At 38.9% G+C, this 253,122-nt stretch overlaps 1 protein-coding gene across 1 annotated transcript; it reads left to right on the top strand.

Moving 5' to 3' along the window:
* The first annotated feature begins 30,690 nt into the window (after window positions 1–30,690).
* On the top strand, window positions 30,691–230,541 carry LOC102266332 (phospholipid-transporting ATPase ABCA3-like). Its single transcript, XM_070362574.1, has 30 exons — window positions 30,691–30,750; window positions 31,080–31,332; window positions 33,221–33,348; window positions 44,983–45,124; window positions 56,961–57,217; window positions 61,153–61,263; window positions 62,033–62,150; window positions 82,341–82,514; window positions 88,555–88,736; window positions 96,111–96,248; window positions 102,919–103,065; window positions 126,876–127,004; window positions 151,985–152,140; window positions 152,445–152,655; window positions 156,066–156,216; window positions 159,032–159,130; window positions 173,386–173,545; window positions 174,285–174,579; window positions 185,834–186,080; window positions 186,230–186,434; window positions 190,668–190,887; window positions 192,693–192,857; window positions 206,161–206,348; window positions 208,440–208,565; window positions 208,817–209,011; window positions 218,819–219,006; window positions 219,437–219,607; window positions 220,192–220,382; window positions 229,970–230,043; window positions 230,422–230,541. The coding sequence occupies exons 1-30, from the start codon at window positions 30,691–30,693 to the stop codon at window positions 230,539–230,541; spliced, it is 5,001 nt and encodes a 1,666-aa protein (XP_070218675.1).
* The last annotated feature ends 22,581 nt before the right edge of the window (window positions 230,542–253,122 follow it).

Raw genomic sequence — 253,122 nt, 5'->3', positions numbered from 1 at the left:
GAAGATGGAGAAGCTCTATACAGTCAGCAAAAACAAGACCAGGAGCTGACTGTGGCTCAGATCATGAACTCCTTGTTGCAAAATTTAGACTTAAATTGAAGAAAGTAGGGAAAACTCCTAGGCCATTCAGGTATGATCAAAATTAAATCCTTTATGATTACACAGTGGAAGTGACAAATACATTCAAGGGATTAGATCTGAAGGACAGAGTGCCTGAAGAACTATGGACAGAGGTTCATAACATTGTACAGAAGGCTATGATCAAAACCATTTCTTTTCTCCAAGAAAAAGAAATGAAACAAGGCAAAATGGTTGTCTGAGGAGGCCTTACAAATAGCTGAGAAAAGAGAAGTGAAAGGCAAAGGAGAAAAGGAAAGATATACCCATCTGAATGCAGAGGTCCAAAGAATAGCAAGGAGAGATAAGAAAGCTTTCCTCAGTGGTCAGAGCAAACAAATAGAGGAAAAACAACAGAATGGGAAAGACTACAGATCTCTTCAAGAAAGTTACACATACCAAGGGAAAATTTCATGCAAAGATGGGCATAATAAAGGACAGAAATTGTATGAACCTAACAGAAGCAGAAGATATTAAGAAAAGATGGCAAGAATACAAAGGACTATACAAAAAAGATCTTCATCACCCAGATAACCATGATGGTGTGATCACTGACCTAGAGCCAGACATCCTGGAATGTGAAGTCAAGTGGGCCTTAGGAAGCATCACTATGAACAAAGCTAGTGGAGGTGATGGAATTCCAGTTGAGCTATTTCAAGTCCTAAAAGATGATGCTGTGAAAGCACTGCACTCAACATGCCAGCGAATTTGGAAAACTTGGCAGTGGCCACAGGACTGGAAAAGGTCAGTTTTCAATCCAATTCCAAAGAAAGGCAATGCCAAAGAATGTTCAGACTACCACACAATTGCACTCATCTCACACGCTAGCAGAGCAATTCTCAAAATTCTCCAAGCTAGGCTTCAACAGTATGTGAACTTCCAGATGTTCAAGCTGGAATTGGAGAAGGCAGAGGAACCAGAGATCAAATTGTCAACATCTGTTGAATCATAGAAAAAGAGAATTCCAGGAAAACGTCTGCTTCATTGACTATGCTAAAGCCTTTGACTGTGTGGATCACAACTAACTGTGGAAAATTCTTAAAGAGATGGGCGGTGGTGGTCCCAAGATAGTAGAGCAATAGGACGGGGAGAGCACTTTCATCAAAAGATCATTTGGATACTGAGCAACTTCCACAAAACAACTTCTGGACGCTGGCAGAGGACACTAGGCACTCAGAAAGGCAGCCCATTTTCTTTGAAAGGAGGTAGGACAAAATATAAAAGAGAGACAAGAGTTAGGGATGGAAACCTGTCCTGGGGAGGGAGTTGTGTAGGAGGAGAAGTTTCCAAATAGTGGGAAACTCTCTCACAGGCGGGTCTGTGGGGAGTTTTGAAATCTCAGAGGGCAACATAACTGGGAGGAAAAAGAAAACCCACAGAATAGGCACCTAACCGCAACTGCCAGTGGAGAAGTAGCCCAGATGCTCACATCCACCACCTGCAGGCGGAGGCTGGACAGGGAGGCACGGGGTGGCATCATCAGTCCTTAGGGTAAGGACGGGACCTGAATGCCCTGAGGACAATCTGAGGGAGCTAAAGTAAGATAGCAAGCCAAACTGTGGGATTACCAGAGAGGAGAAAAAAAAGAGAGAGAGAGAGTGAGAACTTCCCCGTGAAAGGCTCTAATGCCAGCCTGGCCCGCTCACAGAAAAAAAGATTGAGCAAACACCAAAAGAGTGCTGGTCACTGCGTACAGGCCACTCCCGCGACCAGAGGCAGAAAGGCAGGCGAGTGATAGCCAGAGCTAGAAGGCAAGGCGCTGCTCCAATTTAGACCCAAGACTGGCATCCTATACCAAACTGTGACCAGGCTCCCTGTTGCTAACCACATCTTCCAGGGATCCTGGACAGTTGACATCTGCCAGGAAGGTCACAGCCTGAGATCAGCTCCCTAGAGGAGACACACAACACATCTGAGATGGTGCTTTTGTGGTGCACCCAGGAAACTCAGCACCTGGGACTAGGGAGGTGATTAAGATGCACGGCCCACCTGGGACAATGTGCTCACCAAGCACCTGGTCGCCTGAGCTGTTCAGACCTGGGAAGGGCACAAAACACATGCCCAACCGAGTCTGTGCCCTTGTGGAGTACCCAAGAACCTGAACCTGAGCAGCTTAGACCTGGGAAGTGCACAAAACACAGGGTCTGCTTTGGACCTTATTTTTAAAGCAAATTTCATATATATATATATATATATATATATATATATATATATATATATTTTATAACTTTTGTTATTGATTTTGTTTTCTGTTTTTAATATTGTATTTTTGAGAGTCTAACCTCTACTCTTTACCATGACCCATCCGTCTTGGGTGGCCCTACATGGCATGGCTCATAGTTTCATTGAGTTAGACAAGGTTGTGCTCCATGTGATTAGATTGGTTAGTTTTCTGTGATTGTGGTTTTCAGTCTGTCCACCCTCTGATGGAGAAGGATAAGAAGCTTATGAAGTTTCCTGATGGGATAGACTGACTGAGGGGGATACTGGGTCTTGTTCTGATGGGCAGGACCATGCTCAGTAAATCTTTAATTCAATTTTCTGTTGATGGGTAGAGCTGTGTTCCCTCCCTACTATTTACCTGGGTGGCTCAGATGGTAAAGCATCTGTCTGCAATGTGAGAGGCCCGGTTCAATCCCTGGGTCAGGAAGATCCCTTGGAGAAGGAAATGGCAATCCACTCCAGTACTATCACCTGGAAAATCCCATGGACAGAGGAGCCTGGCAGGCTACAGTCCATTGGGTTGCAAAAAGTCGGACATGACTGAGTGACTTCACTTTGCTTTCCTTCAAACTATGGTGGGCTTCCCTGGTGGCTCAGATGGTAAAGAGTCTGGCTGTGGTGTGGGGGACCAGGTTCAATCCCTGGGTTGGGAAGATCCCCTGGAGAAGGAAATGGCAACCCACTCCAGTATTCTTGCCTGGAAAATCCCATGGGTGGAGGAGCCTAGCAGGCTACAGTCCATGGGGTTACAAAGAGTTGGACAAGACTTTCAAACTATAGTGGAGGTAATGAAGATAATGGTGACCTCTCTCAAAAGATCCCATGCATGTATTGCTACAGTCCATGCTTCCAACCCTGCAGTAGGCCACCACCAACCCACACCTTCACTGGAGACTCCTGGACACCCATAAGCAAGACAGGTCATGGTGGAGAGTTCTTACAAAATGTGATCCACTGGAGAAGGGAATGGCAAACCACTTCAGTATTCCTGCCTTGAGAACCCTATGAACAGTATGAAAAAGTAAAAAGATGGGACACTTAAAGATGAACTCCTCAGGTCGTTAGGTGCCCAATATGCTACTGGAGATCAGTGGAGAAATAACTCCAGAAAGAATGAAGAGATGGAACCAAAGCAAAAACAACACCCAGTTGTGGATGTGACTGGTGATGGAAGCAAGGTCCCATGTTGTAAAGAGCAATATTGCATAGGAACCTGAAATGTTAGGTCCATGAATCAAGGCAAATTGGAAGTGATCAAACAGGAGATGGCAAGAGTGAACGTCAACATTTTAGGAATCAGTGAACTAAAAGGTACTGGAACGGGTGAATTTAACTCAGATGACCATTATATCTACTACTGTGGGCAAGAATCCCTTAGAAGAAATGGAGTAACCATTATACTCAACAAAAGAATCCAAAATGCAGTATTTGGATACAGTCTCAAAAACAACAGAATGATCTGTTTGTTTCCTAGGCAAACCATTCAATATCACTGTAATCCAAGTCTATGCCCCAACTAGTAATGCTGAAGAAGCTGAAGTTGAATGATTCAATGAAGACGTACAAGACCTTCTAGAATTAACATCCAAAAAAGATGTCCTTTTCATTATAGGGGACTGGAATGCAAAAGTAAGAAGTCAAGAAACACCTGGAGCAACAGGCAAATTTGGCTTTGGAGTATGGAATGAAGCAGGGCAAAGGCTAATAGAGTTCTGCCAAGAGAATGCACTGGTCATAGCAAACACCCTCTTCCAACAACACAAGAGAAGACTCTATAGATGGACATCACCAGATGGTCAACACCAAAATCAGATTGATCACATTATTTGCAGCCAAAGATGGAGAAGCTTTATACAGTCAGCAAAAACAAGACCGAGAGCTGACTGTGACTCAGATCATGAACTCCTTATTGCCAAATTCAGACTTAAATTTAAGAAAGTAGGGAAAACCACTAGACCATTCAGGTGTGACATAAATCAAATCCCTAGATTTAAGGGACAAGATCTGATAGACGGGGTGCCTGGTGAACTATGGATGGAGGTTCATGACATTGTACAGGAGGCAGGGAACCAGACCATCCCCAAGAAAAAGAAATGCAAAAAAGCAAAATGTCTGACTGAGGAGGCCTTACAAATAGCTGTGAAAAGAACAGAAGCAAAAAGCAAAGGAGAAAAGGAAAGATATATCCATTTGAATGCAGAGTTCCAAAGAACAGCAAAGAGAGATAAGAAAGCCTTCCTCAGTGATCAGTGCAAAGAAATAGAGGAAAACAACAGAATGGGAAAGACTAGAGATCTCTTCAAGAAAGTTAGAGATAACCAGGGAATATTTCATGCAAATATTGGCTCAATAAAGGACAGAAATGCTATGGACCTAACAGAAGCAGGACACATATTAATCAAACTAATGAAGATCAAACACAAAGAACAAATGTTAAAAGCAGCAAGGGAAAAGCAACAAATAACACATAAGAGGATCCCTATAAGGATAATAGCTGATCTTTCAATAGAAACTCTTCAGGCCAGAAGGGAATGGAAGGACATATTTAAAGTGAAGAAAGAGGAAAACCTACAACCAAGATTACTATACCCAGCAAGGATTGCGTTCAAATATGAAGGAGCAATCAAAAACTTTACAGACAAGCAAAAGCTGAGAGAATTCAGCACCACCAAATCAGCTCTTCAACAAATGCTAAAGGATCTTCTCTAGACAGGAAACACAGAAAAGGTTTATAAACTCGAACCCAAAACAACAAAGTAAATGGCAATGGGATCATATTTATCAATAATTACCTTAAAGGTAAATGGGTTGAATGCCCCAACCAAAAGACAAAGACTGGCTGAATGACTACAAAAACAATACCCCTATATATGCTGTTTACAAGAGACCCACCTCAAACCAAGGGATGCATACAGACTGAAAGTGAAGGGCTGGAAAGAGTGCCATTGCAAATGGAGACTAAAAGGAAGCAGAAGTAGCAATAATCATATCAGATAAAATAGACTTTTAAATAAAGGCCATGAAAAGAGACAAAGAAGGACACCACATAATGATCAAAGGATCAATCCAAGAAGAAGATATAACAATTATAAATATATATGCAACCAACATAGGAACACCTCAATACATAAGGCAAAGGTCCGTTTTCATTCCAATCCCAAAGAAAGGCAATGCCAAAGAATGCTCAAACTACCGCACAATTGCACTCATCTCACATGCTAGTAAAGTAATGCTCAAAATTCTCCAAGCCAGGCTTCAGTAGTACGTGAACTGTGAACTTCCTGATGTTCAAGCTGGTTTTAGAAAAGGCAGAGGAACCAGAGATCAAATTGCCAACATCTGCTGGATCATGGAAAAAGCAAGAGAGTTCCAGACAAACATCTATTTCTGCTTTATTGCCTATGCCAAAGCCTTCGACTGTGTGGATCACAATAAACTGTGGAAAATTCTGAAAGAGATGGGAATACCAGACCACCTGACCTGCCTCTTGAGAAACCTATATGCAGGTCAGGAAGCAACAGTTAGAACTGGACATGGAACAACAGACTGGTTCCAAATAGGAAAAGGAGTATGTTAAGGCTGTATATTGTCACCCTGCTTATTTAACTTATATGCAGAGTACATCATGAGAAACAGTGGACTGGAAGAAACACAAGCTGGAATCAAGATTGCTGAGAGAAATATCAATAACCTCAGATATGCAAATGACACCACCCTTATGGCAGAAAGTAAAGAGGAACTAAAAAGCCTCGTGATGAAAGTGAAAGAGGAGAGTGAAAAAGTTGGCTTAAAGCTCAACATTCAGAAAATGAAGATCATGGCATCTGGTCCCATCACTTCATGGGAAATAGATGGGGAAACAGTGGAAACAGTGTCAGACTTTATTTTTCTGGGCTCCAAAATCACTGCAGATGGTGACTGCAGCCATGAAATTAAAAGACGCTTACTCCCTGGAAGGAAAGTTATGACCAACCTAGATAGCATATTCAAAAGCAGAGACATTACTTTGCCAACAAAGGTTCGTCTAGTGAAGGCTATGGTTTTTCCTGTGGTCATGTATGGATGTGAGAGTTGGACTGTGAAGAAGGCTGAGCGCCGAAGAATTGATGCTTTTGAACTGTGGTGTTGGAGAAGACTCTTGAGAGTCCCTTGGACTGCAAGGAGATCCAACCAGTCCATTCCGAAGGAGATCAGCCCTGGGATTTCTTTGGAAGGAATGATGCTAAAGCTGAAACTCCAGTACTTTGGCCACCTCATGCGAAGAGTTGACTCATTGGAAAAGACTCTGATGCTGGGAGGGATTGGGGGCAGGAGAAGAAGGGGACGACAGAGGATGCGATGACTGGATGGCATCACTGTGTCAATGGACATGAGTCTGCGTGAACTCTGGGAGTTGGTGAAGGACAGGGAGGCCTGGCATGCTGCGATTCATGGGGTTGCAAAGAGTCAGACACGACTGAGCGACTGAACTGAACTGAATTGAACAAGTATGAAAGGGGAAATTAACAGTAACACAATAGTAGTGGGAGACTTTAATACCTCACTCACCCTATGGATAGATCAACTAAACAGAAAATTAGCAAGGAAACACAAACTTTAAATGATACAATGAACCAGTTGGACCTGATTAATATCTATAGGACATTTCACCTCAAAACAATGAATTTCACCTTTTTCTCAAGTGCACACTGAACATTCTCCAGGATAGATCACATCCTGGGCCATAAATTAGCTTTAGGAAATTCAAAAAAAATTAAAATCATTTCAAGCATCTCTTTTGATCACAATGCAGTAAGATTAGATGTCAACTAGAGGGGGGGAAGCTATTAAAAATGCAAACATATGGAGGCTAAATGACATGTGTCTGAATAACCAACAAATCATGGAAGAAATCAAAAAGGAAATAAAAATATGCACAGAAACAAGTGAAAATGAAAACATGACAACCCAAAACCTATGGGATTCAGTAAAAGCACTGCTAAGGGGAAGGTTCATAGCATTACAAACTTACCTCAAGAAACAAGAGAAAAACTCAGATAAATAACCTAACTTTATACCTAAAGCAACTAGAAAAAGAAGAAATGAAGAACTCCAGAGTTAGGAGAAGGAAAGAAATCTTAAAAATTAGGACAGAAATAAATGAAAAAGAAGCAAAGGAGACTATAGCAAAAATCAACAAAACTTAAAGCTGGTTCTTTGAGAAGATAAATAAAGTAGACAAACCGTTAGCCAGACTTACCAAGAAAAAAAGGGAGAAGAATCAAAATTAGAAATGAAAATGGAGAAATCACAACAGATAACACAGAAATACAAAGGATCATAAAAGACTATCAGCAATTATATGCCAATAAAATGGACAACTTGGAAGAAATGCATGAATTCTTAGAAAAGTATAATCTTCCAAAACTGAACCAGGAAGAAATAGAAAATCTTAACAGACCCATCACAAGCATGGAAATAGAAACTGTAATCAAAAATCTTCCAACAAAATCCCAGGACCACATGGCTTCACAGGTGAATTCTACCAAAAATTTAGAGAAGAGCTAACACCTATTCTACTCAAAGTCTTCCAGAAAATTTCAGAGGGAGGTACACTCCCAAACTCATTCTATGAGCCCACCATCACCCTCATACCAAAACCAGAAAAAGATGCCATGAAAAAAGAAAACTACAGGCCAATATCACTGATGAATATAGATGCAAAAATCCTCAACAAAATTCTAGCAAACAGAATCCAACAACATATTAAAAAGATCATGCATCATGACTAAGTGGGTTTTATCCCAGGGATGCAAGGATTCTTCAATATTCACAAATCAATCAATGTAATATACCTCATTAACAAATTAAAGGATAAAAACCAAATGATTATCTCAATAGATGCAAAGAAATCCTTTGAAAAAATTCAACACCCATTTATGATAAAACTCTCCAGAATACAGGCACAGAAGGAACATACCTCAACATAATAAAAGCCATAGATGAAAAACCCACAGCAAACATTATCCTCAATGACAAAAAATTGAAAGCATTTCCCATAAAGTCAGGAACAAGACAAGGGTGTCCACTCTCACCACTACTATTCAACATAGTTTTAGAAGTTATAGCCACAGCAATCAGAGAAGAAAAACAAATAAAAGGAATCCAGATTGGAAAAGAAAACCTTCACTGTTTGCAGATGACATGATCCTCTACATAGAAAACCTTAAAGATACCACCAGAAAATTACTAGAGCTAATCAATGAATATAGTAAAGTTGCAGGATATAAAATTGATACCAGAAATCCCTTGCATTCCTATACATTAACAATGAGAAAACAGAAAGAGAAATTAAGGAAACAATCCCATTCACCAATGTTATGAAAAGAATAAAATACTTAGGAATAAATCTACCTAAAGAAACAAAAGACCTAGATATAGAAAACTATAAAACACTGATGAAATAAATCAAAGGTGACACAAATAGATGGAGAAATATACCATGTTCATGGATCAGAAGAATCAATATAGTGAAAATGATTTCACTATATTGATTCTTCACCAAAGCAATCTATAGATTCAATGCAACCCCTATCAAGCTATTAATGGCATTTTTCACAGAACTAGAACAAATAATTTCACAATTTGTATGGAAATACAAAAAAAAAAATCTCGAATAGCCATGGCAATCTTGAGAAAGAAGAATGGAACTGGAAGAATCAACCTGCCTGACTTCAGACTATATTACAAAGCTACAGTTATCAAGACAATATGGTACTGGCACAAAGACAGAACTATAGATCAATGGAACAAAAGAAAGCCTAGAGATAAATCCACGCACCTATGGATACATTAACTTTAACAAAGGAGGCAAAAATACACAATGGAGAAAAGAGAATCTCTTTAACAAGTGGTGCTGGGAAATCTCGTCAACCACCTGAGAAAGAATGAAACTAGAACACTTTCTAACACCATACACAAAAGTAAACTCAAAATGGATTAAAGCTTAAAGTAAGACCAGAAACTACAAAACTCCTAGAGGAAAACATAGGCAAAACTCTCTGACATAAATCACAGCAAGATCCTCTATGACCCACCTCCCAGAGTAATGGAAATAAAAGCAAAAATAAACAAATCAGACCTAATTAAACTTAAAAGCTTTTGCACAATGAAGGAAACTAAGTAAGGTGAAAAGACAGCCTTCAGAATGGGAGAAAATAATATCAAACAAAGCAACCGACAAAGAATTTATCTCAAAAATATACAAACAGTTCAGGGAGCTCAATACCAGAAAAATAAATGACCCAATCAAAAACGGGCCAAAGAACAAAATAGACATTTATCCAAAGAAGACATACAGATGGCTAACAAACACATGAAAAGATGCTCAACATCACTCATTATCAGAGAAATGCAAATCAAAACCACAGTGAGGTACCATCTCACACCGGTCAGAATGGCTGCTATCCAAAAGTCTACAAACAATAAATGCTGGATAGGATGCAGACAAAAGGGAACCCCCTTACACTGTTGGTGGGAATGCAAACTAGTACAGCTACTATGGAGAACAGTGTGGAAATTCCTTAGAAAGTTGAAAATAGATCTGCCATACGACCCAGAAATCCCACTCCTGGGCATACACACTGAGGAAACCAGAATTGAAAGAGACACGTACACCCCAGTGTTCATTGCAGCACTGTTCACAATAGCTAGGACATGGAAGTAACCTAGACGTTCATTGGCAGACAAATGGATAAGGAAGTTGTGGTACATATACATAATGGAATATTCAGTTCAGTTCAGTCGCTCAATCGTGTCCGACTCTTTGCGACCCCATGAATCACAGCACGCCAGGCCTCCTTGTCCATCACCAACTCCCGAAGTTCACTCAAACTCATGTCCATCGAGTCGGTAATGCCATCGAGCCATCTCATCCTCTGTTGTCCCCTTCTCCTCCTGCTCTCAATCCCTCCCAGCATCAGAGTCTTTTCCAATGAGTCAACACTTCACATGAGGTGGCCAAAGTATTGGAGTTTCAGCTTTAGCATCAGTCCTTCCAATGAACACCCAGGACTGATCTCCTTTAGGCTGGACTGGTTGGACCTCCTTGCAGTCCAAAGGAGCAGAATCAAGGGATCCTTACCTACTACATTTCCAGCAAGGACAATACATGGGGAAAGGTGATTGCTGAAATCATACCTTTGTAATGTTACATGTTAAGAAAGCACTAATGATGGGGAAAGTATTTGATAATCAGGCATACATATACAATGGAATTCTGGCATTGTAGGAGAAGCAGAGAGGTTACTTTCAAATACCCCTAGATATTTGAAATTTGAAATGCTCCCTAAATCCTGTTGTTAGTCTAGGTCCATCAGGAGAATAAGGACAATTACCTATTTGTGCATTTTCTCATCTCCCTCTTCTGTACCTTTTGTCTTCCACCATTAACTTGGAGAAGGAGTTAGTGGAGAGGTGGAGAAGTGGAGAGGCTCATGTAGGTTAGAGGCTGGAAGGGAGGACTGCAGTGGTAACTGCACTTTTTGTTGTTGTTGTTAAAAGTGTTTGCAATTTTGGAGGAAGCTAAAGATCAATTCAGTTTAGGAGACTATTCCATCAGTCAGATAACAAACACTGGAACAAGTCCTCCCAACCTTTGCTAACCTACAGAATACACTTATTTTTAAAAGGTATCATGAGATTCAGTTCCAACCAGAGGTCATTATGTCTTCTTTAGACTACTCTCTACTGTATCTGGATACATGGAGAGGCATTCCTATGTGTGTATCTTAGTGTAAATATGTTTATGTAATAAAAAGCCCCCAAAAGAAAACACATGTATCCAGCATGTGCAAATCTAAAGACATTTGGTGAAATTTTTGTTTTCTCTCCTGGAAATATGAAAGAGTAGCATTTATCAGTGCGGGGCCAAGAACCTATTTCTGAGTATTCTGATTGTTTGAACAAAAACATCCAGAAATGATGAAGCTAGGACAGCTTGAAGTGCTAGAGGTTTATGTTCTTACTAACAAAATATTTAAAAAGCTGAGGTATTGATAAAAGGAGGATAAAGACTAGAGCAAATAATCTTTCCCATAAGTACACACAGAGATATGTACATAAACACGCACACACACATACACACACACACACACCCCAATTGTTTACCAAAAATAATCTCATTAAAATAAATACCCAAAGTTTAAGGGCTTCCCTGCGGCTCAGTAGTAGAAAATCCTCTCCTGCAGTGCAGGAGATGCAGGTTCAACCACTGGATCAGGAAGGTCCTCTGGAGAACAAAATGGCAGCCCACTCCAGTACCCTTGCCTGGGAAATTCCATGGACAGAGGAGCCAAGCAGGCTACAGTCCATTGGGTGGTAAAGTCGGACACGACTTAGTGACTAAACCACCACAACCACCAACGTTTAAGGGGGCAAATTGGGTTATTATTTCTAAAACTTAAGCCCAGATTCCACATTCATAAGAAAATCTTTTTACCAAGCACATTTGAAATTCAAGGATAGAAACAGTCTTTAAAAAGTGTATTTTCTTTTCTATCCTTGCCTCACCTCTGACTAAGAAGGAATGAAGGAGAAATGAAGTGGAACAAGAAACAGGGAGCTCTTTTCATTCTTGTTTGGGCAGATGGAGTTCTTCCTTAAGCAGCGTGAGAAATCTAAACACCTCCAGAATCATGGAGATAAGCAGACAAGTAGGATGAGCCTTGTTAAATGGTGAAATGTAAATAGTCCATGAAGCTGCTATTTGGGGATGGTTCCAGGTTTTTACATCCTCAGTTGGATATTGTGAGTAATAAAGTGATATCCAGAAGCTATTTTCTATTCTATTGTTTTGTTTTGTTTTTAGCTGTAATATAACTTCCTCTGGGTTCCATTACCATACCTGCCACAGATATTTTACAAATGATTTCAGTAATTGCAAATTTTGTCTCCCAGGTTGATCATCTTCAAAAAGGGGAGACAACTCATTTTATGAAGCTCACTCTTGTATCCAATCTCCCATCTGGCTTCGCTAATGACCCTTTTTTAACATTCCTTTAGTCTGGTTGTCTTTTTCACTGTCCCTCTCTATCTCTCTCTTCATTTTCCAGCAAGCACCTTAACAACGAGGATTATCTATACAGAAGTAAAGAGAATGCTGAGGGAAAATTCTCAAGGCCAAAACAAACTTGGAAGATGGATCCTCCCTAAGGCTGGGATTCAGATCTTCTTGTAGAAGGTTTAATTGTGGTTCATTTCATCGTGGGGAAATTCACTGTCCCTGGACCAGAGCTGTCCCATACCTGCTGAGCAAGCAGCAATTATTCCTCTGTGCAGGCCGCCTTCCCTCGTAGCTCAGACAGTAAAGCGTCTGCCCACAATGCAGAAGACCTGGGTTCAATCCCTAGGTCGGGAAGATCCTCTGGAGAAGGAAACGGCAACCCACTCCAGTACTTTTGCCTGGAAAATCCCATGGACGGAGGAGCGTGGTAGGCTACAGTCCGTGGGGCCACAAAGAGTCGGACACGACTGAGCGATGTCACTCACTCACAGGCTGCCTAGGCTAACCAACAATGGTTGGATCTGGCAAGCAGGAAATTCTTCTCTAGGGTTGTCCACAGGGTAGTGCTAAGAAGGGGTCACCTCCGTGAATCACTGGAAATTCACACTTAATGGCGGGGCGGGGCGGGGCGGGAGTGGGGAGCCACGGGGAGAAGGGGCGGCCAGTGTCACAAAATGTGCTCCACATCTACTGCTGGCAGCAGCAAGGTAAGAGCAAGAAGAATTTAAAGCACTCTTAACGACTGCTCATTGTCCTGCAGTGTTCCCCCAGCGCCCTCTCCTGACAAAGATTAATCTGTCAGTTCAAGAACAAAAGTCTATTTGGCCCCTTGAGAGGCAACAAACTGATATTTGGCTTTCCTGGTGGCTCGGATGGTAAAGACTCTGCTTACAATGCAGGAGACCTAGGTTCAATCCGTGGCACGGGAAGATGCCCTGGAGAAGGGAATGGCAACCGATTCCATTATTTTTGCCTGGAGAAATCCAAGGACAGAGGAGCCTGGCAGGCTACAATCCATGGATTCGCAAAGAGTCGGACACGACTAAACGACTAACACTTTCACAAAGCAGTGCAGAGAGGATTTGCCCTCAGACAGTCAGAATTCAGATTCATTTTGGTATTTGGCAAAACTAATAAAATTATGTAAAGTTTAAAAATAAAATAAAATTAGAAAAAATAAATAAATAAAAAATAAAAGAATTCAAAACCTGTGATTCACTAAGTTACACTGAAACTGGGCAATCGGGTGGGGTCTGCCAAGAGGAGCAAGCATCAACGAAACTGGGGAGCAGGAGAAAGGTTTGCTGGTGGGTGAACCGGAAACCTGGTGGGACAGGGCAGAGGGCCACGTGCTGACGGGTGGTAGGGTTAGGGTAGGAGTAGGCTGATCAGGCTGGAGAAAAGGGCTGCGTGCCTTACGCCCGCGAGACGATAGGGGTGGGGGGAAGCTTTTGGGTGGCCAGCCTCTGGGGGGTTGCAGGGCCCTGTACCTGTACCTCACCTCTGGAAGTTGTCTGTTTAACCTCGACAGACTCTCTCCTTAAACATCCTGAGATGACCTTGACATATAAAAGAGGGGGGCCCGCGAGTTGTGGAGGATTGTGGGGTCGTCCAGTAGGGTCCATTGGCGAGGAACCTGGAGAGCAAGCGACAGGGCGCCAAGGTAGGGCCTTGAGGACAGCGTGGTTGATGGGGTGAAGTAGGCTGAAAAGGGAGGAAGGAGAGGGTTGACTGGTGCTGAGGAGACAGGAAGAGCAGGGGTGGGCGCTGGGCTGGTTGAGGCTAGCTTGAGACCGGGATGGGTGTGCGCTTGCGCGGGGAAGGGGCGGAGGCGGTGCCGCTTTGCTGAAAGCTGCGCATGCACGCGCGGCAGGTGCCTCAAACCTGCGGGGGCGGGGGGGAGAGGGCCGGTTGCTTGAGAGTAGGGCGTTGGGCGGAGCAGCTTCTGAGGTAAAGGTGGAGGTGGTGGCGGTTGAGAGGCTTGAACGGTGAGTGTCAGAACCTCCCAGACCTTGGTCTTTCTTCCCAAGTTCCCCTGCTCAGGGGAATGCTCCCAAGACTCCCCGAGGGGCCGACCCCATGGCCAGCACTCAGAACTTCCACCCTGAAAGTCCATTCTCCCCCTTACCCCGATGTACCCCCTCAAAAAAAAAAAAAAGGAGAAAAAAATTAAAAACCGTCCACAACTCTCTCTGCTCCCCTCCAAAACAAAACTAAACCAGAAAAACAACTCCTAAATAGCCCATGTGTATTACTTTTTATATATTATATAAGAATTATATATATAATTAAGAATTATACAATATATATTGTATTATATTAAATATGAAGAAGGCAATGGCACCCACTCCAGTACTCTTGCCTGGGAAATCCCATGGACGGAGGAGCCTGGTGGGCTGCAGTCCATGGGGTCGCAAAGAGTCGGACACGACTGAGCAACCTCACTTTCACTTTTCACTTTTATGCACTGGAGAAGGAAATGGCAACCCACTCCAGTATGCTTGCCTGGAGAATCCCAGGGAGGGGAGCCTAGTGGACCGCCATCTATGGGCTCGCACAGAGTCGGACACGACTGACGTGACTTAGCAGTGTATTAAATATATGTATATATTATACATATATATATATTATATGGTGGTCCAGTGTCATATTGCCTCCTCGTTCTGTGTTGACCCTTCTACCGTGATGTATTGCTGTTACTATTAGTTCAACTTTGTATGATTTCACATATATTTTTCTCTGCCTCTGATTCTAATACATTCAGTACTATGTAAGTTGATCATATATAGCCTTTATTATGTTGAGTTACATTCCTAATGTACGCAATTTGTTGAGAGTTTTTATCGTGACAGAAAAATTTTGCAATGCCTTTTCTGCATCCATTGAGAATTTTGTCTTTCAGCCTATTAATAGTGTGTCACTTTTATTGATTTCCACATATTAAATCATTCTTGCTATCAGGGATAAATCTCAGTTGATCTTAGTCTGTAATCCTTTTAATATGCTATTGAGTTTGTTTTGCTAGTATTTAGTTGAAACTATTTGCATCTATAATTATCAGAGATGTTAACCTCTGGTTTCTTTTCTTGTAGTGTATCTATCAGTCTTTGATGTCCTTGTAAAAGGAGTTTAGGCATGTTCCCTCCTCCTCATTTTTTGGGAAGACTTTGAAAATGATTGGTGTTAATTCTTTAAATGTGTGGTGGCTGAAGGAGTTTGGTAGAATTCATGAGTGAAACCACGTGATCTTGGACATTTTTGTTGTTTGGGAGATTTTTTTTATTATTACTAATCTAATCTCCTTATTCATGGGAAATAGATGGGGAAACAGTGGAAACAGTGTCAGACTTTATTTTGGGGGGCTCCAAAATCACTGCAGATGGTGACTGCAGCCATGAAATTAAGACTCTTACTCCTTGAAAGGAAAGTTATGACCAACCTAGATAGCATATTCAAAAGCAGAGACATTACTTTGCCAACAAAGGTCCATCTAGTCAAGGCTATGGTTTTTCCTATGGTCATGTATGGATGTGAGAGTTGGACTGTGAAGAAAGCTGAGCGCCGAACAATTGATGCTTTTGAACTGTGGTGTTGGAGAAGACTCTTGAGAGTCCCTTGGACTGCAAGGAGATCCAACCAGTCCATTCTGAAGGAGATCAGCCCTGGGATTTCTTTGGAAGGAATGATGCTAAAGCTGAAACTCCAGTACTTTGGCCACCTCATGCGAAGAGTTGACTCATTGGAAAAGACTCTGATGCTGGGAGGGATTGGGGGCAAGAGAAGAAGGGGACGACAGAGGATGAGATGGCTGAATGGCATCACTGTGTCGATGGACGTGAGTCTGAGTGAACTCCGGGAGCTGGTGATGGACAAGGGAGGCCTGGCGTGCTGCGATTCATGGGGTCACAAAGAGTCGGACACAACTGAGCGACTGAACTGAACTGAACTGAATCTCCTTATTCATTATTGATTTGTACAAATTTTCTATTTCTTTGTAGTTCCATTTTAGTAGGTTGCATGTTTCTAGAAACTTACCAATTTCTTCTAGGTTCATGGTATTCCCTTATCCTTTGTGTTACTGTGGTGTCAATTGTAAAGTCACCTGTTTCATTTTTTATTTAGTTTTGAGTCTTCTTTCCTTTTATTAGTGTAATAAAGCTTTGTCAGTTTATCTTTTCTTTTTAAAGTTCTTATTTTTGTTAACCTTTTCTGTGGTATTCATGGACCCTATTTCATTTATTTCTGCTTTTGACCTTTGTTATTTCCTTCCTTTTTCTAACTTTGGGCTTAGTTTGCTCTTTTTCTAATTTCTTGAGGTTTAAAGTTAGGTTGTCTGTTTGAGATCTTTTCTCTCAGTTTTTACATTGATATAACCTTCCCTGTTAGAACTGCTTTGGCTGCATCCCATAAGTTTTAGTATGTTGTGTTTCCTTTTTTGTTTGTTTCAAGATATATTTTGAATTCCCTCTCTTCTTTGATTCGTTGAATGTTCAGAAGTGTATTGTTTAATTATCACACATTTGTAAATTTTTCAGTTTACTTCTTATTATTGATTTCTATTTCTTACCATTGCGTTCATGAAAGATACTTGGTATGATTTCAGTCTTCTTATATTTCCTAAGGCTTGTTAAGTGACCTATATATGATCTCTTCTGGAGGATGTTCCATGTGCACTATAGAATATGCTGCTGTTGAGTGGAATGTTCTTCATATTTCTGTTAGGTCAATTTACTCTAAGGTAGAGTTCAATTGTAATGTTTCCTAATTAAATTTCTCTCTGGATGATATATATGTTTTTGAAAGTCAGGTATTGAAGTCCTCTACTATTATTGTATTGTTGTCTCTTTATCCTTTCATATCTGTTAGTATTCAAGTGATGTATTTAGGTATTCCAAAGTTGGGTAAATACTTTTTTTTAATTTGTTCTTTAATTGGAGGAAAATTGTTTTACAATATTATGTAATTCAACCATAATTATATATATATAACCTATATAATATTTTATAATATATTAATTACCTGTACAATTGTTTTACAATATTATGTAATTCAACCATAATTATATATATATATATATATCTCACCTCCCTGTCTTGAGCCTCCCTATGCTCACCCCCACCCCTCTAGGTAATTACAGAGCCCTGGCCTAGGCTTCCTGTGTTATACAGCAACTTCTCACTAGCTATCTGTTTTACACATGGTAGTGTGTATATGTCTATGCTACTTTCACCATTCATACTACTTTCTCCTTCCCCCACCATGTCCACAAGTTCATTCTCTATATTTGCATGTTCATTCCTTCCCTGCAAATAGATTCATCAATACCTGTATTCTAGATTCCCTATATATGCATTAATATACAATGTTTGTTTTTCTCTTTCTGAATTACTTCACTATGTAAAACAGGCTTTAAATTCATCCACCTCACTAAAACTGACTGAGTTAATTCTTTTTTACAACTTAATAATATTCCATTGTATATATGTATCAAAACTTCTTTATTCATTCATCCATCTATGAACATTTAGGTTGCTTCCATGTCTGAGCTATTATAAATAGTGCTGGTACTTTGGGGTACATGTGTCTTCTTCAGTTATGGGTTTCTCAGGGTATATGCCCAGTAGTGGGATTGCTGGGTCATATGGTAGCTTTTTGTTTTTTAAGGAATTTCCATACTGTTCTTCATAGTGGCTGTATCAATTAAATTCCCACCAACAGTGCAAGAGGGTTGCCTTGTCTCCATATCTTCTCCAGCATTTATTGTTTGTAGATTTTTTTGATGATGGTCATTCTGACTGGTGTGTAGTGATGCCTTACTGTATTTTGATTTGCATTTCTCTGCTTCCCTGGTGGCTCAGATGGTGAAGAATCTGCCTGCAATGTGGGAGACCTGGGTTCAATTCCTGGGTTGGGAAGATCCCCTGGAGGAGGGCATGGCAACCCACTCCAGCATTCTTGCCTGGATAACCTGCCTGGACAGAGTAACCAGGCAGGCTACAGTTCATGGGGTCGCAAAGAGTTGGACATGACTGAGCGACTGCACACACATGCACAATAATAAGTGAAACTGAGCATCTTTTCATGTGTTTATTGGCCATCTGTATGTCTTCACTGGAAAAATATCTATTTAGGATTTAGGTCTTCTGCCATTTTTTGATTGGGCTGTTTGTTTTTCTGATATTGAGTTCTGTGGTGAAATTAATAGACACTTACTCCTTGAAAGGAAAGTTATGACCAACCTAGACAGCATATTAAAAAGCAGACACATTACTTTGCCAACAAAGGTCCATCTAGTCAAGGTTATGGTTTTTCCAGTAGTCATGTATGGATGTGAGAGTTGGACTATAAAGAAAGCTGAGTGCTGAAGAATTGATGGTTTTGAACTGTGGTGTTGGAGAAGACTCTTGAGAGTCCCTTGGACTGCAAGAAAATCCAACCAGTCCATCCTAAAGGATATCAGTCCTAGGTGTTCACTGGAAGGACTGATGTTGAAGCTGGAATTCCAATACTTAGGCCATCTGATGCGAAGAGACCCTGATACTGGGAAAGATTGAGGGCAGGAAGAGAAGGGGACGACAGAGGATGAGATGGTTGGATGGCATCACTGACTCAATGGACATGAATTTGGATAAACTCCGGGAGTTGGTGATGGACAGGGAAGCCTGGCATGCTGTGGTTCATGGGGTCACAGAGTCGGACACGACTGAGCAACTGAACTGAACTGAAATGAAGCTGCCTATATATTTTGGAGATTAGTCCTTTGTCAGTTATTTTGTTGTAATTATTTTCCCCCATTCTAAGGGTTATCTTTTAATCTTGTTTATTCTTTCCTTTTCTATGCAAAAGCTTTTAAGTTTAATTAGATCCCATTTTTTTATTTTTGTTTTTATTTCCATTACTCTAGAAGGTGGGTCATAGAGGATCTTGCTGGATTTATGTCAAGAGTGTACTGACTTGTTTTCCTCTAAGAGCTTCATAGTTTCTGGTCTTAGGAGAAGGAGAGAAGAGTCCTCAGTCGTGTGCAACTCTTTGGGACCCCATGGACAGTAGCCCACCAGGCTCCGTCATCCATGGGATTTTCTTTTTTTTTTTTTAATTTTATTTTATTTTTAAACTTTACATAATTGTATTAGTTTTGCCAAATATCAAAATGCATCCATGGGATTTTCCAGGCAAGAATACTGGAGTGGGCTGCCCTTTCCTTCTCCAGGGGATCTTCCCAACCCAGGGATCGAACCTGGGTCTCCTGCATTGCAAACAGGTGCTTTTACTGTCTGAGCCACCAGGGAAGCCCTCTGGTCTTACATTTAAGTCTTTAATCCATTTTGAGTTTATTTTTGCATTTGGTGCTAGGAAGTGTTCGAGTTTCATTCTTTGTTCTTTTGCTTTGAAAGAAAAGTGTTCTTTTCATTCAGAAGTGTCCAGTTTTCCCAGCACGACTTATTGAAGAGGCTGTCTTTTCTCCATTGTGTATTCTTGCCTCCTTTGTCAAAGATAAGGTATCCATAGGTGTGTGGGCTTGTCTCTGGCTTCCTATCTTGTTCCATTGGTCTATATTTCTGTTTTTGTGCCAGAACCATACTGTCTTGATGACTTTAACTTTGGAGTATAGTCTGAAATCAGAAAGGTTGATTCTTCCAGCTTCATTTTTCTTTCTCAAGGTTGCTTTAGGTAGTCAGTGTTTTTTGTGTGAACATACAAATTGTGTATTTTTGTTCTGGTTCTGTGAAAAATACCATTGTTAGTTTGAAAGGGATTGCACTGAATGTGTAGATTGTTTTGGGTAGTATGGTCATTTTCACAATATTCTTTCAATCCAAGAACATGGTATATCTCTCAATCTGTTTGTGTCATCTTTGATTTATTTCTAGTGTCTTATAGTTTTCTGCATACAGATCTTTTGTCTCTTTAGGTAGATTCATTTCTAGATATTTTATTTCTTTCTTTCTTTATTTTTTTTTTTTTGCAGTGGTGAATGGGATTGTTTTCTTAATTTCACTTTCTGATTTTTTTTGTTGTTAATGTATAGAAATACAAATGATTTCTGTGTATTAATTTTATATCCTGAAGCTTTACAATATTTATTCATTGATTAGTCATAGTAATTTTCTGGTGGCATCTTTAGGGTTTTCTATGTATAGTATGTCATCTGTAAACAGTGAAAGTTTTACTTATTTTCTACTTTGGATTCTTTAAATTTCTTTTTCTTCTCTTACTGCTATGGCTAAGACACCCAAAAATATATTAAATAATTGTGGAAAGAGTGGGCACCCCTATCTCATTCCTAATATTAGGGGAAACACCTTCAGTTTTTCACCACTGAGAATAATGTTTGCTGTGGGTTTGTCATATATGGCTTTTATTATGTTGGGGTATGTTCCTTCTGTGCCTGCTTTCTGGAGAGTTTTTATAAATAGGTGTTGAATTTTGTCAAAAGCTTTCTCTGCATCTATTGAGATGATCATATGGTTTTTATCTTTCAATTTGTTAATATAGTATATCACATTGACTAATTTGCATATATTGAACAATCCTTGCATCCTTGGGTTAAAGCCTACTTGATAATGATGTATGGTCCTATTAATGTGTTGGATTCTGTTTGCTAGAATTTTGTCAAGGATTTTTTCATCTATATTCATTAATGATATTGGCCTGTAATTTTCTTTTTTGATAGTACGTTGGCTGGTTTTGGTATCAGGATGATGGTGACCACCTAGAATGAGTTTGGGAGTTTTCCTTCCTCTGAAATTTTCTGGAAGTTTGAGCAGGATAGGTGTTACCTCTTCAGTACACTTTTGGTAGAATTTGCATGTGAAGCCATCTGGCCATGGGCTTTTGTTTGATGGAAGATTATTATTTTTTTTAATCACAGTTTCAAATTTCCTGCTTGTGATTGGTGTTAATGGCTTTTATTTCTTACTGGTTCTATTCTGGAAGGCTGTACATGTCTTAGAATTTGTCCATTTCTTCAAGGTTGTCCATTTTATTGGCATATAGTTGCTCATAGTAGTCTTTTATGATCCTCTGTATTTCTGCATTTTCTGTTGTAAATTTTCCTTTCTCATTTTTAATTTTATTGATTTGCTTCATCTCCCTTGTTTTCTGGATGTTCTGGCTAATGGTTTGTCGATTTTGTTTATCTTATCAAAGAACCAGCTTTAGTTTTATGGTTTTTGCTCTTGCCTCTTTCATGTCTTTTTCACTTATTAACTGCTCTGATCTTTATGATTTCCTCCTACTAACTTTGTGGGGGTTTTGTTCTCTTTTAGTTGCTTTAGGGGTAGGGTTAGGTTGTTTATTTGATGTCTCTTTTGTTTCTGAGATAGGCAGGTATTACCATAAACTATCCTCTTAGTACTACTTCTGTTGCATTTCATAGGTTTTGTATTGTGTTTTCATTGTCATTTGCTTTTAGGTATTTCTTGTTTTCTTCTTTAGTTTCTTTAGTGACCTTTGGGTTGACGAGAAGCATACTGTTTGGCCTCCACGTGTTTGTGTTTTGTACAGTTTTTTCTCCTGTAGTAGACATCTAATCTTACAATGCTGTGGTTAGAAAAGATGCTTGAAATAATCTCATTTTTAAAAAATTTATCAAGGCTTGATTTGTGACCCAAGATGTGATCTGTCCTGGAGAATGTTCCATGTGCACTTATGGAGAAAGTGAAATCTACTGTTTTTGGATGAAATCCCTGTAGATATGGAGAAGGCAATGGCAACCCTCTCCAGTACTCTTGCCTGGAAAATCCCATGGACAGAGGAGCCTGGTAGGCTACAGTCCATGGGGTTGTGAAGAGTAGGACATGACTGAGCGACTTCACTTTCACTTTTCACTTTCATGCATTGGAGAAGGAAATGGCAACCACTCCAGTGTTCTTGCGTGGAGAATCCCAGGGACAGGGGAGCCTGGTGGGCTGCCATCTATGGGGTCGCACAGAGTCAGACACGGCTGAAGCAACTTAGCAGCAGCTGCAGCCCTGTAGATATCAGTTAGGTCAAACTGGTCCAGTGTATGATTTAAAGTTTATGTTTCCTTATTAATTTTCTATCTGAATGATTTGTCCATTGGTAAAGGGGTATTAAAGTCTCCTATCCCTTAACCAATGGAGAGATCATTCAGATAGAAAATTAATAAGGAAACACGTTGGACTGTGAAGAAGGCTGAGCGCCGAAGAATTGATGCTTTTGAACTGTGGTGTTGGAGAAGACCCTTGAGAGTCCCTTGGACTGCAAGGAGATCCAACCAGTCCATTCTGAAGGAGATCAGCCCTGGGATTTCTTTGGAAGGAATGATGCTAAAGCTGAAACTCCAATACTTTGGCCACCTCATGCGAAGAGTTGACTCATTGGAAAAGACTCTGATGCTGGGAGGGACTGGGGGCAGGAGGAAAAGAGGACAACAGAGGATGAGATGGCTGGATGGCATCACTGACTCGATGGACATGAGTCTGGGTGAACTCCGGGAGTTGGTGATGGACAGGGAGGCCTGGCGCGTTGTGATTCATGGGGTCACAAAGAGTCGGACACGACTGAGTGACTGAACTGAACTGAACTGAAAGTCTCCTACTATTACTGTGTTACTATCTGTTTTCCCCTTTAATACTTGTTAGCATTTTCTTTATGTATTGATATGCTCCTGTGCTGGGTGCATATGTATTTCTAATTGTTATATCTTCTTGGATTGATCCCTTGATCATTATGTAGTGTCTTTTCTTGTCTCTTGTAACAGTCTTTATTTTAAAGTCTATTTCTCTGGTATGACTGTTGCTGTTTCCACTTTCTTTTTATTTTCATTTATATTGAATATTTTTTCCAGCCCCTCACTTTCAGTCTGTGTGTCTACCTAGGTGTGAGTTGGGTCTTTTGTAGACAGCCTATAGGGTCTTGTTTTTATCCATTCAGCCAATCTAGGTCTTTTGTTTGGAGCCTTTAATCCATTTTGGCTTCCTAATCCAGGAAGCCAAAATGGGTTCAAGGAAGCTGATTAGGAAGCTCAGTTGGTAAAGAATCTGCTTTCAATCCACCTGCAGGAGACCCTGGTTTGATTCCTGGGTTGGGAAGATCTGGTGGAAAAGGATAAGCTACCAATCCCAAAGAAAGGAATGCCAAAGAATGCTCAAACTACTGCACAATTGCACTCATCTCACATGCTAGTTAAGTAATGCTCAAAATTCTCCAAGCCAGGCTTCAGCATACGGGAACCGTGAACTTCCAGATGTTCAAGCTGGTTTTAGAAAAGGCAGAGGAACCAGAGATCAAATTGCCAACATTCGCTGGATCATGGAAAAGCAAGAGTTCCAGAAAAGCATCTATTTCTGCTTTATTGACTATGCCAAAGCCTTTGACTGTGTGGATCACAATCAACTGTGGAAAATTCTGAAAGAGATGGAATACCAGACCACCTGACCTGCCTCTTGAGAAACCTATATGCAGGTCAGGAAGCAACAGTTAGAACTGGACATGGAACAACAGACTGGTTCCAAATAGGAAAAGGAGTACGTCAAGGCTGTATATTGTCACCCTGCTTATTTAACTTATATGCAGAGTACATCATGAGAAACGCTGGCCTGGAAGAAGCACAAGCTGGAATCAAGATTGCCAGGAGAAATATCAATAACTCAGATATGCAGATGACACCACCCTTATGGCAGAAAGTGAAGAGGAACTCAAAAAGCCTTTTGCTGAAAGTGAAAGAGGAGAGTGAAAAAGTTGGCTTAAAGCTCAACATTCATAACATGAAGATCATGGCATCGGTCCCATCACTTCATGGGAAATAGAGAAACAGTGGAAACAGTGTCAGACTTTATTTTGGGGGCTCCAAATCATGGCATCTGGTCCCATCACTTTATGGGAAATAGATGGGGAAACAGTGTCAGACTTTATTTTTGGGGGCTCCAAAATCACTGCAGATGGTGACTGCAGCCATGAAATTAAATGACGTTTACTCCTTGGAAGAAATGTTATGACCAACCTAGACAGCATATTCAAAAACAGACACATTACTTTGCCAACAAAGGTCCATCTAGTCAAGGCTATGGTTTTTCAGTGGTCGTGTATGGGTGTGAGAGTTGAACTGTGAAGAAGGCTGAGCGCCAAAGAATTGATGCTTTTGAACTGTGATTTTGGACTCTTGAGAGTCCCTTGGACTGCAAGGAGATCCAACCAGTCCATTCTGAAGGAGATCAGTCCTGGGTGTTCTTTGGAAGAAATGATGCTAAAGCTGAAACTCCAGTACTTTGGCCACCTCATGCAAAGAGTTGACTCATTGGGGAAGACTCTGATGCTGGGAGGGATTGGGGGCAGGAGGAGAAGGGGACAACAGAGGATGAGATGGCTGGATGGCATCACCTACTCGATGGACGTGAGTCTGAGTGAACTCCGGGAGTTGGTGATGGACAGGGAGGCCTGGCGTGCGGCGATTCATGGGGTCACAAAGAGTCGGACAGGTCTGAGCCCCTGAACTGAACTGAACTGAAAGGCCAGTTCTTGGGCAAGATACATTGTTGCACAAGACTTAAGAAAAGCAACAGGAAGAATGCTCACATCCTTCTTAAAGAGCCCTAAGCTTTAATTCCCTCAGAACATCTCTTAAATAGAGTGGAAGAGGATTATCATTTCTTGAATGTTTTTCATAGGCCATATAGCATCTCTGTAATGTAAGTAGAACTATGCCCGTTTTTTTAAAAAATGAGGAAATAATGTTGAGCAGAGAACAAATAACCTTAAATAATCCTGTTACCTTAAGATGGATGCTGTGGGAGTGGTCTTGTAAGACCTTTCTTATTACTAGTAACCAATGGAAAAAGTATATAAGGCCTAGATACTGTGCTGGGTGCATATGTATTTCTAATTGTTATATCTTCTTGGATTGATCCCTTGATCATTATGTAGTGTCTTTTCTTGTCTCTTGTAACAGTCTTTATTTTAAAGTCTATTTCTCTGGTATGACTGTTGCTGTTTCCACTTTCTTTTTATTTTCATTTATATTGAATATTTTTTCCAGCCCCTCACTTTCAGTCTGTGTGTCTACCTAGGTGTGAGTTGGGTCTTTTGTAGACAGCCTATATAGGGTCTTGTTTTTTATCCATTCAGCCAATCTAGGTCTTTTGTTTGGAGCCTTTAATCCATTTTGGCTTCCTAATCCAGGAAGCCAAAATGGGTTCAAGGAAGCTGATTAGGAAGCTCAGTTGGTAAAGAATCTGCTTTCAATCCACCTGCAGGAGACCCTGGTTTGATTCCTGGGTTGGGAAGATCTGGTGGAAAAGGATAAGCTACCAATCCCAAAGAAAGGGAATGCCAAAGAATGCTCAAACTACTGCACAATTGCACTCATCTCACATGCTAGTTAAGTAATGCTCAAAATTCTCCAAGCCAGGCTTCAGCATACGGGAACCGTGAACTTCCAGATGTTCAAGCTGGTTTTAGAAAAGGCAGAGGAACCAGAGATCAAATTGCCAACATTCGCTGGATCATGGAAAAAGCAAGAGTTCCAGAAAAGCATCTATTTCTGCTTTATTGACTATGCCAAAGCCTTTGACTGTGTGGATCACAATCAACTGTGGAAAATTCTGAAAGAGATGGGAATACCAGACCACCTGACCTGCCTCTTGAGAAACCTATATGCAGGTCAGGAAGCAACAGTTAGAACTGGACATGGAACAACAGACTGGTTCCAAATAGGAAAAGGAGTACGTCAAGGCTGTATATTGTCACCCTGCTTATTTAACTTATATGCAGAGTACATCATGAGAAACGCTGGCCTGGAAGAAGCACAAGCTGGAATCAAGATTGCCAGGAGAAATATCAATAACTCAGATATGCAGATGACACCACCCTTATGGCAGAAAGTGAAGAGGAACTCAAAAGCCTTTTGCTGAAAGTGAAAGAGGAGAGTGAAAAAGTTGGCTTAAAGCTCAACATTCATAACATGAAGATCATGGCATCCGGTCCCATCACTTCATGGGAAATAGAGAAACAGTGGAAACAGTGTCAGACTTTATTTTGGGGGGCTCCAAATCATGGCATCTGGTCCCATCACTTTATGGGAAATAGATGGGGAAACAGTGTCAGACTTTATTTTTGGGGCTCCAAAATCACTGCAGATGGTGACTGCAGCCATGAAATTAAATGACGTTTACTCCTTGGAAGAAATGTTATGACCAACCTAGACAGCATATTCAAAAACAGACACATTACTTTGCCAACAAAGGTCCATCTAGTCAAGGCTATGGTTTTTCCAGTGGTCGTGTATGGGTGTGAGAGTTGAACTGTGAAGAAGGCTGAGCGCCAAAGAATTGATGCTTTTGAACTGTGATTTTGGACTCTTGAGAGTCCCTTGGACTGCAAGGAGATCCAACCAGTCCATTCTGAAGGAGATCAGTCCTGGGTGTTCTTTGGAAGAAATGATGCTAAAGCTGAAACTCCAGTACTTTGGCCACCTCATGCAAAGAGTTGACTCATTGGGGAAGACTCTGATGCTGGGAGGGATTGGGGGCAGGAGGAGAAGGGGACAACAGAGGATGAGATGGCTGGATGGCATCACCTACTCGATGGACGTGAGTCTGAGTGAACTCCGGGAGTTGGTGATGGACAGGGAGGCCTGGCGGCGATTCATGGGGTCACAAAGAGTCGGACAAGTCTGAGCCCTGAACTGAACTGAACTGAAAGGCCAGTTCTTGGGCAAGATACATTGTTGCACAAGACTTAAGAAAAGCAACAGGAAGAATGCTCACATCCTTCTTAAAGAGCCCTAAGCTTTAATTCCCTCAGAACATCTCTTAAATAGAGTGGAAGAGGATTATCATTTCTTGAATGTTTTTCATAGGCCATATAGCATCTCTGTAATGTAAGTAGAACTATGCCCGTTTTTTTAAAAAATGAGGAAATAATGTTGAGCAGAGAACAAATAACCTTAAATAATCCTGTTACCTTAAGATGGATGCTGTGGGAGTGGTCTTGTAAGACCTTTCTTATTACTAGTAACCAATGGAAAAAGTATATAAGGCCTAGATAAGAGTAGCATGGTGGGCACTCTCCGTACCCCTTCTGATGTCTGTGTCAGACGCTTCTCTGTCCCCTTTTCACTGTAATAAAACTTCTGCCACACAAAAGCTCTGAGTGATCAGGCCTCGTCTCTGGCCCCTAAAGGAAATCAAACCTGAATTTTCACTGGAAGGACTGATGCTGAAGCTGAAGCTCTGATACCTTGGCCACCTGATGTGAAGAGCTGACTCATTGGAAAAGACCCTGATACTGGGAAAGATTGAGGGCAGGAGATGAAGGAGGCGACAGAAGATGAGATGAATCGGTGGTATCTCCAACTCAGTGGACATGAGTGTGAGGAACCCCTGGGAGATAGTGAAGGACAGGAAAACCTGGCACGCTGCAGTCCATGAGGTTGCAAAGAACTGGACGCAACTTAGCAACTGAACAGCAACAACCTTGTGGTGTGCAGAATTCTGCTGAAAAATCAGCTGGGATTTCTCTTGTGTGTTATTCGTTGCTTTCCCCTTGTTGCTTTTAATATTTTTTCATTGTATTTAATTTTTGTCACTTTGATTAGTATATGTCTTGGCATTTTCCTCCTTGGGTTTATCCTGTTTGGGACTCTCTGCACTTTATGGACTTGGGTGATTGTTTCCTTTCCCATGCTATGGAAGATTCCAGTGCTTATATCTTTAAATTTTTGCTTAGGCCCTTTCTCTCTCTCTCTCTCTTCAACTTTTGGGACCCTTATAATGCAAGCGTCCCAAATGTTTAACATTGGGACTAATGTTGTGTTAACGTTGCCACAGAAGTTTCTTAAACTGTCCTCAGTTCTTTAATTCTTTCATTTTATTATGTTCTGTGGCAATGATTGCCACTATTCTGTCTTCAAGCCAACTTATCTCTTCTGTCTCATTTCCTACTATTGACTCCTTTTAGTGTGTTTCATTTTAGTTATTGTATTCTCCAACTGTTTTTTTGTTGTTGTTGTTGTTCTTTGTTTCTTTTAGCTCTTTGTTAAAGATCTCTTGTATCTTTTTGGTCTGCTCCTCAATTCTTTTTCTGAGATTTTGGGTCATCTTTACTATCATTACTGTGAGTTATTTTTTGGGTAGATTCTAGCCTATCTTCCCTTCACTTAGTTGTTCTTTTGGAGTTTTATTAATATCTTCTTCCTCCATCTGCAACATATTCTTCTGCTACATCATTTTGTCTAGCTTTCTGTGTTTGCAGTCTTCATTCCACCAAGTGCAGGATTGCAGTTACTCTTCTGTTGTTTCCCCTCTGTTGTGTGAGATTGGTCTCAGAATCTTGTGCAGGCTTCCTGGTGGGAGGGACTGGTTCCTGCCCACTGGCGGATAGAGCTGGGTCTTGTCCCTCCAGTGGACAGGGCTGTATTCAGGGTTTGTTTAGAGGTGACTCTCGCCTTGGGAAGACTTTAGGCAGCCTGTCTCCTGATGAGTGGGGCTGTGTTCCCACCCTATTGTTATTGGCCTGAGACATCCCAGAGGCTGTAGCTTGGTGTCAATGTGGTGGCCTACAGGAGAGCTCACACCAGTGAGTATGTCCTAGAACCTCTGCCACCAGTGTCCTCATTTCCTCAGTGAGCCACAGGTGTCCTCTGCCTCCCCAGGAGACCCTGTAAGATCAGCATGTTGGTCTGCAGCAGGTTCCTATGAAGTTACTACTTTTTCCTTGGGTCCTGGCATGCATACCTAAGACCCTGTGTGTGCTCTCCAAGAGTGGAGTTTCTGCTTCTCACAGTCCTGTGGAGTTCCCCCAATCATGCCCCACTGTTCTTCAAAGTCAGATGTTCTGGGGACTTCTTCTGAAACCAGACCCTCAGTCTGGGGAGCCTCATATGGGGGTCTGTCTCAATCTTGTGAGACAGTCTCTGTAATATATTTTCCAGTTTGTGGGTTGCCCATCTGGGTGGTATGGGATTTTATTGTGAATGCATGCTTCATATTGTCTTGTTGTGGCTTCTTTGTTTTTGGATGTAGAGTATCTTTTTTGGTAGGTTCTAGTCATTTTTGTTGATCATTGTTCAGCAGTTAAGTATGATTTAGGTGTTCTCATGAGAGGAAGCAAACTCATGTCCTTCTACTCTGGCATCCTGTTTCCAGCTTCCTAAGTATATTATTCTTTGATGCTAGTGTAAGTGAGATTTGTTTCCTTAACTTCCTTTTTGGATGGCTTGTTATTAGTCTGTAGGAACATATCTGATTTTGTATGTTTATTTTTGTGTTCTGCAGCATTCCTGGATTCCTATGATTACTTTTATTAGTTTGATTGATCCAAAGAGGTTTTTTGTGTGGAATCCTTTGGGTTTTCTCTGTATAAGATCATGCTTTCAATGAATACAGACTGTTTCACTTCTTCCCTTATGATTTGGATATGTTTCATAATTGTTCTGGCTAAAACATCCATTACTGTGTTGAATAAAAGTAGCAATAATGGGTATCCTTGTCTTGCTCTAGATTTTAAGAGAAAACACTTTCAGTTTTTCAGTGTTAAGTATGATGTCAGTTGTGGACATTTCATATATGCCTTTATTATGTTAAAGTACCTTGTTTGTGTACATAATTTGTTGAGTGTTTCTATTATTGAAGAGTGTTGAATTTTGTTACTCTTTCTGTGTTGAGATTATTATATGATTTTTATCTTTTATTTTAGTAATTAGTCTATTACATTTATTGATTTGCATATACTGAACCATCCTTACCTTCCAAGGATAAATCCCCTTGATCATGATCAGTGGGGCTTTAATTGTGCTATTGGATTTGGTTTGCTCAAGTGTTTTGAGGAGTTTTGCATCTTTATTTATCAGGAATATTTGCATGTAGTATTCTCATAGTGTCCTTATGTGGCTTTGATATCAGCATAATTCTGGCCTCCTAAAATGAATTTGGACATGTTCCCCTACCCTTCTATTTTTTGAAAAGTTTGAGAAAGATTGGTGTTAGTAGAATTTACTTGTGAAGCCATCTGGTCTTGGAAAGTATCATAAGAATATCAGATCCTGTTTGCTTATGCCATCTTGAAAAATGGAACCACATTTGTTTAGCTACTTCTTTGTTTTCTGACCACATTAGAACATTATTAGATATTAAGGAAATTACTGAACAGAAAAATAAAAGCAATTTAATTTTCTTTATTTCAAACACAAAATCATTTTTGCTATCAAACTTTGAGACTGATTAAGGAGAAAATTAGGAGAAAGAAGTAATACTGTTGTTTGCTTCATGTTCACATTATTAGGTAACTTAACATTAAAAAAATTTTTTCTCCATTGCTGGAATCGAACATACACTTTTTGTAGAAGAATGAATTTATTGACACTCAACCAGTTTGCAGTGCTCCTCTGGAAAAATTTTACCTTAAAGGTATGTAAAGGTATCCTTGGAAAATGTTCATAAATGCCCATGTGGTGCAGTTTGGATTTTGGGTGTGGGTGGGGGTGGGTTTATATACATGCACACACTTGAAAAATCACTTCCGGAGCTGAAAGTAGCTCTTCCAAATGTATGAAACTTCATTAATCAATAGTATAGCCTGACCTATAAGAAAACTGGTTAGGGGAGTTGGAGGGGTGATATGGAACTTTAGCTGTTTCAGGGTGAAACTGGCAGAAACTTAATATCATAGAACTATCTATTTGCTTTGAATGTGTACTCTTAAGTTAATTAACACAATCTTTTTGTTCCTCTTCTAGAGGAGGCAGTTCCTTAATTTAATATTGGAAGTCCTAACTGCATTGGCGTTTCCAATGATGCTTTTGCTCTTACGTGCTGTTATTCATATAACTGTTGCTGGACCTTACACTTTTACTTCTCAACCCATCAGTACTCTGCCTTCATTCCTCCAAAATGATGAAAGATGGGAATTGATTTATGTGCCTTCTAATATTGATGTGGTAAAAGAAATCACTGAGAATGTGAAGAGGAATCTAAACATCAGTATAAAAGGTTAGAAATTAAAGTTTTATGTAAAGCTTATCATTAACATTTTTGATGGAGCTGAAACAGTATAGGGAAAAGAATAAGAATAAAGTTGGATGAATCACACTGCCCAATTTTAACATTTCTCTCTGGCTGCTTTCAAGATATTTTCTGTCTTTATTTTTCAAAAGTTTGATTATGATGTGTCTGTGGATTTCTTTGGAGAAGGCAATGGCACCCCACTCCAGTACTCTTGCCTGGAAAATCGCATGGATGGAGGAGCCTGGTAGGCTGTGGTCCATGGGGTCACTAAGAGTCGGAGACGACTGAGTGACTTCACTTTCACTTTTCACTTTTATGCATTGGAGAAGGAAATGGCAACCCATTCCAGTGTTCTTGCCTGGAGAATCCCAGGGATTGGGGAGCCTGGTGGGCTGCCGTCTATGGGGTCGCAGAGAGTCGGACACGACTGAAGCGACTTAGCAGCAGCAGCAGCAGCAGCAGTGGATTTCTTTTGGTGTTTTTCTTTGGGGTTCACTGAGCATTTTGAATCTATATGTTGCACAAAGTTGGGGGACTTTACAATAATTATTTTTAAAATTGTTTTTTAACATGGCCGTCTTTCTTCTCCTCTAAGACTATGATGATACATTTTGTATTGTCCCACAGGTTGTTAAGGCTCTGTTCAACTTTTGTCTAATCTTTTTTTTCCTCTCTTGTTCAGATTAGAAAATTTCTATCTTGAATGACTCCTTCCTGTATTATAACTATACAGGTGTTGAGCCATCAAATGAGTTGTGTTTTTTAAAGCACAAAGTGATCACCTCCTGATTTGTTTCTCTTAATTAAGTAACCTTTTTGAGATATAACGCACATTCCATATTTTCACCCATTTGAAGTGTGTAATTCAGTGGCTTCAATATATTCACAGAGGTGTGCAACCACTGCCACAAATAATTTTAAAGCATTTTTATCACCAAAAATAAATTCCAAAATCTTTAGTCATAGCCCCACAATTATCCATCCCTATCAAGATAAGAAAAACAGTAATCTCTTTTTACCTCTACAGATCTGCCTATTATAAATCTTTTATATAAATAGATGGTTTACATATGAACCTTTAATATAAATTGTTTACATATAAACCTTTTATATCAACTTTATAAAATGCAATATGTGGTCTTTCATGACTCTCTTCTTACACTTAAAATGTTTTCAGGGTTAACCCATGTTGTTGCATGCATCAGTTCTTTATTCCTTTTCATTGTCAGATAATATTCCATTGTATGGATACACTGCATTTAATTGGTACAATATATCTTTCATCAGTTGAAGGACATTTGAGTTGTCTCTACCTTTTGGCTACTATAAATAATACTGCTACAAACATTCATTTATGGGTTTTATGTAGACATATGTTTTCATTTCTGTTGGTTATATACCAAGAGTGGAATAAATGTGTCATATGTTTACTCTATTTTTAACTTTTCAAGGAAATGCCAGACTGTTGTCTAAAGTCGTTATACCATTTTACATTCTGATTAGCAGTGAATGAAGGTTCCACATCCTCTCCAGCACTTGTTATCTTCTGTCTTTTTGATTATAGTCATCTCAGTGGATGTAAAGTGATTTCATTGTGATTTCAATTTGCATTTCCCTCACCACTAATGACTTATCTTTATATGTGCTTTATAGTGATTATTTAAAATTGCAATAAAATTTTATAAAAGTTTTTATCAAAATATTTTGAACCCCAAATATCCATTAAGTTGTTGTGATACCAGTATTTAAGAAACAGTGTTTTCAAATTTGCATATTTGGATAGAACGTTTTTGTCCATGTAAACTAATATATTTTCTCTCAGAAGGGATTATCATATGTTTTTATTTAAGTGAACAATTTTACTTCTCTGTAGTTCAAGGCTTTTCTTCAGAAATTGAGTTTGAGAAGTACATTAAGTATGACTATCGAGCTCATAAAGTGCTGGCTGCCATTGTTTTTGACTGTGACTTCAAAAATAGGCATGATCCATTGCCACTTCAGGTGAGAAAGTTGTATTTAAAGTTTTCTAAATAAATAGTTTTCTTGGAATTGGATTTTTAGTTTCTATGATTTTAATGAATTTTGTATTATCTACCCTATTTTATTAGTGAAGAAACTAATTTTCCCAAGATCAAACTACTTGTATAAAATAAAGCAAGCATATGAATCCAGATTTGAGTAGCTTTAAGGATGTCTGTGTTTGTAGCTTTTGAAATATGCTAATAAGGGAAGAATTGTATCTTTCATGCACAGGACTTCTGATTCATGGGACACTTGGACTACTCATACAGTGCTTCTAGTTTTGCAAAAGGTAGTGAAACACAAGCATGGATAGAGCCTTTTCTTTGAATGAGACATAGAATTTAAGTCCTTTCATAAATCTATAGAGAAAACTCTAAGGCTAACCCACATTGATCCAGATTAGATGATAGCATAACCCAAGAGAAGGAAAGAAAAAGATAGTGCTTTCCTTGGCAGATCTTATAAACATTGTCTCCTGGTGGTGATGAAAATAAAGGGCAATCTATAACAGCTCCACATGGAGCCAAATTCTATATTTAGAAAACAGATGCTTGTCAGCAGAAGGCAAGATTAATAAAACCACTAGTAGGACAATATATATTCTTTCTGAGTGTCCCATCCTTCCATGACTTTTCTTTTGTGCCAACTTCTATTTACTAAGTCAGAATTATCCATATACTGATATAGGTTTAGGCTCAACAATATACATTGGCTCAAAGTGTCTTCAGTGCTATTTTAAGTTTCATCTTATTGCTGAATAATAAGGCTTTCCTGGTGGCTCAGACAGTAAAACTTCTGCCTGCAGTGCAGGAGACCTGGGTTCGATCCCTGGGTTGGGAAGATCCCCTGGAGAAGAAAATGGCAACCCACTCCAGTAGTCTCGCCTGGAAAATTCCATGGACTGAGGAGCCTGGTAGGCTACAGTCCATGGGGTCGCAAAGAGTCGGACACAAATGAACGAGTTCACTTTCTTTCTTATTTCTGATTGACTGTGCTTGTGTCACCAAAAGTTTGAACTAGGTTTATGACATCACATCATGTGCTCAGGTGCTTGGTCTGTTTTTTTTGTTTGTTTGTTTGTTTGTTTTTCTGGATTTATTGAGATATAATTCATGTATAGAACTTCCCTGGTGGCTCAGATGGTAAAGCGTCCGCCTGCAATGCGGGAGACCTGGGTTCAATCCCTGGGTCAGGAAGATCCCCTGGAGAAAGCAATGGCACCCCACTCCAGTACTCTTGCCTGGAAAATCCCATGGACGGAAGAGCCTGGTAGGCTACAGTCCATGGGGTCGCAAAGAGTTGGACACAACTGAGTGACTTCACTTTCACTTTCTTTTTATGTGTAACACTGTTAAATTTAGGATATGCAATGTGGTGATTTGAAATGTGTATATTGCAAAATGATTACCACAGCAAGGTTAGCTGATATATTCCTCACCTCACAGAATTACCAGCTTTGTGTGTGGTGAAATATTTAAGATGAGTAAGTTCTGGGGATCTAATGTATTGCATTCTGCGTGGTCTGTTTTGATGATTTTTCTAAAACCTTTTGATTTCTATTGATGATTTCATGTATAGCATAGACCATCTAATGTCTACCAGCTTTCCCACATCTTAGGTGACTTTTTATTTTTTAATTTTATTTATTATTACTATTTTGACTATGCTGAGTCTTCATTATGGCATGCGGGCTCTTCCTTGCATTACGAAGTCTTCTCTAGTTGTGGTATGTAGCCTGCGGGCTTAGTTGCCCTGCAGCATACAGGATCTTAGTTCCCTGACCAGGATCAAACCCACATCCCCTGCATTGGAAGGTGGATTCTTTACCACTGGACCACCAGGGAAGTCCCTTATGTGACTTTCTTGACAGATCTTTTGTTCATTTACAAGAATCCACAAGGATCAAACTAAATCTCAGATATGATCAATCATGTCACTGTCCTGATGAAAAGACTTTGGTGACTTCCAATGTCCAGAGTCCTTTGCACAAATATATGGCTATCAATACCCTAGTACTTGGCTATCTCTGATCCTCCTTACCAAACTTTTTATGTTCCAACAGTACTTAACTTCCAGAAATTACCTGGAAACACTGTATTGCTTTTTGTTTCTGGGTCTTTGGTCACATTTTCTCTGCTGTACAAATGCTACTGTAAATTCCCATTCAAACTCCCATTCAGCTTCCACACCTATCCCTTTCTTTTCTGTCTTCATCACAACCTGCGCATATTTCTGTTAGTCAGAATTCATATGGGAACAGACACTACTGAATGCATTTCAACAAAAGTGTTTTTATATAAGGAAATATTTACACATTCACAATTTAGATTTTAGTCACTCTTGACAAACACTTCAGAGAATTTAGCTTACCTGTTTAGACAAACCATTCCCTTATTGAGCCTTTAGCTATCAGGTCATAGTTGCTGCAAATGGTTTTAACTGTTTTCTATGGAAAAGTAAGCACCAAGAGGTGCCCCCGTGTACCTCACTGTTTTCATTATGTAAAGTGAAAGTGAAGTCGCTCAGTCATGACCGACTCTTTGCGATCCCACGGACGGTAGTCTACCAGGCTTCTCTGTCCATTGGATATTCCAGGCAAGAGTACTGGAGTGGGTTGCCATTTCCTTCTCCAGGGGATCTTCCTGACCCAGGGGTCGAACCCAGGTCTCCTGCATTGCAGACAGACACTTTACTCTCTGAGCTACCAGGGAACAATAGCAACCTTAATCATGATTAATTGGTTCCTCTCATATCGTAATTTGTTTACTTGCCAGCGTACCAGTGTGAGTAGCTCAGTAATACTAGGTGATAATCATACAGCTATTTGGTGGAAGCTTTACTGTATCTCCTTGTAAAAGTCTGCTACCCCAGAAAACAAGGCCTTTAATGCAGCAGAACTTGAGCTTGTAAGGATGGGATGTATAAATTCCACAAGTAGGCCTCTGGGAGTGATTAGAAGGGCCAGTTCTACTTCCAAGCCTTGGTTCCCCTACCCTTATGTTTTACCAAGAACATAGAGCCATATACCAATTATTGTTACATAGGCCACATCCTATAGAACAGTGTCCCAGATTAACAGAGTGTTATCCTTATCTGAAATTGAACAGGCATTTTCAGTTTCTTCTCTCAGGTCTGCTGCTTCTGAGTCATAATGGCATATGGTAAGAACTATAGATCCAGTGGTTCGGGTGCCCATTATTGTATCTCCTTAACTATAAAACAGGTCCCCTGCTGGAGGCATATTGTGTGCCTTTACCCCTATTGCAGACCCATTTCTTTTTCTGGACTCCACTGAAAATTTTTACATCATAAATAGATCTGACCAGTTCTCTTTGTGGTATATGCCATCACCAAAATTTTGAAAAACAGGCTCATCAAAAAAAAAAAAAGGCCCATCTCTTTTTACAGTGTTTCTTTTGAGTGGTTAGGAGTACAGTGTACAGCAAAACTACTCTTTGAGGATATATCCTGGCATACCTCAGAGACCATTGGACCCATAAAAAGCTCACCAGTTAGCAAGGTCCTGAATCTTTATAGGCTTTATCTCTCAACCTGTGGTAAGAAAATATCTTACTAAGGCATTTAGAATGCTTGTCACTTCCTGTTTATCTGGTCTAAATGTAAATGCAAATTCACAGGACTTAAAATATATAGAACCATTTTGTAAATGACAAAGTCAGAAGACGTATATAAAACATTTAAAACTACAATAATCATTGAAGTGTAATACTGGCATATGATCAACAAATATATCTATGACACAGAACAGAAAGCCCATAGTCATTTGGGACTTCATTGTGATTTAGTGGCTAGGACTCTGTGATCCCAGTGCAAGGGCCTGGGTTCAATCCTTGGTCATGGAACTAGGTCGCACATGCCACAACTAAGAAGTCACATGCTGCAACTGAAGATCCTGCATGCAGCAGCTAAAGATTCCACATGCCACAGCTAAAGATTCCTCATTTCAGTAAAAGATCCTGCAGGCCACAAATGAAGGATAACACATACCATGACAAAGATCGAAGATACCACATGCCACAACTAGGCCTGGTGCAGCCTAATTCATTCATTCATTCATTTTTAAAAATAGAAATACAAAGGCACCAAAAATCTTACGGGGAAAGAAAGATGTTTCAATAAATAGTGCTGTAATGGTTGGATGTATATATGGAAAAAATGAAACTTGAACTGACCTCCTACTACACACAAAAAATTAGCTCATGAATTTTAGATTTAAATGTCAAAGCTAAACCCAGTGCTTTTAGAGTAAAGCAAAGACAAGTATCATCTTTAGTTGGGAGTAGCAGAATTTTTTAGATCACAGAAAGTGATAACCATTAAAGAAAAAATTAATAGATTAACTTTTATCAAACTTTTAGAAACTTCTTATCATCAAAAGACACTGTTGACTTCTGGTCTGGACAAGATGGTGGGGACTCAGTTCTTTCTGTCATTCCTCACTAAGCACAGCTGGATGTAATGCAAAGGCAAAGCAAAACTCTGAAAAGTGATAAGAACACTGCAAGTTGTTTTAAGACCTCATGCCTAGAGGAGCAGCACAGGGGCACACATCTTAATGTATCACAGCCAACAGATGACAGCCAAGACCCAGCATTATCTGACCTCCAGCCTAGCAATAGAGGGCAGCAAGTAGCCTCATGCCATTCCACATCAAATGGAAGCATTTCTAACATTAGACAGTTCTGACACATCTAGCATGAGGAATGGATAGGGAGCCCTGATAACTATTAGTGGCCAGGAAAAACACTCTCCTTCCTTACCAAGCCCTTCCCCTGCTAATATATACTGAAACACATGAGCAAGAGGTACTCAGCCACAAATATCCCAGTCTAGAAGCCTCTTCATCACCTCCAGCCTAAGACATCCCTCAATGCAAGACTCGAGTGGGTGGGCCAGTGGAACCATCAAGAGGGTCCCAGCTACAAAAAAGTGGCAATGTCTATGGGCCAGAGACTCTCTTTTCCTGTTCAGATACATGAGGGCAGTCAAGGAACCGTGATAGGGAAACTCCACCACAAGAAGTCCCACATTCAGAAAGAGTTGTCTGTCCCATACCGGCAGGTCCCTGCCACATGTGCCAAACCAGGAAAGCCTCTTCCCTCTTGTGGGCTGAATATCCTGTCTTATATTCGGAGCCCCCAAAGCAAAACAGGCAGAATTGGCATGAGGAACTCAGCCACAGAAAAGGTCTAGCCTGGGAAGGTCTTTATGCCTTGTGCCTCCTCTGCCCCTAGAAGGAAAACTCGTGTTCCTTTAGGCAGAAATAACAGGAACCAGTGTGAGCCCCAATGGAACCAAGTAAACTATGAGACCAAAATTAGTACTTAAAGAGCTCTGGAAATTAAATTGTCATTGAAATTAAGCCATTGCTGCATAAAATAGGCTGACTGCCTTATATAATAAAGTATTTAAATAGGATCCAGAGTCTCCTAAAATAATAGACAAAATTAACAAAATAAAATAGAAAATCATCTGTCGAACCAAGAACCAATTTACTGATATGAGAACTGAGATGAATTAGAGGTTAGAATTATCTGAGAAAGATTTTAAAGCAACCATCATAAGACATGTTTCAACAGCAATTAAAAACTGTTTTGAAACAAATTAAAATATAGGAAATATAAGCAGAGAAATAAAAGTTATAAACAAGAAGTTATAAGCAGTAAATTCAGTAACAAATAACAACCTAGTGGGAAAAAGTTGGCTTAAACCTTAACATTCATAAAACTAACATCATGGCATCCAGTCCCATCACTTCATGGCAAATAGATGGGGAAACAGTGGCAGACTTTATTTTGGGGGGCTCCAAAATCACTCCAGATGGTGATTGCAGCCATGAAATTAAAAGATGCTTACTCCTTGGAAGAAAAATTATGACCAACCTAGACAGCATATTAAAAAGCAGAGACATTACTTTGCCAACAAAGGTCCGTCTAGTCAAGGCTATGGTTTTTCCAGTAGTCATGAATGGATGTAACAGTTGGACTATAAAGAAAGCTGAGTGCTGAAGCATTGATGCTTTTAAACTGTGGTGTTGGAAAAGACTCTTGAGAGTCCCTTGGACTGCAAGGGGATCCAACCAGTCCATCCTAAAGAAAATCAGTTCTGAATATTCATTGGAAGGTCTGATGTTGAACCTGAAATGCCAATACTTTGGCCACCTGATGTGAAGAGCTGACTCATTGGAAAAGACCCTGATACTGGGAAAGATTCCCATTATCAGGAGGATGAGAAGGTGGGAGAAGAAGGGGATAACAGAGGATGGGATGGTTGGATGGCATCACCAAATCAACGGACATGAGTTTGAGTAAACTTCGGGAGTTGGTGATGGACAGGGAAGCCCAGCGTGCTGTAGTCCATGGGTTCGCTAAGAGTCAGACATGACTGAGAGACTGAACTGAACTGAACTGGGATGGGCTTAATAATAAAGTAGACAGAGGAGAGGATATAACACTGAGGAATAAATTTATCCAAGGAAGTGCAAAGAATGTGCACTGAAAACTACAAAACATTGCTGAAAGAAATTAAGACCAAAATAAAAGGAAAGACAGCCCTAGTTCATGGGTGTGCAGATGCGTTCTAAATTGCTTCATTCATGTCCGATTCTTTGCGATGCTATGCACCGTAGCCCACTAGGCTCCTCTGTCCATGGAGTTCTCCAGGCAAGAGTACTGGAGTGGGTTGCTGTGCCCTCCTCCAGGGGATCTTCCCAACTCAGGGGTCAAACCTGCATCTCTTACGTCTCCTGCATTGTCCGGCAGATTCTTTATCACTAGCAGCATCTGGGAAGCCCTAAGTTCATGGGCAGGAAGACCTAATTTGTTAAATCATACTACCAATAGCTACCTAGATTCATCACAATCCTTATCAAAATTCCATGCTGTATACCTAAAACTACTATTGTAAACAATAGTAAACTATTGTAAACAATAGTAGTTTTAGGTATACAGCATGGAGTTTCAAAATTTTTATAGATTATACACCATTTAAAGTTATAAAATTTGTTTATATTCCCTGTCCTGTAAAATATGTCCTTGTAGCTCATTATTTTAAAACTAATAGTTTGTATTCCTTAATTCTTACCCCTATATGCCCCTCCCTCTTTCCCTCTCTCCCACTGATAACTACGAGTTTGTTCTCTGTATCTGTGAGTCTGTGTCTGCTTTGTTGTAGTCATTTGTTTTGTTTTTAGATCCCACAGTTGAGTGATAGCAAGCAGTATTTGTCTTTCTCTGTCTTTTCTCTAAGCAACATGTCCATCTATGATGTTGCAAATGGCAAATTTTCATTCTTTTGTGGCTTAGTAATATTCCCGTGTATATCTTCTTTATCTATTTAACTGTGGATAGACATTAATCTTGCTTCCACGTTGGCTATTGTAAATAATACAGCTGTGAAAACTGGGGCACATGTATATTTTTAAAATGAGTATTTTGCTCTTTGAAAAATACTCAGGAATAGAACTGCTGGATCATATGGTAGCCCTATTTTAATTTTTTAAGGAATCTCCATACTGTTTTCCATGGTGGTGTTGGTGGTATTCAGTCACTCAGTCCTGTTCAGCTCTTTGCACCTCCATGGACTGCAGCATGCCAGACTTCCCTGTCCTTCACTATCTCCCAGAGTTTGTTCTAACTCATGTCCACTGAGTCAATGATGCCATCCAACCATCTCATTCCCTGTCACCCCCTTCTCCTCCTGCCCTCAGTCTTTCCCAGGAACAGGATCTTTTCCAATGAGTCAGCTCTTCACATCATATGACCAAAGTATTGGAGCTTCAGCTTCTGCATCAGTCCTTCCAGTGAATATTCAGGGTTGATTTCCTTTAGGATTGGCTGGTTTGATCTCCTTGCTGTCCAATGGACTTTTGAGAGTCTTCTCCAATACCACAGTTCAAAAGCATCAATTCTTTGGCACTCAGCTTTCTTTATGTTCCAGCTCTCACATCCATACATGACTACAGGAAATACCATAGCTTTGACTCTGCAGAACTTTGTTGGCAAAGTGATGTCTCTGCTTTTTAATATGGAGTATAGGTTAACTGGTTCCAAATAGGAAAAGGAATACGTCAAGTCTGTATATTGTCACCCTGCTTATTTAACTTATATGCAGAGTACATCATGAGAAACGCTGGACTGGAAGAAACACAAGCTGGAATCAAGATTGCCGGGAGAAATATCAATAACCTCAGATATGCAGATGACACCACCCTTATGGCAGAGAGTGAAGAGGAACTCAAAAGCCTCTTGATGAAAGTGAAAGTGGAGAGTGAAAAAGTTGGCTTAAAGCTCAACATTCAGAAAACGAAGATCATGGCATCCGGTCCCATCACTTCATGGGAAATAGATGGGGAAACAGTGGAAACAGTGTCAGACTTTATTTTTGGGGGCTCCAGAATCACTACAGATGGTGACTGCAGCCATGAAATTAAAAGACGCTTACTCCTTGGAAGGAAAGTTATGACCAACCTAGACAGCATATTCAAAAGCAGAGACATTACTTTGCCAACAAAGGTCCATCTAGTGAAGGCTATGGTTTTTCCTGTGGTCATGTATGGATGTGAGAGTTGGACTGTGAAGAAGACTGAGCACTGAAGAATTGATGCTTTTGAGCTGTGGTGTTGGAGAAGACTCTTGAGAGTCCCTTGGACTGCAAGGAGATCCAACCCAGTCCATTCTGAAGGAGATCAGCCCTGGGATTTCTTTGGAAGGAATGATGCTAAAGCTGAAACTCCAGTACTTCGGCCACCTCATGCGAAGAGTTGACTTACTGGAAAAGACTCTGATGCTGGGAGGGATTGGGGGCAGGAGGAGAAGGGGACGACAGAGGATGAGATGGCTGGATGGCATCACTGACTCGATGGACGTGGTTCTGAGTGCACTCTGGGAGTTTGTGAGGACAGGGAGGCCTGGCGTGCTGCGATTCATGGGGTCGCAAAGAGTCGGACACGACTGAGCGACTGAACTGAACTGATAGGTTTGTCACAGCTGTAAGTCCAAGGAGCAAGTGTCTTTTAATTTCATGGCTGCAGTTACCATCTGCAGTGATTTTGGAGCCCAAGAAAATAAAATCTGTCACCATTTCCATTTTTTTTCCCCTATTTATCATGAATGATGGGACTAGATGCCATGATCTTAGTTTTTTGAATGTTGAGTTTTAAGCCAATTTTTCAGCTTTTTAATCTCAACTAATGCAGAAAAAGTTTTGAGAAAATTCAGCACCCATTTATAATAAAATTAATGAGCTCTGTTACAGTCATACTATGGAATATTACTCTATTCCTGCATGCTCAGTCATGTCTGACTCCTTGTGACCTGGTAGACTGTAGCCTGCCAGGCTCCTCTACCCATGGGATTCTCCAGGCAGAATACTGGAGTGAATTCAACCCTGTGATGGAACCCAAATCTCCTGCAGCCCCTGAATTGGCATGTGTATTCTTTACCACTGAGCATCAGGGAAGCCCCCTATGGAATACTGCTCAGTGATAAAAAGGAATTAACTACTGAAAATAGCAATTACATTAATGAATTTCAAAACATACAGAGTAAAAGAAGCCTTCTATGAAAGAGTACAATTCTATATTTAATTCTATTTATATGAAATTTTATAATGGCCAGAATTAATCTGTGGTGAAATTAGGAAAATTATATCTCTGACTGTGGTCAGGATCAATGGGGAAAGGGCATTATAAAAACTTTCTGGAATGAGGGTAATGTTTATCTTGATAGTAGTTGAGTTAGAATAGCTATGCATTTTTAAAACTTATATCAGATCAGATCAGTCACTCAGTTGTGTCCGACTCTTTGCAACCCCATGAATCGCAGCACACCAGGCCTCCCTGTCCATCACCAACTCCCGGAGTTCACTCAGACTCACGTCCATCGAGTCAGTGATGCCATCCAGCCATCTCATCCTCTGTCGTCCCCTTCTCCTCTTGCCCCCAATCCCTCCCAACATCAGAGTCTTTTCCATGTACAGTTAAGATTTGTACATTTTACTGTGTGTAAATTTTACCTCAAATGAAAACTATAGGCAACTATTAAAATCTAGTAAATGGTGAACTTTTGGTGAAACTATGCTGAAGTCTAACTTTCTTTGCAGTGCATCCAAAACTTAAGTATATTGATAGATAAAGTATATAGATATTACATATATACAAGTTTATATAGATATATATTTAAGCTTACATGATGTATAATATAAATTATATATGCACACCTAATTTCGCCTTTTTTATGAAAAAGGTAGCATACTTGTCAGTAATTTTTTTTCTTTTTGAACCATAAATCCATTCTTCTACTTTGCTTTTTGATGCTACAGTTACATTTCCACTTTTTCAGCCAGCTATCAGACTCAGCTAATAAAAGGCACTAGAGGCAGACTAGAAGCAAGAGTTGGAGAAAAAGAAGTAACTTTAACTTTCTGTTGGCTTTCTGGCTGCTTGTAGTTGCTGTGAATGACACCCCAGCAATATCTCTTTTTTTTTTTTTTTTGTCAGTAGCATTTTCTTTCTCATAGTGGCAGACAAATGCAGTTTGAAGATTGCTCAATGCTTTTCAACATCAGCTTTACCACACCCTCTCAAAGATATCCAGCACTAGGCAACTGGAGCTCCTTTTCAGAAGTCAAGGTCCCCATCCAAAGTCCCCTCTTTCAAGCTCTGTAACCTAGTACTAGCTGACTTATGCCCCTGCTCAGAGGCTTGATTTTTCATCCCCACATGACCTCTCATTTAAGTTTACAAATTTTACTAATTACAAACCCTTGTTTTTGTTTCCTTAGTCCTAGGGCCAATGACTGCTTCCTGCTGTCTCTATCTGATACCTTAGAGCTCTCCTATCCATTAGGTTATCTAGTATGGATAGTATAACCTATCCATTAGGTTATCTAGTTTCTATTTCCTGACTATACCTCGAGCAGATACAGAATTCTGTATTGTGTAATTTATGCAGTCTGTTATGTATGAGCGGTTAGGTTGATTCCAATACGCTGTATTTCCACGACAAATAATGTTACAGCAAACAACCGTGTGCATGTGGTTTTTTCCCATACTGTTTGAGGTTTATATTCCAAGTCTGTTATTGAAAGTATGATTGCTGAATTAAACAGTGCATGCATATATGGTTTTGTGGACCATTGTCAGATTCTGCATTATCATTGTGCCATTTGCATACTACAAGCAGTGTATTAAAGTGCCTGTTGACTGCCTTGCCAACACAGTATGTTAACACAGTATGTTTTGACTTTTCCAGTGTGACAGGTAAGAAAGATATCAATGTAGTTTTAATTTGTATTTATTCCATTCTGTGACATTGAGAAGGTTTTTATATGTTTGTGGACCATGTGCATATCTTCTTATTGTGAACTGTCTGCATTGGGAGAGGACTTAAAATATAAATATGATTGGATTATATTTGTTGTGCTTGGAGTCACTGTCACTTGCAGGCATTCAGAATCACTTTCATATCAGATGAGTCTCAATTTCAAATTACATGGTTTCCTATGTGGATTTAACTTTGCTTTATTTTCTAATATTTGCTTTTCAGTTTAGTTTGGTTTTAAACATAGTTTGTTTTCTGCTGCTACTTCTAGGTAAAATACCATCTGCGTTTTGCTGCTATACAGAGGACTATCATATGGCCAGATGAGACGGGCTGGAAAACAACCTTACTTTTCCCTAATCAGCCCTCTGTAGGACCCAGGAATCCAGGTCATCAGGATGGAGGAGGTCCTGGTAAGCAGATCCTTATGTATATGCATACTTAATTTTTATTACACTTGCATAATAATATATATGTTATTTATATTGTGTATATATGTGTGTGTATGTGTATACATGTACGTATACATATATGTATTTACACAGATATATGAAATAAATCACTTTATTCTTAACTTGCAATTTTTAAATTAAATGTATATTATATAAAAACTACTAAATCTTATACATTTGGTAAACTAACATATATATATATATAGAGAGAGAATATATAATATATATATATAATGCTTTGTTGTTATTTAATCGCTAATTCATGTCAGAATCTTTTGTGACCCTATGGACAGTAGCCTGTAAGGCTCCTCTGTCCATGGGATTTTCCAGGCAAGAATACTGGAGTAGGTTGCCATTTCCTTCTCCAGAGGAATTTCCCAACCCAGGAATTGAACCCATGTCTCCTTTGGCAGGTGGATTCTTTATCACTGAGCCACCAGGGAAACTCTTCCAATTCTTATACCAATACGCTTATCTTTATTTAGTTTAGTGTTCTGCTTTTCAAATACATATATTTTAATTTGTTGGTATTGTTTGAATATTCATGTCTATGTATAATTCTATTGATTTGATCTAAAACTTAAAAAATTGTGATGACAATTTTTAATTCAAATTTTCATATTGCATATTTTCTTGAAAAGCCCTTAATGTGTAATATGAGTTTACCAACTATACTTGAGATTTTTATGCAAAGTGAAAGTGAAAGTCGCTCAATCGTGTCCGACTCTTTGTGACCCCATGGACTATACAGCCGTGGAATTCTCCAGGCCAGAATTCTGAAGTGGTAGCTGTTCCCTTCTCCAGGGGATCTTCCCAACGCAGGAATCAAACCCAGGTCTTCCACACTGCAGGCAGATTCTATACCAGCTGAACTACCAGGGAAGCCCAAGAATACTGGGGTGGGTAGCCAGTGCCTTCTCCAGCAGATATTCCTGATCCAGGAATCGAACCAGGGTCTTCTGCATTGCAGGCGGATTCTTTACCAGCTGAGCTACCAAGGAAGCCCTTGAGCTTTTAATATTTAGCAGATATTCAGCAGAAGGAAAAAACCTATGCACATTTTAGCATAAGCAACAAAAATTGGAAACATCATAACCAGTAATAGAATAGATGAACATATTAGACAGTCATTAAAAATAATCTATATGTAGTCTGTTAAGAAAGAATTTAAGCTGAGTCTACAAGTAACTGTATGAATTAGCTAGACGGAGATAAATGAGTACTATTCCACATAGTGCAAGTAAGATCATAAACACATCAAGATAGGATGCCACATTCAGGGGACTACATGGCATTTTGTTTGTTTTCTTTTTTATAGCTAGAATAGCGACTTATACAGGAGGCTATTCAAGGTGAAGCTAAGAGGCAAATAGATCATTAAATACCTAATGTGTAAAGTGAAGGAATATGAAATCTCTTCCTGGAAGTTATAAGAGACAAAATCATAGCAATATTTAGTACAAATAGGAGAAATGATATGGTAGTGGATGCATCTCTTCAAGTAATGACACTCTCCAAGTAATGACACTCATGTTCATCTTTGGTATTTGTTTAAATCTGAACTCAAACTTTTGTTTCTATTGATGAATAAATAAGACTGTGACCTATATTTCACAATTTATATAATTGATTGCAGTGTTTCAGAGAATGGCCCTTATTTTGCATTGGACATCTGAATTTTGTTTTATTCCACTTGTTGATTTTGAGCGTTATATTACTTGACACCAGGCAGTATGCCCTTGGGTTTCCTTAATACCATACTATTAGTGGGAAAATGTTATGAGAAGAAGGGTGGATGAAGCATGTTTGGTAACATTTAAATTAAGGAAGAGTAAATAAAAGAAGACAAGGATACAGAGATTAAGAAGGATTGACAAGTAGGTGAGTAGAATATTAAGACAGCTACTGCCTCATGCTAATTCACTTCAGTTATATCTGACTCTTTGAGACCATATGGACTGCAAACTATCAGGCTCCTCTGTCCACGGGATTCTCCAGGCAAGAATACTGGAGTGGGTTGCCATGCCCTCCTCGGGGGCACCTTCCTTGGATAGGTACTAAATATATTAAAGAAGGAATGAGAAACCTCAATACTTGATATTTCAATTTTATAACCACAAAAGAATCTCTTGAAGCCTAAAAACAGCAATTCCTTCATAAAAAAGAGTTTCTATTAAAAAAAAAAAAAACTATAGAACATTGATGAAGGAAATTAAAGATGACTCAAAGAAAGGGAAAGATGGTCCATGCTGCTGAATTAGCGAGTTAATATTGCTAAGATGGCCATACTGAAAGCAATCTACAGATTTAATACAATCTCATTCAAAATACCCATGGCGTTTTTCACAGAACTAGAGCAAACAATCCTAAAATGTATATGGAACCAGAAGACTCCAAATTGCTGAAGCAAGCTTGATAAAAAAGAACAAAGCTGAAGCTCTCGTATTCCCTGACTTCAGACTACACTAGAAATATCCAGTAATCAAAACAGAATGATGCAGCACAAAACAGATACATAGGCCAGTGGAACAGAGTAGAGACCCCAGAAATAAATCCACAGACCTGTAGTCAGTTTATATAGGTAAGAATATACAATGAAGAAAAAAGTCTTTTCAATAAGTTAAGCTGAAAAAAAAAAATGGGCAGCTACATGTAAAACAATGAGATTAGAACACTCCCTCATAATGCCATGTACTAAAATAAACTTGAAAAAGATTAAGGACTAAATATAAAACTTGATACTGTGGAACTCCTAGAAGAGAACATAGGCAGGACATTCTTTGATGGAAATTGTAGCAAAGTCTTTTCTATCTGTCTCCTAAGACAAAAGTAAAAATTAAGAATTAAGCTTAAAAGCTTTTGCACAACAAACATCAACAAAATTCCATTTCTCATATGGAATGAGAAAAAATATTTGCAAATGGTATGGCAGACAAGGGGTTAATATCCAAAATACACAAACAGCTTATACAACTCAATATCAAAAAAACTAACAACCCAGTCAAAAAATGGGCAGAAGACCTGAATACACATTTTTTCCAAAGAAGATGTATGGATGGCCAACAAACGCATGGAAAGGTGCTCAGTATCACTAATTATTAGAAAAATGTAAATCAGATGAGATAATACTTCATTTATATCAGAATGGCTGTCATCAAAAGTCTACAAATAACGAATGTTGACCAGAATATGGAGAAAAGAGAATCTCTTGTACACTGTGCTGCTACTGCTGCTGCTGCTGCTAAGTCGCTTCAGTTGTGTCCGACTCTGTGTGACCCCATAGATGGCAGCCCACCAGGCTCCCCCATCCCTGGGATTCTCCAGGCAAGAACACTGGAGTGGGTTGCCATTTCCTTCTCCAATGCATGAAAGTGAAAAGTGAAAGTGAAGTCTCTCAGTCGTGTCTGACTCTCCGTGACCCCATAGACTACAGCCTACCAGGCTCCTCCATCCATGGGATTTTCCAGGCAAGAGTACTGGAGTGGGGTGCCATTGCCTTCTCCATGTACACTGTGGGTGGGAATAGAAAACAGTATGGATACTTAAAAAACTACAATTAGAACTACTATATGATCCAGTAGTTCCACTCCTCAATATACATCTCAAAGAAAATGAAAACCCTGACTAGAAAAGATACATGCACCCAATGTCCATAGCAGCAATATTTACAATAGCCAAGATATGGAAGCAACCCAAGTGTTCATCAAAAGACAAATGAATAAGAAATATGTGAGAGATATATATATATGGATTCCCTGGTGGTTCAGGTGGTAAAGAATCCATGTGCAGTGCAGGAGACCTAGGTTCGATCCTTGGGTCAGGAAGATCCCCTGGAGAAGGAAATGGATGCCCACTCGAGTATTCTTGCCTGGAGAATTCCATGGACAGAGGATCCTGGTGGGCTACAGTCCATGGGGTCACAAAGATTCAAATACAATATATACATATATGCTGTGCTGTGCTTAGCCACTCAGTTGTGTCCGACTCTTTGCGACCCTATAGACTGTAGCCTGCCAGGCTCCTCTATCCTTGGGGATTCTCCAGGGGAGAATACTGGATTGGGTTGCCATGCCCTCCTCCAAGAGATCTTCCCAACCCAGGGATCAAACCCAGGTCTCTCGCAATACAGGTGGATTCTTTACCATCTGAGCCATCAAGAAAGCCCAAGAATATTGGAGTGGGTAGCCTATCCCTTCTCCAGGGGATCTTCCTGACCCAGATATTGAACTGGGTTCTCCTGCATTTCAGGTGGATTCTTTACCAGTTGAGCTTCTAGGGAAGCCCATATGCATATATAATGGGATGATATTAAAAAGATATATAATGAATATTAGTCATAAAAAAGAACAGAATTCTGCCATTTGCTGCAATGTGAATAAACCTAAAAAATATTATGCTTAGTGAAATATCAGGCAGAAAAAGACAAATACTTTGTGATATCACTTATGTGTGGAATCTAAAAAATAAAATTTACATACATGACAAAATAAAAAGACCAACTGACATAGAAAAGAAAACTAGTAGTTAGTTACCAGAGCAGAGAGAAAATTAAGATAGGATATGGGATTAAGAGATACAAGCTACAATGTACAAAATATATAAGTAACAAGGATATATTAATTGTACAACATAAGGAATTATAGCCATCACGTTTTATAGCCATCATTTTTGATATCTTTTTTTAATTCAGGTGTATTTGATTTATAATGTTGTACTAATTTCTGGTATATAGCAAAGTGAACTCAACATATTTCACATATATATACATTCTTTTTTTAAATATTATTTTCCATTATGACTTATCCCAGGAAATTGAATGTAGTTCCTTGAGCTATGGGTTCCCCTGGTCGCTCCAACAGTAAAGAGTCGGCCTGCAATTCAGGAGACCCAGATTCAATCCCTGGGTCGGGAAGATCCCCTGGGAAAGGAAATGGCAACCTACTCCAGTACTCTTCCCTGGAAAATCCCATGCACGGAGGAGCCTGGTGGGCTGCAGTCCATGGGATTGCTAAGAGTTGGACATGACTGAGCGACTTCACTTTCACTTTTCACTTTCATCCATTGGAGAAAGAAATGGCAACCCACTCCAGTGTTCTTGCCTGGAGAATCCCAAGGACAGGGAGGAGCCTGGTAGGCTGCCCTCTTTGGCGTCGCACAGAGTCGGACACGACTGAAGCGACTTAGCAGCAGCAGCAGCAGCAGCCATGAAATTAAAAAACACTTACTCCTTGGAAGAAAAGTTATGACCAACCAAGATAACATATTGAAAAGCAGAGACATTACTTTGCCAACAAAGGTCCGTCTAGTCAAGGCTATGGTTTTTCCAGTGGTCATGTATGGATGTGAGTTGGACTGTGAAGAAGGCTGAGTGCCGAAGAATTGGTGCTTTTGAATTGTGGTGTTGGAGAAGACTCTTGAGAGTCCCTTGGACTGCAAGGAGATCCAACAAGTCCATTCTGAAGGAGATCAGCCCTGGGATTTCTTTGGAAGAAATGATGCTAAAGCTGAAACTCCAGTACTTCGGCCACCTCATGCGAAGAGTTGACTCATCAGAAAAGACTCTGATGCTGGGAGGGATTGGGGACAGGAGGAGAAGGGGACGACAGAGGATGAGATGGCTGGATAACATCACTGACTCGATGGACATGAGTCTGAGTGAACTCCGGGAGTTGGTGATGGACAGGGAGGCATGGCATGCTGTGATTCATGGGGTCACAAAGAGTCGGACACGACTGCACAACTGAACTGAACTGAACTGATACATAAAATGCAGTATGCAACTACACCTAGCAGAAGGCATATGCAAGCAGCTTCTTAGACCAAGGGCATCACAGAACAGGCAGGGCAGGCCAGGCTTGCGCCCCATAGCCTGGGGTGCTGCTTCAGCAATGAGAACCATAACTCCGTTTCCAAAAGTTTCCATACTTGAGGGAGTGACTGTGGAAGCTCTATACCAAGTGTCTTGGACTTGAGGATGTTTCTGGGGAGAAATCTCAGCATGAATTCAGAACAAAGGGAGATGCTTTGAGTGGGATGTGAATATATTGTGGAGAAGAAGCCAATTCTGACTTCTTTGTTTCCTGTCAGAAACTGTTTCTTTGACTTGCTTTTCATTGCTTTTGTTATTATAATCATACAGAATGCTCTGCCTCAGAGAATCCTACCCAGCTGCCTGACTGTTAAACTAAAGTGCCTTTGTTCAGAGCTCTGTCCACCTGTAGATGGCAGGAAGAAATTAACACATCCCCTGCCTGAGGCTTGCCATTCTAGGAGATGTTTACAAGATTAATGGCCTTTTTACTTTGCTTCCTCACCTCTTCCCGATCTCTGATCTATAAAAGAACCTGGCATCCAGACCCAGATAATATGGTTATTTTGAGACATTAACCTTCCATCTTCTTGGTCAGCTGGCTCCCTGATTAAAGTCTCATCCTTGCCTTAGATTGATTAACTTCTAAGATACTGGAGTAGAAGGATGTGTGCTCATCTTCTCCTGCAAGAATACCAAAATCGCAAGTGAAGTCACTCAGTCGTGTCTGACTCTTTGGGACTCCATGAACTGTAGCCCACCAGACTCCTCCATCCATGGAATTTTCTAGGCAAGAGTACCGACCAAAATCACAACTAGTTGGTAAACAACCATCAACAGGAGAATGTTGAATCCTAGCAGAAAAAGATAGCCCGCATCTAGGGGCAAAGAAGAAACCCCAACAAGACAGTGGGAGGGGTGCAGTCATGTTTAAAATCAAATCTCAGACCCGCCAGATGCTGAGGGGATGCAAAAAAAAAAAAAAAAAATCATGTGCACCAGGACCCAGGGAAAGGAACAGTGAGCTCCACAAGGGACTGAGCCAGACTTACCTTTGGGTGTCTGAGTGTCTCCTGCAGAGGCACGCGTCAGCAGTGACCTACCACGGGGACAGGGGCTTTGGCTGCATCAGACCTGGGTGGCGCGGTGTGAGGCATAAGTCCTCTTGGAGGAGGTCACCATTAGCTCCACTGTAGAGCCATTGAGCAGATGACCCATGAACTGGAGAACGATTATACCAAACAAGTTCTTGCACTGTTGCAAAAGTTCTAGGGCCCACAAGGGATTTCCTAACCTGGGAAATCCAGCAAAGGGACTGAGAACCCCCAGGGAATTTGATTTTGAAAGCCAGTGGTATTTGATTACAGAACTTCCACAGGACTGTGGAAAAAGACTGGGAGGGCACGAACAAAACCTTGTGCCCACCGAGACCCAGGGGAAAGGAGCAGTGGCCCCACAAGAGACTGAGCCAGACTTGCCTGTGAGTGTCCTTGAGTCTCTGGCAGAGGCGTGAGTCGACAGTGGCCTGCTATGGGGTCAAGGGGCACTGACTGCAACACTCCTGAGAAGCCCGGTGTGCTCCGTAAATCCTTTTGAAGGAGGTCACCATTACCCCTACCACAGTTTGGCCTCTAGCCAAACTAAAGGGAGGGAACACAGACCCACCTATCAGCAGAAACTTGGATTAAAGATTTCCTCAGCATGGCCTTGCCCACCAGAGCAAGATCAAATTTTCCCCACAGCCAGTTCCTCCCATCAGGGAAGGTTCCACAAGCCTTTTATCCTCATACATCAGTGGGCACACAAAATGAAAACCACAGTCCCAGGAAACTAAACAAACTGATCACATGGATCACAGCCTTGTCTAACTCGATGAAATTATGAGCCATGCCATGTAGAGTTCCAGAGAGACAGATATGGTGGAGAATTCTGACAAAACATGGTCCACTGGAGAAGGGAATGGCAAACCACTTCAGCATGCTTGCCTTGAGAACCTCATGAACAGTATGAAAAGGCAAAAAGATGGGACACTGAAAGATGAACTCCCCAGGTCGGTAGACGCCTAATATGCTCCTGGACAAGAGCAGAGAAATAGCTCCAAAAGAAATGAAGAGGCTGAGCCAAAGCAGAAACAGCGCCCACTTGTGGATGTGTCTGGTGGTGAAAGTAAAGTTTGATGCTGTAAATAATATCGCATAGGAACCTGCGATTGGAGAAGGCAATGGCACCCCACTCCAGTACTCTTGCCTGGAAAATCCCATGGACGGAGGAGCCTGGTAGGCTGCAGTCCATGGGGTCGCTAAGAGTCGAACACCACTGAGCGACTTCACTTTCACACACTGGAGAAGGAAATGGCAACCCACTCCAGTATTCTTGCCTGGAGAATCCCAGGGACAGGGGAGCCAGGTGGGCTGCCGTCTATGGGGTCACACAGAGTCGGACACGACTGAAGCGACTTAACATAGCATAGCATAGCATAGGAACCTGCGATAGAAAATATTAATGCCATCAATCAGGGTAAATTGGAAGTGGTCAAACAGGAGCTGGCAGGAGTGAACATCAATATTTTAGGAATCAGTAAACTATTTGGCAAAACTAATACAATTATGTAAAGTTTAAAAATAAAATAAAATTAAAAAAAAATAAAATGGAACAAAAGGGGCGAATTTAATTCAGATGGCCATTATATCTACTACTGTGAGCAAGAATCCCTAAGAAGAAGAAATGAAGTAGCCCTTATAGTCAACAAAAGAGTCCAAAATGCAGTGCTTGGGTGCAGTCTCAAAAACAATAGAATGATCTCTGTTCGTTTCCAAGGCAAACCATTCAATATCACAGTAATCCAAGTATATGCCCCAACCAGTTATACTAAAGAAGCTGAAGTTGAATGGTTGTAAGAAGATCTACATGACCTTCTAAAACTAACACCAAAAAAGGATTCCTTTTCATCTTAGGGGACTGGAATGCAAAAGTACGGAAGGCAAGAGTTACCTGGAGTAACAGGCAAGTTTAGCCTTGGAGTACAAAATGAAGCAGGGCAAACCAAGAAAACGCACTAGTCATAGCAAACACCCTCTTGCAACAACACAAGAGATGACTCTGCACGTGAACATGACCAGATGGTCAATGCTGAACTCAGATTGATTATATTCCTTGCAGCAAAGATGAAGAAGCTCTATGCAGTCAGCAAAAACAAGACCAGGAGCTGACTGTGACCCAGATTATGAACTCCTTATTGCAAAATTCAGACTTTTGCAAAATTGAAGAAAGTAGGAAAAACCACTAGACCATCCAGCTCTGATCTAAATCAAATTCCTTATGATTATACAATGGAAGTGACAGATAATTTCAAGGGATTAGATCTGATAGAGTGCCTGAAGAATTAAGGACAGAGGTTCATGATATAGTACAGGAGGCAGTGATCAAGACCATCCCCAAGAAAAAGAAGTGCAAAAAGGCAAAATGGTTGTCTGAGGAGGGCTTACAAATAGCTGAGAAAACAAGAGAAGCCAAAGGCAAAGAAGAAAAGGAAAGATACACCCATTTGAACACAGAGTTCCAAAGAAAGCAAGGAAAGATAAAAAAGCCTTCCTCAGTGATCAATGCAGATAGAGGAAAACAATAGAATGGGAAAGACTAGAGATCTCTTCAAGAAAATTAGAGATACTAAGAGAACATTTCATGCAAAGATGGACACAATAAAGAACAGAAATGGTAGAGGCCTAACAAAAGCAGAAGATATTAAGAAGAGGTGGCAAGAATACACAGAAGAACTATTCAAAAAAGATCTTAATGACCTAGATAGCCACAATGGTGTGATCACTCATCTAGAGCCCATCTTGGAGTGTGAAGTCAAGTGGGCCTTAGGAAGCATCACTATGAACCAAGTTAGTGAAGGTGATGGAATTCCAGCTGAGCTATTTTGAATCCTAAAAGACGATGCTGTTCCAGTTCTGCACTTAATATGTCAGCAAATTTGGAAAACTCAGCAGTGACCACAGGACTGGAAAAGATCAGTTTTCATTCCAATCCCAAAGAAAGGCAATGCCAAAGAATGCTCAAACTACCACACAATTACACTCATTTCAAATGCTGGCAAAGTAATGCTCAAAATTCTCCAAGCTAGAGATCAAATTGCCAACATCTGTTGGATCATAGAAAAAGCAAGAGAATTCCAGAAAAACATCTACTTATTGACTATGCTAAAGCTTTTGACTGTATGCATCACAATAAATTGTGGAAAATTCTTGAAGAGATTGTTATACCAGACCACCTTATCTGCCTCCTGTGAAACCTATATGCAAGTCAAGAAGCAGCATTTAGAATCGGACATGGAACTACAGACTGGTTCCAAATTGGAAAAGGAGTACATCAAAGCTGTATACTGTCACCCTGCTTATTTAACTTACGTGCAGAGTACATCATGCAAAATTCCAGGCTGGATGAAGCACAAGCTAGAATCAAGATTGCTGGGAGAAATACCAGTAACTTTAGATATGCAGGTGACGCCACCCTTATCTTGATGAATGTGAAAGTGCAGAGTGAAAGCTGGCTAAAAACTCAACATTTTAAAAACTAAGATCGTGACATCCGGTCCCATCACTTCATTGTATATAGATGGGGAAACAATGGAAACAGTGACAGACTTTATTTTCTTGGGCTCCGAAATCACTGAAAATGGTGACTGCAGCCATGAAATTAAAAGACACTTCTTAATAGAAAAGCTATGACCAACCTAGACAGCTTATTAAAAAACAGAGACATCACTTTGCTGACTAAAGTCCGTCTAGTCAAAGCTATGGCTTTTCCAGTAGTTATGTATGGATCTGAGAGTTGGACCATAAAGGTAACTGAGCACCAAAGAATTGATGCTTTTGAGCCATGGTGCTGGAGAAGACTTTTGAGAATCCCTTGGACTGGAAGGAGATCCAACCAGTCTATCCTAAATGACATCAACCCTGAATGTTCATTGGAAGTTATGTGGAAGCTGAAGCTCCAGTACTTTGGCCACTTGATGCAAAGAGCTGACTTATTTGAAAAGACCCTGATGCTGGGAAAGATTGAAGGCAGGTGGAGAAGGGGACAACAGAGGACAAGATGGTTGGATGGCATCACCAAATCATTGGGTATCAGTTTGAGCAAGCTCTGGGAGATGGTTAAGGACAGGAAAGCCTGGCATGCTGCAATCTATGGTGTCACAAAGAGTCGGACCTGACTGAGCGACTGAACAACTACAAAATACATAGAATAGATAAACAACAAGAGTTTACTGTATATGGAATTATATTCAATTTCTTATACTAACCTCTAGTCGAATATAATCTGAAAAAATGTACCTGAGTTACTATGCTGTACACTTGACACTATCACATTATTGTAAATCAACTATACTTCAGTTTTTAAAAAAGCAGTTTGAGTCTATCCCAAGTGTAATTATTTTTTGTTAGTCTCACCTATTTTACCAATGCATAAGGCTCTAGATTTGTAAGTTAAAAGCACATTCCAAGTAGAAAAAATAAGTAAAAGAAAAGCAAGTTACTTCCTAAACTGCCTTTTAGCTTTATGGATAACTTGGTTTCAGTGAAACAATTTTCCTTGGGGTCCAAACTGTATTACTCACTATATATATCTGTCACTCTGACTTTCACATCTTATTTTACATTTCCAAGTCTTCATCTCACCAGTGTTTAATTAAAGCTGCATTTTTTGTAAATATGAATTACATTTACCAAGTCTACCACTTTTATTAAATATATTTAATTTTTAGAAGATGTGAATTAGATTCCTCTGAAGAAGTAACGCTTGTTTCTGTGTGAGCGCTATAATAGGTTCTCAGAGCTATTATGTTCAGTTGGCCCTGATGCAACACCAAGTTTACGTTCTATATGTGATAAGCTATGACTGACTTGAATTACCTTGCTTTTTGCATGTGTCTGATTAGACGTTCCTTAGCATGTTTTACTTGATGATGTTTATTTTATCACATAGGGTACATCAGAGAAGGATTCCTGGCTATACAGCATGCCTTAGATAAGGCCATCATTCTATATCATGAGAGCAGTGCTAGACAGTTGTTTGATGATATCAGCATCCTTGTACAAAGATTTCCATATCCAGCTTATCCTGATGACGGATTACTTTTGCTCACTGGTAGTTTCCTTCCTCTGATGTTCATACTCATGTTCTCTCCAACTGTACTTTCCATCATTCGATCTATTGTATGGGAAAAGGAAAAAAGATTGAAGGTAATCCAAATTATTTTCTTACAAAGTTTCTTTAAAGGATTTTTAAGCATGTAGAGTTCTGTTACACAGAGGGTTGGATTATTTCTGCATGTTGCATCCCATAGAAGCAGATTATATCCCAGTAACAACTACAGACCAGGAAGAGTGAATACCGAGCTAGCTGATTTCCAGAAGCAAAGTGTGTGAAGCAGCCAAAAGGTAAAAGTAAAACCTGATGGCAAGAAGGGACACGGTAAAAGTTCACTAGAGGAATTTGATGTTAGAATTTGAAATTAGAGTAACAATTTCAAACAACTCAGGTCCTAGCTAATCTAATATGAAGCATCACACTATAGGCCTATTTACCTTCATATATGCTCCCCTAGCTAACATGTCTGATTTTCAATAAAGGATTGTAAGCCACACCAAAAATTAAGAAAAAAGTGTTTCAAAGAGACAAATCTGTAATCAAAATCAGACTCAGATAAATCAAAGTTGTTAGAAAGCCCAGACAAGTTTTAAATTCAGTTCAGTCACTCAGTCGTGTTAGACTCCTTGTGACCCCATGGACTGCAGCACGCCAGACTCCCCTGTCTATCACCAACTCCCGGAGTTTACTCAAACTCATCAAGTCAGTGATGACATCCAACCATCTCATCCCTTTTGCCATTCTCCTCCCGCCTTCAATCTTTCCCAGCATCAGGGAGCTATCCAGTGAGGCAGTTCTTTGCATCAGGTGGCCAAAAGTATTGGAGTTTCAGCTTCAGCATCAGTCCTTCCAATGAATATTCAGGACTGATTTTCTTTAGGATGGACTGGTTGGATTTCCTTGCAGTCCAAGGGACTCTCAAGAATCTTCTCCAACACCACAATTCAAAAGCACCAATTCTTCGGCATTCAGCTTTCTTTATACTCCAACTCTCACATCCATACATGACTACTGGAAAAACCATAGCTTTGACTAGATGGATCTTGTTGGCAATACAAGGTCTCTACTTTTTAATATACTGTATAGGTTGGTCATAACTTTCCTTCCAAGGAGTAAGCCTCTTTTAATTTCATGGCTGCAATCACCATCAGAAGCAATTTTGGAGCCCCAAAAAATAAAGTCAGCCACTGTTTCCACTGTTTCCCCATCTGTTTGCCGTGAAGTGAAGGGAATGAATGCCATGATCTTCATTTTTTGAATGTTGAGCTTTAAGCCAACTTTTTCACTCTCCTCTTTCACTTTCATCAAGAGGCTCTTTAGTCCCTCTTCACTTTCTGCCATAAGGGTGGTGTCATCTGCATATCTGAGAATACTGATTTTTCTCCCAGCAATCTTGATTCCAGCTTGTGTTTCATCCAGCCCAGCGTTTCTCATGATGTCCTCTACAGATAAGTTAAATAAGCAGGGTGACAATATACAACCTTGATGTACTCCTTTTCCTATTTGGAACCAGTCTGTTATTCCATGTCCAGTTCTAACTGTTGCTTCCTGACCTGCATATAGATTTCTCAAGAGGCAGGTCAGAGGGTCTGGTATTCCCATCTCTTTCAGAATTTTCCACTCTTCTCCAGTAGCATATTTAGCACCTACCAACCTGGGGAGTTCATCTTTCAGTGTCTTATCTTTTTGCCTTTTCAAAGTGTTCATGGGGTTCTCAAGTCTGAAGTGGCTTGCCATTCCCTTCTCTAGTAGACCACGTTTTGTCAAAACTCTCCACCATGACCCATCCGTCTTGGGTGGCCCTACGTGGCATGGCTCATAGTTTCATTGAGTTAGACAAGACTGTGGTCCATGTGATCAGTCTGATTAGTTTTCTGTGATTGTGGTTTTCATTCTGTCTTCCCTTTGATGGATAAATGTTAAGAGGCTTATGGAAACTTCCTGATGGGAGAGACTGACTGAGTGGGAAACTGGGTCTTGTTCTGATGGGTGAGGCAATGCTCAGTAAATCTTTAGTCCAATTTCCTGTTGATGGCTGGGGCTGTGTTCCCTCCCTGTTGTTTGGCCTGAGGCCAAACTATGGTGAAGGTAATGAAGATAATTGAAGGACCTCCTTCAAAAGGTCCTGTGCAGCACTGGGGCATTCAGTGCCCCCGGTCCTGCCGCAGTCCACTGCTGACCCATGCTTCACAGTTTAAATTATTGTGATTAATAATTTAAGACACTAAAGGAAAAGGTGATGGTGTCCAGGATCCTTAAGACCATCCCTATTTTCTGAAATTCACTTGAAGGATTCATGGGACTCAGCATGTAGATATGCTAACAGCTAAGGTTTATTTTAATGGTAGAGTAAGTGTAGGTGATAGCTGAATCATAAGAGAAAATGACACAGGCAAAGCCTAGAGGAATTAACCTGCAGGCTTCCGCAAGTAATTTCACAAGAGGTCACCCAGGGCATACTCTTGCACCAGTGATGAAAATCCAGCAACATATTTGTGGTGTTCTTGTCCAGAGAAATCCATTAGAAATCCATTAGCATCCAAGGTTTTGATTGGCATGCTGGTTATATTTATAAACACCTTTGGCCTACCACATACCAAAATTTCAAACTCCTAGACAGCAGGTATTCAACATACACCATATTATTTGTCTAAATGGTTTAGGCATGGTCAGCCACACTTATCATTTAGAAAATGTTTTATATCAGTGAAGGGAGTGGTTTATCAGCCAAATTTCCATATACCAACCAAAGGCCAATCTTGCAAACAGCCTTCTAAAAATAGTAGTGTCAAGCTTTCTCTTTTCAGCATGATAGATAACATGCAGGATCAGATAGGTAATGCTATCAGAAACAGCTGAGCACTGATAAATTGATGCTTTTGAACTGTGGTGTTGGAGAAGACTCTTGAGAGTCCCTTGGACTGCAAGGAGATCCAACCAGTCCATCCTAAAGGAAATCAGTCCTGAATGTTCATTGGAAGGACTGATGTTGAACCTGAAATTCCAGTACTTTGTCCACCTGATGCGAAGAACTCACTCATTTGAAAAGCCCCTGATGCTGGGAAAGATTGAAGGTGGGAGAAGCGGACAACAGAGGATGGCATCACCGACTCAATGGACATGAGTTTGAGTCAACTCTGGAAGTTGGTGATGGACAGGGAGGCCTGGTATGCTGCAGTCCATGGGGTCGCAAGGAGTCTGACACGACTGAGCAACTGAACTGAACTGAACTGATCGGAAACAGCAAGCTATAAGGAGTCAAATGGAATTGCTAGAAATTAAAACAAGCATACTGACAAAAATGGAGAATGCCTTTGACAGACTCATAAGTAGACTTGACCTTCACGAGGAAAGAATCAAAAATTGAATACAAGAAAGTTGAAATTACACAAACTTAAGCGCAAAAAGAAAACATTATGTAAAGATCCAGAAGAAAACATTGAAAAGCTATAGGACACTGTCAATGATATAGTGTGTATATAATTGGAATTCAAAAAGAAGATGTGAAAATAGAGTTAAAGAAATAATGGCAGAGACTTTTACAAAATTAATGGTAGACATCAAACCACAGTTCCAAAAAGCTCAGAGACAAACTAGAGGGAAGGAAAAGACTCATTGCCTACAAAGAACAAATATAAGAAGTACTGCTGACTTCTAATTTACAATTGAATTTTTTTAAAAAGAAACCATAACACATTTAAGGATGTGGATATAATGGAAAAGAGATCTTAATCTCGATATTTCAAAGTTTAATTTTAAATGCTCTCCACTTTGGTTTAATACTAGGTGTAATGTTGACAAAAGATTTCTGAACTCAAGAGAAAAATATTTGAATGTCATTACTGCCCTTACTAACTGCATGTGTAATCAACACACACGACTTTCTGAGCCTTGATTTTTTTCACTCATAAAATGAAGATATTATCCATTTAAATATGTTTTTATGAGAATTCAGTTTTTAAATGTATGTGAAATGTTATGAATTGCTGATATATTTAATATTTGATTTGTTTTGAATTTCTTACAGGAGTACCAGCTTACAATTGGACTTAAAAGTTGGATGATCTGGGCTGCGTATTTCTTCACATTCTTCTTTTTTTATATCTTTATTGTCTCTATGATATGTGTGTTACTCTTTGCCAAGGCAAGTGTTAGTTTCATGCTGCCCAATAGAAATGAGTCATACATGTACTATTAGGATTTTAGTAGCTACTAGAAATTTTAAAAAGGAAAAGGTGAAATTATTTTAATAATGTGTATTATTTAGCCAATATACACAAAATATTATTTCAGTATGCAACCCATTTTAAAATTGAGATATTTTACATTCTTTTCTGTACTAAAACTTATAACTCCAGTGTATATTTCATATTTAGAGCACATCTCAATTTGTACACTGTATTTTCATTAGAAATACTTCATCTGTATTTGACGCTGCTTTATCTTTCGAGTTTAAGTTAAAAATAACTAAAATTCAATGACAATAAAAAGTCAGCTCCTCAGTCACACTAGCTACATTTCAAGTGCTTAATGTTTCAAGTGTTTAATAGCTACATGCCATATATGGCTGTTACATCTAACATTTTAGTTCCAGTGGATTGCAACCGGCTGCAACTATGCTTTAAGAAGGAGAAAGCTTCAGTCATAGTATGGACTGATCAGTCTCAGGTTTTCAAAAGAATGAAAAATGGCTTTTATGGAAATTCAGAGACTTTCAAATCTCTGAGAAAAACATTAATCCTTCTGTAAGAAATAAGTTAATTAGTTAACTTGGCATCTCATTGAGTTTCAGTCACTGGGCAGTGTGATCTGTTTCTTTAGGGTCATAGTTTTCTCCCTCTTCCCTTGTGTTTATATGGTACTACTTATTGCATATTTTACATGATGTCATAATTGTTTTATTGTAGATTTTCAATGATCCAGTCTTCTACTACAGTGACTATAGTTTCATTTTTGTCTTTCTTATGTGTTATGCCATTGCTTCAATATTCTTTGGCTTTATGGTTAGCACATTCTTCAATAAAGGTGAGTCTAAGACTTCTCCTGTAATAGAATTACCATTTTAATTGACCAAAATAAGGCCATATTTGGGAGCTCCATGTAGCTATCTCACATACAGTCTTGGCATACATTCTAACATAGAAGATGAATTGCACATGAAATGATTTGACATAGAGGTAGAGGGTGCACAGCACCCCACTCCAGTACTCTTGCCTGGAAAATCCCATGGACGAAGGAGCCTGATGGGCTGCAGTCCATGGGGTCGCAAAGAGTTGGACACAACTGAGCAACTTCCCTTTCACTTTTCACTTTCATGCATTGGAGAAGGAAATGGCAACCTACTCCAGTGTTCTTGCCTGGAGAATCCCAGGGACAGGGGAGCCTGTTGGGCTGCTGTCTATGGGGTCGCACAGAGTCGGACACGACTGAAGCGACTTAGCAGCAGCAGCAGCAGCAGCAGAGGGTGCACTGAAATTTAATCCTGCCCAATGCATGTATAAAAACAGTATATAAAATAAGATTGTTACCAGATGGAACTTAGGATAAATTAAACAGTGCTTCCTGCAGAAGTTGATTTCAAATCACTTCCAAAAGCAAATCAAGGGAAGGAGGTATTCATTCTTTCATTTATTCAGCATGTCCTTTGTGTACTTACCGTGTGGTAAGACACTGTATCACATACATAGACAAAGAAAAATTGATTCTTTGTGAAAGCCCACATGAGAAAGATATATATCATCAGATAACCCCAGATTGGCCTACTACAGATCTTATAGAAATAATTTTCTATTGACAATTTTTAATAACTTCCCCCCAAATTAAGGAATATTTCTTTTTTATACCACACCTATTAAGCATTATTCCTCCTGTATTTTCTGTATTGAACAAGTATAGTCCCTATTAAATAATTTTAGTATATAAATATATTTTTGCAGTAAGACTTTTAAGTATCAAAGTATAACCTTTAATCACCTCAGCTCAGTTCAGTTGCTCAGTCATGTCCAACTCTTTGCAGGCCCATGGACTGCAGCATGCCAGGCCTCCCTGTCTATCACCAACTCCCGGAGTTTACCCAAACTCATGTCCATTGAGTTGGTGATGCCATCCAACCATCTCAACCTCTGTCATCCCCTTTTTCTCCTGCTTTCAATCTTTCCCAGCATCGAGGTCTTTTCAAATGAGTCCGCTCTTTGCATCAGGTGGCCACAGTTCAAAAGCATCAATTTTTCGGCACTCAGCTTTCTTTATACTTCAACTCTCACATCCATATGTGACTACTGGAAAAATCATAGCCTTGACTAGAAGGACCTTTGTTGGCAAAGTAATGTCTCTGCTTTTGAATATGCTGTCTAGGTTGGTCATAACTTTCCTTCCAAGGAATAAGCCTCTTTTAAGTTCATGGCTGCAGTCACCATCTGCAGTGATTTTGGAGCCCCAAAAAATAAAGTCTGCCCCTGGTTCCCCATCTATTTGCCATGAAGTGATGGGACCAGATGCCATGGTTTTAGTTTTCTGAATGTTGAGCTTTAAGCCAACTTTTTCACTCTCCTCTTTCACTTTCATCAAGAGCCTCTTCAGTTCTTCACTTTCTGCCATAAGGGTGGTATCATCTGCATATCTGAGGTTATTGATATTTCTCCCAGCAATCTTGATTCCAGCTTGTGTTTCATCCAGCCCAGCGTTTCTCATGATGTCCTCTGCAGATAAGTTAAATAAGCAGGGTGACAATATACAACCTTGACATACTCCTTTTCCTATTTGGAACCAGTCTGTTATTCCATGTCCAGTTCTAACTGTTGCTTCCTGACCTGCTGCTGCTGCTGCTAAGTCACTTCAGTCATGTCCAACTCTGTGCAACCCCATAGACGGCAGCCCACCAGGCTCCCCCATCCCTGGGATTCTCCAGGCAAGAACACTGGAGTGGGTTGCCATTTCCTTCTCCAATGCATGAAAGTGAAAAGTGAAAGTGACGTTGCTCAGTCAGGTCTGACTCTTAGCGACCCCATGGACTGTAGCCTACCAGGCTCCTCTGTCCATGGGATTTTCCAGGCAAGAGTACTGGAGTGGGTGCCATTGCCTTCCTGACCTGCATATTATCACAAATATCACAAATATCAGCTGATTGGTTTTCACAATTCACAATTAGTATTTGGAATTGTGCTGAAAGGAATTAACATAGCAGGCCTGAAACTCATTTCCTTAGAAAGCCTTCCTACAAAGGTTGGCCTTTGCTTGGCATCTAAGAACTTAAATTTTTAGAAGATTCTCCCCATTCTCTAAATAGTAAGAGTGGCTCATGGTTCCTAAAGTGCTTGTGCAAGCAGTTTTTATACTAATCACAGGCTTTCTTTCTGGGAGTCTTGAGTCTTGATATATGTTATGTACACCTGTGTGACAAGCTCCCCACAAAAACCTTAGTCCCTCAATCCCTAATGAATATCTGGCCAACAGTATTTTATATATGTTGTCCTTGCTAGAGGAATCAAGTATAACCTGTGTGATTTCACTGAGAGAAAACTCTTGTAAACCTGTGCCTGTTTCCATCTGCACTTTGCCCCATGCTCCTTTTCCCTTCAATGATTGGGCTTTGTATCTGTACATTGTTATTATAGCATCATTATTTATTCACCATAACTCTTGAGTATGACTATATGCTATATCCTTGAATTGTCCTAGAAAGTGACTTAATCCAGAGGTGGTCTTGAGGACCTAAATAAAACAATTAACAAAATTGTGGATAAAGAAAAGTAGTATGTTGAGCTAAAGCAGAAAGTGATGTGTTGAAAATCAAAATAAGATTGTCAGATAAGAGTCAGTGTATTTATAAAAACTTAAGAAAAAGGACTTTTATTTCTGGTGGTATAATAGACTAAATAATTAGAATGACTCTTCCATCTAGAACAATTAAAATATTAGTTAATATTTTTAAACTTATTTTTCAGTTCAGTTCAGTTGCTCAGTCATGTCCAATTCTTTGTGACCCCATGGACTGCAGCACACCAGGCTTCCCTGTCCATCACCAACTCCCAGAGTTGACTCAAACTCATGTCCATTGAGTCGATGATGCCATCCTCTGTTGTCCCCTTCTCCTCTTACCTTCAGTCTTTCCCAGCATCAGGGTCTTTTCAAATGAGTCAGTTCTTCGCATCAGGTGGCCAAAGTATTGGAGTTTCAGCTTCAGTCTTTCCAATGAATATTCAGAACTGATTTCCTTTAGGAATGACTGGTTTGACTGTGCATTATTGACTGCCCCAAAGCCTTTGACTGTGTGGATCACACCAAACTCTGGTAAATTCTTAAAGAGATGGGACTAACAGACCACCTTACCTGCCTCCTGAGAAATCTGCATGCAGGTCAAGAAGCAACAGTTAGAACTGGACATGGAACAACAGACTGGTTCCAAATGGGGAAAGGCGTACATCAAGGCTGTATATTGTCACCCTACTTAGTTAACTTATATGCAGAATGCATCATGCAAAATGCCAGGCTGGATGAAGCACAAACTAAAATCAAGATTGCCAGGAGAAATATCAATAACCTCAGATACGCAGATGACACCACCTTTATGGCAGACAGTGAAGAAGTACTAAAGAGCCTCTTGTTGAAAGTAAAAGAGGAGAGTGAAAAAAACTGACTTAAAACTTAACATTCAGAAAACTAAGATTATGGCATCTGGTCCCATCACTTCATGGTAAATAGATGGAGAAACAATGGAAACAGTGACAGATTTTATTTTGGGGGGCTCCAAAATCACTGCAGATGGTGACTGCCATCATGAAATTGAAAGATACTTGCTCTTTGGAAGAAAAGCTATGACAAACCTAGACAGCATATTAAAAAGCAGAGACATTACTTTGACAACAAAGGTCCATCTCATCAAGGCTATGGTTTTTCCAGTAGTCATGTATGAATGTGAGAGTTGGACTGTAAAGAAAGCTGAACACTGAAGAGTTGATGCTTCTGGACTGTGGTGTTGGATAAGACTCTTGAGAGTCCCTTGGACTGCAAGGAGATCAAACTTATTTTTAATTCAGCTCAAGTTCTCCTCAAAAGTAAAAATCTCAGCTACCACAATGAACAAGAATAAAAAGTCCCTGAAAGTTATAAAGAAGAAGAAAGGCTGCTTAGAAACCTTGAAACTTGAGGAACTGACTTGACCTTTACTTCCTTGGGATTTCTTACTGCTACTCATGTATCTTTGAAAAAGCACTTCAGAAGTGTCTAGTCTATAACTAACAACATACAAAAAGTTCCAAACAAAGCCTGTTTTCCCACACCAAAAGACTAGGAAGTTGGTGCCCTAACAATAGAAAAGATTTTGGCAATACTTGCCCTATTCCAGCCCAACACTAAGTGAAAAACCACTGCACCTCCATATTCATGGCTGAGTCAGAGTCAAGAAAGAAGTTGATCCTCCATCTCAATCCCATCTTGCCAGAGTCAGGCACTATTCAATTAATAATTCCCTTGCCAGTTTACTGCCATCAGTGTCCAGTAGTGAATTGAGTCTCCATCCACATACAGTATCAATAATACTTAACCTATAGTACAAATCAGTTATAATAAGCATCCTTGCCGTCAGCTAATCTTCCACATCTACCCAACAGCAATAAGAAACTGAACAAGTGTGCAAAACTAGTCAACACTCCTTCCACATCTCCCATCATGTAGCATCAGTGAAGCCCAGAAGAGAGCTAAGCTTCCTCTATCAGAGGTTAAAAGGTGGTATGAGTCAGTGCCCCACTTTCATAAAGGTGTTAGCAAGGCCAGAGAGAGATCTGAACTTCCACCTCATCTGTCTGCAGTGAGGCAGTGTATATCAGTGCCGTGCCCAGGAAAGTGTCAGCAGGAAAGAGAAACAGCCACATCCATCTGACTTTTGTGTGCTGCCTGCTTTTTTAAAAAGATTAGGATTCATAGTCTCATTTTACCTAAAATGCTTAGGACATGATAGAAAATCACTCATACAAAGAACCAGGAAAATCACAGTATTAATGAGAAATGACATTCATGGCAAAAGACACAGCACTAAGGTGAAGCAGGTATTATAATTGTAGGCAAGCAATATAAGCAGCCATCGCAAAAAATGGCTTCAGCAAGAAATTATGAAAACAAATGGGAAAATAGAAATCTCAGCAAAGAAATAGAAATTATTTAAAAAACAAATGGATATCATAGAAAAATATAATAGCAAGTTTAAAGCATAAGTAGAATAAAGATAAGATAGAATAAGTTAAATTGAAGACAGATTCAGTAGAATCACATTCTGAATAAAGAGAAAATACACTGAAAAATATATAGAATCTCAAGGACATGTAGGACAATAACCACATATCTAACACTTATTTGTATAAATGGAGTTTCAAAAGAAGAGTAGGAAAAATGTGGGACTGAAAAAGTTTTCAAAATAAAAAAGTATTCAAATAAATAATGGCTGAAATTTTATCAAGTCTGGTGAAAGACAGACTTATACTGTCTCAAGGACCTAGGTAATGCCAAATTGGATAAACTTGAAGAAATTCATGCCAAGACACATCATAATGAAACTTCTGAAAACTAAAGACCATGAAAAAAAACCTAACAAGCAGACAGAAAAAATAATGCATTATTTATAGAAGATTGTCAATTTGAATAACCACATTTCTCATCTAAACTAGAAGGAAGCAGCATGTTTTTCCAAGTGCTGAAGAAAAGAAATGCCAACTGTGAACTCTATCCAGGAAAACTATCCTCCAGGAATAAATAGGAAATAAATCCTTAGAAGGAGGAAGACAAAGATTTATTGTTTACAAAATTACCATTAAAGAATGGCTAAAGGAAGTTTCCTGAGCAGAAAGGAGGTAACAGAAATCTCTGAACTCCACAAAGAACATGGAAATGGGTAAAAATAGGTATAAGTATAATATACTGTTCTACTTCTCCAGTGTTTATTAGATCAAATTTGATAGATGAAGCAAAATTATAACATCATCCATCCAATTTGGTGTTCAATTTAAGTAAAGAAAATAGTTAAAGACAGTTAAAAGAGTTTTAAAGTGAATATCCCTGCTTATTTAACTTATGTGCAGGGTATATCATGTGAAATGCCAGGCTGGATGAAGCACAAGCTGGAATCAAGATTTTCAGGAGAAATATCAATAACCTCACATATACAGATGACACCACCCTATGGCAGAAAGTGAAGAAGAACTAAGGAGCCTTTTGATGAAGGTGGAAAAGGAGAGTGAAAAAGCGGGCTTAAAACTCAACATTCAAAAAGCGAAGATTATGGCATCCGGTCCCATCACTTCATGGCAAATAGATGGGGAAACAATGGAAACAGTGACAAACTTTATTTTGCGGGGCTCCAAAATCACTGCAGATAGTGACTGCAGCCATGAAATTAAAAGAGGCTTGCTCTTTGGAAGTAAAGCTATGACCAACCTAGAGAGCATATTAAAAAGCAGAGACATTACTTTCCTGACAAAGGTCCATCTAGTCAGGGCTATGGTTTTTCCAGTAGTCACGTATGGTTGTGAGAGTTGGAGTATAAAGAAAGCTGAGGGCCGAAGAATTGATGCTTTTGAACTGTAGTGTTGGAGGAGAATCTTGAGAGTCGCTTGGACTGCAAAGAAATCAAACCAGTCAATCCTAAAGGAAATCATTCCTGAATATTCATTGGAAGGACTGATGCTGAAGCTGAAACTCCAATACTTTGGCCACCTGATGCAAAGAACTGACTCATTTGAAAAGATCCTGATGCTGGGAAAGATTGAAGGTGGGAGAAGCAGGGCAGGACAGCGGAGAAGATGGTTGAATGGCATCACTGTCTCAATGGACATGAGTCTGAGCAAGCTCCAGGAGTTGGTGATGGACAGAGAAGCCTAGCATTCTGAAGTCCATGGGGTCACAAAGAGTCATATACGACTGAGCGACTGAACTGAACTGAGTGTAAAGAAGCCTAAGTGGAAGTAGGATTTATGTAACTTAGAATGGTAAAATGCAGAATTTGGAGTTCTGTGAAGGACTGCTGGCAGCCACCAGGAGCTAGAAGAGGTAAGGAGTGCCATCTTCCCTAGAGTCTTAAGAATGTGTGTAGTCCTGCTGACACCATGCTCTTCTGCATATCTGCATTCCGGGCCTTTATTACTAGGTCTCTATTGAGGGCCTTTGGCTGAGGTCTCTGCAGATACCTCTACAGAGACTTCTTTGATGTGTGAAATCTGGAAGACACTTTTATTCACTCTGACTTAGCACTCAGAACTTTTCTACTCCTAGTCTTCCAGTAGCCTTTCATAAGCCATAAAACTTAAGAAGCCTTTTGTTCAGGGCTCCCTCAACAGTTAGTTGAATAAGCCCCCTCTCCTACCACATCTGTGATGATGCATGTGACGCTGAACCACTGTTTCAATCCATGGAGAAAATGGAATGAGAAAGTTTGTGCTTTCTCCAGTTTTAGGTTTTTGCATATACTATTGCAGTAAGTGATTAAAGGCTTCACTGTTTGGTTTCTTGCTTTAATTGACTCCTACTCCTACACCTGGTATTCACTGACTAGCCACAGGTAAGTAGATGAGAGCAATTTTGTTTTACTGCATTAGCCCCTCTTACAAGCTATTTCAGCTCAGTGACATGAGAGATAACCTCAGCCCATGACTTGTCCCTGAAGGAGGGCTAGGGTAAGAGAAAGTGGGACAAACATGTTACATTCCCGGCCATTTCCTGTTACCTGAAGAACTAGTTTCTCTCTTGCAACACGTGGAGTGCTGAAAGAACTGGAACAGAACAGAGGCCTGGAGCAGTTAGAAATGAAGAAAAAAGATGAGCAGTTTCCTGTGATCCACATGACTCTCTGAGAGTTAGAGAACGCACAGAACTGAACGTACAGAACTGAAGGCACAGGCTCCTCCCCAAGAAGGGCAAGAGGAGTTGAGAATAGCTACAATTCCTCTGCCTTTCAGAACAGTCCCTGAGGGGCTTGTTTCGGCCCATACAAGGAGCACTGCAGAAGTTGACACAGTCCTGGTGAACAGGGCAGCTAAGAACAAAAGAACTGGGGCAGGCAGCATCCTACAACCAGAACAGATCTGCAAGATTTAGGGAAGGTGTAGAACTGAGGGTTTTTCTCCAGGAGGAAGAGAATCTAGTGGATTGTGGCTCCAACATCTCTAGCCTTCCAGGGCACAGTGCAAGGGTCTGGTTTCTGTCTTGCTTCATGTGGAGCACTGACTAAACTGTCATAGACAGTAGAGGCAGTGAAAGAATATGAGCTACTTAAGGGAAATATATATATATACACTGGACATGGGGCAGCTAAGAACAAATGCCCAGAATCTAACTGGATTGAATGGTAGTCTTTCACAGTCAGAGCAGGTCCTTAAAGACAGAGAAGTAGCAGTTTCTTAAAATGTGCATACACTAATGGAAAGCAACGAAGAACAGGAAGAACCATGAAAACATGACAAAGTAACACACAAACTCACATGAGAGACACACACGCAAATAAATATTTAGTAACCTACCATGAAAAAGTGTCTTAACTGCCTGGGGTGAAACTCAAAATAGTTATTTTAAACTCAGTAAGTTACAAAAGGACAAAAATATAAGTTAATTCAGGAAAATTATACATAAACTGAGAATGCCAACAGGAATGGATTTTTAAGAAGAGCCAAATAGAAATTTTTAGTCAAAGAGTTTAATAATTGAACTGAAATGTTTGCTAAGATGATTCAAAAACTGGGTTTATCAAGCAGAAGAAATTATCAGCAAATTTCAATATAGGACATTTGAAATTATCAAGTTAGAAGTTCAAAAAGAAAAAAAGTGAAAGTCTAAGAGATTAAAGGGCACATAAAAATGAATATATATATATATATACATATATAATGAGAACCTCAGAAGGAGAAAAGAAGGAAATAGAAAATTTATTGAATGAAATGCGGTAACAATTTTTCTGATCTAGAGAGGTAAGTGAACATCCAGACTCATGAATCCTCAAAATAAACACCAGACATGATGAAACAAAAGAAGTCTACATTGTCTCAATGTCTCAATTACAATCAAATGGTCAGAACTAAAAGAAAAACATACAGTTTTGAAAGCAGGAAGAGAAAAAGGAATGATCATGTCTAAGGAACTCCTTGTAAACAGAAACCATGAAAGCCAGGAAGGAATGAGATGATATATTTGAAGTGCTAAAAGAAAACTGCCAACTAAGAATGCTATCCTGAGCAAAACTGTACTTTAAAATTGAAGCAATAGACAAAATTGGAGGGAATTTATCACCACTATATCTGCATTATAAGAAATTCTACAGGGTCTTCTTTAAGTTGAAACAGAAGGATGATAAAGAGTGCGAAGCCTGTGAAAGCACAGGCTCACTGATAAAGGCAAATGTCTAGACAAATACAGTATTGTAATATTGTAATGATAGTAAAGAAATCCTTTTTAATTGTACTGTAAAAGTTAAAGTATTAAGAATAAAAATTTTTTAATTCTTGATATATAACAATATAAAAGATGGAATTAACAAACTTTGAGAGGGGAGAATTGAAAGTATAGACTTATGCACTTGAAATTGTTATTGGTGTAAATGAGATAGTTATAAGATAATGCTAAGTAAAATCTAAAATATATATGGACAAAAAAGAGAGACAAAGCATCTCACTACAAAAGATCAACAAATCACAAAGGAAGATAAAGAGAGTAAAAGACACAAAGAATGACAGATCAGACAGAAACAAGTAGCAAGATGGGAATTGTAGTCCTTGTCTGTCCATAATAACTAAACCATAAATGGATTAAATGTGCCAATCAGAAACCAAAGAATGGACACACACAAAAAAAAAAAGATACAATGATTTATTGTCTACCAAGACTTACTTTAGAATCAAAGGCACACTTAGGTTCACAATGAAGGGATGCAAATATACATTCCATAAAAAATATTGACAAAAAAGTAGAGATGGTAGCTACACTTAGAACATAAAAATAGATTTTTAAGTCAAAAATTCACAAGGAACAAAGAAGGACATTACATAATGACAAAAAGTTCAATGCATCAAGAAGATATAACTATTATATATGCACCAACCATCAGAATACCTAAGTATATAAAGCATATATTGAAATACCTGAAGGGAGAAATAGCAATACAGTTGGAGGAGGAAACTTAAATATCCCCACTTTCAAAAATGGATAGATCATCTAGAGAGAAAAATCAGTAAGGAAACAAGATTTGAGCACCATTGACCAAATGAATGTAACAGACATAAGCAGTACATTTCACCCAATAACAGAATATAGCCTTCTGAAGTGTACATGGAGTATAGTCCAGAGCCTAACACATTAGGTCAGAAAACAAGCCATTAAAAACTTAAGAAGATTGAAATTCCAATTACTTTTCAATCACAATGGAATAAAACTAAAAAAAAAAAAAAAAAAAGATGGAAAAACTTAAAATGTGTGAATTTTAAAGAACACAGCCAGCTTTTGGTCAAAGGAGTTGAAACAAGAAAATATCTTCAGGAAAACGAAAACAAATAGAATCATACCAAAACTTTTAGGATGCAGGAAAAGCAGGACTGAGAGAAAGTTTATAACAATAAACATTCATTTTAAAAGATAAGAAAGGTCAAACAGATAACCTAATTTTACACATAGTATTTGGAATTTCTAGTCAAACAAATGGGCAAGAAAAAGAAGTAAAAGATATCCAGATAAAAAGTGAAAATATATATGTTTGCACCCCACTCCAGTATTCTTGCCTGGAAAATCCCATGGACGGAGGAGCCTGGTAGGCTGCAGTCCATGGGGTCGCTAAGAGTCGGACACGACTGAGCGACTTCACTTTCACTTTTCACTTTCATGCATTGGAGAAGGAAATGGCAACCCACTCCAGTATTCTTGCCTGGAGAGTCCCACAGACGGGGGAGTCTGGTGGGCTGCCGTCTGTGGGGTCGCACAGAGTCGGACACGACTGACGTGACTTAGCAGCAGCAGCAGCAGCATATATGGAAAATCCTAAAGACTCCACACACACACAGTTGCTACTAATAAATTCATTGTCAAGCAGAGAGCCTACACAGACATTTCTCCAAAGAAGACAGACAGATGGCTAATAAACACATGAAAATATGTTCAATATCACGCAGTATAAGAGAAATACAAACCAAAATCACAATGAAGTATCATCTCACACCAATCAGAATGGCTGTCATCAAAAAGTCAACAATAAATGCTGAGAGGATGTACAGAAAAGGGAACCCTATTAAAGTGTTGGTGGGAATGCAAATTGATATAACCACTATGGAGAACAGTATGGAGATGCCTTTAAAATCTAGGAATAAAACTACCATATAACACAGAAATCCCACTACTAGGCATATACCCTGAGGAAGCTAGAATTTGAAAGACACATGTATCCCTCCAAAAGTCACTGTGGACAGTGACTGCAGTCATGAAATTAAAAGATGCTTGCTCCTTGGAAGAAAAGCTATGACAAACCTAGAGAGCATATTAAAAAGCAGAGACATCACTTTGCCAACAAAGTTCCAGATAGCCAAAGCTATGGGTTTTCCAGTTGTCAGGTACAGATGTGAGAGTTGGACCATAATGCTGGCTGAGCACCAAAGGATTGATGCTTTCAAACTGTTGCTGGAGAAAACTCTTGAGAGTCCCTTGGACAGCACGGAGATCAAACAAGTCAATCCTAAAGGAAGTTAACCCTGGATATTCATTAGAAGAATTGATGCTGAAGCTGAAGCTCCAATACTTTGGTCACTTGTTCTAAAGAGCCAACTCATTGGAAAAGACCCTGATGCTGGGAAAGATTGAGGGCAGGAGAAGAAGTGGGCAATAGAGGATGAGATTGTTGGATGGCATCATCGACTCAATGGAAATGAGTTTGAGCAAACTCTGGGAGATAGTGAAGGACAGGGAAGCCTGTGGGGTCACAAAGAGTTGGACACAAGTGAGTGAACAACAATAAAACCTCAGTGTTCATTGCAGCACTATTTACAACAGCTAGGACATGGAAGCAACCTAGATGTCCATCAGCAGATGAATGGATAAAGAAGTTGTGGTATATATAAACAATGGAATATTACTCAGCTATAAAAAGGAACACATATGAGGCAGTTCTAATGAGGTGGATGAACCTAGAGCCTGTTATACAGAGGCAAGTAAGTCAGAAAAAGAAAGACAAATACCATATGTTAACACATATCTGTGGAATCCAGAAAGATGTACTAAGGACCCTATGTGCAGGGCAGCAAAGGAGACACAGGCATAAAGAACAGACTTTTGGATTCAGTGGGAGAAGGAGTAGGTGGGATGATTTGAGAGAATAGCATTAAAACATATTCATTACTGTATGTAAAATAGACACTGGGAGTTTGATGTATGACAGAGGGCAACCAAAGCTAGTGCTCTGTGACAACCTGGAGGGATGGATTAAGGAGGGAGGTGGGTACAGAATGGAGGGGACAAATGTATGCCTATGGCTGATTCATATTAATGTAAGGCAAAAACCATCACAGTATTGTAAATAACTATCCTCCAATTTAAATAAATTTTAAAAAATAAATTCACTAAAGTAACTGATATGAAAATCAATTATATTTTTATATATTAACAATGAACTACTCAAAAAAAAGAAATTAAGGAAATCTTCCCTCTTACAATAGCATCAAAAAGAATAAAATAAACCAAGGAGGTGAAAGACTTGTTCACTTGAAACATTGACCAGAAATTAAAGCAAATACAAATAAAGGGAAAGATACCCTGTGCTTAGGATTGAAAGTCTTCGTGCTTTTTCTTTGTCTTGTGTGTTTTTTTTTAATATTTTAATTTTATTAGTGTATAGTTTATTTGCAATATTGTGTTTCAGGTGTACAGCAAAGTAATTGTTATGCATATTAATATATGTATACCCACTCTCTGTAAGAATCTTTTCTCAGGTTATCACAGAATATTGAATAGAGTTCCCTGTGCTATACAAGACATCGTTGTTGGTTATCTATCTTGTGTATAGAGTGTGTGTTCGTTCATCCCAAGTTCCTGATTTATGCCTCACCCTAACCTTCTCCCTTGGTAGCCATAGCTTCATATTCTAACTCTGTAAGTCACTTCTGCTTTGCAAGTAACTTCATCAGTCCCATTTTTCTAAGTTCCACATGTAAGTGTTTATTTTTCCTACTATTTTTCAATTCTCTATTTTATTTATTTCTGCCATAATCTTTATTATTAACATTTCCTTCTTTATTCTAGCTTTCTATTTTTTATTGATAGTTTCCAATTTTGTTTGTTTGTTTGTTTTTGTCAAGTTTCTTAAGTTGTGAAGTTAATTTATTGATTGGAGATCCTACCTCTTTTTCAAAGTAAGCAGTTATAGCTATAATTTTGCCCCTTAGTACTGCTTTTAATTCATTTAATGTTATGTTTTCATTTTCATTCATCTCTATATACCTTTTAATTTCTCTTGCTATTTCTTTTTTGTCCATTGATTGTTCAGGAGTGTACTGTTGAACTTCCACAAAATTGTAAATTTTTCCATTTTCTTTTCAGTATTCTAGTCCTGTTGTAGTTGAAGAAGATTGTTTATATGACATTTATCTTAACTCAAAAGTTTTGTGATTTGATTTGTGGCCTAACATATGCTCTATCCTGAAGACTGTCCTGTGTGCACTTGGCTAAAAGACGCACTACTGTATTCCTTGGGAGCCTATAGTAAAGAATACATTTTCTTGCCTTTTTCCCATTTTTGAAAACAGTCAACATTCCTTGGCTTATGAACTCTTTTGGCAATTCCATCATTCCAATTCTACTTTGATTATCACATAATCTTCTCTGACTCAGACTCTCCTGCATTCCTCTTTTTAAGTTGAGGTATAGTTGATACAGTAATACTAGCTTTAATAATTGTACATGAATTTACTTTTACTGGAGATCTTTGCTTGTTCATATAGCCTCAACTATATTTCTTTCAACCTGAAAGACCCCAGGACAGGTAATTTTTCTTTATTTGTTACTCATTTCTCCTTCATCTTAAAAGAACAGTTTGAAGCATTAAGAATTCTTGGTTTTTACTGATTTTTTTCCTTGAGAAATCTGAATATATTCACCCACAGCCTCCTGACCTTCAAACTTTCTGTTTAGAAATTCTTCCAATAATCATATGAGGATCTTTGCATATGATCCTCTTCTCTTGCTCCTTTCCAAATTCTTTGTCTTTAGATTTTAACAATTTGATTATAATGTGCTCAGTGTCAGTCTTCTGCAGGTCGTGCTATTTAGAGTTTGTTAAGCTTCTTGATAAGCTTCTTGAATCATTATATTTGTTTTCATCAAGTTTGGGAAAATTTCATCCACTATTGCTTCAAATAAGTTCTCCTTTATTCTGTCTTCTCTTTCATGCGCTCTGACAGTGGTTATGTTGGTCCACTTAATGTTATCCCACAGATCCCTACACTGTTTGCTTTTCTTCAATCTTATTACTTTAAATTACTCAAAACTGAACTTTCCAATTGTATAGTTTTAAAGTTCACTGAGTCTCCTGCCTGTGAAAATTCAATTTTGAAACACTCTACTGAATAGTCATTGCTTTTATTGTATTATTCAGCTTCAGAATTTCTTTATTCCTTCCTATGTTTTTCACCTCTTTATTGATACTTTGTTTTGCTCATATATAATTTTCTTGAGTTTATCCTCATCTTTCTTTAGCTGTGTGAGCATCTTAGAACATTTGTCTAAATCTGTTGATCTAGAAAGTCCACCATCTGGTCTTTCTTGGGGATAACTGCTGTTTATTTATTTTCTCCTTACTTGTTTCTCTGTATTCCTTGTCAATTTTTTCAAAACTTGACATTTAAATTTAAATTTCATAATGTGGTAATCTGGAACTCAGATTCAATTATCACAACTGTTAGGTTGGCTATTACCAAGATTACAAAATATAGCATGTGTTGGTGAGGATGTGGAGAATAAAGAACTTTAATGGCACCCCACTCCAGTACTCTTGCCTGGAAAATCCCATGGATGGAGGAGCCTGGTAGGCTGCAGTCAATGGGGTCGCTAAGAGTCAGACACGACTGAGCGACTTCACTTTCACTTTTCTCTTTCATGCATTGGAGAAGGAAACGGCAACCCACTCCAGTGTTCTTGCCTAGAGAATCCCAGGGACGGTGGAGCCTGGTGGGCTGCCGTCTATGGGGTCGCACAGAGTCGGACACGACTGAAGTGACTTAGCATAGCATAGCATAGCATATATACAGTTGGTGGAATATACATTGTTGTAGCCACTCTGTAGAACATTTTGAGGTTTCTTAAAAAATTACAAATAGCATTACCATAAGATACAGCAATCCCACTTCTAGGTATACATCCAAAGGAATTGAAATTACTTCTCAAAGAGATATCTGTACCCCCATTACAGCATTATTTAAAATAACCAAGACATGGAAGCAACCTAGTTATACCTCAAGAGATAGATTTTTATTTAGTTTTAACTTTTTTTGGTGTTGACGTTTAACTGATTAACAGGCTTCCTTGATGGCTCAGATGGTAAATAATCTACCTACAATGCAGGAGATGTAAGAGACTCGGGTTAGATTGCTGGGTTGGGAAGATGCCCCTGGAGAAGGAAATGGCAACCCACTTCAGTATTCTTGCCTGGAGAATTCCATGGACAAAAGAGCCTGGTGGGCTACAATTAATCCATGGGGTTGCAAAGAGTCAGACATGACTGAGCAACTAATACTTTCATAGCTGATTCCTTTTCCCATTGGTCTATATTTCTGTTTTTGTGGCAGTACCATACTGTTTTGATGACTATAGCTTTGTAATATAATATGAAGTCAGGGATCCTGATTCTTCCAGCTCTGTTTTATCTCTCAAGATTGCTTTCATTACATGGAGGCTTTTGTTTCTCCATACAAAGTTTTGGATTTTTTGTTCCAATTCTGTGAAAAATGCCATTGGTAATTTGATAGGGATTGCATTCAGTCTTTAGATTTCTGTGTTTGACTATGTTGATTCTTCCAATCCATGACCATGGGATGTCTTTCATCTGTTTGTGTCTTCTTTGGTTGCTTTCATCAGCATCTTGTAGTTTTCAGAGTACAGGTGTTTTGTTTCCTTCAGACCAGATCAGATCAGATCAGTTGCTCAGTCGTGTCCGACCCTTTGCAACCCCATGAATCACAGCACACCAGGCCTCCTTGTCCATCACCAACTCCCGGAGTTCACTCAGACTCAACGTCCATCGAGTCAGTGATGCCATTCAGCCATCTCATCCTCTGTCGTCCCCTTCTCCTCTTGCCCCCAATCCCTCCCAATATCAGAGTCTTTTCCAATGAGTCAACTTTGCATGAGGTGGGCAAAGTACTGGAGTTTCAGCTTTAGCATCATTCCTTCCAAAGAAATCCCAGGGCTGATCTCCTTCAGAATGGACTGGTTGGATCGCCTTGCAGTCCAAGGGACTCCCAAGAGTCTTCTCCAACACCACAGTTCAAAAGCATCAATTCTTCGGCACTCAGCCTTCTTCACAGTCCAACTCTCACATCCATACATGACCACAGGAAAAACCATAGCCTGGACTAGACGGACCTTTGTTGGCAAAGTAATGTCTCTGCTTTTGAATATGCTATCTAGGTTGGTCATAACTTTCCTTCCAAGGAGTAAGCCTCTTTTAATTTCATGGCTGCAGTCACCATCTGCAGTGATTTTGGAGCCCAGAAAAATAAAGTCTGACACTGTTTCCACTGTTTCCCCATATATTTCCCATGAAGTGCTGGGACTGGATGCCATGATCTTCATTTTCTGAATGTTGAGCTTTAAGCCAACTTTTTCACTCTCCACTTTCACTTTCATCAAGAGGCTTTTTAGTTCCTCTTCACTTTCTGCCATAAGGGTGGTGTCATCTGCATATCTGAGGTTATTGATATTTCTCCCAGCAATCTTGATTCCAGCTTGTGTTTCTTCCAGTCCAGTGTTTCTCATGATGTACTCTGCATAGAAGTTAAATAAACACGGTGACAATATTCAGCCTTGACATACTCCTTTACCTATTTGGAACCAGTCTGTTGTTCCATGTCCAATTCTAACTGTTGCTTCCTGACCTGCATACAAATTTCTCATGAGGCAGGTCAGGTGGTCTGGTATTCCCATCTCTTGAAGAATTTTCCACAGTTGATTGTGATCCACACAGTCAAAGGCTTTGGCATAGTCAATGAAGCAGAAATAGATGTTTTTCTGGAACTCTCTTGCTTTTTCCATGATCCAGCGGATGTTGGCAATTTGATCTCTGGTTCCTCTGCCTTTTCTAAAACCAGCTTGAACATCAGGAAGTTCACGGTTCACATATTGCTGAAGCCTGGCTTGGAGAATTTTGAACATTGCTTTACTAGCGTGTGAGATGAGTGCAATTGTGCGGTAGTTTGCGCATTCTTTGGCATTGCCTTTCTTTGGGATTGGAATGAAAACTGACCTTTTCCAGTCCTGTGGCCACTGCTGAGTTTTCCAAATTTGCTGGCATATTGAGTGCAGCACTTTCACAGCATCATCTTTCAGGATTTGGAACAGCTCAACTGGAATTCTATCACCTGCACTAGCTTTGTTCATAGTGATGCTTTCTAAGGCCCACTTGACTTCACATTCCAGGATGTCTGGCTCTAGGTCAGTGATCACACCATCGTGATTATCTGGGTTGTGAAGATCTTTTTTGTATAGTTCTTCTGTGTATTCTTGCCATCTCTTCTTAATATCTTCTGCTTCTGTTAGGTCCATATCATTTCTGTCCTTTATCGAGCCCATCTTTGCATGAAATATTCCTTTGGTATCTCTGATTTTCTTAGGTAGGCTTATTCCTAGGTATGTTACTCTTTTTGATACAGTGGTAAATGAAATTGCTTCTTGAATTTCTCTTTCTGATAGTGTGTAGAAATGCAATAGATTTCTCTGTTAATTTTGTTACCTGCAACTTTACGAAATTCATTGATGAGCCCTAGTGGTTTTCTGGTAGCATCTTTAAGATCTTCTGTTTATAGTATCATGTCATCTGCAAACAGTGAAAGTTTTACTTCTTCTTTTCCAATTTTTATTCTTTATTTCTTTTTCTTCTCTGATTGCTATAGAAAAATTATGTTGAATAAAATCGGTGAGAGTGGACATCCTTGTCATGTTCGTGATCTTGGAAAAAAATATTTTCAGCTTCTCACCATTGTGTAGGATGTTTGCCAGAGGTTTGTCATAAATGGTCATTACAATGTTTAGTTAGGTTCCCTTTATGCTGCTTTCTAGAGAGTTTTTACCGTAAATAGGTGCTTTGTTGTTCAGTTACTCAGTCATGTCTGAATTTTTTGCAACCCCATGAACTGAGCATGCCAGGTTTCCCCTGTCCTTAAACATCTCCTGGAGTTTGCTCAAACTCATTTCCTTGAGCTAGTGATGCTGTCCAAGCATCTTGTCCTCTGTCATCCTCTTCTCCTGCCTTTAGTCTTTCCCAGCATCAGGGTCTTTTCCAATGAGTCAGCTCTTCAGATCAGGTGGCCAAAGTATTGGAGCTTCAGCTTCAGCATCAGTCCTTTTTTACTCTCCCCTTCCACCTTCACCAAGAGGCTCTTTCTGCCGTTAGGGTGGTGTCATCTGCATATCTCATGTTGTTGATCAGATAAATAAGAAGGGTGACAATATAATTGTAACCTTTTCACTTTACAGGGTACTTACCAGGACTTTTGCCTCAAAGGAGAGGTGTGCAGAAGCAAGTGGGCACATGCACCTAAAAGGACTCCAGTGTTTTGCTTGTGTGGGCACCTGCCACTCTGCTCAGATGCAGCTGATAATCATATCTCCTCCCCGGTCGTGACTGCCCTAGATCTAGTGTCACACTATGTGTGCTGTGAGTGGGGCCAAAGAGTTTTTTCAGCTTGGACAAGGGCACACAGGCAACTGTGGGAAGCCCAGCATCCTTGCTGGTGTCAAAAGTCTGGGTTGCTTCTAGGACATCACTTGAGAAGGTGACAAAAATGGCCACCACCCACCTGGTCTCATCCCTGGGACTGGATCATCTCTGCATCCCAAGTTTGAGCCTTTAATCCTGACCACCCTAGCTCCAGTGCCACACTGCAGTGTGGAGTGAGCAGTGCTAGTGTTTTTGCTTGGCTTGGGCTGGGAAGTGTAGGGAGGTGGTCTCAGGAAACCCTGCAGCTGCTAGAGAATATGTTTCTCAGCCTTGCCTGGGGCAAGTGAGCACCTGAACATTCCTCAAAAGTGGAGTCTAGGCATCTCCAACCTTCTTTTCTGCCTCCATGGTTCTCCAGCCAGCCAACGGGCTTGTCTCCTCCATATAGGACCCGCGAGCTGGGACACCCAGTCTGTGGCTCAACCTGCTCAGTCCCCATGGCAAATATCTACCCATGCAATCTCTGATTCCCCTCCTAAGGACACAGATTCCACAACCTGATTGTTTTTCTTCCCATCCTGTCATATTCTATGAGTATCTTTCTTAGAACTTTGATTTTACAATAATCTTTCTACCTGTTTGCAATTAGTTTTCAGTGAGAATTATTCTACATGTGTATGTATTTTTTTATGTGTTCATGAAGGGAGGTGAGCACCACATCCTCTTACTCCACCTTCTTGATCTCCTGTCTCAATGATAATCTTGACAAAAATTCTTTTTCTAGCTTACAGGAGCCTGTATTTATGGACCTAATCATATCCAACTCTCAATAATTAACTATTTATTTAACTATTCTCTTTTGACTATCATGATGTAGATTGAAAGCATGTGTTAAAAACTTCACTATGGCTTATTATTCTGCCCATAATTTCAAACTCTAGAAACACTAAGGTATTAAATTTATATTAATGCTAATGATGTGCATTTATAATTCTCCAAACCAAGTAATAATGAATAAGTAAGTTTTAGAAATGAGAAAGGAACAAATGTAAGGGTGATTCTTTGTTTAAATGACTGCACATTTTTATCATATGTGGTAAATATCCTATACATTGTCATCCTATACATTAATTCATTCATTTAATAAATATTTACTGAACACATATTGTGTTCCAGACATCGGTGATATGAGGGTGAAAAAGATAAATTCTCTTCCCTCATAGAGTTTACATTCTTATCCTTTAGTGTATTCTTATGAACTTACTTATAGTTTATTTATCATTCATTAGTTTGTATATTGCTTTAAACTGACCTTATAATTTCCTTCTCATTTGCAGCCCGTTTGGCTGCTTCTGCTGGAAGCTTTATATATTTTGTGAGTTTCTTTCCATTTAATTCCATTGCTCAATACTATGGACGGATAAACCTTACCATGAAGGTAGCTGCCTGTCTCAGCCCAAATATTGCTTTGGCACTGGGGATTAAACTCCTTGTCAAGTTTGAAACAAAACGTAAGTGTTTGCCTTGCAAATTTTGCCTTTTCTATTTGATTCCTAAAAATGTAGAAAGAGACAGTGTGGGTGGGACTGTGACTAAAGAGGTAAGAACATACTATAAAAATATTTATTTCCGGATTTGTTTTTTTATTATGAAGGCAATTGTGTGAACTAACCTTCTATTCTACAACTTTCCTTATTTACCTAATAATATATGTTAAACCTCTTCCCACATAGAGATAGACTCTTTTCTTTTACAAAGCTGTTTAGTATTCCATTACAAAAAGGTATTATAATTAATTAACCATTCTTTATCAATGTATGCTTAAGAATTTTCCAACTTTTTGCTACTGCCCTTAATAGTATTCATATATTTTCTCATATGGTGTGAATCAGATCAGATCAGATCAGTCGCTCAGTCGTGTCTGACTCTTTGCGACCCCATGAATCACAGCACGCCAGGCCTCCCTGTCCATCACCAACTCCCGGAGTTCACTGAGACTCATGTCCATCGAGTCAGTGATGCCATCCAGCCATCTCATCCTCTGTTGTCCCCTTCTCCTCCTGCCCCCAATCCCTCCCAGCCTCAGAGTCTTTTCCAATGAGTCAACTCATCGCATGAGGTGGCCAAAGTTTATGATAATCTTCAAAAAGAGTAGATCAATTTATTGTCCCACCAGTAACACATGAGTTTTTCTACATCTGTTCCAATAATACATTATACTGCTGCTGCTGCTGCTGCTGCTGCTAAGTCGCTTCAGTCGTATCCGACTCTGTTCGACCCCATAGATGGCAGCCCACAAGGCTCCACCACCCCTGGGATTCTCCAGGCAAGAACACTGGAGTGGGTTGCCATTTCCTTCTCCAATGCATGAAAGTGAAAAGTGAAAGTGAAGTCGCTCAGTCGTGTCCGACTCTTAGCGACCCCATGGACTGCAGCCTTCCAGGTTCCTCCGCCAATGGGATTTTCCAGGCAAGAGTACTGGAGTGGGGTGCCATTGCATTCTCTGATACATTATACTACTCTGATGTAAAAAGCAAATATAAGGTCTTTATTTCCTGTAACTAATTTTCCTCCAAACTCAGCACTATTGTGCTGAAGAAAATAAATATAAGTCTAATTTAGTGATTTACTCAGGTTCTTCTGAATGAGCAAGAAGAGATAGAAAGCCTTCTTCAGCGATCAATGCAAAGAAATAGAGGAAAACAACAGAATGGGAAAGACTAGGGATCTCTTCAAGAAAATCAGAGATAACAAAGGAACGTTTCATGCAAAGATGGGCAAAATAAAGGACAGAAATGGTATGGACCTAACAGAAGCAGAAGATATTAAGAAGAGATGGCAAGAATACACAGAAGAACTGTACAAAAAAGATCTTCACGACCCAGATAATCATGATGGTGTGATCACTGACCTAGAGCCAGACATCCTGGAATGTGAAGTTAAGTGGGCCTTAGAAAGCATCACTAAGAACAAAGCTAGTGGAGGTGATGGATTCCAGTTGAAAGATGATGCTGTGAAAGTGCTGCACTCAATATGCCAGCAAATTTGGAAAACTCAGCAGTGGCCACAGGACTGGAAAAGGTCAGTTTTCATTCCAATCCCAAAGAAAGGCAATGCCAAAGAATGCGCAAACTACCGCACAATTGCACTCATGTCACACGCTAGTAAAGTAATGCTCAAAATTCTCCAAGCCAGGCTTCAGCAATATGTGAACCGTGAACTTCCTGATGTTCAAGCTGGTTTTAGAAAAGGCAGAAGAACCAGAGATCAAATTGCCAACATCTGCTGGATCATGGAAAAAGCAAGAGAGTTCCAGAAAAACATCTATTTCTGCTTTATTGACTATGCCAAAGCCTTTGACTGTGTGGATCACAATCAGTTGTGGAAAATTCTTCAAGAGATGGGAATACCAGACCACCTGATCTGCCTCTTGAGAAATTTGTATGCAGGTCAGAAAGCAACAGTTAGAACTGGACATGGAACAACAGACTGGTTCCAAATAGGTAAAGGAGTATGTCAAGGCTTTATATTGTTACCCTGTTTATTTAACTTATATGCAGAGTACATCATGAGAAACGCTGGACTGGAAGAAACACAAGCTGGAATCAAGATTGCTGGGAGAAATATCAATAACCTCAGATATGCAGATGACACCACCCTTATGGCAGAAAGTGAAGAGGAACTAAAAAGCCTCTTGATGAAAGTGAAAGTGGAGAGTGAAAAAGTTGGCTTAAAGCTCAACATTCAGAAAACTAAGATCATGGCATCCGGTCCCATCACTTCATGGGAAATAGATGGGGAAACAGTGGAAACAGTGTCAGACTTTATTTTTCTGGGCTCCAAAATCACTGCAGATGGTGACTGCAGCCATGAAATTAAAAGAGGCTTACTCCTTGGAAGGAAAGTTATGACCAACCTAGATAGCATATTCAAAAGCAGAGACATTACTTTGCCAACAAAGGTTCATCTAGTCAAGGCTATGGTTTTTCCTGTGGTCATGTATGGATGTGAGAGTTGGACTGTGAAGAAGGCTGAGCGCCGAAGAATTGATGCTTTTGAACTGTGGTGTTGGAGAAGACTCTTGAGAGTCCCTTGGACTGCAAGGAGATCCAACCCAGTCCATTCTGAAGGAGATCAGCCCTGGGATTTCTTTGGAAGAAATGATGCTAAAGCTGAAACTCCAGTACTTTGGCCACCTCATGGGAAGAGTTGACTCATTGGAAAAGACTCTGATGCTGGGAGGGATTGGCGGCAGGTGGAGAAGGGGACGACAGAGGATGAGATGGCTGGATGGCATCACTGACTCGATGGACTTGAGTCTGAGTGAACTCCGGGAGTTGGTGATGGACAGGGAGGCCTGGCGTGCTGCAATTCATGGGGTCGCAAAGAGTCGGACACGACTGAGAGACTGATCTGATCTGATATGGTCTTCTGAATGAGTCAGTTTTTCAGACGTCTCTTTCCTTCTCATATTCTTCAAAATAGTATGGATGGGTTTGGAAATTTATGAGATCTCTTATGATGGAGGGACATGGTGGCCTCAAATACATGTGGTATCTTCTGGATCTTGTATATCTACAGTAGAGTACCTAACCTGAGCTGCTTTATGGACTCTTACAAACTGAAGTGTGACTCTTTATGTTTGGCCCGCATCTGTTAGAAACATGGTTCTGGCTAGTAGATCTAGCCTTAAAAGTCCTCATTCAGTTCTCTGCCTTCCTCTGGCTCTCTCTGAGACTCTTTGGCCTTTATAAACACTTGGAAAGTTATACAAGCTCTGAATGTGGCTTTTAAGGTATGAGGGGTCAGTAACATCACTTCGGGTTTATTTATCTAGCTGCCTTACTCTGCCAATAACAATACCACCAATCATGCAATGTTGGATATTCCACATGATTCCACCTGAATATTTCACCAGGGTTTCCCTGAAATAGGAAAACCAAGGACCCATGTACCTGTCCTCTGTACCTTATTTTCCTTCTTTTCTTATGTGAAGTGAGGGGCTGCCTTTCCTACTTGTCTTCATTTTTAGAAGGGACATCCTTTTCAAATGAACATTTGCATTGCTGCTCCCCAGGACACAAAATGCCAGAACATTAGAAGATAAGGAGAAATGGACTGTAAACTGGGGGGTATTTCAAAATTTTATATCCTTTACACCATGGAATTACTTTATCTTTTATGCTAAGTAAAAAATAGCATCTAAATCTATCAATTTTAAGGGAGAAAAGGAAGGCTTTATTGCTACATAAAAGTATTTGAATTGTCTAAATGTTGTAAGTTGTTCAGTCGCTCAGTCGTGTCTGACTCTTTGCAATCCCATGGACTGCACCAGGTTTCTTTGTCCTTCATTATCTCCCAGAGTTTGCTCAAACTCATGTCCATTCAGTTGGCTATGCCATCCAACCATCTCATCCTCTGTCACCCCTTTCTCCTCCTGCCCTCAATCTTTCCCAGCATCAGGGTCTTTTCCAATGAGTCCATTCTTTATAGCAGGTGGCCAAAATATTGCAGCTTCAGCATCAGTCCTTCCAATGAATATTCAAGGTTGATTTCCTTTAGGATTGACTGGTTTGATCTCCTTGCTGTCCATGGGACTCTCCAGAGTCTTTTCCAGCACCACAGTTCAAAAGCATCAATTCTTCAGTGCTCAGCTATCTTTGTGGTTCAACTCTCACATCCATACATGACTGCTGGAAAAACCATGGCTTTGACTATACTGACCTTTGTCCGCAAAGTGATGTCTCTGCTTTTTAATACACTGCCTAGGTTTGTCATAGCTTTTCTTCCAAGAAGCAAGCATCTTTTAATTTCATGGTTACAGTTATCCACAATGTAAATAACTATCCTTAGACTGTGATTCATTTAACTTGTGTTCATGGTATCTTTTTTCCAAAAAAATTCTATAATGTAATCAGGCTTGTCAGTCTTTTCCTTTAATTTGTACACTTGTGTCATCTTTAAGAAATCCTTCAATACCCAGAGTCATAAAGATAATCCTGTATTTTCTTCTAAATTTTATATTTTTTAATTTTTACATCTGGATTTTCAATAAGCATAGAGTTGCTATATCTAATTTTATTTTTTTTCACATGAAAATCAAGCTTTTACAATAATTTATTGGAATGTCTATTGTTCTCTATTGCTTTTTCATTTCACCTACTTCACATCACCTTTCAATACATGCATGGATCTGGTTCTAGTGGTATTAATAGTTTCCATTCTTTTTTAGTCTCCTTTTGTGTCAATACCATGATGGTTTTACTCATTATAGCTTTATAATAAGTCTTAATATCTGTTGGTCTTGTCTTCATACCTTGTTGCTCTTCAGTCATTCTTATCACTTTGCTTACCTCTTGAACTTCAGGATAACTTTGCCAAATGCTATGAAAAATATTGTTAATCTTTAGTGGGAATTTCATTGCATTTATTGATTAATGAGGATTGAAGATAGTTTTCTCATCTGTGAACAATAGTCTAATCCAAATGAATAGCCAGTCATAGGAATATATATAAGATTTCTTTGTGGATACTTAGATCATTCTTACTTTATACATGAAGCATTAGAAAATTTACTAGGTTTAATTAGTGAATTTTCATTGGCTTAATCTGCAACAGAATTAAAACTAAAACAGTTTTAGTTTTCTGAGTTACTTTTGTGAAGTTATTTTATTAATCATTTGCTTTTTTTTTTGTATTACTTTTGTTTTTCAGGAACTCCTATTTTATTTTCAGTAGCAGAATTTCTCAAGTTATGATAGACTTCCTGAAGTTTGTATTGTGCATTCTTTTTTTTTTCCCTACATTTTCTAATGTACTGTTCATTGCCTCTGAGATGGCTTTCATTTTGATAATCACCTTTAATTGACCAAATCCTTTTTTCTCAGGCTAGTACCTCTGCTTATATAGCTTTCTCAAAGACACAATGTTTATGAACATTCTTCTCATAGTGCTGAGCTATAGGAGAAGGGCTAAAGTTGAAGGCAGGATGGGTTTCATGGGCCACTGTGTTTAACATCTTTCTTATTTGCATTAGGAGTTCACTGCAAGCCCTGATGCTTTTTCAGTTGTGCTACTTGTAATCTTTTGGTAACATGTTTTTCTCTTTCCATCAGTACTGTCAGCAAAACTTCTTTTTCTCTTCTACTTGGTAATCATCCTTCTCTAGTTATATTAAATGTTTTTCCAAATGTGTATATACTAATGGTTATTTCAGTGGGAACTTAAAATTAGAGGAAAAGTAGAGGGATAGTTTCTAATAGGTCTTTTTTTTTCTTGGCTTTTTGTTACTCTTCATTTTTGTTTTTTAGTCATTGACTTTATCTCAGGCATTCCTATTATTTTTGTAGATTTTCAAGGGAGGAGGAAAGAAATCAATGTTATTACATATTCCATCATTTTCTTGGATGAACTAATTACTAAGGGTATCAACATATAGATAATTCACCTTAGTAAAATTTAGATTATCAACCTTTTTTTCTATTTTGTTTTGTGTTTTGCTGTTTCAATCACAGAGCTGTCATCTATGGTATATATCTCCTTTTATTTCAGAAACTGGTGTGAACTGGAATAAGATTTGGACACCAGCCACCCTTGAGGATAACCTCACCTTTGGCCATATGATGGGAATGCTTGTAATTGATGCTTTCTTGTATGGCCTTGTAACCTGGTACATAGAAGCTGTCTTTCCAGGGCAATATGGCATGCCTCAACCATGGTACTTTTTTCTTATGGTGAGTTCTAATGCTTCTATTGTTGTGAAAACCATAGTCCTTATGAGCAAGGGCATGTACAGAATCGTTTGCGTACCATCCATACTGAAATACTGGCCATTTCTTGATATACTTTAAAGACCTTCCACATATGCAGATGAACAGTATGAATAAGATACTGAAACCCTGTACATTAAAACACTGTGAGTAACGTAGCCCTTCTTCAGTCAAGTAGTACATAATGGATTAATTTGGAGTATAAAGAAATGTAAAAGTGTAAAAATGTAAAAGTGTAAAATTGTAAAAATGTAAAAAATGTAAAAGTGTCTGTAAACTATGTTCCCTGTTAAGTTCATATGTGATAGTTTCTTAGATCCTGATGAGTGGAGGGTTCAGTTCAGTTCAGTTGCTCAGTCCATCTATGTGACCCCATGGACTGCAGGTCACGAGGCTTCCCTGTCCATCACCAACTCCCAGAACTTGGTCAAACTCATGTCCACTGAGTCAGCGATACCATCCATCTCATCCTCTGTCATCCCCTTCTTCTCCTGCCTTCAGTCTTTCCCAGCATCAAGGTCTCTTCTAATGAGTCAGTTCTTTGCATCAGGTGGCCAAAATATTGGAGTTTCAGCTTCAACATCAGTCCTTCCAATGAATATTCAGGACTGATTTCCTTTAGGATTGACTGGTTGGATCTCCTTGCAGTCCAAGGGACTCTCAAGGGTCTTCTCCAACACCACAGTTCAAAACCATCAATTCTTCAGCGCTCAGCTTTCTTTATAGTCCAACTCTCACATCCGTACATGATTACTGGAAAAACCATAGCTTTGACTAGATGGACCTTTGTCAGCTAAGTAATGTCTCTTCTTTTTAATATGCTGTCTCGGTTTGTCATAGCTTTTCTTCCAAGGAATATCTTTTAATTTCATGGCTGCAGTCACCGTCAGCAGTGGTTTTGGAGCCCAAGAGTGTGATGTCTGTCTCTGTTTCCCAGTTCACGTACCTCTGAAGCCTAACTTGAAGTATTTTGAGCTTAACGTTGCTAGTATGTGAAATGAGAACAATTGTATGGTAGTTTGAACATTCTTTAGCATTGTCAGAGGTACGTGAACTGAGAACTTCCAGATATATAAGCTGAGTTTAGAAAAGGCAGAGGAACCAGAGATCAAATTGCCAACATACACTGGATCACTGAAGAAAGCAAGGGAGTTCCAGAAAAATATCTACTTCTGCTTCATTGACTATGCTAAAGCCTTTGAGTGTGTGAATCACAAAAAAACTGTGGAAAATTCTTAAAGAGATAGAAGTGCAATACCACCTTACCTGTCTCCTGAAAAATCTGTATGCAGATCAAGAAGCAGCATTTAGAACCAGACATGGAACAATTGACTGGTTCAAAATTGGGAAAGGAGTATGACAAGGCCGTATATTGTTGTCCTGCTTATTTAACTAACATGCACAATGCATCATGCAAAATGGAAGACTGGATGAATCACAAGATGGAATAAAGATTACAGGGAAAATATCAACAAACTCAGATATGAAGATGATACTGCTCTAATAGCAGAAGGTGAAGAGAACTAAAGAGCCTCTTGATGAGGGTGAAAGAGTAAAGTTAAAAAGTGGCTTAACACTCAACATTTAAAAAACTAAGATCATAGCGTCTGGTCCCATCACTTCATGGCGAATAGAAGGGGGAAAATGGAAGCAGTGACAGATTTTTATTTTCTTGGGCTCCAAAATCACTGGTGACTGCAGCCATGAAATTAAAAGACGCTTTCTCTTTGGAGGGAAAGCAGAGACATCATTTTGCTGAGGTCTGTATAGTCAAAGATCCATATAGTCAAAGATATAATTTTTCCAGTAGTCATGTACACATGTGAGGATTGGACCATAAAGAAGGCTGAGCATTGGAGAATCAATGCTTTCAAACTGTGGTGCTGGAGAAGACTCTTGAGAGTCCCTTGGACTGCAAGGAGATCAAACCAGTCAATCTTAAAGGAAATCAATACTGAATATTCATTGGAGGGACTGTTGCTGAAGCTTAAGCTGCAATACTTTGCCACCTGGTACAAAGATCCAACTTATTGGAAAAAACCCTGATGCTGGGAAAGATTGAAGGCAAAAGGAGAAGGAGGTGGCCAAGGATGAGATGGTTAGATAACATCACTGACTCTATGGACATGAATTTCAACAAACTCCAGGAGATAGTGAAGGACAGAGGAGCCTGGCATGCTACAGTCCATGGTGTCGCAAAGAGTCAGACACAACTTAGTGACCAAACAACAACAAAATAACCCCTGAAAGTATGTAGCAGATTTCCTGTATCTCAAAAAGTAAACCAAGCTAAAGTGTTTTTAAATTTTTAGTGCCTCATTTTTTTCACATTTAGTGTTTTAATTTAGGTGAAATTCATATAACTTAAAATTAAAAGTGAACAGGTGATGACATTTTATACATTTACAATATACATGCACATGCATATGTGGCATGCTCAGTTGCTCAGTCGTGTCCAACTCTTTACAACCCAGAGGAGTATAGCCGGCCAGGGACAGAATCCTGGACGGTACCCCTCTGTCCATGAGATTGTACAGGCAAGAATACTGGAGTGGCTTTCCAGTTCCTCCTCCAGGGGATCTTTCTGGAGGTAAAACCCACGTCTTCTGTGTCTCCTGCATTAGCAGCTAGATTCTTTATCACTGAGCCACCCAGGAAACCCCATACATGCACAAATCTAGTTCCAAAATCTTTTCATCACCCAAAAATAAAATTCTATACTCATTAAGAAGCCATATCCCATTTTCCCCTATCCCAAGTCCCTAGTAATTACTAATCAGCTTTCTTTTTCAATGGATTTACCAATTCTGGATGTTTCATAGAAATAGTCAGTCAGTATGTGATCATTTGTGTCTGACTTCTTTTGCTTAGCATGTTTTTGAGGTTTATCCATGTTATAGTATGTATCAGTACTTCAATCTTTTTGATTGCTGAATAATATTCTATTGTATATACACAGAGGCTAAGTATTTCCTTTATCTAGTCATTCTTAGTTGGATGTAAAGGACATCCTATGACTATTGAGTAGTGATGCTATGAATATTTATGTATAAGTGTTTGTTTGAATACCTGTTTCAGGTCTTTTGGAACTATATCTATGAGTGGAATTTGGGACTGTACCTAAGCATGGTAATTTTGTGTTTAATGTTTTCAGTTTGGTGGTTTTTGGTAATTCTATGTTTAATGAAACCACTGAACTGTTTCTTTTTTTCTTTCTTTTATTTTACCCTTGAGGATATAAGGTATATCTTGTTTTGACTTGCATTTCCCTAATGACTAATCATGCTGAGGTCTTTTAATGTACTTATTGACCATTTGTATATATTATTTAGAAAAATGTCTATGCAAGTTCTGTGCCGATTTTAAAATGGGATTGTTTGTCTTTTTATATATTCTGGACACTAGACTCTTATCAGATACATGGTTTGCAAATATTTTCTTCCATTCTGTGGGTTGTCTTTTCACTATCTTGACAGTGCCTTTTCATGCATAAAAGCTTTACGTGTTGATTAATCCAATTTACCAATTTTTATTTTGTTACTGTGAATTTGGTGTCATATCTTAGTAACCATTGTCAAATATAAAGTCTTGACAATGACAAATATAAAGTGTCTATTTTTTCTTCTAAGAGTTTGGTGATTTTTATCACTTATATTTAGATCATTGGTCAATTTTTATTTAATTTCTGTGTAGTGTGAGGTAGGGATCCAACTTCAGTCTTTTGCATGTGGATATCCTGTTCTCTTCACAACACTATTTGAAAAGACTATTCTTTCCCTATTAAATGGCCTTAGCACACTTGATGGAAAAGATTGATCACAGATGTACTAGTTTATTTCTGGACCTTTAATTTTATTCCTTTGGCCTATATATGTATCCTTATAACAGTACCATACTGATTTGATTATTGTATATTTATAGTAAATTTTGAAATTTGAAAGTGTGAATACTCCAACCTAGTTCTTCTTTACCAACATTGTTTTGGCTGTTAGGGGCCTCTTGCAAGTCCATATGAACTTAATGCTCAATTTTTGTATTTCTCCAAGAATGTTCATCTAAATTTTTATAAGAATTACATTGAATTTGTTGATTGTTTTAACTAATATTGCCAGATTAAAAATATTATTTGTATGTCTTATTTAAATTCTTTCAGCAAAGTTTTACAGTTTTTTCTGTACAAGTCTTTCACTTTTCGTTAACTTTATTCCCAAGTATTTTACTATTTTGGATTCTATTGTAACTGGAATTGTTAGTTTTATTTTTGTATTGCTTGTTGCTTGTATATAAAACTACAGCTGATTTTTGCATATTGTTCTTATACCTTGCACCTTTGCTGAATGTGTTTATCTCTACTAGTTTGGGTGTGTATTCTTTGGGGTTTTTTTTAATAAGTAGGATCATGTCATCTTCCTTTCCAATTTGAGTGCCTTTTATTTCTTTTTCTGCCTCATTGTTCTGACTGAATCTCCCAGTACAGTGGTGAGTAGCAAAAGTGAAAGTAGGCCTCCTTATCTTGTTCCTGATATTAGGGGAAATTTCACCATTGAATATGATGTTATCTATGGATTTTTTAAATAAAACTTCATATCATTTTGATATCATTTAAAATTTTTTTATTTTATTTATTTTTAAATATAAATTTATTTATTTTAATTGGAGGCTAATTGCTTTACAATATTGTAGTGGTTTTGCCATACATTGACATGAATCCACCATGGGTGTACATGTGTTCTCCATCCTGAACCTCTCCTCCCACCTCCCTCCCCATCCCATCCCTCTGGGTCATCCCAGTGCACCAGCCCTGAGGACCCTGTATCATGCATCGAACCTGGACTGGCGATTCGTTTCACATATGATAATGTACATGTTTCAGTCCCATTCTCCCAAATCGTCCCACCCTCACCCTCTCTCACAGAGTCCAAAAGACTGTTCTATACCTCTGTGTCTCTTTTGCTGTCTCACATACAGGGTTATTGTTACCATTGTTCTAAATTTCATATATATGCATTATTATACTGTATTGGTGTTTTTCTTTCTGGCTTACTTCACTCTGTATAATAGGCTTCAGTTTAATCCACCTCATTAGAACTGATTCAAATGTATTCTTTTTAATGGCTGAGTAATATTCCATTGTGTATATGTACCATAGCTTTCTTATCTATTCATCTGCTGATGGCCATCTAGGTTGCTTCCATGTCCTGGCTATTATAAACAGTGCTGCGATGAACATTGGTGTATATGTATCTCTTTCGATTCTGGTTTCCTTGGTGTGTATGCCCAGTAGTGGGGTTGCTGGGTCATATGGCAGTTCTATTTCCAGTTTTTTAAGGAATCTCCACACTGTTCTCCATAGTGGCTGTACGAGTTTGCATTCCCACCAACAGTGTAAGAGGGTTCCCTTTTCTCCACACTCTCTCCAGCATTTATTACTTGTAGACTTTTGGATAGCAGCCATTCTGACTGGCGTGAAATGGTACCTCATTGTGGTTTTGATTTGCGTTTATCTGATAATGAGTGATGTTGAGCATCTTTTCATGTGTTTGTTAGCCATCTGTATGTCTTCTTTGGAGAAATGTCTATTTAGTCCTTTGGCCCATTTTTTGATTGGGTCGTTTATTTTTCTGGAATTGAGCTGCAGGAGTTGCTTGTATATTTTTGAGATTGATTCTTTGTCAGTTGCTTCATTTGATATTACTTTCTCCCATTCTGAAGGCTGTCTTTTCACCTTGCTTATAGTTTCCTTTGTTGTGCAAAAGCTTTTAAGTTTAATTAGGCCCATTTGTTTATTTTTGCTTTTATTTCCAATACCTGGGAGGTGGGTCATAGAGGATCCTGCTGTGATTTATGTCAGAGAGTGTTTTGCCTATGATTTCCTCTAGGAGTTTTATAGTTTCTGGTCTTAGATGTTTAGATCTTTAATCCATTTAGAGTTTATTTTTGTGTATGGTGTTATAAAGTGTTCTAGTTTCATTCTTTTACAAGTGGTTGACCAGTTTTTTCAGCACCACTTGTTAAAGAGATTGCCTTTTCTCCATTGTATATTCTTGCCTCCTTTGTCGAAGATATGGTGCCCATAGGTACATGAATTTATCTCTGGGCTTTTCTATTTTGTTCCATAAGAAGTAAAACTCTCACTGCTTGCTGATGATGTGATCCTCTACATAGAAAACCCTAAAGACTCCACCAGAAAATTACCAGAGCTAATCAATGAATATAGTAAATTTGCAGGATATAAAATCAACACATAGAAATCCCTTGCACTCTTATACACTAACAATGAGAAAACAGAAAGAGAAATTAAGGAAACAATTCCATTCACCATTGCAATGAAAAGAATAAAATACTTAGGAATATATCAACCTAAAGACACAAAAGACCTATATATAGAAAATTATAAAACACTGGTGAAAGAAATCAAAGAGGACACAAATAGATGGAGAAATTGCCGTCTTCATGGATCAGAAGAATCAATATAGTGAAAATGAGTATACTACACAAAGCTATCTATAGATTCAATCTATAGATTCAATGCAATCCCTATCAAGCTACCAACAGTATTTTTCACAGAGCTAGAACAAATAATTTCACAATTTGTATGGAAATACAAAAAACCTCAAATAGCCAAAGCAATCTTGAGAAAGAAGAAAGGAACTGGAGGAATCAACCTGCCTGACTTCAGGCTCTACTACAAAGCCACAGTCATCAAGACAGTATGGTACTGGCACAAAGACAGAAATATAGATTAATGATATCATTTTGTTATCATTTATCATTTTGATATAGTTTTCTTCTTTATCTTGAAACACTTTGTCAAAGGCTTTATTTCCATCAGTTGAGATGACCACGTGTGTTTCTTCCATTTGTTCTATTAATGTGATATATTACATTGATTGACTTTCTTTTGTTGAAACACCCCTGCATTCCTGGGATAAATCACACTTTATCATGATGTATAATTCTTTTGATATGCTTATTAGATTCAGTTTGCTAGTAGTTGGTTTTTGCATCTATAGTCATAAGAGATATTGGATTATAGTTACTTTCTTTGTGATCTCTTTATCTGGATTTGCTGTCAGGATAACACTGACCTTATAAGAATGAATTATGGAATGTTCCCTCCTCTTATACTTTTTGGAAGAGTTGGAGAAGGACTGCTGTTAACTCTTATTTAAATGTTCAGTAGAATTCACCAGTGAAGTCTCCTGATCCTGGACTTTACTTAACTTCACTTATTTTTTGGTAATGACTCAATTGATTTCCTTGTTATGAGACTGTTCAGATAGAGTGCTTCATTTCTTAATGCTCACTTTGGTAATCTCACTTTGGCTTTCTTTGTAGCACTCGTACTGGTTCAGCAAACCAAGAATTAAAATAAAAAAAGAAGAAATGAATGACTCTGTGATAACTCAAAACAAGTATTTTGAGGCTGAACCTACTGGCTTGGTGGCAGGTATCAAGATCAAACATTTGTACAAGGTATTGTTTCAAAAGTCTCTTTTTCTTACGAAGACTGAATACTACATACTACTATTAGGATTGTTTGTAACTAGCTATTCCAAGAAATCAAATGAGATACTTAATAAAGAATCATAGTTAATATAGTTCTCATCTGAAGCATTCATAGAACATATAAATATATATTCTGTGTGTGATCTTATTTGCTCTACCTGTTGTGCTTATTTTTAATCTCCTCTAATGGATTTGGCAGCAAGTGATATTTGAATTTTGTAATAAAATTCTCTGAAGAAAATAAACTTTATAATGCAATAAGAACATTTGGGTGTGTGGTTGGAGAGGATAACATCAAAGGTAGTTAAAGCAAAACCTCTATGAAGGGATAACCTTTGAACTAGAGAATGAGAAGAATCAATTATTTGAAAAGCTAAAGGAAAAACACTCATGTTAGAAAATCACAAATTTGAAAACCCTGAGGTGAGAAAGACTTTCATGTTGAAAGATTGCTGCTGCGAGCCATTAGCTATGCTGGGATTCATGACTTCCAGAGAGAGGATTTTGATCTGTGGCCAGAGATGAGGCTCAATCACTAGGAGCTTTTGTGTAGCAAAAGTTTATTAAAGTATAAAAAGGATAGTAAAACCTTCCAGCATAGACATGAGAAGGGGACAGAAAGTGTGCCCCCTTGTTAGTTTTTAGCAAGGAGTTATATATCTGTTAGCAAGCTGCTAATTAGATAAAAGAAACACCTCAAAACTGAGAGAGCTGCACCAGACCCCTCTCCCACAGCATGCATTTTGAGATAGCATTGGCACAAGGTGAGTCATCCCAGCCATAAAACAATTGACATGAATCTTGAAGAAAGGCAGATTTCCAGGCAAATACATAGTTTCATTAACAGAGCTTAAGAGAACATTTCCATGTGTAAGACATACTGGTTTGTAGAGCCATTAGCAGTTCAAGGTTTGAGAAAAAGGTTAGTCTTGGGGGAAATGGATTTGAAGAAAGGCAGATTCCAAGGGAAATACATAGTTTCATCAAGATAGCTTAAGAAAAACATTTCCATAAGAAAAACACATTGGTTAGCTCAAGGTTTGAGAAAAGTTAAGTTCAAGTGGAACCAGGAGTTGCCGTGACAGCATAGAATTAGGAAAAAATGTCTGCCACTTGCAGTTTATTTCCTCCTGCCTCTTGGGGACCCCTAGTCTTCCTACCTGTTACCCTGTCAATGTGTTTGAGGAACAAAAAAAAAAAAAAATACAATATTTGAAGGCAAAAGAATGTTAGTAAATGGCTTCATTGGGAAGCCATTATTTGGCTAGAGGAATGTGTGTGTATATATATATATATATATATATTTTTTTTTTTTTTTTTTAAGATCATTTTTGACTACCTTGTGGGAAATGGGATGTTGGAAATTGAGGAGTTAAGGAGAAGTGTAGGAAACAAAGACCAATGGTACCTTGCTTCAGAAGTAATGATAGTTGAACAAAGGTCATAGCAATACCTATTAAAAGAAATGGACAAATCCAAGATATTTTCCACAGAATGTAGAATATTGGGGAATAAGTGGGCACTGAAAAAAAGAAGGAAACTAGATAACAAACTATTAATGGAGCAATTAAATGTTAAATAACATAGACCTTTGCTATTCTTACCAAGTTATAGTAGATTTTCTTAAGTGTTTCTCCATTTGCAGTATTTTCTCAGATCAGTTTCTGGAGGCTTTAAGTGGTTGTTTTTTGTTTTGTTTTTTAATTTTTTTTTCTTTTTTTCAGTTCTGAACTCCTTTTTTTTTATTATTATTTTTAGCTGAATGATAATTGCTTACAGAATTTTGTAGTTTTCTATCAAACCTCAACATGAAACATGTTTTTTTTAATTTTTACCAGAATTTCTTGTTCCACTGTGGAGTGGGTCTATGGAGCTCTTCATGCCTATTTCCCAGAAATGAATCTTTTTATTGTCTTTTTTAATGGATTCAATTTTCTTAAATTTTGTTTAGAGTGTTTTTAATGAGGATTTTTATGATAGATATTGTTCTCTTTTCATTTGTTGTAAGGTATTTCTCTCATTTTGATACCAGGATAATGATAGCTTCATATAGTGAGTTGGGAAGTATTTCCTCCTTTTCAATTTTCCAGAAGAGATTTTGTACATGTATTATTTTGTATCTAATTACTTGGGGAATTTTCCTGAGATCTTTTTTGTAATTAATTTCTAATTTAACTCTGATTATGGTCAAAGAAAGACACTTTGTATGACTTCAGTTCTTTTAAATGTGTTGATTCTTACTTGTTTCAGTCAATCATTTGTCTAAATAAATTTTATAAGTACTTGAAAATAATGTGTAATCTGCTCATGTTAAGTGAATTAATACAAAAATGTCAATTAAGACAAGTTAGTTGTTAGCTCTTCAAGTATTCTATATCCTTACTGATTCTACATATTCTAACAATTATTGAGAGCAAAGTATCAAAGTCTTTGATAATAACTGCATTTTTCTATTTCTGTTTGTAGTTCTATTGATTGTTGCCTCATGTATTTTGAATTCAGTTATTGGGTATATAAACATTTAGTAATATTATGTCCTCTTGAAAGGCTGATCTCATTATGATTATAAAATGACATTCTTATCTTTGGCAATATTTTTTCTCTCTTAAATCTACTCTAATTGTTGTTTATCTAACCACACCACTTACCTTTTATTATTATTATTGAATTCTGTTTTACTATAACACTAAGACTTTCAGGTTATTGGTTTTAATTTTCAAATTAAAATATTTTCTGAATGTTTGTATAATTTATTGTATTTGAATAGAACAACATCAACTAGGCAATATCCATGTGTTTCTAAAACCACATTTTTGAGGTTTGATTAACATCCAAAAAGCTAATTTTCCTACTTAAATGTCACCTGATTAATATACATGTATACTATGGGGGCTTCCCAGGTGACATTAGAGGTAAAGAACCCACCTGCCAATGCAGGAGACATGAGATGCACATTTGATCCTTGGCTTGGGACGATCCCCTTGAGGAGGGCATGGCAACTCACTCCAGTATTCTTGCCTGGAAAACCCCATGGACAGAGGAGCCTAGCTGCTGCAGTCCATGGGGTCACAAAGAGTCAGACACGACTGAAGTGACTTAGCACACATGTATAAATGTACATGTCAGTTCAGTTCAGTTCAGTCACTCAGTCTTGTCCAACTCTTTGCAACCCCATGGACTGCAGCACACCAGGCTTCCCTGTCCATCACAAACTCCCAGAGCTTGCTAAAACTCATGTCCATCAAGTCAGTGATGCTATCCAACCATCTCATCCTATGTCTCTTCTTTTTAATATGCTGTCTAGGTTGGTCACAGCTTTTCTTCCAAGGAGCAAGCTTTGTTTAATTTCATGTCTTCGGTCACCATCTGCAGTGACTTTGGAGCCCCAAAAAATAAAGTTTGTCACTGTTTCCATTGTTTCCCCATCTATTTGCCATGAAGTGATGGGACCAGATGCCATGATCTTCGTTTTTTAAATGTTGAGTTTTAAGCCAGATTTTTCACTCACCTCTTTCACTTTAATAAAGAGGCTTTTTAGTTTCTCTTCATTTTATGCCATAAAAGAGCTGTCATCTACATATCTGAGATATTGATATTTCTCCTGGTAATCTTGATTCCAGTTTGTGCTTCATCCATCCTGACATTTCACATGATGTACTCTTCATATAAGTTAAATCAGCAGGGTGTCAATATACAGTCTTGACGTACTCCTTTCCCAATTTGGAACCAGTTGATTGTTCCATGTCCGATTCTAACTGTTGCTTCTGGACCTGCATACAGGTTTCTCAGGAGAAAGGTAAGGTGGTCTGGTATGCCCATCTGTTGAAGAATTTTCCACATTTTGTTTTGATCTACACAGTCAAAGGCTTTGGCATAATCAATAAAGCAGGAGTAGATGTTTTTCTGGTATTCTCTAGGTTTTTTGATGATCCAGTGGATGTTGGAAATTTGATCTCTAGTTCCTCTGCCTTTTGGTAATGCTAGCATGTGAGATGAATGCTAGAATGTGAGATCATTTGAACATTCTTTGGCATTGCCTTTCTTTGGGATTGAAATGAAAACTGACCTTTTCCAGTCCTGTGACCACTGCTGAGTTTTGCAAATTTGCTGACATATGGAGTGCAGCACTTTCACAGCATCATCTTTTAGGATTTGAAATCCTAAAACAACAATCCTTCCAATGAATATTCAGAGTTGGCTTCCTTTAGAATTGACTGATTTGATCTCCTTGCTGTCCAAGGGACTCTCAAGAACTTTCTCCAGCACCACAGTTCAAAAGCATTAATTCTTCAGTGCTCAGCCTTCTTTGTGATTCAACTCTCACATCCGTATATGACTACTGGAAAAACCATAGCTTTGACTATACAAGACTTTGTGGCAAAGTGATGTCTCTGCTGTTTATTATGCTGTCTAGATTTCTCATAGCTTTTCTTCTAAGAAGCAAGCATCTTTTAGTTTTGTGGCTGCAGTCACTGTCCGCAGGGATTTTGAAGCCCAAGAAAATAAAGTCTTTCACTGTTTCCACTTCTATTTGCCATGAAATGATGGGACTAGATGCCATAATCTTAGTTTTTTGAATTTGAGTCTTTAGCAGATTTTTCACTCTCATCTTTCACCTTCACCAAGAGGCTCTAGTTCCTCTTCACTTTCTGCCATTAGTGTGGTATTATCTGCATATCTGAGGTTGTTGATATTTCTCCAGCAGTCTTGACTCCAGCTTGTGTTTCATCCAGTCCAGCATTTCACATGATGTATTCTGCATATAAGTTAAATAAGCAAAGTGACAATATACAGCTTTGATGTACTCCTTTCCCAACTGTGATCAGTCCATTGTTCCATGTCCAGTTGTAACTGTTGCTTCTTGACCTTGATACAGGTTTCTCAGGAGACAGGTAAGGTGATCTGGTAGTCCCATCTCTTGAAGAATTTTCCAAGGTTTGTTGTGATCGACACAGTCAAAGGCTTTAGTGTAGTCAATGAAGCAGAAGTAGATGTTTTTCTGGAATTCTCTTGTTTCTTCTATAATCCAGCGGATGTTGACAATTTGATCTCTGGTTCCTCTGCCTTTTCTAAACCCAGCTTGTGCATCAGGAAGTTCTTAGTTCATATACTTTTGAAGCCTAGCTTGAAGGATTTTGAGCATTATCTTGCTATCATGTGAAATGAGTGCAATTGTATGGTAGTTTGAACTTTCTTTGACATTGCCCTTTTTTTGGGATTGGAATGAAAACCAACTTTTTCCAGTCCTGTGGCCACTTCTGAGTTTTCCAAATTTGCTGGCATATTGAAGGCAGCACTTTCACAGCATCATCTTTTAGGATTTGAAATAGCTCAACTGGAATTCCATCACCTCCACTATCTTTGTTCATAGTGATGCTTCCTAAGGCCTTCTTAATTTTTCACTCCAAGATGTCTGGCTCTAGGTGAGTGATCACACCATCGTGGTTATATGGGTCATTAAGACGTTTTTTGTATAGTTCTGTGTATTCTTGCCACCTCTTTATATCTTCTGCTTCTGTTAGGTCCATACCATTTCTGTCCTTTATTGTGCCCATCTGTGCATGAAATGTTCCCTTCGTATCTCTAATTTTCTTGAATTGGAGGATAATTGCTCTACAATATTGTGTTGGCTTTTGCCATACATCAATCTCTTCTATGTGGATATTTTTCAGGAGTAAATACTGTAGTACTATGCAGTCTATGGTTGGTTGAATCAGTTGATGTGCAGGAAGCACAGATATGAAAGACCAACTATAAATTATATGTTAATTAACCCCCATGTTGTTCAAAAGTCAACTATAGTAGGAATTTTCAAAAGACCCTTCTGAAAGTTTGTCAAGCATGTTTTATAAAGGATCAAATAAATATTTTAGGCTCCATGATCCACATAGAGTGTCTGTCACATATTCTGTTTTATATTTTTTACCAAACCTTTAAAAGTATAAAAAACTGTTCCTAGTTTTTGTTTTTGTTTTTGTTTTTGTTTTTGCCATACAAAAGCAGATAATGGACCATATTTGAGCTGCTGTTTGGAATCTTAAGAATTTCTGGACATGCTTTTGAAGTGAAGTGAAAGTCGTTCAGTCATGTCCAACTCTTTGTGACCCCATGGACTATACAGTCCATGGAATTCTCCAAGCCAGAATACTGGAGTGGGTAGCCTTTCCCCTCTCCAGGGGATCTTCCCAACTTAGGGATCAAACCCAGGTCTTCTGCATTACAGACAGATTCTTTACCAGCTGAGCCATCAGGTTTTTATCAATAAATAAACTTCCGGCTGAAATCACGGCATCAACTTTTCCAATCATTGGTGGCAGTTTCTGTGAGCTTTCCTAGATCCTGCTACAGTTTATTAAACCCATAATTACAATATGATGTTCTTTATACACAAAGTGTAAAAAAGTCTCCATTTTCCTTACCAAGTGTAAATAGATATACATACCACCAAGACTTCATATTTATTTTGGCTAGATTACAAACTTAATGCACCTACATGTATTGCTCCTTGTTCACAGTATCATCTTTTTTATACAATGTGAGTTTGATGATATGATGTTTCTTCTAAGGATAGGATATAAGCATCTTTAATAAGTGATAAGTGAAAAATATCAAGTTATTTCTTTTCTTTATTCCACAGGAATTAGGTGACAAAGTAGTAATAAACAATATGTCTTTGAATTTATATAAAGGGCAGATCACTATTCTCCTAGGACAAAATGGGGCAGGAAAAACCACAGCCTTGTCTATTCTCACAGGTATGTATTTGGCTCTATCCAAAGCAGCAGTCAGGTTCCTTCTAAACTATAAATCAATCAACAGCTTTTAGTGTTAAAGTATGTTTTCATTTCAGTGTTGTAGTTATTATTACAGTTTCAATTATTTAAAACCAAGATGCTCACATGATATAATACATTAATCAATTAAAAATGTGCCAGCTCTTTTTCTAGGAATAGATATAACAGTGGCAAATTCAAAGTTGTTACATTCAGTTTTATACTCTGGTAGAGATACAGACAAAAATGTGAAACATACAACACACCATAAATGAAAAGGAAGATGTAGAATCCAAAAGAATGATACCTAACCTGTTTTGGGCATGATGAATGGGGTAGTGACATCAATATGAGGCAAATAAGAGATATAAAGAGCTATGAAGGAAAGGAAAGAAGAACATTATATAAGCAAAGACTAGAAAACTGAAGAGCAGGGAACAGACATATGACTAGACTATGAAAGGAATGTAAATAATGGCAAAAGATGAAGATGGATGAATAATCAAAAGGTCAAATCATAAAAGAATTGGGGGAAGCCATCCATTAAAGTTTAGAATTTATTCTGAGAGCAATGAAAGGTCATGAAAGGATATTTTATGAAGGTTTATACTTTAGAAATATTGTATTCACTAAAAAGAAAGAATGGATAAAGAATACTAGGGACCATTAGAACAGTGAACTCTATGTTGAGCATAAGTCCTAGAGGCTAAAGCAGGGTTGAGCCTAGTACTCAAGATAAAAACAGCCTCTGTTTGTTACAAAAGTGATGTCAAAACTAACAAGAGGGGCAGACACTACTCATAGCCTCTGCTGTTTTGTGTATTTGAACTGACTCCCTCTATGTCTGTTAAAACTTTTCTTAAAAGATTGACTGCCTAGCTAACACAAGGTCATGATTCAAGTTATCATTACCTTCATGATAATATTAATATATGTATAATATATATAGTTAATATGTTTTACATAATTTGTCCTGGAATACACACCATGCTTTATTTTTCTTTTTTTATGGTTAGAACATTTTCTTTACAAAATATTATTTTAGTTTCAGTCATATGACATAGTGATTCAGTGTTTTTATACATTATGAAGTGGTCATCACAATAATTCTAATAACCACAGATCAAAGTTATTGCAGTATTGCTGATTATATTCCTTATGCTTTACACTTAGCTTCATACCCTCTAATGGATCATATTGTTACAAATGGAAAGATAGGTATAAATATAGATACATGTGTCACATCTTATCTATTCATCTCTCAGTGGATATGTGCTTCCATATCTTGTGTGTGCTAGTCACTCAGTCTTGTCCAACTCTTTGTGACTCCATAGACTGTGGTCCAACAGGCTCCTGTTGTCCATGGAATTCTCCAGGCAAGAATACTGGAGTGGGTTGCCATTCCCTTCTCTAGGGGATCTTCCTGACCCAGGGATCAAACCCTGGTCTCCTGCATTACAGGCAGATTCCTTACCATCAGAGCTACCAGGGAAGCTTCCATATATTAGATATTGTAATTAGGATTCCACATTTTCTCTGCCGAGGGTATGGATTCAGTCCCTGGTTGGAGAATTAAGATCCTGCAAGCTGCAAGGTATGGCCAAAAAAATGCTACAGTGAACATAGGGAAGCATATATATCTTTGGATTTAGTGTTTTCATTTTCTTTGGATAAATGTACAGAGGTAGAATCGCTGGATTATATAGTAGTTCTGTTTTTAATTTTTTGAGAAACCACCATATTGTTTCATAGTGGTTGTACCAATTATATTCCACCAACAGTGTGTAAGTTTTTCCTTTTCTACACCTTCACCAAAACTTATTTCTTCTCTCTTATTTCTTCTGACAGAAGTGAGGTTCCATGCTTTACATGTTACTTAAGAACACTTGTCATACGCTTTCCCATCTACACTGGGAATGCCTAATGTAGGCATCACAGTTCAGTTCTTGTTATGAATAGGATTTCAATAGGTGAGAGTCCACTGGCACCTATTGAAATCCTATTCATACACAAGATGCAGATCAAAAGCAACCGTCCAGTGAAAACACGGCAGAGGAGGTAGCTTCAACCTTCAGTCCCTTCACAAACTAAACTGATGAAGAAATACAGAATGTCAACACCAATTTTGGCAGAGCTCTGGAAGCAGGCGAAGCCTTACAGCAATAAAGCAATACCAAATAAAGAAAAAGGTAAAAAAAAAAAAAAAAGAAAAAGGTAAATTGGATGATAGGTGAGAGGGACTCAGCAATTTTGGAAGCCTCAGGCCCTGTGCATCTCAGAGACACTGGGATGACAACAACATACAGGGACGAAATACCTTTCTAAGAATTCTAGAAACCAGTTTGGAAGCTACAGCGCACAAATGACTACTTAGTGAGTACCATAAAGCACATGAAGTTTGTGTCATTTTCTCACTTAATCTGTCCCTCCAAACAGTATGGCAGAGTCAGAAGGAATCTTCACAATGCCTAAATTTTACTTTGGGGCAAAAGGGGAAAGCTGGGATTTCCATTTAGTGATCTTGCTTGTCTGGGGCTGCCTTTGAGACTGGTTTCTATCTTGCCTAATAGAGTACTTGTGGGAGAGGCAGTGTGGTATGGATGCAATTTGGAATCCACAGGAAAAAAACAGGCCAGCTTGAGGCACTTTAAAGTGCTTAAAAGCCACAGAAAATTTGCAGTTCTGTAGGCAAGGAGCAAGATAGGACAGGAAAAGAAATACAGTAGAAACTGAAACCAAAAAACTCCAAGCTGCTTAAGAAAATTAATACAGTTAGAAACAGATACTGATGGCTGCAATCACCGTCCACAGTGATTTCGGAGCCCAAGGAAAAAAATTTGTCGTTGCTTCCACTTTTCCCCCTTCTATTTGCCATGAAGTGATGGGACCAGATGCCATCATCTTGGTTTTTGAATGTTGAGTTTCAGTCCCACTTTTTTCACTCTCCTCTTTCACCCTCATCAAGAGGTTCTTTAGTTCCTCTTCACTTGCTGCCATTACTGTGATATCATCTTCATATCTGATGTTGATTTCTCCCAGCAATCTTGATTCTAGCTTATGATTCATCCAGCCCAGCATTTCTCATAATGTGCTCTGCATATAAAAGTTAAACAAGCAGGATGACAATATACAGCCTTGTCGTACTCCTTTCCCAATTTTGAACCAGTCAGTTGCTCCATGTCTGATTCAAACTGTTGCTTCTTTTTTTTTTTTTTTAAACTTTACATTTTGATATTTGGCAAACTGTTGCTTCTTGACCTACATACAGGTTTCTCAGGAGACAGGTAAGATGGTCTGGTATTCCTATCTGTTTAAGAATTTTCCACAGTTTGTCATGATCCACACACTCAAAGGCTTTAGCGTAGTCAATGAAGCAGAAGTAGATGTTTTTCTGGAATTCCCTTGCTTTCTCTAGGATCCAACAAATGTTGGCAATTTGACCTCTGCTTCCCCTGCCTTTTCTAAACCCAGCTTGTACATCTGAAAGTTTTTTATTCAAATACTGCTGAAGCCTAGCTTGACAGATGTTGAGCATTACCTTATTAGGATGTGAGATGAGTACAATTGTATGGTAATTTGAACAATCTTTGGCATTGCCTTTCTTTGGGATTGGAATGAAAATTGACCTTTTTCAGTCCTGAGGCCACTTCTGAGTTTCCCAGACTTGCTGATACATTGAATGCAGCATCTTTTAGGATTTTAAATAGCTCAGGTGGAATTCCGTCACCTCTACTAGCATTGTTCACAGAAATGCTTTCTAAGGCCCACTTGAATTCACACTCCAGAATGCCCGGCTCTAAGTGAGAGACTACACCCTCATGGTTATCCATTAGGACCTTTTTTACATAGTACTTCTGTGTATTTTTGCCACCCCTTCTTAATCTTATCTGTTTCTGTTAGGTCCTTACTGTTTCTGTCCTTTACTGTGCCCATCCTTACATGAAATGTCCTTTTGATATTTCTAATTTTCTTGAAGATATCTCTAGTCTTTCCCATTCTATCATTTTCTTCTATTTCTTTGCACTGTTCACTTAAGAAGGCCTTCTTATCTTTCCTTGCTATTCTTTGGAACTCTGCATTCAGTTGGGTATATCTTTCCCTTTCTCCCTTGCCTTTTGCTTCCTTCTTTCCTTAGCTAGTCTTTTGGACTCTGTGGGAGAGGGCGAGGGTGGGATGATTTGGGAGAATGGCACTGAAACATGTATATTATCATGTGTGAAATGGATCACCAGTCCAGGTTCAATGCATGGGACAGGGTGCTCGGGGCTGGTGCACTGGGATGACCCAGAAGGGTGGGATGGGGATGGAGGTGGGAGGGGGTCAGGATGAGGAATACATGTACACCCATGGCTGATTCATGCAATGCATGGCAAAACTACTACAATATTGTAAAGTAATTAGCCTCCAATTAAAATTTATATTTAAAAATTAATTAATTAATTAAAAACTAAAGCCAGCAAAAAATAATGTTAAAAAATAAATAAAACATGATATTGTGCTAAATGCAAATAAATAAGTAAATAAATGCCCCCCCCCAAAAAAAAAAAAAAGAAAAGTAAAGCCTCTTCAGACAACCAGCTTCACGTGAGTCTTGCATTTCCTTTTCTTTGGGATGGTTTTGGTCACTGTCTCCTGTACAATGTTACTAACCTCCATCCACAGTTCTTTAGGCACTCTGTCTACCAGGTCTAATCCCTTGAATCTATTCATCATCTACACTGTATGTGGGGGTTTAATTTAGGCCTAATTATCTTCTTGATTTCTTCAATTTAAGCCCTGAATTTTGCAATAAGGAACTCATGATCTGAGCCACAGTCAGCTCCAGGTCTTGTTGCTGATGGTATAGAGCATTTCTTACTTCCACTGCAGAGAACGTAATCAATCTGATTTTGGTATTGACCATCTCGTGATGTCCATGTGTACAATTGTCTCTTGGATTCCTGGAAGAGGGTGTTTGCTATGACCAGTGTGTTCTTTTGACAAAACTGTTAGCCTTTGCTCTGCTTCATTTTGTACTACAAAGCCAAACTTGTCTATTATATACCGGGTATCTCTTGACTTCCGCTTTTGCATTCCAATCCCCTATGATGAGAAGAACATCTTTTTGTTCTAGAAGGTGTTGTAGGTCTTCACAGAACAGGTCAACATCAGCTTTTTCTGCATCAGTGTTTTGGGTATAGACTTCGAGTACTGTGATGTTGAATAGTTTGCCTTAGAACAATCCAAGATCATTCTGTCATTTTAAAGGTTGCACCCAGGTATTGTATTTTGAACACTTTTGTTGACTATGAGGGCTACTCCATTTCTTCTAAGCGATTCTTGCACACTGTTCAGTTCAGTTCAGCCGCTCAGTTGTGTCCGACTCTTTGCGACCCCATGAATCACAGCATGCCAGGCCTCCCTGTCCATCACCAACTCCCAGAGTTCACCCAAACTCATGTGCATCAAGTTGGTGATTCCATCCAACCATCTCATCCTCTGTCGTCCCCTTCTCCTCCTGCCCTCAATCCTTCCCAGCATCAGGGTCTTTTCCAATGAGTCAACTCTTCGCATGAGGTATTGGAGTTTCAGTCTCAGCATCAGTCCTTCCAATGAACACTGAGGACTGGTCTCCTTTAGGATAGACTGGTTGGATCTCCCTGCAGTCCAAGGGACTCTCAAGAGTCTTCTCCAACACCACAGTTCAAAAGCATCAATTCTTTGGCACTCAGCCTTCTCCACAGTCCAACTCTCACATCCATACATGACCACTGGAAAAACCATAGCCTTGACTAGATGGACCTTTGTTAGCAAAGTAATATCTCTGCTTTTTAATATGCTACCTAGATTGGTCATAACTTTCCTTCCGAGGAGTAAGCGTCTTTTAATTTCATGGCTGCAGTCACCATCTGCAGTGATTTTGGAGCCCCCCAAAATAAAGTCTGACACTGTTTCCACTGTTTCCCCATCTATTTCCCATGAAGTGATGGGACCAGATGCCATGATCTTAGTTTTCTGAATGTTGAGTGCAATGTAGTAGATAAAATAGTCATCTGAATTAAATTTGCCCATTCCCGTCCATTTTAGTTCACTGATTCCGGAGATGTGGATGTTTACTCTTGCCATCTCCTGCTTAACCTTGTCCAATTTACTTTGATTCATGGACCTAACATTCCAGTTTCCTGTGCAATACTGTTCTTCACAGGATCAGACTTTTCTTTCACCACCAGACACATCTACAACTTAGCATCATTTCTGCTTTGGCATATCCACTTCATTCTCTCTGGAGCTATTAGTAATTGCCCTCTGCCCTTCCCTGGGAGCATACTGGACACCTTCCAACCTGGGGAGAGGGGGAGAGGGGGATCATCTTCCAGTGTCATATCTTTTTGCCATTTTACACTGTTCTTGGGGTTCTCCCAGCAAGAATACTGGAGTGGGTTACCATTTCCTCCCCCAGTTGACCACATTTTGTCAGAATCTTCACTATGACCTGTCTGTCATGGGTAGCCCTGCATGGCATGACTCATAGCTTCATTGAGCTACACAAACCCCTTCACCACAAGAAGGCTGTGATCCAAGTGCTATGTACTTCTAACCTAAAGAAATGAAAAGGACTTATGAGAGAACACTGTGAATAATCATATGCTAACAGGTTAAATAATCAAAATAAAATGGACAAATTCCTAGAAACATATGAATTACCTAAACAGATTCATGAAGAAATAGAAAATGGAACAAAACTATAACAAGTAAAGCACTTGAGTCAGTAATAAAAAGCCTTCTGTATTTATTTACTAGGGCTACCATAAAAAAATATCACAGATGGGGTGAATTAAAAAACAGAAATTTATTTTTCCTCACAGTTCTAGAGGCTGGAAGTCCAAGTTTAAGGTATTAATAGGTTTGATTTCTTTTTCTTTTTCTTTTTTCTGAGGCTTTTTCCTTGGCTTATAGAAGGCCATCTTCTCCTGTGTCTTCACATGGTCTTCCTTTTGTTCACAGCTGTGTCCTAATTCTTATTATAAGGATACCAGTCATATTGGATTAGAGCCCACCGATATAACTTCATTTTATCTTAACTACCTCTTTAAAGGCCCTATATTGAAATACTCATTCTGAGGTACTAGGGGTTAAGACTTTAACAGATGAATTTGTAGGGATACAATTTCACCTACAACACCTCCCAGCAAAGAAAAATCCAATTCAATTACTGCACTGTTGAATTCTACCAAACATTTAAAGAATTAATATCAAGCTTTCTCAAACTTCCAAGAATAATAGAAGAGGAACACTTTCTATTCTATTTGGCCACCACTTCTGTTCTATGAGGCCAATTACCCTCCAGTCAAAGCCAGATAAAGACATCACAGGAAAAGAAAGTACAGATAAATATTCCTTCTGAATATAGTTTTTTAAAAATCATCAACAATATACAAGAGCACATTAAAAGGATATAAACCATGATCAAGTGGATTTTTCCCAAGAATGCAGCAATGTTTCAACATAAGAAAGTCAGTCAGTGCAATCACTACTGTATGTTAATAATACAACAAAACCTACATGACCATCTTAAGTATGCAAGAAAAAACATTTGATAAAATCAACAAAATTTCTTGTCAAAAACAAAACAAAACATTCAGAAAATGGAATAGAAGGAATTTCCTCGACATAATATCTATTAAAAAACACAACTAAAGTTATACACAATGGTGAAAGTCTGAAATCAGCTTTCCTCTTAATATTACAAACAAAGCAAGGATATCTTCTGTCACCACTACTACTCAGCATTGTATGGAAATTTCTAAGCAATTAGGCAAGAAAAAGAGAAAAGCTATCCAAATTGGAAAATTAAACTAAATTATCCCTATTCACAAATAGCATGATACTGTATATGGAAAGCCCAAAGAATCCACAAAAGTCTACTAGAGCTAATAAATGAATTTTGTAAAGTTACAGGTTATAAGATTAACACAAAAAACTATTTCTATATACCATAAGTGAACAGTTTGAAACGGAAAATATAGCATCCAAAGGGACAGAATACATAGTAATAAATTTAACCAAGAAAATGAAAGACTTGTACACACAAATGACAAAACAATCAGTTCAGTTCAGTTCAGTCACTCAGTCATGTCTGACTCTTTGCAACCCCGTGGACTGCCACATGCCAGGCTTCCCTGTCCATCACCAACTCCCAGAGCTTGCTCAAATTCATGTCCATTGAGTCGGTGATGCCACCCAACCATATCATCCTCTATTGTCCCCTTCTCCTCCTGCCTTCAATCTTTTCCAGCATCAGGGTCTTTTCCAATGAGTCAGTTTGCATCAGGTGGCCAAATTATTGAAGCTTCAGCTTCAGCATCAGTCCTTCCAATAAATATACAAGATTGATTTCCTTGTGGATTGACTGGTTTGATCTCTTTGCAGTCCAAGGGACTCTCAAGAGTCTTCTCCAACACTACTCTGCACCTCAAAATATTACTGAAAGAAAAAAAGTTAAGACCTAAGTTAATGGAAATATTTCATATGTTCATGGATCAGAACATTTAAAGTTGTCAATATTACCAAAAGCAATCTAACAATTCAACAAGTCTTTATAAAAATTCCAACTGCCTTTTTTGCAGAATTGGAAAAACTGATCCTACAATTTATATGGAATTACAAAGGTCACCAAAAAAATCTTTAAAAATAAGAATCAACTTGATGTCAAAATTCCAGACTATAAAACTCTGAAGCTACATTAATCACAAAAGTCAAAACAATGTGTTGCTGGCCAAAGGATAAACAAATAGACCAATGAAATAAAATTGAGAGACCAGAAATAAACCCATACATCTATGACCAATTTATTTTTTCAATTCTAAAGACTTGATTTATTTCTAGATTTTCTTTGAGACATTGACATTAATTTAGTGAATCCCTTAAAGTTTCTGTTTTCTCATACAAATACAATTTTGCTAAAAGGAACACATTCTTTTTTTCTGGGTTTATTGGGATATACCTGACATATAACATTGTGTAAGTTTAAGGTATACAACATGTTGATTTGATATACTTTTATATTGTAAAATCATTACCATTGTAGCATTAGCTAACACCTCTATCACATGTTATAATTACCTTTTATGAGCTGGAAACATTTAAGATCTACTGTAAAGCAGCTTTCAAGGATGTAATACAGTATTGTTAACCATATTACAATTCTGTGCATTAGATCCCCACAATTTATTCACCTTCTGACTTGAAGTTTGTATCCTTTGACATCTCCCCCTCTTTCCTATAGGAGAATTTACAAGGTCTCCCTTGTCCCTGCCGCCTTGGGGAAAGGGTGTTGCTGGCAAACAGCTGTTCCCTGTACCCACTCTTAATGTCTCCAGACTTGTTTTCTGCTCAACTGGAGTACTGGAACTTCTCCTTTGGAAACTTAAGCTTTCATAAAGGCTCTCTCTTCTGTGGGTGACTGCCTAAGTCAGGGTTTACTAGATGCTACCAGATGCCAGCCAATAGGGGTTGAAGGAGTTTTCATCACCAGTATTGAGATCTAACTCAATACTGACTCAAATCTGACTGCCTTTTACCTGATATCCAGGTGGGCATGACTCCTCCCATATCCCTTGGCACATGGTGCTGGATGCCGTAGCTTCCACAGAGGCATGTTTTTTCCCCATATTTTAAAGTTTTTACTTTGTATTGGGGTATAACCAATGAACAGTGTTGTGATAGTTTCAGGTGAACTGTGAAGGGACTCAGCCACACATACACATTTTCACTCATCCCAAACTCACCTCCCAACCAGGCTACCATATCATGTTGAGCAGAGTTCCATGTGCCATAGGGTAGGTCCTTGTTGGTTATCCACTTTAAATATAGCAGTGTGTACAGGCAACTGTTAAGTTCATTCTCTAAGTCTTTGAGTCCACAGATGGACTTTTGTTCATGGATAAATGCCAATTTTGTTATTGTGGAGTATGTGTGTCCTCAGTTGTGTCTGACTGTTTGTGATGCCATGGACTGTAGCCCACCAGGCTCCTCTGTCCATGGGATTTTCCAGGAAACAATATAGGAGTGAGTTGCCCTTTCCTACTCCAAGGGATCTTCCCAACTCAGGGATCAAACCTGTGTCTCTTGTGTCTCCTCCACTAGCAAGTGGACTCTACCACTGCACCACCTGGCAAGCCCTATTGTTGAGTAGGAGGATAAAAATGAGAGATATCTTATGTCACTATGATGCAGACATCATTCCACCTATCCTTTTTTAAAGGCTGGATAATATTCTATTGTGTGTATATACCACATTTTCTTTATCAACTCATCTGTAGGTGGATATTTAGGTTCTGAATCTTGGCTATTATACATAATACTGCAATGAATATAACAGTGAAATATCTAATCTAAGAATCTCTTCAATATTCTAATCTTAGTGCTTTTTGATAAATAGAAGTGAGACTCCTGGATCATATGGTATTTAATTTTCATATTATTTTCCACAGTGGCTACACCATTTTACATTTTCACCAATAGTGTACAGTGGTTCAAATTACTCCACATCCTCCCCAACACTTGCTATACTTTGTTTCAACAATGGCCATCCTAACAGATGTGAGATGCTATCATATTGTGGTTTTGATTTACAATTCCCTAATGATTAGTGATGCTGAGCATCTTTTCATATACCTATTGTCCATTTACATATCTTCTTTGAAGAAATGTCTATTCACTTACTTTGACTATTTTTTAAAATGATGATGCTGTTAAAGTGATGCACTCAATATGCCAGCAAATTTGGAAAACTCAGCAGTGCCCACAGGACTGGAAAAGGTCAGTTTTCATTCCAGTCCCAAAGAAAGGCAATGCCAAAGAATGTTCAAAGTAAAGAAAGTGAAAGAAGTGAAGTCGCTCAGTCGTGTCCGACTCTTTGCGACCCAATGGACTATAGCTTACCAGGCTCCTCCATCCATGGGATTTTCTAGGCAAGAGTACTGGAATGGGTTGCCATTTCCTTCTCCAGGGGATCTTCATGACCCAGGGGTCGAACCCAGGTCTCCCACATTGCAGGCAGACGCTTTACCATCTGAGCCACTAGGGAAGCCACAAGAATGTTCAAACTATCACACAACTGCACTCATCTAACACGCTAGCAAAGTAATGCTCAAAATTCTCCAAGCCAGGCTTCAATAGTACATGAACTGTGAACTTCCATATGTTCAAGCTGGATTTAGAAAAGGCAGAGGAACCAGAAATCAAATTGCCAACATCTACTGGATCATATAAAAAGAGAATTCCAGTAAAACATCTGCTTCTGCTTCATTGAGAACACTAAAGCCATTGACATTCCACAACAAACTGTGGAAAATTCTTAAAGAGATGGGACTACCAGACCACCTTCCCTGCCTCCTGAGAAACCTGTATCCAGGTCAAGAAGCAACAGTTTGAACAGGACATGGAACAACCAACTGGTTCCAAATTGGGAAAGGAGTACGTCATGGCTGTATATTGACACCCTACTTATTTAGCTTATATGTAGAGTACATCATGAGAAATCCTGGGCTGGATGAAGCACAAGCTGGAATCAAGATATCCAGGAGAAATGTCAATAACCTCAGATATGCAGATGACACCACCCTTATAGCAGAAAGAGAAGAGGAATTAAGGAGCTGCTTGATGAAGGTGAAAGAGGAGAGTGAAAAAACTGGCTTAAAACTCAGCATTCAAATAACTAAGGTTGTTATAGAAACCATGGTGAAGGAAAGAGACAAGTGGCACTCAAAGATGCAGAACAGCAGGGGTTTTTCAGCACCGGTGCCAGCTCTGTGGAGTCACCTCCAAAGGCTGAGCACCCAGGCTTTGTTCTGTGTATCTTTTATACACCATAAGCTTCCCACTCAAACAGCTCAGATCCGCCCCTCCCCAGGTAGTCCAAGTTCCCATGGATATAACAAGCAAGCTGTTAACACAAAATAATGGATGGGAAAGCAAAAGGTTGTTACTTTAATTAGGGGCCTTATCTAGCTCCCATCTCATCCCCATCTCTTGATGTTTAGGGTGCATCTGCAGCCATCAGAGAGCATCATCTTCTGGCACTTGCTGGTATCCCTTGAAAAGCAGCAACTGGGTGGCCATCCTCTGTTCGACAACTGTCTCTATGAAACCTGTTACAACCCTGATTAGGAGGGGTGTGAAGCAGGGAATAAGCAGACATCCAGCGAGTATGACTACGACCATCCCAATCATTTTTTTAAACCAACCTAGCCAAGAGAACCATCCTCCAAAGAGGCCATTCACTCTGAGGGCTCTAATTTTTCCCTTTCAGTAATTTTTCCTTCCCAAGGACAGGGAGGCCTGGCGTGCTACAATTCATGGGGTCGCAAAAAGTCAGACACGACTGAGCGACTGAACTGAACTGAACTGAACTGAGTGCATAGGGAAGCTGAACTATAACATGCAGCCAGTTGGTATATAGAGTAAGTGAATCCTTGGACCCATTTCCTTTATTGGTAGAAAGATTCCATACATTCAGAACAATCATCCTGACTCTCAGATGAGGAGGGGATTTTACAACTTAACAGAACTATAAGGCAAAAATATGCTGTTTTCATATTCAAGCTGATCGCAGTAGGAGATTCCAAAAAACAAGAACTATGAAGAAGTAGGCAAAGCAGAGGGAAAGTTTTAGGATACAGGTCCACTCTTGGGGAAAAACAGAGTAAAGCCCAATTCTGAATAAGATGAATAGGGGGAGTCCTAGTCCAATTAATAACCAATATGGCCTTTTGTCCATCCTGTTGGTTCCTCAAGCTTCAGCCTCGTGTTGACTGACCAGCTTCTGATGTGGCCAGAGCAGGGCTTCGGGATGGTGGTTTCCTTCTTTGCAAGGTCAGGCACAGGGATTGCTCCGGACTGAGGGTCATTTCCCACTTCTATCAGCTATCAGACAAACTTGCAGGTTTGACTCTGGAGTAATGGATCCAAGTTGCCTATTCCTGCCACCCTGAGAGCAGTGGGAGTAGTTAAGATTACAGAATAGGGCCCTTTCCACATGGGTTTTAAAGGCTCTTTTTTCCAATCCTTTACCCATTCTTGATTCCCTGGTTGGTGGGATGTACTGTTATGCCTAAGGATATGGGTATTCTATCAACTGTCCATTCATGTATTTGAGAGATTAGGTGTCCTAACCCTTGTAGCTGCCTATGTAAGTCCAAGTTCCCTAGTTCTCTGGTGTACCCCCTTGAGTTGACTAGAGAGAGTGGTTGTCCATACAGGATTTCAAATGGTGAAAACCCTATCCCTGCCCGGGCTGAACACTTCACCTTTAAGAGGGCCACTGTAAGCTGGTCAACATGTCAACATGTAAGCTGGTCTCCTGGCAGTTTTTCTAGGGTTTGTTTGAGAGTTCATTCATGCTTTCCACTTTCCCTGAGCTCTGGGGACGGTAGGCAGTATGCAATTTCCACTGGATTTTCAAAGCCTTTGCCACCTGTTATACTGTCTCAGCTACAAATGCCAGTCCATTGTCCGACCCTGTGGTCAGAGACATTCCATACCTGAGGACAATGTCTTTCAGGAATGCCTTGGATACTTCTCTTGCTTTTTCAGTTCGGGTAGGAAAGGCTTTCCCACCCAGCCTGAAAAGGTGCAGATAAAAACTAAAAAGTATCTAAATCTTCAACTTGGGGTGATTTCAGTGAAATCTACTTCCATACCCTCAAAGGGGGATAGTCCACAATGTTGTGTCCCTGCTGGCCTACTAGGCCTCTGGCAGGCATTACTTTGTAAACAGGTTACACACTGCTGGGAGACAGAAGAACAGAGTGTGGGGAGGCAGCAATGAGATAGTACCCACCTTGCAAAGTCTCTAAGGTGGTCTTGCCCATATGAGTCAGTTTATGTTGCTGGTGGACCAGCTTGTAGGCTAGCTGTTCTGGAACATAGACTTTGTGGTCCTGTGTGACCCACCATTCCATCTTGGCCTTGGTTCCCCGTTCCTTTTTTATCCATTTTTCCTCCTCAGGAGAGTACCTAGGGGCAATGCGTATCTTCAGGGCTAGCAGGACTTTCGGTTTGTCTGGCAGCTGTCCCCAGGAAGCCTCCTTGGTGGCTGCATCAATGTGGCAGTTCCCTTTGGCCACCGGGTCACCTCCCTTCTGGTGGCCTTTGCAGTGGACAACTGCCACTTCTTTTGGTTCCCATACTACTTCCAGAAGTTTCAGGATTTTTGGTTTGGTTTTTAATGCCTTTTCCTTCTGCTGTAAGGAGTTCTCTTTCCTTGTGTAAGGCTCCGTGGACATGTAGAGTAACAAAAGCATACCACAAGTCAGTATAGATGTTGACTCACTGGTCTTGGCTGAGTTCCAGTGCCCTGATTAGTGCCCATAACTCCACTCTCTGCACTGACCATCCTTGAGGAAGCACCTCTGCTTCTCCCATTTCAGAATCAGACACCTCAGCATACCCAGCCATCCTCTTCCCATTTTCCATGAAGCTGCTACCATCAGTATATAGGACCAGGTCTGTGTTGTTGAGTGGCTTGTCAGTCAGATCTGGTCTAGTAAAAAATGCTTCATCTAGTATTTCCAAGCAGTCATGGTCCAAGGGCCCTTTTTCATCTGGTAAGAAGGTAGCTGTGTTTAGAGTCCATACAACTTCCAGTTTTACCTGTGAATTTTCACGTAGTAACCCTTGATATTGAGTCATCTGTGCATGCATGAGCCAATGGTGGCCTTAGCTATGTCCATCAGGATTACAACTGAGTGTGGGACCTTAACATTTAGGTTTTGCCCCAGTGTTAATCTGTCAACCTCCCTTACTAGCAAGGTAGTGGCTGTTAGTGCTTGGAGGCAGGGTGGCCCGGCCACAACTGAATTGATCTGTTTAGACAAGTAGGCCACTGGCCTTTGCCAAGGTCTGAATTCTTGGGTCAAGATTCCCAAGGCCATTTTGTTCTTGTCATGAACAGAGATTGAACTCTCTGGTTACATCAGGAAGCTTTAGGGCTGGGACCTTGGAGATTTTTGCCTTAACTGTTTGATATGCCTCCTCTTGGCTTGGTCCCCACTTAAGGGAAGCCTTTTCCTCCCCTTTCAGAGCCTAATATAGGCACCTAGCCAGGTCTGAAAATCCAGGAATCCATATCCTGCAGAATCCTGCTGCTCCCAGGAACTTGCAGACCTTCTGGTGAGTGGTAGGGGTAGGGATGGCACAAACTGCTTCTTTCCTTTCAGTTTTGAGCTTCACCGGCCCCACATGATGTTGAAACCTAGGTATTTGACTCTTCTTTTACAGATTTGTGCCTTTTTATTTGATACCTGGTACCCAGCTTCCATGAACAAGGAGAGGGGGCCCTTTGTTCCTTCTAAGCATCAAGCCTGTGTTGTGCTGGCCAGCAGAAGTCCATCGACATATTGCAGCAGGACACAGTGTAATTTATCCAAGTCGGCGGCCAAAGCTCCACTGAAGAGAATAGGGGAGTTCTTGAGCCCCTGAGGAAGCCTCATCCAAGAGAGCTGTTCCTTGTTTCCTGTGTGTGGTTTTTTCCCATTCAAAGGCAAATAGTGGTTGGCTGACAGGTGCAACTCAGAGGCAGAAGAAGACATCTTTTAAGTCCAAGCAAATAAAGCATTCGGCTGTGGAAGGGATCAGTCCTAGCAGAGCGTACGGATTAGACACTGCCAGGTGCAGACTAGTTGTTGCCTTGTTTACAGCTCTTAAGTCCTGAACCAGATGGTAGTCATGCGTCCCTGTCTTCTTCACGGGTAGTAATGGGGTGTTCCAGGGTGACTGGTATTTCATCTGAAGTCCGTGTTGGTGTAGTCTGTCTCAATGAGCCTGGATTCCCAATCAGGCCTCCCAGGGCATTGGATACTGTCACAGTTTTGCAGGCCGAGCTCCCAGTTTCCAATAAATCAGGATGGGAGCATAGTGTTTTGCCAGACCTAGAGGATTTTTCTTGGCCCAAACTAGTGGGTACTCAGTGTCTAATTCAGGAGGAATGGTCCTTTCCCCTGGAGGGGAAGAATACAGGTGCCGTTCTTCTTCTCTCCTTACAGCGAGAATCATAATCAAGGAGGAGGGCAGTCCTGCTAGCTTTAGCTGAGTTGACCTGTCAACAGAAAAGGAAATCTGGGCTCCCATCTTAGCAAGCAGGTCTCTTCCCATCAAGGGAACAGGGCAGTTGGGCAGGTCGCCCAGTTGACATTGTCGAGGACTGCAAAATGGCCCGTGGGTCTGGACACCTGTGGCCGCAATGAAGGTAGTTTCTTTTCCCAGGAAGGGGCCTATCTACTGGGTGACCATTGAATGCTCAGTGTCTGTATCCACCATAAAGTCCATTGGATGGCCCCCTACTTTAATTCTGATCATGGGCTCTTGGGGGCCCAGTTGAAGAGAGCCCAGTCCTCAGTACTTGGATTCTGCTCCAGCTAGCCCAGTCAGATTAGTGCTGGGTGGCTCAGGTTGATATTGGTTTGGGGGGCCGGCAGCTTTGGTTTTCTTTTCAGGGCAACTGGGGCAGTTATTTTTCCAGTGTTCCTTTTCCTTGGAATAGGCACACTGATCTCGGCTGAGCGGAACTCTCTTTTTCGGATCTGGATCTCTTGCCTTATGGGGCAGTCCTGCCAGGGGGTGCAGGCTTTGACAGGGCACCTGCCAAGAGTGTGGCTTCTAGCTTCATCTTCTTTTCTGCTTCTCAGCATGCTGTTTGTTCACAATTGACAAAGACTTTGATGGCTATTTCTAGCAGTTCTGTGGCATTTTTACCTGCAAACCCTTCTAACTCTGTAATTTTTTTCTGATGTCTGATTGAGCCTGTCCCACAAAGACTGCATTTATCATCCACTGATTTTCAGGGGCTTCAGGAACAAAGGGGTGAAGACCCAAAAGGCCTCACACAGCCTTTCGTAGAAAGTGACTGGGCTTTCATCTGGCTTTTGCAGCACCTCAGTGATCTTAGCCATGTTAGTAGGCTTCTTAGCCCCAGCTTTTACCCCCTGTAGGAGGGCCTGTCGATACCTCTCCAGCTGGTTTCTTACCCTCTCGGTGTTGGGGTACCAGTGAGGCTCTTCCTTCAGGAAGTTCTCCTGAGCCCAGGTGTCCCTGTCTAATTGACCCCCTGGGGCATTGGCCTGGAGCCACTTTCTGACTCGTTGGTGCTCTCTGTATTGAATAGGGTGAGGAGAAACTGCTGGCAGTCTACACAGGTTGGGCAGTGTGTCTGGAAGATGGATTCTAAGAGATCAACCATCACTTGGGGCTTTTCAGAGTACAAGGGGGTGCGATGTTTCCATTTAAGGAGATCAGTCTTGAAAAAGGCCGATTAAAAGATGGGTCCTCCCTCTTGTAGGGCCCATCGGCAGGAAAGCGCTGCAGCCCTTAAGTCTCTCATAAGGACATTTGTAGCACTGCTGAGGTAGACTGGAGGCATCTACCCATTGGTTTTGGGGTGGCATGCCGTGGGGACACAATAACTTCAGGAGCATCAGGAGGAAGAGGTGAAACAGAAGGCAGTGGACTGTCTGGTAAATGCAGATCTGCTGCTTTCAGCAAGGGAGCCATGAGGATTTAAGGTGGGGGCATTGGAGGCATTTTTTCAGCCTCACCCTGGAGGACAGGTGGTTCCTTCTCAGTGCAAGGTCCTTTGCTTTGGTTGAGCTACTAGGACCTTACACTGTCTCTGACCTGTGGGATAGAATTGAACCCAAAGGGGCCTTAACTGGGCAATATCCAAACATTGATTGATATATGGGAATTGGTCCAGGTGGCCAGGGTCTCCCATTATGACTATGCACTGCTCAGACTATGGGCACATCTAAGGTCCCTCCTGAGGGCCATACAACCCCAAAGGAGGGCCACTCCAGGGTACAAAGTGTGTGCAGTTTTTCAGGACTCAATTTTACACCATAATCCCCAGAGAAAAGTGAAAGTGAAGGTCACTCCGTCATGTCCAATTCTCTGTGATCCTATGGACTATACTGTCTATGGAATTCTCCAGGCCAGAATACTGGAGAGAGTAGCCTTTCCCTTCTCCAGGAGATCTTCTCAACCCAGGGATCGAAGCCAGGTCTCCCATATTGCGGGTGGATTCTTTACCAGCTGAGCCACAAGGGAAGTCCAAGAATACTGGAGTGGGTGGCCTATCCCTTCTCCAGTGGATCTTCCCTACCCAGAAATTGAACAGGGGTCTCCTGCATTGCAGGTGGATTCTTTACCACCTGAGCTACGAGGGAAGCCCCAACAATCCTTTCTTAAAATTCTTCACCATATACTCTAAGACAGTGGGTTTAGAAGTCAGGTTGCCCATTTTGTGAAAGTTCCCACCCTGAGGCAGTGTTGCACAAGAAAACAAAGGGAGACACTCACTTTCGCCCACCTGGCTGCTCCCCTTACGGAGATTTAGGCACCTCTTAGCACTGGCAGGTCAGTATAAACACCAGACCCGGACCAGCCTCACAGGGAGGGATTAAATCCCCCAGAGGCTGGCACTGTCCTGAGCCATATGAGATCTCCATGGAAACACAGGTTAGGATCCACTCAGGCTCCGTAGTTGGAAGATGGTGGAGAGCTGGCTCTCAGCTCAGTCACTCTCCCACACACACCAGAATTGACAGACCACCCAAGGGAACAAACCCTATTCTGAGTGACTCTCCTGTCACTGGGAGGTGATCAGGCCCCCCCCTTCCACCATACGGTGAGTGCTGATTCTGTCAGATATCCCCGGGACACTCACTCGTCTGACGTGCTGTCCTGGAACCCGCTTCTGCTCTCCTGAGTCAGTTCAGGAAGTGGCATGGGCTGAGGCTGGCACATTTCAAGTGAGTTGGGATCTGGCAAATGGCCTGGGCAGCATCTATTCGTCTGTCACCAGGCAGCAGCCCCAGCTTTCTCCGGTTCCCCGACAACGGTAGCGCAAGGGGCAACTCAGTTGTCGGCTTCCCGCCAATGCACCAGAAAGTGTTATAGAAACTGTGGTGATGGAAGAGACAAGTGGCACTCAAAGATGCAGAGCAGCAAGGTTTATTCAGCACTGGTGCAGGCTCAGTGGAGTCACCTCCAGAAGCTGAGTGCCCTGGCTTTGTTCTGAGTATCTGTTATACAGGGTAAATTTCCCTCTCAAATAGCTCAGATCCCTCTCCTCCCCAGGTAGTCCAAGTTCCCATGGATGTAAAGGGCAGGCAAGATCACAAAAGTGGAAGCAGTGGTTGATGAGCAGCAGCTGTTAACACAAGCTAACAGAAGGGAAAGCAAAAGGTTGTTACTATAATTGTGGACTTTGATCTCGCTCCCATTCCAAGATCATGGCATTCAGTCCCATCACTTCATGGCAAATAGATGGGGAAACAATGGGAACAGTCACAGACTTTATTTTGTTGGGCTCCAAAATCACTGCAGATGGTAACTGCAACCATGAAATTAAAGACACTTGCTCCTTGGAAGAAAAACTACAACAAACCTAGACAACATTTTAAAAAGCAGAGCTATTACTTTGCCAACAAAGGTTTGTATAGTCAAACTATAATTTTTCCAGTAGTCATGTATAGATGTGAGAGTTGAACCATGAAAAAGACTGAGTGTGGAAGAACTGATGCTTTGAACTGTGATGTTTGAGAAGACTCTTGAGAGTCCCTTGGACTGCAAAGAAATCAAACCAGTCAATCTTAAAGGAAATCAGTCCTGAATATTCAATGGAAGGATTGATGCTGAAGCTGAAATTCCAATACTTTGGCCACCTGATACGAAGAACTGGCTCATTGGAAAAGACCCTGATGCTGGGAAAGATTGAAGGCAAGAGAAGAGGGGATGACAGAGGATGAGGTGGTTAGATGGCATCACTGACTTGATGGACATGAATTTGAGCAAGCTCTGGGAGTTGGTGATGGACAAGGAAGCCTGGCGTGCTGCAGTCCATGGGGTCACAAAGAGTCAGACACGACTGAGCGACTGAACTGAACTGATTGTGTAACATGACAGTTTGTGTTCTGCTTTTTAGAACATAATTTCACATTAAAATTCTCTAATACTCTATAGTCCATGTTCTTGTCTTTTCCAAAGTGACATGGTATTTCTAATTGTTGTATAATGTTCCTTTTAATAGCCATATGGTAATATGCTGTAATTAACATAGTCATTTTTCTTTTTTTTTTTTTTTTTTTTTTTTTTTGAGTCTTCAGTCAAATAGCCTGATTTAGATATCTTTGAATATAGTTTTCCATTTTGGAGCACATATTTTTAATCATCCAAATAGATGAAGAAAAATCATTGAGCATCCATTTATGATACAGACTCAACAAAGTGGGTAAGAGGGAAATGACCTCAACATAATAAAATCCACATATTGCAAGCCTACACGTCATATCATCATCACCAGAGAAAAGCTGAATGTTTTTCTTTTAATGTCAGGAACAAGACAAGGATACCCACTTTGCCACTCTTATTCAGCACAATACTGGAAATGCTACCTACAGCAATTAGGCAAGAAAAAGAAATTTAAAAGCATCCAAATCATGAAAGAAAACGTAAATTTGTCACTATTTGCAGACAACATGGTTATATATATAAAACACTAAAGACATCTCAAAAAACTATTAGTACTGATAAACAAATTTAGTTAAGTTTTAAGATACAAAATCAATGTATAAAAATCTTTTCTGGAATTTTACTGGTGGTCCAGTGACTACGATCCACACTCCCAATGCAAGGAGCCTGGATTTGATCCCTGGTTGGGGAACTAGAGCCCACATGCTGCAATTAAGAATTTGCATGCAGCAATGAAGACCTGGCACAGTCAAATAAATAATTTTTTAAAATCTGTTCTGTTTCTATATACTAATAACAGACTATCAGAAAGGGGAATGTAGAAAAAAGACAATTACATCAAAAAGAATAAAATACTTTTGGAATACATTTAACAAAGAAGTTAGAATACCTGTACAATGAAAAGTATGAGACATGATTAAAACAGATTGAAGAAGACACAAATAAATGAAAGATATTTCATGCTCATGGATTGGAAGAATTAATACCATTAAAATGACCATATTAACGAAAGCAATCTACAGGTTAACTGCAATTTTATCAAAACTCCAGTGACACTTTTAACAGCAACAAAACAATCCTAAAAATTGTATGGAACCACAAAAGATTGCAAATATCCAAAGAGTCTTGAGAAAGAACAAAGCTGGAGACATCAAGCTTCCTGATTTCAAACAATACTACAAAAATATAGTCATCAAATCAGGATGGTATTGTCATAGAAATGGACACATAAATCAATGGAACAGAATAGGGAGCCCATAAATAAGCCCACGTTTATATGTCCAACTAATTATTTATGACAAAGGAGCCAACAATAAACTAAGAAGAAAGCACAATCTCTTCAATAAATCGTGTTGGAAAAACTGGACAGCCACATGCAAAAGAATGAAAAAACCACTATTTTACATCATATACTAAAATCAACTCAAAATCATTTAAGACATGAACATAAGACCTGAAACCATAAAACTCCAGAAGATAGAAGAGGCAGCAAGTTCCTTGACATTAGTCTTGGCTATAATTTCTCTATTTGACTCCAAAAGCAAAGGCAACAAAATAAAAAATAAGTGTATCTATGTCAAACTAAAAAACTTTTGCATAGTAAAGTGAAAAGGAACCTACCAAATGAAAATATTTGCAAAATGTATTTCTGACAAAGTTAATATCCAAAATATATGAAGAATTCCTATAACTCATTAGCAAAAAAAAGCAATTAAAAATGGACAGAGGATCTAAAGAGACATTTTTTCATAAAGACATACAGATGGCCAACACGTACATGAAAATATGCTCAACATCACTTGTCATCAGGGAAATGCAAACCAAAACCACAATGACATAACTTTACATCTGTTGCTGCTGCTGCTAAGTCGCTTCATTCGTGTCCGACTCTGTGTAACGCTATAGACGGCAACCCATCAGGCTCCCCCGTCCATGGGATTTTCCAGGCAAGAGTACTGAAGTGGGGTGCCATTGCCTTCTCCGTTACATCTGTTAGAATGGCTATTATTAAAAATACAAGAAATAACAAGTATTGCCAGAGATGTGGAGAAGAAGGAACCTTCAGGAAATGTAAATTGCTGTAGCCACTATGGAAAATAGTAGGGAGGATCCTCATAAAATAAAAATAGAACAACCATATCACTCAGCCATTCCAATTCTCATATATGTCTGAAGGAAATGAAAACACTAACTCAGAAAGATGCACACCCCCACATCAACGTTTGTTGTGGCATTATTTACAATAGCCAAGACATAGATGAAAAACCTACATATTCTTTGATGGATGATTAGATAAGGAAAACGTGGAGTTGATCTTCCTACCAACTTGGATAATTCATCTTGGAATTATCATATGAATGCAAAATTTCTGTCCTATTTAAGCTTTTTTTATGTCTCATGTCTCAATTGTTTAGTCATGTCTGACTCTTTGTGACCCCATGGACTATATATAGCGCACCAGGCTCCTCTGCCCATAGAATTTTCCAGGCAAGAATGCTGGAGTGGTGTGCCATTTCCTACTCCAGGGGATCTTCCTGAGCCAGGCATCAAACCCATGTCTCTCGTGTCTCCTGCATTAGCAGGCAGATTCTTTACCACTAGTGCCACCTGGGAAGCCTTTAAAATTCTTCACAGCCTCTTTTACAAAGCAAGTTAGCCTTTACCCTAATTTACTGTCTGGTCCTCTGACCAGCAGCATCACCAGCATCACCTGGGAATGTGTTCAAAGTGCAAATAGATGAATGAAGTAGTATATTGTACAGTGAAATATTATTCAGACATAAAAAAGGAAACAAATCTGACCATTTGTGATAGCATGGATGGACCTCAAGGGCATTATACTAAGCAAAATAAATGAGATAAAGACAAATGCTACATAGTCTCACTTTTATGTGGAATCCTAAAAAAACAAAACAACTTAAGCCACTCATAAATACAGAAAACATATTGGTAGTTCTCAGAGACAGGGGATGGGGACTAGGCTGAACAGATGAAAGGGGTCAAAGGTACAAACTTCCAGTTATAACCTGAACAAGTCATGGGATTGTAATGTATAACATGATGACTACAGTTACTGTACTGTAAATTTGAAGGTTGCTAAGAGAGTAAACCTTTAAGTTCTAACAGTAAGAAAAAGATTATAACTGTATGGTGCTGGATGTTAACTCTAGTTAACTCTAGTTTTTTTCTTCATCATTTCACACTATATACAAATGTCAAATCACATTGTACACTTGAAATTACTATGTTATATGTCAATATCTCAATAAAAAAGAATATATTCTTAAATAGGATCAATGATTCAAGTGTTTTAAATGGTTTTATAGTTTCATTTTTTACATATTATCAAATAATTTCCCACAAGACCTGAACTGATTGTTATTAATATTTAAATTTCTTCAGGACAAAAGTTACATATTCCAGATCTTATGTTTTCCTTAGCATCTACACAGTACCTAATATGGTTCACATATGTAGTAATTGACTGATCGCAATGCAAATACATTGAAATATAGCAAATATTTAAATGTTTTTATTACCAATATAACCCAATCCATTGTAGAAAATTAATATATTTAAGCAAAAATGAAAATAAAAAGAAATTTAAGACAGCTAATCCTGCCACTGAGGTGTAACTATTGATACTTTCCTGTAACTATTCTTTTACAAGAGACAGTGTTAATTCTTTTGAGTAATTCACAAATAGGCTGAATTTGAGATGTTAACTTGCAACATCTTATGCTTTCTTACCAAAGTTCAGTTCTGTCATGTCTTTGGCTTGTTTGTAGGTCATTACCCTCCTACCAGAGGAGAGGTTTTTATTGATGGATATGACATCACAAAGAATATAACTGAAATTCGAGAAAATCTGGGCTTTTGCCCACAGGGCGACTTATTGTTTAATGACTTGACACTATCAGAACACCTTTTCTTCTACTCTATGGTGAGTCAAATTTTTAAAAATTATACAGTAAATTTACCTTTTTAAATATACAGATCTGTGAATTTTAACTCACTTAACCATCAGCACAATCACGATACAAGACGTTTCATCACCCCAAAACACTCCCTCACACTCTTCCTTTGTAGTCATCCCTCTCACACTCCCCCGCCCCCCGCCTGCCGATAACTACTGGGAAAATCTACTGGTCTATTCTTTATCACTGTTGTTTTGTCACGTTGAGAATATTATATGAATGGAATCAAATAGTATGTAACCTTTAGAGATTATCTACTTACACAGAGCATAGTGCCTTTGGGATCTTTTCTATGCTGTTGCGTGATCAGCAGTGTGTTTCTTTTAATTCCTTAGTAATATTTCATGTTTGGAGGTAACACAGTATACCAACTGAAGGACACTGGGTTGTTTCCAAGCATAATGAATATAAATAAATGTGTTCTGAGTTTCATGTACAAACGCAGCTTTTATTTCTCTCAGAATAGGATTACTGCATCATATTTTAAGTGTTTAACTTTATAAGAAACTGCTAAACTGCTCTCCAGAGTGCCATTTTGCCCTCCAACCAGCAAAGAGAATTTCAGTTGCTCCACATAATTGCCAGAATTTGATATTAATACTTTTTAAAAATTAACCACTCTAATAGACATGTAGTTTAATTGTGGTTTCAATTGTCATTTCGTGGATAGCTAATGATGCTGATCATTTTCCTGTGCTTAGTTGCATTTTTACAGTCTTTTTGATAACATATTTGTTCAGACCCTCTACCCTCTTTTAAAAATATGAGTTGTTTCCTTATTATTGAATTGTTGAGAATTCTTTATATATTCTGGATAAATGTCTTTGATGGATATTCTTTGCAAATGTTTTTCCCAAACTGTAACTAGTCATTTCATTTTCTTAACAATGTCTTTGGCAGAAAATAAGATTTTAAATATTAAAATCAAATTTATCATGTTTTTCTTAATGTTCCTGCCCTTGCTGTCTTTTCTGGAACTCTGTGCCTGACCCCAAAACATGATTTTATTTTATATTTTCTTCTAAACTTTTGTAATTTTACATATTACACATATCTATGATCCATTTTGAGTTACTCTTTGTATAAGATGTAAAGTTTAGATCTATATTATTTTTTGCATGTAGATGACTAATTGTTCTAACAGCATTTTTTGAAAATACTACTCTTTCATCTTTCAATTGCCTTTTGTGCATTGGTCAAAAGTCAAGTGGTCATACTTCTGTTGGCTTATATCTGAACTCTTTTCTGTCCCATTGACTTATGTGTATATCTCTTTACAAAAAGTCTCAATATAGATAGTGCTATTCATCCAACTATATTCTTCTCCAAAAGCATTTTATCTATTAAACTGTTTGGCCTTTCCTGAAAATCTTTTGTATTATATTTTATATATCTACAAAAATTTGCTGTGATTCTTATCAATATTACATTAAATCTACATATCACTTTGGAGAGAATTAACATTGTTATTATGCTGAGATTTCAAATACTTAAACACAGTATCTCTTTTCATTAAATTAGATCTTTGATTTTTCCTGCTGCTGCTGCTAAGTCACTTCAGTCGTGTCCGACTCTGTGCAACCCCATAGGCGACAGCCCACGAGGCTCCTCCATCCCTAGGATTCTCCAAGCAAGAACACTGGAGTGGGTTGCCATTTCCTTCTCCAGTGCATGAAAGTGAAAAGTGAAAGTGAAGACGCTCAGTCATATCTGACTCTTAGTGACCCCATGGACTGCAGCCTACCAGGCTCCTCTGTCCATGGGATTTTCCAGGCAGGAGTACTGAAGTGGGTTGCCATTGCCCTCTCCATTGATTTTTCCTAGCGTAGTATAATTGCTTTACAATATTACCTTAGTTTCTGCTGTACAATGAAGTGAATCAGCTCTATGTATACATATCCCTTCCCTCTGAGCCTCCCTTCCACCTCCCTGTCCCATCCTTCTAGGTCATCACAGAGCACCAAGCTAAGCTGCATGTGCAATACAGCAGCTTCCCACTAGCTATCTGTTTTATGCATAATAGTGTATATATGTTATCACCATTTTTAGGTTTCATTATACAGATCCCATTGGAGAAGGAAATGGCAACCCACTCTAGTATTCTTGCCTGGAAAATCTCATGGACAGAGGAGCCTGCTGGGCTACAGTCCACGGGTCTGCAAATAGTAGAACACAACATAGTGACTGAGCACATACAGATCCAGTACCTATTTAAATGTGTGTGTGTGTGTATTTCATTTCATGATTTGGAACTTTAAGGAATTTTTATTTCTAGTTGTTTATTAATTGCACATAGAAAAATGATTGATATTTGTGTGTTGACCTATTATCCTCTGACCCTGCTAAGCTCACTTGTTAGGTTTAGGAGTGTTTTGTAGATTCCTTGGTTTTATACATAGACAATCAGGTCATCAGAGAATATGGACGGTTTCTTTTATGAGTGCCAATCTATGCCCTTTATTTCTTTTTCTTAACACGTTTCACTGGTTAGGGACAGTATGATAATGAATGTGATTATTGAGAATGGACATTCTTGACTTGTTCCTGATCTCATAGGGAAAGAATTTGGTCTTTCTTCATTAAAATTTTTTTTACGTATATATCTTTATCACCTTGAAGAAATTGTTTCTATTTTGATTTTGCAGAGAGTTTTTATTGTTTGATCAGAGTCTCTTCCTGCATCTATTAATGAGTATGTGGTTTTTCTTCTTTTAGACTATTTTTACACATGGTGGATTGATTGATTTTCAAATATTGAGCCAGCCTTACATTCATAGGATAAATTTCACTTGGTTGTGGATTTTTTAAATATATAATTCAATTGGATTGATAATATTTTGTTCAGAACTAAGTTTGTGAGGGATGTTCACCTATAGTACCCTCTTTTTGATTTGCCTTTGTCTGTTTTGGTATCAGAGTAGTACTGGCTTCATAAAATGAGTTGAGAAGTGTTCCTTCCCCTACTATTATATGGAAGAAATTATGTAGAATTTTTTATTTTTATTTAATTAAATAATTAATTTTAATTTATTTATTCTTTAAATGTTAGGTAAAGTTTAGTAGTAAAATCATCTGAACCTGAAGATTTACTTTTTGATTTTTTTTAATATAAATTTATTTATTTTAATTGGAGGCTAATTACTTTACAATATTGTATTGGTTTTGCCATATATTGACATGAATCTGCTATGGGTGTACATGTGTTCCCCAACCTGAACCCCCTTCCCCATACCATCCCTCTGGGTCATCCCAGTGCACCAGCCCCAAGCGTCCTGTATCCTGCATCAAACCTGGACTGGCAATTCGTTTCTTATATGATATTATACATGTTTCAATGCCATTCTCCCAAATCATCCCACCCTCTCCCTCTCCCACAGAGTCAAAAACACTGTTCTATACATCTGTCTCTCTTTTGCTGTCTCGTATACAGGGTTATCATTACTATCTTTCTAAATTCCATATATATGCATTATTATACTGTATTGGTGTTTTTCTTTCTGGCTTACTTCACTCTGTATAATAGGCTCCAGTTTCATCCACCTCATTAGAACTGATTCAAATGTTTTCTTTTTAATGGCTGAGTAATACTCCATTGTGTATATGTACCACAGCTTTCTTATCCATTCGTCTACTGATGGACATCTAGGTTGCTTCCATGGCTTGGCTATTATAAACAGGGCTGCGATGAACATTGGGGTACACGTGTCTCTTTCAATTCTGGTTTCCTCAGTGTGTGTGCCCAGCAGTGGAATTGCTGGGTCATAAGGCAGTTCTATTCCCAGTTTTTTAAGGAATCTCCACACTGTTCTCCATAGTGGCTGTACTAGTTTGCATTCCCACCAACAGTGTAAGAGGGTTCCCTTTTCTCCACACCCTCTCCAGCATTTATTACTTGTAGACTTTTGGATAGCAGCCATTCTGACCAGCATGAAATGGTACCTCATAGTGGTTTTGATTTGCATTTCTCTGATAATGAGTGATGTTGAGCATCTTTTCATGTGTTTGTTAGCCAACTGTATGTCTTCTTTGCAGAAATGTCTGTTTAGTCCTTTGGCCCATTTTTTGATTGGGTCATTTATTTTTCTGGAATTGAGCTGCAGGAGTTGTTTGTATATTTTTGAGATTAGTTGTTTGTCAGTTGCTTCATTTGCTATTATTTTCTCCCATTCTGAAGGTTGTACTTTCACCTTGCTTATAGTTTCCTTTGTTGTGCAGAAGCTTTTAAGTTTAATTAGGTCCCATTTGTTTATTTTTGATTTTATTTCCAATATTCTGGGATGTGGGTCATAGAGGAACCTGCCGTGATTTATGTCGGAGGGTGTTTTGCCTATGTCCTCCTCTATCAAACTATAGATTCAATTATATTTAAGAACTAATCAGTGATCCAACACTAACACTTTCGGGTCTATATCCAAAGGATACAAAATCAGGATGTTGAAGAGATACCTGCACTCTTATTCATGATAACCAAGATAGAAACAACCGAAATGTCCATCAGCAGATAAACAGATAGAGAAAATGTAATGTATCTACATGTGATGGTTGTTTAGTCACTAAGTCATGTCCAACTCTTGCGATCCCATAGACTATAGCCCGCGAAGCTCCTCTGTTCATGGGATTCTCCAGGCAAGAATACTGGAGTGGGTAGCCATTTCCTTATCCAGAGGATCTTTCAACCCAGGAATTGAACCCGGGTCTTCTGCATTGCAGGCATATTCTTTATCGACTGAGCTATGAGGGAAGACAGCCTTGTAAAAAAAGAAGAAAGTCCTGACATTTGTGACAACATGAATTAACCTAAAGGACATCATGCTAAGTAAAATAAACTAGATACAGGATGACAAATACTGCATGGTCTCACTTATACATGGGATCTAAAGTAGTCAAACTCATAGGAGCAGAGAATAGAATGGTAATTACCAGGAGCTGGGGATGGAGGGGCAGTGCAGAGATGTTAGTCAATTGATTGAACAAAGTATTAGCTAAGGACAAAGAATAATTTCTGGAGATCTAATGCACAGCAATGAGACTATAGTTAACAATACTGTGTTGTATACTGAAATTTTCTAAGAGGTTTGATCTTAACTGTTTCTCACTACAGGGAGAAGAAAGGAAGAAAATGGAAATTATGTGAGGTGATGGATGTGTTAATTATTAGCTTGATTGTGGTGATAATTTTTACATAATATACATGTAAAATTATACACCTTAAATGCTTACAGATTTAACTTATCAATTGTATCTCTATAAAACTGGGGAAAAATAAATTTAATCTACTTAATATTTACAGGAATATTCAGAGGTTATCTATTTCAAATTAGGCAAGCTATGGTACTTTGTGATTTTTGAGAAATTGTTGTATTTCTTCTAAATTGAAATCTTATGAACGTTTGCAGAATTCCCTTATTACCCTTTTAATGTCTCTCTTCTTCCTGATATTAACAGGTTGTAATTCTCTTTTAGTCTGTAATTCTAATTAAAATTTTATTCCTTTTTATCTTTTCAAAGAATCTGCTTTTATTTTATTCTTCTCTCTTACATTTTGCTTTTTATTTCATTTATTTTTTTTAAACAAAAAAGTAATTTACGGTGACAATATGGTGTAGCTCAGAAAATCCAAGAGAAACTGGGAAAGTAGATTTAAAACTGATGAGTCAGCTAAAAGGAGCCTTGAAGTGTGAAAAAGTGAAAGTGTTAGTCACTCAGTCATGTCTGACTCTTTGCAACCCCATGGACTTTAGCCCACCAGGCTCCGCTGTCCATGGAATTCTCCAGGCAAGAATACTGGAGTAGGTTGCCATTTCCTCCTCCAGGGGATCTTCTAGAGGAATCAAGCCTGGGTTTCCTGCACTGCTGGATAATTCTTTACCATCTGAGCCACCAGAGAAGCCCCTAGAGGGAGACTTAGAAGCAGGAATTTCACATCAGCAGGAATTTCACATCAGATGTGCCTAATTGCTAGAAAACTTTGTTTCTTTTATATTGAAATATTTAGCTTAACATTCAAAGTTCTGTAGAAAGTCTGAATTGGATGAGCTTGGTTCTGTCTGCTCTTTCACGATACAAGAGAGGAAAGAGGAAGGATATGGGGCCAAGATCCTTCAGGGGCCCATTGACTTCCTCAATTGAAGAGTTACCACCCAGTTGAGTAAACTAGATTATGACTACAAAAACCTCTTATGAAGAGAAGGTTCTCAGACTCAAAAGAAGGCATCAAGATTGTTGGGGTGAAAGGCCCGTGCCTTGTTTATCTGCTGTGGATTTTTCAACTTTGGCACTATTGACGTTTGGAGCAGAATCATTCTTTGTTGTGGAGAGCTGTCTTGCAGAATGTGTAGCAGTGTCCTGGTCTCTACTGAGTAGATGCCAGTAGCAGCACTTCCTCCCCTTCCATATCTCTGGGGTCGGGGTGGGGCAAAAATCACCCAAGGTTGAGACCTAGAAGACTGGTTCATATCCCAGGGGCCCTCTGAATGTTATGCCTTCTTAGGTCTTTTTTTTTTTTTAACTTTACAATATTGTATTGGTTTTGCCCTATATTAAAATGAATCCACCACAGGCATACATGTGTTCCCCATCCTGAACCCTCCTCCCTCCCCATACCATCCTTCTGGGTCATCCCAGTGCACCAGCCCCAAGCATCCAGTAACGTGCATCGAACCTGGACTGGCAACTCATTTCATATATGATATACATGTTTCAATGCCATTCTCCCAAATCATCCCACCCTCTCCCTCTCCCATAGAGTCCAAAAGACTGTTCTATATATCAATGTCTCTTTTGCTGTCTTGTATACAGAGTTATTGTTACCATCTTTCTAAATTCCATATATATGCATTACTGTACTGTATTGGTGTTTTTCTTTCTGGCTTACTTCACTCTGTATAATAGGCTCCAGTTTCATCCACCTCATTAGAACTGTTTCAAATGTATTCTTTTTAATGGCTGAGTAATACTCCATTGTGTATATGTACCACAGCTTTCTTATCCATTCGTCTACTGATGGACATCTAGGTTGCTTCCATGGCTTGGCTATTATAAACAGTGCTGTGATGAACATTGGGGTACATGTGTCTCTTTCAATTCTGGTTTTCTCAGTGTGTATGCCCAGAAGTGGGGTTGCTGGGTCATAAGGCAGTTCTATTTCCAGTTTTTTAAGGAATCTCCACACTGTTCTTCATAGTGGCTGTACTAGTTTGCATTCCCACCAACAAGTGTAAGAGGGTTCCCTCTTCTCCACACCCTCTCCAGCATTTATTGCTTGTAGACTTTTGGATAGCAGCCATTCTGACCAGCATGAATAGTGGTTTTGATTTGCATTTCTCTGATAATGAGTGATGTTGAGCATCTTTTCATGTGTTTGTTAGCCATCTGTATGTCTTCTTTGGAGAAATGTCTATTTAGTTCTTTGGCCCATTTTTTGATTGGGTCATTTATTTTTCTGGAATTGAGCTGTAGGAGTTGCTTGTATATTTTTGAGATTAGTTGTTTGTCAGTTGTTTCATTTGCTATTATTTTCTCCCATTCTGAAGGCTGCCTTTTCACCTTGCTTATAATTTCCTTTGTTGTGCAGAAGCTTTTAAGTTTAATTAGGTCCCATTTGTTTATTTTTGCCTTTATTTCCAGTATTCTGGGAGGTGGGTCATAGAGGATCCTGCTGTGATGTATGTCAGAGAGTGTTTTGCCTATGTTCCCCTCTAGGAGTTTTATAGTTTCTGATCTTACGTTTAGATCTTTAATCCATTTTGAGTTTATTTTTGTGTATGGTGTTAGAAAGTGTTCTAGTTTCATTCTTTTACAGTTTTCCCAGCACCACTTGTTAAAGAGATTGTCTTTAATCCATTGTATATTCTTGCCTCCTTTGTCAAAGATAAGGTGTCCATAGGTGCATGGATTTATCTCTGGGCTTTCTGTTTTGTTCCATTGATCTATATTTCTGTCTTTGTGCCAGTACCATACTGTCTTGATGACTGTGGCTTTGTAGTAGAGCCTGAAGTCAGGCAGGTTGATTCCTCCAGTTCCATTCTTCTTTCTCAAGATGGCTTTGGGTATTCGAGGTTTTTTGTATTTCCATACAAATTGTGAAATTATTTGTTCTAGCTCTGTGAAGAATACTGTTGGTAGCTTGATAGGGATTGCATTGAATCTATAGATTGCTTTGGGTAATATACTCATTTTCACTATATTGATTCTTCCAATCCATGAACATGGTATAGTTCTCCATCTATTTGTGTCCTCTTTGACTTCTTTCTTTTATAGTTTTCTATATATAGGTCTTTAGTTTCTTTAGGTAGCTATATTCCTAAGTATTTTATTCTTTTCATTGCAATGGTGAATGGAATTGTTTCCTTAATTTCTCTTTCTGTTTTCTCATTATTAGTGTATAGGAATGCAAGGGATTTCTGTGTGTTGATTTTACATCCTGCAACTTTACTATATTCATTGATTAGTTCTAGTAATTTTCTGGTGGAGTCTTTAGGGTTTTCTATGTAGAGGATCATGTCATCTGCAAACAGTGAGAGTTTTACTTCTTCTTTTCCAATTCGGATTCCTTTTATTTCTTTTTCTGCTCTGATTGCTGTGGCCAAAACTTCTAAAACTATGTTGAATAGTAATGGTGAAAGTGGGCACCCTTGTCTTGTTCCTGACTTTAGAGGAAATGCTTTCAATTTTTCACCACTGAGGATAATGTTTGGTGTGGGTTTGTCATATATAGCTTTTATTATGTTGAGGTATGTTCCTTCTATTCCTGCTTTCTGGAGAGTTCTTATCATAAATGGATGTTGACTTTTGTCAAAGGCTTTCTCTGCATCTATTGAGATAATCATATGGTTTTTATTTTTCAATTTGTTAATGTGGTGTATTACATTGATTGATTTGCGGATATTGAAGAATCCTTTCATCCCTGGGATAAAGCCCACTTGGTCATGGTATATGATCTTTTTAATGTGTTGTTGGATTCTGATTGCTAGAATTTTGTTAAGGATTTTTGCATCTATGTTCATCAGTGATATCGGCCTGTAGTTTTCTTTTTTTGTGGCATCTTTGTCAGGTTTTGGTATTAGGGTGATGGTGGCCTCATAGAATGAGTTTGGAAGTTTACCTTCCTCTGCAATTTTCTGGAAGAGTTTGAGTAGAATAGGTGCTAGCTCTTCTCTAAGTTTTTGGTAGAACTCAGCTGTGAAGCCGTCTGGACCTGGGCTTTTGTTTGCTGGAAGATTTCTGATTACAGTTTCAATTTCTGTGCTTGTGATGGGTCTGTTAAGATTTTCTATTTCTTCCTGGTCCAGTTTTGGAAAGTTGTACTTTTCTAAGAATTTGTCCATTTCTTCCATGTTGTCCATTTTATTGGCATATAATTGCTGATAGTAGTCTCTTATGATCCTTTGTATTTCTGTGTTGTCTGTTATGATCTCTCCATTTTCATTTCTAATTTTATTGATTTGATTTTTCTCCTTTTGTTTCTTGATGAGTCTGGCTAATGGTTTGTCAATTTTATTTATCCTTTCAAAGAACCAGCTTTTGGCTTTGTTGATTTTTGCTATGGTCTCTTTTGTTTCTTTTGCATTTATTTCTGCCCTAATTTTTAAGATTTCTTTCCTTCTACTAACCCTGGGATTCTTCATTTCTTCCTTTTCTAGTTGCTTTAGGTGTAGAGTTAGGTTATTTATTTGACTTTTTTCTTGTTTCTTGAGGTATGCCTGTATTGCTATGAACTTTCCCCTTAGGACTGCTTTTACAGTGTCCCACAGGTTTGAGGTTGTTGTGTTTTCGTTTTCATTTGTTTCTATGCATATTTTGATTTCTTTTTTGATTTCTTCTGTGATTTGTTGGTTATTCAGCAGCTTGTTGTTCAGCCTCTGTATGTTGGAATTTTAATAGTTTAGTTTTTCTTCTGTAATTGAGATCTAATCTTACTGCATTGTGGTCAGAAAAGATGCTTGGAATGATTTCAATTTTTTTGAATTTACTGAGGCTAGATTTATGGCCCAGGATGTGATCTATCCTGGAGAAGGTTCCATGTGGGCTTGAGAAAAAGTTGAAATTCATTGTTTTGGGATGAAATGTTCTATAGATATCAATTAGGCCTAACTGGTCTATTGTATCATTTAAAGTTTGTGTTTCCTTGTTAATTTTCTGTTTAGTTGATCTATCCATAGTGGTGAGTGGGGTATTAAAGTCTCCCACTATTATTGTGTTATTGTTAATTTCTCCTTTCATACTTGTTAGCATTTGTCTTACATATTGCAGTGCTCCTATGTTGGGTGCATATATATTTATAATTGTTATATCTTCTTCTTGGATTGATCCTTTGATCATTATGTAGTGACCTCCTTTGTCTCTTTTCACAGCCTTTGTTTTAAAGTCTATTTTGTCTGATATGAGTATTGCTACTCCTGCTTTCTTTTGGTCCCTATTTGCATGGAAAATCTTTTTCCAGCCCTTCACTTTCAGTCTGTATGTATCCCCTGTTTTGAGGTGGGTCTCTTGTAGACAACATATGTAGGGGTCTTGTTTTTGTATCCATTCAGCCAGTCTTTGTCTTTTGGTTGGGGCATTCAACCCATTTACGTTTAAGGTAATTATTGATATGTATGATCCTGTTGCCATTTACTTTATTGTTTTGGGTTCAAATTTATACACCCTTTTTGTGTTTCCTGTATAGAGAATATCCTTTAGTATTTGTTGGAGAGCTGGTTTGGTGGTGCTGAATTCTCTCAGCTTTTGCTTGTCTGTAAAGCTTTTGATTTCTCCTTCATATTTGAATGAGATCTTTGCTGGGTACAATAATCTGGGCTGTAGGTTATTTTCTTTCATCACTTTAAGTATGTCTTGCCATTCCCTCCTGGCTTGAAGAGTTTCTATTGAAAGATCAGCTGTTATCCTTATGGGAATTCCCTTGTGTGTTATTTGTTGTTTTTCCCTTGCTGCTTTTAATATTTGTTCTTTGTGTTTGATCTTTGTTAATTTGATTAATATGTGTCTTGGGGTGTTTCTTTTGGGTTTATCTTGTTTGGAACTCTCTGGGTTTCTTGGACTTGAGTGATTATTTCCTTCCCCATTTTAGGGAAGTTTTCAACTATTATCTCCTCAAGTATTTTCTCATGGTCTTTCTTTTTGTCTTCTTCTTCTGGGATTCCTATGATTCGAATGTTGTAGCATTTAATACTGTCCTGGAGGTCTCTGAGATTGTCCTCATTTCTTTTAATTCATTTTTCTTTTTTCCTCTCTGATTCATTTATTTCTACCATTCTATCTTCTAATTCACTAATCCTATCTTCTGCCTCTGTTATTCTACTATTTGTTGCCTCCAGAGTGTTTTTGATCTCATTTATTGCATTATTCATTATATATTGACTCTTTTTTATTTCTTCTAGGTCCTTGTTAAACCTTTCTTGCATCTTCTCAATCCTTGTCTCCAGGCTATTTATCTGTGATTCCATTTTGATTTTAAGATTTTGGATCAATTTCGCTATCCTTATTCGGAATTCTTTATCAGGTAGATTCCCTATCTCTTCCTCTTTTGTTTGGTTTGGTGGGCATTTATCCTGTTCCTTTACCTGCTGGGTATTCCTCTGTCTCTTCATCTTGTTTATATTGCTGAGTTTGGGGTGTCCTTTCTGTATTCAGGCAGTTTGTGGAGTTCTCTTTATTGTGGAGTTTCCTCACTGTGTGTGGGTTTGTACAGGTGGCTTGTCAAGGTTTCTTGGTTAGGGAAGCTTGTGTCAGTGTTCTGGTGGGTGGAGCTGGATTTCTTCTCTCTGGAGTGCAATGAAGTGTCCAATAATGAGTTATGAGATGTCTATGGATTGGAGTAACTTTGGGCAGCCTGTATATTAGAGCTCAGGGCTGTGTTCCTGTGTTGCTGGAGAATTTGCTTGGTATGTCTTGCCCTGGAACTTGTTGGTCCTTGTGTGGTGCTTGGTTTCAGTGTAGGTATGGAGGCGTTTGATGAGCTCCTGTCAATTAGTGTTCCCTGGAGTCAGGAGTTCCCTGGAGTCAGGGTTTGGACTTAAGCCTCCTGCTTCCAGTTATTGGTCTTATTTTTACAGTAGTCTCAAAACTTCTCCTTCTATACAGCACCATTGATAAAACATCTAGGTTAAAGATGAAAAGTTTCTCCACCGTGAGGGTCACCCAGAGAGGTTCACAGCGTTACATGGAGAAGAGAAGAGGGAGGAGGGAGTTAGAGGTGACCCGAATGAGATGAGGTGGAATCAGTAGAGGAGAGAGCGGGCTAACCAGTAATTACTTCCTTATGTGCACTGCACAACTGGACCACTCAGAGATGTTCACGGAGTTATACAGAGAAGAGAAGAGGGAGGAAAGAGACAGAGGTGGCCAGGAGGATAAAAGGGGGGAATGAAAAGGAGAGAGACAGATCCAGCCAGTAATCAGTTCCCTAAGTGTTCTCCACCGTCTGGAACACATAGAAATTCACAGAGTTGGGTAGAGTAGAGAGGGGTTAGGGAGGAGACACAGGCGACCTGGTGGAGAAAAAGAAGAGTCCAAAGGGTGAGAGAGCAGACAAGCCAGTAATCTCGCTCCCAAGTGAAAAATGGGTACTGAAGATTGGGTTCTTAAAGGTACAAAATTGGTAACAAATACCTAAAAGCAAAAATTAAAAATCTAGAGTAGAGTTTGGAATTTCAAAAATACAATGTTAAAGAAAAGAACAAGGAAAAGAAAGAGAGGAAAAGAAAAAAAAAAGTCACAAAAATTATAAAGAAAATACAGGTACAAAATTGATAACAAATACCTAAAAGCAAAAATTAAAAATCTAGAGTAAAGTTTGGAATTTCAGAAATACCATGTTAAAGAAAAGAAGAAGAGAAAGAAAGAGAAAAAAGTCACAAAAATTATTAAAAAAATTATAGGTACAAAATTGATAACAAATACCAAAAAGCTAAAATTAAAAATCTAGAGTAGAGTTTGGAATTTCAAAAAATACAATGTTAAAGAAAAGAAAAAAAAGAAAGAAAAAGAGAAAAAAAAAAAAAACAAGGTCACAAAAATTATAAAAAATATATATATGAAGTTTTTTTTTAAAAAAATAGGTCTTTTTTTTTTTGCAAAGTAATAGTAGGTTATAAAAGTGAAAATTAAAGGAGTAATAGAGGACTTAAAATTTTTTTAAAAATTTTTTTAAAAAGAAAGAAAAAATGATCGTAAAAATAGTTAAAATATATCTAGGACTTTTTCTGGTGTTGTTGTGGGTATTGTGGGGTCAGTTCATTTTCGGCTAGTTCCTTGGTCCGGCTTATATTTCTCAAGATCTATAGGCCCCTTCCTATGTAGTCGGTACTAACGACAGGGTTTTAATCTATTGCCTGTCGCTTCCAAGGCGGTTCCCTCTGTTATAGCTTCTTCTGTTTGCTGGTCTCTTCAGTGTCTCATTTCCGCCCTGATACAAAGGAGAGGGTGGTGGACACTTTTTTTTTTTTTTTTTTTTTAGGTTCACTGTTCAGTCCGCTGCAAACAAATACCTCTGGCGTGTGCTCACAGTGCCTCAGCCACACTGGGTCTGCCCCCGCTCACGGCATATGTAGCCTCCCTGCCCACACTGCTCAGGCTCTAGGTTGCTTCACCGGGAACCATCTGAGGCCGGCCCTGGGTTGCCTGCACCTCCCAGGTCTAAGCCGCTCAGGTTCAGGCACTCAGGTAGTCCTCAGAGGCGCAGACTCAGTTGGGCCTGCATTTTGTGCCCTTCCCAGGTCCGAGCAGCTCAGGTGATGAGGTGTTTGGCAAGCGTGGTTGCTGTGACTTAGCGCCTCCCCACCGCTCAGTTTTCTGGATGTACAACCGGTGCACCTTCTCAGGCGGATGTTGACCATCCAGAACCCCAAGAAGTCTTAGTTAGCAAAGAAGCCCGCTTACAGTTTTGTAGATAATGTCTCTCTGGGGCTGCGATTGCCCCCTTCCAGCTCTGGCTGCCTGTCACTGGAGGGGGATGGTCTGCAGCCAGCTATCTCTGTTCAGTCCTTTGTTCCATTTGCGGGCCTGGAGGTGTCTTAGGTTAGGGCTGGCTTTTCGCGTGGTAGATATCCCACAGTCTGGTTTGCTAGCCCAAATTAGTTTGCTCAGATAGCGCTCAGGACATTCAAGCCAGATCCTTACTCTAAGCGATGCAGCCTGCACCTCCCTGCCCAGGCCCCGCTTGCTAGTGGTGGGTGCAGGCATCTGCGATGCTTCTCTGCTGGGGGAGTTACCGCTGGGCTCCTAATCTGTGGGTTTTAATTGTTTATTTTTCCTCCCTGTTATGTCGCCCTCTGTGCTTCCAAGGCTCGGCACAGACTCGGCAGTGAGAGTGTCTCCTGGTGTTTGGAAACTTTTCTCTTTTTAAGACTCCCTTCCCAGGACGGAGCTCCATCCCTCCCTCTTTTGTCTCTTTTTTTGTCTTTTATATTTTTTCCTACCTCCTTTAGAAGACAATGGGTTGCTTTTCTGGGTGCCTGATGTCCTCTGCCAGCATTCAGAAGCTGTTTTGTGGAATTTACTCGGAGTTTAAATATTCTTTTGATGAATTTGTGGAGGAGAAAGTGGTCTCCCCGTCCTATTCCTCTGCCATCTTAGCTCCTCCCTTTATTTCATTTATTAATGTTTACATATTTACTATATTCACACTTCAACTTCATTTGGGGTTTTTACTCTCCTTTTTTTATGTCAGTGCATAGGTATTAATAATTGATTTGAGAATTATTACATGCTTAATAATGTAAGCATTTACTCCTGTGATTTTTTCCTTCAAGCTCTCCTTTAGCTACATCTCACAAAATTTGATATGGTTTGTTATATTTTCACTTACAGTAAATTCAAAATATTTTCTGTGTTTCTTGAGACTTCTTCTATGGCATAGATCATTTACATGCATATATACATAATATCAAGTGATGAAAAGTTGTTATATTTTCTTCCTGTTATTTTAGTTTCATTCTCTTCTGGTCAGAGATCATACTTTTTGTAGTTTCAAATGTTTTTAAATTGCTATATTTTTATGACCCAAGAAAAGATCTATCTTGGTGACTGTCATGGGTACTTGAGAAGAATATTTTCTGCTATTTGGTTGAAATTCCCTATAAACATAAATTAGATTCAGTAACTTGAGATTAACATTGAGTAACAATGGAAACAGTGACAAATTTCATTTACTTGGGCTCCAAAATCACTGCAGATGATGACTGCAGCCATGAAAATAAAAAAATAAGATTACTTCTTGGAAGAAAATTTTGACAAACCTAGAGAGCATATTAAAAAGCCAAGACATCACTTTGCCAACAAAGGTCCGTATAGTCAAAGCTACGGTTTTTCCAGTAGTCATGTATGAATATGAGAGTTGATGCTTTCAAAATCACTTTCAAAAAGTGGTGTTGGAGAAGACTCTTGAGAGTCCCTTGGACTTCAAGGAGATCAAACCAGTCAATCCTAAAAGAAACCAATCCTGAATATTCGTTGGAAGGACTGAAGCTGAAGCTCCAATACTTTGGCCACCTGATGCAAAGAGTTGACTCACTGCTGCACCCAAAAAGCTAGATCACTAGATCCAAATCCTCTGGGGCTCCTAGCTTGAGAAGTCAAGGTTTTCCTGTCTAATAGTAAGGTAAAAGCAAAAGCTGTGCTATTCTTTGACCTTTATTAATTCGCACAGTTTTAGTAGGCAGCAAGATCAAAACTTTAATTTCCCCAGTATAATCAGAATCTACTACACCAGGCACCACCGAAATTCCTTGAAAAGAAAGCGAGCTATGCCCCAGCACAAGTCCTACAATCCCCTCAGGTAGGGGACCAGCCACTCCCATTGGAATCAGAGTAACCAGCACTTCAGGGGTTAATATTGTTGCGGGGGTGGAACTGAGGTCCAGTCCTGCGCTACCTGGGGTTGATTGGCATGGCTTGTTGTCCCTCCTTGGCAGGACATTGCTGGCAAAAATGCCCCATTTGGCCACAAGAGAAACATTTTTTATTTGTAGAATCGTTTCCATTATGATTAATCTTTTTTTTTTTTTAAGCCTGGGTGAGGCCCCCCTGAGGGGGTTTTCTCCAAGGAGCAGCTCTATATATTGTGCTGCTGCTGCTAAATCACTTTAGTCGTGTTCAACTCTACGACCCCATAAACGGCAGCCCGCCACACTCCTCTGTCCATGGGATTCTCCAGGCAAGAACACTGGAGTGGGTTGCCATTTCCTCCTCCAATGCATGAAAGTGAAAAGTCAAAGTGAAGTCGCTCAGTCGTGTGCGACTCTTAGCGACCCCATGGACTGCAGCCTACCAGGCTCCTCCGTCCATGGGATTTTCCAGGCAAGAGTACTGGAGTGGGGTGCCATTGCCTTCTCCAGTATATTGTGCATGCGTCTGCTTTAAAAGCTCCTTTGTTTAAAAAAAAAGAAAACAACTCTATCTTTCTAAGCCTTAGGCAATGCTCTGGGAGGCTTTGGAGGCAAAGTGGGGAACTCCTGGGCCCTGGGAGGCACAAGCGGAGGTGGCGTTGGTCGCCTTAAATAAGAAAGTGGTGGATAAATTTTTAAAGGTTTGCGCAGAGTGGGAGGGGGCTCGCCAGGTCGCCCAGCCGCAGCGTCCTGTAAGCCCTCTCCTTCCTTGGGAATAGAGCACAGTCTCCCTCCTTTACTTCGTCAATGGCAGAAAACATGATCTGTGCAGAAGGTGGAGACCCACCGCCATCCACCTCTATAGCCTCCCCCATAGGCTATCTAACAGCCTCATGACGGGGGTCCAGGACATTTCTAATCATATTCCACAGAGCAAAAGCATCTACACGAACCTTTTCTGGCCCATGCAAAGTATAAAACAAACGTAGAAATTTAGACAGTCTTCCTGTGCTTACTTTAACACATCCATGGGCTAACATATGAAGTAATATTTCAATAAACATTTGTATATTCTTAGATGCAGAGAAACACATTCTTCTAGAGAATATTCTTACTGATTCTGTACCCTCCTCACCCTGCCTAAACTGCAGAAGGGTGCCGGCCACCCACAGGTACAATCCTAACCGTCCCGCGTTACATTCCCAGATTACTTACTCTTCAGTGTCCCCTGTTCTGGGAGCCACTTGCCGGAGTCCAACTCCAGCAACCAGGGATTCAACCTGAAGAGGTGAATGGTGGCGGTGATGAGACAGCCTCTCATTTTTCTATGGACTGCCTGTTTATTCCAAGTTTAAGATTCTCTTTTATACTTTTATAAAAACATTAGGCCAGAGGTTTGACATTTTCAGTTCCCCCTCTCCCAGATTTATTATCTCCATAAACCATTGTTGCTCTTCAAACAGAGTTCCTGCTTCAGTGATTCTCTGGGAATCAGCCTTATCATCTATTATCTACCTCCTCTAATGTGTCCACTGGAGAAGGGAATGGCAAACCACTTCAGTATTCTTGCCTTGAGAACCCCATGAACAGTATGAAAAGGCAAAATGATAGGATACTGAAAGAGGAACTCCCCAGGTCAGTAGGTGCCCAATATGCTACTGGAGATCAGTGGAGAAATAACTCCAGAAAGAATGAAGGGATGGAGCCAAAGAAAAAATACCCAGCTGTGGATGTGACTGGTGATAGAAGCAAGCTGTAAAGAGCAATATTGCATAGGAACCTGGAATGTCAGGTCCATGAATCAAGGCCATTCTGAAGGAGATCAGCCCTGGGATTTCTTTGGAAGGAATGATGCTAAAGCTGACACTCCAGTACTTTGGCCACCTCATGCGAAGAGTTGACTCACTGGAAAAGACTCTGATGCTGGGAGGGATTGGGGGCAGAAGAAGGGGATGACAGAGGATGAGATGGCTGGATGGCATCACTGACTCGATGGACGTGAGTTTGAGTGAACTCCAGGAGTTGGTGATGGACAGGGAGGCCTGGCGTGCTGCGATTCATGGGGTCACAAAGAGTCGGACATGACTGAGCGACTGAACTGAACTGAACTGAACTGAACTCTAATGTGTCCTATAGTTAACTTGTGATTACGTTGTAACTCATGCTACATTCCTCAGTTTACTACTTATCTTCCTAAATCCTGTTTGCCCCTAACATCCTGAGCTCACTATCTCTTAAAAAGGCCTCTAGCTATAGTGTCTCTAAAAATTCCTAACTTCTATAAGCTATAGTAAAATATGCTAACTTTACAACATTCCTTAAATCTTTAACTTTTAACTATTTTAATTATTTCTAAGCCCTAAATTCAGTAAACTCCTTTGCCATAAACATTCTCCTCACAAATAGCCTTCAGATACAATCCCTCCCATGGCCTCAAGCTACGGCCTATGTGCTCATCCTGAAACACTCTTTTGTAAAAGTCCTTGAACAAATGTCAATGATTAACTTTATGAATTATTTTCTGAGCACAATTGCAGAAGGCTTTGTGCCTTCTCATGCTCCTCTCAAGAACAATAAGCACCTTAATATTCCTTTTGAGTCAACTCAGCCAAGGAGAGGAAAAGACAAGTCAGAATTACAAGGCCTAACTCCTTTCATCCCGGGATCCGTGCCTGCGGAATGAGAAGAGGGGGCTGGGGACCGTGCCTCCATTTTGTCAGTAATGCCTAACGCAGCTCCCGACAGTCTCCCCTATTTATAAAGGTTAGAACTCAGGTATCCCCTTTACCCATCACCATACTAAGGTGGACCCCCAAGGAACACCTGGAGAGGCCTAAGCCTACCACTCCTTCTCTATCCCATTTTTGGCATGTGTCCATCCCCTCACTTTCAGTCCATATGTGTCTCTAGATCTGAAGTGAGTTTCTTATATGCAGCATATATGTGGGTCCTGTTTTTGTATCAGTTAAGCCACCTATGTGCTTTGTTTGGAGCATTTAGTCTGTTCACATTTAAGCTAATTATTGCTATGTATGTTCCTATTGCTATTTTGTTGATTGTTTCAAATTTGTTTTTCTTGTTCTTTTCTCCCCTTCTTTTGTTCTCTTCTCTTGTGATTTGATGACTGTCTATAGTGTATGTTTGGATTCCTTTTACTCTTTTGTGTGTATATCTATTACAGATTTTTGTTTTGTTGTTACCATGAGATTTTTGTATAGCAGTGTGTCTATAGACATGTATATGTATACACACATCTTCCCTTGTGGCTTAGTTGGTAAAGAATCTGTCTGCAATGTAGGAGACCTGGGTTCAATCCCGGGTTGGGAAGATCCCCTGGAGAAGGGAAAGGCTACCTACTCCAGTATTCTGGCCTGAAGAATACCATGGACTGTATAGTCCATAGGATCACAAAAAGTCAGACATGGCTGAGCCACTTTCACTTTCACTTCACTTCATATATATGTATACGTGTGTGTGTGTGTGTGTGTATGTATATATATATATATATATATATATATATATATATATATATATATATATAACTCGTTTAGTCGCTAAGTCTTGTCCGACCCTTGCGACCCCATGGACTGTATCCCGCCAGGCTCCTCTGTCCATGGGATTTCCCAGGCAAGAATACTGGAGTGGGTTGCCATTTCCTTCTCCAAACAAATACACAGGCCATTATAAAGGGTCATAAGTTTCATTTAAAAAAGATTCTTAATTGAAAACAATTTCAGCATGTGCGTGTGTCTGTGTGTGCCTGTGAGAGAGAAGTACCAACTTTGGATGGCTAGAAGAGGTTTCTCGGAGAAGACGACATTTAATATGAGACCTGAAGCAGCTGGACGAGGGCTGCACAGGCCCTGGGGCTAGAGAGGGAATGCACAAGGAGCATTCAGAGTCAAAAGAAGGCCTGGGTGATATGGGGTAGTGAGTGAGCAAGAAAGGGGTGAGAAGTAGGTGGAAGAGGCCCACGGGATATATATATATATACACACACACACATATATATACACACACACACACACACTTGTTGTAGGTGTCTGCTCTCTTCATTTCAAATGCATTTTAGATAACCTACATTTGTACTCTTGTCCCCTCATGATTACTGTTTTTGATATTTTGCGTCTGTTTTGTGTATCCCTTAACTGCTTATCATGGATATAAATGATTTTACTACTTTTGCCTTTTAGCCTCCCTGTTAGCTTTGTGTATGGATGATTTCCTACTTTTAGTGTATGTTTGCCTTTACCAGTGAGCTTTTCCATTCATAATTTTCTTGTTTCTAGTTGTGGCCTCTTCTTTTCTGCCTAGAGAATAACCTTTAATGTTTCTTGTAAAGCTGATTTAGTGATGCTGAATTGTTTTAGCTTTTCCTTGTCTGTAAAGCATTTGATTTCACCATCAAATCTGAATGAGAGTATTCCTGGGTAGAATATTCTGGATTGTAGGTTTTTCACTTTGAGTATGTCATGCCCCTCCCTTCTAGCCTGCAGAGTTTATGCTAAAAAATCAGTTGATAGCTTTATGGGAGTTCCCTTGTATGTTATTTGTTTCTTTTCTCTTGTTGCTTTTAATATTCTCTCTTTATTTTCCACTCTTGGCAGTTTGCTTACTATGTGTCTTGGTGTGTTCCTCTGCAGGTTAAACCTGTATGGGACTCTCTGGTCTTTTTGAAGTTGGGTAACTGTTTCCTTGCCCAGTTGGGCAACTTTTCAGCTATTACTTCTTCAGATATTTTCTCAGGTCCTTTCTCTCTCTCTTCTCCTTCTGAGACCCCTATAATATGAATATTATCACTCTTGTTGTTGTCCCAGAGGTCTCTTAAGCTGTCTTGATTTCTTTTCACTTTTTTTTCTTTTTCTGTTCAGCCATAATGATTTCCACTACTCTGTCTTCCAGCTCAGTTAACCATTCTTCCTCATTTAGTCTACTATTGATTCCTTCTAGTGTACTTTTCATTTCAGTTATTGTATTCTTCAATTCTATTTCATTGTTCTTTATATTTTCTAATTCTTTGTTTAAAAAAAACTAATTTCTCACTCTGTGCATGCATTCTCCACCTGAGTTCTTGGATCATCTTTACAATCAATACTCTGAACTCTTTCCCAGGTAGATTGCATATATCCCTGTCACTTAGTTTTTCTTCTGAGATTTTGTATTGTTCCTAATCTGAAACATATTCCTCTTTCACCTAATTTTGTCAAAATTGCTATTTGTAGTTTATGTATGTGGAAGATTAGTTATGTTTCTCAACCTTGCTGGCCTTCTGTCCCAGCACGGCACTTTTCAAGGGCCAGGGGCCAGCTGTTCCAAGGGTAGTGCCTGGCCTGCATTCACAGATTAATTTTGTAGACTTCAAGACCATAATTTTCTTGCTTCTGGTGTCTGCCTCCTGGTAGGTGAGACTGGTCCAGAGGCTTGTGTGGACTTCCTGGTGGGAGGGGCTCTTGCCTGCCCACTGATGGGTAGAGCTGAGTCTTGGCCCTCTGCTGGACAGAACTGTCCAAGTGCTTGTTTATATTTGTCTGTATGCTCAGAGAGTCTTTAGGCAGCCTGTCTGCTGATGAATGGGAATATAGCCCCAACGGCTTAGTTGTTTAGACTGAGGCATTTTAGCACTGGAGCCTTGACTGTTGGGTGAGGCCAGGTCTTGGTACTAATGACCCAAGCAAGATGTCAGCCTCCAAGAGAATTCATGCAGAAGAATACTCTCCCCTATATGTACTCTTGCCTGGAAAATCCCATGGATGGAGGAGCCTGGTAGGCTGCAGTCCATGGGGTCGCTAAGAATCGGACACAACTGAGCGAATTCACTTTCACTTTTCATTTTCATGCATTAGAGAAGGAAATTGCAACCCACTCCCGTACTCTTGCCTGGAGAATCCCAGGGATGGGGGAGCCTGGTGGGCTTCCGTCTATGGGGTTGCACAGAGTCGGACACAACTGAAGCGACTTAGCAGCAGCATATGTCCATAACCAGTGTCTATGTCCCCAAAGTGAGCCATGTCCAACCCCTGCTTCCCCAGGAGACCTTGCAAGACTAGAAGGTAGGTGTGGCCCAAGCTCTTATGAAATTACTGCTTTTGTCCTTGTTCCTGGTACATGTGAGTTTTTTTTGTATGCCCTTTAAGAGTAAAGTCTCTTTTCCCCCTATCCTGTGGAGCTCTTGCAGTCAAAGCCTGCCAGCCTTCAAAGTCAACTGCTCTGGGGGCTCCTCTTCCCTGTGCCAGATCCCCTGGCTGGGGGGCTTGACATGGGGTTCTGAACTCTCAGTTCTGTGGAAGAACCTCTGTAATACAATTTTCTCCAGTCTTTGGGTTGCTCACTGAGGGATATGGGGTTTGATTATATTGCAAGGCCACCCCTCATACCTGTCTCACTGTGTTTCTTTCTTTATGTCTTTAGTTGTAAAAGATCTTTTCTGGTAGGTTTCAGACTTTTTCTTTTTTTTTAATATAAATTTATTTATTTTAATTGGAGGCTAGTTACTTTACGATATTGTATTGGTTTTGCCATACATCAACATGAATCCGCCACAGGTGTACACATGTTCCCCATCCTGAACTCCCCTCCCACCCCCCTCCCCGTACCCTCTCTCTGGGTCATCCCAGTGCACCAGCCCCAAGCATCCTGTATCATGCATCGAACCTGGACTGGCGATTCGTTTCATATATGATATTATACATGTTTCAATGCCATTCTCCCAAATCATCCCACCCTCTCCCTCTCCCAGAGTCCAAAAGACTGTTCTATACCTCTGTGTCTCTTTTGCTGTCTCGCAATACAGGGTTATCGTTACCATCATTCTAAATTCCATATATATGTGTTAGTATACTGTATTGGTGTTTTTCTTTCTGGCTTACTTCACTCTGTATAATAGGCTCCAGTTTCATCCACCTCATTAGAACTGATTCAAATGTATTCTTTTTAATGGCTGAGTGTATACACAATGGCTCCATTGTGTATATGTACCACAGCTTTCTTATCCATTCATCTGCTGTTGTACATCTAGGTTGCTTCCATGTCCTGGCTATTATAAACAGTGCTGTGATGAACACTGTGGTACACCTATCTCTTTCAATTCTGGTTTCCTCGGTGTGTATGCCCAGCATTGGGATTGCTGGGTCATAAGGCAGTTTTCAACAATGATTGTTCTGCAGATTGTTGTGATTTTGGTGTGCTCATGAGAGGAGGTGAGCTTAGGATCCTTCTATTTCACCATCTTAACCTACTTTAGGTTAAATCTGGAGCCAGAGTCCAGCAGCAGGGACTTCAGCAAGGACAGCAAAGCCAGGAAGCCATCACAGCATGACTGGCAGGAAGGTCGGCTCCCAGCTGCTCTCTCTGCTGATACTTTCTATGTTAATCCCAACATCTGTGCCACCTAATCACTAGTGTCTGTTGACTATATTTTCCTATGAGTTGAGACTTTTGTGATTCTTTGTGTGCCAGTTAATTTTTATTTTTATCCTTGATATTTTCAACAATGCTTCATGAGACTCTCCATCTTATTTATATGTTCTCTGTGGGTTGTGGGTCCAATGTCAGGTGTAAAGTCTTTGCAGTACTAGTCCAGTCTCTCTGTGTATATGTTATCATATGGTAAAGAACCTGCCTACCAATGCGGGAGACATAAAGAGATGCAGGTTGAATCCCTAGGTCAGGAAGGTTCTCTGGAGGAGGGCATGGCAACCAGAATTCTTCCCTGGAAAATCCCTTGGACAGAGGAACATGGCAGGCTACAATCCATAGTGTCACAGAGTCAAACACGACTGAAGCGACTTAGCACTCACCTATGCACATACTAATGCGATCCATATGTGCAAACAATGGGATAAACACAAGTGTTCATAAACAACTTTATGGTATCACTTTCTGTTATTATCTCCCAAGCATTCTGGTTCCCTATGATTCCAATTTTTAGTCCTCCTTCCAGAAATCACCCACTTTCATGACTGAGCCACAACCAAGTGGCAGGAAGACAGAGTGGTAAAAAGCAACTGAGTTTGGTTATGTCTTTTTAGAAGCATAAATCCATTGAATTGAGAAATTTCCCCTCCTCAGAGGAAAAACTGGGATTGCCCCTTCTACACTTTCTCAGAGCTTTAGGGACTTTTCCCTTTTCCACTCTTCAAGCCAAAACTAGAAAGTTTTTCCTTAATCTTATTCTGTCTGCTCTGCAGTGCTCAGTTGAATGCTTTGGATTGCTTTTCAGTTCAAACTATAGGATACATTGGAGAAGGAAATGGCAACCCACTCCAGTGTTCTTGCCTGGAGAATCCCAGGGACGGTAGAGCCTGGTGGGCTGCTGTCTATGAGGTCGCCCAGAGTCGGACACGACTGAAGCGACTTAGCAGCAGCAGCAGCATGGGATACATAGGAGAAGGCAATGGCACCCCACTCCAGTACTCTTGTCTGGAAAATCCCATGGACAGAGGAGCCTGGTAGGCTGCAGTCCATAGGGTCTCGAAGAATCAGACATGACTGAGCGACTTCACTTTCCCTTTTCACTTTCATGCATTGGAGAAGAAAATGGTGACCCACTCCAGTGTTCTTTCCTGGAGAATCCCAGGGACAGAGGAGCCTGGTGGGCTGCTGTCTATGGGGTAGCACAGAGTCAGACAACTGAAGCAACCTAGCAGCAGCAGCAACAGCATGGGATACATAAGTGAAAATGGTAAACTCAACCATTTAAAGTTCTGTGGCACTTTAAACTATGGTGTTCTTCCTGTTCCAACTGCTGCTGTTTACCTTTTAGTAGTTTTACAGGTTTAATAATTGAGTTCAGTAGGAGATAAGGGGTGTGTGTGCTTCTTTCATCGTATCTGGAAGTTAGAGATGTGTTTCTTTTTTCCCTCTGTTCATGAGCTTCAGATGTGTCTATTAATTATGAAAAAAAACTTTTTTTAATTTAGGAACACTGCTTTAGACATAAAGGGAGGCAATGGGAAGAAGACACTATATAGCTAACGTTAGAACAGAGCTAGTATAAAATGTTTTAAGGATATAGTTACAAGAAACTTTATTTATCTGTATAGATATATAAGAAAACTTAAGATCTAATAAATTTCTAAGGATAAGGCTAAATGCATAGTGTAAATTCTGACTTCTCTTTCTAGGTAAAAAATATACATCAAAAGATGTCTTCTAATGAAATTAACCATATACTGTCTACTTTTGACCTGCTAGAAAAACGTGATACATTTTCAAAGTCACTGAGTGGAGGAACGAAGCGCAAACTCTCCATCATTATAGCACTTTTAGGGGGCTCCAAGGTATTAAGGAAGAAAGAATGGGGGAGGGCAGGGAGAAGGGACACTAAAAATGGATTTCTGACAACCGGTCTGGAAAGCTGACAAAAACCTGAGAGTTGATATGAATCTTAAAGGAACATTGGCAATAATGATCAGAGGAAATTGGCAGTATTGGCTCAATTGTTTAGTTTGGGGTTGCTTTTACTACTATTTTTAGTCCAGACTTTATCTTCACTTAAAAGTGTTCCCCTTAAATAGTAAATTATCCGATGTGTACTATGGCATCAATATTCAATGGTTATGAAATTGTTCTTCTGGCTTTTAGGTAGTGATACTTGATGAACCATCATCTGGAATGGACCCATTCTCAAGGAGAGCCACCTGGGACATCCTTCAGCAATTTAAACATGATCGTACAATCTTACTGACCACTCACTACATGGATGAAGCTGACATCCTGGGTGACCGAATTGCCATCATGGTCAAGGGGACCCTGCAGTGCTGTGGCTCTTCAATCTTCCTGAAAAAAACATATGGTCTCTCTCCCTTTGATTATTCTTAGGATACTGATTCCTTAAAAATATTCCTCTAATGAGATTTTAATGATATTTTGTCTAAACACCAAAAACTTCAATGATTTCCTCTGTCTTATTAATTAGGTGGCAACTATTCTAATTAGTTTTTCCGGCCCTATACAATATACACATTCCTTATACATTCTTACTTTTCTGTCAAATACATAGCTTTAGACTCAGGAAATGCTTTTATCAACCTATAAAGCCATGCTTATTTCTCCCATTTTGCATGTACTAACAGTTTTCTTTGTCTTTGAAATGCAATTGTGTGCTCAGATGTATTTATTTTATTGAGTGATTGGTTGAGGAGAGAAATTAGAGCAATCAATTGTTTATGAGCCTCATTTCTCATTTGCCAAACCGATATCAAATCCCCAGTGTGACAAGATAACTCTGGATGTAGTGTAGAATGAAAGAATCATGTCAGTGTAATAATACAATCCTTGACTTTGATGAAACTTTTTTAGGATATAAAATTGATAATGAAGGCTAAAATTACAGTCCTAGGGTGTAGGGTATAATTGTAGGGTAAAAATGTAAATGAAAATAATTAAGGATGAATTCCTTCTTCATTTATTCACTATTTTAATTCATTTAACTAACCTTAACTATTTCCTCTACACTGGTTACTATGGTATCCACTTTATGCAGCATATTTAATACTCAAAACAACAACTTCATTTTATAGAATAAAAAATTGTGGCTCAGATAGTCATAGTTGTATATCCATTTAGTTCAAAGTTTATGATCACCTTATAGGTTTGAGTTCAATACAGATTTCTATATCTAGGGGCTTCCCTGGTGGCTCAGATGGTAAAGAATCTACCTGCCAATTCAGGAGACCCAGGTTCAGTCCCTGGGTCGGGAAGATCCCCTGGAGAAGGAAACGGCAATCCACTCCAGTATTCTTGCCTGGAGAATTCCATGGATAGAGGAGCCTGGCATGATACAGTTAATGGGGTCACAAAGAAACAGACGCAACAGAGCAAATAACCCTAGGGACCTTTATCACAAGTGGGGGAAGGGAAGATACCTAATACTAGATTTATGCCATTTGAATTGGGGATGCCTAAGTTAAGATCCACATGATTTAAACAGTATGCTTTTGATAATTTATAATGCTTTCTAATTAGTGAATTAGCATTCACTAATTGTCCCGCTACTGCTGCTGCTAAGTCGCTTCGGTCGTGTCCGACTCTGCGGGACCCCATAGACAGCAGCCCACCAGGCTCCCCCGTCCCTGGGATTCTCCAAGGCAAGAACACTGGAGTGGGTTGCCATTTCCTTCTCCAATGCATGAAAGTGAAAAGTGAAAGTGAAGTCGCTCAGTCATGTCCAACTCTTAGCGCCCCCATGGACTGCAGCCTACCAGTCTCCTCCGTCCATAGGATTTTCCAGGCAAGAGTACTGGAGTGGGGTGCCATTGCCTTCTCCCACTAATTGTCCTAGTTATTGTAAAATAATACATAGTATGTAACTAGATATTTTAAAGATATAATACTTTGAGACATTCAGGTCCCTTCTTATAGTTAGTGAAGTGAAGTGAAAGTCATTCAGTCATGTCCAACTCTTTGTGACCCCGTGGACTATACTGTCCATGGAATTCTCCAAGCTAGAATACTGGAGTGGGTAACCTTTCCCTTCTCCAGAAGATCTTCCCAATCCAGGGATCAAACCCAGATCTCCCGCAGGTGTCTCACATTGTAGGCGGATTCTTTACCAGCTGAGTTACAAGGGAAGCCCAAGAATACTGGAATGGGTAGCCAATCCCTTCTCCAGCAGATCTTCCTGACCCAGGAATTGAACCAGGGAATCCTGCATTGCAGGCGGATTCTTTACCAACTGAGCTACCAGGGAAGCCCCTTCTTATAGTTGCTAAGCCTTAAATAAACTGAACCTACATTTAACTCAAAAGCCTAGAATTTGTGTTCAGTTCTTTGATAGAATAGGAAATTCCATCAAAAATCAGCATTCAGCTCTCACTAATTACTTTACATCTCTTCAAAAGAAGACATTTTCTGTTGATTCAGGTCCTAAGAGGACAAGACAATTGAGAAATTTGTTGTGTCATGATTCCTGAGAAGTGAAAAATAATATTATTTACAGATTATTTTTGTAATAGTTTTGGCTTCTAAAGCTAGTAAATAATGGATAAGTCCCTTCATTCCCTGAGGTTGCCTCATTTGTATAATGAAATCATAAATAGTGTCTTTCCTACTATAAGCTAGATAAATAAGTCAGATTTCATCTAAGATATCTATGCTGAAAAGTGTTATTCTTTTTTAAAATCTTAATAAGAAATATAAATGCAAATACAATGACCATTTGAAATGCATATATTTATTTTTTTATTCTAAACGCAACTTTTCATCTGTTTTATTTTTTTAACTTTTTATTTTGTATTGGGGTATACTTGATTAACAATGTTGTGATGGTTTCAGGTGAACAGAGAAGGGACTTAGCCATACATGTATCCATTCTCCCCAAACTCCTTTCACATTGAACAGAGTTCCATGTGTTAAACAGTAGGTCCTTGTTGGTTATCCATTTTAAATATAGCAGTGTGTACATATCCATCCCAAACTCCCTAACTGTCCCTTCCCCTTAACAATCATAGGTTCATTCTCTAAGTCTGTGTGTCTCTGTTTTGTAAGTTAGTTCATTTGTATCATGAAATACAAAAGTGATGGTATTTTCCTCAAATTCCAAAAAATAGTTTTTCTATAAAGGCAAAGCACTAATTAAGAATAATAGTTCTCTGATTTTTTAAGGTCTTCTCAGGCTTTCCATGGATCTCTGTCTACAATTTAACAACATTCCTTCAATGTCTCATATCTTCCTCTCTGCTATATTTTTTATAATACCATATATATTTCAACTTAGCCCTCTTAATTATTATGTCTCCTTTGACTAGAAAGTAGCTCTTAGGAAGGCAGGAATTTTTACCTGCTTTGTTCACTGCTCTATCCCCAGGTTCAAGATTAGTGCTTAATACATGATGGACAGTCAGTGATAATAAAAGAATATTTATGAAGATAACAGTTTTAAAACTAAGTAGCCACATAACAGGGGCTTTTCTTCATATATCTACTATATCTGGTTGTATACACTAGATTATTATTATTCACTGAGAAAGTGATTGAAATTATAGAGGAAGTTGCTGTTTATTCAGTGTCTTAGTTCTTAGAATAACATTTAGAAGTTTTAGGTGTGAGGCTCCTCAGAGTCCTAACAGAATGTCTGTGACATACCATGTCTTCTTCCTTATCGACCTAGGTAACTGAATCATGGAGAGCAAAATTTGCTCTTAAAAGGAGATGAAAAAGGAGTATAAAACTACTTCATTTGGTCTTCTAAATGGTTTCTCTCAGGTGCTGGATATCACATAGTCATGGAGAGGGAACCACATTGTGATCTTGGAAAGATCTGTGCAATTATTGAGTCTCATATTCCAGATGCCATTTTGGAGAGCTATCTTGGAGCTGAATTATCATTTATCCTACCCAAAGAGCATGCACACAGGTATAGTTTCAGAGAGTCCTAGATGAATGGTTTGGGTGACCAGAAATCATTTTAATTTTTAGGGTTTAGTAAGTTTAGTGAATCAGGCTATGGTTCATGGAGTTGCAAAGAGTCAGACATGACTTAGTGTCTACACAACAACAAAAGCTTCCTCAGTAGTATTTTACTAACAAACCAAGTATCCAGTTTATAGCTGTCACTTGCCAACTACAGTTGAGTTCACAGCTGAAGATTTCTCTCACTGTACAAAAGATTGCCTTGTAAGTTCAAGTTCATTCAAGACATTAATATTTTTCTTTCCATTTTTCTTTTGTGGGGGGCAGAGTGGGAGGAAGATTTACAACCTCATATTTATAACTTCCTGGTTAATAAGGGATAACTAATGGTATGGTCCTTATGGTATATAAATTTTATGTGTGGTGAATAAAGTCTAGGGAAATATTAAGGTGATGAAAAAAAGCTACTTAAACAGCAACTCTTGGAGCAAGGGTGACAATAACACAGAAAAAACTAGGAATTTGATCTCAGTAGTTACCCAAATTAATTATAGAGACACACTGATGATAATTCTACCTGGGATTCCCATCTGTGTCTCTCCTCTATAATTAATTTGGCTAACTACTGAGAAATGAACAACTAGTCACACAGATTATTATCAACATATATGATGTGGGTTTCTGGGCCATGGACAGTGAGTTTATCTAACATAGCATAAAATATGTATCATGAAGTTAGGAAAGACTATGTTTGTTCACAATAAAGTTTTTTTTTTAACAAGATAATTGTAGACCAACCATTGAAAGAGAAAAAACTACCAGAATTAGATCTCAATAACCTGTGTAATTGACAGAATAGGTCACTATAGTAGGAAAAGAATAAAAATGACAAGGAGTCACATGACAAATCATCATAGGAAGCAGGGTCAGACTGAACTGAGAGGCAAGAATAGAACTGATATTATCCAGCTTGGATATTATAATATCCAAGCTGGATAAAGTTAGATGGAAATAGAATTTAACTAAAATACAGAGGAAATTTAGCAGATGGAGAGGGTTTAGTCCACCACCTCGGAGGCTGATCCTTTATATTCTTGATAGTCCTTCACTGGGAATGAGAGTGTTTAAGACGTGGATGGGTTTCTGGAGATCTTTTGAACCTAAAGAAAGTGAAAGTGAAGTCGTGTCTGACTCTTTGCAACCCCATGGATTGTAGCCTACGAGATTCCTCCATCCATAGGATTTTTCAGGCAAGAATACTGGAGTGGGTTGCCATTTCCTTCTCCAGGAGATCTTCCCAACCCAGGGATTGAACCCAGGTCTCCCACATTGTAGGCAGACACTTTACCATCTGAGCCACCAGAGAAGTCTTTGAACCTAAAACAGTGTTCATTCTTCCTTGGTAATATTGTTCTTTAGGATCCTTGATATAACTACTCCACAAGTAGCAAAGCTTCCATACAATTCACCTACCTATTTGATTAAATCTTTATTTCTTGATACCCAGTTCGTACTTCAGTAACTACATTTTTTGTAATTTAGTGACCTACACCACCTGTAATTTGAACCCTTTTCCCATTTGATGCAGGAACCACATGTGAATAAATTAACTTTTATCAACTAGCTATAGTCCTTAATAATTATAGAAAATAAGTTGATAATATTTTTAAAAGGACAAAAGAATTTATGTCAAAAATCAAGTTTTAGTGGGGAGAAATTTGGTAAAGTAAATATCTCTTTGTTATTTCCATTTGTTTCATGATAAGCATTACAGAATAAAGAGCTACTAAATATCTTTCCCATGGCCAACCAAAAATTATTGTGGAACAAAACAATATTGAAAACACATCTAAAAACAAAAAGCTCTAATATCTTAATTTTAAAATGGGCAAAGGATTTGAATAAACATTTATCCAAGGGAAATGTACAATCTGCCAATAAGCACATGAAAAGATGCTTGACATAACTACCCATTAGGGAAAGGCAAATAAAAAACAAAAACAAACAAAAAAAAACAAATATTGGTAGTGATGTGAAAAATTGGAAACTCGTGTGTTGCTATTAGGTATATAAAATGGTATGTCTGCTATGGAAAATAGTATACCAGTTCCTCAAAAAGTTAAACATAGACTTACCATGTGATCACAGCAATTCCATTTCTAGCGTATACCCAAAATATTTGAAAGCAGGAACTCAAGCAGACAGTTGTACACCAATGTTCACAGCATTATTCACAAAATCCAAAAGGTAGAAACAACCCAAATGCCCACTTATGAATGAATGGATAAGCAGCATGTTGTATCTTCATACAACGAGTATTCAGCCTTAAAAAGAAATTAAATTCTGATACATGCTGCAACATGGATGAACCTAGAAAAAAATTATGCTAAATGAAATAAGCCAGACACAGAAAGACAAATAGTGTATGATTCTAACTTATGTGAGGCACATAAAATAGGCAAATTAATAGAGACAGAAAATAAAGTGAAGTTGAGAAAATGGAGGAAGGGGTGTATTTTAGGATTATAAAATAGTTCTGGAAATGCATGGTGGTGATGGTTGTGCAACACTGTGAGTGTATTTAATGCTGCTTGGATTTAAACTTAAATGAATTTAACACAAAATGGTGAAATGGTTTTACCACATTAAAAATTTAAAGAAAAAAACAGGGAAAAATATAATTGGACATAAAGTTATATATTAATTGGGAAAAAAGTAAGTGCTCATTTTTTTTTCCTGATTCCATTTAATAGGAACTGTGCTAGTATTTTCTAGACTTGTACTAGCGTTTTCCTTTCCTTTTCCTTCTCTCTTTCCAGGTTCGAAGCTCTGTTTAATGATCTGGAAATGAAAAAAGGAGAGCTGGGCGTTGCCAACTTTGGTGCTTCAATCACTACCATGGAAGAAGTCTTCCTTAAGTGAGTGACAATGACCTTAAAAAAACTTAACAAACTTCCACCTCTAAAATCTTGCATCAGTTTGAGAGCAAACCCCACCCAGTTGGCATTGGAATAAAGTCATTGCAGTTATGGCTTTATGGGAGTGGGCAATGGCATCCCACTCCAGTACTCTTGCCTGGAAAATCCCATGGGCAGAGGAGCCTGGTGGTCTGCTGTGCATGGGGTTGCTAGGAGTCGTACATGACTGAGCAACTTCACTTTCACTTTTCACTTTCATGCATTGGAGAAGGCAATGGCAACCCACTCCAGTGTTCTTGCCTGGAGAATCCCAGGGATGGGGGAGCCTGGTGGGCTGCCATTTATGGGGTCACACAGAGTCGGACACGACTGAAGTGACTTAGCAGCAGCATACATATATATATTTTATGCTATTGCATTTCTATATTTTCAGGTGAGCCTATAGGAAGATGTTGAGCTTGGGCCCTGCTGTTTGTGGTAAAAGATTTAGGAGTTAGTCAAGAAGAAAAGAGTCTTCCACAGCAGCTCAGTCAGTAAAGCATCTGGCACACAATACAGTGGTCTGCCGGTAATGCAGAAGTCCACCCATAATGCAGGAGACCTGGGTTGATTCTGAGAGGGGATGATCCCCTGGAGAAGGAAATGGCAATCCACTCCAGCATTCTTGCCTGGGAAATACCATGGACAGAGGAACCTGGTGGGCTACAGTCCATGGGGTCACAATAGTCAGACACGACGTCACAAGTAAACCACCCCCACTAAGAAAAATAAAGGATTAATATGACTATGTCATCATAGGAAAAGTTCTAGTTTTAACTTTAAATTACTTTAAAATTAACTAGAAATGACTTTAAAATTTTGACCTAAGCATGTTTCTGTTGGGAGGCGGGGCGGGGGGGAATTTTCCTCTACCTTTCTAAGTGCTTCTGACTGGTCTAAGAATTAACTTGATATGCAATAGAGCAGGAGAAAATCAAACAAAAGTTTAATAACATATATACATGGAAGAGACCCAAGAGCACTAAGTAACTAACTAAAATGGCTGAAACCCTCACCTTAAATACCATCTTCAGCTCAAGACAAAAGATGTTGGGAGTAGAGGTTTTGGAATTCAAAAGGAAGGAGGACAATTCAAATGGAGCTGAAAAAAGCAAATGTTTGGTAAAAAATACATTTGCTGGGCCAGGCAGAAATTATGGGACACAGAACAGACTCTACTCTATAGTCCCTGCCTGAGTTTCCACCACACAGCTAACCTATATGCTTTGCAGGTACCTCTCATAATAGCTCTATTCCTAGAAAAGGCCCTTTTTCAAAATATTTCAGGTAGCTTAGATGGAAGTAAAAAGAAAGACTTCCTGAGTTTTTTAGGCTCGATTGTTTTCAGCTTGCCCACATGGAAAGAGACGTTTTGGGGTGGCAAAATTTCCTCCCCTACATTTCTATAATTTATTTAATTTGTACACAGTTTGTTTCTTGCACTGTGCAGAAGAGCAAAATGAAAATGCTCAGAGAATTCAGGCTGTTACCTAGCAAAGTCAGATGGTTACCAATCAAAGGTTTTACAAAATGCCCTTTTTTTGATAGGGTAATGACATAATTGCATCTACATTTCATTCTCTCAGACTCAGGGATTTAAAATTGTCAATGTCTCAGAACTGACTTAGGGTTAATAAGTTCACAGAAGACTAATATATATAAATTAAAGGCTGTTTCATTAATTTATAATGAACCATAATAAGACTGATTTATAATGATTATGGCCTCTTTGCCATTTAATGTCATCTTGTTTGTCTCTAGGCAAGCTGCATAGGGAGCAAAATGATAATAAGAAAGTTATTTTGTAAGCCCAATTAGATCAAGCATCATAAGGGCAGAGACCATGTCTGTTTTGTTCACTAACTATTCTTGGGGCCCCAAACAATACCTGCCACAGAATTTGATACTCCTCTTGAATGAATAAATGAATTAATTAATGTCATTTAAAACCATTATCTCCACAATAGATGCTCTACCACCTTCTGGGAATTCCAAATTAAAACCTTGGACCATGACACCTAGGTTGTCTCTTCTATGGGTTAACATCATAGCCTGTTACAGAGTCTCCTTTCCAACCTTTTTATTTTCATTTTTTTATTGTACTAAAATATACACGCATTTCACATTTTGAATACTTTTACATATACAGTTCAGTGGTATTTCACATTATTGTGCAACCATCACCAATATTCATAACCATAACTCTTTTCATCTTATAAAACTGAATATCTGTACCTATGAAACAATAACTCTCCATTCTTTCCTACCCCTACCCTGGAAACAACCATTATACTTTCTGCCTTTATGATTTTTACTACTGTAAGTAGAACCATATAGTATTTTTTATTTTCTCACCGGTTTATTTCACTTGGCTTAATGTCCTCAAGGTTTATACATGATGTAGCATATTGAAGAATTTCCTTCCTTTTGGAAATTGAATAGAATCCCATTGTATTATATACCACACTTTGCTCATCTATTCATTGGTCAGTGGATGCCTATGTTGCTTCCAAATTTGGGGTATTATGAATAAATGCTGCTTTGAATGTCATATAAAATCATCTTTGAGACCCTGCTTCCAATTCCTTTTGGAATATGCCCAGAAGTGGAAATGTTGGATCATACAGTAATTCTACTTTTTTCACAGTGAGGAGAAAAGTTATTTCTTTTGATACAATAAAATTCAAATAAATCAGTTCAGTTCAGTCACTCAGTTGTGTGTGACTCTTTGCGATCCCATGAAATGCAGCATGCCAGGCTTCCCTGTCCATCACCAACTCCCAGAGTTTGGTCAAACTCATGTTCTAAGTGGAACTTAGGACATGCCTAAGATGGCATCCAGTCGGTGATGCCATCCAACCAGCTCATCCTCTGTTGTCCCCTTCTCCTCCTGCCTTCAATCTTTCCCAGTGTCAGGGTTTTTTCCAATGAGTCAGTACTTCACATCAGGTGGCCAAAGTATTGGAGTGTCAGCATCAGTCCTTCCAATGAATAATCAAGACTGATTTCCTTTAGGATTAACTGGATTGATCTCCTTGAAGTCCAAGAACTCTCAAGAGTCTTCTCCAACACCAATTCTTCAACTCTCAGCTTTCTTTATGGTTCAACTCTCACATCCATACATGACTACTGGAAAAACCATAGCCTTGACTAGACAGACCTTTGTTGGCAAAGTAATGTCTCTGCTTTTTAATATGCTGTTTAGGTTGGTCATAACTTTTCTTCCAAGGAGCAAGCATCTTTTAATTTCATGGCTGCAGTCAGCATCTGCGGTGATTTTGGAGCCCAACAAAACAAAGTCTGTCACTGTTTCCACTGTTTCCCCATCTATTTGCCATGAAGTGATGGGACCAGGTGCCATGATCTTTGTTTTTTGGGTGTTGAGTTTTAAGCCAGCTTTTTTACTCTCTTCTTTCACTTTCATCACCAGACTCTTCAGTTCCTCTTCACTTTCTGCCATAAGGGTGGTGTTATCTGCATATCTGAGGTTACTGATATTTCTCCTGGCAATCTTGATTCCAGCTTGTGCTTCATCCAGCCCAGCATTTCGCATGATGTACTCTGCATATAAGTTAAATAAATAAGGTGACAGTATTCAAAAAAATAGGGGGAAATTGTGTTAATAACTTGGATGACATTATGTTATATAAGGAGTTCAGTTCAGCTCACTTCTGTCGCTCATTCGTGTCTGACTCTCTGTGACCCCATGGACTGCAGTACAACAAGCTTCCCTGTCCATCATGAACTCCTGGAGCTTACTCAAACTCATGTCCATTGAGTCGATGATGCTCTCCAACCATCTCATCCTCTGTTGTCCCCTTTTAATCCTGCCTTCAATCTTTCCCAGCATCAGGGTCTTTCAAATGAGTCAGTTCTTCCCAACGGTGGCCAAAGTATTGGAGTTTCAGCTTCAGAAGTAGATGTTTTTCTGGAACTCTCTTGCTTCTTCCACTGAAGAACATACATCCAATGTATGTTGGCAATTTGATCTCTGGTTCCTCTGCCTTTTCTAAATCCAGCTTGAGCATTTAGAAGTTCAAGGTTCAAGTACTGTTGAAGCCTGGCTTGGAGAATTCTGAGTATTACTTTGCTAGTGTGTGAGATGAGTGCAATTGTGCGGTAGTTTGAGCATTCTTTGGCATTGCCTTTCTTTGAGATTGGAATGAAAACTGACCTTTTTCAGCTCTGTGGCCACTGCTGAGTTTTGCAAATTTGCTGGCATATTGAGTGCAGCACTTTCACAGCATCATGTTTTAGGATTTGATATAGCTCAATTGGAAATTCATCACCATTAGCTTTGTTTGTAGTAAATTTTCCTAAGGCCCACTTAACTTCACATTCCAGGATGTCTGGCTCTAGGTGAGTGATCACACCATCATGATTATCTGGGTCGAGAAGATCTTTTTTGTACAGTTCTTCTGTGTATTCTTGCCACCTCTTCTTAATGTCTTCTGCTTGTTAGGTCCATACCATTTCTGTCCTTTATCGAGCCCATCTTTGCATGAAATGTTCCCTTGGTATCTCTAATTTTCTTGAAGAGATCTCTAGTCTTTCCCATTCTGTTGTTTTCTTCTGTTTCTTTGCATTGATCGCTGAGGAAGGCTTGCTTATCTCTCCTCGCTATTCTTTAGAACTGCATTCGGATGTTTATATCTTTCCTTTTCTCCTTTGCTTTTTGCTTCTCTTCTTTCACAGCTATTTGTAAGGCCTCCCCAGACAGCCATTTTGCTTTTTTGCATTTCTTTTTCTTGGGGATGTTCTTGATCCCTGTCTCCTGTACAATGTCACAAACCTCCGTGCATAGTTCATCAGGCACTCTGTCTATCATCTATAGTCCTTTAAATCTATTTCTCACTTCCACTGTATAATCATAAAGGATTTGATTTAGGTCATACCTGAATGGTCTAGTGGTTTTCCCTACTTTCTTCAATTTAAATCTGAATTTGGTAATAAGGAGTTCATGATCTGAGCCACAGTCAGCTCTCAGTCTTGTTTTTGCTGACTACATAGAGCTTCTCCATCTTTGGCTGCAAAGAATATAATCAATCTGATTTCAGTGTTGACCATCTGGTGATGTCCATGTGTAGAGTCTTCTCTTGTGTTGTTGGAAGAGGGTGTTTGCTATGACCAGTGTGTTCTCTTGGCAGAACTCTATTAGCCTTTGCCCTGCTTCATTCCTCACTCCAAGGCCAAATTTGCCTGTTACTCCAGGTGTTTCTTGACTTCTTACTTTTGCATTCCAGTCCCCTATAATGAAAAGGACATCTTTTTTGGGTGTTAGTTCTAAAAGATCTTGTAGGTCTTCATAGAACCGTTCAACTTCAGCTTCTTTAGCATTACTGCTTGGGGCATAGGATTGGATTACCCTGATATTGGTTTGCCTTGGAAACGAACAGAGATCATTCTGTCATTTTTGAGATTGCATCCAAGTACTGCATTTCGAACTCTTGTTGACCATGATGGCTACTGCATTTCTTCTAAGGGATTCCTGCCCACAGTAGTAGATATAATGGTCATCTGAGTTAAATTCACCCATTCCAGTCCATTTTAGTTCGCTGATTCCTAGAATGTCGACATTCACTCTTGCCATCTCCTGTTTGACCACTTCCAATTTGCCTCAATTCATGGACCTAACATTCCAGGTTCCTGTGCAATACTGCACTTTACAGCATCAGACCTTGCTTCTATCACCAGTCACATCCACAACTGGTATTGTTTTTGCTTTGGCCACATCCCTTCATTCTTTCTGGAGTTATTCCTCCAATGATCTCCAGTAGCATTTGGGCACTTACCGACCCAAATAACAATGTTGTGATAGTTTCAGGTGAACAATGAAGGGACTCAGTCACACATATACATGTATCCATTCTACCCCAAAGCCCCCTTCTATCCAGGCTACCAATAACATTGAGCAGAGTTCCACATGTTATAAAATAGTTCCTTGTTGGTTATCCATTTTTAAATATAGCAGTGTGTCCATGACCATCTCAGACTCCTTAATTATCCCTTCCCCCTGGCAACCATAAGTTTGTTTTCTAATTTATGAGACTCTTTCTGCTTTGTAAGTACATTTATTTGTATCATTTCATTTTAGATTCCACATATAAGGTGTGTCATACAATATTTCTCCTTCTCTATCTGACTTACTTCACTCAGTATGACACTTTCTAGGTCCATCCATGTTACTTCAAACGCATTATTTCACTCTTCTTAATGGCTGAGTAGTATTCCGTTGTATAGGTGAAAGGTTGTTGCTGACCCACAAAAAGATGCCAGGATTCTTGGCCTCCGGAGAAGAATTCAATCCTGGGCCAGAGACAAGGCTTGATCACTCAGAGCTTTTGTGTAATAAAGTTTTATTAAAGTATAAAGGAGATAGAGAAAGCTTCTGTCATAGGCATCAGAAGGGGGCAGAAAGAGTACCCCCCTGCTAGTTTTTAGCTGGATATTATATAGTCACTCAGTTCAGTTCAGTTCAGTCGCTCAGTCATGTCTGACTTTTTGTGACGCCATGAATCACAGCACACCAGGCCTCCCTGTCCATCACCAACTCCTGGAGTTTACTCAAACTCATGTGCATCGAGTCGGTGATGCCATCCAGCCATCTCATCCTCTCGTCCCCTTCTCCTCCTGCCCCCAATCCCTCCCAGCATCACAGTCTTTTCCAATAAGTCAACTCTTTGCATGAGGTGGCCAAAGTATTGGAGTTTCAGCTTTAGCATCAGTCTTTCCAATGAACACCCAGAACTGATCTCCTTTAGAATGGACTGGTTGGATCTCCTTGCAGTGCAAGGACTCTCAAGAGTCTTCTCCAACACCACAGTTCAAAAGCATCAATTCTTTGGTGCTCAGCTTTCTTCACAGTCCAACTCTCACATCCATACATGACCGCTGGAAAAACCATAGCTTTGACTAGACGGACCTTTGTTGGCAAAGTAATGTCTCTGCTTTTCAATATGCTATCTAGATTGGTCATAACTTTCCCTCCAAGGAGTAAGCATCTTTTAATTTCATGGCTGCAATCACCATCTGCAGTGATTTTGGAGCCCAACAAAATAAATTCTGACACTATTTCCACTGTTTCCCCATCTATTTCCCATGAAATGATGGGACCAGATGCCATGATCTTAGTTTTCTGAATGTTGAGCTTTAAGCCAACGTTTTCACTCTCCTCTTTCACTCTCATGAAGAGGCGTTTTAGTTCCTCTTCACTATATAGTCACTGCTGCTGCTGCTGCTGCTGCTGCTGCTAAGTTGCTTCAGTCGTGTCTGACTCTGTGCTACCCCAGAGACGGCAGCCCACCAGGCTTACCCGTCCCTGGGATTCTCCAGGCAAGAACACTGGAGTGGGTTGCCATTTCCTTCTCCAATGCATCAAAGTGAAAAGTGAAAGTGAAGTCGCTCAGTCATGTCTGACTCTTTGCGACCCCATGGACTGCAGCCCACCAGGCTCCTCCGTCCATGGGATTTTCCAGGCAAAAGTACTGAAGTGGGGTGCCATTGCTTTCTCCTCTAGCAGTCTGTTCATGAAAGAAAGGAATGTCTTAAAACTCAGAATGGCACCAGGCCCCTCATCCATAAGATGTATTTTGGGAAAATCCCGGCATCAGATGAGTCATCTCAGGCGGTAAAATGATTGACTTGAATCTTGTAGAAGTGCAGATTATCATACAAATAGTTTCATTTACATAGATTAAGGGAACAATGTCTGAGTATAACATAATAGTTTGTCAAGTCAGTTCTGAGCCATTAGGCAGAACCCACTTGAAGACAGAGTCTGGGGTAAATGCATAGTACATTAACATAGCTTAAGACAAACATTTCTTTTTTTTTTTTTTTTTTTTTAAGTAGTACCTTTGGTTTTTTTTGTTTTTGTTTTTGTTTTACTTTACAGTATTGTATTGGTTTTGCCATACATCAACATGAATCCGCCACGGGTGTACACATGTTCCCAATCCTGAACCCCCCTCCCACCTCCCTCCCCATACCATCCCTCTGGGTCACCCCAGTGCACCAACCCCAAGCTTCCTGTATCCTGCATCGAACCTGGACTGGCAATTCATTTCTTATATGATATTATACATGTTTTAATGCCCTTCTCCCAAATCATCCCCCCCTCCCTCTCCTGCAGAGTCCAAAAGGCTGTTCTATACATCTGTGTCTCTTTTGCTGTCTCACAAAAATAACAGGGTTATCGTTACCATCTTTCTAAATTCCATATATATGCATTAGTATATTGTATTGGTGTTTTTCTTTCTGGCTTACTTCTCTGTGTATAATAGGCTCCAGTTTCATCCACCTCATTAGAACTGATTCAAATGTATTCTTTTTAATGGCTGAGTAATACTCCATTGTGTATATGTACCACAGCTTTCTTACCCATTCATCTGCTGATGGACATCTAGGTTGCTTCCAAGGACAAACATTTCCATAAGGGGAATGCATTGGTTAACTCAAGGTTTGAGAATAGTTAACTTCAGGTGGAACCAGGTGTCATTATGGCAACACAGTATTTTAAGAGAAACCTCTTTTTAAATTTGTATAGAGAAGGGAAACAAAAAATATATATATATATATCACTAGTTTGTTTCCTCCTGCCACTTAAGAGAGAGATAAAAAATGTCTGACACTTGCAGCCTATTTCCTCCGTTTGGAGACCTCTGGCCTTCCTGCCTGTTACCCTCTCATATATGTACTGTATCCTCTTTAGCCATTTCTCAGTCGATGGACATTTAGTTTACCTTCATGTCTTGGCTGTTGTAAACAGTGCTTCAGTGAACATTGGGGTGAATGTATCTTTTCAAATCATGTTATTCTCTGGATATATGCCCAGGAATGGGATTGTAGGGTCATATGGTAGTTTTTTTTTTAAGGAACCCCATGCTGTTCTCCATAGTGACTCTACCAATTTACATTCCCACCAACAGTGTACAAAGATTTCTTTCTCTCCACACCCTCTCCAGCATTTTTTGTTTGATGATAGTCATTCTGACTGATGTGAGGTGATATCTCATTGTAGTTTTGATTGGCATTTCTCTAATAATTAGCAGTATTGGCCATCTTTGTTTGTACCTACAGGCCATCTGTATGTCTTTTTTGAATAAAAGCCTATTTAATTCTTCTGCCCATTTTTTGAGTGGAGTGTTTGTTTTTACACTGTTCATGAGGTGTTTGCAAATTTTGGAGACTAATCCTTTGTCAGTCACATCATTTGCAAATATTTTCTCCCAATCTGTGGGTTGTCTTTTCATTTTGTTTACTGTTTCCTTCGCTGTGCAAAAACTTTTGAGTTTAAATAGGTCCGATTTATTTATTTTGTTTTTATTTCCATTATTATAGGAACTGTATTAAAAAAAAACTATTCCTGTGGTTTATGTCAGTGAATATTCACCTATGTTTTCCTCTAGGAGTTTTATAGTGTCTGGTCTCATATTTAGGTTTTTAATCCATTTTATTTTTGTGTCTGGAGTTAAATAATGATCTATTTTCATTTTTTACATGTGGCTTTCCAGTTTTTCCAGCAACATTGAAGAGACTGTCTTTCCAACATTGTGCAATCTTGCTTCCTTTGTAATAGATTAATTGGTCATCAGTGCATGGGCTTATTTCTGGATTTTCTATCCTATTCCATTGATCTATTTTCTATTTTTGTGCCAATATCATACTGTTTAGATGACTGTAGCTTTGTAGTATAGTCTGAAGTCAAGGAGCCTGATTCCTCCAGCTTTTTTTTCTTTTTTAAGATTGCTTTGGCTATATGAGAGTTCCAGAAAAATATCTACTTCTGCCTTATTGACTACACCAAAGTGGCTTAAAACTCAGCATTCAGAAAACTAAGATCATGGCATCTGGTCCCATCACTTCCTGGGAAATAGATGGGGAAACAGTGAAAACAGTGTCAGACTTTATTTTGTTGGGCTCCAAAATCACTGCAGATGGTGATTGCAGCCATGAAATTAAAAGATGCTTACTCCTTGGAAGAAAAGTGTTGACCAACCTAGACAGCATATTAAAAAGCAGACACATTACTTTGCTGACAAAGTCTCTCTAGTCAAAGCTATGGTTTTTCCAGTAGTCATGTATGGATGTGAGAGCTGGACTGTAAAGAAAGTTGAGCACCAAAGAATTGATGCTTTTGAACTGTGGTGTTGGAGAAGATTCTTGCGAGTCCCTTGGACTGCAAGGAAATCCAACCAGTCCATCCATAAGGAAATCAGTCCTGAATATTCATTGGAAGGACTGATGCTGAAGCTGAAACTCCAATACTTGGCCCACCTGCTAGGAAGAACTGACTCATGCTAGGAAGACCCTGATGCTGGGAAAGATTGGAGGCAGGAGAAGAAGGGGACGACAGAGGATGATATGGTTGGATGGCAGCACTGACTCAATGGACATGAGTTTGAGTAAACTCCAGGAGTTTGTGATGGACAGGGAGGCCTGGCCTGCTCCACTCCATGGGGTCACAAAGAGTGAGACACGACTGAGTACTGAACTGTGAGCTTGGCTATGTGGGGACTTCTGTGTCTCCATACAAATTTTGAAATTTGTTGTTGTTGTTGTTGTTCTAGTTCTGTGAAAAATGCCATAGTAATTTGATAGGGAATGTACTGAATTTGTAGATTGCCTTGGATAATGTAGTTTTTGACAATATTGATTCTTCCAATCCACAAACATGGTATATCTTTTCATATGCTTATATCTCCTTCAATTTCTTTCATCAGCATCTTATAGTTTTGGAGTCACAGGTCTTTGTTTTGTCTCCTTAGGTAGATTTACTCCTAGGTATTTTATTCTTTTTTATCTTTGCCCATTTTTGAGTCAGATTCTTTTTTGTTGTTGAGTTTTAGAATTTATATATATTAGTCTGGTGTAAATGTAATTTGGTTTCAGACCATGAATTTTAAATTGTTATAACTAGGCTCAAACACATCTTTATAAATCAAAATAGGAACCATTACAGTTAACACACTTTTGACAATGAGAAATAAGTTTGTTTATTCCTGTAGCATAAAAATCCATGCTTCGGGATTTAGTGACCTCTTGGAAAGCATTTTCTTCATCCTGCTTGTTTTGGAAGTGTTTTCTCTGCAAAAAGTTGTTGAGATGCTTGAAAAAGTGGTAGTCAGTTGGCAAGAGGTCAGGTGAATATGGCAGATGAGGCAAAACTCTGTAGCCCAATTCGTTCAACTTTTGAAGTGTTGGTCGTGCAATGTGCTGTTGGGCATTGCCATGGAGAAGAATTAAGATCCTTTCTGTTGACCAATGCCGGTGGTAGGCATTGCAGTTTCAGTGCATCGCATCAATTTGCTGAGCATACTTCTCAGATGTAATGGTTTCATTGAAATTCAGAAAGCTGTAGTGGGTCAGATGGGCAGCAGGCCACCAAACAGTGAACATGACCTTTTTTTGGTGCAAGTTTTCTTTGGGAAGTGCTTTAGAGCTTCTTCTTGGTCCAGCCCCTGAGTTGGTCATCACTAACTGTCTTACACAATTCACTTTTTGTTGCACATCACAATCTGATCAAGAAATGTTCATTGCTATTGCATAGATTAAGAGAAGACAACACTTCAACAATTTTTTTTTGGGGGGGGTCAGCACATGAGGCATTCCACTTATTAAGCTTTTTCCCTTTCCAATTTGCTTCAAATGCCGAATGACTGTAGAATGGTCAATGTTGAGTTCTTGGGCAACTTTTTATGTAGGTGTAAGAGGCTCAGCTTCAATGATGGCTCTCAATTTGTTGTTGTCAACTTCTGATGGTTGGCCACTATGCTTCTCATCTTCAAGGCTCTCATCTCCTTTGCAAGACTTCTTGAACCACAACTGCACTGTACATTCATTAGCACTTAGTGGGTCAAATGCACTGTTGATGTTGTGAGTTGTCTCTGCTGCTTTTATGACCCATTTTCAACTCAAATAAAAAAGCTCTTGAATTTACTTTTTGTCTAACATCACTTCCATAGTCCCAAATAAATATAAAATAAACAGTAAGGAATAAGTCATTAGCAAAACAGCATATAGTGAGAAATGTGCATTAAAATGATGTACAATATAATCACATTTATTTAGAATGTATTCTAATATCAAACAGCAAATTTCAACAATGCAAAACTACAATTACTTTTTCACCACCCTAATATATTCTTGACATTAATTCTTTACTAGACTTATGACTGGCAGATACTTTCTCCTATTCTATAAATTGCATTTTCACTCTGTGGAGATTGTCTTTGATGCATGAAGGTTTTTCATTTTTGTGAAGTACGATTTGCTTATTTTGCCTTTTGTTACTTATCCCTTTGGTATCATAAACAAGAAATCATTAACAAATACATTGCTGTGAATCTTTTGTCCTATGTTTTCTTCTAAGGGTTTTATAGTTTTTGGTCTTTGACCCATTTTGAATGGTGTTAAGTAAGGGTTCAAATACCTATATCTCCCTCTCTTTTGGACCTCCTTCCATCTAGGTCACCACAGTGCATTAAGTAGAGTTCCCTGTGCTATACAGTATAGAACATGATGTTTTGATATGTGTATACATTGTGAAATAGTAACCACAATAAAGCTAATTAACATATCCATCACTTCATACAGTTACCATTTTCTTTTTTGATGATAAGAACACTTGAGATCTACTATTCCACATCATTTCAAATTTACAATACATTATTATTAATTATAGTCACCATACTACACTTGTAAAAAACTGTAGAACTTAACACCATTCAAACTGGATCAAAGACCTAAATATAAGAACTAAAACTATAGGTTGTGTTTTTACTCTGTGGATATTGTCTTTTGATGTATGAAAGTTTTTAATTTTCATGAAGTACAATTTGCCTATTTTGCCTTTTGCTACTTATGTATGTGTATAATCTATTCATTTTGCTATACAGTAGAAACTAGCACAACATTGTAAAGCTACTATGAAAGTGAAAGTCGCTCAGTCATGTCTGAATCTTTGCAACCCCATAAACTACACAGTCCATGGAATTCTCTAGGCCAGAATACTGGAATGGGTAGCCTTTCCCTTCTTTAGGGGAATCTTCCCAACCCGGGGGTCAACCCAGGTCTCCCTCATTGCAGGCGGATTCTTTACAAGCTGAGATACAAAGCTAATATACTCAAGTAAAAAGTTTTTGAAAATCATATTCTATACCCTTAATATTTGTAATTTTCACTTGTCAATCACACTTAAATTGGAAAATAAAAAGAAGATAAATAGAAAGTAAATGGCAGATGTTAGATATAAACTCAAATATATCACTAATTACACTACATGTAAATAGACTAACAACAATTCATATGCTTGTAAGGGAGTATGTCTATGTGTGTGTGGGAAAATTTTTCATCAGGGTTATCTCTAGGTATTGGAACTATTTTCCTTTCTTTTTTTTGTATCTTGTAGTGTTTTACTCATGGAAATTATTACTAATAAATAAAATATGAAGAATAAAAATTTTAGAAAAATGACAGAGAATTTTTTTTCCTTAGGTTATAATTACTTGTGTATATTTTTTCATTCTTCTTAAGCATCCATACCAAAAGACACAGCTTTGGACATAGGCACTAAATGGAAAATATAAGGATTTTTTTTAAAAAAAAAACCTACTATCCAAAGGCCCTATCATTTCATAACATAAAGAACACCTTAACATCCAAAGGAGAGTTATTATCTTTGACTTAAGATAAGTGCTTTTACTTGAATAAATTCAGCTTAATGAAACACAATATGTTACAATTGTTTTTCTCATCTTACCACAGAATGGTAGAAACTTTACCATGAATTGGCATCAGTCCTCTAACTGGTTTATTGAGAGCCAATATTATCATACTTGGGCTTCCCTGGTGGCTCAAATGGTAAAGAATCTGCCTGCAATGTGGGAGACCAAGGTTCAATCCCTGGGTCAGGAAGATCCCCTGAAGAAGGGAATGGCAACCCACTCCAGCATTCTTGCCTGGAAAACCCCATGGACAGAGGAGACTAGAGGGCTACTGTCCATGGGTTCACATAGAATTGGACAGGACCGAGTGACTAATACTTTCACTTTCACATTATCATACTGCTTTTATACAATATACTTAACAATCAGTAAGAAAGATCAAAGAGTCCTCCAAATTTGGAAATTTGTTTGCTATTTGACAAATAAAATAGATTGAAGGTATAGTCAAAGTAAAATATTTTGTGCTTTTTGTGTGTATATGTGTGTATTTAGGGTCAATAAGCTGGCAGATTCTGAAATGGAGATTCGATCTATCCAGTCTTCTCTTTCAACAACCCAAAGAGGACAAAACAGGAATCAGAGTAGGAGAGTATTCAGAAATCATGAAGGACTCAGATTAAATGAAATTGCTAACATTAAATTTAATACTGGGGTGAGTATATTCATTAAGAATGTAAAACTAGTATATTTGGCTTGGGTGTATATACTACCTGAACCTGAAAGATGTTTGGAGTATGACCATAGGAGAGTCAAGGAGATAAGAAATAGTCTGTACTACAACTCCATTAATTTCCTGATGCAGGAGAAATGGGTTTTAGATAAAGACCACAGCTATGTCACTTTCACCATTGTTATTTCTCAGAATCACTGAGAGGTTCTCCTCATTTTCTAATAAATTTTCCCTTTATTTGGTTCTAACAAGACCCAAGATTTACTTTTAGAAGATATTGGTTGATCAAAGATTAGGGGCATTTTCTCACTATGAACCATTGTTAGTATACTAAATAAAGTAAAAGACAGTAGTTGTATATAAGTTTTATGGGGATAGTTCCCTTAAAAAGAGATGGAAAGATTATGGTTTGATGTTAAATTAAATAAATAAATATAATCTTTTCTAATCAGAAATAATACAAATATATTAATGAATAAAATCACCTTGACAAGATTTTCAGTGTAGTTAGGTAAGAAACCAGATGTTAAGTCTTTTCCCTTAATACCTTATACAAATAAACTTTTCCATACCGTTTTGTTTTCTTTGGTTAAATTCAAGAATATATTTGTATAATATGTGTTTATCTTTTGCTATAAAAATTTTAAGCATTGAATTTCAATTTGAATATCTTCCTTGGATCACGAGTAATTCTGATGCTATGTTCTTCTCCTCTTTTTAGTTTCCACTTTACCGCCAGCAATTTCATGCCATGTTTTTAAAGAGAGCACTATTCAATTGGCGCAGTTGGAAGTTGACATTGCTACATATATCAATAATTTTGTTTGTCACTACTTACCTTTTAACAACTCTAAACTTGTATTATATTATGCCTGCCAGAGAAATGGACTTAAGTCAATATGGTCGAACAATTGTGCCTTACTCAATTTCTGGGAATTCTGTTTTGGCTCTAAATATCATAAATAACCTTGAGATTTTTTTAAAGCTTAAGAATCAAGAACTTCAGGAAGTACAAGGTAAGACCTGTAGGAAAAAAGAGACCACTGCTATATGAACACCTACATGTATCACTTGCAAAGAAGGAAGTTAACTATGCTATCTAGCTACCCATTTCTTTCTTTTCCTACTAACTACCAGTATCTTCAGTTCAGTTCAGTTCAGTTCAGTCGCTCAGTCATGTCCGACTCTTTGCGACCCCATGAATCGTAGCACGCCAGGCCTCCCTCCATCACCAACTCCCAGAGTTTACTCAAACTCTTTTCCATCGAGTCGTTGATTCCATCCAGCCATCTCATCCTCTGTCGTCCCCTTCTCCTCATGCCCCCAATCCCTCCCAGCATCAGGGTCTTTTCAAATGAGTCAGCTCTTTGCATCACGTGGCCAAAGTATTGGAGTTTCAGCTTCAACATAAGTCCTTCCAATGAACACCCAGGACTGATCTTTAGGATGGACTGGTTGGATCTCCTTGCACTCCAAGGGACTCTCAAGAGTCTTCTCCAACACCACAGTTCCAAAGCATCAATTCTTTGGCACTCAGCTTTCTTCACAGTCCAACTCTCACATCCATACATGACCACTGGAAAAACCATAGCCTTGACTAGATGGACCTTTGTTGGCAAAGTTATGTCTCTGCTTTTTATTTTATTTTTTTTCTAGTTTATAATGGGTTTTATTTTCATGCTTTGCAGTAATACATTCATGCTCAATTTATACCAGAGTTAGTCACAGAATTCTTTATAAAGATAAAGCCAAGTTATATTTAATCTTATCTTTTAAGCTGTATCAGCATGACATTCTGTAAAACTGGAAGTTACTAATGCAGTGTGCCAATAAAATATGGACAAGAGATATTTTAGGTCTCTAGTGGAAGAAAAGATTACTTCATTAACCATACACATATATTTTGATATATTCAGTTTGTATAGATCTATATTACCTGATTGATGTATGCTATCTAGGTTGGTCATAACTTTCCTTCCAAGGAGTAAGTGTCTTTTAATTTCATGGCTGCAGTCACCATCTGCAGTGATTTTGGAGCCCAGAAAAATAAAGTCTGACACTGTTTCCACTGTTTCCCCATCTATTTTCCATGAAGTGATGGGACCAGATGCCATGATTTTAGTTTTCTGAATGTTGAATTTTAAGCCAACTTTTTCACTCTCCTCTTTCACTTTCATCAAGAGACTTTTTAGTTCCTCTTTACTTTCTGCCATAAGGGTGGTGTCTTAGAGGCAGCTAAACCAAAAATCAAAAATGTACACTTTACAGCAGCTGGGCACAAAAGTTGATCATTAATGGAAGCATTCTGGCTGCAGTGGTCTTTCAGCTAATTGTATCACCTTTCAAAGGATGAGTAAAAGAGCCAAAATACTATGTTATTGTGAAATTTAGCATACAAATTTGTATTCTGACCAGAATATAAAAATGTTTCTCTAAGCTCTCACAGGGTAAAATAATTCCAGTATCTCCTTTACAATATTGATCTTTCTAAAAACAGGTGGCTGAAGACTTAGTAGATTGATTTTTCAGAACTACTATTTTGAAATAGTAGTACTCATTTAGCCATGACTCAAATAGTACTCAAACAGCTGTACTCATTTGTTTAATGTTTACTTTTTGTCAGAACTGTGAATATACTGAACAATTTTCTGTATTATGTTGCTAAATGCTAAAAGCAACCCTTTTATGTAGCTTATTTTTTTGTCCATTTATGTGTAAAGCATGTGAGCTCAGTCATATCCCATTCTTTGTGACCCCATAGACTGTAGTGCGCCAGGCTCCTGTGTCCATGGAATTTTCCAGGCAAGAACACTATAGTGGGTTACCATCTCTTATTCCAGGGAATCTCCCCAACCCAGAGATCAAACTGTAAGCCGGGTGTGGAGAAAAAGAGAATGAGCTGGGCAGTCAGGCAGAGAAAGATTTATTATAGGAAGAAAGCAAGTGACTGGCTTTAGAGAGAAACCAGTACTCTCCCTTTACAGCCAACCCTTCTTACACCCTATCAATAGGAAATTGTGCCCTGAAGGGAGGGGGGCCTTTGTTTATCTTTAGCACGTAGCTGGGGTCTTGTGATCATGCAGAGGGGTCTCGTGGTTGGGTGGTCACGTAGTCTTGAGAAACTGGCACCAGCAAGGAAAAACAGGATATCACTTTAAGGAAAAACCAGGATGCCACAGGGCAATGTGGCCACTGTGACTTCATCCCTTGTTTGTCAGGTAACCATAATGGGCCATTTTTAAACAATACGCTATGAGCCAGCCCCTTGTGAACCCTAACACAAAACTGCATCTCTTGCATCTCCTACAGTGACAGGAATTTTTTTTTTTTTTAACCACAAGACCACCTGGGAAGCTCAGAAATTAGGCCAAAACCTAGTGGATGGAGAATTTTGAATTCTTTGTATGATTGAATGAGTCCATTCTTCCACAAAAGCAACAGAAATACTTGGAAAATAATTCTTAAAAATCAACCAACTTACAATATTGGAAATTAAGTAAAAGCATAGAACAAGCTAAAAAGTGTCTATTTTAAAAACTACTGAACCTCTATTTTTAAAAAAATAGTAAAATCTGTGACACTTTAACTATTCCTAGCTATGGATTTTCTAGCAGTTACGTACTGATGTAAGAATTAGACCACAAAGAAGACTGAGCACTGAAGAATTGATGCTTTCGAACTATGGTGCTGGAGAAGCCTCTTGAGAGTCCATTGGACAGCAGCAAGGAGATCAAACCAGTCAGTCCTAAAAGAAATCAACCCTGAATATTCATTGGAAGGACTGATGTTGAAGCTGAAGCTCCAATACTTTGGCCACCTGATGTGAAGAGCCGACTCACTGGAAAAGACCCTGAGGCTGGTAAAGACTGAGGGAAAGAGGAGATGAGGGCAACAGATGATAAGATGCTTGAATGGCATCATTCACTCAATGGACATGAGTTTGAGCAAACTCTGGAAGAGAATTAAGGACAGGAAATCCTGGCATGCTGCAGTTCATGGGGTTGCAAGGGGTCGGACACAACTTAGTGACTGAATAACAACAGTTCCTATGGTTCTCCGTCCCCTCAGTGGTGTGGTATCCATGAAAGCCAGAACCTCACAGTTGATGGAAAGAACTGATCTCTTCAGAGCCCTGTTAAAAGTCCCATTTATGAGGACTGTCAATACTTTGACTGAAATAGAAGCTCAAAAACTCTATTCCCAAGGCATTATTCCTATTGAATTTAAATTAGGGCTCAACTCTTTAGGAAAATCCCTAACCCCAGGGAATTATTTAAAGCAATAGAAATCCGCTGGTAATAGCACCACAGGTAGCTAAGGCTGTGCTTTCAGTTGGGTCAAATAAGAGCTTACCCAGAAAGCAATTTTAAAGGAATACCTGGAAAGCTAGATGACCACAGTGGACTTTAAAGTCCTGATATTCCTGCAGACCTAGAAAGCTCAGAATGGTAGTATGCATGGCCAGAAGTAACCTAGGAAATGAGAAGAATCCAGTCGTTTACTTCTAGTTGATGTTGAGGCCCTACACACGCAAGCAATGAAAGTTGAGGCTGACTTGTAAGCTGCCTGAAATTTGAAAGTGTGCCTTTGTTCAAAGATCTCCTTGGCCAAGGGTGGTAGACTTACTGGCTCTAGATATTTAAAAGAATCTTTTAGCTAGTTGCTAAATTATATTGATTTAAGACTGACTCCTAGAATACAGGCTTAAAGGCCAGAATTTTTTTTAAGTTCATCAGAGAAATAAGTGGCTTCATACTGTAGAGAATACAGAATCTACAGAACTGTCCACAGAAGTCATTAAGCAAATGAGTAGCAGCAACAACAACAAAATTAACAGTAACAACACACAGGGAGGTTCAGATACCAGAGTTGATACACCATCCTATATGCCCAGTTTTCAACAACAACAGAATGAGAAGAGAAAGAGTAATGGGCTGAATTGTGTCCCTTCAAAATTCATATGCTAAGCCCTACCTCCAATATCTCAAAATGTGACTGCATTTGGATATTAGATCTTTAAAAAAGTAATTAATTTAAAAGTCTTCAAGAGTGGTTCCAATGTGCGGATGAGGTTAGAACCATAGAATCAGAGGAACTCCGGGCTCAGGGATGCCAGGCATAGATGTGGGAGGAAGTAAGGGGCTCCTCTAAAAACAGGGAGATTGAGAAAAAGGTGGGCTTCTGGTTCAAGATTGCAGAGTAGAAGGATGTGAACTCATCTCCTCCTTTAAGAGGACCAGAATCACAACTAGTTGTTGAACAATCATTGACAGGAGGGCATGGGAACCACCAGAAAAAGTCACCCATGTCCAAAGACAAGAAGCCACGAGATAGTAGGAGGAGCACAATCACAATAAAATCAAATCCCATACCTGCCAGATGGGTAACCCACAAACCGGAAAACAATAATCCCAAAGAAGTTTTCCCACTGTTGCAAAGGTTCTGAGCCCCACATCAGCCTTCACAACCTGGGAATCTGACAAAGGAACTGGGAATCAACAGGGAATTTGACCTTGAAGGCCAGAAGAATTTGGTTATAGGACTTCCACAGGACTGGAAGAAATAGAGACTTCACTTTTGGAAGGAAAAAACAATCTTGCTGTAACCAAGACCCAGGGGAAAGGAGCAGTGACCCCACAAGAGACTGACCCAGACCTACCTGCTAGTGTTGGAGGTTCTCCTGTGGAGGCATGGGTCAGCAAGTTCTCACCACAAGGACGGAGGCATTGGCAACAGCAGTCCTTTAAGGTCCTGCTTGGTATAAGAACTCCTGGAGATCACCATTAACCCTACCATAGAGCCCATAGACCCCAGGGCTGGGTCACCCCAGGTCAAACATCAAACAGAAAGGGAATACAACCACACCCATCAGCAGATAATTGTGTTAAAGCTTTATTGAGCAATGCTCACCAGAGCAACACCCAGTTTTTCCTACCACCAGTCCCTTCCATCAAGAAGCTTACACAAGCCTCTTAGCCTCATCCACCAAAGGGCAGACAGAAGAAGCCAGAAGAACCACAATTCCACAGTGTTAGAACAAAAACCACATTACAGAAGGTTAATCAGGATGAAAAAGCCGAGAGTTATGTCCCAAATGAAGGGATAAGATAAAACCCCAGAACAACAATTAAATGAAGTGGAGATAAGCAACCTTACAGGAAAATAATTCAGAATCGTGATAGTGAAGATGATCCAGGATCTCAGAAACAGAATGGAGAAGATGCAAGAAATGTTTACCAAAGACCTTCAAGAACTAAAGAACAAACAAATAGAGATTAACAATACACTAGAAGGAATCAATAGCAGAATAACTGAGGCAGAAGAATGAAGTGACCTGGAGGACAGAATGGTAGAAAACACTGCCACGGAACAGAATATTTGGGGTGGGGCGGGGGGGAATGAAAAGAAATGAAGACAGTATATGAGATGACTGGGACAACATTAAATGCACCAACAATCACATTATAGGGGTCCCAGAAGAAGAGAGAGAGAAAGGACTTGAGAAAATATTTGAAGGCATAGTAGCTTAACACTTTCCTAACATGGGAAAGGAAATAGTTAACCAAGTCCAGGAAGTGCAGAGAGTCCAGGCAAGATAAAACCATGGAGGGAAACACTGACACATAGTAGTCAAACTGATAAAATATAAATACAAAGATAATATATTAAAAGCAATAACGGAAAATGATAAATAGCATACAATGGAACTCCCATAGCTGATTTCTCAACAGAATCACTACAAGCCAGAAGTGAATGACATGATATATAAAGTGATGAAAGGGAAGAAGCTACAACCAACAATTTTCTACCCAGCAAAACTTGTTGAGATTTGATGGAGAAATCAAAAGCTTTCCAGACAAGCAAAAGTTAAGAGAATTCAGCATCACCAAACCTGTTTTACAGCAAATGCTAAAGGAACTTCTCAAGGCAGAAAACACAAGAGAAGGAAAAAACTTACACAAAATAAACTCAAAACAATTAAGAAAAGTGTAATAGGATGATACTTATCGATAATTAGGGCTTCCAATGTCGTGCTAGTTGTAAAGAACCCGCCTGCCACTGCAGGAGGCATAAGAGACATGGATTTGATCCCTGGGTCAGGAAGATCCCCTGGAGTAGGAAATGGCAACCCACTCCAGTGTTCTTGTCTGGAGAATCCCATGGACAGAGGAGCCTGGTGGGCTGCAGTCCATGGGGTTGCTAAGAGTTGGACACAATGAAGCAGCTTAGCACATACCACATCACTCTACTTAACCCCCCAAATTGTATATAATTATTCTATATCTTTAGGTTAATCTTGTTCCCATTATGGCTTTCAATATAATTATCTTGTATTTTTTAGTCTGGCTATTGACTGTGAAAGTTGATAAACATCTTTTATTATTGTGATTATGTCACTATTAATATTATTCACTTAATACAATTGTATCATGATTGGTCAATAGAAAATAATAGAATTGTATATCACCAAAAAAAAACTTTAATAGAAAAATCTGTAATCACTTTTTAAAATCCAGATGCATAGCAGAATTACCTTGGAATTTTTTGAAAAATACAAATGTCCAGATATTGCTTTTGTCTCCAAAGATCCTGATGTGTTTCTAATGAGCAGCCATGTATAACAAAAACTGGACTATATGATTATCTTTTACTTTCATCTAGCTTGTTCCACTTTTTCTATTTCATATTCAGTGCTCCCATTTCATTTCATTTATGTTTTCCAATTTCTTGATCTCTTGTCTCTTTTTTTGATGTCCTTTCTTATGCCTTTATCAAGCATAGTAGAAAAGCTTTTGCATACTTGTATATATATATACACACACACACACACCCCCATGGGAGTTTCCAGGCAAGAGTACCGGAGTGGGGTGCCATTGCCTTCTCTGATATATATATATATGTAGTATGTATAATATAATATATGTATTTTATAAAACATGAATTTCTTCCTAGCTAAAAAATTTAACATTTTGATTTCACTTGTTTGCCTTACTAAGAAAAGAAAGGTAGATTTCTAATTAAAAAAAAATAGATACACAACCAGCAATGAATGTTTACTGTACAGCACAAGCAACTGTAGTCAATATCTTGTAATAACCTATAATGGAAAATAATATATGTGTATATATTAAAGGAAAAAAAAGAAGTAATTAATTTAAACTGAAATTATTAGAGCAGACCTTTATCCAGTGATTGGTCTCCTTTTAAGAGGCTGAAATTAAACTCAATCTTAGCCAAAGGCTGAGAACCAATAAGGACACAGATATATATACATAGAGGAAAGACCATGTGAAAGCACAAGGACAAGAAAGCCATTTATGACCCCAGGGGAGAGATCGCAGAAGAAACTCACCCTGCCAGCACCTTGTTCTTGGACTTCTAGCCTCTAGAACTGTAAAAAAACACATTTCTAAGTCAGCCAGGCTATGGTACTTTATTTTGACCGTCCCAGAAAACTAAAATAGAAACAGAAGAGTGTACCCATATGCCGGGGAAAGAGAGCCAGTGGATAATGTACTTGAGGAAAGGCAAATGTTGAACTTAGTATACAGAGACTATTTGTTGTGCAGTCAGTCATGTCTAACTCTTCGAGACCCCATGGACTGCAGCACACCAGGCTTCCCTGACATTCATTATCTCTGAGAGTTTGCTCAAACTCATGTCCATTGAGTTGATGATGCCATCCAACCACCTCATCCTCTGTCATCCCCTTCTTCTCCTGCCCTCAATCCTTCCCAGTATCAGGGTCTGTTCCAAAGAGTCGGCTGTCGCATCAGGTGGCTGAAGTATTGGAGCTTGAGCTTCAGCATTAGTCCTCCCAATGAATATTCAGAGTTGATTTCCTTTAGGACTGACTGGTTTGATCTTGCTGTCCAAGAGATTCCCAAGAGTCTTCTCCAGGACCACATTTTGAAAGCATCAAGACTATAAATCAGCTATTACAAATATTTTCAACAAACTAAAGGAAATATGTTTAAAAAATAAAGGAATGTATGGCAACTTCGTCTCTCCATAAAGAGAATTTTAATGAAGAAATATAAATAAAAATTTCAAATGGAAATTCTGTAGTTGGAAAACATAACTGAAATGAAAATTTCACCAGAGGGACCCAATGATAGATTTGAATTGGCAGAAAAATGAATTTCTAAATTGAAGATAGTTAATAAAGGTTATCCAATCTGTGAAACAGAAAGATGGAAAGGAACAGCTTCTGAGACATAGAACAACATCAAGCATGCCAACACAGGCATAATGGGAGAACCAGGCGGCAAAGAGACGGATAAAAGGGCAGAAAAGTATTTGAGGAAATAATGACTGAAGACTTCCCAAATATAATGGAAAACATTAATCTTCACCTCCAAGATGTTTAATGAATTCTAAGTATGGTAAACTGAAAAATAATCACACCTAACACAACATAATTTAACTGGTAAAAGTCAAAAGGAAATCTTGAAAGCCAAGGAGGAAAATAATATTAATTTTAAAAAAGGTCATTAAAAAGAAAATTTTTAAATTTTGATATATTCACATGATAACATATCATATAGTAATAAAAAAACATAAAATTTACCCAAAACAGCATGAATGAATATTAGAAGTAGAGTGTTGAATTGGAAAAAAATAATAAAAAGACTACTTAAAATTTTATATTCTTTTCAGAAGGCTCAAAATCAAATACCACTAAACAACATATTGCAGTGGAAGTAGGAGGTGCTCTGTACAGTCAGCAATAAGACCTAGAGCTGACTGTGGCTCAGACCATGAGCTTCTTACTACAAAATCCAGACTTAAATTGAAGAAGGCAGGAAAAACCACTAAGTCATTCAGGTATGACCTAAATCAAATTCATTGTGATTACACAGTGGAGGTGAATTCGATTTAAGGGATTAGATCTGGTAGACAGAGTGCCTGAAGAACTATGGATGGAGGTTCATAACATTGTACATGAGGCAGTGATCAAAACCATCCCAAAGGAAAAGAAATGCAAGAAGTCAAAATGGTTGATTGAGGAGGCTTTACAAATAGCCAAGGAAAGGAAAGAAGAGAAGTGAAAGGCAAGGGAGAATGGGAAAAATAACCCAACTGAATGAAGAGTTCCAGAGAATAGCAAGGAGAGATAAAAAGTTTTTCTTAAATGAACAATACAAAGAAATAAAGGAAAACAACAGAATGGGAAAGACTATAGATCTCTTCAAGAAAATTGGAGACATCAAGGGAATATTTCTTGCAAAGATGGGCATGATAAAGGACAGAAATGGTAAGAATCCAACAGAAGCAGAAGAGATTAAAAAGAGGTGGCAAGAATACACAAAAGAACTATACAAAAAAGATCTTAATGACCCAGATAACCATGATGGTGTGGTCACTCCCCTAGAGCCAGGTATCTTGGAGTGTGAAGTCAAGTGGGCCTTAGGAAGAATTACTACAAACAAAGTTAGTGGAGGTGATAGAATTCCAGCTGAGCTATTTCAAATCCTAAAAGATGATGCTGTTGAAATGCTACACTCAATATGTCAGCAAATTTAGAAAACTCAGCAGTGGCCACAGGACTGGAAACCATCAACTTTCATTCCAATCCCAAAGAAGAACAATGTCAAAGAATGCTTAAACTACCACAAAATTGCACTCATCTCACATGAGACCAAGGTAATGCTCAAAATCCTTTAAGCTAGGCTTCAGCAGTACATGAACCAAGAACTTCCAGGTGAACAAGCTGGGTTTAGAAATGGCAGAGGAACCAGGGATCAAATTGCCAACATTTGTTCGATCAGACAGAAAGCAAGGGAATTCTAGAAAAACATCAACTTCTGGTTCATTGACTATGCTAAAGCCTTTGACTGTGGATCACAACAAACTTTGGAAAATTCTTAAAGAGATTGGAGAGCCAGACCACCTTACCTGTCTCCTAAGAAACCTGTATGCAGGTCAAGAAGGAACAGTTAGAACCAGACATAGAACAACTGACTGGTTCACACTGGGAAAGGAGTATGTTAGGGCTGTATACTGTCACCCTGCTTATTTACTTCTATACAGAAAACACCATGTGAAATGCCAAGCTGGCTGAATCACAAGCTGGAATCAGGATTGCTAGGAGAAATATCAACAACCTCAGATATGTAGATGATACCACTCTATGGTAGAAATTGAGAGGTGCTAAAGAACCTCTTGAAGAGGGTAAGAGAGAAGAGTGAAAAAAACTGGTTTGAATTCAACATTCAAAAAAATATGATCATGGCATCTCTCTCATCACTTCACGGCAAATAGGAAAAGTAAAATAGTAAAACATAAAAAGTGGAAGCAGTGACATATTTTATTTTCTTGGGCTCCAAAGTCACTGTGGATGGTGACTGCAGCCTTGAAATTAAAAGACGTTTGCTCCTTGGAAGGAAAGCTATGATAAACCTAGATAGCATATTAAAAAGCAGTGACATCACTTTGTTGACAATGGTCCATATATTATTGATACCAACAACTGGTACACTATAAAATATATATTTAACACAAAATGCATACTTGCATAATAGAAGAACAAAAAGGAGATAAAACATATAGAAAACACAAAGGAAAATGTCAGTTATAAATACTAGAATATCAGTAATTATATTAAATATAAATGCATTAAACAATCCAATCAGAAGGTTTTTCAGGCTGGAATTTTTAAAATCTAACTTAGATGAAAGATTAAAGGGGTGGGGTGAGGACACAGATTACCAAAACTCACAACAGCATCAAAAAGAATAATGTACATACAAATAAATGTAAGAAGAGGTGCAAGACTTGTACAGTGAAAGTTATAAATACTGAGGAAAATTAAAGTTCTAGATTCATGAAGAGATATTCCATATCATGGATTGGAATACTGAATATCATTAAGATAGAAAATTTCCCCAAATGGATCTATACAGTCAACACAGTTCCTATCAAAATTTCAGCAGACATTTTTGCTGAAATGGACAAGTCAATCCTCAAATGTATGAGGAAATGTAAATGACCTAGAAGAACCGAAAAAATTTTGGAAAAAAAAAAAACCAACTATGTTTGTTTTAGACAAAACAGAGCAAGAAATTCTTAGTAGTTTACTGTTTTTTCAAGTTGTAAACTTATAGTAGGGATTACTGATGGTGCAGAATTCCTGAGGAGATTTGAAGTAGTCATTGTGGGAATTGGAAAGGGAAGAGACAATGGGGAAAAGTTTTGGTCTTTCCACTTTGACATAAGTAGTAGGAGACTTATTACATACTGACTAATCAATTTCTTTCTTTATTCTAGGTAATGTGATGAAACACATAAAGGAAAGTAAAGAGTATCGTGACTTCTCCCTGACTGCATTTTCCATTGAGGTTGAGAAAAACAATACAGTATTTACTATTTTTTTCAATAATGAGGCGTACCATTCAGCTGCAACATCCCTAGCGGTGTTTGACAATGTTCTTTTCATGTCACTTTCTGGCGCCAATGCTTCCATTAAAGTCTCCAACAAGCCTCAACCTCTCCCTCATTATGGTTCTAACATAGTGTATGTATGATTGACTTTCCTTTTACTGGAATTGAGCCTTGATATATACCCTTGTTAAGTGGCAATGTACATTTGAAAATAACTACTGAAATTAGCATTTTATACTTTCATTTCATTATTTATTCCATTTTTTATTTCATTTTCCATAGGCCTACAAATGGATCACAAGTAGTATTATGTTTGGCTTTTGGCCTGGCTGTTGTGATTGGTAGTTTTTGCCTTCAGACAGTGACTGAGAGAGCCACTAACGCAAAGCACATCCAGTTTGTGAGTGGAGTCTATTTACTGACTTATTGGCTCTCTGCTTTGCTCTGGGATCTCATCTACTTCTCCATTGCCTGCTGCTTCCTACTGGTGAGTGTGAGCTGAATTTGTACAAAGGCTCATTTTTTTTTATGTCTCCCACAGGAAATTTCTATTCAATTAATTGTATCCTGAAATAAAACTTAAAGAAATTTGAAAGTACTTTGGCTTATTATGCCAGAGAATATATTGTGAAAACCTCATTATGGAAATGTACTACCTCATGTTCTTTCAATTGGAAAAAAATACTTGTCTTTGAAAAGTCTCTCTTGAATTGGCTTCCCATGTAATTGCTCAGCATAATGTCCAAGGCCCAAAACTAAAGGGAAAAGGGCTATTACTTGTAACTTGTCCCTCATTAATCATACAGATTAGTCACTGCCACTAATTCCCAATGCTGAGCTCTCTAGTAAAACTGGACTGTAGCACACAATTTAGAATCATGACTTAAGCGAGGCTTTCTGTTACTATTTACAGTCTCCCATTCATGCCGCAAATCCAAAATGGCTAGATCTGCAAAGCAGAACTAACTGTGACTGAGACACCCAATTTTAGATATTGAGACTAAAGAGCAAGCATGTAAGGATGTTACAGTGTCCTTTAATGATTTTCTCATTAGTGAACTTGGCAATGTCTTTCACTTTGTATGCATATCTGAAGGTGGAAGTGGGGTGCCATCGCCTTATAAGCTACCAAGTCCTAATTCAAACTATAGGTGCCATGGAAAGATAAAATTAGTTTTTTGAGGAAAAAGGAGAAACTTTTGATCAGTTTGGAGCCCTAGGCTTAGGTATGAAGGAGAGCTGCATCCCACCAGGTATAACAGCTCCTCAGCAGGGACCAGAGGCTGGAACAGTTGAGGCATAGATGGTAACAGTGAGCAAATAGCATGTACAGCGATGCCCCGAAGTTGAAAGAGCAGAGCAGCACTTTCTTGTCACAGTGTAAGACTCTGGCCGGTGTTCTCAGTGCCAGTTTCTTCTCACAGCTAACTAGCCAACTAGCGTATCTAGGGAAGACCACCATCCTTTTTGAGGGCCACAATTCTCATCTTTTGCCACAAGAATAGGTGAGTTGATCTAAGCACAATCTCTTTACTATCTCCCCTCTATGTAATGCAGTATTGAAATCAATAAGAAAAAACCCCTGCATCTTTTCATCTCCAGCCAAGGATCCATTCTTTCTCTGATTCTTTAAACTTGACTGGCACACCCAGCTGTCATTTCCTGGTTAATAGATCTATAAATAAGACCACCCATTATTTATACTTATAGCAATATTGCCATTTATGGCTCATGAGAAGTTATTTGCCATATGTTTGTGTGTGTGTGTGTGTCTTATGTCATTCTAGAAACATTCAAGTCTGAAGTGATTTTAATTCACCATATTTACAGTCAAGGAAATTAAGATTCAGAGATCTAATTTACTTACCCAATTTCACCCAGCTAGTACAATTTCAGAACCCTGGATAGCCTTAGCTCAATGTACTGTAATTTATATATTCAAAGTCATCCTGAATAATGTACTTTAAACTTATTTCTACTCTCATATTTGCAGTTCTCTCTGTCTTAGCATCATACTTCACTTTGTATCTCCTGTATCCTTTTGCCTGGTAGTGCTTGTTCTCTGTGTGTGTGTGTGTGTGTGTGTCTTTCTCTCTCCTCTTCTCTTTCTGTCTTGCTCTCCCCCTCCCAAAATTCCCTTTCATGGTTCTCAGATGAAGTTCTCCATGGGTTCTCAGCTTTGCTTATTTATCTAAATTGGCTATCCCTTTGTTGTTTTAAATGAGACACTCCCTCACTTTGCTCTGGTTCTGTAAAATGCCACCAGCTGGATTTGTCCTTGGACCCAACAAGAGGTGGCAAGGTCCTATAATTAAACAATATTAAGTATCTTAGGGCTTCCCTTGTGGCTCAGCTGGTAAAGAATCCACCTGCAATGCAGGAGTTCTGGGTTCAATCCCTAGGTTGGGAAGACCCCCTGGAAAAGGGAAAGGCTACCCTCTCCAGTATTCTGGCCTGGAGAATTCCATGGGCTGTATAATCCATCAGGTCGCAAAGAGTCAGACACAGGACTGAGCGACTTTCACTTTCACTCTCACTTTGTATTCTTTATGATATTCCATTAATGTGTCTATAATATGCCACTACAAATCTGTTTTAATTATGGTAGTTTTATAATATATTTAATTATTTTTATGGATTGACCTTCCTCACTTTCCTCATTAATCTTCTTCTGCAGAATTTCCCGGCTATCTTGATATGTTGTTTGTTTACATGTAATCTGTAAAATCAGCTTATCTAATTTTTTAAAATCCTGTTGCTATTTTTACATAATTTGGGGAGAATTTACTTTCTTACTATGTTGGGTCAGATTCTATCTAAAAGTAGGGTGTGTCTTCATGTTTCCAAGTAGAAATTTAAATTTTCTTTGGAATAGTTCTAATTTAAGACGTCCCTCCACTCCAGTACTCTTGCCTTGAAAATCCCATGGACAGAGGAGCCTGGTAGGCTGCAGTCCGCGGGGTCGCTAAGAGTCAGGCACGACTGAGCGACTTCACTTTCACTTTTCACTTTCATGCACTGGAGAAGGAAATGGCAGCCCACTCCAGTGTTCTTGCCTGGAGAATCCCAGGGACGGGGAGCCTGGTGGGCTGTGGTCTATGAGGTCGCATAGAGTCGGACACGACTGAAGCAACTTAGCAGCAGCAGCAGCAAGCATTATAAACCTTGGAATGAAGCTGCTTGTAGGTTACCTGTGGTTTCCTGCTGACTATACTCTTTTTACTTCTCTTACTTGGATTAGGGGAAAACCAACTATAGTTAAAGCTGGTTTTCACCCAAGATTGCTGATCCTTTTCATATATTTTCTTTAAACATTATTAAGTATAAAGTACTTCCAAAAGTATCACAGTGTTGTAATGTGGCTATTCCTAGTCAATTCTTTCTGTTTACTAGTGGCCCTGCTAAATAATTTTGTAATTGCTTAAAAGGGCCAAACTTGCTATCTTTAGAGAAATTATAGTTATCAACGATTACCATATAGGTTATTAGAAAATTATCTTCTTTAATAATTCTAGAGGTTCCCATCTTCCTAATCTGCCCACTTTAAATTTATGCTTCCCTGTCTGATTCTCAAATGGAACAAGAACTGATTGAAAGAGGATGTCCTTGAGTTCCCGAGATAGATGTAAAGGACACAGTCTAAATGTGAGGTGTGATGCAAAAAGATTGATAATACTACAGCAGCCATAGAGAAAATCTTTTTTAAATATATTTATATATTATGATTGTAATGTAATATGCTATACATGTTTTTATATATGTATACAACAGCTTTTCTACTACACTTGATAAAGGCTGAGAAAGAACATCAAAAAAAAAGAGATAGATGGAGAAACTGGAGTACATAAACTAAATGAAATGGAAGCACTGAATATGAAATAGAGAAAGTAAAACAAACTAGATAAAAGTAAAAGATCATCATATAGTCCAGTTGGTTTTAAATATGACTGCTCATTAGAAACATATCTGGAGCTCTGGAGAAAAAAAGCAATACCTGAGCTTTTGTATTTTTCAAAAAATTTAAAGATAATTCTGATTTGCATCTGGATTTTAAAAAGTAATTACAGGTTTTTCTAGTAGATCTTAGTTTTGGTGATACAGAGTTCTATTATTTTTCTGTTGACCATTCATACAATGGTATTAAGTGAGTAATAGTTACATAATCACAATAGTAAAAGAGGTTTATCAGTTTCTACAATCAATAGCCAGACAAAAAATAAAAGATAATTACAACTGCAAGCCATAATGGGAACATGATTAACTTAACAATATAAAATAGTTACATACAATTTGGGAGGGGGGAGGCGTCAAGCAGAGCGATGTGGTAGGATGAGAGTGCATACGTGCACATGTTTTCATCCCGAGAAAATCTTTAGAGAAATCATCCATGTACTAGATCACTTTTTTTCCGGGAAAATTCAGAGTTGGGCTTACTGTAGACACAGTTAATTTAATTTTAATCATGAGAGTGCTACAAAGTGGTGCTCTTCCAAAAGGAAAAAAAAAAAAAAAAAAGGGAAATATAGTCATTCTGTCCATGAAAGTCCTCTATTGAAAAAGAGATAGCTCACCTCAGGCTTATTTTTAATGGGTAAAATTATTTAAGTAATGAATCTATGCACTAATGAAGGCAGTGCTTGCTGTTTTCTAAGTTTTCTGGCTTGGCAGCTTGTTATACAGTGTCCTTCACCTTGCTCTTTACCTCTGCACTCTGTCTCAGGGAGTGTTCATATACTGCGGACTGGATGCCTTTGTTGCAGATTTCCATTTTCTGGACACAATGATGATCTTTATGCTGTACGGTTGGTCTGTTGTTCCTCTCATGTATCTTGGAAGCCTCCTGTTTTCTAGTAGTACTACTGCCTACATCAAGCTCACCCTCTTTAACTACTTTTCAACTGTTTTCAGTATCGTCACTCACATCATAATGAAATTCTATGGTAAGGACTTCACACAATTTTTCCTTTCTCCAGGAAATGCATTAAATAAATGATGATGAAAGAGCTGGAGGATAAAAATATTAATTGCTAAACACTTACTTTCCAGGAATCTGAAAACTTGTGCTCTTTGGAGTCAGCAAATACTTATTGAACATATATGTGAGAAACAGAGGTTGAGAGAGAGGGGAAGGGAAAGAGAAAGTGGGCAAAAGTACGAGACAGACACTAAGCCCTCTGAAGGCGATGGATTCAGTATCATTCTAGCCTCATGACAAAAATAAAAGAAGATTAAAAGATTACAGCACACCTGTGCCAAATTTTATGTCCTTTGAAAGATCACCACGCACGCACCATGCTCTTGAGACTTGATCCTTCAGTTTTAACATCTTAATAGCACTTTGGAGCAAGGTGGTGAGACTGGAGAGTGGAAGGAGCTATGGTATAACTCCTCCTAATTTAATGAAGCACATAATCTTGAACCTCCTAATGAGTGTTTTTCAGAAGGAAACAATTAAATAGGCAACAAATGTAGTCATCATTAAACCAGTTTCTCTGATTTCAAAAGAGTATCAGGAGTAGGTTCTCCCTTTTTGGATTATGAAATTTAAAGACATGCTGTTGCTCATGGTGACTATCACCAATAAGATTTGTTTTGTTTGCTTCTAGAATATCCCTTTGTTGAATTTCTCTATAAACATGAATTTTGAACTATATTAATCAACTCAGCCCTCCCTGCTAATATGGGTTTTACAAATTCCAGTTTCTAATAATGAAGACTCTTCTCCTGGAGTATGATTTTATGGACTGTCCCTGTTACTTATTGTGGTAATGGTTCCTACCTTGCTTCTAATAGTTAAGTTCTGCCACCCGACTTCTACTTTGTAGAATTTCATTATTCCCAAAGGTGTCAGGGAACCACATTCTATTGCAACATACTGTATCATTATATTCACCCTACAGAGGACTGTAAGCACAGAGCTCTTCAAGAATGTATTTCTCATATTTACTTTTTATTGAAATATAACTTGCATTCAGAAAAGTGCAGAGACCATAAATGTACAGCTTGATAATTTTCACAAAGTGAACATACTAGTGAAACTTTCCTCTGTCCAGTCAGGGCCTGCTATGGGCCTTGCTTAGGCCAACTAAGAGCCAGAGAGCAAAGAAGTCCTTTGATTTATTCCACACAGATAATCCTCCCAGGGCAGAAAGTACAGTGGAGAAGGGTAGAGTATTGGTTCAAAGTGAAAAATAAAAGAAATGTGACAAAGAGGCTATTGAACTTGGCAATGAGAAATTCAGTGGAGACTGCCACGTCCAGAAGGATGGAGGATTCTGGAAGGCAAATTGCCCTCCTAGTTAAAATAACAATGTATATTGGACAAAAAATTATTCAAACTTTTTAACGCATCATTGATCTCTCAAGAAATTTCAGGACACAGAGGCCAACAACAAAGTAATATTCACAATTCCATGATTTTCCATTTTTCAGGCCGCACAGGGAACAAAGAGCAAGTCTAAGGCCAAGCCAAGGCAGGGATTTTAATAGCAGACCCACCCATTAAGACGGTGGAAGACAGACCCTAGGGAAATACTGTTAGCAAAAGTCTACTTTTAAAATCTGTAACTGACAAATCCATACTACAAACTATGAAGATGAAGAAGCTTCATGACTTAGAAACTAGTGTTTTCTCAAAGATGATCTGCTAGACTGGTAATCCTCTGATCATCTTGGGAAAGTTTGTTGTTATGGGAGGGTCACTGCTTTCTAACTGAAAGCTAATCTATCATCTTTTTAATCATAGATAATGACATTCCTGATTTCACAAAAACCTTAATGAATAATATATTGATGGTGCTTCCTAGTTACAACTTTGCAATGAGTATCAGCAAATTCTTTGATGACTATGAGGTAAAAAAACTTTGTGCCAAGCAATTTCAAAACATCTATGTGGACTGCAGTGATTCATGTGAGTATATGCAGTTCCCCCAAGTCCTTAAAAATCTTTCTAGATTTCCACATTCAAGCCTGGATTGTGGAAGATTAAAGAGAAACCTGTCCTTCTTTCAACAGAGACAGTAAGACTTGCTGATTTGAGTGCTTTTCTGTACCAAAGTTATTTTCACTGTGTGTGGGGGGGGGGAGGTGAGAAATGAAGCCTCAAAATAAAATCCACAATAAATTTCATGAAGCCATTGCCAGATGTAACTTAGAATGAGTTACTACTCACCCATGATGTGAAAGTAGCTTTACATATATTATCTTGAATCTTCTCAGTACCCTACAAGTTAACTACTCTTAACCCAATTTTATAATGAGGAAACTGAGTGCTTTACTTAAACTGAAAATTAAATAGTTCCTTGGGACTCTAGGTTTTAAGTATCAAGATAAAGGTAAATGCACAGCCAGATCAAAATCAGGAAAAAATAATTATATTATATTTTTATAATAAAAATTATAAAATTTTTATTTTAAAAAATGAAAAAAATTATATTAAATTTTCCATATTTGGGGCTGATTTCATATTTCAGATTTATTCTAAGAACTGACAAATAATGAGTCCATTTACCATTTACTCTAAAAATTGAGAAGTAATTAGCATATTTCCTGTTTGTAAGTTTGTTTACTGTGTGTGTGTGTGCAGTTTGTTCTGGAACCAAATAACTTATACGCAGCCACAAAAAGGGAAATGTAATGGTATTTGACTAAATCAGTGCAAGGTTAAATATAATTATTAAAATCACTGTGGACAGTGACTGCAGTCATGAAATTAAAAGATGCATGCTCCTTGGAAGGAAAGCTATGGCAAACCTAGACAGTGTATTAAAAAGTAGAGACATCACTTTGCCAACAAAGGTCTGTAGGGCCAAAACTATGGTTTTTCCAGTAATCATATATAGATGTGAGAGTTGGACCATAAAGAAGGCTGAGGGCCAAAGAACTGATGTTTTCGAATTGTGGCACTAGAGAATACTCTTGACAGTCTCTTGGACTGCAAGGAGATCAAACCAGTCACTCCTAAAGGAAATCAACCCTGAATATTCATCAGAAGGACTGATGCTGAAGCTCAACACTCCAACGCTTTGTCATCTAATGCGAGGGGCCAACTCATTAGAAAAGACCCTGATGCCGGGAAAGATTGAGGGCAGGAGGAGAAAGGGACAATAGAGGATAAGATGGTTGGATGACATCATTGACTCAATGAACATGAGTTTGAGCAAACTCCAGGAGATAGTGAAAGACAGAAGCCTGGCATGCTCTAGTCCAGGGAGTCTCAAAGAATCAGACTTGACTTAGCTACTGAACAACAACAACAAAGACAAATTGATTATATTTTCTTACAATTTCTGAATAACAAAAATTATGTCACATTTTAGTTTGTATCCTATTTGCACTGTAAATTTGTCTCTCTGCTTTTTAAAAACAGATCTATTGAGCTATTATTTACTTACCAGTCATCAGATTTTGCATATTCATTCCTTTTAAAAAGTTCATAAAGTTGTGCAATCATTACCACAGTCTAATATTAGAATATTTCCATCATCTGAAAAAGATCCCTCATGCCTATTTACAGTCAAGCCTCATTTCCATGTCCAACCCAACATCCACTAATAAACCTACTGCCGGAAAATATCTGGTATTTCTGAATATTTCATATATTTATATCATTATATATTAATTTATATCATTAGAATTATTTTGTGTCTTTGTTCTTTCATTTACGATACTGTTTTTGAGGTTTATCCAGGTTATAGCATATCTCAGTATTCTTTATTGTTGCTGAATAGTATTCCATTGCATTGATATACCACATTTATTTATCTGTTCATTAGTTGATGGATATTTGTTTCAACATAAGTTGTTAATGGTGTCTTTTGAAGCTTGAAAGTTTTAAATGTTGATGGAATCCAGTTTATCAACATTTTCTTCTATCAATGGTGTTTTTTTATATCATATTTTAAAAGTCTGCCTAAACCAGGGTCAAGAAGATTTTCTCCATGCCTTCTACATGACTATGTCTATATTCAGGTTACAACGTGATTTTTCCCAGGACAGTTTGTCAAAAAAGGATATCATTTCCCCATCAAATTAACACTTTTACTAAAAATGAATTCACCTGAGTTATTTCTGGAGTATAAATTCTGTTCCCTTGATTGGTATTTCTATCCTATACCAGTACCACACTATTCTGGTTACTTTTGCATTTTAGTAAGTTTTAAATTGAGAAATATAGTCCTCCATCCTTGGTCTTTTTTAAATTTAACCATTTATTTTGTCTGCATTGAGTCTTAGTTGTGGCATGTGGGATCTTCTGTTGCAGCGTGCAGGGTCTTTGTTGTGGAGCACAGGCTTCTCTCTAGTTGAGGCACATAGGTTTAGTTGCTCCATGGCAGGTGGGATCTTAGTTCCCCAACCATGATCAAACCCATGTCCCTTGCTTTGGAAGGTGGACTCAACCACTAGACCACCAGGGAAGTCCCCATCCTTGACCTTTTTAACACTGTTTTGGCTCTTGTGGATCCTATGGGTTTCTCTACAAATTTTTGGTATTGGCATGTCATTTACTGGGGGAAAAAAGACTCCTGGAATTTGAGTAGATATTGCATTGATACTACTAATCAATCTGGGAAAATGAGTCATCTTAAAAATATTGAGCCGTACAATCCATGAAAAGGAATCACTGTCTGTTTATTTAGATCTTTCATTTCCCTCAGCAATGTTGTATAGCTTTCAGTTTACAGATCTTGCATTTTTCTGCTAAATTTATTTCTAAGATGTTTTTGCTACTATTGAAAATGAGATATGTTAATTTTCTTCTGTTCATTGCTAAGGTATAGAAATCCAGTGACTTTTTGTATATTATATACCATGAACTTATATGATTTTTTGATCTTCTATCCTATGAACTTAACTCATTTATTCATTCCAATAGTTTTTATGTGGATTTCTTAAGATTTTCTATTTGCAATATTATGTTGTTTGTGAATTCTCTTCTTTTCAAAATCAAGATTTTTTTTTTTTTCTTAAACATATTTTTTAATTTAATTTTATTTTTTAACTTTAAAATATTGTATTGATTTTGCCATATATCAACATGAATCCGCCACAGGTATACACGTGTTCCCCATCCTGAACCCTCATCCCTCCTCCCTCCCCGTACCATCCCTCTGGGTCGTCCCAGTGCACCAGCCCCAAGCATCCAGTATCATGCATCAAACCTGGACTGGTGACTCGTTTCATATATGATATTATACACATTTCAGATGGCTAACAAACACATGAAAAGATGCTCAACATCACTCATTATCAGAGAAATGCAGATCAAAACCACTATGAGGTACCATTTTACGCCAGTCAGAATGGCTGCAATCCAAAAGTCTACAAGCGATACATGCTGGAGAGGGTGTGGAGAAAAGGGAACCCTCTTACACTGTTGGTGGGAATGCAAACTAGTACAGCCACTATGGAGAACAGTGTGGAGATTCCTTAAAAAACTGGGAATAGAACTGCCTTATGACCCAGCAATCCCACTGTTGGGCATACACACTGAGGAAACCAGAATTGAAAGAGACACGTGTACCCCAATATTCATCGCAGCACTGTTTATAATAGCCAGGACATGGAAGCAACCTGGATGTCCGTCAGCAGATGAATGGATAAGAAAGCTGTGGTACATATACACAATGGAGTATTACTCAGCCAATAAAAGGAAAACATTTGAATCAGTTCTAATGAGGTGGATGAAACTGGAGCCTATTATACAGAGCGAAGTAAGCCAGAAAGAAAAACACCAATACAGTATACTAACACATATATATAGAATTTAGAAAGATGGTAACAATAACCCTGTATCAGTTCAGTTCAGTCACTCAGTCATATCCGACTCTTTGCCACCCCATGAACTGCAGCACACCAGGCCTCCCTGTCCATCACCAACTCCTGGAGTTCACCCAGACTCACGTCCATTGAGTCAGTGATGCCATCCAGCCATCTCATCCTCTGTTGTCCCCTTCTTCTCCTGCCCCCAATCCCTCCCAGCATCAGAGTCTTTTCCAATGAGTCAACTCTTCTCATGAGGTGGCCAAAATACTGGAGTTTCAGCTTTAGCATCGTTCCTTCCAAAGAAATCCCACAGCTGACCTCCTTCAGAATGGACTGGTTGGATCTCCTTGCAGTCCAAGGGACCCTCAAGAGTCTTCTCCAACACCACAGTTCAAAAGCATCAATTCTTCCTCACTCAGCCTTCTTCACAGTCCAACTCTCACATCCATACATGACCACAGGAAAAACCATAGCCTTGACTAGACGGACCTTTGTTGGCAAAGTAATGTCTCTGCTTTTGAATACGCTGTCTAGGTTGGTCTTAACTTTCCTTCCAAGGAATAAGCGTCTTTTAATTTCATGGCTGCAGTCACCATCTGCAGTGATTTTGGAGCCCCAAAAAATAAAGTCTGACACTGTTTCCACTGTTTCCCCATCTATTTCCCATGAAGTGATGGGACCAGATGCCATGATCTTTGTTTTCTGAATGTTGAGCTTTAAGCCAACTTTTTCACTCTCCACCTCACTTTCATCAAGAGGCTTTTGAGTTCCTCTTCACTTTCTGCCATAAGGGTGGTGTCATCTGCATATCTGAGGTTATTGATATTTCTCCCGGCAATCTTGATTCCAGTTTGTGTTTCTTCCAGTCCAGCATTTCTCATGATGTATTCTGCATAGAAGTTAAATAAGCAGGGTGACAATATACAGCCTTAACGTTACTCCTTTTCCTATTTGGAACCAGTCTGCTGTTCCATGTCCAGTTCTAACTGTTGCTTCCTGACCTGCATACAAATTTCTCAAGAGGCAGATCAGGTAGTCTGGTATTTCCATCTCTTTCAGAATTTTCCACAGTTGATTGTGATCCACACAGTCAAAGGCTTTGGCATAGTCAATAAAGCAGAAATAGATGTTTTTCTGGAACTCTCTTGCTTTTTCTATGATCCAGCAGATGGCAATTTGATCTCTGGTTCTTCTGCCTTTTCTAAAACCAGCTTGAACATTAGGAAGTTCACGGTTCACATATTGCTGAAGCCTGGCTTGGAGAATTTTGAGCATTACTTTACTAGCGTGTGAGATGAGTGCAATTGTGCGGTTGTTTGCGCATTCTTTGGCATTGCCTTTCTTTGAGATTGGAATGAAAACTGACCTTTTCCAGTCCTGTGGCCACTGCTGTGTTTTCCAAATTTGCTGGCATATTGAGTGCAGCACTTTCACAGCATCATCTTTCAGGATTTGGAATAGCTCAACTGGAATTCCATCACCTCCACTAGCTTTGTTCGTAGTGATGCTTTCTAAGGCCCACTTGACTTCACATTTCAGGATGTCTGGCTCTAGGTGAGTGATCACACCATTGTGATTATCTGGGTCGTGAAGATCTTTTTTGTACAGTTCTGTGTATTCTTGCCACCTCTTCTTGATATCTTCTGCTTCTGTTAGGTCCATACCATTTCTGTCCTTTATCGAGCCCATCTTTGCATGAAATGTTCCCTTGGTATCTCTAATTTTCTTGAAGAGATCCCTAGTCTTTCCCATTCTGTTGTTTTCCTCTATTTCTTTGCATTGATCGCTGAAGAAGGCTTTCTTATCTCTTCTTGCTATTCTTTGGAACTCTGCATTCAGATGCTTATATCTTTCCTTTTCTCCTTTGCTTTTTGCTTCTCTTCTTTTCACAGCTATTTGTAAGGCCTCCCCAGACAGCCATTTTGCTTTTTTGCATAACCCTGTAAACGAGACAGCAAAAGAGACACTGATGTATAGAACAGTCTTTTTTTCTTAAACATTTTTATTTCATTTCACTGACTAGAATTTCCAGTACTGTACTGAATAGTAGCCATGGCAGTAAACACCTTTGCTTGTTCCCAGGCTTAAGAGGAAGGTATTCAGTTATTCTCCCTTAAATATGATTTTTAGCTATGAGTGTTTTTATGGTTCCTCTTTATTGGTTTGAGGAAGTTCCATTCTATTCCAAGATCATTGACAATTTTGGTAATGAATGAGATTAAATTCTTTTTCTGTGCCTTTGAGATCATGTGGGGATTTTGTCATTTATTCTTTTACTATGGGGTATTAAGTTTATTTTCTGATGTTAAACTATACTGGTTAAGAGGAGTCATGTTAATCTGATTTTTATTTCTTTGCAGATAGCCTCTTTATTACTCTAAAAAATTCTGTCTTCCAAAAATTGTTATCCTTAGTGTTGTGAAATTTTTCCATGAGCTGTCTAGACTTAGATTTTTCTCCTCTATATTCTGTTTATCATTTGATAGCAATTTCAACCCAAAGGCTCTTGTCTTCATTTAGTGGCAGGAAAATATCTATAATTTCACTTATTATCACTTTTCCTGATCCCTTCTGTATTCTCTTTCTTAAACTCTTACTCTATGACTGCTGTACTTCCTACACTTGTCTATAGAAGAAGATAGACAAGGTCCCTGGTTTCATGGAGTTTATAATGTGAGTTGTGGCAAGTGGGAAAAAATTTTGAAAGTAAGTAAATAGACACAATAGTTACAGTTTGAAGTAAGACAGTAAGAGAAATAAATGAGGTAATTAGTAACTTACATCACTTCAGATAGAATACTTACGGAGGTCATTACTGCAGAGTGTGATTAGATGACTAAAAGAATGAGATTGATCTAACCAGTGAAGAATGAGAGGAATAATATTTCACATAGATGGAAGACCAAGAGAAAAGCCTCAAATCAGGGAAGGATCTTATATATTTAAAGAGTAGAATGGAGGCTTGTTTGGAGCATACGAGTCCTAAGTCACTTCAGTTCTGTCCAACTCTTTGCGACCTCATGGACTGTAGCTTGGGGTCCTATGTCCATAGGATTCTCCAGGTAAGAATACTGTAGTGGGTTGATATAGATATATATCAAGATATATATATATATATAATTAAGTTATTTATATGTAATTTAATATTTTGGTTTAAGGTTTAAGTTTTCTACTTGTTAATTTCAGATATTCTGTTTATAATTTGCTTTTGCTTTACTTAGTCTTATTGCATATGGTCACAGTATTTGGCATTTAACTATACTGGAGCTATTTATTAAGGTTTTCTTTATGACCATAAACATGATGATCTCATTATTGTTGTTCGTTAAGTCACTAAGTCCTGTCTGACTCTTTTATGATCCCATAGACTGTAGCCCTCCATACTCCTCTCTCCATGGTGTTACCCAGGTAAGAATAATGGAGTGAGTTGCCATTTCCTTCTGCAGGGGATCTTCCTGATCCAGGGACTGAACCTGTGTTTCTTGCTTTAGCAATCAGATTCTTTACCACTGAGCCACCAAGGAAGCCGTCGTTGTAATTGGTGTTGTTGATCTCTCACTAATTTACTATTATGTTTATATAAAAGCAGTATAGTAAGAGGATGGCCTGTAGTCATATGGCCTGAGTTGAATCCTGGCTCTGCAACTTCTTGGCTCTACACCTCAGTAATTTCACTGTTGACCATGATGCTTGAATATTTGTTATGTTCCTTTTTTAGGTTAGAGTGCTATGCATGAGGCATTTTATTTTAAATATGTTTTTTGACTATATGAGATCACCATGTGGCTTTGGCCATTAGTGTATTGATGTGGTGGTGGTGGTGGTGGTGATTTAGTGGCTAAGTCATGTCCAACTCTTGTGACCCCATGAACTGTAGCTCGCCAGACTCCTGTCCATGGGATTCTCCAGGCAAGAATACTGGAGTGGGTTGCCATTTCCTTCTCCAGGGGATCTTCCCAACCTAGGAATCAAACCTGGGTCTTCTGCATCACAGGCAGATTCTTAACCGACTAAGCTTTGAGGGAAGCCATACAACTATATTAAGATATTTTAAAAATATTAAACACTTTGCATTCCTTAAATAAACACAATTGTCTGTGTATCTATCTATTCCATTTGTTAATATTTCATATGAGTTTTTTAATCTTTATTTTACAAAATTAAAAACATAAATAATATTTACAAGCATCTTAAGTACCAGCTTATAATACTTGACAGTTTTTAATCATTTCAAATTGAGTTTTCCATAAGCTTTTATTTTTTTTTCCATAAGTTTTTAAAATGCAAGGTTATTCATCACTGAAGTAGATGAATAGTCCTATGAGTTTTTTAATCCATGTTTATGAGAAAGATTGACCTGCTATTTTGTTTTTTCATACTGTGCATGTTTGCACTGTATATAGAGTTTATACTAGTAACAGATAGTGAACTGTGGAGTATTTTCTAGTTTTTTTATTCAGCAGACTAGCTTATGTAAAACATCTCTTTACTCAATATTTAGTAAAATTTACTTTTAAAACAAGACTTGATATTTTCTTGATAGGTGCCTTCTCAGGTATTGGTTTAATTCCTTAAGATTTGAAATGTAAATATTTGTAACATAATGACTTATAAGACATATAGAGATAGAAGTAAATGGACAATTAGATTAAAAGGGAGCCCTCAAATATGCCAAGGCATATATGGAATTTTGATGTATAAAGGAAATGGCATCATATATTATTGGGCAAAAATACACCATTTAATAAGTGCTAGTAAGTGTATCGGAGAAGGCAATGGCACCCCACTCCAGTACTCTTGCCTGGAAAATCCCATGGACGGAGGAGCCTGGTAGGCTGCAGTCCATGGGGTCGCTAAGAGTTGGATACCACCGAGCGACTTCACTTTCACTTTTCACTTTTCACTTTCATGCATTGGAGGAGGAAATGGCAACCCACTCCAGTGTTCTTGCCTGGAGAATCCCAGGGACAGGGGAGCCTGGTGGGCTGCCGTCTGTGGGGTCGCACAGAGTCGGACACGACTGAAGCGACTTAGCAGCAGCAGCAGCAGCAGTAAGTGTATTTCCAGAAAAGCGAAAAACAGGTGGATCCATATTCTGTACAGTTCAGTTCAGTGCAGTAGCTCAGTCATGTCCAACTCTTTACGACCCCATGGTTTGCAGCACACCAGGCTTTGCTTACTCAAACTCATATCCATCAAGTTGGTGATACCATCCAACCAACTCATCCTCCATTATCCTCCTGCCTTCAATCTTTCCCAGCCTCAGGGTCTTTTCCAATGAGTCGGTTCATTGCATCAGGTGGCCAAAGTATTGGAGTTTCAGCTTCAGCATCAGTCCTTCTGATGAATATTCAGGACTGATTTCCTTCAGGATTGACTGGTTGGATCTCCTTGCAGTCCAAGGGTTTTCTCCAACACCACAGTTCAAAAGCATCAATTCTTTGATGCTCAGCTTTCTTTATAGTCCAACTCTCACATCCATACATGACCACTGGAAAAACCATAGCTTTGACTAGACGGAACTTTGTTGGCAAAGTAATGTGTCTGCTTTTTAATATTCTCTCTAGGTTTATCACAGCTTTTCTTCCAAGGAGCAATCGTCTTTTAATTTCATGGCTGCAGTCACCATCTGCAGTGATTTTGAGCCCAACAAAATAAAGTCTGACACTGTTTCCCCATCTATGTGCCATGAAATGATGGGACCAAATGCCATGATCTTAGATTTTTGAATGTTGAGTCTTAAGCCAACTTTTTCACTCTCCTCTTTCACTTTCAACAAGAGGCTCTTTAGTTCTTCACTTTCTGCCACAGGGATGGTGTCATCTGCGTATCTGAGATTATTGATATTTCTCCCAGCAATCTTGATTCCAGCTTCTGTTTCATCCAGCCCAACATTTCTCATGATGTACTCTGAATATAAGTTAAACAAGTAGGGTGACAATATACAGCCTTGACATACTCCTTTCCCAATTTGGAACCAATCTGTTGTTCCATGTCCAGTTCTAACTGTTGCTTCTTGACCTACATACTGGTTTCTCAGGAGGCAGGTAAGGTGGTCTGGTATTCCAATCTCTTTAAGAATTTTCCAGAGTTTCTTGTGATCCACACAGTCAAGGGCTTTGGCGTAGTCAATAAAGCAGAAGTAGATATTTTTCTGGAACTCACTTGCTTTTTCGATGATCCAATGGATGTTGGCAATTTGATCTCTGGTTCCTCTGCCTTTTCTAAATCCAACTTGAACATCTGGAAGTTCACAGTTCATGAACTGTTGAAGCCTGTAGAGACACACACAAAAAAAATCTAAGTGGAAATAGAGAGGGTAAAGTTCAAGAATTTTATAAGAAAAATTGTTAAAATAGTTTTATGACATCAAGTACAAAATAAGAAAATTAGTACAAAAATCCCTGAATTATAAAGAAAGGATTTATAAATTTGACTACATTAAAATTTAAAACTGTTAATTTAAAGGCATTCTAAAGAAATAAAAGCCTCAGAAGCAAATATATTTGTTAACACACATATAAATAACACATATATAATGAACAAAGCATTACTATCTGGAATAAGAATGATAAATTAAGACAAATTATGCTATCTAGAATAAAATGGGAGAATAAAGACATGAAGAAGAATTTCACAGAAATAAAAAAAGAATAAAATATGGTCCAAAAATGGCCTATATGCAGTTACCATAAACCTCATTAGTGATCAAAGAACTACGAACTTGGACCACAATGAACTATCACTAAACAAAAATTTTAAGTCTGAGGTCGAGAAGCATTACAATGTAGAGAAATGGAAATAAATATGCACATATTGTGAGTGAAAATAATTTACTGCTTTGAAAAATGTGTTAGCACTAACCAAGCTTGACATGCCAATTACCAATATTTTTACTCCAAGATGGAAAACCTTAATAAATGTTTTCTTCAGCAATATCTGTAATTTCAAAAAGAAATGGAAATAGCTTATGTCTATTAACAGCAGAATGTAATGATAAATTAAGGCTTTTCTCCCTATATAATGGAGTATCATAGAGGAGTGGAAAGGTATGAACTTCAGCTGCAAACAACAATATGAATAAATCTTAGAAACACAATGAATATTTTTTAAACCTTGCTGTGATGACTACAAACAACATGATGCTATTTTTATAAACCTCATAAACAGACTATTACCAACAACATAATATTTATAGAAATGCATGTCTCTGGAAAATTTCCAAAGAAATAAGACAATTATATCTGGAATATTGATAGTAGGGGTAAAATCAAGGAGAACATAGTTAGAAGGAAGCTATTAATAATGTTTTGGTTACTTTGTTAAGTGGGAGGTTCCTGAGAGCTCATTTGATGTTACATTTTTAAATAATTTTCAAGTATGAACACTGAGATAAAGTAATATTTGAAATTCTTTATATATATGGCATGAACTATTTAAAACTCTACAGATAAAATATTAGAATATTTAGAAACTTTAGCTAGATTGCTGAATTAAAACCAAAAATCAGTATATAAAAATAACTTGAAACTGAAAGTGACAGAGTAGGTATCTCCAAGGATCTGTCCCTCCCTTGAAACAAAGATTAAGGTGTCAGAATCAATTCTCTGGAACTCTGAAATTTAATCAAAAACTTACAAAAAGCAGGGAAGTAGAAAATGAAGAAAGAAGCTGCTCAATTTTGCCAAGAAAGCAATGTAGAGTTTTAACTTACCTGCTTACCTTCCCATTTTCCAGCCAAGCAGCAGTAACTGTGATGATAGTAATCTGCATTCCTGGTGCGTTTTCTTACACCAGAAGGGGCAAAGAACAATTCCTGTTCTCAAAGAATTGTGGTTATGTTTTTAGATCCGTCTGACAATGACCCAGTGGATCAGTTCAGGAAGTGCACTGTTTAGCTCTACTTGGAACTTTCTGAGGGCTGGAGCAACCTCCTGGGCAGCGTTGTCAAAAACATTTAAAGGGATATGCTAACCACAGCCACCTAGGGCAAGTGACAAGAAACGGAAAGCAAGTGGCAAGAAAGAAAAGCCTAAGAAGTTAAGAGGCTGGGGAAAGTGACTTGAATGTGAGGGGATTAATCAATTACAAAAACTCCCATTTGCAATGGATAATTCAGAGTGCCACATGCAGATTCAAGGCTGAAACCCTGATAAGACTTTATGAATAAACTCTCTGATCTTTACGCCCTGCATAAGCAAGATGTGTGGACTAAATAAAAATTGTACATGGACTGGTTAACCATTTTGAGAGCCCCAACTCACAGCTAATCTAAAATGGATAGGAAAAGTTTGGTTTATGTGAGTGTGCGTTTTGCTCCAAACATTTCAGGATATTTCCATCAAATCGCAGCTAATAGCTAAGTTAGCAGAACAGAAACTCCAGTGATCAAAAATAACAAAATACAGCCTTTACAAAAACAGTTTACAAAAGTTACTAAACAAATAAGTCGGTTCGGTTCAGTCGCTCAGTCGTGTCCGACTCTGCGACCCCATGAATCGCAACACGCCAGGCCTTCCTGTCCATCACCAACTCCCGGAGTTCACTCAGACTCACGTCCATCGAGTCAGTGATGCCATCCAGCCATCTCATCCTCTGTCGACCCCTTCTCCTCCTGCCCCCAATCCCTCCCAGCATCAGAGACTTTTCCAGTGAGTCAACTACAACCCACAAAAATCAAAAACAACAGAATTATTGGCAATTAAATAAAACAAACAAAATAAAGGTATTTATGGTATGTTTAGCTATTATTGTAGGTCATGCCTACTGTCCTTAAAGTCCTTCAAAGTGAGAAGATATTTTCTTCTATAAGTGGGAAAAGAGTATTGGTGGCAACACTTGTGAGGAAGAAAAGAACAAAGTTTAGACGTAAATAGGTAATAATTGATATTTCCTGATTTTACTACACAGAAAATTAGCTAACACAAACATCTAAATTCTAGATATGCAAATAGGAGGCATCTTTGAGATGTGAAGATAATACAATCACTCTTTTTTTAATAAGAATTGCATTTTCTGTGCCAGTATGCACAAACACTAATTTTGTTGTAATAAAATACACATAACATAAAGTTTACATTTTAAAGTATACATTTCAGTGGTACTGAGTACATTCCTAATGTGCAATCATCATCACCATCTAGATCCATGATAATTCTGTTTACAAAGACTCAGCTTTTGAAACTCGCTCAGTATGTAGTAATGTTGTTGCCTATCAAAACCAGTTAAAAAAGAAAAAAGCATTTGCAGGGGAACTGTTATAATAATCATAAATATCAGCGAAGATTAAATAAGAAAGACAAAATGTTAAGACAATTGCTTATTTTTCATATCTATACTTCTCTAATTCTAACTTAACATTCATTTTCTCCTATATTTCTTAATATTTGGTGTCATCCTAGACTTTGTATAAGTTTTTAAAGTAAGGCTATCTCTTTTATCACCCTTAGTTAAGAAGAACAATGTCTACAGCTTTGGAGAACATGGGATTGCAAACTTTTTGATTTCATCAGCTGCCTTGGGCTTAATTTTTCTGCTTTTGCTTTTTTGTCTGGAAAGTACATTCTGGAACCTGAAAAACTTTGTCTTTCATAAAATTGTATTTAATGTCTATAAGATATTAATGAACGGCAAGAAGGTGAGTAACTAATGCAGACTCTAGATACAACTCAAAGAAAGCTCAGCATTAGGTCAGAATGTATAAATTAACATATTCCTACCTTTATTACTTAATAAAGAAGATATCATTCAATTATACCAAGATCTAACTGGGACTAATTTGAATCACAGGTCTTTCATCTTAGTTTGAATTTTCAATTCTGAATTTTGAATCCTCTGCCTACAAGAAAATAATCCATAATAATGAACTGACTATGATAGAAAGTGCTGCCTTGTGCCTGTACAGTTTTTGAGGTGTATTTGGTTGTAATTATAGAATTGACTGCTTTAAAGCTGTATAGAATTATAGAATTTCATGGTCTCTACCAGTCAGGATTTTTTCCTATTGCCTAGGATTAAACATATAAATACTGTGTTGAGATTTTTTTTTCCTTCCCTTTCTTAGTTTCAAACTTTAACATTCTTAGGCTGAGATGGGTCTCTACCAGTCAGATTATTAACTATTGCTTTACATAGGTCTCATAGTTCACACAATCTCAGAGTTTTGCCTTGGGATTTTTTATTTTAACTGTTCATTCATTCAGTAATTGAACTCTCACTGATCTACACTAGAATAGAACCAAAAGTAAATAAATAAATCTTTTTTAAAAAAGAATATAGGAATATATGAAAGAAATGAACAAGGAGGGTTTATTCCATGAATTAGTTTAATATTTGAAAATAAATCAGTGTTACAATATTGATCACCTCAAGAAGAAACGGAGAAGGCAATGGCAACCCACTTCAGTACCCTTGCCTGGAAAATCCCCTGGACAGAGGAGCCTGGTAGGCTGCAGTCCATGGGGTTGCTAAGAGTCGGACACGACTGAGCAACTTCACTTTCACTTTTCACTTTCATGCATTGGAGAAAGAAATGGCAACCCACTCCAGTGTTCTTGCCTGGAGAATCCCAGGGACAGGGGAGCCTGGTGGGCTGCTGTCTATGGGTCGCACAGAGTTGTGTTTATATGTAAAGCCTACAATAAACATAAAGGGAAGGACTAAATGTTTTCCCTCTAAGATTGAAAATTGGGCAAGAATATTCACTCTTACCACTTGCATTCTATCAATTTTGAGATTGGAAAAGAAAAAAGCAGCTCTCTTCTCACTCTTTTGATTAGCATGTTTACTGAATTAGCATGTGAACTGGATATATCCTCCTGCTCCATTCCTCAACCATTACCATTAAATGAGTACTTGAATTAAACATGAGCAGTTCAAAACAACAAAATTTTGCTCAAGCAGTAACAAATTAGTATTCACAAAACACACCATGTTGTTTCATTCTCACACAACTTTTATTAAGCTCCCACTGTTAATGGCAACCTTTCTTCCATCCCCACCCTACCTTCATTCTCTCAATATATTTTTTTTGGTCTCCAAACTCAGCTCAAACTTCACCAATAAGGGACCCTAACCAAAAAAAGGAGCTCATTCTTCTCTCTTAAACCTAATGCTCTCTTGAATATATTTTGGATGTAACAAATCACACTAGGTAATAAGTAAGTATCATTGTCGCTTTTGTTCTCCACAAAATGTCCATGTCACTGGCAAGGACATACTGCTTACTCATACTTGTAAGAAAATTTGTTCATGACTACAATTTCAAAAATAAGCAAGTCATGGGAATTCCCTGACAGTCTAGTGGTTAAGACTCCAGGCTTTCACTGAAGGGAGCACGGGTTCAGTCCCTAGTTGGAGAACTAAGATCCTGCATGCCACATGATCAAGAAAAAAGAAAAAAATAAGCAAGTCAGGAATAAATTTGTGCATAAGAGTTCAGAAAGTCAGTGCTGTGCTTAGTTACTCAGTCATGTACAACTCTTTGTGACCCTGTGGACTGTAGCTTGCCAGATCCTTTGTCCATGGCGATTCTCCAGGCAAGAAGACTGGAGTGGGTTGCCATGCCCTCCTCAGGAAATTGGTAGAGAAGCTCATTAATAGAAATTACTCAAATATTTTGTGACATCTTTGAAATTACTCCCTCAGGTCAGCTTTCAAAAAGCCACCCAGTTTAAGCCAAAATGTCTAATGTTTATTCAAATCTGTGATCTTTGTCTTGAAAATATAGGCTACAGATTCCATCCACCTAATCAAGGAATATGGGGATAAAGATGTAATAAACGAAAGAAAGAGAGTCCAGAAACTGTTACCTAGGTTGATGGCTGTCCCTTTGCTTTTCAATGAACTTACAAAGGTAAAGTCATTCAATGTCCAACCTTGCACTAAGATTTAGCCCACCTTCCCTGCCACAAATTTGTTGGTAGTATTACTAATTCTTTGGAGTTCTATGGGATCTATGTACATTCTGGTAAAATAGAGGACTGAAAGGGGAAAGGCTCTTCTGAAACTGTACATACATAACAGTCCACAGGGTCTGAGGTTATGGTTATGGTTGACCCATTATCACTCCTTCAGCACATTGTGGTTCTCTTTTAATTTTCTCAGACTTACTACAAGTGTCCAGTTGTAAAGGCTGTGAGAAATATCTCCCTTTTAGTCCCAAAGTATGAGTGCTTTGGATTACTTGGATTAAATGGAGCCGGAAAAACCACTACATTCAAAATGTTGACTGGAGAAGAGATCACAACCTCTGGAGTTGTGTTAATTGATGGCATTAACATCACTGAAAATATCAGAAAGGTATTTCTAGACCTAATCACTGAGTTCGAGTCCTAAGGTAACCAGAGAAATGGGTGGAGGGCATGGAAAAAAGCACTGAGATATATATATATATATATATATATATATATATATATATATATAAGAATGTATATATATACATTCTTTTTCTCAAATGTAACAGACTGCAGGGACAGTAATAGTCATGATAACATCTTGAGTTTGGGAAAAGGCAAATACTCTTTCTGGCTGAAAAAAATCTGATTACCTGTAAATGGATCAAATGAAAAACAGGAAGAATGGTTATTTCACATAACCTGCTCTTACATAATTGGAGTTTGATATAAAACAATGATTTTTAAAAGGGATTATGAAAGATACTGGAGAAGACAATGGCACCCCACTCCAGTACTCTTGCCTAGAAAATCCCATGGATGGAGGAGCCTGGTAGGCTGCAGTCCATGGGGTCGCTAGGAGTCGGACACGACTGAGCGACTTCACTTTCACTCTTCACTTTCATGCATTGGAGGAGGAAATGGCAACCCACTCCAGTGTTCTTGCCTGGAGAATCCCAGGGACGGGGGAGCCTGGTGGGCTGCCGTCTCTGGAGTTGCACAGAGTCGGACACTACTGAAGCGACTTAGCAGCAGTAGCAGCAGCATGAAAGATACTGAGAAAGTAAAATTTGTCAAGGTTTGGGCTCCATTTGAATGTGGGTTGTAAGAAAAGAAATATCTTGAGCCAATGAATGAGTGAAAGTTCCATTTTTCCAGATAGTAAAGACAAGAGATGAGTATATTTGGAGAAGAATATGTTGAATGTTAGATGTTTATGACACATTTAAATGGGAAAATATCCAATAGACAGTTGGAATCTATGATAGTGAATTGATATGGAGATATAAATCTCTCAGAATTCATCAAAGTACAAGTGAAATTTAAACTGTGAGAGTAAGTGAGACAGTCTATTTGGAGTATGTATAATAATGAGGAGAAAGATATGGGCTGAATCCTGAGGATCAACAACATTTCTAAGACATGGAGTGAGAGAGAGAATAATTGGAGAAAAAGTTGAGGAAGATTAGTGAGTTAGGAAGAAAATCAGGATAAATATTTTTTAATTGGGATATAGTCGCTTTACAATGTAGTGTTAGTTTTTGCTGTACAACAAAGTGAATCAGCTATATGCGTACATGTATTCCATCCCTCTTAGACCTCTCTCCAACCCATCCCACCCGTCTAGGTCATCACAGAACACTGAGCTGAGCTCCCTGTGCTACAGAGCAGATTCCCGATAGTTATTTATTTAACACATGATAGTGTATATATTTCAATCCTAATTTCCCAGTTCATTCCACTCTCCTCCCCCCACTCTGTGAATGTCTGGTTCTAGGTAAATGACAGCATCATCATGGTTATCTGGGTCATTAAGACCTTTTTTGTATAGTCCTTCTGTGTATTCTTGCCACCTCTTCTTAATCTCTTCTGCTTCTGTTAGTTCCTTACTGTTTCTGTCCTTTATCGAGCCCATCTTTGCATGAAATGTTCCCTTAGTATCTCTAATTTTCTTGAAGAGACCACTAGTCTTGCCCATTCTATTGTTTTCCTCTATTTCTTTGCATTGTTCACTTAAGAAGGCTTTCTTGTCTCTCCTTGCTATTCTTTCGCACTCTGCATTCAGACGCACATATCTTTCCTTTGCTCCTTTGCCTTTTGCTTCTCTTCTTTTCACAGATTTTTCTAAGGCATCCTCAGCCAACCATTGTGCCTTCTTGCATTTCTTTTTCTTAGAGATGGTTTTGGTTAACACCTCCTATACAATATTATAAACCTCCGTCCATAGTTCTTTAGGCACTCTGTTTATCAGATCTAATTCCTTGAATGTTTTTGTCACTTCCACAGTGTAATCATAAGAGATTTGATTTATGTCATACCTGAATGACCTAGTGGTTTTCCCTACTTTCTTCAATGTAAGCCTGAATTTTGCAATAAAGAGCTCATTGTCTTAGACCATAGTCAGCTTCCGGTCTTGTTATGGCTGACCATAGAAAACTTCTCCATCGTCCGTGGCAAAGAATATAATCAATCTGATTTTTGTATTGGCCATCTGATGTCCATGTGTAGAGTCATCTCTTATGTAGTTGTAAGTGGGTATTTTCTATGATGAGGGTATTCTCTTGGCAAAACTCTTTAGCCTTTGGTCTGCTTCATTTTGTACTCAAGGCCAAACTTGCCTGTTACTCCAGGGGTCTCTTGACTTCCTATTTTTGCATTCCAGTCCCCTATGATGAAAAGGACATCTTTTTGCTGTTAGTTCTAGAAGGTCTTGTAGATCTTCATAGAACTGTTCAAGTTCAACTTCTTTGATATTAGTGGTGGGGCATAGACTTGGATTACTGTGGTGTTGAATGGTTTGCCTTGGAAATTAACCAAGATCATTCTGTCCTTTTTTGAGACTGCACCCAAACACTGTGTTTTGGACTCTTTTGTTGACTATTAGGGCTACTCCATTTCTTCTAAGGGATTCTTGCCTACAGTAGTAGATATAATGGTCATCTGAATTAAATTCACCCATTCCCATCCATTTTAGTTCACTGATTTCTAAAATGTCAGTGTTCACACTTGCCATCTCTGGCTTGACCACATCCAATTTACTTTCATTCATGGACATAATATTCCAGGCTTCTATGCAATACTGTTCTTTACAGCATTGTATTTACCTTTACCACCAGATGTATCTAAAACTGGGTATCATTTCCTCTTTGGTTCGAAGCCTCTTTATTCTCTTCGGAGATATTTCTCAGTTCTTCCCCAGTAACATATTGGACACCTACTGATCTGCGGGCTCATCTTTCAGTGTCTTATCTTTTTGGCTTTTCACACTGTTCACGGGGTTCTCAAGGCAAGAATGCTGAAGGGATTTGCAAATCCCTTCTCCAGTCGCCCACATTTTGTCAGAACTCTCCACCATGACCTTTCCATCTTGAGTGGCCTTGCACAGTATGGCTCATAGTTTCATTGAGTTACACATTGAGTTATTTCACCTGTTCTGGCTCCAGCATAGTGCATTGCTCAGTCATGTCTACTCTTTGTGATCCCATGGACTGTAGCCTGCCAGACACCTCTGTCCATGAGATTTTACAGGCAAAAATACTGGAGTGGGGTCCCATTCCCTTCTCCAGGTGATCTTCCTGACCCAGGGATCAAACCAGAATCACCCAAGTCCCTCATGTCTCCTGCATTGGCAGGTGGATTCTTTACCACTAGCACTACCTGGGAAGCTCCAGGAGAATGCTGGAGCCCACCAAAAAATATACCCGACATCCAAAGACAAAGAAGAGGCCACAGCAGGTTGGTAGGAGGGGCACAATCACGATAAAAGTCAAATCCCATACCCACTTGGTGGGCGACCCACAAACCAGAGAACATTAATACAAAAGAAGTTCTCCCACTGTTGTGAAGTTTCTGAACCCTACCTCAGGCTTCCCAGCCTGGGGCTTTGACAAAGGGACTGGGAATCCCATGGAATCCGACTATGAAGGTCAGCGGGATTTGATTATAGGACTTCCATTGGACTGGGGGAAATAAGACTCCAGTCTTAAATGAAGAGCACAGATATAATCTTGCATGCACCAAGACCCAGAGGAAAGGAGCAGTGGCTCCACAAGTGACTCCACTAAAACAAAACTACCTGGTAGTGTTGAAGGGTCTCCTGTGGAGGCATGGGTCAGCAGGGGCTCACCACAGGGACAGGCACAATGGTCCAGCAGTCTAGAAAGGTCGCCTTGGCATAAACCCTCTTGGAGGTCACCTGAGGCTGGGTCACCTCAGGCCAAAAAACTACCAGGGAGGGAGAACAACCCCACCCATCAGCAGATAATTAAATTAAAGCTTCACTGGCCAAGGCCCTGCTCACCAGAGCAAGACCAGTTTTTACCACTGCCAGTTCCTCCCATCAGGAAGCTTACACAACTCTCTTAGCCTCCTCCATCAGAGGGCAGACAGAAGAAGCAAAAGAGCCATCATCCCAGAGAGGGTAGAACAAAAACCAAATTACAGAAAGTTAATCTGGACGAAAGAGCAGAAAGTTATATCCCAGATGAAGGGACAAGATAAAATCCAAGAAAAATAAATAAATGAAGAGAAGATAGGCAATCTTCGAGAAAAAATTCAGAATAACAGTATTGAAGATGATCCAGATCGCAGGAAAACAATGGAGAAGATGCAAGAAATGTTTACCAAAGACCTACAAGGACCAAAGAACAAACAGAGATGAATAATACACTCAAAGGAATCAATAACTCAATAACTAAGGCAGAAGAATGGACAAATGACCTGGAGGACAGAATGGTGGAAATCAATTCTGCAGAACAGAATTCTTTTTTTAAGTGAAAAGAAGTGAAGACAGTCTAAGAGACTTCTGGAACAACATTAAATGCACCAACATTGGCATTATAGAGGTCCCAGAAGGAAAAGAGAGAGAGAAAGGACCTGAGAAAATATTTTAAGAGACAATAATAGCTGAAAACTTCCCTAACATGGGAAAGGAAATACTCAACTAAGTCCGGGAAGCACAGAGAGTCCCAGGAAAGATAAATCCAAGGAGGACCATACCGAGACACATGGTAATCAAACTGACAAAAATTAGGGACAAAGATAAAATATTGAAAGCAACAAGGGAAAAACGACAAATAACATACAAGGGAACTCCCATCAGATTACAAGCTAATTTCTAGACAGAAACTCTACAAGCCAGAAGGAAATGGCATGATATATTTAAACTGATGAATGGGAAGAACCAACAACCAAGAATACTCTACCCAACAAGACTCTTATTCAGATTTGATGGAGAAATCAACAGCTTTCCAGACAAACAAAAGTTAAGAGAATTTGGCACCACACTGAGAAAGATTGAAGGCAGGGGGAGAGGGGGACGACAGAGGATGAGATGGTTGGATAGCATCGCTAACTCGATGGACAAAAGTTTGAGCAAGCTCTGGGAGTTGGTGATGGACAGGAAAGCCTGCTGCTGTCCATGGGGTCGCAAAGAGTCGGATATAACTGAGGGACTGAACTGAACTGAAACCAGCTTTACAACCAATGCTAAAGGAACTTCTCTAGGCAGGGAACAAAAGAAGGAAAAGATCTACAGAAAATAAATCCAAAACAATTAAGAAAACAGTAATAGGGTCATACGTATGGATAATTACCTTAAATGTAAATGGATTAGATGCACCAACCAAAAGATATAGACGGGCTATGTGCATGAAAACATGTGCATGTATGCATTTCCACTTACCACATCACTGCTTGACAACCCCCCCAAATTGTATGTAATTATTTTATATTGTTAGGTTAATCATGTTCCCATTGTGGTTTGCAATTGTAATTGTCTTTTATTTTTCATCTGGCTGTTGATTGTGAAAACTGATAAACATTTTTTACTATTGTAATTATGCAACTATTACTCACTTACCATTGTATCATGATTGGTCAATAAAGAAAAATAGAATTTTATATAAACCAAAAACTACAATTCAATAGAAAAACCTATAATCAACCTATAATCTTGAAATCCAAATGCATATCAAAATTATCTTGGAATTTTTTGAAAAATACAAAAATTTTTCTCCAAATCTTCAGATATGTTTCTAATTAGTAGCCATGTTTAAAAACAACTGGACTGTATGATGATCTTTTACTTTTATCTAGTTTGTTTCACTTTTTCTATTTCATATTCTGTTTCATTTAGTTTGTTTTCCAATTTCTTCATCTCTTCTCTCTTTTTTTTAATGTTCTTTCTCAAACCTTTACCAAGTGTAGTATAAAAGCTTTTGTTTACATATATATAAATAGTATGTATAATATACATATATTTTAGAAAACTTACGAATTTTTGACTAAAGAATTCGGACATTTGACTTCACTTGTTTGACTTAGTATAAATAGAATGCTAGATTTCTAGTTTAAAAAATAGATAAGCAACAAGCAACAAACATTTACTCTATAGCACAGGGAAATATAGTCAATATCTTGTAGTAGCCTATAATGGAGAAAATCTGGAAAATAACAAATGTGTATATGTCTGGCTGAATCACCTTGCTGTGTACTTGAAGCACTGTAAGTCAACTATACTTCAATTAAATACGTAAATTAAAGAAAAATAAAGATTGGAGAGAGAAAAAACAACCAGAAAAAATTGTAAAAATTACAAAAACTATGTTGCAACATGGAAATATGATCGTGGTAAAAATCTTAAATGAAAAAAAAAATTATATCTCCTTGTAAATTAGCAAAATTAGAGAATTTTGCCCCAAACCTAATCTGATATCTTTACCTCTTGTGACAAAACAACTTAATTTTAATGGGAATCTTCCCCTTTACAGAAAATATTAAGTCCTATCTATCTCCCTGGACAGAGATAATAAAAGCCTTCTAGAATTTTTTTTTTAAGTGTCAGAAGTGGTTTGAAGAGTTTCATACTGAAGATTTCTGATGGACCATGGTCCATAGTCAGCTAGGACAGTTGAAGTTGATAGAGATCTAATCAAGACAATGAATGGCACCCCACTCTAGTACTCTTGCCTGGGAAATCCCATGGACGGAGGAGCTTGGTAGGCTGCATTCCATGGGGTCGGCAAGAGTCGGACACGACTGAGCAACTTCATTTTCACTTTTCACTTTCATGCATTGGAGAAGGAAATGGCAACTTACTCCAGTGTTCTTGCCTGGAGAATGAATCCCAGGGACGGGCGAGCCTGGTGGGCTGCCGTCTGTGGGGTCGCACAGAGTCGGACACAACTGACGCGACTTAGCAGCAGTAGCAGCAGCAATGTTGTACCATGAGGGATACAGCCAACATACTCAAAATAAGCAAATTAAGTGTTCAAAATCATTTCCACCAGCTTGGTTATATTAATTGCTTTGATGTTTGGGTTACATGTAAGTTAAGCAAAAAAAAAAAAAACTTCTTGACCATATTTCTGCATGTGATTCTGTACCAAAATGTAATGAAGACGTTTTGCTTTTAAAACAAATTGTGACAGATGATGAAAAGTGGATACTGTACAATAATGTGGAACAGAAGAGATCTTAAGCAAGTGAAATAAACCACCACCAACCTCACCAAAGGCTGGTCTTGGTAAAGAAGGTGGTGTGTATATGGTGGGATTGAAACGGAGTCCTCTATTATGAGCTCCTTTTGGAAAACCAAGTGATTAATTCCAAAGAAATAGCTTTCTCAATTAGACCAACTGAAGGCAGAACTCCATGAAAGGCATCCAGAATTAGGCAACAGAAAATGCATAACCTTCCATCAGGATAATGCAAGACTACATGTTTCTTTGATAATCAGGCAAAAACTAGTGGTTACAACTTGGCTGGGAAGTTCCGATTCACCCATGGTATTCACCAGACTTTGCACCTTCATATTTTCATTTATTTCAGTTTTTACAAAATTCTCTTAATGGAAAAAATTTCAGTTCCCTGGGAGACTGTAAAAGGCACCTGGAAACATTCTTTGCTCAAAAAAATAAAGTTTTGGGAAGATGGAATTATGAAGTTGCTTGAAAAGGTAGTGGAACAAATTGGTGACTACATTGTTCAATAAAGTTCTTAGTAAAAATGAAAAATATGTCTTTTATTTTTACTTAAAAAAAAGAAGGAACTTTCTGGCCAACCAATATATGAAATGTTTAATTCTCTTCTTTTAGTCTAAGACAGACCATGTCAGTAAAAAACAAATACAAACAAAAAATACATAAGCAACTTAGTCAATAGTCAATATGGTAAACATGATTGATACATATCAAATTCTGTATCTCTCAAAAATAATTTGTTTATGAGTATGAATATTTTTACACCATACATTTGAAAAACATCATTTCCAAGTATAAAAATATATATTCTCTGATTACAATTTAATAAAAATAAAAATTGAAAAAAATGAATAAAAAATAATCTTATATATATGCATTTCAATTTTAAAAAGAATAAAATAAACAGCTTATAAACACCTGTCTCAGAAAAAAATTAATGGAAGGAAAGCATACAAAAGTATAAATGCAGACAAGTATATAAATTAATATATAAAAATATAGAGCCAACTAACAAAGAAATCAAAACAACTAGAACTTTGTAAAAATAAAGAAATGGATGAACTTATTAAAAGAGAGGGAACACAAATACATTGAAAATAAATTATAAGAAACACAAAGTACTTGATTCAACTCCATGCAAATAAAATTTAAATCTTTAATAAAACTAATTTTCTAGTTACATATAAATTATTAAAACTGACCTCAGAAGAAATAGAATATAAAAAACCAAAACAATCATAATTTCTGAGAAAGCTTCAAAGATTTATTCCTCAATGAAGTAAAGTAAAATAAGATACTTTTATGGCTAAAGTAATATTCCATTGTATAGATATACCACATCTTCTTTATCCATTCATCTATCAACAGACAGGTTGTTTCTATGTCTTGGCTAGTGTAAATAATGCTGCATTGAACGTAGGGGTGCAGATATCTTTTTGAGTTAGGGAAGATTTTCATTTCCTTCCTTCATTTTTTCCTACCCAGAAGTGGAAATGCTGAATAATATGATACTTCTATTTTTTAATCTCCATGCTGTTTTCAATAGTGGCTACACCAATTTACATTTCACCAACAGTGCACAAGAGTTCTCTTTTCTCCACATCCTCACCAGCATTTGTTATTTCTTATCTTTTGGATAATAGCCATTTTAATAGGTGTGAGGTGAAAGCTCATTGTGGTTTTAATTTGCATTTCCCTAAATGATTAATGATGTTGAGAACCTTTTCAGGTACCTGTTGGCCTTCTGTACATCTCCTTCAGAAAAATGTCTATTCAGGTCCTATGCTCATTTTTAAAATCAGATTGTTTGTCTTTTTGATGTTGAGTTGTATAAATTCTTTTATATGTTGGATATTAACCCCTTATCAGGTATATAATTAGCAAATATTTTCTTCCATTTGGTAGGTTGCCCTTTCGTTTTATTTATGGTTTCCTTTGTTGTACACAAGCTTTTTATTTCAATATAGCTAAACTTATTTATTCTTGTATTTATATATATTGAGTTGGTCAAAAAGTTTGTTTGGGTTTTCCTGTAAGATGGTATGGAAAAACCTGAATGAACATTTTTGCCAATTCAATATATAAGGATGTGTGTTAGTCGCTCAGTCATGTTTGACTCTTTGTGACCCCATGGATAGTAGCCCACCAGGCTTCTTTGTCCATGGAATTCTACAGACAAGAACACTGGAGTGGGTAGCCATTTCCTTTTCCATAGGATCTTCCTAACCCAGGGATTGAACCTGGAGCTCCCACATTGCAGGCAGATTCTTTACCACCTGAGCCACCAGGGAAGCCCATAGAAGATATATATAATGTATATAATAGTTTTCATCTGTGGGATAGTTGGCTTAATAGAAGTTACTGGCTACTACTGGAAGTGAAATTCTATTCATTATTTTAATAGCTTTAATAAAATGGCTCTTTCCTAGTGATATCTGAATATGCAATTTCATCTAACCAAGAGTTATCTTGGGTGCACTGCAGTGCACAATAGATATGTATTGAAAATTCCAGTGAGGGATATTAGTATTCTATTTTACTACAGTGGGTTCCAGGTGTAAAGTTTCTTTAGACTGAAAAAGAAATAATTCTTATTCAGAGCTCTATGGGTATCACATCTTCTTGCTAGCATGGGCTAGAAACTTCAGGTTTCCTCTCTCATCCGTGTTACTGTATGTTCAATGGAATAGTCGACTTAGGTTTATTGCTTATGAATTACCCTCTTGATTCAGATTAGGTCAAGAATTGGCTATTGTCCTCAATCTGACCCCATGCTGGGCCACATGACAGGTCGGGAAGTGCTGATCATGTACGCCAGGCTGCGGGGTGTTCCTGAGCCAGACATTGGCATGTATGTGGAAACCTTTTTGTATTCAATGCACATGGAAACCCATGCTGACAAGCTGGTCTGCACATACAGGTGAGACATTATGTTGCTTATTTATTAAGCTGCCTACTGCCCATCTGTATTTCTGCTGTTTAGAATGAATGCCTGTAAACTCAACCTGACAACTCTGTCACACGGAAACAAATAGCCGTCAGGGTTCAGATATCAGAAATAAGGCAGATCATATTTGTATGAAGTTAACCTTTTGCAGACATGATCTGTAGCCTTTGCATTTCAAAAAGAACACATTCATTCCTGTATCCCTATGGTTATTTATCTCCTTAAAACAAAAATATTTTACCAATAATGATGCTAAAAAGCATACTCCCCCCAAAAGTCATTTCAATGAAAATGAGTTGGTGTATACACAGCATTGTGGATATATGAGCTAATTCTGTTGAATTAATGATAATCTTATTTCTTCTTTCTCCTCCACTTTCTCTCTCCTTCTTTGACAATAAAGTGGAGGAAACAAAGGTAAATTGAATACCGCTATTGCCCTAATGGGAAAGTCCTCAGTTGTTTTCCTGGATGAACCATCTACTGGCATGGACCCAGTAGCCAGGCGCCATATGTGGGACACAGTTACAGGGATATGTAATAGTGGCAAAGCTATCGTCATATCTTCCCACAGGTATGACCCATTAGGAGACATGGGTGAGAGTCAGAAGTGTATAAGAGAGAATTAGTTTGAGTCAGGGATATGTCAGTGAACTTGTCTAAGTACGTGAAGTACATAAGAGGGACCGTGAGCAAATGCTGATTCCTAGGTAAAATCTAGAATACTCAGTTAAGTTCTGAAATGTAGTTCCTTATATAATAATTGCACAAAACATACACATTTATTAATGCATTAAAAGCAATAACTGCCTACCAAAAATTTTAGGTTATGACTGGAATTCAACTGGTAAAATATTATTTAACTAATAAAATATTTAACTGATAGCAAATTTTATCTGCAATAGTATTTAATTTTATTTAACTGATAAGACTTGGTAAACGGTAGGAAGTCAGGGAAGTGTTTCTCTTGTGAATTTAGAAATCAACTGCTTTGAATTTTTAAATCTCCTCTTTCCAAATATTGTCTTAGTAATGATCACGTGCAATATAAAGCCTTCTTCCTATAAGTGTTACGTTATAATCATAGCTTTATTTTGAAATATAGAGTCTTGCTTCTGAGAGGGAGTCTCTTCATCCATATGTCCTTTGTGCCTCTAGCATGGAAGAATGTGAAGCCCTTTGTACCAGGCTGGCCATCATGGTGAAGGGGAAGTTCAAGTGCCTAGGCAGCCCACGTCACCTCAAGAACAAGTTTGGTAATATATATACTCTGACAGCAAAGATTAACATTGGTGATAACGAAGATAAACTAGAGCAGTTCAAGGAATTCATTGAGACAAATTTCCCAGGTAATATAGATAGGGCTTACTTGTGAAAATTGTTTTAAGTCACATATGTTGTTCTGCTGCATGTACTCAATAACTGTTTTCTATGAGTAATTACTGTTTATTGAGCTTTTATATTAGGCTCCTTTAGAAATAATTTTTCTACAAATTTACCCCTGATTATGCTAAGAAGCTTTCTCAAAATAGCAGAGGTTCTCACCAGTCTCTTGTAGGAATTAACCAGTAAGATACATCCATTCAAGTTTATTCATTTAGAGTTAAATTATTGAAGTTAAGGCTCTATTTTTTATCCGTGATAATTTTTAAGGTTTCCCTTCTTTTTAAGCATCTTTCCTCTGCCATTCCCTGATTACTGAGTCAGGCAATGTTTATGAAATGCAAATCCCCTTTTCTTCTTTCAAGGAAATGAACTGGATGTTTGACATAAAAATTTATTCAGCCTTTGTGTGCTAATTTCAGCAAGTGCCTCTCTGTGCCCATGATAAACAAATTTATAGCCAGCTTCTATTTATTTGTACTCTTACTACTTTATTTGTAGTCTTTAACTTCAATGATCACTCTATCAACAGTGTGGTAGCCAGATGGTTAGGATGCATGTTTAAAAGCAAGGAGTCTATAACAATGATAAAGCAATAAATGGTATTGGCCTGCACTAGGGAAGTGACAGTAAGCATGGAGAGGAAGAAATTATATTTCATACATATATATATACATAGAGAGAGAGAGAGAGAGAAGAGAAGGCAATGGCACCCCACTCCAGTGCTCTTGCCTGGAAAATCCCATGGATGGAGGAACCTGGTAGGCTGCAGTCCATGGGGTTGCTAAGAGTCAGACACGACTGAGCGACTTCACTTTCACCTTTCACTTTCATGCATTGGAGAAGGAAATGGCAACCCACTCCAGTGTTCTTGCCTGGAGAATCCCAGGGATGGGGGGAGCCTGGTGGGCTGCCGTCTATGGGGTCACACAGAGTCGGACACGACTGAAGCGACTTAGCAGCAGCATATATATATATAGAGAGAGAGAGAGAGAGACAGAGAGAGAGAGAGAAGGAGGCAGGTGGGGCGAGGGGGCGGGGAATGATCAATTAGACAGGAAGAACCATAATGTAGGAAAGATCATTAATTTAGTATTAATTATATTAGAATATCCTAATAAATATGTCCATCAAACCAGCTGGATATTCATGTAGCCATTCATTGGTATGGAAAGATTTGTGGAGCACTCTTTGTATGCAGTGTTGAAGGTAATTAACCACACAGAAGCATATATATATATATATATATATATATATATATACTATGAGCCATTCTATTTACTTTGAAGGTGAGAGAGGACACAAAAAACTGAGGCCAAACCTGTCTTAAAGGAGGTGATGAACACAATAGCTTGGATGTGAAACTACATATGGAAAGTTAGTGAATTGGCAATCTTTCCCCATGCTATCCTTGAGCAAATTAGCTATTTCAAATAAAACTTCCCCATTTAAAGATAACAAAATAGAAAGGATGGTCCCTTTATGTATGGGACCTATGCATAAAGATTATCCAGAAAAGGAAAAAACAAAGAACTATAACATGTGAGATGGTGACTGCAGCCATGAAATTAAAAGACACTCCTTGGAAGGAAAGTTATGACCAACCTAGATAGCATATTCAAAAGCAGAGACATTACTTTGCCAACAAAGGTCCGTCTAGTCAAGGCTATGGTTTTTCCTGTGGTCATATATCGATGTGAGAGTTGGACTGTGAAGAAGGCTGAGCACTGAAGCATTGATGTTTTTGAACTGTGGTATTGGAGAAGACTCTTGAGAGTCCCTTGGACTGCAAGGAGATCCAACCAGTCCACTCTGAAGGAGATCAGCCCTGGGATTTCTTTGGAAGGAATGATGCTAAAGCTGAAACTCCAGTACTTTGGCCACCTCATGCAAAGAGTTGACTCATTGGAAAAGACTCTGATGCTGGGAGGGATTGGGCGCAGGAGGAGAAGGGGACGACAGAGGATGAGATGGCTGGATGGCATCACTGACTTGATGGCCGTGAGTCTGAGTGAACCCCGGGAGTTGGTGATGGACAGGGAGGCCTGGAGTGCTGCGATTCATGGGGTCTCAAAGAGTCAGACACGACTGAGCAACTGAACTGAACTGAACTGAAGAACAGCAAGATCTTCTGATGTGTGAAATACAATTTGCTTCTTCACAACTCTTCCCAGCCCAATTCAATGAAAACTCCACTGCAAGTAGGTGCAACCAAGAACAGAGGGCTTCCTCTTCTATCAGCTTCAAGTTGACCACTATGGTATCTTCCTGGGAGGAGCAAGATGTCAACATTTCTCATTCTGCCCCCATCTACCTGTGGCAGAGGCTAATTTTCAGGCAATTACAAGCCAAGAGATCAGGGACTCCCTTTTCTATTTAGCCCTCCTTTATGGGACAGAGACTCTATCTCATCCATGCTGTGCTGAGAATATAGGGGTTCAAATTACCCATGACCTGATCATTTTCAGATCACAGCTTCTGCAGCATGAGAACAACCTGCTGGTACCACCTTCTTCCCAGCTCCTCAAGCAGGGATGTCACTCAGAAGTGGACTACTATGCCACTTCTCAGTTTCAGAGCCATGACTCAGAGATTTTTCCCATGAGAAAGCAAACCATAAAACAAAGAGCTCTGAAGCTCTTTCCCAAGACTGACTTTATTTGAAAGAGAATGTGGGGAAATTTAAACTCAAAGGTGCTCTCAAAAGCAATGACAGTGTTAGTGGAAAGCAATTAATAGGAGGATAGAAGCCTTATTAATAAGTATAAACTAAATCAGATCAGCTAGTTTACCAGAGAAAACCAGGTAATTTACCACTAAGAATAGTGCTCCTGGGATCAGAGCAAACTGCAAACATTTAATTCAAAAACTCCCTGAAAAGAACTTAAATGAAATTGAAACTATCTGTGGGACAATCTATGCCCTAGGATATTGATGAAAACAATTTTTAACAGAAGAATTTAGCACTGGGCTATACTCAGGGCAAGTGACAAAGAGAGCTCTGCTAAAGAAACTGTCATCCTCGTGTGACCGTGCACATGCCTGAAGCAGTGCCCTCTAGGGAGCAACATCAGAGGTTTTATACCACAGAGGGGAGGGCAAATAGACTTCACTAAAATACTGCAGCCAGTCAAAAACTAAACGAAAAATCAAATCACAAGTTTTAAATTACCAGTTGATAGCTCAGTTGGTAAAGAATCCGCCTGCAATGCAGGAGACCCTGGTTCGATTCCTCGGTTGGAAAGTTCTGCTGGAGAAGGGATAGGCTACCCACTTCAGTCTTCTTGGGCTTCCCTTGTGGCTCAGCTGGTGAAGAATCCACCAGCAATGTGGGAGACCTGGGTTCGATCACTGGGTTGGGAAGATTCCCTGGAAAACGGAAAGGCTACCCACTCCAGTAGTCTGGCCTGGAGAATGCCATGGACTGTATAGTCCATTGGGTCACAAAGAGTCGGACATGACTGAGTGACTTTCACTTCACTTCACAACATACTAATTATATGCCCAGTTTTCCAGGGACTATTGTATAGCACATGAAACTCTGCTCAATGTTATGTGGCAGCCTGGATGGGAGGGTAGTTTGGGGACGGGGCAGGGGGTAGGGAATGGATACATATATATGTACAGCTGAGTCCCTTCAGTGTTCACTTGAAACTATCACAACACTGTTATTTGGCTGCTGCTGCTGCTAAGTCGCTTCAGTCGTGTCCGACTCTGTGCGACCCCATAGACGGCAGCCCACCAGGCCCCGCCGTCCCTGGGATTCTCCAGGCAAGAACACTGGAGTGGGTTGCCATTTCCTCCACCAATGCATGAAAGTGAAAAGTGTAAGTGAAGTCACTCAGTCGTGTCCGACTCTTAGCAACCCCATGGACTGCAGCCTACCAGGCTTCTCCGTCCCTGGGATTCTCCAGGCAAGAACACTGGAGTGGGGTGCCATTTCCTTCTCCAATGCATGAAAGTGAAAAGTGAAAGTGAAATCACTCAGTCGTGTCCGACTCTTAGCAACCCCATGAACTGCAGCCTACCAGGCTCCTCCGTCCATGGGATTTTCCAGGCAAGAGTACTGGAGTGGGGTCCACAAAAAATAAAGTTTTTTAAACGTCAAGTTTCAACATAAACTTATGAGACATGCACAAAACAAAATGTGACCCATACCAGGAAAAGGAGACGGCAGGAAGCTAGCAATGGAATCTGAAAGCAACCAGATTTCAGTCTTAGGAAAGACTACAAAGATACAGTAAATATATTCAATAGGTGAAGTTAATGCTTCAGGAAATAAAGGAAGGTATACTGAAAAATCTCAACAAATAAAAGATATCACCAAAGAGTTAAAAATTATTTTTAATGAACCAAAAGCATATTCTGTTATGGAAACATACAATAAAATAGATTTGAACTAGCAGAATTAGCAAAATTGAAGATAGATCAATAGAGATAATGTGATCCAAAGAACAAAAGAAAAAAGTAAGAAGAAAATTAACAGAGCCTCAAAAACCTGTAGGGAACCATTAAGTACATCTATATATGCAAAATGGGAGCACCAAAAGAAAAGGAAGGGGCAAAAGATATCCAAAAACTAGCCCCTGAAGACTTCTCAAATTTAATGAAAAACATTAATGTCTAGATCTGAGATGTTCAATAAATATAAGTATAAAGAGATAAATACCCAGAGAACTACACACAGAAACATCAGGGTAAAAAATGCTAGAAGCCAAAGGGAAGAATCTTGAAACCAATAAAATAACTTTGCATGAAATAAAAGAGAAAATCAAAAATTAGCAAAAAGTGACATCAGGGAAGATAACAGAGTAGAAAGCTCCAGGAATATATCTCTTCACCTAGACAATAATTAGTCTGACAGAAATTGTCTGATGTAATTATTCTGGAACTCTAATGTCTATTTGAAAATTTGCAGGTTCTTGGGGAAGTATGACCCTAGAAATTAATTGTGATTAATTTCAATCACTTTATTACAGTGCAGTAGGGCTACCCATCTTCTAATTTCCAGCCCCATGAAAGTGTTCCTATAGTAGCTTGAAGAATAATAGTAGGCAATAAGGACCTTGCCCTCCAAATATCAAGGCTCTGTATTCTGATTACAGATTAATCCTTTGAATCAAGGACCTAAAGACACAAAGGCAGGTCACCATTAATGCAACCACCATCAGCTGAAAGAGCGTGCAGGGAATTTAAAAAGAATGTACTTTTTTTCATGTTTCCCTTTCCTGCCTTTCAGAAGTGAGACATGTAGGGATTTATGATATTCAAAACTCACAATATATGCAAAAAAAATTTAGAACATCACTGCCTATGCCAGAGAAAGATGTAGGCACAAAAAGAATACATCTGAGGAGATCTCACACTTAAACCTCAAGCTTATCTCCAGCACAGAGACACCCTCCAACAATGTTAAGCTTTTTTAAACAGCAAATACTGGAGAAAAAGGAGAATCTGATTCCCAGAGTTATCGTATTTTAAGATTCAAGTGTTCACTTTCACACGGAAAAATCACAAAACAAAGTAATAGGAAAGTTTGGCCCACTCAAAAGAAAAAATAATCAAACCATCTCTGAAGAACAGATGGAAGGCTTACTAGACAAGGACTCATGTGTCTTGAAAATGCTCAAAGAGCTTAAGGAAGACATTGACAAATTTAAGAAAACAGTGTATGAATGAAATTGGAAACTCAATAAAAAAGATAGAAAGTATTAAAAGAAGCCAAAAGAAATTCTAAGATGAAAAGTACAATTACTGAAAAGAAAAATACACTACATGGATTCAAAGGCATATTTGAACATAGAGAAAAATCCGCAAGCTTGAAGATAGCACAGTTGAAATTGTCAAGTCTGAGGAACAGAAAGAAAAAGGGTTTAAGAAAATTGAACAAAGCCTAACAGACCTGTTGAACAATATCAAGATCAACATATGCAGTTTGGGAGTCCCAGAGGAAAAGAGAGAGAAGGAAAAGGGGAAAAAGAACATTTGAAGATACAATGGCTGAAAACTCATATTTGATGTAAGCTTTGAATCTACAAATCTAAAATCATTGTTTCAAATAGGATTAACTCAGAGAGATCCGCACCAAGATACATTACCATCAGATTGTCAACAGCCAAAAAGAGAGTTTTGTTTATACATCCATCAAAATGACTTAATAATCTTTGCCCTTTTTTCTACTAGTGTAGGGAATTACATTGGTCAAGTTTTTAATGTAGGCCAACATTGTATTCCTGGAATAACTCTCACTTGGTTGTAATGTATTCCCTTTTTTCTGTAATGTTAGATTCAATTTACTAGTATTTGCTAAGTGTATTTTCTGCTATGCTTAGAAGATATGCTGGTCTATAATTTTCTTTTCTTGTAATTTGTGGTGTCTAATTTTAGCATTAAGGTTATACTGTCTCATAAAATGAACTGTGAAGGATACTCTCTCTTTTTCTACTTCTAAGGTACATAGTAGGAATGAGTTCATATGTTCATTATGTTCACTAAAAAATATGTAAAAGACTGTTTATTAATGCACTACACATAATGGCTAAAACTTCCATCCATCAATGGGATGGATAAATAAATTATGGCATATTCATAATATGATGGAATATGATCCAGTGGAATCATATTCTACTGAAGTGGAATACTGTACGTATACATTGGAATAGTATTCATCAGTGAGAATGCACAAACTGCAACTACATAGCATACAATCCAAACACAATACGGAAAGAGAAGTAAAGCCACACATAAAAGATGCAATGAACTTTGTGAAAATTCATTGAGCAGTATAATTATGATTTACTTTTTTCATCAGAGGAAAATTGCTTTACAATGTTGCGTTGGTTTCTGCTGTACAACTATGCAAATCAGTCCTTACTATATATGTATATCACCTCCCTCTTGAGCCTCCCTCCACCCCCCATCTCACACTTCTAGGTCATAACAGAGGGCCAGGCTGGGCTCCCTGTGTTATACAGCAAGTTCTCACCAGATAGCTCTTTTAGGCATGGTACTATACATACGTCAATACTACTTTCTCCATTCATCCCACTCTTTCCTTCCCACCACGGTGTCCACAATCTGTTCTCTATATCTCCATCTCCATTCTTTCTCTGCAAATAGGTTCATTGATACCATTTTTCTAGATTCCACATGTATGCATTAATATACAGTGTTTATTTTTCTCTTTGTGACTTACTTCACTCTATATAACAGGCTCTAGGTTCATCCACCTCTCTAGAACTGATTCAAATTCATTCCCTTTATAGCTGAGTAATATTCCATTGTGTGTATGTGTATGTATGTATATATACATATGCATATGTATACATATACATATACATATACATATGCATATATACATATACATACCACATCTTCTTTATCCATTTATCTGTTGATGGACATCTAGGATGTTTCCATGTCCTAGCTATTGTAAATAGTGCTGCTATGAACATTAGGTTACATGTGTCTTTTCAATTATGGTTTTGTTTGCTGTATGTGTGACACTTCAGAATTTTCTTTAGAAATAAACAAAGCAGATTTGAAAAAAAGGCAAACAAAATGCTCAGATACAAAAATTATAATTACTGAAATTAAAACCAAATGATCAGTTTTGAATTTTCCCAAATTTTTTAACAAAATGGAAGAAATAGAATGATATAAGCAAAAATTCATGAAAACATTTTTAACAAAAACTAGGTGGCAGAGTATTTCCCCAAGAACCCAGAATACAAACAGGCCAAAATCTCTGACAGCAATAACATGTGCAATCAGCAGTTATGCTGTACATAGCCAGAGAAAGAGTTAATTTTGTTATTCCTAACAGCTAGGGAAAACAGAAATTTATAAGTTTCAGAGAGAGAAGTTTTCAATATTGAAAAAACAACCAAAACAAGCAGGAAACATATAAAAAGGTGTTCAGAATTATTAGGCATCTGGTAAATGCAAATTTAAATTGGCACACACATCAAAATGGCTAAAATTTTTTAATTAACCATACCAAGAGTTGGTACAGAGAAGAAAAAAGGAGAGTCTCATACATGGCTGGGGGGAACATAAGATACTTGAAAAACTTTGTCAATGTCCACTAATGTTAATGATACTTAAACCTCTGTCCCTCAGGAAAATGATTTCATATAAGTACCAGGGGGCAGGTAGAGAATGTTCAAAATAAAGTTGAATGTAATAGCCCCAAAGCAGAAGCTGTGTTAGTTACCTCTCAACTTAGCGACTAAACAGCAATAGCAGCAGCTGCAAATTACCAAAACTTAACTTAGTGATCTAAGATTTTAGTGACCTAAAACAACAATAAACACTTATCACATTTATATGGGTTAGAAATTGAGAAGAGGCTTAGGTGGGTTATTCTGGCTTCAATATTTTGGCCTCCTGCTGTGAAGAGCTGACTCATTAGAGAAGCCCCTGATGCTGGGAAAGATTGAAGGCAGGAGGAAAAGTGGACAACAGAGGATGAGATGTTTGGGTGGCATCACTGACTCAATGGACATGAGTTTGAGCAAGCTCCAGGAAATGGTGAAGGACAGGGAAGTCTGGCATGCTGCAGTCCATGGGGTCACAGAGAGTGACTGAACAACAACAAAGTCGCTCAGTCGTGTCCGACTCTTTGCGACCCCGTGGACTGTGGCCCGCCAGTCTCCTCTGCCCATGGGATTCTCCAGGCAAGAACACTGGAGTGGGTTGCCATTTCCTTCTCCATGGACATGTTTGTTAACTTTATTATAATTCACTAAACTGTACATTTATTTCCATATACTTTTATATGCTTGGTATAGTTTACAGTTTTTAAAGTTTAAAAAAATTTTCCTTATTCATGGAGGTTATGCAGAGATTTATTAAAAAAGAAAATCCCTTATTATAATTGACATAGAGATTATTTATTTAAAATATCTTAATCCCAACTTATTCCATTTGCAGTAGTCTTCAACTGTGTAACAATAAATACAAATACATCCTATTTTAGGAGTAGCTATAGTATTACTACCTCAATTTCATTTCTGCAGTGAATGCCTTCACATTTGTTTTATATAGACATGAATTTCCTCTTTCCTTTAGGATGAAGATTGCCTACTCATAAGAGTACTATACAGATCCTACACTACACTACACACACACACACACCACACACAAATACCACACATACACACAGATACACACAACAGGAAAAAGAAACCATACCCAATTTTTATGAACATAGTTTCAGGACAACGTTTAGAAACTGAGTCCTATAGAACATTAGAGTTCATGTAATTCTGCTTTGGCAAAGAGCATGTGAGTTATTTTTTCCATGTCTAAAAGTGATTATCCTACCCTCTGCAATTTTTACAAACTGTGAGCAATAAGACCATATTTCATATGGAAGTAAATCTATTGAAATACTTAACAGTCATATGTAGTAAAAATGGAATTATGTCATCTTTGTTTTAACTTCATATATTATTTCTCTATTGGTGGGATAACTGGAAAGGGAATTATTGGGGAATTTTGTAAACAGGGTCCTCTCTATTACTCACCTGTCAAATCTTTCCTTTCTTAGGTAACATCATAAATCAGGATCATCACGGAATTATTGGCTACTACATTCCCAGCAAGGGAATTTGTTGGGGAAAGGTGATTGTTGAAATCATACATTTCTAACATTATGTGTTAATGGAGACTAATGGGAAGCACAGAGATTCAAGCATGTGGAATGGGAACAGAATATTTGCAGAGGAGAACTTTTAAGTTACTTTCCACAGGCCCCTGTAGTTTGATTGATACTTCTGACCCTACCTCTAATATTCCATACCTATTAAGAGAATAGAAATAAAGAACTATCTCCTCGTCTCTATTTTTCATGTTTTCCTTCTTCTAACCTCCCCCTTCCATATCTTTTTGTTCCTAAGCATAAACCTGGCAGGAATTGGGAAGTGATTGGGTGGGGAAAAGGTTTGTCTGAGGATACAGCAATGGTAACACCATGATTTTTTTTTTTTTTTTCTGTTAAAGGTGTTTCATATTATGGAGGAAGCTAAAACACTATTCAATCTAGTAGACTACTTCATCAGCCAGATAACACTGGAACAAATCTTTCTGACTTTTGCTAATATTGATAAGGCCAAGAAATAAAGCTGCTATGAGATTCATTTCTGATGTCGAAAGCTCAGCTTCTCTGTACACCAGTGCCAAACTGAATCTTGGAGACAGACTTTTGGGTGAAGTAGAAAAGGATAGTTTCATTGCCTTGCCAGGTAAAGGGGGCCACAGCAAGCTAATGCCCTCAAATGTCCCAACTTGAAGAAGATAATAAGTTTTATAGTAATCGATCCGTACATGGACAGTCTTCTGTGGATTAGTGGTAAGGTAAGTAGGAGTCAGCATCATCAACCTTCAGTTCCAACTGGTCTAAGGTTCTACATGCTTGTGAGCAGCATACTGTCATTAACTGTTAACTTTTCCCACCTGGAGGAGGCGAAGATATCGTTGTGTATATCCACTTATGGGGAAACAGGACCCTGCCCCAAGGCTACCCTTGACTGTTTCTCCCTGGTCTCACAATCCCTCTCCCTTCCCCAATTAACAACTGCTTGAATCTGCCCACTGGAACTCAGGGAAGGTCACGGAGGCTGAATGAAGGCTGTTTCCTGTCAAAGAAATGGGGGACACACAAAATCTTTGTTCTCAGGAGACCCACAGGGCCTTGCTCAGCATCATTCCCAACCAGTGACTACTATGCCTTTCTGGCTGCTGCCTACAACTAGATACAGAGAAGCATCTCTCTCCCTCTCTCTGTCTTTCTCAACCTCACTCTCCCTCCCCTCCCCTCTCTCCTCTCCTCTTTTCTTTCTTTTTCCCCTCTCCTTCTCCTCCTTCTCTCTCTTCTCCTTCTCAGTCCCCTCTTCTTCTCTCTCCCTCTGTGTCTCTGTCTGTCTCTGTGTGTGTGTGTCTATCACTCTGTGTGTGTGTGTACACAAACTGAAACCCCAAAGAAGAAAGATTGCAACCTTTGATGATTAGAGTAAGTGACCTGTTGTCAAGAACTGAACTACGAAGGGTCTGAGATTTTACCCTACCTGTAAATTATCAAGTTAGCTTACCACAGTTCCATGAATACTGGCAGAAGACACTGGAATCCTAGGTCAAGAACATAAGACTTGAGACTTCCCTGGTGGTACAGTGGATAAGAATATATCTGCCAATGCAGGAGACACAGGTTCGATCCCTGGTCCGGGAAGATTCCACATGCCGCAGAGCAACTAAGCCTGTGGACCACAACGATTGATCCTGCACTCTAGAGCCTGCAAACCACTACTACTGAGCCTACATCTGCAATGACTGAAGCCTGTGTGCCTAGAGCCTCTACTCCACAATAAGAGAAGTCCCCACAATGAGAAGCCCTCACACTGCAACCAGGAGCAATCCCCACTCACAGCTAGAGAAAGCCCACACATAGCAACAAAGACCCTATGCAGTCAAAAAAAAAAAAAAAAAAAGACACTAGATTTTGTTATTCACAGCAGTAACAGTAGGCAGAGATCATAATTTGTGTCAGTTCCCCAATCCTACCTGTTTATTCAGAGGGTTGTGTTACAGAAGAGGAACCCTGAGCTTCTGGAACTCAAATCTTCATAATAGGCAGTCAGTAAACCCGCCAACATGTGCTCTGGAAGTAAACATTTTATTACACTGAACATTAAGTAAACCTTTCCACTGGTCCAGAGGGAGATGTTGTCTCTTGTCAAAAGCCACCTGCTCTATAATCATCCTTGCAAAATCCTTGCATAACCAAAAGGCAGTTAATATATTTTCTTGAAAATCATACGCGAAAGACCCATGAAAAATTGTCTCCCAATAATATCTCCCATCTTGACTTCTAGCATATTTCCCCTTGAGTATACTACCTCATCAGCTTCTCTGGTTAATCTTAGATTTGAACCAAATTTATTTGGTTCAAATTTATTTAATTTGCCTCATACAATTATTAAGACTACTATCAGTAGAACTTTAAGCAACATGATGAGGCTAACCTACAGTATTTTACCTTAACCATGTCTCCCAGGTCTCAGACCCAACTAGCTAAACAAATCCTATAAACCAATTTAGTTAACCTTAGAAAATCAAGTGGCTTTCTCACATTTCTGTATTCACCATTTCACTTGTACTGAGGCACTGATTCATGAATAGCACAATGTAATAGTAATTACATTGACTCCATGCTGGCCTGCAAAAAGAAAATCTAGGGAAGTTCTACCACTCTAAACCACCTTGGTCGTGAGATTCTGATTTAACTGCCTTCCTAAATGCCTGCTCTCTTATGACCATCTCAAAGGAGCAAGGCAATGTTTTTTGAAGGGAAACAAGTTGATAGCTCGATTCATACCCAATTATGTGGGTACAACTGGTACCCCTGGAAAGTTTTTCAATTGTTCATGCCTCTCAGTGGGACCCATCTCAGTCAGACATCACACAGGTTCACAGTGCCTCAAACATATCCTTCTGGCCAGTTTATAAACATTAAGATCCTCAGTTTGGTATAAATAATTGAATCTAGCCTTTGCCTTTTGAGAGACTATTTGAGGAATATGAATGCAACCCTTTCACTTGTCTGTACCAACAACAGAGGCATTTAGCTGCCCCCATTGAAAGACAGAACAATAGCTACAAAAGAAGGGATGAGTAAGATGTGGGTGTTGACAACTGTACTACATGGGAAGTGGAGCCATCCACTGGTATTTCCAGTATGCTTATCATTAATGTTAAAGAGTTGCTGTTGTTCAGTTGTTCAGTCATGTCCAACTCTTTGCGACCCCATGGACTGCAGCATGCCTGGCTTCCCTGTCCTTCACTATCTCCTGGAGTTTGCTCAAACTCATGTCCATTGAGTAAATGATGCCACCAAACCATCTCATCCTCTGTTATCTTCTTCTCATGCCATCAATCTTTCCCAGCATCAAGGTCTTTTCCAATGAGTTATTTGTATCAGGTGGCCAAAGAATTGGAACTTCACCTTCAGCATCAGCCCTTCCAATGAATATTCAGGGTTGATTACCTGAATATTGACTGCTTTAATCTCCTTGCTGCCCTAGGGACTCTCAAGAGTCTTCTCTAGCACCACAATTCAAAAGCATCAGTTCTTCAGTGCTCTAGCCTTCTTCACGGTCCAGCTCTCACATCCATGCTGCTGCTGCTGCTAACTCGCTTCAGTCGTGTCCGACTCTGTGCGACCCCATAGACGGCAGTCCACAAGGCTCCCCCATCCCTGGGATTCTCCAGGCAAGAACACTGGAGTGGGTTGCCATTTCCTTCTCCAATGCATGAAAGTGAAAAGTGAAAGTGAAGTCGCTGAGTCTTGTCCGACTCTTAATGACCCCATGGACTGCGGCCCACCAGGCTCCTCCATCCATGAGGTTTTCCAGGCAAGAGTGCTGGAGTGGGGATGACTACCAAAAAAGCCATAACTTTAACTATATGGACCTTTGTTGGCAAAGTGATGTCTCTGCTTTTTACTATTCTGTCCAAGTTTGTCATAGCTTTCTTCCAAGGAGCAAGCGTCTTTTAATCTCATAGTTGCAGTCACCATCTGCAGTCATTCTGGAGCCCAAGAAAATAAAGTATGTCACTGTTTCCATTGTTTCCCCATCTATTTGCCATGAAGTGATGGGACTGGATGCCATGATCTTGGTTTTTTGAATGCTGAGTTTTAAGCCAGCTTTTCACTCTCCTCTTTCACCCTCATCAAGAGGCTCTTTAGTTCCTCTTTACTTTGTGCCATAAGGGTGATGTTAGCTACATATCTAAGGTTATTGATATTTCTCCCAGCAATCTTGATTCCAGCTTGTGCTTCCTGGAAAAAAATCCACCTGGCATTTCATATGATGTACTCTGCATGTAAGTTAAATAGGCAGGGTGACAATATACAGCCTTCACATACTCCTTTCCCAATTTGGAACCAGTCTGTTGTTCCATGTCTGGTTCTAACTGTTGCTTCTTGACCTGCATACAGGTTTTGCAGGAGGCAGGTAAGGTGGTTTGATAGTCCCATCTCTTTAAGAATTTTCCACAGTTTATTGTGATCCACACACTCAAAGGCTTTAGTGTAGTCAGTGAAGCAGATGTTTTTTCTGGAATTCTCTTGCTTTCTCTATGATCCAACAACTGTTGGCAATTTCATCTCTGGTTCCTCTGCCTTTTCTAAATCCAGCTTATACATCTGGAAGTTCTCAGTTCACAGACTGCTGAAGCCTAGCTTGAAGGATTTTGAGAATTACTTTGCTAGCATGTGAAATGAGCACATTTGTGCAGTAGTTTGAACTTTCCTTGGCATTGCCCTTCTTTAGGATTTGAATGAAAACTTATCTTGTCCAGTCCTGTAGTCACTGCTGAGTTTTCCAAATTTGCTAGCATATTGAGTGCAGCACTTTAATAGCATCATTGTTTAGGGCTCAAAATAACTCAGCTGGAGTTCCATCACCTCCACTAGCTTTGTTCATGGTAGTACTTACTAAGGCCCACCTGACTTCACACTCCAGGATGTCTGGCTCTTGGTTAGTGACACCATCATGGTTATCTGGGTCATTAAGACTTCTTTGTACAGTTCTTCTGTGTATTCCTATGGTTTTTCCAGTAGTCATGTATGGATGAAAGAGTTTGACTATAAAGAAAGCTGAGAGCCGAAGAATTGATGCTTCTGAACTGTGGTGTTGGAGAAGACTTTTGAGAGTCCCTTGGACTGCAAGGAGATCAAACTAGTCCATCCTAAAGGAAATCAGTCCTGAATATTCATTGGAAGGACTGATGCTGAAACTGAAGCTCCAATACTTTGGCCACCTGATGAGAAGAACTGACTCATTGGAAAAGACTCTGATGCTTGGAAAAATTGAAGGCAGGAGGAAAAGGGGATGACAGAGGATGTGATGGTTGGATGGCATCATCAACTCAATGGACGTGAGTCTGAGCAAGCTCCAGGAGTTGGTGATAGATAGGGAAGCCTGGCATGCTGCAATCCACAGGGTCGCAAAGAGTCAGACACGACTGAACTGAACTCTGTATTCCTACCACTACTCTTGCCTTGTTAAGAATGGTGATTAAATTGTGATCAGAACCATCTGATAAAAGACATAAGACTTTTAAAAGATGATAGTCAAGTTTAGTATGCACGGAACAGTTTGGGAGAATTACATCATAGCATTTTCCTTCACAAGGCATACTCCACCAGTGGTTCTAAATGCCAAAGATCATTAATGTCCTCCTTTCCCTCAGTCTCTTCAGGGTCTAAGATGTTCCTTTCCCAAGGTTCCTGGCTGTTGGTCTCCCTCCACTACCACAAAGTTGGTGTGTGTCATTCAGGTAACTATAACTTCACCTTCATTTCATTCATCTCCTATTCACAGTCAGACTTCTCATGTGGAAGGGACAGGTACAAGAAGGACAAGTTTTTAAATAAGACTTAAAAGAGAAGCCTAAAGAGACTTGAAGATTAAATGTAATATGCTATTCTGGTTGGGATCCTGGAACAGAAAAACATTAGGTGAACACTTAGGAAATCTGAACAAAATATGAACTTTAGCTAATGCAATAACATTGCATTCACTAATTGTGAAAAAGGTACCACACTACTATGACGTGTTAATGATAGAGGAAATTGGATATGAAGTATATGAGGACTCTTTTTACTATTTTTCTTATTTTTCTATGAAACTGTAACTATTCTTTAAAAGAGGTTTTTATTTGATAGATCATAGACCGAAGTATAAAACCCAAAACTGTAAGACTGTAGAGAAAATGGGAAAATTTTTATGGCCTTGTCTTAGTCAAAGATTTCTTGGCTATGACAAAAACCATAACCCATGAAAGAAAAAAAACTGATAAATAGGACTTCAACAAAATTAAATTTTATGCTGTTAATAAACATTGTTAAGGAAATGAAAATACAAGCCACTGACTGGGAGAAAATATTTGCACTGGGTGAAAATATATCCAACAAGGTATTTGTATCTAGTATGCTATGGTCTGAATGTGTTCACCCAAAATTTGTTTGCTGAAGCCTAACAAAGGTGAGATGATAGGAGGATGGGCATTTGGGAAGTGATTAGATCATGAGGGTGAGGACTTCATGAATGGGATAAGTGTTCTTACAAAAGAGACTCCAGATTTCCCTGGTGATAAATGTATAAGTACTATGGATAAGTGGTAAGTGGATCAGTTCAGTTCAGTTCAGTCGCTCAGTCGTGTCCGACTCTTTGCGACCCCATGAATCACAGCACGCCAGGCCTCCCTGTCCATCACCAACTCCCGGAATTCACTCAAACTCATGTCCTTCAAGTCAGCGATGCCATCCAACCATCTCATCCTCTGTCGTCCCCTTCTCCTCCTGCCCCCAATCCCTCCCAGCATCAGGGTCTTTTCCAATGAGTCAACTATTCGCATGAGGTGGCCAAAGTATTGGAGTTTCAGCTTCAGCATCAGTCCTTCCAATGAACATCCAGGACTGAACTCCTTTAGGATGGACTGGCTGGATCTTCTTGCAGTCCAAGGGACTCTCAAGAGTCTTCTCCAATACCACAGTTCAAAAGCATCAATTCTTTGGCACTCAGCTTTCTTCCCAGTCCAACTCTTACATCCATACATGACCACTGGAAAAACCATAGCCTTGACTAGACGGACCTTTGTTGCCAAAGTAATATCTCTGCTTTTCAATATTCTCTCTAAGGTTGGTCATAACTTTCCTTCCAAGGAGTAATGGTCTTTTAATTTCATGGCTGCAATCACCATCTGCAGTGATTTTGGAGCCCAAAAAAATAAAGTCTGACACTGTTTCCACCGTTTCCCCATCTGTTTGCCATGAAGTGATGGGACCGGATGCCATGATCTTAGTTCCCTGAATGTTGAGCTTTAAGCCAACTTTTCACTCTCCTCTTTCACTTTCATTAACAGGCTTTTGAGTTCCTCTTCACTTTCTGCCATAAGGGTGGTGTCATCTGCATATCTGAGGTTATTGATATTTCTCCCAGCAATCTTGATTCCAGCTTGTGCTTGATCCCACCTTGTGCTTCTTCCAGCCCAGTGTTTCTCATGATGTACTCTGCATATAAGTTAAATAAGGAGGGTGACAATATACAGCCTTGACGTACTCCTTTTCCTATTTGGAACCAGTCTGTTGTTCCATGTCCAGTTCTAACTGTTGCTTCCTCACCTGCATATAGGTTTCTCAAGAGGCAGGTCAGGTGGTCCGGTATTCCCATCTCTTTCAGAATTTTCCACAGTTGATTGTGATCCACACAGTCAAAGGCTTTGGCATAGTCAATAAAGCAGAAATAGATGTTTTTCTGGAACTCTCTTGGTTGACTCTTAAATGCTTCTTAAAGACTCTTAAAGGCTTAGAAGTTTCACTCTTCTACTGAGTGAAATAAGCCAGACTCCAAAGGCAACTAATTATGTTTGCATGACATTCTAGAAGAAGCAAAACTTAAGAGACAGAAAACAGATCAGTGGTTGCTAGAATCTAGAAATAGGGGAATGGGTTGACTGCAATGTACCAGCATGTAAGGATTTGGGGGGTAATACAATTGTTCTATATATTGATTGCATACACTTCTCAAAACTTGACAGTGTGTAAGTTATACATCAGTTTTCTCAAATCCTAAAAATAAGAGACTACCTCTGAAAACTGTAAGTAAGTAAATATGTCCAAGAAAAAAACTAGAAAACTTGAACTGATGCATAACTACCTACTTTTACAAAATGGAAATGTTAATCAAAAGTCATCCACTCCATTCCCCCCAAAAAGTACCGAGGTGAGTTTTAACTATTTGCAAAGAATCTCTATTTATTACAAAGTTTTCCAGAAAATATAAAAACTGCAAAATTTGTCAAAATCATTTTATTAAAGCAAGTAACTTTGATACCAAAACTAGATAAGAATAATCTATCTAATTCATGAGCAGAGATTTGGACAGATGGTTTTCTAAGCCTTCTATGCAACTATATTTTGGCTTTTCACTATCGCACTTTTGGGTTAGTTCCACTTTTTCTGGTATACTGAATCTTCCAATTGAAAACCCATTTCTTGGTTTTTATCCTCACTTTGCTGGAGTAAAACCACAAGTAACTTTCTGAGAGGAGAAAGTAAAGTTTCTGAGTAATTGCCTGGCTGAAAATGTTTCTTTTTTATTCACACTGTAGATAGAAAATCTCCTTTAAATAGCGTATTTCCTCAGAACATTGAAGATATTGTTCCACTGTTTCCTAGCATCCAGGGTTGCTGATCAGCATTATTTTGTAGGTAAATGGTTTCCACTTGAAATATGAACAAACCCACCTCTCCCCTCCTCACAAGATCTTTTTCTGTTTATCATTGGGGTTCATACATTTTACAAAGAGGAGTCTTGAAAAGACTCACACACTCAAGTGTTCATATCAGCCTTATTTACAACATCTAAGATAAGGAAGAAAGCTAAGTGTCCCCCTGCTGGAAAAACGGTAAAGAAGATGTGTATATACATACATGTGTATATACACAATGGAATACTACTCATTAAAAAAAGAATGAAATTTTGCCATTTGCAGCAATACGGATGGACCCGGTGGGTATCACGCTTAGTGAAACAAGTCAGACAGACAACAGAAATACTTTACATGTGGAATCTAAAAGATGAATGAGTGAATATAACAAAACAGAAATAGACTTACAAATATAGAGACCAAACCAGTCCTTGCCACTGGGAGAGGGAAGGAGGAAGAGAAAGATAGAGGACAGAGTTAAGAGGTACAAACTACTATGTATAAAATAAATAGCTACCAGGAACTATTGTACTGCTCAGAGAACATAGCCAATATTTTATAATAATTTTAAATGGAGTACCACCTATATAATTTTTGAATCACTATGTTGTACACTTCAAACAAACTAAAGTTGTAAATAAACTATACCTCAATAAAAATAAATTTTAACATCTCCAAATCTCACCCATCTCCAAACCCTCGCCTTCACCAAGATTCCACTGAGAAAACATGCCCAGATCTAGTGCATGCCCTGCTGCGTGCATGTTAGGCAGTTGATACGTTTTCATTTGTCCAACATGTCCACCTGCTTTATGACTTCCAATCTTTAATAGCTCTTATCTATTAACGACCGCAGCCTTTTCTTCTCTTTTCAGTTCAGTTCAGTTCAGTTGCTCAGTCATGTCCAGCTCTCTGTGACCCCATGAACTGCAGCATGCAGTTTGGCGGAGCCTGAGGGGATTGATGGAGTTCTTTGAGGGCTGACTGCGCCTGGGAGATTTGGGAGGCTGGGTTGGGGCATGGTGGGTCAGGAATGTTGCCACTGTTCCGAAGTGGTGGTGGTCGAGATTGTGGGGTCGAGGGAGGAGCAAGCACCTCACCACATTCTCTGAACGAGGCGACCGTGACGGTCGTAGCCACTTCCAGAAGTCGGGTGAATGTCCTGGGGTTCCTTTCTGCAGCTTCTTCTCATCCATCCATCCTGTCCTCCCCTACTCACTGCACACAGAGCCCTCAGCCCCACCTTACTAAAGTTTTCCCTGGCTTGGTAACAGTTCTGGAAATCTAGGTTGGTTTCTGAAATACTGGGGAAAATGTGAAATGACGTTTTCCCCTTTTATCCAGGACAGAAGTCACTTTGTATCGTATAATTTGATTTCTGCATGACATTATCCTGTGTGTCTACTGTTTTGGTTAATATACTTTGTGCATGCAGTAACTCCAAAGTAATTAATTATTTTAAATAGCATGTAATAATAATAATAAAGGGAGTTTTTTTAATGCTTTAAGGAAGGCTTGTCAGATTTTCTTCCCCCATGTTTTAGACACTTTTTGAAAACCGACATTTTTATTGAAGGACATACATTTTTAATAGTTTCTGAACCCATCATCTCCTTAAAGGTCACAAGGAGATTAAAACATCTGTTTGAGAGACCCTACTGTCTCCTTAGGACATAGCATTGTGCCTGGCACATTGTAGACATTTAACAAATGTTTTCAGAATGGGAGAATGCTGTTTTTAAATGGACAAGCCTGTAATGTAAATCCATCTAAACCCACTTTTTTAATATATAAATTTATTTAAATTGGAGGCTAATTACAATATTGTATTAACCCACTTTAAACTACGTTATCTTAACACATCTTTAGAACCTTTAGTACAATTATCTTTAAATACACGTTAGTCCCACCGGAAGAACTTCACTTTCATGAAACCTGCAGTGGGACCCCAGAATCTGTATTTAACCAGCCAGGTGATTCTCAGTTAGTTAGTTCAGTCACTAAGTCGTGTCCGACTCTTTGTGACCCCATGGACTGCAGCATGCCAGGCCTCCCTGTCCATCACCAACTCCCGGAGTTTACTCGAACTAATGTCCATTGAGTCAGTAATGCCATCCAACCATCTCATCCCCTTCTCCTCCTGTCTTCAATCTTTCCAAGCATCAATGTCTTTTCCAGTGAGTCAGTTCTTCCCATCAGGTGGCCAAAGTATTGGAGTTTCAACGTCAGCATCAGTCCTTCCAGTGACTATTAAGGACTGATTTCCTTTAGGATGGACTGGTTGGATCTCCTTGCAGTCCAAGGGACTCTCAAGAGTCTTCTCCAACACCACAGTTCAGTAGCATCAATTCTTTGGTGCTCAGCTTTCTTTATAGTCCAACTCTCACATCCATACATGACTACTGGAAAAACCATAGCTTTGACTATTTGGATTCTTTGTCAGCAAAGTAATGTCTCTACTTTTGAATATGCTGTCTAGGTTGGTCATAGCTTTTCTTCCAAGGAGCATGCGTCTTTTAATTTCATGGCTGCAGTCACCATCTGCAGTGATTTTGGAGCCCAAGAAAATAAATTCTGCCACTGTTTCCATTGTTTCCCCATCTCTTTGCCATGAAGGGATGGGATGGGATGCAATGATCTTAGTTTTTTGAATGTTAAGTTTTAAGCCAACTTTTTCACTCTCCTCTTTCACTTTCATCAAGAGGCTCTTTAGTCCTTCTTCGCTTTCTTCAATAAAGGTGGTGTCATCTGCGTATCTGAGATTACTGATATTTCTCCCAGCAGTCTTGATTCCAGCTTGTGCTTCCTCCAGCCCAGCATTTCGCATGATGTACTCTGCATATAAACAAGCAGGGTGACAATATACAGCCTTAATGTACTCCTTTCCCAATTGGGAACCAGTCTGTTGTTCCATGTCCAGCTCTAACTGTTGCTTCTTGACCTGCATACAGATTTCTCAGGAGGTAGGTCAGGTCGTCTGGTATTCCCATCTCTTTAAGAATTTTCCTCAGTTCATTGTGATCCACACAGTCAAAGGCTTTTGCTTAGTCAGTAAAGCAGAAGTTGATTTTTTCTGTAATTCTCTGGATTTTTCTATGATCCAACAGATATTGGCAATTTGATCTCTGGTTCCTCAGCCTTTTCTAAATCCAGCTTGAACATCTGGAAGTTCACAGTTCACGTACTGTTGAAGCCTGCCTTGGAAAATTTTGAGCATTACTTTGCTAGCATGTGAGGTGAGTGCAACTGTATGGTAGTTTGAACATTCTTTGGCATTGCCTTTCTTTGGGATTGGAATGCAAACTGACCTTTTCCAGTCCTGTGGCCACTGCTGAGTTTTCTAAATTTGCTGGCATATTGGGTGCAGCACTTTCACAGCATCATCTTTTAGGATTTGAAATAGCTCAACTGGAATTCCATCACCTCCACTAGCTTTGTTCATAGTGATGCTTCCTAAGGCCCACTTAATGTCACACTCCAGGATCTCTGGCTCTAGATGAGTGATCACACCATCGTGGGTTATCTGGTCATTAAGACCTTTTTTGTATAATTCTTCTGTGTATTCTTGTTGCCTCTTCTTAATATCTCCTCCTTCTGTTAGGTCCTTTCTGTCCTTTATTGTGCCCATCTTTGCATGAAATGTTCCTTTGATATCTCTAACTTTTTTGAAGAGCTCTCTAGTCTTTCCCATTCTACTGTTTTCCTCTATTTGTTTGCATTCATCACTTTTTTATCTCTCCTTGCTATTCTTTGAAACTTTCTCCTTGCTATTCTTTGGAACTTTACATTCAGATGGGTATATCTTTCCTTTTCTCCTTTGCCTTTTGCTTCTCTTTTCTCAGCTATTTGTAAGGCCTCCTCAGACAACCATTTTGCCTTTTTGCATTTCTTTCTTGGGGATGGTCTTGATCACTGCCTCCTGTACAATGTCACAAACCTCTGCCCATAATTCTTCAGGTATTCTGTCTATCTGATCTAAACCCGTAAATCTGTTTGTCACTTCCACTATATAATTGTAGGTGATTCGATTTAGATCATACCTGAATGGCCTAGTGGTTTTCCCTACTTTCTTCAATTTCAGTCTGAATTTGGCAATAAGGAGTTCATGATCTGAGCCACAGTCGGCTCCTGGTCTTGTTTTTGTTGCCTGTATAGAGCTTCTCCATCTTTGGCTGCAAAGAATATAATCAATCTGATTTTGGTATTGACCATCTGGTGATGTTCATGTGTAGAGTCATCTCTTGTGTTGCTGGAAGAGTGTGTTTGCTATGACCAGTGCATTCTCTTGACAAAACTCTGTTACCCTTTGCCCTGCTTCATTTTATACTCCAAGGCCAAACTTGCCTGTTACTCCAGGTATTTCTTGACTTCCTACTTTTGCATTCTAGTCCCCTATGATGAAAAGGACATCTCTTTTGGGTGTTAGTTCTAGAAGGTCTTGTAGGTCTTCATAGAACCATTCAACTTCAGCTTCTTCACCATTAGTGGTTGGGGCATAGACTTGGTTACAGTAATATTCAATGGTTTGCCTTGTAAATGAACAGAGATCATTCTGTCAATTTTGAGACTGCAACCAAGTACTGCATTCTGGATTCTTTTGTTGACTATGAGGGCTATTCCATTTCTTCTAAGGGATTATTGGCCACAGTAGTAGATATAATGGTCATCTGAATTAAATTCACCCATTCCAGCCCGTTTTAGTTCACTGACTCCTAAAATGTCTATGTTCACTCTTGCCATCTCCTGTTTAATGGCTTCCAGTTTACCTTGATTCATGTACCTAACATCCCAGGTTCCCATGCAATATTATTCTTTACAGCATCAGACTTTACTACCATCACCAGTCACATCCACAACTTGGCATTGTTTTCACTTTGGCTCTGTCTCTTCAGTCTTTCTGGAGTTATTTCTACACTCTTCTCAAGTAGCATATTGGGCATCTACCAATCCCTGGAGTTCATCTATCAGTGTCCTACCTTTTTGCCTTTTCATGGGGTTCTCAAGGCATACTTGAGGTTCAAGAATACTGAAGTGGTTTGCCGTTCCCTTCTCCAGTGGACCGTGATTTGTCAGAACTCTCCACTATGACCTGTCCATCTTAGGTGGCCCTACACGGCACGGCCCATAGTTTCATTGAGTTAGACAAGGCTGTGGTCCGTGTGATCAGCTTGATCAGCTTTCTGACTGTGGGCCTCATTCCATCTGCCCTCTGTTGGACAAGGAAAAGAGGCCTTGGAAATCCATGGAAGCTTCCCAATGGGAGAGACTGAGGGCAAAGATACCCTCTTCAATAAGTGGTGCTGGGAAAACTTTACAGCTACATGAAAAAGAATGAAGTTACAACACTATCTAACACCATACACACATCAGATCAGATCAGATCAGTCGCTCAGTCCTGACTCTTTGCGACCCCATGAATCGCAGCACGCCAGGCCTCCCTGTCCATCACCAACTCCCGGAGTTCACTCAGACTCACGTCCATCGAGTCAGTGATGCCATCCAGCCATCTCATCCTCTGTTGTCCCCTTCTCCTCCTGCCCTCAATCCCTCCCAGCATCAGAGTCTTTTCCAGTGAGTCAACTCTTCACATGAGGTGGCCAAAGTACTGGAGTTTCAGCTTTAGCATCACTCCTTCCAAAGAAATCCCAGGGCTGATCTCCTTCAGAATGGACTGGTTGGATCTCCTTGCAGTCCAAGGGACTCTCAAGAGTCTTCTCCAACACCACAGTTCAAAAGCATCAATTCTTCGGCGCTCAGCCTTCTTCACAGTCCAACTCTCACATCCATACATGGCCACAGGAAAAACCACAGACTTGACTAGACGAACCTTTGTTGGCAAAGTAATGTCTCTGCTTTTGAATATGCTATCTAGGTTGGTCATAACTTTCCTTCCAAGGAGTAAGCCTCTTTTAATTTCATGGCTGCAGTCACCATCTGTAGTGATTTTGGAACCCAGAAAAATAAAGTCTGACACTGTTTCCACTATTTCCCCATCTATTTCCCATAAGTGGTGGGACCGGATGCCATGATCTTCGTTTTCTGAATGTTGAGCTTTAAGCCAACTTTTTCACTCTCCACTTTCACTTTCATCAAGAGGCTTTTGAGTTCCTCTTCACTTTCTGCCATAAGGGTGGTGTCATCTGCATATCTGAGGTTATTGATATTTCTCCCAGCAATCTTGATTCCAGCTTGTGTTTCTTCCAGTCCAGCGTTTCTCATGATGTACTCTGCATAGAAGTTAAATAAACAGGGTGACAATATACAGCCTTGACGTACTCCTTTTCCTATTTGGAACCAGTCTGTTGTTCCATGTCCAGTTCTAACTGTTGCTTCCTCACCTGCATACAAATTTCTCAAGAGGCAGGGCAGGTGGTCTGGAATTCCCATCTCTTGAAGAATTTTCCACAGTTGATTGTGATCCACACAGTCAAAGGCTTTGGCATAGTTAATAAAGCAGAAATAGATATTTTACACACAGATAAAACAAAATGGATTAAAGATCTAAATGTAGGACCAGAAACTATTAAACTCTCACAGGAAAACATAGGCAGGACACTTGATTACATAAATCAAAGTAAGATCTTCTATGACCCCCCCCCCTAGAGTAATGGAAATAAAAACAAAAATAAACAAGTGGGACCCAATTAAACTTAAAAGCTTTTGCACAGCAAAGGAAACTACAAACAAGGTGAAAAGACAGCCCTCAGAATGGGAGAAAATAATAGCAAAGAAAAAAACTAACAAAGAATTTCCAAAATATACAAGCAGCTCATACAACTCAATCGGAAAAGCAAACAACTCAATCAGAAAGGGGAAAGGGACCTGAAGAGACATTTCTCCAAAGAAGACATACAAATGGCAAACAAGCACATGACAAGATGCTCAACTCAGTCATTATTAGAGAAATGCAAATCAAAAGTACAATGAGATACCACTTCACATCAGTCAGAATGGCCATCATCAAGAAGTCTACAAACAATAAATGCTGGAGAAGGTGTGGAGCAAAGGGAACACTCTTGCATTGTTGGTGGGAATATAAACTGATGCAGCCACTATGGAAGACAATATGGAGATTCCTTAAAATGGTAGGAATAAAACCACCATATGACCCATCAATCCAACTCCTAGGCATATACCCTAAGGAAATCAAAATTGAAAAAGACACACGTGCCCCAGTGTTCACTGCAGCACTATTTACAATAACTAGAATATGGAAGCAACCTAAATGTCCATCAACAGATGAATGGATAAAGAAGCTGTGGTACATATATACAATGGAATACTACTCAGCCATAAAAAGGAATGCATTTGAATCCATTTTAATGAGATAGATGAAACTAGAGCCTATTATACAAGTGAAGCAAGTCAGAAAGAGAAATATAAATATCATATACTGACACATTATATGGAATCTTAAAAGATGGTGATGGTCAACAAAGGAAACTATTAGCAAGGTGAAAAGACAGCCTTCAGAATGGGAGAAAATAATAGCAAATGAAGCAACTGACAAACAACTAATCTCAAAAATATACAAGCAACTCCTGCAGCTCAATTCCAGAAAAATAAATGACCCAATCAAAAAATGGGCCAAAGAACTAAATAGACATTTCTCCAAAGAAGACATACAGATGGCTAACAAACACATGAAAAGATGCTCAACATCACTCATTATCAGAGAAATGCAAATCAAAACCACTATGAGGTACCATTTCATGCCAGTCAGAATGGCTGTGATCCAAAAGTCTATAAGTAATAAATGCTAGAGAGGATGTGGAGAAAAGGGAACCCTCTTACACTGTTGGTGGGAATGCAAACTAGTACAGCCACTATGGAGAACAGTGTGGAGATTCCTTAAAAAACTGGAAATAGAACTGCCTTATGATCCAGCAATCCCACTGCTGGGCATACACACTGAGGAAACCAGAACTGAAAGAGACACGTGTACCCCAGTGTTCATCACAGCACTGTTTATAATAGCCAGGACATGGAAGCAACCTAGATGTCCATCAGCAAATGAATGGATAAGAAAGCTGTGGTACATATACACAATGGAGTATTACGCAGCCATTAAAAAGAATACATTTGAATCAGTTCTAATGAGGTGGATGAAACTGGAGCCTATTATACAGAGTGAAGTAAGCCAGAAAGAAAATCACCAATACAGTATACTGACGCATATATATGGAATTTAGAAATATGGTAACAATAAACCTGTGTATGAGACAGCAAAAGAGACACTGACGTATAGAACAGTCTTTTGGACTCTGTGGGAGAAGGAGAGGGTGAGATGATTTGGGAGAATGGCATTGAAATATGTATAATATCATATATGAAACGAGTTGCCAGTCCAGGTTCGATGCACGATACTGGATGCTTGGGGCTGGTGCACTGGGACGACCCAGAGGGATGGTATGGAGAGGGAGGAGGGAGGAGGGTTCAGGATGGGGAACACGTGTATGCCTGTGGTGGATTCATTTCGATATATGGCAGAACCAATACAATATTGTAAAGTTTAAAAATAAAATAAAATTAAAAAAAAAAAAAGATGGTGATGGTTTAGTCGCTAAGTCATGTCCTACTCTTGCAACCCCATGGACTGTAGCCTGCAAGGTTCCTCTGTCCATGGATTTTCCAGGAAAGAATACTGGAGTGGGTTGCCATTTCCTTCTCCAGAGGATCTTCTGGACCCAGGAATTGAACCTGGGTCTCCTGCATTGCAGGCAGATTCTTTACCGACTGAGCTACAAGGGAAGCATGTTCCAAAAAGATGGCATTGATGAATCTGTTTTCAGGGCAACAATGGAGAAACAGACATAGAGAACAGACCTATGGACATGGTGGGAGGAGAGGAGGGAGAAGGGGAGATGTATGGAAATAGTAACATAGAAATTTACAATACCATATGTAAAATAGCCAATGGGAATTTGCTGTATGACTCAGGAACTCAAACAGGGGCTCTGTGACAGGCTGAAGGGCGGGATGGGGAGGGAGATGGGAGGGAGGTCCAAGAGGGAGGGGACATGGGCGTACCAATGGCTGATTTTTGTTGATGTATGACAGAAAACCACAAAATTCTGTAAAGCAATTACTGTTCAATTAAAAATTTTTTTAATCTTTTAAAAAGTGCATTAAAGATCTAAACATGAGACAGGACACTATAAAATTCCTGGAGGAAAACATAGGCAGAACACACTCTGACATAAATCACAGCAATATCTTTTTTGATCCACCTTCCAGAATAATGGAAATAAAAATAAACAAATAGGACCTACTCAAACTCAAAAACTTTTGCATAACAAAGAAAACAATAAACAAAATGAAAAAACAACCCACAGGTTGGGAGAAAATATTTGCAAACAATGTGACTAACTAAGGATTAGTTTCCAAAATTTACAAAGAGCTCATGATGCTTAACAGCATCAAAACAAACAACCCAATCACAAAATGGCAGAAGACGTAAGTAGACATGTCTCCAAAGAAGACCATGCAGATGGCCAAGAGGCATGTGAAAAGATGTTCAATATTGCTAATTATTAGAGAAATGCAAATCAAAACTACAATGAGATATTACCTCACTCCAGTCATAATGGCTATCATCAAAAAATCCACAAACAATAAATGCTGGAGAGGGTGTGGAGAAAAGGGAGACATCCTACACTGCTGGCAGGAATGTAAATTGGTACAGCTACTATGGAGAACAGTATGGATGTTATTTAAAGAATTAAAAATGGAGCTACCATAGGACCCTGCAATCCTACTCCTGGGCATATACCTGGAGGAAAACATGATCTGAAAGGATACATGCACCCCAATGTTTATTGCAGCACTGTTTACAATAGTCAAGACATGAAAGCAACCTAAATATCCATCTACAGAGGAATGGATAAAGAAGATATGGTATATATATACAGTGGAATATTACTCAACCACCAAAAAGAATGAAATTATGCCATTTGCAACAACTTGGATGGACCTAGAGATTGTCATCAGATCAGATCAGTCGCTCAGTCGTGTCCGACTCTTTGTGACCCCATGAATCGCAGCACACCAGGCCTCCCTGTCCATCACCAACTCCCGGAGTTCACTCAAACTCACATCCATCGAGTCAGTGATGCCATCCAGCCATCTCATCCTCTCTTGTCCCCTTCTCCTCCTGCCCCCAATCCCTCCCAGCATTAGAGTCTCTTCCAATGAGTCAACTCTTCACATGAGGTGGCCAAAGTACTGGAGTTTCAGCTTTAGCATCATTCCTTCCAAAGAAATCCCAGGGCTGATCTCCTTCAGAATGGACTGGTTGGATCTCCTTGCAGTCCAAGGGACTCTCAAGAGTCTTCTCCAACACCACACTTCAAAAGCATCAATTCTTCGGCACTCAGCCTTCTTCACAGTCCAACTCTCACATCCATACATGACCACAGGAAAAACCATAGCCTTGACTAGACAGACCCTTTATTGGTAAAGTAATGTCTCTGCTTTTGAATATGCTATCTAGGTTGGTCATAACTTTCCTTCCAAGGAGTAAGCGTCTTTTAATTTCATGGCATACTTAATGACAGATAAGGAGATAAGGAGAAATACCATATGACATCCCTTAAATGTGGAATCTATAAAGAAATGATACAAATGAACTTACTTATAAAACATAAAGACTCACAGAGAACAAATTTATGGTTGCCAGAGGGAAGGATGGGGGAAAGGGATAGTTAGGGACTTTGGAATGGACACGTACACACTGCTATATTTAAAATGGATAACCAAGAAGGAACTAGTGAATAGCACATGGAACTCTGCTCAATGTTATGTGGCAGCCTGGATGGGAGGGGAGTTTCAGGGAGAATGGATATATGTATGGCTGAGTCTCTGCTGTTCACTAGAAACTGTGACAATATTAATTTGCTATATCCCAATACAAAATTTAAAAAATTAAGTTTATTTTGCCTTAATATTAATAGAGCTGCCCCTGGTCTCTTTTGGTTATTGTTTGCATGGAGTATCTTTTTCCATTTCTTTCACTTTCAACCCATTGTATTTAAGGTCTAAAGTTAGTCTCTGGTAAGCAGCATATAGTTGAAATATGTTTTTATCAATTCAGCTAATTTCTTTTGATTACATTTACATTTAAAGTAATTATTAACAAGCACTTACTTCTGTCATTTTGCTCTTTCTTTTCCATATGTCTTACAGCTTTATTTTGGTCCCTTATTTCCTATATTAATGTTTTCTTTTGTCTTTAGTTGAATTTTGTAGTAAAATCCTTAAATTCCTTTCTCTTTTCCGTTTGTGTATATTCTACAGCTATTTTCTTTGTGGCCACCATTGGGACTACATTTAAATTGTAAAATTAAAACATTCTAATTTGAATTTGTACTAGCTTATCAGAGTACATCATGAGAAATGCTGGGCTGGATGAAGCATAAATTAGAATCAAGATTTCTGGGAGAAATATCAATAACCTCAGATATGCAGATGACACCACCCTAATGCAGAAAGCAAAGAGGAACTAAAGAGCTTCTTGATGAAGGTGAAAGAGGAGAGTAAAAAAGTTGACTTAAAATTTAACATTCAAAAAACGAGGATCGTGGCATCCGGTCCCACCACTTCATGGTAAATAGATGGGGATAAAATAGAAACAGTGACAGACTTGATTCTATTGGGCTCTAAAATCCCTGTGGATGGTGACTGCAGCCATGGAATTAAAAGAAAAGCTATGACAAACCTAGACAGTGTATTAAAAATCAGAGACATCACTTTGCCAACAACGATCTGTATAGTCAAAGCTATGATTTTTCCAGTAGTCATGTACAGATGTGAAAGTTAGACTACAAAGAAGGCTGAGCGCTGAAGAATTGATGTTTTCAAACTGTGGTGCTAGAGAAGATCCTAGATTGAGTCCCTTGGACTGCAAGGAGATCAAACCAGCCAATCCTAAAGGAAATCAACCCTGAATATTCAAAGGAAGAACTGCTGCTGAAGCTGAAGCTCCAGTACTTTGCAAAGACTCCTGACTTTAAAAGCTGACTCACTGTAAAAGACCCGAATGCTGGGAAAGACTGAAGGTAAAAGGAGAAGGGGGCAGCAGAGGATGAGATGGTTAAATAGCATCACTGACTCAATGAACATAAATGTAACCAAACTGTGGGAGATAGTGAAGGACAGGGGAGCCTGTCTTGCTGCAGTCCCATAGAGTCAAACATGACTTAGCAACTGCGCAACAACAAACGATTAGTGGTGTTGAGAATTTTTCATCGTTTACTAAATAAATATGTATGCAAAGAGCCGACTCATTGGAAAAGACCTTGATGCTGGGAAAGACTGAGGGCAGGAGGAGATGGGGGCAACAGAGGATGAGGTGGTTGGCTGGCATCACCAATTCAACGGACATGAAGTCGGGCAAACTCCAGGAGGTGGAGAGGGACAGGGAGGCCTGGCATGCTGCAGTCTATGGGGTCGCAAAGAGTCAGACATGACTGAGCAACTGAACAACAAGCTTATCTTCAATATCACACAAAAACTCTACTCTTTGCATGTCTATCCCCACCACTTTCAGTTGTTAATGTCCCCAAATTATATCCTTATATACTCTAAGTGAGAACTGGAGCTCATGGATCCAGCCTCTTTCTCTATAATTATCTAATTAACTGTAGGACTGACTGGGAGCGGAAATAAAGCTTGAGGTGGAAAATGCACAACACCAACCAGTGTCACAAATACATGTTAACGATAGTATCCCATCTCTACATACACAGCCTTGCTCCACATAGAAACAGCTGTCACTGAGTTAGGTAGGTCACAACATCATGTGGAAGTAGTAGGTGTTTCCACAAGATGGCAGTCTTTCTTTGTACTGTAAAACTTAATAAGCAATGTTGCAATGTTGCAAAATACTTAATAAACAGTATTTTATTATTTATGTAGCTGTTATCGTGAATTGTATGTCATACACTACCACATTTTGAACAGGTTTTTTAATTTGGGTCACAATTATGGTTCGATGCATTGGTGGTGTTATAAGTGAAGAAGGAAACATTCTAAATAGCAGTGTGCTCATGGACATGTGCATTTGTGGACCCCACCTAACCTCAACTGCATGATGAAGTTCCAAGGACTCTCAGGGGTGAAGTTAATTTGAGAGTAGTGATTAAAAAGTACTGGAGACAGAGGTTTGTATATCACGTTAATCAATGTGAACTTTATCCTGAAAAACATGGGAAATCATTGAAATATTTTAATCAGGTGGGTGTCTGGATCAGCGAAATGTTTCTCAAACTTTACTCCTTGTTAACACCTTCGTTATTTTTTCCATATGTCCACATCACCTCTAGTTAATTTATTTAATGTTGTTTACATCAATCTTTTATTCTTTTATAAACATATGCCAAAAGGAAACTCATTATCAGCATTGCTTGCCATAATATTTAAAACAATATGTAACCATTAAATAGAACAATGTTCATTTATGTACCAACTTTATTTATTTCATTTGTTGGTTGTGCTGGGTCTCTGTTACTATGCATGCACTTTCTCTAGTTGCTGCAATGGGGGAGGGGGGTGGGGGGGAGGGGAGGGGCGAGGGTAGCTACTCTCCAGTTGTAGTTCACCGCCTTCTCCTTGCAGTGGTTTCTCTTGCTGAGCACAGGCTCTAGGTGCAGGGGCTTCAGTGGTTGCCATGTACAGGCTCTAGAGCAGGATCACTAGCTGTGGCAGGGGCTTAGTTGATCTACTGCATGTGGAATCTTCCTGGACCAGGGATGAACCTGTGTCCTCTGCATTGGCAGGGGGTAGCTTCTTATCCACTGTACCACCAGGAAGTCTTATGTACCAACTTTAAATCATCTCATGCACCGCTATGTAAATCTACCAGTTTTTGTGCCAGATTCTTTTTTCGCATTTTTTAAAAATGTTTTTTGGCTGTACCTCCCACAGCTTACAGGCTCTCGGTTCCCAATCAGGGATCGAACCTGGGCCACAGCAGTGGCAGTTCCATATCCTAACCACTAGGCTGCAGGGAACTCCTGCCATATTCTCAATTGCTGGGTCTTAGGTGTCCCCTGTAATCGCCTATTACAGAGTTGTGAGTGTAGAGAAGCTCAGACACAGGCTGAGGGTATTAGTTTCTCTGCTCTGTAATGCCTTATGTAATTTTCATGTGCATACAAATCACCTCGGGATCTTCTAAAAATGCAGATTTTGATCCAGTATGGGATTTGAAAATTCTTCACTTGTAACAAACTCCTAAATGATGTTAATGTTAGTTTCCCAACCATGCAACTTAGCAAGGTACAGGACTATAAGTCCCTGAAGGGCAGGGATCGTGCCTTAATCTTCAACATAGTGTCTGGCACAGACAACTTCTTAGTTAATACTTACGGAAAAGAGCACAGAATTTTCTTTCCCCAGCAGTCACGTGAGGCTTCCCTGATAGCTCAGTTG

Source organism: Bos mutus, chromosome 25 (assembly GCF_027580195.1).
Source record: "Bos mutus isolate GX-2022 chromosome 25, NWIPB_WYAK_1.1, whole genome shotgun sequence".
Classification (NCBI taxonomy): domain Eukaryota; kingdom Metazoa; phylum Chordata; class Mammalia; order Artiodactyla; family Bovidae; genus Bos; species Bos mutus.
This window is presented reverse-complemented; position numbering and strand designations above follow the sequence as displayed.

Bases quoted from the DNA above. Each gene is read 5' to 3' on its own strand.
- LOC102266332 (XM_070362574.1), top strand. From the start codon at position 30,691: ATGAATTTATTGACACTCAACCAGTTTGCAGTGCTCCTCTGGAAAAAT. The intron at 186,435-190,667 runs GTGAGTGTGAGC...ACTCTGTCTCAG, and splicing joins TTGCCTGCTGCTTCCTACTG to GGAGTGTTCATATACTGCGG. The intron at 219,007-219,436 runs GTGAGACATTAT...TTGACAATAAAG, and splicing joins AAGCTGGTCTGCACATACAG to TGGAGGAAACAAAGGTAAAT.